Here is a 288,358-nt window from a genome sequence, read left to right as displayed (position 1 = left end):
CTGAGAATTTTAGAACATTTCATTGCAATCATTCCTTTCCCTATTTCTAATTTGAATGGGAAGACTATGTCCTTTGTCAGTATAACCAGTGCCTACTGCTATGTTGAGAGTCCCTTAGATTGCAAGATCAAACCAGCCTATCCTAAAGGAAATCAGTCCTGAATATTAATTGGAAGGACTGATGCTGATGCTGAAATTCCAATACTTCGGCCACCTGATGCAAAGAGCTAACTCATTGGAAAAGACCCTGATGCTGAGAAAGATTGAGGGCAGGAGGAGAAGGGGACGACAGAAGATGAGATGGTTGGATGGCATTACTTACTCGATGGACATGAGTTTGAGCAAGGTCCAGGAGTTGGTGATGGACAGGGAAGCCTGGCATGCTGCAGTCCATTGGGTCACAAAGAGTTGAACACGACTGAGCAACTGAACTGAACTGACTAACTGGTAAGTTAATGAATGAATAAATAATTCATTCACTGGTTGCTTGACATGGAGTTATTTCTAGTTATCTATCATTTTCTCCTAAACCTAAAGCATCACTTATCCCAGTTAATTAAGGATTGGACTTTAGTTGTTTAAAGTTTTCATGTGATTTTCCATGCAAATATCTTCATCTAGTGATGGAGCCATTCTTTAAGCTAGACTTCACCCTTTGACAAGTGACTTAGCAGCAGCAGCAGCAGTGTAGCACTAAAACAAGAAATTTGCAAAAATTTTTAAATTTAATTTTACTTTTTAACTGGAGGATAATTACTTTGCACTATTGTGATGGCTTCTGCCATACATCTACATGAATTAGTCATAGGTATACATATCTCCCCTCCTTCTCAGACCTCCCTCCTACCTCCCTCTGCATCCTACCCCTCTAGGTTGTCACAGAGCACTGGCTTTGGGCTCCCTCTGTCATACAGCAAATTCCTGCTGGCTATCTACTTTACATATGGTGATACATATGTTTCAGTGCTACTCTCTCAAACCATCCCACCTTCTCTCTCCCTCATTGTGTCCAAAAGTCTTGTTGTCTTATGTCTGAATCTCCATTGAAAGTGAAAGTGAATTCACTCAGTCATGTCTGACTCTTTGCAACCCCATGGACTGTAACCTACCAGGCTCTTACGTCCATGGGATTTTCCAGGCAAGAATACCAGAGTGGGTTGCCATTTCCTTCTCCAGGAGATCTTCCGGCCCAGGAATTAAACCTGGGTCTCCTGCATTGCAGGCAGACACTTTACTATCTGAGCCATCAGGGAAGTCACCTTCCCTCCATTACTGCCCTGTAAATAGATTCATCAGTACCATATTTCTAGCTTCCATATATATTTGTGTGTGTGTGTGTATATATATGCATTAATATGATATGTGTCTTCCTCTTTCTGAGTTACTTTACTGTGTATAATAGGCTTTATGTTTGTCCACCTCTACGTCTGTCCACCTCATTAGAACCGACTTAAATGCATTCCTTTTTATAGCTGACTAATATTCCATTGTGTATATGTACTACAAATATTTTATCCATTCATTTGTTGATGGATATCTAGGTTGCTTCCATGTCCTAGCTATTGTAAATTGTGTTGTAATTGGGGTACACGTGTCTTTTTCAATTATGGTTTCCTCAGGGTATATGCCCAGTAGTGGAATTGCTGGGTAATATGGTAGTTTTCGGAGAAGGCAATGGCACCCCACTCCAGTACTCTTGCCTGGAAAATCCCATGGACAGAGGAGCCTGGTAGGCTGTAGTCCATGGGGTCGCTAAGAGTCGGACATGACTGAGCGACTTCCCTTTCACTTTTCACTTTCATTCATTGGAGAAGAAAATGGCAACCCACTCCAGTGTTCTTGCCTGGAGAATCCCAAGGACGGGGGAGCCTGGTGGGCTTCAGTCTCTAGGGTCGCACAGAGTCAGACACGACTGAAGCGACTTAGCAGCAGCAGCATGGTAGTTTTAGTCCTAGTTTTGAAAGGAATCTCCATACTGTCCTACACAGTGGCTGTATCAGTTTGCATTCCCACCATCAGTGCAAGAGGGTTCCGTTTTCAATTACAAGTGCCACCACACTGAAAAAAATGTAAATAGAAAAATTCTTACCTCTTACAGTATCTTATTTCCTTCAGCTCAAAATTTGTCCATTTGGAGTTTTGGATCATGAAAGCAGAAGTCATGCCTGATTTTAAGTTTCACTGAGACCAAGCATAGTGTACCTAACAATGGATATAAAACAATAAAATCCTAAATTGCCGTAATGAGGGAGAAATGTTTAATAGTGTTAAATAGAAAATGCTATGGCATCCAAGCTTCGACCATTACAACTTAGATGCAGTCTGGAAGTTAGTTTCTCCAACACAGTAAGTGAAGAATCTAGAACTTTCCATCTTCACAATATGGACAGAGACATCTTCCCAGAAAACACAAAATATTCATAGTAGAGAAATAGAAAGCCAAAGGGCCAAATAAACATATAAGAAATCATGCCCAATGTAATATACAATACACGGGAGACATTTCAGAGAGATTCCATGGTTCTTTAGGAATAAAACTGATAAGTACTCTGAAATGAAAATGATTTTGGAGCAAGTGCTTCATCAGAGGTTAAAATAAAGAGCCTTGATATAGAACGCCCCCAGGGCAGAGCAGCACAGGGCAAAAACAGCTCCAGGCACTCTGACAAGCATCAGAAGGACTTGGACAACTCCAAAATTAAAGAAATGTGGATCTGATAAGAAGACAGAAATGTCTGTACCTTCAATTGGCTAAAGCCTTAAAAATTCCTTGTACATGGAAATTAGATATTCATATCTGAGCACAACTCATCATTTACAGAATACTATATCACAGATACCTAATCATTTTGAAAATTGTCATCATATTGTGTTTGTTTAGTTCAGCTAGACTTTTAGTTGTCTCTTCAAGTTATGTGTTAAACCTGTGACATTTTGTTACCTGGGATGGTCACACCCACCTGACAATTGCAGTCAAGGTTCTGGTACCCAGAGTGAGAGACAAATTAACTGACATCCCTTCCACAAAAAGACTTTAACAATGGTTTCCTAGTCTGGGTATGCTACACTTCTCACACGTGTTACCAACACTCAAGACACAGTGTAAATAGATAACAAGACTATTTTTATCTGAGAGGAAAACCAACCTTTTCTAATATTTGCACTAGATAAGATATCTTTATTCACTTGCACTGCAATTATTTTTGGAGAGATTTTGAGAAGTCTCTGGATAAAGAAGAAGAGACAAGAAGGTAAATATCATGGGACCCTAGCTGATAAAATAAATAGGTTTTCATCTCTGTGACAATAATATGGACTTCTCAGAGAACACATTTGTTTTTAATTCCAAATCATTTGAGTGTCTCCAAGCCTTTATACAATACCATAATAATCATCTTATAGAATCATGTTTTGCTTTCATATTCTATTAGCACCATCCAAGGGAAGGAAATAAGATTCATCTAAAGGTGTTATACAATCTGTACACAATTGTGAGTTCCTTTCGATATGTTATGACAGATGATGTACAACACATCTCTGCTCTATCCAACCTCATTTGCAGGAAAATGATTGTGAAATTAAGCATGACAGGGAGAAAGGAAGAGAGAAAAGGTAGATAATTACTAAACAGATTCTTAGATGCCTGTGTGTATAGAAAAACCAAGAAATCAAGAGAAGTAAAAAGTAGACTTTCTCACTGACCATGAAATACGATCTCATTTGAACTAAAAAGTGTCTAGAAATAAGACTGGGGGATCACAGGGCCCTCCACTTTGCTTCACAATTTTTAACCTTAAATGTGTTAACAACTCCTTAATATTTAGTTTACAGTCTACTCTTTCCCAACCAGTGTATGTACACAATGAAAGGCCTCCGACATGTGTTTTGAGTTTTTTCCATTTCTTCAGAGATAATATGGCATATCATGGAGAAGGAAATGTGTTTGGTACATGTACATGTACACATTTGCCTATTTTTTATCTCATTCATCTTCGCTTAGGTGAACTCATCTTCTAAACACCAAATACTTTTTTCAAACCTCTTTTCAGATTGCAATAATATGGGCATGGTTGCCCTCTCCCTTCTTCTGTAAATGTTAACATCCCAACAGAGTATCTTGAATATATAATCTTGAATCTCCTCCCATTTCATTGGCAGCTGATCATCTACACTCAGATAATTCTTTCTCTCTTCCATCATCTCTGTTATTGTCAGTCTAATTCACCCAGTCATTCGAAACTGACACTTTGAAGACAGCTTTGAGTCCTCCCTCTAACCCATGTATTATACATAGTCATTGAATCTAAACAATAAGACCGAAAATATAGTTCTTTCTCCAATTTGTCCTTTCTGCCTCATTTCCACTGCCACCATTATGCATCTAGTCTTTGTAGTGTTATTAGATTATGTTAATACCTTATATTTGTTTTACTTATTTCAGAAGGGATTATTTAATCCAACCCCAACTTCCCCATATGTTTTTTTTTTTTTTCAAATTAGAAATCTGAAAACCAAAGAGGATAATTGCACAAGGTGTCAAAGCTAATCACAATCAGTGACAGGGGTAGAAGTCAGATTTCCCAACTCTCAGTCAAGCTTTTATTATTATTATTATTATTATTATTACATTGTGATTCTCTGGCACTGCTCCAACCTCAGAATATCCCACATGACACTGCCTACTTAACCTTGCTTAGATTTCCATTTTCACTAAATCACTCCACCTTGAAAAACATTTTCTCATTAAACCAATCTATTTTGCTTATCTATGAAACCCTATCTCAAACACACCTCTAAAAAATATTTTTTTATGAATTTGTAATTTCAATGCTTTAGTTCTAACAGGGAATCACACACTGGCAAAATAAATGATGGTGATATGTTTGAAAGTGAAGAGTGAAAGTGTAAGTGTAAGTCACTTCAGTCATGTCAAATTCTTTGTAATCCCATGGATTGTAGCCCACCAGGCTCCTCTGACCATGGGATTCTCCAGGCAAGAATACTGGAGTGAGTAGCCATTCCCTTCTCCAGCGTATCTATCAAACCAAGGGATCAAACATGGTTCTCCTGCATTGTAGGCAGATTCTTTACCATATGAGCCAAGAGGGAAGCCCCAGTGATACGTTTAGACAGAAGCAAATTCTCATAATAGTCCTTTCCCTGTGCTTTCAAATAACCCTGACCTTGTTTCAGGTCCACTTCCATTAGAATGTTCAGTCTTCTGTAAGTTGCTATTTTCCATGAAGGTAATATGAATGCTCTTTAAGTTTAGAGTCTGTATTAAAAGAACTTTAACCAGCATTAAGAGGCTGAGAGAAACTAGGATTGGGGTCAAGTATACTACTGGAAAAAATGGCAATGCCATATCCTTGAAAAATTATCATTACCTACTATGCTAACAGAATAAATGAATTAAGAAAAGACATGAGTAATGTGTTAGGGGTAGCCACTCATGGAGTATCCTAACAAGAATAGAACTATTAATGCTTGGAAACATATCCTAACAAGAATAGAACTATTAATGCTTGGAAACTCACATATGTAATCTAGCCAAAGAGACCTTTGAGGAGGGGCCAAGGTCAGTGTGGGCAGTGAGTAGAAGGCATTAGGAATAAAGGAAGGTGGCAATTGGTGATCAGGGATAGGAATGAAGGAACAAGTGAGAGGATTCTGAATCTAAATGGCCTAAGTATGCCTACTGACTGATGCATGTAAAGAATAATACTGGCAGCACTAACATGTATGGGCCACTTCACATTATACTTTTCTATCAAATATCTCATTCTATTATCACAACAATTGTGTGAGACAGTGTTTTAGAACAGTGAAATTAAAAACATGAAAGTGAGGTCATGAGAAGGAATCTCAACTCAGCACACAACTGGTAATGTGTAGCCAGAGCATGGGTTTAAAGCTCATCTTGAATTGCCCTTAGCAATACTACAAACACTTGTAATTACTTGTTCTGTGACTGTCTTCTTGATAGACATTAAATCCCATGAGACCAGGAACAGTATCTCTCTTGATCACCATGATATCCCCAGTGTTTGGCACAGTGTCTGCTCCAAAGCAAATTGTTTAAAAATATTTGCTGAATAAATGAAAGAATAAATATGGGTTGATGGTTGCTTCATATAAAATAAATTATGAAGTACAATTCCAGTTTGAAAACCCCACCTAAGATTTGAGGTGACTTGATGCTAGCTATAGGAATATACTGGAAGATCCATTAGAGTTATTCATTGTCCTGACTTACTAAAATATGAAAGAAATGTAATTAAAAGTAATAACTCGTTTATACCTATGGCTGATTCTTGTGATGTTTGACAGAAAACAACAAAATTCTGTAAAGCAATTATCCTTCAATTAAAAAATAAACAAAGTGGCAAAAAAAAACCCACATTGTCTTCTGAATCAAAACAAATATAATTTGGGTTGTAAAACAATACTGGCATGAGATTCAGAGTTATTGACTGTCCCTCAAATAGGTGATGTTGCTCAGATGATTGTTCTTATAATTAATGTTTGCTGCAAACAACTTCCATTTTCTTGGATTATGACTATACTTTACTCAAACAGTACCTTTCTCCACTGTGACTTAGGTTAACACTTTCATGTTATATAATACCACTACTGGTTATTTTCTGATGATTGCAAAAATTTATAATGTAACTAAAAATTAAAGTAAATATACAGCCCTAAGAAATGTAAGCTGTCTGACAATAATGAAATCAAATGAATTTTTATTAAGCAAAGGATTGGAGGAGTCAATTTTAAATTTATGAAGAAAATGCTTCATCGATTGTAAATGCAAGTGATTTAGGAAAGAAATGAAGATGGGGCTTAAATTATTTCCCCCTTTACCCACAGCTCTTCTTTTGTATTTCTGGTGTTTCAAATCAGCCTGAGACTTTGTGTCACCAAAAAAACTTAGCAGATTGGACCAAGAACTGGAGTACTAATCTGACTCCACATTCTTATGGTACTTTAAAGTGTGGGTTTTACAGAAAGTGGAATCACAGCTTCAGGGGAACCCGTTGCCATGAAGTTTCAAAGTATATATCAGTTACAAAGGGCTTAGATAAATTCATGAATGAAAGATCCATAGAAGGGAAAGGGAAACCAAAGAGGAAAGATTACAATGCAAGACCTTAAAATGGGAACAGATCTCAGGAGATCATCTGCTCTAGCTGCCTGCTTTCAGACATGTAAAAAAATAATCTCCACTTTGCTGGCAACTGAAACTCAATGAATCTCTTGTCCAAACCACATAGCCAGTCAAAATAAAAAGGACTTAAAAATCAGGATTCTTGAATTACAGGGCAGCAGATATCCCACTGGGCTTCCCTGGTAGCTCAGTGGCAAAGTATCTGCCTGCCAATGCAGGGGATGCAGGTTCAATCCCTGGGTTGGGAAGATCCCCTGGAGAAGGAAATTGTTACCCACTCCAGTATTCTTGCCTGGAAAGTCCCATGGACAGAGGAGTCTGGTGGGATATAGTCCATGGGATCACAAAGAGTTGGACACAAATGAGGGACTAAACAACAATATATTCTGCTGCCCTTCCATATTGCTTCTCCCTCCATGTGATCCAAAACTGGGTTCTGATGCTGGACTGAGTCATCCAATGGTTTCATCCCTGGAAATTCATTTTGCTTTGAAGCCTTTACCAATGTTATCTGTATGCATGTACCATGGCAGCCTTAAAACCAGAGGAGTTCTATTTTTCATAATTACCTTACTTTAACTGCATTTGATCTATACCCTAAATCTTATGTCTTCTGACATATGTAATTCCATCAAAAATTAAAACTGAATTCCTGGTATAATTGAAAGTCTTCCAAGATCCATACAATACTTAAAGATGTGCATTCCAGGCTCCAAATTCAATCTGGACAATTGTTTGCAGGTTGTTATGATGATGTATTGTGAGCATTTCAGTTTCAATCAGTAAGGAGAAAAAAAATGCATTAGCAGTACCTGCACACAGAGTATTTCACTTTGTATGCACTCTATATCAATGTAAATTGACATATACAAAGAAGATGCAACTTTGAGTCCTAACAGCAGTGTCATAGAAGTGGTCAAGAGTCATGGAATTTGAGAATAATTTTTCCAGTGTAACCAAGTTTGTGATTTGGGGCAAGTTATTTCATCTTTTTAAAAGTGTGTTCACCCATGTAAAAATGTAAGTTCAGTTCAGTCACTCATTCATGTCTGACTCCTTGAGACCCCATGAACCACAGTACACTGGGCCTCCCAGTCCATCACCAACTCCCAGAGTCCACCCAAAGCCATGTCCATTGAGTCCGTGATGCCATCCAACCATCTGATCCTCTGTTTTCCCCTTCTCCTCCTGCCCTCAATCTTTCCCAACATCAGGGTCTTTTCCAATGAGTCAGCTCTTCGCATAAGGTGGCCAAAGTATTGGAGTTTCAGCTTCAGCATCAGTCCTCCCAATGAACACTCAGGACTGATCTCCTTTAGGATGGACTTGTTGGATCTCCTTGCAGTCCAAGGACTCTCAAGAGTCTTCTCCAACATCACAGTTAAAAAGCATCAATTATTCGGCACTCAGCTTTCTTTATAGTCCAAATCTCACATCCATACATGACCACTGGAAAAACCATAGCCTTGAGTAGATGGACTTTTGTTGGCAAAGTAATGTGTCTGCTTTTGAATATGCTATCTAGGTTGGTCATAACCTTCCTTACAAGGAGTAAGTGTCTTTTAATTTCATGGCTGCAGTCACCATCTGCAGTGATTTTGGAGCCCAGAAAAATAAAGTCTGACACTGTTTCCACTGTTTCCCCATCTATTTCCCATGAAGTGATGGGACCAGATGCCATGATCTTCATTTTCTGAATGTCGAGTTTTAAGCCAACTTTTTCACTCTCCTCTTTCACTTTCATCAAGAGGCTCTTCAGATCCTCTTCACTTTCTACCATAAGGGTGGTGTCATCTGCATATCTGAGGTTATTGATATTTCTCCTGGCAATCTTGATTCCAGCTTGTGCTTCTTCCAGCCCAGCATTTCTCATAATGTACTCTGCATATAAGTTAAATAAGCAGGGTGACAATATACAGCCTTGACGTACTCCTTTTCCTATTTGGAACCAGTCTGTTGTTCCATGTCCAGTTCTAACTGTTGCTTTCTGACATGCATATAGGTTTCTCAAGAGGCAGGTCAGATGGTCTGGTATTCCCATCTCTTTCAGAATTTTCCACAGTTTATTGTGATCCACACAGTCAAAGGCTTTGGCATAGTCAATAAAGCAGAAAAAGATGTTTTTCTGGAACTCTCTTGCTCTTTTGATGATCCAGCGGATGTTGGCAATTTGATCTCTGGTTCCTCTGCCTTTTCTAAAACCAGCTTGACCATATGGAAGTTCACAGTTCACATATTGCTGAAGCCTGGCTTGGAGAATTTTGAGCATTACTTTACTAGCTTGTGAGATGAGTGCAATTGTGTGGTAGTTTGAGCATTCTTTGGCATTGCCTTTCTTTGGGATTGGAATGAAAACTGACCTTTTCCAGTCCTGTGGCCACTGCTGAGTTTTCCAAATTTGCTGACATATTGAGTGCAGCACTTTCACAACATCATCTTTTAGGATTTGAAATAGCTTAACTGGAATTCCATCACCTCCATTAGCTTTGTTCATAGTAATGCTTTCTAAGGCCCACTTGACTTCACATTCCAGGATGTCTGGCTCTAGGTGAGTGATCACACCATCGTGATTATCTGGGTCAGGGACTGTATTATTATTTTGCTCTTTCCCAGCATGTAAATATGTTTCATAAACTGGGAAGCAGTATACAGATGTAAGTAAATACTATTATTAGGGTAATAAGCACCCAAACTCAAATGTTTTCTCCCTCACCTCCCCCCTCTCTATATAAATATCTATTTACAGGCACATGCACATACATACATACACACACACATACACAAAGACTCCATTTACCAATTGAGAGTTTCCACAAAAGAAGTCTGTGTAGGGTTAGTCCTTGAGATGTAAGGATGAATAACTTAACCTTGCTTTTTGCAAACTCATCCACAGATACCTAGTATTCTCAGGTTGTTCCCAACTGTTATGACTCACCTCTGTAGAAATCCACCTAGAGCTGTCTTTATCAATTACTCTCTCTCCATCCCAAGTATAGGGGCTTCCCTGGTGACTCAGGTGGTAAAGCATCTGCCTGCAATGCAAGAGACCTGGGTTCAATGCCAAGGTTGGGAAGATCCCCTGGAGGAGGGTATGGCAACCCACTCCAGTATTCTTGCCTGGAGAATCCCCATAGACAGAGGAGCCTTGCGGGCTACAGTCTACAGGGTTGCAAAGAGTTGGACACAACTGAGCGACTAAGGACAGATCACAGGTATGGGACCTCTCTCTCCTCTCATTCATAAACCTTCCTATTTTACACCTTCTTCTCCATAGCCTTTCTCTCTGCTTTCCAATAGGAAAGTATCTAAAAGGTATCTGCTATGGGTTACCAGTAGTTAAGAATAGGTCCCCATCCCATCTGCGGTCTTCCCTGGTGGCTCAGACAATAAAGTATCCGCCTGCAAGGAGGGAAATCTGGGTTTGATCCCTGGGTTGGGAAGATCCCCTGGAGGAAGGCATGGCCACCCACTCCAGTATTCTTGCCTGGAGAATCTCCATGGACAGAGAAGACTGGCGGACCACAGTCCATGGCGTCGCAAAGAGTCGGACATGACTGAGCAACTAAGTACAGCACAGCGCATCCCATCTGCAGCAGTTTCCTCATTGTTCCAGTCCACCTAGACAGGGGATATTATATATGAAGCAATGACTTAGATAAAAGGAGTTTCAGTCACTAACAGAGGGTGTCAAGAAGATATCTTGAAGTTAGAAACATTTCTTGGTATCCCATATTACAGCCCAAAAGTATGTCATGGACAGTCTATTCCTGTAAAGACTTCTGGCTCCCATGTAACACTACAGATATCAAAGAATATCTATTGTTGACATCAAGAATGTCAATGACTGTTAGCCACAGGAGGAGTCATTTTAAAGTGAACAATGGAGGTATCCTGGATATCACTTTTTCTTTCTCTTATATATGAAGATATTTTCTATTTTACAGATAACACTAAAACTACATGTTTAAGTTACTATTTCTGCATAACCAAGTATCCCAAAACTTATTGGCATGAAATAGTGTGAATTTTATTATACATCATGAATTCTTTAGGTCAAAAATTCTATCAGGACAAAGCTGAGTTATTTGTAGCTCCATGTGGATCAACTGGGATCACTTAGTGGTAGTCAGCTGGAACTATGTAGTCTTGAAGACCCAAGATGACTTCACTTACTCATCTTGCATTTTGTCAAAGTCTAGAGGCTAAGCCTAGCTGAGACTGACAACCAGAGCAACTGACATATGGCAGCTTCAGCAATGTGGTCTAGGGGTGGTGAAACTCCTTACATGGCAGCAACCTTCCCCCAGACTGAGTATCCTGCTTCAAAAAAAAAAAAAAAGAAAGAAAGAAAGAAAGCTACATTGCCCCTTAAGGTCTAGCATCACAGGCACATATTTAAAGTTGTAAGCCAACCTGATTCAAGAGAAGAGGTACACATTATTCCTCTCCATATAAGAAATGTCACAGAAGTTGGAACCGTTTATTTAAAATAGCCACAATGCACTCTTTCACTAAAAATTATATTTCTCACACATGCAAATATATATAATATATATATTTGCAAATATATAATATATATTATATCAAATATATAATCTGAGCATCAAGCTCAGGTTTAAAGTCCAGGACTTTGTCCAGGATCTTAATCAAGTCCAGGTGAAGATGAGGCTTCCTGGATTCAGTTCCTTAGGTTTTCAATGTGAAAACCTATAAAATGAAACAAGTTATATTCCATCCAACATACAACAGATGGGTACAACATAATTAGAATAGATACTTCCATTTAAAGAGGGAGACAGGAAGCACATAGCAGCACGTCTAAGTTCAGGGCAATCCTGAAATCCAGAATTCCCATACGGTATCTTTATTAGGGTCCAGTTTTACTCTCTGGATCTTGACTCTATTCTCTAGTCTCTTGGGTCTTCCTGGCTGATTCATGTCAATGTATGCAAAAACCACTACAATATTGTAAAGTAATTAGCCTCCAATTAAAATAAATAAATTAATTTTTTTTAAAGTCATCTATGTTGGCAACTAAGTAGTTTCCTCAGCCTTCCTTATAAATGTTTTGTATCCAAGGCTCTCTTTTAATTTTATATTTTCTCAGCCCCTTTCAGTCCAAGCTGGCATAATTATTTTTTAAAAAACTGAAAAACTTTATATGCATTAATTTATGACCCATTCCATTAAAGACATATCCCCATATTATTTCAGTGAAAGTGAAAGTGTTAGCTACTCAGTCATGTCCAACTCTTTGCAACCCCATGGACTGTAGCCCACCAGGCTCCTTTGTCCATGGAATTCTCCAGGCAAGAATACTGTGGTGGGTAGCCTTTCATCCAGGGGATCTTCCCGACCTGAGGATCCAACCTAGGTCTCCTGCATTGCAGGAAGATTCTTTACCTTCTGAGCTACCAGGGAAGTCCTATATTACTTCAAAGTAAGCCTTCATATGTTTTACTCTTTGTGAAACTGGATCCTTAGAAAGCCTCTTGTCTGTCTTAAAGAGTTTATGAGGCCACATCTCAAGTTTTTTCAAGACTTAACAAATAGTTTTCTGATCACATCCTTAGCTTCATTTTTCCCCCCGGAGCCCATATTCCTTAGATTTGATCTTCGTCTTCAGGTCCTTTCTTAGTTTGAGGATCTTCTCCTCATATTGATGGGGGATGAGATATAGTTTTATTGTTGAATCTACTAAGTCCTGGCTCTATATCCTGTAAATTTTTCTTGAGAACTGAAGAGCTCTTTCTTTAGTTCACCTCTGTTTATACTGTATGATATGCAACTAAAAGGAACCAGTTGATATCTTTGATATTCTGTATGGAAACCTCTTTATCCAGAAGCATCAGTTCAGGTACATTTTCTGTTTTATTAAACTTTCTGCTACAGCATACAAAATATCTTCTTTCCTCTAGCTTCCAAGAACATTTTCCTTGCTTCTTTTAAGCCATCACTAACAGCTTCCTGGAGCTACAACACAGTTCACACTAACAGTCTCCTCAATGTCCTCCTGGTTTCCATTTGCTGCCTGACTGCAAAGACACACAAGGGGTTTTCAGTGCTATAGTGTTACCATAGTACTAATAGTAAAATCTCTATGAGTTACTACTGCTGCCTAACACACTGTTTAAAATTAAGTTACTTAAAACAACGACCATTTTATTATGTCTCATTGATATTGCACCTATGTGGTATCACTAGCATAGGAGTGTTCCAACAGTTGAATTTTCTACAAAGTTCTTAAGACTTGCCTCACAGTGTTCCAAGAAAAACTAGTGGAACTAGATGACTTTTAAAACCCAGCCTCAGAGCCCATGTAGGATAATATTCACCATATTCTGTTGTTTAAAGCAATCTGAAGTCTACCCAGATTAAGAGAGAGAAGCTCAGTTTTCTGTGATATGAAGAAGGTCCAAGAATTTGTGGCCATGCTTTAAAACTGCCATATATATAATCCATTATATTCCTTTTAGACTAGTAAAGATGGTAATAATAATGTATACACTGTATTGAAAATTCCTCATATTCTGGACACTAGCCTAAATCCATGTATTTTCTCATTCAATCCATACTATAACCCAATGAGGTGAAAACTGCTGCTATCCCCATTTCAGATGAGGAAACTGAAGGATAAAGAGAATAAGCAACTTGTCCAAGATCTCAGAGTTTATAAGTGACAATGTCAATTAGCAAGATATATTTACATATACATAGATTAATGTATACAGCTTATACTTCATGTAATTTCATGCCAGGAAGACATCATTTATATACAATGCTCTTGCAAATTATATCAAAATGTAAATGCATCAGTGAAGAAAATTTAATAACTTTCCCTCGTAACCAAAGCAATATTCTTTTATTGTAACAAATGAGAAAATGAAGAAAAAAGAAAAATACTATTCACAGTGATTAGAAAGATATGTAAAGAATTTATTATTTTGTAACATTCAGGATCGGGGGTGAGGGAAGAATATAGGGAATTGATATTAGTAAGGTTTTATTTCTATTATTTATAAAAAGATGAAATAAAGCAACAGAATGTTAATAATAGAAAATTCTAAGGAACTTATATAAGAACAATTGACCTACTTTTTATCACTCAGTCTCCAAGAGCCCCAACGCCCAGATAAAATCACCCCAAATATTATGCTGCATATCTGTCGGATCATTATACATACACACACACACACACACACACACACACACACACACACACACTCATACTACATACTGTGTATAACATGTAACCTGTATTTTTCACCAAACAATATGCAGGAATAAATTTTAACATTTTAATGATGTCAATGTATTTGTACATGGTGCCCCATATTACTGAACATTTAGGATTTTTCAATTAAATAAAATTAAATAATGCTTACATGAATATTCTTTCAACTTGAATCTTTGTCCACATATCCATGCTTAATTTCATTAGCATAAGTTCCTCAAAGTAGAATGACATGGGCTAAGGATATGTACATTTTCAGTTTTATATTATATTAAAGCAAATTATGAAGGAAAAGTGTGTATATATATATACACATATGTGTGTATGTATGTGTGCATACACACACACACACACATCTGTTTATGCATGTGTGTATATATAGGTACGTATATGGCTTCTCAGGTGGCTTAGATGGTAAAGAATCCACCTGCAAGGCAGCAGACACAAGTTCGATCCCTGGGTCAGGAAGATCCCCTGGAGAAGGGCATGGCAACCCACTCTAGTATTCTTGCTTGGAGAATCTCATGGACAGAGAAGAGCCTGGCAGTTGTTCATGGGGTCACACAGAGTTGGACACAACTGAGCAACTATCACTTTCACATATAGGTACATGTCCTTGCATGTGTGTGTGTGTGTGTGTGTGTGTGTGTGTATAAAGAGAGAGTATGAGAGAAAGAGACAGAAGCAATCTCCTCCTTAGAGTTTCCTGTTTTATCTTTTGGAGGACTCAAAACATTCATATGTCACATTGCTTCAAGTTAAGTACCTGCAGTGCTAGCCTCTGACTCTCATGAAGAGCTTCCCCATGGAAAAGGCAAGCCCCGAAGAAAAGAAGTCTTAATAAAATAAAATCCCAAAGCTATAGGGCTATGTGTCCAGAGCAACTGACTTGTCCTAAAATAAATTGACTTATTAACTAGATAGCCTGGCTTAATCCCATTATCAAAGACAAATAGGACAATAGGCCATGGGCTTGCATACTTGCCCAGACATACCAATTATTCTTTGGATATATGCTGTGAGAATAGTGTACTTTGATACTGGGAAAATGTTAAATGGACTTTAGGTCTTATGGTGTGATCTAGGCACACACAGACAGTGGGAAGGGATGCAGGATGTGATAAAAGGAAGCATAACAGACAGAGCATGGAAAAGAAAGAGGAACAAGAGCTTATTAAGGACAGGACAAAGGTTTGGGCCATCTCCTTATATCTGTGTAATTTTTGAGTTCACTTGAGTGGGGTTTGTGAGAAGGTCACTGGTGATCTGAATGGATGCAAATTTCACACTTGGGGAGATAAATACCACCAAGGAAACTAGTTCTGTCTGCTTGTAGGATCCTCTATCCCATCTCCCACTGTCATTCACCTCTTGTCACCCTGCAACCTAAGGCAGAACTGGGAAAATGTTGACAAAGAAACTGTTCAAAGGCAAGGGGCTTGCTGGGATGTACAACTTAAAAAAACTTTTCCATGTCAGCCATAGAGCCTGAAAAGCCAGCTGGGCAATTGCTCTGGCATTCATTTCTAAGAGATGCTCCAATCTAAATCAAATATGTTGACTAAGGCAAATTGTTCTTACTCCTAACAAATTAGACAAGAACTTCAGGTGGAATTTAGAAAACAAGGTAAACCAAAACCTTCACCAAGGGTCAAAAGGGACTTATCAACAAAATAGAAATAGAATTAACAGATGTAGAAAACAAACTTTTGCTTATCAGGAGGTAAGGGGGGAGGGATCAATTGGAAGACTGGGATTGACATACTTGTTGTTGTTTAGTCGCTAGGTCATGTCCAACTCTTTTGCAATCCCGTGAACTGTAGCCCGCTACGCTCCTCTGTCCATGGGCTTTCCCAGGCAAGAACACTGGTATAGGCTGCCATTTCCTTCTCCATGGGACCTTCCCGACCCAGGGATCGAACCCACATCTCCTGCATTGCAGGCAGATTCTTTACCACTGAGCCACCTGGGAAGCCCATTTGACATATACACATTACCATATATAAAATACATAACTAATAAGGACTTACTGTGTAGGGCGGGGAACTCTACTCAATACTCTGGAATAGTGCATAAGAGAAAAGAATCTAAAAGAGTAGATATATACATGTTCAGATTAACATGTGACACAAAATGGGTGTGCCTTCAGTCTCTACCAACATCAGGGTCTTTTCCAATGAGTCAGCTCTTCACATCAAGTTGTCAAAGTGTTGGGGCTCCAGCTTCAGCTTTAGCATCAGTCCTTCCAATGAATGTTCAGGGTTGATTTCCTTTAGGATTGACTGGTTTGAACTCCTTGCCGTCCAAGGGACTCTCAAGAGTCTTCTCCAGCTCCACAGTTCAAAAGCATCAATTCTTCAGCACTCAGTCTTCCTTATGGTCCAATTCTCACATCTGTACATGACTACTGGAAAAACCATAGCTTTGACTATATGGACCTTTGTCAGAAAAGTGATGTCTCTGCTTTTTAATATGCTGTCTAGGTTTATTTTAGCTTTCCTTCAAAAGAGCAAGCGTCTTTAAATTTCATGGCTGCCATCACCATCGTGGTGATTTTGGCGCCCAAGAAAATAAAATTTGTCACTGCTTATACTTTTCTCCCTTCTATTTGCCATGAAATGATGGGACCAGATGCCGTGACCTTCATTTCTGAATGCTGAGTTTCAAGCCAGCTTTTTCATTCTCATCTTTCACCTTCATCATGGGAATATTAGGCCCACTCTTAACTGAAGGTAGTCACTTTCAAGACAATTAAAGCATTTATCAGATCTAGTAAACTGCTCATCTGTTAGAAGAACAACTGCCCATAAAGATATGTAGGTTGAGATCTTTTTGGTTTTGTTGGTCTCAATGTTAGACTGTCTACTATTTTGTCATTTTTCTGAATTATTGCTAGGATATAAACTTACTTACAGGTTTCTCATATTTTTAGATTAGTTCTATCCATGTTTTCTGTACGCCTCATTTCCCCTCACCCCATTTGACTACACACACGTGCATCTGAAACTTTTGACCATAATCATTCAATTATCTCCCCATCACTCCATTTTGTTGCATAGGAAAGCCAGTTTCTTTCAGGGTATGGATATGATTTCACCTGACAGGCTTTGGCCTCTGGCTTTTGAGATGCAGAGTAAGACTCTTGGCTGCTGGAGTCTGATCATTTTGGTGACTCCAGAGGTGTTGCACACTCCATAGCTATTTAGGAACCTCTATTCCCATTTCTCATCATGGACTTTCCAGGTTATGGATTCCCTCATATGCCCCAAGTAGCCCCAGTAACTCTCAGCAGACACTGATATTGTCCAGGACACATTGTGGGCCTGGTTTTATAAGCAGTCCCCATGGCAGGCTGTTTGTCTCACTCTGAACTTCAGCCGAAGCAGACTTCTACATTAATGCAGAGAATAATGGAGTCCTCCATGGCCCGTCTCTGCCTATATTTTCCTCAATCTGTCTCTAACTCAATCTGTCTTAGTTTTTCACTTTTTTTTTTCCTTTGGTCTGTGACTGTGTGAGTGTGGTTTTTCACTTTGATTCTCTCAAGCACACTGTCTTAAACTGTCTCAGATGACACAGAAAGTATTTTGGGGAGTCAAGTCTCTGAGTAATTGAGCTCTAAGAGTGTTCAGAGATGTATTTCTTCACCTCAGTGCTCACTGTGTCTTTCGTTTCTCTTGCCCAGAATCCTGTTTGCACAGAGTTGGAATCATGGTGTCCTGATGGATATGACACAGGGAACATATGTCATTGGCTCTTTGCCAACATGTAAACCTCTGGCACCCTTACATGAGCTGTAAGCCCAGCCTGGACAGTGTGTGTGGCACTTCAACAGCCCTCTATATTATTCAACTGGACACTCACAGATGAGAAATCATCAATGTAAACAGACATCATCTTCCCTCTGGATAAAAGGCCTTATCTTTAAAAGGTCAGAAAAGTCCATCTCTAAAAGCAGAAATATAATAGTGCCCTTTAAAGAGCTCCTCTCAATAAATGTCCTGCATCTGTTTGCTACAAAGAAGGAATAACTGGCCATAGAAATAGACATTGGCCCTGGATTTTGAAACAGTGTAGTAAAGAGAATGATTCAACATAGAAAAAGCAACAGGAAAAAAAAGTATGCTTTCTACATATAAGCTAGCAATAGCTTTTAAGTGATGAAAATGGCAAGCAATAATCCTTCAAAAAATAAAATTGACAATAACAACTACCACCAAAATGCCATCTGCATCACCGGGTTTATGTGAGGAACAAATAAGAATGTATATAATCATATGATTTATTTGGTGAAATATAATACAAGTAGGGAGCTTTGTTATACAGAATAATATCTACATATCATTTAGTGCCGTCGCAGAGTCAGACACGACTGAAGCGACTTAGCAGTAGCAGTAGCAGCATGAACCAGGTAGTGTTTTAAATGCTTTAATGTAACTTCACTTAGTCATCACAGTCTCCCTGAGAGATGGCCATAGTTATGATTTGTATTAAAGACAAAGGTTCAGAGAGGTTTAGAGAGGATAAGCAGCTTGCTCAATGTCAAACATCTACTAAGTGGCAGAACTCTGGCATATAGATTTGTCACAACTGTGTTAAAAAAAAAAAAAAACAAAAAAAAAACCTGTGGATGAGGTAGACAATGGTGCTCAAAATTCTTTTCTTTCCTTTCTCTTCCAAAAATTAGGTCCTGCTTCCCAAACTTCTAAGCCCATTCCCCTTCTAACATCTACTTGGTCAGCCTTTACCTACCCCAAATATAAAACAATCCATCCAATTCATTCCTTCTCTCTGTAACCACAAACCACTAACCTCATTTTTACACAGCCATTTAAGATTGCATAACAGACAACATCTCTTAGCATCAATGGGACAGCAGTCAATGATGAGCATGAAGAGTAAGTTATTTTCAGTGAAACAAGCCACACTTTGTGAAGAACTGACCATTTTCCTCCAGCTGAGGTTATCTTTTGCCATAACCTTGATCTCCACAAAGAAACAGATAAAACAAAAATAACTTGCTAATTTCTGCTTTATAATTCCAAGCAGTTTATTCCTCTTTTCATCTAGAATTTAAGCTTTTCTTTCAGTTCAAGCCTTTATCTGCCTCAAAAGAACATAAAAATGCATCTTTCCAGAAGTGTCTGATAAACCCACATGAATTCTGACCATTCTTGCTCTTCCTTCAGGATCAAAGTTTTATAGTTATTTTGCTCTCACTACACTTAGTTTTAGAGTTGTTCTCACGTTCTTTTGTTTCTACCTGTTGAGTGTACCTTCACTAGATGGTGCAGTGGCTCCCACCTAGAGATAAGGATCACACATAACAAAAATGGCACTGAACTTGATATCTAGATGACAATTTGAAAGCTCAATGGGCTGCTAACAAACCATGGAAGCTTTTACACCTTAATTTGCCCATCTGTTAAATAAAGCATTATATGTTCTCTAAGGTCTTCAAGGCCTCTTACAGTTTAAGATTTCTATAAGGTTTTCTTACTGCTCTGTGATGCTCTTCCCACCAAGGTACCCACACTATTGTTTCTTCCCTAGCAGAGATTCACTCACACTCTAGATTCTGATGAGATACACAGATCTCCTGGGACTGGTAACACTTTCTGAAAATAAAAAGGAAACGTCAAGATCATTAGGAAGTATAGTGAGGCCTAAGGCACTTAGTATATAATTATTCTAAGCATTATGAAATGTTTTCATACAACATCCAGAGGATAGCTTAAACATTTATTGTATACATTCATGGTCAAGTTCAGATCTACATAGCACTGGATGGAACTTGGTATCTGACCTCAACGAACATATATGTTAACAGGAAAGAGTAGAGACAATTATATTCAAATAAATTAGACCACACATTTTGCCTGATGGTATGCAGTGTGAGGTAGGAAAATTCAGGAAGCATGGAATGCTGATTACGAGAGGACACAATTTTAAACATAGGTTCATGAAAGGCTTCAGTGGGAAAATGAAGTTTGAGCTAAGACCTGAAAGAGGCAAGAGTCAAGTGGATATCTGGGAAAAGTGTCTCCGGGCAGAGAAGAAAGCAAATGCAAAGTCCCTGAGGATTATGCCTGACATACTTGAGAAGTAGCTAATGACAAGACAGGATGACAGGACTGGAGTGATTAACAGGAGAGATTGAGAGAGCAGGTCAGAAAGGTCACTGGGATTAGAGCATCAAGAACCTCATAAGACCATGTAAGGATTTTTTAGGGTTTGCTCTGAAATGACGGTTATTAGAGGGTATTCAACATTGGCAAGTCATAACCAACTGAGGTTTAAGTAGTCACTCTGCTTGCTGGGTTGAGAAGAACTGGTGGGAACTGGGAGCAAGGGTGAAAGTAGAGAATTATTTGAAGGCTACTGCAGTAACTAAGAAAAGCAATAATAGTGATTTGGACCAGTTCAGTAGAGGTGGAGGTAATGAGACCTATTCAAATTCTGGGTGTATTTTGAAGGCAGAGCCAAGAGGATTTTCTAATGGTTTGAGATGTTGATTGGAGGTCTTCTGTCAATTAACAGATATAGAAAACCCAGGAGGAGAACCATACTAGAATAAGAATCATAGCTTACACATAGCATTTACTACCTAGCAGGCACTATTCTGAGTGCTATATGTGCATAAATTCATTTACTCCTCATCATAGCCACATGAGAAAAGTACTACTTTCACCCCAATTTATAGATAAGGAAATTGAGGTTAAATAATCTTATAAGGTCACACAGCTAGTATATGGTACAGATAGATTTCAAATCCAAGCAGTTTGATTTCAGAGCCCATGCTCTTAAATGCTATGATACATTGTTTATTATTGTTCACAATACTGCACAAATACATGTACACATAAGGATAGAAATTTCTCATTGCCTACTATTTAAAAAGAATAAGAGGCCACAGAATTTCATGACAAGGACAATGAAAAGTTGAGTTCTTAATTGAAAATACACTATTTAAAAAGAATATTTTCAATTAACTCAACTTTTCATTGTCCTTGTCATGAACTTCTGTGGCCTCTTATGTACTTTTTTAGGGCACAAAATCAAGTGTCATCAATACAACCACCCAAGGCAAGCCTAATGGAGCATTGAATAAACAGTGTCCTTCAGAAACATTTGAATTGTTCCAGCGTCTATTTCGGAGAAGGCAGTGGCAACCCACTCCAGTACTCTTACACGGAAAATCCCATGGACAGAGGAGCCTGGAAGGCTGCAGTCCATGGGGTCGCTGAGGGTCAGACACACCTGAGCGACTTCACTTTCACTTTTCACTTTCATGCATTGGAGAAGGAAATGGCAACCCACTCCAGTGTTCTTGCCTGGAGAATCCCAGGGACGGGAGAGCCTGGTGGGCTGCTGTCTATGGGATCGCACAGAGTCGGACATGACTGAAGCGACTTAGCAGCAGCAGCAGCGTCTATTTAGAGAAAGCAATGAAATAGAGCTAACCATTCTGGAAGAAACATTACTATTTCATGTAACAAGTTTTTCTTTTTTCATATTCTGTAAGAAATCTCCAAGGACTTTTCAAATTTATCAACCCTTTGGGCATCTTACTGGGGTAGATGCAAGCTACTGTACCCATACTAATGAGAAGCTGAGTGCTCTAAAGAGAAACAGCTAGTCCATGGCTAAGAAAGAAACAGATGGGACCCATGACCCAAAGAAGTCATAAATGTGGTCCAAGAAACCAGATGCACAAACAAGAGAAGGTAGGGAGAAGATGGTTTAGAATCATGTTCGATGCTCCTTCAAGTATGCTCAATATGAACCAGCACTCATCAGGGGCTACCAAAAAGCTAATGCTGTCTAACCTGCAGTATTAAACGTGTGATATATAAACTAAGAATAGGGAGACTGGCCAATTATCCTCTGATCAGAGGACATTTGTAGTATTTTATTGACTTCTGACCTTCAGAAGGCTGGGCACCAGCTAGGAATGTGTTCCGAAGAGGGAGATCAGAATAGAAGCCCTTGAGATACAGCCATATAATCATAATCATAATAGCTACCATTTATTAACTACTTATCATGTACTATGCTTGCATGCTACGTGCTTAATGCTTTATATATTTTATCTCATTTAGTCTCCTCAACAGTCCTTTGAGCAAGAATACTCTCTGAGGCTCAGAGATGTTAAATAACATATCCAAGTTCAAACAGCTAATAAGATCTGGTGCCAATACTTGAACCAATGTCTGAATGCTTCCACTATACTATGCTGGACTTCTGTGAAAAAAAAAGTGGGGGCTCTATTATTATCTCATTGAACCCTCACAACAACTTGATGAGGTATAACTGTCACTATCTCTGTTTCACAGATAAAAGGAACAGAAGCGCAGAGTGGTTATGAACTTACCCAAGGACACACAGCTACTAAGTGGTATAAGCAAAGTCTAACATGAAGAATGTTTGGAGACACTAGGAATGTTTATCCAGAAAAAGAAAATTCTAGAATATTAATCAAAGATGGAAGTTTGGCACCAATGACTTTCAAAACTACTGATACCTTTCAAGTTTATTCTAAGATAAACCAAATTTGTTGTGTATATGACTCATTTCCATCATCATATATATATATATATATGGATTCATTTAACAAATGATGTTTTCACTGACTGCATGCCAGGAACTCTACTCTGCACTGAGAATTTAGGACTAAACAAGACAGATAAATTACCCTGCCTTAGGAAACTTGCATTGTTATTCTGCATCCTCTTATATTACCCTCTGCCATCCTATGTTTTTCATCTCCTTCTAAACTCAATTTCACCTAAAAATTCACTTTCCTCTACCCCAGGAATCTTCAATAATAGATTTACTGCTCCTCCAACACAGACACACACACAAACATGTACTACTGGCAATGCTGTATTCTTGTATTTGGTCACTTTGTCACTGTTATTAGAAACAAGTTATTTCCTCATATTCATTTATTTGCTCATTTATTCATTGACTATTTACTTAGAGCCTATTATATGCCAAGTGGTCCCACAGGGGTTGCAATGGTGGTAAAGAAAAACTGTATAATATTACTCTGCCTTCTCAGTTTTATCGTCTTACTTCCATCTTTTGTCCTACCTTCCCCATCCCTCACCTAGGTAGCTACTTCTGATGCACTGATTTGGAACAGTTTAGGGGCTCTCAGAGCACTTTGAAATCTACTGACCTAGCTAATCCTCCCATCTGGTGGAGTCCTCTATTCAAAAGCCCAGGCAGTTGGCCACCCAGGCTTAACTAGGATTTATACAGCACAAGTAAATTTCCTACTTCTCATAACAGTCTGTTCTAATCTCACAGTCCTTTTTTTAGATTTAATTTAACTCTGTCTAATTCTAGTTTTCATTCAACAGTCCTAGCTCTGCCCAATTCAGTTGCAAAGAAGCAGCTAAATCCTTCTGTACAGCATCCTTTCAAATATCTGAAAATATCTATTGTATCTCCTTTTTGCCTCCTCTTCTAGAGGTTAAATATCCCCATACCCTCAGTTAAAACACTTCCTAAACACTTTAAACACCATAAATGGCATTCTCTAGACACTTTCAACGTTTGCAATATCTCTCAATATACAATTTTTTATTTGTTCATTCAAAGAGAGTATCTACCCAGCTAATACTTTCCTTCAGGACTATGTGACTTACTTCCTAATAAGAACAGATGTACACGTAAGCATTCTACGGATTTCAATGTCATGCTAATTACAGAATTGAAAGTTTTTCTAAGTGTTTTGGGGATTGTACAGTAAAAGTTAGAGGCTAGAGGAGTAAATGGCTTCCCATCATGAGTGACCTTCTAGGAAAGAATTTGTCCTAAGTGAAGAAGTAGCCAGACACAACCAACTTAAGAGAGAAGCAAAGAGTAGCTTAATCTGAATACATCAGGTGTGTTTCTTGACCAAGTCCATATTTTGTTCATTTTTGAGACTTATGGAGAATAAGTAAAAACTGAAATGCTTTGACAAGATCTCTGTAAGATGTTGTGGTATCAGGACTAGGGTAAGTCTGTACATAATGGAGCACAGAGGAGTGAGGGAGGATCAGTCTGTACTTGGCAATGAAACACAAAGCATCATTAATACCTTGGGTATTCTGGTATACCAGTTGTAAAAGAAGACTGTGCCACTTGGCAGCCATGGCAACACCTGGCAGAGGGGGCAGTGCTTTACAGACAGAAACATACAGCATCCATATTTAGTGATAACGTGATAGGTGGCAATGAGGAATGGAAAACTTATTCATTCATGACTATAGATAAAAACCCTCCGACTCCCAACAATATCTTAGGCATGACCCTGGAGGGGATATGGAAATTCTGTGTCATCAATTTGGCAAGAATTAGTTAAATCTGAGCTGCTATTTTTGCTGTGACTCAAATTGTACCCACCAGATCAGATCAGATCAGTCACTCAGTCGTGTCCAACTCTTTGTGACCCCATGAATCGCAGCACGCCAGGCCTCCCTGTCCATCACCAACTCCCGGAGTTCACTCAGACTCACGTCCATCGAGTCAGTGATGCCATCCAGCCATCTCATCCTCTGTCGTCCCCTTCTCCTCCTGCCCCCAATCCCTCCCAGCATCAGGGTCTTTTCCAATGAGTCAACTCTTCGCATGAGGTGGCCAAAGGACTGGAGTTTCAGCTTTAGCATCATTCCTTCCAAAGAAATCCCAGGGCTGATCTCCTTCAGAATGGACTGGTTGGATCTCCTTGCAGGCCAAGGGACTCTCAAGACTCTTCTCCAACACCACAGTTCAAAAGCATCAATTCTTCGGTGCTCAGCTTTCTTCACAGTCCAACTCTCACATCCATACATGACCACTGGAAAAACCATAGCCTTGACTAGACGGACCTTTGTTGGCAAAGTAATGTCTCTGCTTTTCAATATGCTATCTAGGTTGGTCATAACTTTCCTTCCAAGGAGTAAGCGTCTTTTAATTTCATGGCTGCAGTCACCATCTGCAGTGATTTTGGAGCCCAAAAAAATAAAGTCTGACACTGTTTCCACCGTTTCCCCCATTTATTTCCCATGAAGTGATGGGACCGGATGCCATGATCTTTGTTTTCTGAATGTTGAGCTTTAAGCCAACTTTTTCACTCTCCACTTTCACTTTCATCAAGAGGCTTTTGAGTTCCTCTTCACTTTCTGCCATAAGGGTGGTGTCATCTGCATATCTGAGGTTATTGACATTTCTCCCGGCAATCTTGATTCCAGCTTGTGTTTCTTCCAGTCCATCGTTTCTTAGAAATAAAAATGAATAAAATGATCAAAGTGGAGACTTACCTGGTGGTTCAGTGGTTAAGACTCCACCTACCAATGTAGGGTACATGGGTTGGATCTCTGGTATAGGAAGATCCCACATGTCGCTGAGCAACTAAGCCTATGCGCCACAACTACTGAGCCCAAGAGCTGCAAGAAGAAAAGTCACTACAATCAGAAGCCCATGCACCACAATTAGAGAAAGCCCCTGTTTGCCGCAACTAGAGAGTCCATGCACAGCAAAGAAGGCCCAGCACAGCCAAAAACAAACTAACAAATAAATAAATAAAATGTTTACATGACTAAAGTATTCACAGAGAACAGTGCTTACTAACCAAGATGTATCAATATCATCTGGACTGCATTTTTTCTAAATATCAAGCCCAAGAACCACCCACAGATATTCTTATTTAACAAGTATGTTCTAGCAATCTGTATTTTGAGAAAGCTTCTATTATCGTGTTCAATGTCTGTAAATAAAAACCAGTGATACAGAGCAGATGTTATCAACCATTTTTTTGGAAAGAACTGTGTGCATGCATTCATGTTTAGTTGCTCAGTAATGTCCTACTCTTTGCGACCCTATGGACTGTAGCCGGCCAGGCTCCTCTGTCTATGAGATTTCCCAGGCAAGAATGCTGGAGTGGGTTGCCATAACTTTCTCCAGGGAATCTTTGTGACCCAAGGATCGAACCCAGGTCTCCTGCATCTCCTGTATTGGTGGGCAGGTTATTTACCACTGAGCCACCTGGGAAGTATTTAGAAAGGATGAGACAGTAAATATTTTGGCTTTGTGAGCCACAATCACCGTTGCAATTTTCAATTACACTGTTGTAGTGGGAAAGCAGCCAAAGCCAATACATAAATAAGAGCATGACTGCATTCCAATAAAACTTTATTTACAAAAACAGGTGCCCAACCCATGGGCCATAGTATGTTTGCTGAGCCCTCCAATAGATACAAGATAATTAGATTAGTGGCAGGTCCTGCATGCCAAATTGCCCAAGGCTGCTAAGATACAAAAGACAATTAGAATTCACTGGAAGTATTGGGCAGAGGAAAATGACAGCACAAAGACAGTTGGAATGACATTGCTGGTATTTTTTCTTGTTCATGAGTCTGAAAGACTCACATATATCCAGAAGTTTAGAACTAAGCTTCCTGGCCACAGTCCAAATGTGAAACTCTAGGAAAATACCTTTGGGATCAATAAACAACAGTTGTAGTGAACACTCAGTTCCAAGACAGGAGGCAGGCAGATAATATAAACTAGTTCAAGAAGAGTTTCAATAATTCAGTGAGTGCCATCTCTCCAATGGGTTATAAAGGGAAATGTGGGTTGTTTTGGAGGTCTCTCAACTTTTGAGGATGATGTCAGGAAGGACAAGCAGGTCTACCCCCAAGATATCATTTGCTTTGGGATCCCAGTTTCTGTAATTCTAGACTGGATGAAACCCAAGTGGGACTTCTTTTCAGGCTCTTATACAAGGATTCTAATGGGATTGAAAAGCTTTGCTACTGACAGGGTCTGGCTAAATTTTCAGTTCTGAAACAATGATAGAATCCTCGAAGGCTCATTCCAGCCCTAAAATTCTATGATTCCATTATTCACTCTCCTTTCACATCTATCTTAAGGGACCTCTCCATATATCAACAGTAAGCCATCAAGCTGCAATACAATTGGGAAACACAACTGAGAAAATGGCTCTCTGCAAACCCTTTTTTTCCTTAAGAAGAAAGTGCCAGGCACATGGCTAGGTCTTCACTGGGTTTTTTTTTTTTTTTTTTTTTTACACTTTCACATAAGCACTTGAAAAAATATAAGGGATTATATAAAGATCCAAAGGTATTATTAAGTCAGTGACTAGGGCCCATATCAGAGGTAACTCAGCCTCTGGGTAATGAGCTCCTCACTCACCCCTGGGAAAAACACACCCTCCTTGGCACAATAAATCCCCCATCTCCCAGTCCTATTTCCAAATTTGTCCCCTTACTAATTGAGTCACAAATGCATCATTTCTGAATATGGTCTCCTCATTAAGGCTGTAGAACAACGGTCACTGGTTGGGGGTGGGGGTGGGGCAACAAAACACTTTAATGACTTTCTTAAAAAGGAAACTTTGTTTGAAGAGTAATTGTGTTTCTCTCCCCTCCCAGCTATTACTTTTCTGCTTTTAAATCTTAATGTCTCATCTGGATGAGCACCTTATCACTAGCCAACAGGGGAAGGTGGTGTTTGTATTTGTATTTGCATTTATATGGCATTTTCATAGAGTATATCTCACGCTGCTGACAGAGCAATGAATCACAGGCCTGTAGCACCCTCTCTACATGCATCGGGGGAGCAGCCATCTTCCACATGCTCTACAGCAACACGCTAATTAATCTTTCTTAATTTTAATTCATAAGGAAGATGCTGCAGCCAGGGAAGCATGGAAGAGCGTGTGTGTCTGCTTGTCTATTTCTCCCAACATTCAGGAAGTTAGAAATACTAGGAGCGCATCACACAAGGAACCACGTTTCCTCACAATCTGTCCTTTGCTGACCTGGTTCCTAGGTTGAGTGGGTTATTGAAGCTTTTGTATTACTTTAGGCATTTGCCATTTAGAAGCTGGGAGTAGAGGAGGGGGGAAGCATATGGATCTGGCACACAATTACTACAGAAGCATCCAAGGAATTGAGTTTGGCTAGCACATCTGTTCCTCTTTAGAAACAGCTCTCATTCAACAGATTTCATGTCCTTTTTTAAAAGCAGCTTCAGGGCTCTATGTCATTAGTAAGATGCTACTAGTAATGGGAGATCATTGTGGAATGAGTTCGATGAAACGTTGGGTTCATCTAAGAACTTTGAGGTGGGTGTTAACAACCTGTTGCTCAACAGAGAGGTGCTTACAGCATGAGATCGACTTCCCTAGTCTCAGAGAGCCCCATTCTGTTCCAGACTATACTAAGTGCCATGCCAGAGGTTAAATACTGAGATGGCTTGCCCAGGCAAACTGTGATGCAGCATTTCCTATACTAATATAGGTTACATGGTCAGCAACCCTCAAACACAAGAAATACGTACATACTGAAGCTCAATTCCCCACAATGTTGACTCACTCTCGGCTTTCATAGAGGAGGTAGCCTGGGAATTCCTTTGAAATTGCCAACAAGATACAGCCTTGCAGTAATTAAGGAACTACTGAACTCGATCTTTAGGGCAAATCCCCTAGGCCTTCACTAGCCGGAAAGGACATCATGTTATGGCATTTAGTGAAATGAATAATTAGCTGTACATGGTATAAATATAAAGCCCACTCATGACCTCCATTACTGCTCCGTTGCCTTGTTCCAGATGTCCTGCCTAGAGGCTCTATTAAGTGTGCTTGAGTAAGACACCGTCTAGGTATGAATCCTGTAGGGCAAGGATAAGAATCTCCTCTGGCTGGTCCATTTGTAACTCTCAGGTCTAGTGCATAGATAAAAATGATCTGCAGAGCCTGCTGATGTCATATAAATTAGTGTCCATGATAGGAAAACAAATGGTTGAGTGAGATAATGGGGGTGTGCAAGGTATTCTGAATTCCTCAGTCTTTACTTTTAGCCAATTAAAATTAATTCCTTTGGCCTCACAGCCCAGAAATCCCAAGTTCCCAGACATGTCAAATTGTGGTTCAATTTTGAGACAGAGGCAATTCCTCAAGAAACCCCAGCCTGACACAATCAAATAAGCCTTGTCAAAGTCCACCTAATCAAAACCCCCGCACTTAATCACATCAGCTTCCTGAGCTCAAACTAGACAGACTCCCATAAGGGGATGGGAGCTCTCAGTCAATGCAGCCCGTTATTCAAATGATGTGAGCGGCAGTACACTAAAACTGCATCCAGGTGATGGGAATTCAGCTGCAGCTAATTAAAAGCAGTGCACTGCCTCCCACACTGGAGTTCCAGCCCCTCCTCATGACCGGCAAAGACTGGAATGCTTCCACAATCACAGCAGCACATCAGGAGCCTGGACCAGACAGTTAATGAGATCGCGAAGACCAGAGAGTCCACAAGTACAAGCAAAGGTAAATTTTGAGACAGCAGAAGGGGAGCTCAGAGACCGGGATGCCTCAGACACCCTCAAGAAACACTGTCCAGAGTTGCACGCTAGTTAGCACATTGGAAGACTTGCCCTCAATTGTGCTGGTCCTTCTTCACATCTCCACCATCTGCCACTCCCTCAAATCACTTGGTTTAGTGAATCAAGGCCTTCCTCCACAACAGTATTATGTTCTACAGCAGCTCATTATAACTCCGATACAAATTGACAACTCAGGAGCCTTTTACCGTGGCTTACTGCAATACAGAGGTAAAGAAGTTGAGGTCATGTTCAACACAGTGATGTGATGGTTTGTGCATGATGGGTTCTGCCAGTAAATGAGTGTTCAAATGCCGTCTCCACCGTTTACTAGCTGTGGGCTCTTTAACAATTTTCCTACATCTCTGAGACTGTTCCTTCATGTGCAAAATGAAGATATTAGAAAACACCTTATGTAAACTGCTTTTAAATTTATCTTCACAGGGTAAATGGAACATTCATCGTAGGTAGGTAGATGAGACCAAGAACCGAGCACAGTGCTCGGTATACAGAATGCATTCAACAGATGCTAGCTTTCCTCCTCTGCTGTATCAAATAACCTAACAAAAAGGGGACAAAATAAGAATATGGGTGGCTCTAAACCTTTCATTTTTTTTTGGTGGGGGGGTTAGTCAAAGCTTACATCCCATTAATATTGGATAAAGAATGACATCTCCTTGTAGAAGGTACAGAAATACTTGTGAATCCATAGTGTATCTGGTTACTGTGTCTACTAAAATTCTGTACGTTACATGAGAGCAGGTATTTGGTTTTCTTCACTTCTGTGTCCCCTATTCCTAGAGTGGAGAGTGAAAGTCCAAAAATACCCAATATGTTGAGTCAATTATAAATCTCATGGCTGGCATAAGCCCTCTTTACACAAAATGTATCTTCATGAAAACCTCCGTGTAAAATCAAATATGTATTAAAAGTTCTTTAATATGTTGGAAACTCCCTATGGTAAAGCCTTTTCTTTTATTCACTCATATACCAAATATTGACTGAGCACCTGTGACATGCCAAGTACTGTACTAGGCAAAGGAAGTTAATAGTGAAAAAAGATGTGTATTTCTTGCCCTCATGGAATTTAAAATGTAGTGGAAAATCTACATACACTTTAAAACATAATCCTGAGTCATATAACTATTTGTAATATTTTAACCATTGTATATTACGTTTACTTTAAAGAAAGCCAATCCACATTAAAATGATCACAACCAATGATGGATAATACTTGCCTTTAACATTTAGATCTGAGTTAATTGATTAGTTAACCTGATTCATTCAGTCCAACCTTGAGTGTGTTGGAAAGGGCCTGTCTGGACACATATAAACTCTCAATGGCCCTTTATACCTGAGAATCTCGCTGCTGCATTATTCACTCTCTGTGTTTTCTCCAGTCTCATGAAGACATGAAGTCCTAGATTCAATGCACACATGTCCACCGTGGCCTGTAGTAGTTTCCTATTGCTGCTGCATCAAATTGCTAGAAAATTAGTGGCTTAAACAATACAAAATTATTATCTTATTGTTCTAGAGGTCAGAAGTCCAACACTGGTCTCATTTGGTGAAAATCAAAGCACTGGCAGAGATGTATTCCAATCTAAAGGCTCAGGGCACAAACAATCCATTTCCTTGTCCTTTCCAGCTCTAGAGACCACTTGCATGGTACATAGAATACAATCCTTCCTTAGTTCATTCCTCCATTTTCCCAAACCCCTTCTTCCATCTTCAAAGCCAACAGTGTAGCATCTTCACATCTTTTTCTGATCCTAACATGTTGCCTTCCGCATCACATCTCCTTCCTCTCACTCTTTTAAGGCACCTTATGACTGTATTGCTGAAGCTCTAATACTTTGGCCACCTGATGCGAAGAACTGATTTACTGGAAAAGACCCTGATGCTGGGAAATATTGAGGGCAGGAGGAGAAAGGGGCAACAGAATATGAGATGACTGGATGGCATAATCAATTCAATGGACATGAATTTGAGCAAACTCCAGGAGATAGTGAAGGACGGTGAAGCCTGGTGTGCTGCAGTCCATGGGGTCACAGAGTCAGACACAACTGAACAATAGAACAACAACATGACTATATGGGGCACACCCAGATAATCCAGGATAATTTTCATCTCAAGTTCCTCAACTTAATCATCTATGGACAGTACTTTTCACCAAGTAATGTAACACATTCACAGGTTCCAGAAACTAGGACATGGACATCTTGTTTCTTACCTTTGATATTTGAATTTTAAAAGTGTGCATATCTTCACTCACTAAAAATAACCCTTCCTTGGGCCATTCTATCCCTTGGTCCGATTTCTCATATATTTCAAATTACCAATCATCTTGGAAGAAAAAGCTATACTTGCTATTTCTAATTCCTCAACCTGAACTCCCTCTTCTCTTCTCCTTATTGCTCATCCTACTCCTTTTTCAGTTCTTCTTCAGCTTTTCATTGGTTTTCATCACCTATGAGCATGAGCAGAACCCCAGGCTGAGACCTAGACCCTCTCCTCTTCTCTTTATATACTTATTCCCAGATAAGCTACTATATATACCAAAAGGCCTCACCTAGTCACCTTGATTCACTCAGATCAGATCAGATCAGTCGCTCAGTCATGTCTGACTCTTTTTGTAACCCCATGAATCACAGCATGCCAGGCCTCCCTGTCCATCACCAACTCCCGGAGTTCACTCAGACTCACGTCCATCGAGTCAGTGATGCCATCTAGCCATCTCATCCTCTGTCGTCCCCTTTACCTCCTGCCCCTAATCCCTCCCAGCATCAGAGTCTTTCCCAATAAGTCAAGTCTTCGCATGAGGTGACCAAAGTACTGGAGTTTCAGCTTTAGCATCATTCCTTCCACAGAAATCCCAGGGCTGATCTCCTTCAGAATGGACTGGTTGGATCTCCTTGCAGTCCAAGGGACTCTCAAGAGTCTTCTCCAACACCACAGTTCAAAAGCATCAATTCTTCACCGCTCAGCCTTCTTCACAGTCCAACTCTCACATCCATACATGACCACAGGAAAAACCATAGCCTTGACTAGACGGACCTTTGTTGGCAAAGTAATGTCTCTGCTTTTCAATATGCTATCTAGGTTGGTCATAACTTTCCTTCCAAGGAGTAAGCGTCTTTTAATTTCATGGCTGCAGTCACCATCTGCAGTGATTTTGGAGCCCAGAAAAATAAAGTCTGACACTGTTTCCACTGTTTCCCCATCTATTTCCCATGAAGTGGTGGGACCGGATGCCATGACCTTCGTTTTCTGAATGTTGAGCCTTAAGCCAACTTTTTCACTCTCCTCTTTCACTTTCATCAAGAGGCTTTTTAATTCCTCTTCACTTTCTGCCATAAGGGTGGTGTCATCTGCATATCTGAGGTTATTGATATGTCTCCCGGCAATCTTGATTCCAGCTTGTGTTTCTTCCAGCCCAGCGTTTCTCATGATGTACTCTGCATAGAAGTTAAATAAACAGGGTGACAATATACAGCCTTGACGTACTCCTTTTCCTATTTGGAACCAGTCTGTTGTTCCATGTCCAGTTCTAACTGTTGCTTCCTGACCTGCATACTAAGACAATATTAACTGAATACCTACCCTGTGCTACTTACTTTTGTTGACATTGGATAGAGATAGTAGATAGTCTTCAAGAGTTCACTTCAGCTCTGATGTATTATGAATCAATTCACTTCTCTCCACCCCCACTGCCATCACTTGGCCAATGAAAACATTCTTCTGTCGGCCCCAATCAAGTGCATCCTGTCTACTGCACCCAAAGTGACTTTTTGAAAATGAAATGATGATACAACATTCCTCCTTTAAAATTTTTAGAGGTTTCCCATTGTCCTCAGGATAATTTCAGACCCTTCAGTATGAGGAAAAAAGACTTGCACATTCCGGGCCCTGCAATTCTTTTCAGCTTATTGTATCGCCTTTCCCTACCTATGCTCCAACCTTGCCAAATTAATTTCTATTCTCTGAAAGAGTTCAAAGCCTTTGCACATTTTCTTCCCCCAACACACACTTCCCACTAACTCCAATATACCTTTCTTCTCTGCCTCTTTCTCTCTCAGACACACCTGGCTAACTCCTCCTTGTCCTTTAGAGCAGGGGTCCCAACCTCCAGGATCTAATGCCTGATGATCTGAAGTGGAGCTGATGTAATAATAGTAGAAATACAGTGCACCTTAAATGTAATGCATTTGAATCATCCTGAAACCATCCCCCCAACCGTGGTCCATGGGAAAATTGTCTTCCACAAAACCAGCTCTTGGTTTGAAAAAGGTTGAGGACCACTGCTTTAGAGCTTCTCTTAGGGGTAACTTTGTTTAGAAGCCTTCCTTGAATACCCAGGTATAGGTTTAGGTATCCCTCTTCTATGTTTTCCCTATTTACATCAATAAGAACATGACATGTTTAACATGAAAATGTGTGTACATTCTCGCTCCTTCCCTAGTTGCATGATTCTTGAGAGCAAAGTGAGCATTTTACCTATTGTTTTATACACAAAAGCTAGCACTAGGCCTCATACAGTAGGGTAGATGCTCAATAAAGATTTGTCAAATGAATGAATTAATTAATGCAGAACAAAGACCTCACTAGAATGTCAGAGAAAAAGAGAATCTCCAGCTGCCCCATCTCTATTTTTCTTCCTGCACATCGATGAGTTCATTTCTATCTTTGTCTCCAGAGAGAGACAAAAAGGCTATTTAACAGCTGATTCATTGAAAAAGACCCTGATGCTAGGAAAGTCTGAAGGCAGAAGGAGAAGAGGACGACAGGATGAGATACTTGGATGGCATCACCAATTCAATGGACATGAACTTGGGCAAACTCCAGGGGATGGTGAGGGATAGGGAGGCCTGGTGTGCTGCAGTCCATGGGATCACAGAGTCGGGCATGACTTGGTGACTGATAAAGACAACAACTCCCAGAGTCCACACTAGGATTCAAGAGATTCAGAGCCTCCTACCATGTCAAGTGGGAAATCCTATAGGAACCTACCTTGGAACACTTCATACCACAAATCCAAAAATTTTCATTAAGTCATTACATGTTGTTGGGACAGGAGTTCCAATTCTAATTTTAATTGCACCATGGTAGAGAGTCTATCAAATCATTTGTAGTCATGGACACCATCATGACTATTGATCTGCCCCCAGGATCATAGCAGATACAACAGAGCTCTTGTACAATTAAACTTGAGTCACTACAATTCTACATGAAGATATGCGGTAGCAAGTACTAAATATTGACACGTGGAAGGAGGAAAAAGCTTGAGAGAGACAACAACTACAGTAGCCAGGAGGATTCAGAAGGTATTAGGTTCTTGAAATGGGAAGTGAAATTCTGCTTCAAGGGAATGAATTGGGTACCAAAGCCAAATATGCTTTGGCCTTGGTTCAAAGAACCAAGAAATGCAAGATGGTATGGCTTTCAAGAGTCCAAATGGGATAGAGAAAAGGTGCTGATCAAAATATTCTTTGCAGATTTCTAACAACGCTCTTTAATGGAGGGGTATTTGAACAAAATGGGATATTTTGAATTCAATTTAGCCTTTAGAATTAATAAATCTTTCCACAGCTCCAGAGATTAAATAATTATTTGAATCCAGATTTATTAAATAATACAAATTCAGCTCATTGGTAATGAAAATAATCATAAGTCACTGGAGGAAGATGAGATATCTGACCTTTTAATTAAAGATCAGCAGTCTCTAGCAATAGTGTGCTAAAAATCATAAAGGCAACATGACCTTTAAATATCGCCACTAAGGATGTAAATGGGAAAACTTTGTGTGTGTGTGTACATACATATAATGTACTATCCCATTAAAGATGCACTGATCCCCCGAAATGTGAAAAAATCAGTATGGTTCTCAATATTGTTAAGGTAAAAAATGAAATTGAACATGTATTTTAAGATTTTCTAGAAAATGGTCTATGCATAAAGGTCAGTTATTTATATTATCCTCATAAAAGCTGGGTAGATTTCTAATATAAAATATCCATCAAATTTTAAAAATATATATTCAGTGATTCTGCTCTTGTTTTTTTGTTTGTTTGTTTCTACCATGTAAATAGGATGATAACAAGTAGATATCTTATTTAGGTTTCATATGGGAGCCAGAGCAAAAAGACAAACTTACCAAGTCCAAAAAAGGTGTTGGAATTTATTGCAAGAATACAGGAGTATGTCAAAAACCCTAGGTTAGGGAGCATAGGTAGGTTTCATGAAGGTTTGGAACCAGGAACTACATAGCTGATCAGAACAAAGATTTCTTTTACCTCTTATTCTTCAGAAACAAATGGTATCTTGTCACTTTTTAATCTCCCAATCTCTCTCCATCTCTCTCCGTCTCTCTCTCCGTCTCTCAGTCAGCTCAGGTTACTATTAGACTGGGCAGCTTAAGCACCACTTATGTCTCACAGTTCTGAAGGTGGTGAGGTCCAAGATTAAGTAACTGGCATAAATGGCTCCTAGAGAGGATTCTCTTTCTCACCTCCAGACGTCTTCCTTATTGTGTCCACACACAGTGGAGACAGAAACAGAGCTCTGGTGGTGTTATCTTGTAAGGATACTAATCCCATCAAAGGGATCCACCCTTGTAACCACCCAAAACTAATTAGCTGTCAAAGGTTCTATTTATAAATTGCATAATATTGGAGGTTAGGGTATCAACATATAAATTAAGAGGGGAACACAAACTCTCTCATTCTCTTCTTCCTGACTTTCTCTGTTCCATGTGGACATAACCAAAAGAAGTCTACCCCCAGCCTCAACCATGTATGATGTCCCAGTTCAAGTGTCCAAAAGACATGAGTTAGAATCTTTGGTCCTGATCCCAATTTCCCAAGAAAGAAAAATGTATTTGACTTAATCTGTGCTGTACAGATTTTAGTAGGTATCATGTGGGGTGTCAGCTAGGCCATATACGAATCTTTAAAAACTGTTCTCCTGGAGGTGGGCACCTGCAGCTTTGTGTCTGTTATCCCTTGCACTCAGCTGGCTGGAAAAGAATCTGGACATCTGAGCCAAAGGACATACTATAACATTTAAAGTTATAGCTACCATTTATAAGCATACTGCCTACAAGGAAATCATCAATCTTTCAAAAAACGACATTAACCTGTTAATCTGGAGGCATGATCATTTAATTAGGAAGCACTCATTTCATTCTAGGATACAACAAAATAGAATGTCAGTCACAGAGCTGAGAAAAAGCAAACTTGGCAAGACACTAATTCAAAATTCTATATTCTACTGAAACAAGAGATGGTTGACCTTAACTGTAAGAGGAAAAGCATCTGCATCAGTTAGATGAAAACTGTAAGATTTTTTCTATAGACTAGGAGAAGCAATGCCTGCTTCATTTGGTGGTATTACACTTATCTAGCACCCTTCTCAGAAAGGCCAGAGGTGTGATTCAGGTATCAGTTAATTAATCCTTAGAATAACTCTCCCTGAAAGAAAAGAAACAGCATCCGCTTGCCTAACTTTTAACATAGAAATCACACCTGGAGTGCTATTGAAATTCTATACAAGAATCCAGTTACTATCATCAGACCTGTTTACAGAACTCTGTTTTCTGGTATGGTCAAGGGACATAGCTAATCTAAGATTCTACTTGATAATTACCATTCTGCCTGAGACAACTTTCAAAGCATGAGAAGAGAAAATATATTCTTTATGGAAACAACACTGAAGAGGGCTTCAACTTTCTTTTGATGGTTCAGAAGTCACTTCACGAAGCCACAGGGTCTCAGGGTTCATGTTATAAGCATCAGAGTTCTCTCTGAATAGTGAGAGGGGAAAGGGAACAGTAAATGGAAAATTCCTGGTGATAGGAGGCCAGGTAAATCGGCTCTTACCTATACAATTAAATACGGCCATTGAAATATTGTGTGTATTTTTAACTTATTTTGCAGGATGCTGCATTCTTTGGGATTTTGTTTCAAATGTGATAGTATACAGCAATTCAGAAATCCCCAGAGGTTAAAGAACAAAGGACTATAAAGAAAAATGTGTGCCTTGTAAGCAGTGTTCCCAGTAATTTGTTTAAGTTGTGAACAGACAGTCATGCTACATCAGCAATAAACTATGAAGACTGAGCAAACATATAGAGAGATCACTGCTGTAATCCAATAAAACTTGCAACAAAGATGTCATTAAATGCACGGTAAATGACCTACATAATTGTTACTATGCTACATGCAAACACATACTTTTTTATAAACATATATTCACTGAATATTAACTCTATGCTATATGCCACACTAAATGTTATGAGAACAAAGATAAATAAGATGCCATCCCGGCCCTCCAGGAGCTCAAAGTCCACAGGGTGGAGACAAAGTGATGGGATGATTTAGAAGTACTGCTGTACAAATATGCACAGTGTGCTTTGAAAGCCCAACCTGGTGTGGGGGGTGAGGGGTCAATTGTCTCTGGAGGAGGTGATACTCGATTCTTAATGGAGAAGTAGGAGTGCAGAAATGAAAGGATGAGAAAGGGAGTCAACAGACTCAAGAAGCAAAGACAGTGACAGCAAAGCTTTGTGGAATGTATATGAGGAAGAGGCAAGCAGCTCATCATTGTGGGAGTATTAACTGGGAAGTAGGGATAACACCTGAAAATTCAGAAGAGCCAGATCAAGAGAGAACGAATTGAGTGATGCCTTCATCAATTTTCTTTGTAATTTTAGTTCTTTTGCCTCATTGTGGACATTTGATACAGACCACACTTAATCATCATCTTACTAATGGAAATTCAATGGAAACTCAATGGAAACTTACAAACTAATGGAAACTCAGGTCTCAGATTTGAGCCCTTATCTTCTGAGCTTACCCTAAAGCCAACTGGTCCTCCCTACTTTGCTTCAGAACCAATTCTCTCTGTCCTTCACCCGCTAACAGCCAAAGTGCCTGGCTTCTCTCATGCCCTGGACCCAAACCTTAGGGGACTCAGTCAAATAACCTGGATGCAGGATGTCCTAGGCACCTGATACTCTGAACCACAAGATTTTGAATGGTTTTCTAGGCCTCAGGTATTGGAAATGAAGATGATCACAGTTCTGGGAGGAATTTTCCCCAACATCTGAGAATCATCAGTTCAGTTCAGTTCAGTTGCTCAGTCATGTCCGACTCTTTGCAACCTCATGAATCACAGCACGCCAGGCCTCCCTGTTCATCATCAACTCCTGGAATTCACTCAGACTCATGTCCATCGAGTCAGTGATGCCATCCAGCCATCTCATCCTCTGTCGTCCCCTTGTCCTCCTGCCCCCAATCCCTCCCAGCATCAGAGTCTTTTCCAATGAGTCAACTCTTCGCATAAGGTGGCCAAAGTACTGGAGTTTCAGCTTTAGCATCATTCTTTCCAAAGAGATCCCAGGGCTGATCTCCTTCAGAATGGACTGGTTGGATCTCCTTGCAGTCCAAGGGACTCTCAAGAGTCTTCTCCAACACCACAGTTCAAAAGCATCAATTCTTCGGCGCTCAGCCTTCTTCACAGTCCAACTCTCACATCCATACATGACTACTGGAAAAACCATAGCCTTGACTAGACAGACCTTTGTTGGCAAAGTAATGTCTCTGCTTTTCAATATGCTATCTAGGTTGGTCATAACTTTTCTTCCAAGGAGTAAGTGTCTTTTAATTTCATAGGGCAGAGCTATTGGAGAGGATAAGGCCAGTGTGAATAAAGTTGTAAAATACATAACATTACTGATTATGGTTCAGTATGATGATAGGTGGACTGAGCTCATGTAACACTCTGCTAGGGGATTGATAGATACCATCTGGCTTAATTCAATGATGCAGTTTTTGAATACATTACATGGAAGAGGAAACTAAGGCCCCAAAAGGTTATACAACTCACTCAGGGTTTCACAGTTAGTATGTGATTGTTGTTCAGTCACTAAGTTGTGTCCAACTCTTTGTGACCCCATGGACTGCAGCACATTAGGCTTCCCTATCATTCACTATCTCCTCGAGTTTGCTCAAACTCATGTCCATTGAATCAGTGATGCCATCCAACCATCTCATCCTCTGTCATTCCCTTCTCCTCCTTCCCTCAACCTTTGCCAGCATCAAGGTCTTTTCCAATGAGTTGGCTTTTTGCATCAGGTGGCCAAAGTATTGGAGCTTCAGCTTCAACATCAGTCCTTCCAATGAATATTCAGGGTTGATTTCCTTTAGGATTGACTGGTTTGATCTCCTTGCAGTCCAAGAGATTCTCAGGAGTCTTCCCCAGCACCACAGTTCAAAAGCATCAATTCTTTGGTGCTCAGCCTTCTTTATGGTCCAACTCTCACATCCATACATGACTACTGGAAAAACCATAGCTTTGACTACACAGACCTTTGTCAGCAAAGTGATGTTTCTGCTTTAATATGCTGTCTAGTTTTGTCATAGAATGCGGTGGCAAGATTCAAATCTAGGTCATCCTAACTTCAAAATTGAAGCATTCTAAAACATATCAGTATAGCAAATGGAAACTAAAGGACAACTATAAGAACTGGTTCATTCTTTAACCAGGGCACCTATGCGTAAAGAAACTACCTTCAGGGAGAACAAGAGAGAGGTGTTTAACTCATCCATGGACAAAGGAGAAAGAAGGCTTCCCTGGCTCCCAAATATTCTTAATCCCTTACCTCCCTCTCACCCTTTAACTGTGAGGAAGACATTATATTTACTCTACTGCTAAAGACTTAGAATTTATGGAATTTGGAGACAAAGGGTTTGAATCTCAGCTCCCCTTCAAACTAGCTGTGAAACTGTAGAAAAACTTTCTGAGCCATGATTTCATTACCTGTAAACTGGATGCTATAATAACCACTTCATCTTCCAGATATATGATGGGATTCAAACCAGAGCATGCAAGAAAAGCATCTATTACAGTGAATTCGGGTCGGGAGATCCTCAATAAATTGCAAATATATACTCATTCAGTTTCTTTCTTACCCTCAAAATGCTCACTCCTTAGTATTTCACACCTGTGTTTCAACAAAACCCCAAAATTAAATTGTTTATTAAATTGATTCAAATACTCATTTACTCTTCCTACTTCTAGGGGCTAAGCATCGCTGGGGAAAGTTATATGAATACCCTGATGGGGTATTTCACATGAACACTTGCTGTCCAACAAACACTGGACTTTCAGGGCCTATGAACAATGCTTTTCTTTTCACCACTTCAGCCTACTTGGAGAATTTTTCAAGGTACCTACACCAAAGATGGGGCTTCCCAGGTCATGCTAATGGTAAAGAACCCATCTGCCAATGTAGGAGACACAGGAGACATGGGTTCAATCCCTGCACCAGGAAGATCCCCTGGAGGAGGGCAAGGCAATCCACTCCAGTATTCTTGCCTGGAGAATCTCACAGACAAAGGAGCCTGACATGCTACAGTCGATAGGGGTCACAAAGAGTTGGACATGAATGAAGCGACTTAGCATGCACACAAGCATACAAAGATATTCCACTTTTCTCAAGTCCCCCAAGCCTGAAACTTGAACAGATGACCTCTTCTATCCACTTTTGTGAGGGAAAAAAATTTTCATATGAGTTCTTTCAGCTCTCAGTGATCCAATCACAAAAGTTCCTTATACTTTTACCTTTATTTCTTTTCATTCCTACTTCTTGTCTCAAAGGAAAAAGGGTCCACCTCTTTGGAGACTAATCTATGAATCTGTCCCTTTCAGTTCTCTGACTTCCTTTAATACCTTGGTCTGCGAGTTCAGCCTTTCTGCCTCTTTCATTTTCAGTCTTTTTTCTTTGCATCGATTCCTTCTCTTTGACCTGCAAACCTATTCAAATCTTCCTTTAATTGGAACATTCCAGCATCCACCAAAGTGTCTAGAAAATAGACAATCAATGCATATTTATTAAAGGCATCAAACCTCTTGTGAAAAATCCTTTCCAGGAAAAAAAAGTATCCCATAACTCTCATTTTCTGCACTCCAAAACTTAGTTAAAAAAATAGTTTATACTCAGTCCTGCTTCTTTATATCCAATTCCAATTCACTACTCAAATTGCTCTAATCCGATTTCTACCCTCACCTCTCCAGATACTGCTCTGACCAAATTACCAATAAATGATCTCTTTATCACTATGACCAGTGCCATCCCCAGGGTTCAATTCTATTCAACTTCAGATCACATTTGTCAGTTTTTATCCTCAATGAAAAGTGGTCTTCCACATTGGCTTCTGTAATATTCATTCATTTGGCAAGAATTTCCTCAGCAATTATTATGAATACAAAAGAATAATAAATACAACAAAACTCTTCTTCTCAAAGGACAGCTGGGCCAGTCAGTACATACTTATCTCACTATTACCTATGTTTGATTATTCTCTTTTTTTCCATTGCTTTTATTTTTCAATTAATTTATTTATTTTAATTGGAGGATAATTACTTTCAAACTTTGTGATGGTTTTTGCCATACATCAGCATGAATCAACCACAGGTATACATGTGTCCCCCATCCTGAACCCCCCTCCCTCCTCCCTCCCCACCCCATCCCTCTGGGTTGTCCCAGAGCACCAGCTTTGGGTGCCCTGCTTCATGCATCAAACTTGTTCTGGTCATCTATTTAACATATGGTACTATACATGTTTCAGTGCTGTTCTCTCAGATCATCCCACCCTTGCCTTTTCCCACTGAGTCCAAAAGTCTGTTGCTCTAACATCCATCAGGAGCTCTTCTCCTTCATCCTATTTCCTGAATACAGGAGTTCAAGGAGATGTCCTCAGTCTTCTCTTCTCACACTAGCCTTCATTTTTTTGTGTGATGCCACCAGTCCTATAGAGTAATTATTCATATCAGACAATATCTCCCCAATTTTTTTCACTCTGAACTGTCTCCTGAGAATCACACTACATACATTTTTAGCCCTCTCCTGAATACCTCCATCTGAAAATACAAGGAACAACTAATCTCAGCATTCACAATCTGATTTCATTACCTACTTCCTCTAACTGTGCCAATGATTCCAAATTTGATTAATAAAATTACTCTTCTCCCAGATGATCAGGACTCACAAAATGGTCTCATCTTTAAATCCTCCCTCCCCCTTATGTATCAATTCTAGTTAGTCACTAAAATTTTGTAGATCTTCCTGCTTCTGTCTTTTTATCTGTTCCATCTTCCCATCTTTCCATGTCTCTGCCAGTAAACTGGTCCAGGGCATCATCACATATCATCTAAACAATTACAGTAGCTTAACTGTTTCTCATCCTACAGTCTCCCTGACTTCAATCTGAAATTCATATTCCCATGAGACTGACCTTCCTAAATTAGTGCTCCTCTCTTAAAAAACAACGGATGGTTCACTGTTCCATAAAGAAAGAAATCTATGAAACTATTCTCAAATGTCTTGGTATCATATCAAATAACACTCTTTTGTGTATTCTATATTCTACCCTCAAAAAACTCTTTACTGTTCTTGGAACATGCCCTGCACTTTGCTTTCAGTGGACTTTTCCCTTGCGAGTCCTTTTGCTCATAATGCCTGTCTCCAATATCCCTATTTGCTCAGCAATAAACTTCCAAATTCCAATTAAAAACCTGCTAAGAATAACCCCTTTTTCACATATGCTTGTTATACTTTGATTTTTGTTTATAGCACATTTTATAGTCTTGTCTGTTAGCTGCTTTTCATCTCTTCTATTTCAATATCAAGTTGTTAATTTCTTGAGGATGGAGCCATGACCCATTAGCCTTTATATCCGCCACATCTAGCCCAGTTGGTACCTCAAATGCAGTAGATGCTCAGTAGCCATTGATTTGAACTGAACTGCAAAGAGCACCTGGCATAAGAAAATCAGCATCACAGGAATGCAGTGAAAGTAACATGATCAAATTATTTCCTGCTTAATTAAGGGAGGAAGGTAGAAAGCAGCAGGGCACTGAGAACTTGAAGGAGAAGAGTACTCCAAGGGGCAAAGAGAGCAAAATAGGAAGGCTGAAGCTTCCAAGAAAAACTTGGCTGACTGCAGAGATTTTCCCCCTGTCCCAGCTCCCTTTATCTTGCAAAGGGCTGAGGAAAAAAAAAAATGAGTATACCACGTTTGCCTGCTATCTTGAACAAGCAAGCACATGCATATCTTAAAATAGTTTAGGCCCAAGTTGAAATCTTATCCCCAGGTTCTCCCACATCATAGTTTAGCTTCTAAGCAGCAGGGTACATTATGAAGGTCCAATCAAAATTACAAAGTGACTTCAGTTCCTTAGAAACATTATCCATAATGTTGTATCCAAATGTATGAAATGTTTTACAATATAGCCATATTCTTTTCTAAAAATATTTATCTATTTGGTTGCATCAGATCTTTAATTGCAGCACAGGAACTCTTTCTTATTTGCGGCATGTGGGAGGTAGTCCTCTGACTAGGGATCAAACCTGAGCCACCTGCATTGGGAATACAGAGTCTCAGTCACTGGATCACCATGGAGGTCGCCATAGTCATGTTCTTAAAGTACTCTGTGCAAATCAAACTTTCATAAACTGGATCATACTTTGACTCTACCTGCCACTACCACAGCACCCTGTCTGCCATCATCAAAGCTACTATATGCAATTGGATTTAGAGACAGTACAACTCTGCACTGTGCCCCAGAGAAAAGTCTTATTTCTCTGCCCAGATAAAATAGGCACTCTTCCCATATCCAAACTTCCAACTTAGAGAACCCTATGTTTTCCTGCCCTCTATGACACTAGCAGAACATCAAGAAAAGATCAAGGATATGGTCCAATATTTTTAAACAGTTGCCAAGTTTCACCTCAGCCCATGAGATCCAACTGGAACCTTCATACATATGTACATTTATCCATGTAACAAATATTCATCTAGGACATACAATGAGCCTGACCCTCTGCAAGTCAGTAGGGACACAATGGGCACACACGGACCTGGCCTCATGAATTTAATCACCTGTAAATAAAATAACTCTTGTAATTAAAGCAGATGCATTTATTTTTACATCTTTATGTTATTCATAAAATGACCATTTATTTAGTCCACATTAAACAAACACCCTCGGAGAAGGCAATGGCACCCCACTCCAGTACTCTTGCTTGGAAAATCCCATGGACGGAGGAGCCTGTTAGGCTGCAATCCATGGGGTCGCTAAGAGTCGGACACGACTGAGCGACTTCACTTTCACTTTTCACTTGCATGCATTGGAGAAGGAAATGGCAACCCACTCCAGTGTTCTTGCCTGGAGAATCCCAGGGACAGGGGAGCCTGGTGGGCTGCCGTCTATGGGGTCGCAGAGAGTCGGACACGACTGAAGTGACTTAGCATAGCATAGCAAACAAACACCCACTATGTACCAAACACTAGACAAAGGGACATTTTTCTTTTGGGGAGGGAGACAAAATAGATAACTCAAGCTCTAAAGAACTACCTGTCATTCCAGTTGTTCATTCCTCACTCCAGTTAGCAGCTTTCAATTATCCTGTGTCAACACCTAGACTTATTGGCTTCCCTCATAGCTCAGTTGGTAAAGAATCCACCTGCAATGCAGGAGACCCCAGTTAAATTCCTGGGTCAGGAAGATCCACTGGAGAAGGGATAGGCTACCCACTCCAGTATTCTTGGGCTTCCCTTGTGGCTTAGCTGGTAAAGAATATGCCTGCAATGTGGGAGACCTGGGTTCGATTCCTAGGTTGGGAAGATTCCCTGGAGAAGGGAAAGGCTACGCACTCCAGTATTCTGGCCTGGAGAATTCCATGGACTAAGTCCATGGGGTTGCAAAGAGTTGGACATGACTGAGCAACTTTCACTTTCAGACTTAGAAAATAGGTTCTCCCTTTGTAGAAAACATATCAAAGGTCATAGGCTGACTCAAGGCTTGGTCTCATGTCACTGGTGGTGTGAACTATGTCTTCTACTTGACTCACTTGTTTGAAACTCTCTGATTCTTGGCTCCTAACTGCTAGGCTAACATCCACCATCTGCTTTCCTCTGTTCTAACTCCTGAAGGTCACCTAATATCCAAGTATTTTCCCAAGCTATGACCCTGCCCCCTTGATTTATCTCTCTCAGAGCTTCCATTAAGCTGGTTCCCATGTCATTGGCCTCCTACTCAGGAACTGTCCAGCTCATCTCTTCCCCAACCCTGGTTGTTTTCACTCACTGTTCACCTATAATCTGTCTTGAACTCAGACACCCACTTGACCTTGATCCCTTTAAGAAAGGACCCTGGCTCCTTTCTTGGTGCACCCAATGTGCTGATACACCTTCTTGTACTTTTCATCCCTTTTTGTCTAGGTTCAGGTAGCTACCTACTTAAAGCAGTTCAAGGAACTTTGAAGGCTTCCTAAGACCTCTCAGTGCTACTCTCTTCTATATAATGTCCCCTCTGTCAGCCATTTTAAAGCTATAATTCAAAGGCAAGGAGCTAACCCTGAAAGTTCACTTATAAGGCACTTTGCAGTAGCAAGGCTCTCTGTCATTAATATGTATATCAGTTTAAGCCTGGATCCTTGTTATGGTCGAATTTGTATATTTTCCTAGAATTGTGAAATCCTAAGTCAATGTCCAGGCTTCCCTTGTGGCTCAACTGGTAAAGAATCTGCCTGCAATGCAGAAGACCTGGGTTCGATCCCTGGGTTGGGAAGATCCCCTGGAGAAGGAATAGGCTACCCACTCCAGTATTCTTGGGCTTCCCTTGTGGCTCAGCTGGTAAAGAATATGCCTGCAATGCCAGAGACCTGGGTTCGATCCCTGGGTTGGGAAGATCCCCTGGAGAATGGAAAGGCTACCCATTCCAGTATTCTGGCCTGGAGAATTCCATGGACTGTATAGTCCATGGGACCACAAAGAGTCAGACACGACTGAGCAACTCTCACTTTCACTTTCAGGTCAATTTATAAAAGAATCCTAGGATTTACTAGAAACTTGTAGATGGTAATCTTGTTACATCCTCTATATATAATTTAAGATAAACCACTAGAAGGAGGTAACCAAAGGAATACTACAACTCCTAAGGCCAAATTAGAACTCATCCAAAGCAATGGGAGATTGGAGCACTCAGGAGTCCTGTCTTAAGGTGCTGTCACACTCTCTTATCATGTCAATGTTTGGCAAAAAAACATTACAATATTGTAAAGTAATTAGCCTCCAATTAAAATTAATTAATTTTTTTGTTTTGTTTTGTTTTTCATGTATAAAATTTTATTTTTAAACTTTACAATATTGATTGGTTCTGCCATATATAGAAATGAATCCACCACAGGCATACACGTGTTCCCCATCCTGAACCCTCCTCCCTCCTCCCTCCCCATACCATCCCTCTGGGTCATCCCAGTGCACCAGCCCCAAGCATCCAGTATCGTGCATCGAACCTGGACTGGTGACTCATTTCATATATGATATTATACATATTTCAATGCCATTCTCCCAAATCGTCTCACCCTCTCCCTCTCCCACAGAGTCCAAAAGACTGTTCTATACATTATTTTTTTAATTAATTAATAATAAAATTAATTAATTTTTTAAAATAATCAAGCAGAGCCCTGAGGGGTTACCCTCACAAGACTTCTCAGGACAACTCTAAGGTTTGAGAGTTGGACAGACTTCTGAGTTATAGCAGTTAAAGAATATAGCCCACTGAGAAACAGACATTCAGTGGGCTTCCCCGGTGGCTCAGCAGTAAAGAATCCAACTGCAATGCAGGAGACAAGGGAGATGCAGGTTCAATTCCTGGGTCGGGAAGATCCCCTGAAGGAGGAAATGACAACCCATTCCAGTATTCTTGCCTGAAGAATCCCATGGAGAGAGGAGCCTGGTGGGCTACAGTCCACGGGGTTGCAAAGAGTCGGACACAACTGAGTGACTGAGCATGCACATAGTGGAGCACAACACAAAGGTAACTATTTCAGTCACATCACCACCCACAGTGACAACAGGGCTGGGAATACAGCCGGGTGTTCCCAAGAGAGATTAGAGTAGCCTCTAGACAGGCCAAAAATGACAAGCATACACTGTACTTCCCAGAGATGTTCCTGAACACTCGGATTAGAGTGTTTGGGGACCAGAGTTTTCTCCTCAGTAAAGAGGATATTCCACTGCATGGCAGCTACATCCTGCCATTTGGTACCCTGTAAGAGAGATGATCCAGTTTTCAGACACTTGATATGGACATAACAGGCATGACATGATGTCCCTAAGAGCCAGAGGGAAGACACAGGCTAATGGGAAATGTCAGTATGCCAAAGGTACCAAAGGAAGAAACCAAGAAAAATAGGAGGAATAAAACTCATATACAGTTTCCAATTGGGAGGCAGACTTCCCAGTGATGATCAGTTTGGTAGGACCATTATTATACTCAGTCCTTAGAGAGCAACAGAGGTAACTCACTTTCCCATTTACCCAAACATACTTGTAACGTGTGCACCAAATATCTGAAAGTAACAAAGCAATAAGCCATTTTGTCAGTAAAGTTAAAATACTGTGCAAATCTTTAGTGGCTGTGATCAACAAGTCCTTTGCCTCCTTTTAGCAAGTTAAGATTCTGAAATATTGACAAGGGGAGCTAGGGGAGGAAGGCTGCAGTAGGGGGCAGAAAGAAAACGATTTCTGCTCCCAAGTCTCTGCCTGCCAAACTTGATCCACCTAACCCCGAAGTCAAAGAAAGCATTTCCACACACTTTCCCACATTTGTTTCCCCTCCCTAGTCTCCCAGAGGCTCTTCAGTCTCAAACGAGAGATAATCTTCAGATCAATGAGGGCTGATGTCAAACTCTTACTAAGCCATGTTTTCCCAGCTGGGGGTAAATTCCACTTGCCTGGAAGTAAAACTTCCTAATTAGAAATGTCAAGTCTCTGTTTAAATAGCAAGGAAGAAACTAGGAGTGGGAAGTACTAGGCTATAAAAATTTCAAAATTAACTCTTCCTTCACTCTGAATGTCAAGGCTTTGAGCAGTGAAACCAGTAGAGCTAAACTTTGGGTTGGTTTGCATTCATTTTCTGCTTGATGAGGATGGGGGCTACAGGGGCCTGGGATGACAGAAAAATGCTAGTTAGGAATGCTTCTAAATAATTTGTCTCTTGAATAGCTTGAGAAGACAGAAAAATCCACCATCCCAGAATACCGCTAATGCCAGTCCTTATGGCATTGCCTCTGTTGTTGTTCAGCTGCCTTTAAATCTCCAGATTACTCGGAATTCTCTGGTGGCCCAGTGGTTAAGAATCCTCCTGCCAATGCAGGGGACATGGGTTTGATCCCTTTTACCAGGAAGATTCCACATGCCTTGGTGGAGCTAAGCCCATGCACCACAACTACTGAGCCTGTGCGGTCTGGAGCACAGCAGGAGAAGCCATCGCAACTACTGAGCCTGTGCGGTCTGGAGCACAGCAGGAGAAGCCATCGCAACTACTGAGCCTGTGCGGTCTGGAGCACAGCAGGAGAAGCCATCGCTATGAGTAGCCCCTGCTCACCACAACTATAGAAAGCCTGCACCCACCAGTGAAGACTGAGTGCAGCCAATAAACAAATAATCTCCAAATTTCTTACTTCTCTGCATGAAAGCATGGAAGGCCTGTCAAAAAGGCAGAACAATACCTGGGAATAGAAATGAGTTATCATTATCTGACATTAAAATCTTTCTCCAAATGTATTGAATATTTTCATAGTAGCTAAGGAGGGTGTGGAGGAAATGAATGAGAAGCTATTAAAATACCATCTCATCCCACTGAATAGAGACATGTTTCCAAAGAAGACATACAGATGGTCAGCAAGCACATGAAGATGCTCAACATCATTAATCATCAAAGAAATGCAAATTAAAGCCACAATGAGGTATCACTTCACATCTGTCAGAATGGTCATCATCCAAAAGACCACAAATAACAAATGCTGACAGGGTTGTGGAGAAAAGGGAACCCTCAGACAGTGTCGGTGGGAATATAATTTGGTACAGCCACTATGGAAAACAGTATGGAGGTTTCTTAAAAAACTAAAAGTAAAAGTTACCATATGAAACAGCAATTCTACTCTTGGATATATGTCCAAAAAAACCAAAAACACTAACTTGAAAAAAATACATGTACCTTGATGTTCATAGCCGCATTACTTTCAATAGTCAAAAGATATGGAAGCAACCTAAGTGTCCATCAACAAATGAGTGGATAAAGATGTGGTGTGTGTGTGTGTGTGTGTGTGTGTGTGTGTGTGTGTGTATGAGTGAGAGAGAGATGAAATACTATTCAGTCATAAAAAAGAAGGAAATTCTGCCATTTGCAGCAACATGGAAGGACCTGGAGAACATTATGCTAAGTGAAAGAAGCCAGACAGACAAATAAAATACTATATGATATCACTTTTATGTGCAATCTAAAATATACAGCAAACTAACAAATATGACAAAAAAGAAGCAGACACAGTCACAGAAAACAAACTAGTGGCTAGCAGTGGGAGCAAGAGGAGAGGGTCAGTATAGGGGTGGAGGAGTGGGAGGTACCAACTCTTGGGTGTAAGATAGGCTACAAGGATACAACACAGAGATTGCAGCCAATATTTTGTAATAACTGTAAATAAAGTATAACATTTAAAAATGTGTTAATTTAAAAACAAAGTCACTTTCAAAAATATCATCACTTTTCATTCTTACAGTGGGAGGAAATATTAGAAGTGAGTGATACAAGTTGATCAGATCACCCCATGCTGCTGCTGCTGTTGCTAAGTCGCTTCAGTCATGTCCAACTCTGTGCGACCCCAGTGACGGAAGCCCACCAGGCTCCCCCATCCTTGGGATTCTCCAGGCAAGAACACTGGAGTGGGTTGCCATCTCCTTCTCCAATGAATGAAAGTGAAAACTGAAAGGGAAGTCTCTCAGTCGTGTCCGACTCTTAGCGACCCCATGGACTACAGCCTACCAGGCTCCTCCATCCATGGGATTTTCCAGGCAAGAGTACTGGAGTGGGGTGCCATTGCCTTCTCCGAGATCACCCTATATCATACCCTATTAAAAAAGGCTGTGTGAGGACTTCCTAGGAATCCAGAGGTTAAGACTTTGCCTTCCAATGCAGGGGGTGCATGTTTGATCCTTGGTAGGGGAACTAAGATCCCACATGCCTCATGGCCAAAAAACTAAAACTTAAAGCAGAAGCAATATTGTAGCAAATTCTAAAGACTTTTTGAAAAATAAAAACAGGTTCACATAAAAAAAATACTTATAAAGATAAAGAGGGTGTGTGGAGCTAGCAACTTCCCTGTGAGATTGTATAATTCCCAGGATGGCTGACAAAGAGCTGGTGGCATTTCTCAAATTCAGAAAGTAGGGAACTTCATTTGTCCCTGCAGATCTCACTTCTCCAAGTGCTTTGGAGCCCATATTAGAGTTTTTTTTTTTTTTTAATGAGTTCTATTACCAGCTGGCTCTTACCATCAAAGTTGTTTGCTTATGGGGCACTGGAAATAATAGTTCAAGCTGAAATTAATGAGTATTTTTTCCCCAAAAGCTATATTTCTTATGTTTTTGTTTTCCAAGAAAAAAAGGAGAGTTTTCCAGGTGGCATACCTAGGTTCTAATTGGGAGCTGGGTAACATTTATCATAATTAGCCCTGTCCCCAGCACCAGTCTGAGCAGCTTTCCTGTTGAATTTCTGGCTATAGTAGGCATGCCAAATAGAAGAGGAGGCCACCAGCCTCCTATGCCAGGTCCACCTCATCTGCTAAGAAATATGGAAACCTACAAAGTGTTCAGTGTATGATGGGAATCTCATGGACCACTGCTTTGGCTGAATGGGGCACCGTGGCCAGCTCCCTCAAATGAGAAATAATCAGATCTGTTATTGACAAAGAGGGAATGCTTCAGAAGCAAAATGACTAGATACCTTCTTCCTTTAATGTGACTCTCTCATCACTATCTGTGAATATGGCTTTTTCTTTTAAAAGGTGTTAAGGAAAATTTGGTCTTCCCTGGTGGCTCAGACAGTAGAGAAGCTGCCTACAATGCAGGAGACCTGAGTTTGATGCCTGGGTGAGGAAGATCCCTTGGAGAAGAAAATGGCAACCCACTCCAAAGGGTTGCCTAGGAAATCCCATGGACAGCGGAGCCTGGCAGACTATAGTTCATTGGGTTGTGAAGAGTTGGACACGCTTAGTGACTAACACTTTCTTTCTTCTTAAGGAGAATTAAGAGTTCAGGTGGTGTTGATGGCACTAAGTAGTTCTTTTTTAAATGAGTGACACGTGGATTTTGCTGAAGCAGGGTGGGGAAAAAAGACATTCAGCAAGGCAGGAACTAGGTGACAACGATACCACATGTTCACTAATGTTAGGGATTTGACTATTATCTGTTATATATATTTTCATCCCTGTACAGACTGCTGTTGGCTCAGAGTTGCAAGCTTTGATTTGCCTAGTTGAACCATGAGAAGTCACAAACAGAATCTGCAATTGTTTTTCCCGAGATAGCACTAAACGTGGGAGGATGGCCTCATGAATATCAGAAAATGTTTCCAGAGATTGCATGTGTCAGTGTGGGTGAGTAAGCCAGGATTACAGCCTCAGAACTACATCTGGCTGCTGCCTCGGGTGAGCTGTATATTGACCTACACGTATGGCAGTAGAACCATGAGATCCCTAAGGACACTACCTCATGAGCACAGGAACTGGGCATACAGTATCTTATCCTGAGACTTAGGGAGATTTAACATATAGACTAAAAGGAGTACAATATGAACTAGCTGATGCTACTATGGGGCTTCCCATACTCACCTACAGAGGACTTTTCAAATGCACAGAAGTCATTGAGGGGGAAAAAGTGCCTGTAATCAATGGACAGGAGAGGCCAGGAACTTAAGTGTGATTGAGGGCTCAGAATCCAGGCTTCATCAGACCCTAGAGCTGGACTCTGGATTTAGGCAACAACACTGATTGCTGAAAATGAAATTCATGTCTCTTAGAGGAATTTAGTCCCCATTCATGGTCAGCTGCAGGAAATATCAGCAGAGAAAAATCTGAGGCAAGCCTCTTCTACACCAGTTACCCTGGCCCATCTTTATGAAAGGAAAAGTTATTATGCACACTTGTGAGTTCTGCCAATAGCTCTGCCCAAGGCTGTGTTTGTGACAGCAGAAGTACTGTGGCTGTCTTGATTTATTCCAATATTTGGCCAGCCACTGGTCAGAAGACAAATGGCCTATACTCTGTGTCCTTAACTTCACCTAAGACCTCACAGAAGTAGAGGACCTAGGAAGGCAAAGCTCTTAGCCAGAGTCAGGGAGTCTATTTTTTAAAAAATAAATACTGAACATTTGATTTAATGACATTGCTTAGCTAGTCTGGGTTTTAGAAAGACTTTATCACTAGTTTTCCTGATACCAAATGTTGGTTGCTTTAGCATCTCCTCACGCTAGACTAAAAAGAAGATTTTCTAGAAGGGTGTTGCATTTTCCCACATGTACCAAAGGAAACTAACAATTGAATGGCTGCCACATGTATTTCCCTGTGCTTGGAGATAGCTGGCATGCTATGCTTACAATTACAAAGGCTTTCTTTCTGTCTTAAGAGCCTGTATATAATTCAGATTAAAGTCTCCATGGGGGCCTTTCTCTGATGAATGGCCCCAACTAACCAAAATAAATGTTTTCCTTATGTTTTGATGTGTACTGATGGCTGAACGTTGTTTGAAATTGTAACTGGTAAGTGTTGAAGCATTTGAGAAGGAAGTAAGTACATACTGTGCGGTTCTGCTCAATTATATGCTGTGCACCTGGACTGTCAAAACAATCGTGCTTGTCAGCTGGAAACAAGTAACTGGAGGCTAAGGGGCATGTCAGCTGCATTTAGTCCCTGGAACTTTCAGAAATTTTGTTTTTTATTTTATTTACCTTTTGATGATTCATGGACTGAATAAAGCATGTGAGCTGGGAATTACTCAGCATAGGATGTGATAATCCAATTTCAAATGACTTTTTATCCATTTCTATATATAAAACATATACTAGGCCCTCTCTTTATGCTCTAGAATATGATTTTTATTATTGTAATATAAACATCCCTTTGTAATTTTATATTTTTTATCTATCAAAGGGTTACAAGGCCACCTGATACAAAGAACTGACTCATTGGAAAAGACCCCGATGCTGGGAAAGTTTGAGGGCAAGAGAAGAAGCGGGTGGATGAGAGGATGAGATGGTTGGATGGCATCACTGACTCAATGGACACGAAGTTGAGCAAACTCCAGGAGATGGTGAAGGACAGGGAAGTCTGGCATGCTGCAGTCCATGGAATCACAAAGAGTCAGACATGACTGAGCAACTGAACAACAAAACAACACAAAGGGATACAAAGGGACTGGGAAGTTTATCCCCAAAATACTAGCAAGTGAGAGGTAGAGGAAAAATGCCCAGATAAGGATTTTGCTTTGGGCTCTTGGGCTCACAGTGAGAGACAAATAGCAACATCACAAGTTATGGTGCACAGAGATGCCACCAGCACTCTGCAGTTAGTAATGTTTCTCTTTGACTGTATCTCCTTATTCCAAATATCCCTCTGTGGCCAGTCCTATAGGGTACTCTTTTCAGCAGAGTACTGGTGATACTGGATTAAAGTACACTCCTCTAAACACTACTAATATTTTCATAAGAAAATATGAAATGAATCTCTAATGGTGAAATGTCAGGGAACATGACAAGCAGTAAATCTCGATCTTTATCCTCTTCTAGCAGTTGTGAAATTGTGTCCACTAGGCTGCAAACTATTCTCCCTCCTCAAAGGGTTAGGTGTATGCTGAGCCAATGACTTACCCTGCACTCAATCTGAAAAGCATGCATATTACACAGCCAAATTCCTATCTATGTAATGATTCTGCTGTGAAATACATTTAGAAGTTTCCAAATGCAGAATTATTGCCCCCCCCAAATTCATACACTATATTGCATGAACTTCTAAAATTAAAAAACTCCAACTTCTACATAAAGTTCTCAAACTTTACTGTATTCAGTATCACAGTATCATCTAGATAGCTTGTTAAAACACAGATTTCTTTATTAAAAAGTTTTTCAAAGATAGCTGGACTATACTTTGATAATGTTTTATCCACTAGGTCTGTGGTGGGGCCTTAAAACTTGGAATTCTAGCATGGTTCCAGATAATGCTATACAAGACAGGCACTACACTTTGAGAACAACTGATCTACTCCAGATCAGATCAGATCAGATGAGTCGCTCAGTTGTGTCCGACTCTTTGTGACCCCATGAATCGCAGCACAACAGGCCTCCCTGTCCATCACCAACCCCCAGAGTTCACTGAGACTCACGTCCATTGAGTCAATGATGCCATCCAGCCATCTCATGCTCTGTCGTCCTCTTCTCCTCCTGCCCTCAATCTCTCCCAGAATCAGAGTCTTTTCCAATGAGTCAACTCTTCACATGAGGTGGCCCAAGGACTGGAGTTTCAGCTTTAGCATCATTCCTTCCAAAGAAATCCCAGGGCTGATCTCCTTCAGAATGGACTGGTTGGATCTCCTTGCAGTCCAAGGGACTCGCAAGAGTCTTCTCCAACACCACAGTTCAGAAGTATCAGTTCTTCGGTGATCAGCCTTCTTCACAGTCCAACTCTCACATCCATACATGACCAGAGGAAAAACCATAGCCTTGACTAGACGGACCTTTGTTGGCAAAGTAATGCCTCTGCTTTTGAATATGCTATCTAGGTTGGTCATAACTTTCCTTCCAAGGAGTAAGCGTCTTTTAATTTCATGGCTGCAGTCACCATCTGCAGTGATTTTGGAGCCCAGAAAAATAAAGTCTGACACTGTTTCCACTGTTTCCCCATCTATTTCCCATGAAGTGGTGGGACCAGATGCCATGATCTTCATTTTTTGAATGTTGAGCTTTAAGCCAACTTTTTCACTCTCCTCTTTCACTTTCATCAAGAGGCTTTTGAGTTCCTCTTCACTTTCTGCCATAAGGGTGGTGTCATCTGCATATCTAAGGTTATTGATATTTCTCCTGGCAATCTTGATTCCAGCTTGTGTTTCTTCTAGTCCAGCGTTTCTCATGATGTACTCTGCATAGAAGTTAAATAAACAGGGTGACCATATACAGCCTTGATGTACTCCTTTTCCTATTTGGAACCAGTCTGTTGTTCCATGTCCAGTTCTAACTGTTGCTCCTGACCTGCATACAAATTTCTCAAGAGGAGATCAGGTGGTCTGGTATTCCCATGTCTTTCAGAATTTTCCACAGTTTATTGTGATCCACACAGTCAAAGGCTTTGGCATAGTCAATAAAGCAGAAATAGATGCTTTTCTGGAACTCTCTTGCTTTTTCCATCATCCAGTGGATGTTGACAATTTGATCTCTGGTTCTTATGCCTTTTCTAAAACCAGCTTGAACATCTGGAAGTTCACAGTTCACATATTGCTGAAGCCTGGCTTGGAGAATTTTGAGCATTACTTTACTAGCGTGTGAGATGAGTGCAATTGTGCGGTAGTTTGAGCATTCTTTGGCATTGCCTTTCTTTGGGATTGGAATGAAAACTGACCTTTTCCAGTTCTGTGGCCACTGCTGAGTTTTCCAAATTTGCTGGCATATTGAGTGTAGCACTTTCACAGCATCATCTTCCAGGGTTTGAAATAGCTCAACTGGAATTCCATCACCTCCACTAGCTTTGTTCATAGTGATGCTTTCTGAGGCCCACTTGACTTCACATTCCAGGATGTCTGCCTCTAGGTCAGTGATCACACCATCGTGATTATCTGGGTCGTGAAGATCTTTTTTGTACAGTTCTTCGTGTATTCTTGCCATCTCTTCTTAATATCTTCTGCTTCTGTTAAGTCCATACCATTTCTGTCCTTTATCAAGCCCATCTTTGCACGAAATGTTCCCTAGGGTATCTCTAATTTTCTTGAAGAGATCTCTCATCTTTCCCATTCTGTCGTTTTCCTCTATTTCTTTGCATTGATCACTGAGGCAGGCTTTCTTATCTCTTCTTGCTATACTTTGGAACTCTGCATTCAGATGTTTATATCTTTCCTTTTCTCCTTTGCTTTTCACTTCTCTTCTTTTCACAGCTATTTGTAAGGCCTCCCCAGACAGCCATTTTGCTTTTTTGCATTTCTTTTCCATGGGGATGGTCTTGATCCCTGTCTCCTGTACAATGTCATGAACCTCAGTCCATAGTTCATCAGGCACTCTATCTATCAGATCTAGGCCCTTAAATCTATTTCTCACTTCCACTGTATAATCATAAGGGATTTGATTTAGGTCATACCTGAATGCTCTAGTGGTTTTCCCTACTTTCTTCAATTTAAGTCTGAATTTGGCAATAAGGAGTTCATGGTCTGAGCCACAGTCAGCTCCTGGTCTTGTTTTTGCTGACTGTATAGAGCTTCTCCATCTTTGGCTGCAAAGAATATAATCAATCTGATTTCGGTGTTGACCATCTGGTGATGTCCATGTATAGAGTCTTCTCTTGTGTTGTTGAAAGAAGGTGTTTGTTATGACCAGTGCATTTTCTTGGCAAAACTCTATTAGTCTTTGCCCTGCTTCATTCCGTATTCCAAGGCCAAATTTGCCTGTTATTCCAGGTGTTTCTTGACTTCCTACTTTTGCATTCCAGTCCCCTATAATGAAAAGGACATCTTTTTTGGGTGTTAGTTCTAAAAGGTCTTGTAGGTCTTCATAGAACTGTTCAACTTCAGCTTCTTCAGCGTTACTGGTTGGGACATAGACTTGGATTACTGTGATATTGAATGGTTTGCCTTGGAAACGAACAGAGATCTACTCCAACACAATGCTATTCTGTCAAGGAAAAGTAATACATGATTCCATTTCTACCTTATTGTTACTGTACTGATCAACTGACTTTCCTAACCAAAGAGCTTAGGACAGCACACAAATATTTGGTAGAAAATGAATGTAGACAGGGAGAGGATGATTTAGGGAGTTGAGAGGAGGGGGAGGAGAAAAGAGGCTGAAGTGTTACAAATTTCATTTATACCAAAATTCTTCCAAGGATCAACCTGGTCCAAATTCCAGATACAGTCAGATTCCTTAGCATAGGACTGTCTCATTGTACATCAATTTGAGAACCCAAGAATTGATGCTTTCGAACTGTGGTGCTGGAGAAGACTCTGGAGAGTCCCTTGGACTGCAAGGAGATCAAACCAGTCAATCCTAAAGGATATCAATCCTGAACATTTATTGGAAGGACTGATACTGAAGAAGCTCCAAAATTTTGGCCATCTGATGATAACAGCCGATTCACTAGAAAAGACCCTGATGCTGGGAGAGATGGAAGGCAGGAGGAGAAGGGGATGACAGAGGATGAGATGGTTAGATGGCATCACCGACTCAATGGACATGAGTTTGAGCAAGCTCCAGGAGATAATGAAGGTCAGGGAAGCCTGGCGTGTTGCAGTCCATGGGGTCGCAAAGAGTTGGACATGACTGAGCCACTGAACAACTACTATATCAAGTTGAGCAAATATTCCTTGAATGTCTACTCTGTGCAAGACACGATAGGATTGATTTCAAAGAAATTTGTCAGTCTACCTCATTTCAGAATCAGAAGCACAGCAGAGAAAGGTTTTCATTTAAATACAGGATTTAAGTAATGTATTAAGATATCACTGTGTCAAACATTTACAGTTCATGCCATTTAAGGAATAAATTAGTGAACTAGTGCAGACAAAAGAGAGAAATTACTCATGGTTTTTTGTGGGGGTTTTTTTTGGCTGAAAGTGATCCCCACAAGGGCAAAAAAAATATTTCTTTGGTGGTTGTGGTAAGATGGGATGGTCTATGCTGCAACAACAAATAATCCTCTACTCTCACTGCTTTCAACAACAAAGGTTTGCTTATATTTTACTCGTGGAAAATGTGCTCTATGTCCATATGACTCTCCAGAGTAGCTGTTTTCTACGTGATGACTTATTATTGGCCCTTCATAACAACACTTCCCTCTACAGTCTTGTCAACAGTGGAAGAGAGGATTGGAAAATTGAGTGCTAGCAACTAAACAAAACCATACTGAAGTGCTATATTGGCTCTTATATCGTTCCTAGGGGGAAGCCAGATACTCAGAGGTTTCCCTATATGAAAAAAGATGCAAAGGAACTTTGACACTGGTGTATAAAACCTGTTCTTGAACCCAATGACACCCAAGCTTCTAAAGAGACAGTGATTCAGGAACAGAATGATATAAAAATTATTTAGGCTTTTGGTCCCAAATGAAAAATTTAAAAATAACCACATATTTGCTTCACATTGATTGAGATCTCTGATCCAGAGTTCTTTTTCTTCCAACCTCCCTCCAAAATATTAAGAATAAATATCAAATTTCAGAAAGGACAACAGAACTTCTCTCACTTTCAAAGGTGATATCAAAGAAAATATTAAAATGGAAGATATGAGCTCTTGGGTATGAATTTTATTAAAGATGCAAGAAATTCTTGCATAAAAATTCACATTCTTTAGTTAATACTTCACATATCCAAACATAAGTATATGCATGCACGTATATACACAGACACACACACAGAGCCTTACATACTTGGCATAACTTTCTGGCTTTAACAACTTTAATAGGGAAAATCACTATTACAGAGATAGATTATTTCTCCTTACCAAGAAGTCTTTCATTAATAGGTTCTAAATTCATCATAAACTATTCAGGCCATGACTCAAGCCAGAAAATCTGTAAGAAACACTGTTTTCATTCATTCCTTTTATAACATGCTCAATTTCCATTACTGAAATCCTTCTGATGACACATATACTCAGGACCCAAAACTCCCCATTACAACCTAGTAAGTAAAATATTGGTTAAAGCCAGTCTGATACATTAACCCAATCAACTTAGTAAATATTTGCTGAGTGTGTACTATGTAGAGGGCACTGTGCAAAGTGGTACAGGAAATTGAAAGCAGTTAGGATTTCCCTCAACCTAGAATTCCCACTGTCTAAAAATAAGCTGTTAAGAAGACCCTGGGACTTTCCTGGTGGTCCATTGGTTAGGACCTGGCCTTCCAATGCAGTGTGTGGGTTCGATCCCTGGTGGGAAAACTAAGATCCTACATGCCCCATGGTCAAAATATCAAAACATAAAAAACAAAAGCAATATTGTAATAAACTCAGTAAAGATTTTAAAAATGTTCCACTTCAAAAAAAAATCTTAAAAAAAAAAAAAGACCAGTCCCCTAATGCTTGGTAGGGCCAGTCAGTGCTTTAGATCAGAGTTCACAACAAGAGAAAATACACATCTAGCAGCTTCACTCAAGAAGGGCTTTTGGAAAGAAAGAAAGAAAGGCTGCACCATGCCTCCATGAATGGAGAGGGGAAGGAAATGGACAGCCTATGGTCAGGAAAGAGTACAGAGAAAGTCACTGAAAGGGAAAATTCAAAGTTAGCCAAATGGGTAAAAGAGATTGGTGGTGATTGAAGGAGACTGAACATATTTAAAAAAAAAAAAAACAAATAAGCAAAAAATTCCTTAATCAAAATCTCTGGAGATAAGAGAGGGGTGTGAGAAATTTGCCTTTTTGAAAATACCCTATTCATACCAGTTAACACCAGTTCAAAGTAAAGTTGATGACCACTTCTCTGCACTGCTTTTATACCTGCCTTTACTAATGTCTCTTTCTGGAAGATCTTTCCCTTAATCTCTGTCTATCCCTCAAGGTGCAGCTTCATTGCAGCCTCTTCCAAAAAGACTTCCTTGAAGTTTCCCCCCCACCACCCTCGAATAGGTAAATTAGTTCACTCCTATTGCCATGTGGATCACTACAAACAGAGCTAGTGGCAGTGATGGAATTCAGTTGAGCTATTTCAAATCCTGAACAATGATGCTGTGAAAGTGCTGCACTCAATATGTCAGCAAATTTGGAAAACTCAGCAGTGGCCACAGGACTGGAAAAGGTCAGTTTTCATTCTAATCCCAAAGAAAGGCAATGCCAAAGAATCCTCAAACTACTGCACAGTTGCACTCATCTCACACGCTAGTAAAGAAATGCTCAAAATTTTCCAAGCCAGGCTTTAGTAATACATGAACTGTGAACTTCCAGATGTTCAAGCTGCTTTTAGAAAAGGTAGAGGAACCAGAGATCAAATTGTCAACATCCACTGGATCATGGAAAAAAGCAAGAGAGCTCCAGAAAAACATCTATTTCTGCTTTATTGACTATGCCAAAGCCTTTGACTGTGTGGATCACAATAAACTGTGGAAAATTCTGAAAGAGATGGGAATACCAGACCACCTGACCTGCCTCTTGAGAAACCTATATGCAGGTCAGGAGGCAACAGTTAGAACTGGATATGGAACAACAGACTAGTTCCAAATAGGAAAAGGAGTACGTCAAGGCTGCATATTGTCACCCTGCTTATTTAACTTCTATGCAGAGTACATCATGAGAAACGCTGGGCTGGAAGAAGCACAAGCTGGAATCAAGATTGCCAGGAGAAATATCAATAACCTCAGATATGCAGATGACACCACCCTTATGGCAGAAAGTGAAGAGGAACTAAAGAGCCTCTTGATGAAAGTGAAAGAGGAGAGTGAAAAGTTGGCTTAAAGCTCAACATTCAGAAAACGAAGATCATGGCATCCGGTCCCATCACTTCATGGGAAATAGATGGGGAAACAGTGGAAACAGTGGCTGACTTTATTTTTCTGGGCTCCAAAATCACTGCAGATGGTGACTGCATCCATGAAATTAAAAGATGCTTATTCCTTGGAAGGAAAGTTATGACCAACCTAGATAGCATATTAAAAAGCAGAGACATTACTTTGCCAACAAAGGTCCATCTAGTCAAGGCTATGGTTTTTCCAGTGGTCATGTAGGGATGTGAGAGTTGGACTGTGAAGAAAGCTGAGCACCGAAGAATTGATGCTTTTGAACTGTGGTGTTGGAGAATACTCTTGAGAGTCCCTTGACCTGCAAGCAGATTCAACCAGTCCATTCTAATGGAGATCAGTCCTGGGTGTTCTTTGGAAGGACTGATGCTGAGGCTGAAACTCCAGTACTTTGGCCACCTCATGCGAAGAGTTGACTCATTGGAAAAGACCCTGATGCTGGGAGCGATTGGGGGAAGGAGGAGAAGGGGATGACAGAGGATGAGATGGCTGGATGGCATCACTGATTCGATGGGCATGAGTTTGAGTAAACTCCAGGAGTTGGTGATGGACAGGGAGGCCTGGTGTGCTGCGATTCATGGAGTGGCAAAGAGTCGGACATGACTGAGCGACTGAACTGGAACTGGAACTGGAACTGGGAGATATGGGGAAACATGAGAGCTGAGGTGTAAGGGAATGTTGAGAGCTCTAGAAACAGATCTAGAGGGAAGGAGAATAGATTTGCACTTGGAGATTTATTCATTTGAGATTGTTACATGACTGTAAGGTAGGGGCTTAATCAACAACAAAGTGAAGCTGTCCAGACCCAGAATCTGATGTAACATCTATATTGCATGTGTTACATCTCTCCAAACCATAATTGTTTAAAACTCCCTGCCGTTTCCCAACTGTTTGGAATATAATAGGCCTGTGATATTTATTTTTTTTAAAGAATGAACTTTAAATGAATCAAGGGTCTATATATGCAATTTGTAAAATCACTGCAGTATTGAGAACTAGGCTGGTTTGCAATAGATCATTTAAAAATGTATTAAATCTCATGTAAAAACTTTTTTGGATACCACTGTATATCAGACACAATGATGGGGTTAAATGGAATGATGGGGTTAACTCATTCTCATCTCCCTTTATAAGGAACTAACAATCCAATGGAAGAGACAGGTTCTGTAATACCAGGCCTAATGAGATTTCTGTTAAATAGAACTAAAACAAGTTCTTAGGGAGAGTAAATTCTAATTAGGAGAATGAAAGAATTGAGGAGTAGCAGTTTTTGCAGGTTGGTTTGAATCTGAGATGCATAGAAACTAGTGGTTATCTATCTTTGGTAGATTCTAACCTTTTAGATCCCTGGTGGCTCAGGAAGCCTATGCTTTCTAATTCTCCACACACAGGAATGAGCATGTAGAGAAACACAAGTAGGGTTCTTTGTTTGATCCAATGTAAGGAAAGAGGAGGTCCGCGAAACACCCACTTGTGGCTGTGGGAACTAGAAGCAAGCAAGATGGTAGCCATAACTATCAACTCATGACAGGAAAATCAGCACATGATATGAATTCCATGGCTGGTTATGAGAGAAATGGCAAAGAAAGAGAAGAGTTATAGTGACTGAAAGAAGTAAAGAGTTAAAGAAGACAAAGCACTCCTAAAATTCAGTTTGAATTCCCCACCTCTAGTTTCAAAGACTGTATACTGTCAACCTGTTTATGTAACTTATATGCAGAGTACAGCATGCAAAATGCTGGGCTGAATGAAGCACAAGCAGAAATCAAGGTTGCTGGGAGAAATATCAATAACCTCAGTTATGCCAATGACACCACCCTTACGGCAGAAAGCGGAGAACTGTTGATGAAAGTGAAAGAGGAGAGTAAAAAAAGCTGGCTTAAAACTCAACATTCAAAAAACTAAGACCATGGCATCCAGTCCCATCACTTCATGGCAAATAGATGCGGAAACAATGGAAACAGTGAGAGACTTTATTTTCTTGGGCTCCAAAATCACTGCAGATGGTGGCAGTAGCCATGAAATTAAAAGACACTTGCTCAAAAAAGAAAGAAAGAAAGAAAGACACTTGTTGCTTGGAAGAAAAGCCATTGCAAACTTAGACAGCATATTAAAAAGCAGAGACCTTACTCTGCCAACAAAGGTCCATCTGGTCAAAGCTATGGTTTTTTCCAGTAGTCATGTATGGATGTGAGTTGAACCATAAAGAAAGCTGAGCACCGAAGAATTGATGCCTTTGAACTGTGGTGTTGGAAAAGACTCTTGCGAGTCCCCTGGTCTGCAAGATCAAACCAGTCAATCCTAAAGGACATCAGTCCTGAATATTCATTGGAAAGACTGATGCTGAAGCTGAAGCTCCAATACTTTGGCCATCTAATGTGAAGTGTCAACTCTTTGGTAAAGACCCTGATACTGGGAAAGATTGAAGGCAGGAGGAGAAGGGGACGACAGAGGACGAGACAGTTGGATGGCATCACCGACTCGATGGACATGAGTTTGAGCAAGCTCTGGGAGACGGTGAAGGACAGGGAAGCATGGTGTGCTGCAGTTCATGGGGTTGCAAAGACTGAGTGACTGAACAACAATGTCAAAGCCAAATAGGAGTCTCTGCAGGGGAGTACCACAGCTGCAGGGGATCTCACCTCCTGAATCAGCAGTTGGACAAGCTGACCTCTTTACTGTGCTCAAGCTCTAACTTATAACGGTCCTGTAATACTACTTCTATATATGCCAGAGTTCGACTAGAAGGGTAAGGGACAAAGTTGACTGCTTCTGGGATTGTAAACATAAAACAAAGTACTTTCCCAATCACCCTGGGTTCAATCCCTATGTTGGGACAATCCCCTAGAAGAGTGCATGGAAACCCACTCCAGTATTCTTGCCTGGAGAATCCCCATGGACAGAGGAACCTGCAGGCTACAGTCCATGGGGTCACAAAGAATTGGACATGAATGACTGACTAAGCACAATCACCTAGTAACCTTAGGCTACTTCCTAGTGCAAACCATAGGAAAGAAAGCAGTAATTAGCAGTTACAGAGTTACCAAATATCTGCAAAATCTTAGATCATATCCTTAGGAGCAGCTTAAGTCCTGGGGATCAATAGTATAGACAGGAAATCAATATTAAATACCCTTTGTACATTAGCTCCTGGAAGTTCACTATCAACTTCTGAAAATGATCCTCTACAAAAGGCAGCTAAATCTTGGGCAACCTTCATGTGGCTTGGTGACACAGAGGCTAAAGAGTTCCTGAGGGACCCATGGAAGTCAAAGAATAGGAGCTATAGATGATTTTTACAGCATGCCACTGGGGCTCTATGTGGGGTCATTTGACCCTGCATTTGCATACAATAACCACTTCAATTCTGTTCACACTGAGAGGTCCTTGCTGGCTAAAAATTTGTGAGTCAGCTGAAAGTTGAAGATATGGTCTACAGGGAAGAAAGTGAGAAAGGTAAGGGAGAAGGAGGAAGGGTATGTATCAGGGAGATAGAGGGTTTGTAGCAAGCACCTCCCTTGGTTTCCTCTAGGGACATACATTCTTCCCCTAAGCAACTACTATCGGCTTTCCTGGTGGCTTAACTGTAAAGAATCCACCTACAATGTAGGAAACGTGGGTTCGATCCCTGGGTCGGGAATATTTCCAGGAGAAGGAAATGGCAACCCGTAGCCTGGCAGGCTGCAGTCCACAGTGTGGCAAGAGAGAAATGACTTAGTGACTAAACAACAACGAAGCAACCAGTATGCTGTAGGAGAGGGCGAACAGAATGATAACCACTCCCTGCTGGAGGTGTGACAATGGCCCACATTCTCTTGTCACTAGATACTGATCTCTTCTGAAGTTGGTCGCCAGGTGTTACAAACAGCGAGAGTGTGTGTGTGTGCCACATGTGCATGAGCTCTTGTACTTTTGAGAACACGTGTGAGTTATGTGTCTAAAATAACATAGGAAAAGAATTGAAGGGGAAAGGGTCACCCTGACATTAGCTGGGCTTCAAACGCCCCAAATCCTGAAGCCAAACAGGAGTCTAAAATGGCCTATATACATTCTAAGTTTACTTTTTGTAATGGAACTGCTTAGCAGGTGGCTACACATACAGTGACACACATAACCTTTCACTTGGCTGTTATCAGCTGACAAACACTTGTCATGGTGTATGGGTCATCCAGTCATCTCTCCTCATATTCCCAGTGATCATATTAAATGAAAAAAAAAAAAGCCATTGCTGTTTCAATATTCAAAACAAAGAGGGGGAAACAGGCTGATTTTCTGTTTATCTTCTCCCCCAATCTATTTCTGTTTCTGCATCCCAAAATACTGACTAGTATAGCTCCCTGAAATAGGAAAGGCAACTGCTAGCAAGGAGCTTGCCAGCTAAGGCTAAATGGTAAATAAGGTTTGCTTACATACCAGTTTATGCCTAGTGTCCTGGCTTGATTAATAGTGCTCTTTTCCACTCTCAAAACTGTCCCAGTTTGAACTATGAACAAAATGTTACCAGAGATAAAGTGATTCCTTGGGTCAACTGTATTTAGGTTTTTTTCCCCCTATCCTGTGGTTAGTCACTTAGTTGTGACTCTCTGCAACCCATGGACTACAGCCCACCAGGCACCTCTGTCCATGGGATTCTCCAGGCAAGAATACTGGAGTGGGTTGACATGCCCTTCTCCAGGGGATATTCCCAGGGATCGAATCCAGGTCTCCTACACTGCAGGTGGATTCTTTACTGTCTTAGCCACCAGGGAAGCCCCTTTCCCCCCTAATCTAATGAAAATTTGGACTTCTGTCTGTGTATCCATAACTAGATATTTTCGAGGCTAGTAACTTAAGTGAAAGTAAATGATTTTTAAGTATACAAACTGCTTTAAATATCTGCAGGGCACCTCCACAGTTTGGAACCTCTCCCTTATGAGATTTTTTTTCTAGTATCTTATTAGTCATGCTTTGTACATGACCTTGGGAGCCAGGGTGTGCTCCAAAATAACATTACCTTGCACACCCCAACCTTCAGCTATTACACTCGGAAATTGAAATCAATTTCCCTTTCCCAACTCTGCCTTTAAGGCCAGGTGTTTGTAAGGTTATTTTGTAGGCAAAAGTGTCTCCACAGTTCAATGGAGCTGATGAACTGGGATGTAGAAAGCCACCCCACTGACAAGCCCACGCACTTGAGGTTGAAATGCGAGACGTGCTGTTAGTGAATGGGTTATAGACTGGCATTCAGATCTAGTTATAGGGCAATCCTATGCAGGCAGTAGGCACTGTCCACACATTTTCTTCTTAACTGCCCTTGCACTCCTCGGGGCGTGGGTGATATACATTTGCTTTAATTACCTTGATGGCTTCAGAGTATTTCTCTTCAATGAATAGCAGTTAATTCCTAGGTACATAAAAGATCCTCTCAAGCATCTCCTAGAGACACTAAACTGTTCTGGAAGTAGGAAACAAGATCAAAGAGGCCTCCAGTGTCTATCTGGAATGGAGGAGGGAAAACAATTATAGCAAGGGTTCTTTAACTTATCAGTGTGATAAGAATGCAGATTCCAAAGCCCACCTTCTTGGAGATTCTAATCCCTTAATTTAAAGACAGGAAGTAGAAATCTACACTCTAATAAGAATGACTTTGTGCAATTCTGAAGCAATGGCCTCATGACCACTAAATTAGAGAAAGAGCTTTAATTCAGGAAAAGGTGACATCAGTTCAGATGAAAGGAAACTAAGCTATTGGGAAAGGAAGGCATCACTGACCTTGCTGGAGGAAAACGGCCTAAGCAATGGTGGTCCAAACTTGGCAGACCAACTAACCAAAGGAAGTTGGCAAAAGCTGCATACACTCCATTAAATATCTGTAAGAGCGTATTCCTGTAGAGATTAATGCCCCATTCTAATCTCACCACCCACAGTACAAGAGAAAATAGAGCAATTCTACAAAGTTCCATGCATAGTACTTGGTACACAGCAGATATTCAGTAATGGACAGATTAATGAATAAAAGAGCAAAATGGATTTATTTTCCATGAAGGAACCTCAAAAGACACTTGGATGGAGAAGGAAATGGAAACCCACTCCAGTATTCTTGCCTGGGAAATCCTATGGACAGAGGACCCAAGAGGACTACAGTCCATGGGGTCACTAAAGAGTTAGACACTACTCAGCGACTAAACAACAAAAATCACGTTAGGGACTGTGTTAAGTGCTTCCCACGTGTCAAGCGCTTCACTAATTGAAATATCACAGAGTGACAAGAAATATTATTGCCCCTTTTGCCTTAGTCTAGGAGTGTCTTAGAGGAGTCTAGTAACATATGCAAATAGACAAAAACAGTAAGTGGCAGACTTAAGTCCAAAATCAGTCTAATTCCAGAAGAGGGGAGCTTAGCCATACTCCTGTCTCTCTGGAGGCCCTTAAGCCCCTCCTAGTGGCTATAGCAAGTTAGGAATTTGCCCAGTATGTTCTGTGGTGGTCATTCAGTCTGTTCTTGAGGACCTTCTTTCCAACTTTGAAATAATAGCTAGATTAAGAAGTGAAATAGGTTAGTTTATAATTTGTAGAGGGTATGTGGGAACTCTCTATTTTGTGCAAAATTTTTTGGTAAACCTAGAATGCTCTAAAAATTTAAGATCTACCAACAAACAAAAGGTCTACACCGCTTAAAAAAAAAGAAATTTGGAGTCGAGAGAGGATATGATTCATAGGCTATGGCCACAAAGCTCCCTGCCATCTTCAGATGGTGGGACCACAGTCAAAGGACAAGAAGTAAGTGTAGCAGGAGTAAGTGTTGCACAGGTGCCTGTTTGCACAATGCCTGCTCCCCAAAGCTATTATTTTTGAAAACTGCACTGAAGGCTTCACATTTTCTGGCCCTTCTCTCAAATCCTTAGCTTTCTGTCCATTTGCTACTTATTACATAGGCAGTATACATAGACAGGATGAATTTCCTCAAACTCAGGTCTGTGCCTTGCATAAGGGGCTACCTTGGTACACTGGCAACTCAGAAAGAAAGTCAGCTACAAGGCATCTCTGAAAAAAAAGGAAGTGCTCTGACTGAGGAGGGAACATGGGAAAATCACTCCCCTCCACAGGCTCCAAGAATGCTTTCTTTTGCCTTGTGTATTAGGGAGGCAACAATCCTCCCCACCGGATTATTTCAAAATATTGTGAAGCAGAGACCACCAGTCTGAGAAAGCAGGTGTCAGGGAAGCAAAACAGATGAGCATGTGATCTGAAGTCAAAAAGACCTGGATTTGAATCCGTGCACTGCCATATGGAAACTATTAGACTTTGGTAGGAAATTCAACTCCCCCAGGCAATAATAAAATCTTTCTCTTTCCTGGGATTATTTTGAGGATTGATTAAATGAGATTAACACAAAGAATTTAACATAATACTTGACACTTAATAAGTACTCAACACCAGAAACCAACTTTATAATGATATGCCATAAGCCATAGCAATGTGAGGAGATCATGTCTGCAAGAATTAAGTATCTCTACTTCTGTCCTGTCTCTGTTGCCTTGGTGATAAGAGGAAAGTGGCAAGGGATTTGTGTACTGAAGCTAATTATATGTAACTATCTCAGGCAATTGTTTTTACTATTATTGCCATCTGCTAGAGGCTCTGATTGATATGTCCTTCTCTTGTCTCCATGAGCTTCCTCTTCAATCTCCTAGCCCCCATAGTAAGTCTAAGCCTTTTTAAATGACTGGGCCTCAGTTTACCTGTATCCTGATCAACTTGGCTACAATTCAAATGCTAGCTAACATCACTCAAAATCTAACAAGTGATAAGATTGTAACAAGTTGACTCCCTCAAACATCCAACTTCACTAATTTTACTGGTATTAGTTGTCTCCTTCCCATACTCCCATCAATCCAAAAGATGATTTGTCGAGCCTATCAGGGGATTGCTCCAGTATTTTCTTATTTTCATGAATAACTGTTGGGGTTTGGATGCACTTTCAAAACTGGTAGCAATGGTGCCACCTTTCCTTTGTATAATAATTGTTTTCAAAACACTTTCACATAGGCAATGCTAGAGAAAAGATGCAAAGAAGAAAGTCAAGATATGACAGAGATTGGGAAACTGACACAAAGAGATGGACGGAAATAAAGAGAAACCCAGAGACAAGGAGGCAGACACAGAGGTAACAGACACCGAGAGAGGTGGACTGAAGTCACCAAATGTGAGATAACAGAATTCAAGAGCAAGAGAAGAGTAAACTATGCAGGAGCAGACAAAGCAGAAAACAGCTGATAGGAAAAGGCAAAGGGGGAAAAATTAAAGCCTTATGAATTAATAAACCCTGAGCTTGGCCTTTAGAGGGGGCAAGGTGCTGTCAGCCAAGGTGCTTTTCCTGGTGTCCTATCGAGAACATGGATGAACACAAAGGGCCATCAGTCAGTGAAAATGCATGAGCAAAAAAGCCTGAAAGACAAAGCTGATTTTCTTAATTATTTTTTAACCCTTCAGTTCAGTTCAGTCGCTCAGTCGTGTCCGACTCTTTGCGACCCCATGAATCGCAGCACGCCAGGCCTCCCTGTCCATCACCATCTCCCGGAGTCTACTCAAACTCATGTCCATTGAGACGGTGATGCCATCCAGCCATCTCATCCTCTGTCGTCCCCTTTTTCTCCTGCCCCCAATCCCTCCCAGCATCAGAGTCTTTTCCAGTGAGTCAACTCTTCACATGAGGTGGCCAAAGTACTGGAGTTTCAGTTTTAGCATCATTTTAATTAACCCTTATCTCCTTTTATAAACATAAAACACGACTTTTCCTTTTGTTGTGATAAATCCTTTTTGAGGGGGCTTGCCACTCGACTGTTTGAGAATCACTGATATAGGGCAACTAGAGTGTGTGCTACTGATTTCCATCAGGCAAGAAAAAATAATCAAATTTTGTTTTCTACCTAAAATTTCTATAACATCAAATATTACTTCCTAAGCCACACATGTCCCCTGCCCTATTTTGATATACTCTTGTCTTCACACTGTTCCCCTTCCTTCACATCATCCAAATGTAATAGAGGAGAACAAATCTGACTCCATATTAGATCTATTACTTTAACCTTTGGATTCTATTGCTTTTCCTTGGAGTTAAGAATGTTGCCTATAGCCTGAAGTATACAGGATAGCCCAATCTTAAGGCTCTGACCTTTAAAAGTATAATACTTTTCCATTCATGTGGAGATATGAAGTTGCAGAACAGAGAATAACATTTGTCTTGCTGGAGGTTTACAGGAACATCGTGACCTGACCTACATGGACAGCAGCTAGAACAAAGGATTCCTACACCAAGAAGTCTGCAACAAACGATCAAGTCCCTCCCTCAAGTTGACTTTAAAAAAATCTTTGTTGAAATGCTTCAGGGAGTTCGGGGTTGAGGGGCATAAGCCACCCATCTCCTCGTAGGGCTCTGGAATAAACCTTTCTCTGCTCCAGACTCCAATGTCTCAGTACTGTTTGGCCTCACTGCATGTTGAGCACATGAACTTGCTCAACTTGTAACAGAAACACACACACAGTGACAAACCTGCCCATTCCTTTGAACTCACTGGCATAGACACAAAACTCCATGTGGGATGCAGGCTGTAGAGTAGGACAAAAAGTTCAAGTGAGGAGAATGCTGTTTCTTTGCAAATAGTCAAAGTTGACAATGGTGCATTTCCAGTAAGCTTAGACATCATCTCTTCAAGAGATCTTCCCAGAATTGCCCTCTTCACAATGTCTTTCCTTCTGTCATCAATAGTCCAAGACTGAGATCTTAAGTACTGCTGTGGCAGAAGCTATAATAAGGATATTTGATGCCCTTTTTAAGGCTTAGAAGACTGTATTTCCCTTTAATTTTATAGTAACTATAAGAAGATACTGCTGCTACTTCATAAAAGCAAGGCAGCATGCCCATGTCAGTCCATCCTCAGTGGGTGAAAGGGTCCGCTGGCAGTGAAGTGCAGTTAATGCCAAAGAAAAGTCATTAGAAACAGAAGCAGGGAGCATGCAAAGAGAAGCTTCCAACTGAGATCAGCTAAGTTCCCCTCCTGACCAGTGGGACAACATTTTTGTATTGGGGGTGGGGAAGGAAGTTGGTCTCTAACTTTGATAAGTCTTCTTCAGATGTTACCAGGTCACTTGAATGATGACCTGGGGCAGGATTTTTTAAAAAAAAATTGTAAAACCCATATTCCAATAGGTGAGTGGCTAGGATGCCATACTCTTGCCATATGTCTCAGTGCATCAACAGGGAATCACTGACTGCTGTGTGTGAGGAAAATAAAACAGGTTCATTTCACTATACACTTCATAGAGGGGTAGAAGTAGTGGGGAACTTAAATATACAGCAGCAGGTGGGAGCAGGAAAAACTGTATTGAGCAATTTGAATTGCATTGCAAGCGGTACCATGACCAGAAAATTGAAGTCCCTGCTGCCTCACTGGGAACTGGCTAAAGGGCAGTACTATTAAGTATGGGTCTCACCCCTCCTGTGAGACCGTGAGTTTTCTCTAACCATCATTACTGCCTCAAACTTTTCCTTGGACAAGATGGGACCTTTAATTCCGACCATAGCCTAAGTCCCTAATCTTGACCAGCTGTTTACATCAGGGGCCAGACAAAATCAGAAGCATCAGTTCGCCCCATCCCTACAGCAAGAGAACCAATTCAAAGTAACATTCTAGGCCAGTAGGTGGGATGTATTATGTTGGTATATGAAGAACAGCAAAGAGAAAACTGGGATTGTACAAAGGAAAAAGACTTGTCTTAGAAATCCTGTGACAGAAGTTCCTCTCTCAGGGCCCAGGGTTAGGTAGACTGCTGCTTTTGACTAACTGCCTAAAGTGTGGAATGCAATGCCTATATGAGTACTGAGAGCCCCCTCTATAAGGCAGCAGAGAGTCACTAATTTCTCCCAGCTTGTCAGAAAAACTCTTTGTAAGCAAAGAAAACCTTTACATGCTGGCCTATAAGCTATCTGAAGGATGGTCCTGTGAAAAGAGGGTTTGAATTTTTGAGAAAATCAATTTGGAGAAACCTAGGTTCAACTCCTGGCTGCCCCCCTTCCTAGGCACAAGACTTGGACAAGATAGTCACATTTTCTGAGTCTCACATTCACCATCTACAACACAAGATTTCTTATGATACTTACCTTGTAGAACTAGTGTAAGAGTTAAAGGAGACCCTATAAGTAAAGTCCTTAGCAAAGGCCACAGCACAAAAATAACCCTGTATACGAGACAGCAAAAGAGACACTGATGTATAGAACAGTCTTTTGGACTCTGTGGGAGAGGGTGGGATGATTTGGGAGAATGGCACTGAAATATGTATAATATTGTATATGAAACGAGTTGCCAGTCCAGGTTCAATACACGATACTGGATGCCTGGGGCTGGTGCACTGGGAAGACCCAGAGGGATGGTATGGGGAGGGAGGAGGGAGGAGGGTTCAGGATGGGGAACACATGTATACCTGTGGCAGATTCATTTTGATATATGGCAAAACCAATACAATATTGTAAAGTTAAATAAAATAAAATTAAAAAATAAAAATAAAATGCAATTGTAAAAAAAAAATCAAGTAAATCAATCTTCGAAAAAAAAAATACATGCAGTAATACTAATTCTTATTATGATGACCACCACTAATAGAACACAGTTCTCTTGAGAGTTACCAAAAAGAAGAGGCTAATCATTATAAAGAGCTCAAGTCTGGCAGCAAGACTTGAGTTTCAGTATGTGCTCCACCACTCCATAGCCTAGTACCTTTTGCAGGTCCCTAACCTCCTCTGTACCTCTGTTTCCTTGCGTGTCTCACAGGATTGTGAAGATTAAATAAGTTAACATATGTGAAACACTTAGAAACAGCACCCAGAACCAAGTAAATGCCAAATCAATATTAGCTAATATTACTAGAATTTTGGCAAACATCTTGAGGGCTTCACTTACACATCCCAATGATACCTCCACATCATAGCAGTTTCTCAGTCTGAGTTACTTAAACCTACTATCTCCACTAGAGCCTAAATCTAGCCACTAAAGCTTGAGCCCACGAATGAGAGTTGGAACCACATCTGCTCATTAAGATTCTATCTGCAAAGGCATGTGCCATCACACTTCTCCAGGATCCAACCCTCTGTCGTCTCCCATTTATGACTCACAGAGATGCCATAGTTGCATCTGTCACAGTATATTATGTTATGTCAGGAGGACAATGCAACAGCCAACACAACTGGTTGTGGCATGTAAGAAAATGACAAATAAGTCCTGGAAATTTGAAAAGACAGTTTTCGAAAGGGAGGGAAGGTGCTGAGCCTGTATGTGAAACGAAAACTGCTTACAAATTGAAAGATGGAGAAAGGGTTTCTTCATTCCAGATTTGGCTGTGGGCCAAGTTGGAAGTCCACATAATTTACATTTACAACCTTCCTTGTACTCTCTCAGTACCCAATATCTGGATCAGCTACTGTAGTAACCCAATTCAGTCTGTCTTCCCTAGAAGGGACCTTTATCCCAGAATGTTCCCTCTCAACTCCCTCCTGTCTCACTCAAAACCCAATTTCTATTCCTTCAGTATATCATCTGGAATATACGAGGCTGACCAAATCTTAAGGTGTTACTCTTCTCAGGGTATATTCCACTGTAAAATGTCTTTAGCAGCAGTAGCCTAGGAAAATGTCTCTTAGATCAGAAAAACAGGGGACTTTTTGACAGAGAGAGAAAAGTGAAGAGATTGGATTATTGGAGACCTGTGGAAGTGCCTACTGAACTCATTTTTTTTTTTAACAAATTAATATTGACACTATGTGTTCATTCTTTCTCAGGCACAAGAACTTCAGCAATTAAAAAAAAAAAAAGATGGGGTTCCTGAGGTCATTTATGTTCTGGTAGGGAAGAAAATAACCAAGAAAAATATATTTTTAGAATGTGAGCAATATGAAGGTCATTTATTTAGGACAATGATTTATTTACAAGAGAGGGTAACAAGAATGAAGGTGATTGAAAAATCAGCAAATTTTTGGACCTTTCCCCAAACCTACTATTAAGTGAGAATCTCTGCAGATGGAGTCTTCTGACTTGCATGCTGTAAAAGTTCTCCAACTGATTCTAATGCACAATAAAGGTTGAGAAAAACTGTCCAGTAAAACATTACTGTCCTAATTAGTAACACTTTTCAAGCCTTTGCCCCTACTGTTGCTTCTTTCTGGAATGCTGTTTCTCTAAATCTCTGTAGAAATTTCACACATCCTTCAAGACTCAGTTCAAATATAACCTTCTCAATAAAAACTTTGCAATCCAACTATCTCAAACAACCATGATCTCTCTCATTGCCCTGAGTACCAAGCAGGATGTAGGAAGAGGTCGACACACTGGCTCAGAGCGCAGTTGGGTGTACTGAGATGGGACAATGGTACCAGAGCCAGAGAAAAATTGCTGATCTGAACCTTGACCTTTCTCAGCACCATTTATTTGAGGACTATGGAATCATATATTTTGAAGCTTGTTTATGGATTCCCAAAGACTCTGGGCTAAGGAGAATCTTAAAGGACGTACTGAATCACTCAGATACCAATAGAGAAAAATGGAATCTTGACCCCTACTATGTGGTACACACAAAAATAACTTCAATATGGATTATAGATCAATGTGTGAAAGAAGAAACAACAAAAATTTCAAAAAAATACCAGGGCAGTATCTTCAAGATCTTGAAATAGGGAAAATACTCTAACCTGAAGGAAAATACAATGAATGGGTGTTTATTGAAATGAGTAACTTCTGTTTAAAGGAGATTCCAATAAGAAAAAGAATATATATGCCACCAAATAGCCTTTGCAACATGCAACTGAAAAAGAGTGTACATCCAGAATTTAAAAAATTATAAACACAGTGTTAAATGAAATAATTTATATTCAAAATGGTACAAAGTATATAATTCACATTTTATAAAATTCAAAATATGCAGTTAATTTAATCTACCTAAGTTAGAAATCACAATAGCAGTTACCTTTTGGATAGTAGGGTGGGGATAATGAATATAAAAAATAAAGGAATTTTCTGGGAGCTTGTAATGTTATTTATATGTACCTGTGTAATGGTTTTAACAGGTATTTTCACTCTTCACTCTGTGCTCATTCACTATAATTCTTATTGTCTCACAGAATCACTTTATATCACATTGGACCTTCTTTTTTTTTTTTACTTGAATCATACTCAATTACAATACCATGCCGGTTTCAAGTGTACAGCAAAGTGATTCAGATATATACATATATGTTCTTTTTCAGATTCCTTTCCCTTATAGGTTATTAGAATATACTGAGTACAGTTAATTGTGCTCAGTAAGTTTGTGTTGATTATCTATTTTATATATAGTACTATGTATATGCTGAGCTTCCCTGATGGCTCAGATGGCAAAGAATCCACCTGCAATGCAGGAGACCTGGGTTCGATACCTGGGTTGGGAAGAGCCCCTGGAGAAGTGAACGGCTATCCACTCCAGTATTCCGGCCTGGAGAATTCCACGGACTGTATAATCTATGGGGTCACAAAGAGTTGGACACAAGTGAGCAACCTACACTTTCTTTCCCTATGTATATGCTAACCCTACAGTAGGACTTCAGCTAGTTTCTTGATTCACTCAGTTCCCTCACTACCATAACCATCTCTCTTTTACAAGCTTGACATGATGACTAGCACAAAGCCTAGCATTCAAAGGGGAATTGACTTTGTATGGACATGAGTGAGAAAAAGAAAGTAATACAGCAAATAAGAAAAAAAAAGCAAAAATCTATGAAGGACAGGATGCGTCACTCAGTACAATACTATTTGAGAACATCATTATTCAAAAGCTCATTTAAACCAAAACATGGAAGAGCAGTACCCACTGCATAATGTCTGCTCACCTATCACACAAGGTCACATCCAAAAGAAATGAGAAGGCTGTACATGACAACATTCTCCAGATTTTTCTTTATATATTTTAAGATTTGTTTCTTTATATACATGAACACACACTAATGTATATTCACCACCCCCACCAACCCTGCTCCTTATATCCCTTTATTTGCAGTTTCAATGCTGGTATCTTTGTTTGTTCACTGATAAAACAGTTAAGGTCATGAGCTTTTCCTTAAAGTCAAGGAAAGACAAGCAGAAAGACTCAGGGAGGAAATGAGTTAATCTAATGGTTCTCAGGACATCAGTGTGAATTATAATCACCTAGAGGAGTTTGTTAAAGTACAGATTCACAAGCCTGCCCCTAGAGAGTTTACATTTCAAAAGTACCATAGGAGATTCTGCTGCAGGTGGTTTATGGGGAGAGATACTGATCCTGTTCAACACTCTACCCTTCCTTAGAATTATTGTATTATCATGCTATATATACACACACTACGCTAATTATAATATAGTATATACTAATTTTTATAAATTTATTTTCATATATATATACCCTATGCTATATATATTATAGTACACACTAATTTTTAAAAATTTATTTTCTAGAAAAAAAATCTACAAAATTTACCATGTGTCATGCTAATTGCCTCTTTTCTGGAAACTTGTATTTGATTATTTTGCAGTAGAAAACCATTAAAACATGCACAAAGAGAAGCAGCTATTTAAAGGAACCCCATGGTGAATCCTTCTGTAACGTGAAAAATTATCCCTTGCTTTATTAGTTGCATAAATAAATATTTTCATATCCGAGTTCACCTGCTGGGAAAAATGCTCTCCCCATTGTCTAGGTCCTCTTGGCTGGCTTTCTGTTCAATATGTGACCTTCTCATAATTCTGTGATTTACATGGAACTATTCAGAGACACAGACAAGTAGAGTTGTATGTTAACTAGAGTGATTGGATTGAAGGGCTTCCAAGAACCAGTAGGACAAAAGATAAAAAGAGCATAGGCCTCTGTATGGAAGGAAAACAAAATCAAAGGGAAGAGGTTAAACCCAAGAGAATTCCATGCTGCTGCTACTGCTGCTAAGTCGCTTCAGTCGTGTCCGACTCTGTGAGACCCCAGAGACGGCAGCTCACCAGGCTCCCCCGTCCCTGGGATTCTCCAGGCAAGAACACTGGAGTGGGTTGCCATTTCCTTCTCCAGTGCATGAAAGTGAAAGGTGAAAGTGATGTCGCTCAGTCGTGTCCGACTCCTAGCAACCCCATGGACTGTAGCCTACCAGGCTCCTCCGTCCATGGGATTTTCCAGACAAGAGTACTGGAGTGGGGTGCCATTACTGTATATTTATGATGGCTCATGTTATGAGACTCAACACCACTAGACTTGAAATGTTCTTTTTTTCCAAACTGTAGAAGGAATTATGGAGCAAGAAAAAGATTTAGTTACTAGTTCCTTCAATAGAAAAGTAAGCTTAGGGAAATATCTAACTTGATATAGGGTATGCCCACAGAGAACTATGAAGTGAAGATTAGTTAGAGAACCAAGAAATGAAAGATATAGGTCAGAAAGGGGCTGTATTTGGAGAATATTTCAAGTCAATAGTGCCAAGGTTACTTATATGTCTCACTGTTTCTCTTTAATGCTCTGTGCCCTGTGATAGCCTCATACATAAAGTAGATTTGTTAAATGTTATGAAAACAGCCAAAAAGAGTGGTATCAAAACTAACCACTGGGGACTGAATGGATGTTGTACTCTCGGGTCACATCCCAAAAGGAGGCCATGATGATGAAGTTATAGCAGCAAAGAAAAGTATAGGACTTTTTGAATCATACAGTCTATAAATTAGATCAAAAAGAAGCCAACACTTTGGCAAGGACGATCCAAATCTGTATCATGAAACATGGCACTGCAGTATAAGCACAATACATAAGATGACATAGAAAAGATTCCAAGGATAGCATTGCAATTCAACAGTGTCAGTTCCCTTCCTCTTAATTCCCTATCAATCTCAACTTATTTCCAAAATATAGGACCCACACCTCCACACTTTGTCTCTCTTTGGCCACGCCATTCAGCTTGCAGGATATTAGTTCCTCAACCAGGGATCAAACTTGGGCTCCTGGCAGTGAGAACACCAAATCCTATCCACTGGACTGTCATGCAATTTCCCACAGGACCCTTTAAAAAAAAAAAAAAAACATGGAATAATACTATGGTGGGCCATAGACTACTTTGGCAAAAATTCAATTCAGCAAATTATTTCTGCACATCTAATATCTGCCTAGTACTACGGAGGACACAAAGATAAATCAAATGCAATTTCTACCTGAAAGAAGATAATAATTTATAAATGAAACAAGATATACACGAATGACCTCAATTCAAAGAACAAGCCCAAATGCCATAGATTCCTATGAAATACCAGGAAACCCAGTGGTTATTTTTTAATTACACACAAGAGTTAATCAGAAGTAGAAATGCATAATTAATAGAATTTTATTTCTCTTAATTGTTAGCAGCATATCAAACCAATCCATCTGAGAGACAACTCACTCAAGATCAGGGGAATATACTGAACACAGAAAGATTTTATGATGGCATCAATGAAGAAAATCATCCTAAACTCAAGTGCCAAACTGTTCATCATTGACATCTGAGGGAAAATAAAGGAAGGAAACTAAGGGCTGTGCTCCTTAAAAGTTTAGCTCTATCTTTAACTACCCCTTTGGCATATCTTCCTGTCTGAAGAAAACACATGATACAACAGGACTCCAGGCAGGAAAAAGAAACAGCTTCTTTTCTCAGAAACACTATCATGTTCCCAGAGTTGATTCTACCAAGAATTTACCCATGGCCTTCTTTGGGAACAAATTTCTACAAGTCCAATTCATACTCTCTTTGGAGGTTAATAAGTTTCAACTGTTAAAGCAGTGGTTTTCAAATGTTATTTTAAAACTGGAACTTTTTCTTTTGACCCTAAATGGTCAAGAAATCCAATATGAAAAAGAAATCAAAGCAAAGCTGGTATGGTTGCAGCTGGGCTATGGATGCGTGGAACCCTGCTGCCTGAGCCTCGTCTTCTCCCCAGCCCTTTAGTCGCTCCTGAGGGGCCTGGCAGAATCCCCAGGAAAAAGGTAGACTTTGAACTATTATTATATCAGAATCAAAAAGTGATTTTAATAACTGGGCAGACTCCCTCAGAAAAGGAATGATAATATTTTTAACAAAATATCTTGATGGTCAACTGGGTATAAAAGGCAAGATCAGGAGGGTCTGGGTTGGAAAGAAAAAGTTTAAAAATAGAGCAAGTTAAACTTCCCCACACAAGAATTAAATAAGAGTTTGTCATGAGGAGAGAGGAAAAGCACATTTGTGACACTGTGGAATATTTGTGATGCTGTGAAGTTTCCCCACACCAGCTCTTACAGCTCCTGACATGATGGTTTGACTTGATGGTTCAGCTTTACATGGTGAAAAATGATATACCTTCACTAGAAGCCATACTTGGAATTCTGAATTTTGATTTTTTTCCCAGGCTAGCCATGTGTAGCAAGATATTCTCTCATGATGCTGGTCAATGCAGTGATCTGCAGCTCCCAGTCAGCCAGGCAATCATGAGGGTAAACAACAGAAACACTTAGAATGGTGTGCCCACACAACCATTCTACTTTTAGTACTGTATTCCGTGAATTCCATCAGATATCCCATACTTTATTATAAAACAGGCTCTGTATAAAATGATTTTAGCCCAACTATAAGTTAATGGAAGTGTTCTGACCATGTTTAAATAGGTTTAGGCTAAGCTATGATGGATGTGTGTGTGCTCAGTCACATCCAGCTCTTTGCAATCCCATAGACTGTAGCCCATCAGGCTCCTCTGTCCATGGGACTTCCCAGGTAAGAATAGTGGAGTGGGTTGCCATTCCCTTCTCCAGGGGATCTTCCCTAACCAAGGACTGAACCTGTCTCTCCTGTGTCCCCTGCATTGGCAGGCAGATTCTTTACCACGGAGCCACCTGTGAAGGCAGTATATTGGTATGTTACGTGTATCACGTGCATTTTGCCCTTACAATAGTTTCAATGTAGGAGGGGTTTATCAAGACTTAATGCCATTGTAAGTCAAAGAAGACATTTAAAAGTGTGTATTTGTTGTGGAAATTAAAGAAATATAACTGAGTTCCCAATTTTGAATTGGTATGTGACAAAGGAAAGAGAAAGAGAATAATGAGAGAAGGAGGCCAGTAAGAACGACATCTCAGTGGAAGTAAAAACTCAAAACCAGAAGTACGAATAAATTGTGAGCCAGCCATTTAGTTGACTCATTGGGAAAGACTCTGATGCTGGGAGGGATTGGGGGCAGGAGGAAAAGGGGACGACAGAGGATGAGATGGCTGGATGGCATCACCAACTCGATGGACGTGAGTTTGAGTGAACTCCGGGAGATGTTGATGGACAGGGAGGCCTGGCGTGCTGTGATTCACGGGGTCACAAAGAGTCGGACACGACTGAGCGACTGAACTGAACTGAACTGAGCCATTTTAATTACAGCATAAAACAACCAAGAAGGCAGGGAATTTCTGACAGAATGTGGGATAGTGTCCTGAAATGATTTTATCTGAATTTCAAACAGCACAACTTGGACTTCCTTGGTGTCCTACTGGTTAGATTTCTGGGCTTTCACTGTGCTGGCTTGGGTTCAATCCCTGGTTGGGGAAGATCCCACAAGCCGTGAGGTGTGATCAAAAAAAAATTTAAAAAGCCAAAGAGGACAACTTACTTTAGATCCCAAACATGTATGGTACATGCGGGGACTGTGGCATTTCTGTCTGAGGTTGGAATGAAAAATAACTTGAAAGTTTACTGTAATTCTCACTCCAAGTTGTCAGCCCTTTCAAAGAGAGAAAAGGACCAAGAGGCAGAGTCAGAGAGGCTTATCACAGGGACTTCCCTAAAAAGTAGAGAAAAGAGAGAGAAGGGTGAAGTAGTAATGAGAGTAGAGGAGAAAAGTTAGGAATTAAAAAAAAAAAAAACAGAGAAAAAGAAGAGGTATAACATAAAGTAAGACAGGTAGAAGACTAGGAGAAGAGGAAAAAAATAGAGTAAGCATTTCTAGCCAAGTCATGAAAGCTCCTTCCAAAACTCAGAACTCAAACATCCAGAGTGGACAACACAAGTATCACCTGATTATGTGAGTGAGTTGTTTTTATCACCAGAAGCCAACCATCATTTCAAGAAGAGGGCTATATAGAAATATCTTCTATTGTTCATGGCTCCTGCAAATCACATTCCAGTGCCCCACACCAATAATGTTCAGTAAATGCTGGTTAAATGGAAAAAAAAAAATCACTCCTTGGTCCCCCCTGTCTATGTATCCAGGCACATGTCCTTTTATCACTTTCACCCTCAGGTATAATAAACTACCTATAAATCCTTTATGACCTCATGCTAGTTCAAATTTCTAGGACTTTGCCCATTTTAGATTTCCCTACCAGAAAGGTCCTTCTTCATTTTGTCAGCCTGCCAAAATCCTTAATCCTCACTCTATGCCCTTATCATACTATTCATGGGGTTCTCAAAGCAAGAATATTAAAGTGGTTTGCCATTCCCTTCTCTAGTGGACCACATTTTCTCAGAATTCTCCACCATGATCCATTCATCTTGAGTGGCTTGCTCCTTGAAAGAAAAGCTATGGCAAACTTAAACAGCATATTAAAAAGCAGAGACCTTACTCTGCCAACAAAGGTCCATTAGTCAAAGCTATGGTTTTCCCAGTAGTCATGTATGGATGTAAGAGTTGGACCGTAAAGAAAGCTAAGCACCTAAGAATTGATGCTTTTGAACTGTGGTGTTGGAGAAGACTCTTGAGAGTCCCTTGGACTGTGAGACGATCAAACCAGTCAATCCTAAAGGAAATCAGTCCTGAATATTCATTGGAAGGACTGATGCTGAAGCTCCAAACTGACTCATTTGAAAAGACCCTGATGTGGGGAAAGACTGAAGGCAAGAGGAGAAGGGGATGACAGAGGATGAGATGGTTGAATGGCATCACTGACTAGATGGACATGATTTTGAGCAAGCTCCAGGAGCTAGTGATGGATAGGGAAGTCTGGCATGCTGCAGTCCATGGGGTCACAAAGAGCTGGACACAACTGAACGACTGAACTGAACACCTTATGCCCACCCCCATTATTTTATTTATCATTCAACACATTTATAACCCACATATATGTTTGCTTCACCAATAGAACTGTGAGATTTAGAAAGATAGATCCAATGTCTTTCCAAGCCTGCACAGTATTCCCAACACTTCTTTTTCACTCAACAAAGTTTGTTAACAATCTACGACTGTCTTCTTACCCAATACGTGAACTCCTTGAGAGAAATGGCTGTATTATTAACATAACTAAATGGCTAGAAAACATCACAACCCCTCACCCATATGTGGGACACAGAATATGTTGGTTAAATTAAGACAATAATTATAAAACACAATTATTACCACAGCAATTATAAAATCTGATTACAACCTGAATGGTTTATGTTTAAAAGACAAGCAATTATAAACATTTTGGAATCATCGTTAGGCAAAGATCTTATGTCCTCTTTGAGTTTTTTCATTCCTTTGAAAGGCTATTTTCTGTTTCTACATCTTAATATTTTAAAAGTTGTATATTATTCTTCACTGAAATATCAAGCTAGTGAAGATTAAAAGAAAAAACATTGAAATCAGACAAATCTTGGTCTAAATTCTGCTTGTTACTTATGACTTGTGTGATCTTAGGCAAGTTATCTGATCTGAGCCTCAGCCGCATCACCTATAAAATGTGGAGAAAAATAAGTATCAATTCCTCATATTAAATATGTAACATGGAATTTGACAGATTATAAGTGTGGACTGCAAAAATATTCACAACCTAAAACTTGATAGCTATGTTTTATTGGGCTGAAATTTTTCAGACTTCAAATCCAAAAAATAGCATTCTCAAGTAACCCTGAGAGAACTGTTTAGAGGGGGTAAGGAGGAGAGACAAGGCATACAGAATTTGTGATAAAGGTAGTCTGGACATCAAAAGATTACTGTTAATTAAAGAAAACAGATATGTCAAGTTAAGGAATTTAGTGCTTTTCTATGTATTGCCAAATTCAGACTTAAATTGAAGAAAGTAGGGGAAACCACTAGACCATTCAGATATGACCTAAATCTAATACCTTACGATTATACAGTGGAAGTGGGAAATAGATTTAAGGGACTAAACCTGATAGACAGAGTGTCTGATGAACTATGGACGGAGGTTTGTGACACTGTACAGGAGACAGGGATCAAGACCATCCCCAAGAAAAAGAAATGCAAATAAGCAAAATGGCTGTCTGAGGAGGCCTTACAAATAGCTGAGAAAAGAGGAGAAGCAAAAAGCAAAGGAGAAAAGGAAAGATATACCCGTTTGAATGCAGAGTTCCAAAGAATAGCAAGGAGAGATAAGAAAGCCTTCCTCAGTGATCAGTGGAAAGAAATAGAGGAAAACAGTAGAATGGGAAAGACTAGAAATCTCAAGAAAATTAGAGATATGAAGGGAACATTTCATGCAAAGATGGGCTAAATAAAGAACAGAAATGGTATGATCCTAACAGAAGCAGTAGATATTAAGAAGAGGTGGCAAGAATACACAGAAGAACTGTACAAAAAAGATCACGATGACCCAGATAATCACAACGGTGTGATCACTCACCTAGAGCCAGACATCCTGGAATGTGAAGTCAAGTGGGCCTTAGGAAGTATCATTATGAACAAAGCTAGTGGAAGTGATGGAATTCTAGCTGAGCTATTTCAAATCCTAAAAGATGATGCTGTGAAAGTGCTGCACTATATATGCCAGCAAATTTGTAAAACTCAGCAGTGGCCACAGGACTGGAAAAGGTCAGTTTTCATTCCAATCCCAAAGAAAGGCATGCCAAAGAATTCTCAAACTACCACACAATTGCACTCATCTCACGCTAGTAAAGTAATGGTCAAAATTCTCCAAGCCAGGCTTCAGCAATACGTGAACCGTGACCTTCCTGATGTTCAAGCTGGTTTTAGAAAAGGCAGAGGAACCAGACATCAAATTGCCAACATCTGCTGGATCATGGAAAAAGCAAGAGAGTTCCAGAAAAACATCTATTTCTGCTTTATTGACTATGCCAAAGACTTTGACTGTGTGGATCACGACAAACTGTGGGAAATTCTGAAATAGATGGGAATACCAGACCACCTGACCTGTCCCCTGATAAATCTGTATGCAGGTCAAGAAGCAACAGTTAAAACTGGACATGGAACAACAGTCTGGTTCCAAATAGGGAAAGGAGTACGTCAAACCTGTATATTGTCACCCGGCTTCTTTAACTTATATGCAGAGTACAAAATGAGAAATGCTGGGCTGGAAGAAGCACAAGCTGGAATCAAGATTGCCAGGAGAAATATCAATAACCTCAGATATGCAGATAACACCACCATTATGGCAGAAAGTGAAGAAGAACTAAAGAGTCTCTTGATGAAAGTGAAAGAGGAGAGTGAAAAATTGACTTACAGCTCAACATTCAGAAAACTAAGATCATGGCATCTGGTCCCATCACTTCATGGGAAATAGATGGGGAAACAGTGAAAACAGTGTCAGACTTTATATTGCAGCCATGAAATTAAAAGACACTTACTCTTTGGAAGAAAAGTTATGACCAACCTAGATAGCATATTCAAAAGCAGAGACATTACTAAGGTCAGTCTAGTCAAGGCTATGGTTTTTCCAGTAGTCATATATGGATGTGAGAGTTGGACTATAAAGAAAGCTGAGTGCCGAAGAATTGATACTTTTGAACTGTGGTGTTGGAGAAGACTCTTGAGAGTCCCTTGGACTGCAAGGAGATCCAACCAGTCCATCCTAAAGGAAATCAGTCCTGAATATTCATTGGAAGGACTGGTATTGAAGCTGAAACTCCAATACTTTGGCCATCTGATGGGAAGAGTTGACTCATTTGAAAAGACCCTAATGGTGGGAAAGATTGAAGGCGGGAGGAGAAGGGGACAACAGAGGATGAGATAGTTGAATGGCATCACCAACTAGATGGACATGAGTTTGAGTAAACTCCAGGAGTTGGTGATGGACAGGGAGGCCTGGCGTGCTGCAATCCATGGGGTCGCAAATAGTTGGACATGACTGAGCGACCAAACTGAACTGATGTATAGGAAGATGCACAAATCTGGACTCAATGAAATCATTGCTTGGATATGCACTTCAGCTATGTAGGGCAAGTTTCCTGTTTTCACATCCTAAGCTTCCTTTCCTCAGGGTTCACCTCAAGAGTGGCTGCAGTTTGATGGCCTGCTAGATGGCAGATATGCTTTCTTTCCTGAGTTCACTCAGGGATCATCAACTTATATCCATGATGGCTACAATTGCTTTGTTTACTGATATGGCAGAAGATATCCCATTTCTCATAAGCAATCAATTAGCACTAGCCAACAATATTAAAAAGTACAATCAAGGTTCAGTATATATCCCCCTTAAATGTCACAATCCCTGAATGAAGCACACTGTACCTTAAATGTAGCCTTTTAAATCCCCACTCACTTGTCTCCCACAGCCCTTCCCTAATAAGGGGCCAAGCCTAGAGAATTGGTTTCAAATGGACAGGAATACTCCTTTAAGTTTTCAGAGGCTTTGGGACCCTCTGATCTGTATCTCCAGGCCTGCCTCTACATTCAGTGCAAAATATCCCATAGGCCACAAGGCAAATGAGATACCTCATTATCTGGAGTTTGGCTCCCTGTGACAAAGCAGCTTCTCTCCTCCATTAAAAAATATATATCTTGCTATATTTTGAATATCTGAGCCTTGTAAAATGTCTTCTGATAAAAAATGGATGTAGGTCCTTTAAACAAAATCAGAAGCAAGGCTGAGAATGAACAGAAATTGTGCTAGAGTTATGACTAGGGAGACCAATTGTATGCAGATGGCTTAGCAAATGGCAGAGGGAGGGGATGATGTTAGCAGCCTGCAGTGACTTGGAAGCTGGCAGCAAGGAAAGGGCTAATTGGCAAAGGGCCATTTCAAGGATTCACTCTGCTGGCATGAGGCACAAAACATGTCCTCTACCTCATTTTTTTTTCTTATTTCTGATTCCATTTATGAGAATAGTGGAGGTTATACTGACTTCAGGCGCCAGGTCAGTCAGTGGCAAACTTTATCTGTACAAAGCTAGATTGGAAATGTTATATGCTTTGCAGACCATATGGTCTCTGTATCAGCTAATCAGCTTTGCTACTGGAGCACAAAAAGAGCCACAGACCGTAGGAAATGGATAGCTCTGACTGTGTTCCAATAAAACTTTATTTACAAAACCTGCCCGTAGGCTAGATTTAGACTATAGGTCATAGTTAGAACCACCTCTGCTCTAGATAAATTCATCTACAGATGCCAAGAAGGGAAGAGTATTTCTGGAAATGGGAATAACATGTACAAAGCCAAGATCACGAGGTTATGGCCACTGGCTAGCTACGAGACCCTGCGTAAACTTCAAAATCTGTTTATGGCTCAATTTATCTGTGAAATAAAATAATCTCTAGGACCCTTTCAATTGCCAAAACTATCTGACTTTCTTGTCACAGTAGTGATTGTCAAACATTTTTCAGCATTCAGTTAAATCTTTTGTTTAACCAAGTCTATGTACTTAGCACTTTGTGTAGAAGCACTAAATGCATAAAAGATGAAAATGGAGTTAGTCTCTCTGAAATAAATGAAGGAACTCTGAAGTCCTGCTTTCATATTATCAATCCAAATTACTGACCATTCCCAAATTCTTGACCATTCTCAAATTCTTGATTCTCATCCACAGTTTTAAAAATCCCCTATCACATAAAGGAATTTATTTATTTTTCACATTAAGGAATTTAATGATGAGGGCTTCCTAGGTGGCTCAGTGGTAAAGAATCTGCCTGCCAATGAAGGAGATGCAAGAGATGCAGGTTCAATCCCTGAGTCAGGAAGACCCCTTGGAGGAGGGCATGGCAACCCACTCCAATATTCTTGCCTGAGAAATCCCATGCACAGATGAGACTGGCAGGCTAACAGCCCATGGTGACACAACTTAGCAACTAAAGAGAAGCAATAACAGCAATAGTTTCATTACAAAAATATTCTTTTAATTTATTACATGTTATGAATCTCTTTCACATATATTTTCCCCTTAACCTGAATTTCCCAAGCTAGCTCATCCTCACGTTAAGAATTTAACCCAAAGGGATAACTATGAACATTTCAGAAAACATGGCAAAGGAAAGAAGAGTTTTTTAAAACAAGGATGCACTGATATATTTTGGTTTATTTTTGTTAAAGATCTTAGAAGCACAAGAGATTAGTAAACATTCACTCAAATATTTGAGTTACTTTGGCTACATTAGTCAGAATTTTTAATGAATGTGACACTTATACGACTAATAATCCACTGTGTTGGCTTGCCTTGAATAATTTTTGTCACAGAGGTCCATCATGCATTTCTACAATCTGCAATTAATAGGTTGGAAATTAAGCTTTCCTGTTTCATTAGTGATGGCATGAAGACTGTTCACTATTTATTATACTACCTATTACACTACCTATATAATAGCTTGTGTGTAAAAGGGAGAGACAAAGGAAAGGAGGGAAGGATAAAAAGGAGCAAGGGAAGGAGAGGGAGGGAGAAGGAAAGATTCCATTTGCTTAGAAAATAGAGAAAGAGGAGAAGGGGGGGGATTCATTAAGGACAGAACTGAATAATAACTGCTTCCACAAAATCATTGGAGTTCAAAGCAGCAAAATCAGATCTAAATTGGGATTTTTAAAACCTACTATTATCTCATCTGTTATTCTGAAAACCCTCAAAAAGCCAATAATATCATGGCTGGCTGGCATCTAGGGGGCAATTTTATTCAAGCCAGCTGGTTTCTCCTAACAGCACCTGCAAAATTAAACTAAATTAACTAAAAGACTAGCTCAAATTATTAGCACTGCCTGCAGGGACTCCAGCAGTGATATAGGATGATATCAACGACCAAAATAAAGGGAAAATATGATCAAACTATCTCACTTCAAATAATTTCACTATACATAATGATCACCAAAGGCCAAATGAAAGGTTCTATGATTTACTGAGTATTTCTATCCCTTATGAGATCTTACAAGTAGAAGCAGATAATACCACACCATACTGACTGTGCACTAAATGTAAAGAAAGTGGAATACATATGCTGAGTTGGAGGACTATGTTAAAACAAAGAACACAAAAGGAATTGCTTGGAATGGTGTATCATGAAATGGAGATAACAGTCAATGAAAACCAAAATGGTGAGGAACTAAGTTTCAGGGATCAAGATAACAGGAGTTAAACAACAGTCTTTTCAGAGTGGGCCAATGGATGCAATCAAAGAGCAGATGAGATTAGAGCAGATTCCCCTCTTCTTTTACATGGAGAATTTATGTCATGTGGATCATATGTGAAATGAAATGTTATGCAAACACAGATTCAAGCCTTTGTCATCAAACCTGATGTGAAAATGAAAGTGTTAGTCGCTTAGTCATGTCCGACTCTCTGTGACCTAATGGACTGTAACACACCAGGCTCTTCTGTCCATGGAAGTCTCCAGGCAAGAATACTGGAGTGGGTTGCATGCCCTCATCCAGGCGACCTTCCCAACCCAGAGATTGAACCCAGATCCCCTGCATTGCAGGCAGATTCTTTTCTGTTTGAAATACTAGGGAAGCTCTGGTCATCAAACTTGATGATCACTTATAAACCCCTCCAAGAAGACAGTAGTCAGGGCAAAGTTCTCTGGAATAAATTTTCTGTTTCTATCCTTATGTTAATAAGGACAAGAAAGTCCCAAGAGTAGACAAGTGGAAGGAAGGGGGCAGAAAAGCAGGGGAAAGAGAGACAGTGATTTCAAGCATACCAATTGTTGGATAGAATAAACCAGGGCATCTTAATTATTAGTCTACACCAGCATGTCACACGGAAGAGAAAAAGTGTATACTCCTGAAGGAAGTTCAGTTTAGTTGCTCATTATTGTCTGACTCTGCGACCCCATGGATTGCAGCATGCCAGGCTTCCCTGTCCATCACCAACTCCTGGAGCGTGCTCAAACTCATGTCCATTGAGTCGGTGATGCCATCCAACCATCTCATTCTCTGTTGTCCTGTTGTCCCCTTCTCCTCCCACCTTCAATCTTTCCCAGCATCAGGATCTTTTCCAATGAGTCAGTTCTTCACATCAGGTGGCCAAAGTGTTGGAGCTTCAACTTCAGAATCAGTCCTTCTAATGAATATTCAGGACTGATCCTGAAGGAAAGTAAGAGCTATTTTCCAGATGGAAGGAAATGAATGCAGTGGAGCAATAAACTAAAATTAAAATATACACATGAACACATGACAAACCTATATTACTAAGAATCACTTCAGTGACTAAGAACTTGCTAGTTCTTGAAGAATGCTCTTGTAAGGCTCTGATTCTTAGAAATACTTCCTTATCTTGTTCTGAGTTGTCTTTATACCTTTAGCCTACCAGCATACCTCAACCCTTCTGTGGCTATACAGAATTAACCTCTTTCATCTCAGCCCTTCAGATATTTGGGTCACCTTTCCACTTCCTTTTCGGCAGCTCTTTTATTTCTTTGGCTTCCTTAAGTCACTGCTCAGAATCCTTAGAATTGCTCTCTTTGCCTATAACCCATGTTTTCCTAAATCTTAGAAGGCAATGGCAACCCACTCCAGTACTCTTGCCTGGGAAATCCCATGGACGGAGGAGCTTGGTAGGCTACAGTCTATGGGGTCTCGAAGAGTCAGACACAACTGAGTGACTTCACTTTGACTTTTCACTTTCACACACTGGAGGAGGAAATGACAACCCACTCCAGTGTTCTTGCCTGGAGAATCCCAGGGACGGGAGCCTGGTGGGCTGCCCTCCATGGGGTCGCACAGAGTCGGACACAACTGACGTGACTTAGCAGCAGCAGCAGCCTGTTGTAGCCACACGTTCTGGGAAACAAACTCACTCAGAAGAACAATGCAGATAGTGGAGTGCAGTTTATTACACTGGCGGGCCCAAGGCAGAGTCTCCTCTTAGCCAAGGACCTCCACCAGTTTTTGTGAAAACCTTATACACCCTAAGTGTACGTGGGCAAACCCGCCTCCCCAGATTCCCTGAAACTAGTCTGAACAAAGGAAAAGAGAGATACAATCAAAGTTATCCCGTGATTCATATGCCTTAAGCCTAGGTAGTTAACAGGGGACAATTATCAATAGGCCTGTGGTCATACCCCAATAAGCATAATAGAATTTATGATTCTATTAGGTTACACAGACAATTAAGGTATTCTTTAGGCAACAAGAGTCTAGGTACGAGCCCTGGGGATCTTCCAGGGGGCGGGGCGGGGCGGGGGTGTCTGGTTTTCCAGTTGGTATGTCGTTTCCATAGATACTGGGCATATAGCTCGAAGTCCACAGTCTGGCCCAAGATGGAGTCCTGCTTTCAAGATGGAGCCTGTTCTGTCTGTTTTCTCCTTCAAGCCTGGCTTACTTCTTCACATTGTTTAGGTTTCAGTGCACATGTTGACTTCTCATAGTGACTATCTCTGACCACTCCATCTAGAGGAGCACCTAAATTATATTTTGTGACTTTAAACAAATTTTTGAAATATATATGCATACCAACTAACATATAAAACTATTTGTAAGATAGAGAGATATTGACAGCTTATGGTGAACGGTGTCAGATTCCTGATCTCCAAAGAAGATTTAGCTTCAGGACCAGGGACCAGGTTTGATCACTCAAGAGTTTTTGTATAGCAGAGTTTTATTAAACTATAAAAAGGGATAGAGATAGCTTCTGACATAGACATCAGAAGGGGGACAGAGAGTGCCCCCCTCAGTCTTTAGCCAGGGAAATATATACTTTTTAAGTTAGTGGTTACAATAAATCAAAAGAATGTCTCAAGATTGTAAAAATTTTACCTGACCCACTTCCACAATTTACATTCTAAGATATAAAGACTTTCAGGAAGGAGAAACTGTCCTCCAGCAGGATACATTGTTGTTATATAATCCTTAGTACAGAGTTTAAACTGAGTTCTTTGTTGTGTAATCATCAGCTCCGGGCTTATATTAAAAAAAAATAAAATAAAAGCTTTATGTGATTAAGACTAATGAATGTAGAGGAAAAAAGACATTTGTCCTTTCCTCCACCTTGAGAATTCCAGATCCCTATCTCCTCTTTGAGAGCCCCAGACCCCTCTCTCCTTGTTGGGGACTCTGGACTTCTTATCAAGCTACCTAGAAATTGACTCTCTCAATATGAAATAAAACAAAAATGCATGTCACTATCATTTGCTTTAAGATAAGGGATATTGCCAGTAATTTTAAAGATCAATTTGATCCCATCTCCTCCCAAACTGAGGTAACCAGCCATTATCCTAAAACATATCATATAATTTTTCTCTCCTTTATAGTTTTACTAAATTTATACCAGGTCCTAAATGTATATTTCTAGTCTTACATGTTTTAATTTATATAAATGGAATCATAGGATATGCATTCTATATGCCTTTTTTACTATACATCATATTAGACAGATTCATGCATACTGATTTGTGCAGTCATAGTTGATTCTTTCTTACAACTCTATAGTTTTCCTTGAATGAATACAACATGTTTTATTTACCATTCTCCTGTCAATGAATATTTGGGTTGTTTCCAGATGTTTGCTATTAAAAACAAGGCTGTTGCATGGAGGATTTTGGCCATGAAACAACTTCTTGTCATTCAGTCACTAAGTCATGTCCAAGTCTTTGGGACCCCATGGACTGCAGCATGACAGGCTTCCCTGTTCTTCACTATCTCCCAGAATTTGTTCTAACTCATGTCCATTGAGTTGGTGACACCATCCAACCATCTCATCCCCTATCATCCCCTTTTCGTCCTGCCCTCAATCTGTCTTAGCATCAGGGTCTTTTCCAATGAGTCAGCTCTCCACATCAGGTGGCCAAAGTATTAGAGCTTCAGCATCAGTCCTTCCAATGAATATTCAGGGTTGATTTTCATGAGGATTGACTGCTTTTATCTTCTTGCTATACAAGGGACTCTCAAGAGTCTTCTTCAGCGACACAATTTGAAAACATCAATTCTTTGGCACTCTGCCTTCTTTATAGTCCGACCCTCACATCCATACATGACTACTGGACAGACCATAGCTTTTTGTAAGCTATGGGACTTTTGTAAGCAAAGTGATATCTCTGCTTTTTAATATGCTAAGTTTGTCATAGCTTTTCTTCATTGTAAAATCCTACAATAATGGATACATGTCATGATACATTTGTCAAAACACACAGAATGTACACCACCAAGAGTGAATCCTAATGTAAATTATGGACTTTAGGTGATAATGATGTGTCAATGTAGGTCCATCCACTCTGACAAGTGTACTACTTTGGTGAAAGATGTTGATGGTGGAAGACACTACACTTGGGTGGAGACAGTGAGTTTATAGGAATTCTTGTACTTTCTGCTCAATTTTGCTGCGAGTATAAACTTACACCGCATGAAGCAGTGGCTCAGACGGTAAAGCGTCTGCCTGCAATGCGGGAGACCCGGGTTCGATTCCTGGGTTGGGAAGATACCCTGGAGAAGGAAATGGCAATCCACTCCAGCACTCTTGCCTGAAAAATCCCATGGACAGAAGAGCCTGATAGGTTACAGTCCATGGGGTCACAAAGAGTCAGACACGATTGAGCAACTTCACTTCACTTCACTTCATAAACTTACTCTGAAAAAATAGTTGATATGAAAAGGAATGCAGTTACACATTTATTCAACAAAGACTTGTTGAGTACTTACTATGAGCCAGGAACTAATATAGTTCTATGGATTTCAGTAGTATCAATAAAAAACAGTCAAAAATCATGCAGTTTATACTGTGGTGGAGGGAGAGGGACAATAAACAGGTAAGTAAAATATGCAGCATATAAGATGATGCCAAGTTCTATGGATCAAAATGAGAGCAGGAAAAGGGCTTTGGGAGTGTTGGCAGGGTATAATTTTAAGATTCCCTGATGAGGTGATATTTAAGTAATGCTCTAAAGGTGAGGCGGCAAGCCATTCTCTTCTGGGTAGAGAGTGTTCTAAGATGGGGGCATTTTTGGAATGTGAAGCAAACAGCAAGGAACTTTATAAGGTTGGAGCGAAGTTAGGAAGGAAGAGAGTAAAAGGACATGAAGTCAGTTGGGTAATGAGAAGATGTGGTAACACAAACTCTATAGAATCTTCTAGGTAATTGGGCTTTTATTTCAGGAGACATAAAAAACTACTTAATATGCATCTCTAGAGTAAACGGGGGTAGAATGTGTCATAAGGTAAGCCTATCTTCAAGTGACTAATGGCAAGTTATTTTCATTTATTTCATTAAATTTATTATTTCATAATACAACCACATCAATACAATCCCACTTAGCAATATATGAAGAATCCCCATAGTTTCACATTTTGCCAACGTTGGATATTAAAAGGTTTTAAACATTTTTGCCAATCTGATAAACTTAAAATGCTATCTCACTGAGGTTATAATTTTTATTACCATGATGGCTGATGAGACTGAAGTTTTATTTTTTTCCATAAAATAATTCTATCTTAACTCTTCACATCCATTGTCAACATAAGTGCTTCGTTTTTACCAAATCCATAGCCACTTTTGAAATCACAATTTATTTTTTTATTTAAGTTGATTAAAATATACTGTTTTTTTTTTTAACCTGAGCATGAGGCTTTCACTGGTAAATTTTATCCTAACACTAAAGTTGCATTTTAATTTTAATTCCCACAAAGTAATCACTTTCAGCATTTACAAGGCATTTTTTAAATTGCGGAGTAATTTACATGCAGTAAAAATGCACAGCCTTGCAGTCATTTTTTTGGCAAATGTGTACAGCTTGTGTAACCAGATCCCTATCCAGTATAAAACATTCCATTGCCTCAGAAAGTTTCCTTTTATTCCTTTTTAGTCGCCACCAAAAATCCCCTCATCCCAGACCAGAAGTAAGTACTGATTTGAGTTCTATAGCTGAATAGTTTTGCCTATTGTAGAACTTAATATGAGTATCCAGTATGTATGCTCTTTTCATCCAGTGTATTTCACAGATTCATCTACACTGTTGCATTTTTCAGTAGTACTTTCTTTTTGAATGCTTAATATTCCATTGTATGAATAAACAGTTTGCCCATTCTCCTACTGATGGACATCTGGATTATTTCTGGTTAGATTGTTTATTAATTTGCTAAGAATATTCTTGAACAATATCTGTTGTGTACAATGTTTTGACATCTCTTGAATAAATACCTAGGAGAATAATTACTGAGTCACAGTGGAGAATCTGTCAATTTTCTCAAGTGGATTTATCATTTTACATTTCTACCAGCAATGGAGAGCTCTGTTGTGTCCGACTCTTTGTGACCCCATGGACTATACAGTCCATGGAATTCTCTCGGCCAGAATACTAGAGTGGATAGCCTTTCCCTTCTCCAGGGGATCTTGCCAATCCAGGGATCGAATCCAGGTCTCCCACATTGCAGTCGGATTCTTTACCAGCTGAGCCACAAGGGAAGCTCAAGAATACTGGAGTGGGTAGCCTATTCCTTCTCCAGCGAATTTTCCTGACCCAGGAATCAAACCGGGATCTCCCACATTGCTGGCAGATTCTTTACCAACTGAGCTATCAGGGAAGTCCTATGTAGAGCTCCAGTTGCTCCAAAACTTTGACATTTTATGCTATCAGTTTTTTTCAGTTTAACCATTTTAGTGGGTGTTATCTAATTGTGAAGCATTATCCCATTGTAGTCTATTCATATTTTTTGCAAGTTTTCTTTTCCTTTTCTGTAAAATGTCTCTCCAAGCCTATATTTCTATTGAGATGTTTGTCTTTACAAGTCAGAATATTTACATTTCATGGCAACTTGATCCCTTATTTATATTATATCTGTTGCAAATATTTAACTCCTATTTTAGGCTTTTTACTTTCATGAAGATGTCTTGATTATCAAAAGTTTTTATTTTACTATGACTAAATTTGTCAGTCTTTTTCCTTTATGGCTTGTACTTTTTAAATTCAGCTTTTTAGGTTCTGGGGAAAATCCCATTGGGATTTTTATTAGAACTGATCAATTTGGAAAGAATTGACATATTTACAAACTTGAGTTTTCCTCTCCATTAAGAAGCTTAATCTCTCAATTCTCTATAAATATATTACACATTAAAGTAGTAGCATTTTACATAGTACTTTAATCCTTTCTAGAAAACCATGCTTGTCTCTATGTATCCTCTTTATCACTGACTCTCAATCCTTTTTACATACTAGAATCAACTGAGGAACATCTTAAAATAATTGTTATACCTGAGGGTACACACCCAGTGGTTCTGAATTAATTAGTCTGGGATGAGTTCTAACTCCTAAAGTGAACATTCAATAAATATTGAGAACTATTGCTTTATGTAGGGCTTCAACTTTTACATTTTTCTCCTACATTTATTTTCTTACATGTGCTATCTTTGCTGTTATTCTATTGCTTTTTTTAATTCTTAAGTTGGAAGTTTAACTTACTAGCTTTCAGTCATTTTTAACTTCTAATATAAGCATTTCAGACTATATATTTCTTTTCACTATCACTTTATCTGTATTTCTCCACTGTACTTTGATATGTACTATTTTACTTATCATTAGGTTTTATATAAATTCTATGGTATTTCTATGTTTTCTTCTTTGACCCATGAGTTAAATAGTAACATACTTTTGAATTTTCAAATATATGGGTTTTAGTTACAGTTTTGTTACTTATTTCTTACTTAAATCCATTTTGATTAGAGAATACAATCTATATGATACTGATTCTTATAAATTTTTACAAATCTGTTTTGTGGCAATGGCATGTATGATCAGTTTGGTGTATGCTTGAAAAGAATCTCTGTTCTCTAATAGTTGGAAACAGTATTCTAATTATATATGTCCACTAGATCAAACTTATTCAGTTTGCTCTTCTTTTCTTATTCTTTTGTCATTCAGTTTTCTATTATATTTATTGAGTTTTATTGCTTAATCTATCAATTACCTGGGGAGGTAAACAAAATTCTCTTACTATGAAGATGGAGTGGTCAATTTCTCCTGATTCCATAATAGTTACTTTCTTTTTTCTCAGTCATCTTCCTTTCGAGTTGCTGTCCACTCAGGTTATCCATAAAGGGACCGCTAAAGAACAGGATCCAGGACAATCACACCTGGGATCCACATTTGGAACAGCTCTCTGCCTGGTAACAGCATCTTTGGAAATTTACATATGCAGGTGGGATGCCAAGGCCCATATTGGAAGGGGGTTGGTTAAAGTGAGCAATCAGTGTATTTTAGGACTTCCTCACAAAGCACAAAAAGAACTACTTCTTTACCTACATCCCTGTCTCTTATTCAATTCAGGACCCAAATGCAAAGAAGCACCACAGTATTCAGTCAGTAGTGATTCAAATAAGGAACTTCTACTCTTTTTCATACGTTATAAATAATCCAAGAGATAAAAATAGAGCAAAACGAAACCAAAAAAGCCAAGGTGACACCGATATAGAAATCTGAAAATAAATTACGACAAAAATAACCAGGGTGACTGGTGATTTTCATAAATTAAAGATAGAATGCCTTATGGATGTGTATGTCAAGATATCAGCTCAAACATCAGGCACCCTAGTTTTGAAGATACATTTAGCTACTGGCAGTCTCAAATTAATTACAAGCTGTTCATCTCTAAGAGAGACATTCAGTTTTAAAGGGCAAGTTCTAAACTTCTTGGAGGAACTAGAAAGACAAGGGACTCTCACTGGTGTTGATGCTGATATATACAACTGACCCACACATCCTTGCTTCCCCTTTCTCAATTTTAACTTTCCTTCCCCCTCTCTACATACATCTCTCAGGATTTGTGTATCATTTTTTTCTCCTACAAGACAGGTTCTAGAGTTTATTATTTCTACTAGATTTGATTTAATCTAGATTTATTGCTTGATATACATAAATATATAATATATGTATATAACATAGTAAATGACAGATACATATATATAAGGATAAATACATATATGCATAAATGTCGTGAGGTATAGAAGTGGCAGAGAGAACCATATGTCACAAGCTCATTCTTCAATGACACTAAATTTAAAGGCAAGAAATTTTGCATTAAATACATTTCCTGAAAAAAAAATGACCATAGTTCTGCCCCATCCCATTATAGTTCAGCCACTATTATTAGAATTGGCTTTCTGACTCTACTTGATAAAAGAATCCATTGGAGAACCATTTGGTCTTCCCTCATGGCTCGAACAATAAAGAATCTGCCTGCAATGCTGGAGACCTGGGTTCGATCCCTGGGTAGGGAAGATCGCCTGGAGAAGGGCTTAGCACCCACTCCAGTATTCTTGCCTGGAGAATCCCATTGACTGAGGAGCCTGGTGGGCTACAGTCCATGGGGTCACAAAGAGTTGAACATGACTAAGCAACTAACACTTTCACTTTCTGTTGAAGCATTTAGCACCTCAAAAAATGCATGTGATAGGAGCAAGTTTCCTCTTACTTTTCTCAGAAGACAGGGGAAAAAAGCTGTGACAAACAACTGTGAAGAACTAAGAGGCTATATTGTCAAATATTTAAAAGATGTGATCTTGCCTCCCTCTGGTAAAAAGAGTAGAATGAAGTAGCCAGGGTGCAAATAGTGCAGCTGAAGAGAAGGGAACAACCCACCCAGCAAGAGAGATCTCATTCACTAACTTTTTAATTTTTATTGAAGCATACTTGGTTTACAATCTTGTGTTAATTTCAAGTGTATTGCAAAGGGAATCTATTATATCTATACACATATCTCCTCTTTAAGATTATTTCCCATATAGGCCATTACAGAGTATTGAGTAGATTTTCCTATGCTACATAGCAGGTTCTTATTGGCTATCTATTTTATGTATGCTGCTAAGTCGCTTTAGTCGTGTCCACCTCTGTGCGACCCCATAGACGGCAGCCTACCAGGCTCCCCTGTCCCTGGGATTCTCCAGGCAAGAACACTGGAGTGGGTTGCCATTTCTTCTCCAATGCATGAAAGTGAAAAGTGAAAGTGAAGTCGATCAGTCGCATCTGACTCTTCACGACCCCAGGGACTGCAGCCTACCAGGCTCCTCCATCCATGGGATTTTCCAGGCAAGAGTACTGGAGTGGGGTGCCATTGCCTTCTCCAATTTTATGTATAATTATATGTATATGTCCATCTCAATCTCCCAACTTATCCCTCCCCCTCATTCCCTGGAAACCATAAGTTTGTTTTCTATACTTGTCACTCTACTTCTGTTTTGTAAAAAAGTTTATTTCTATCTTTTTTTTAAGATTCCATATATAAGAGATATCAAATGATACTTGTATTTCTGTGTCTGACTTACTTCACCTAGTTTGACGATCTCTAGGTCCATCCATATTGTTACAAATGGCATAACTTTGTTCTTATTTATGGCTAAGTAATATTCTCCTGTATATATGTATCACAACTTCTTTACCCATTGCTTTGTCAATGGACATTCAAGTTGCTGGATATTGTAACAGTGCTGCTGTGAACATTTGAGTGCACACATCTTTTTCAGTTATGATTTTCTCGAAGGATATGACAAGAGTGGGAATCGCCAGTCTTTTAGGTTTTTTAGCTCTATTTTTAGTTTTTTAAGGAATCTCCATACTGTTCTCAATAGTGGTGCCATTATACATTTCTAGCAATGGTATAGGAAGGATCCTTTTTCTCAACACCCTCTCCAGCATTTATTACTTGTAGATTTTTTGATGATGGCTATTTTGACTGGTGTGCCGTGATACCTCATTGTAGTTTTGATTTGCATTTCTCTAATAATTAGTGAGGTTGAACATCTTTTCAAGTGCTTTGGCAAAAGATCTAAATAGACATTTTTCCAAAGAAGACAGAGAGATGGCTCATTCACAGACTCTTAAGCTAATGTGTGTCATCATAAGGCTGGAAGTTTAATCAATAATTAAACAGGAGGATCAGTTCCTCCTAATGTCCCAAGTTCCATAAATCATCAACAGTTCTAATTAGTCATCCCTCAGTAGACTTGCCAGATTATACTGCCTCAGAAAGACAGAATGAAAACCAAAATAGCAAGATTGCGGTGGTTCAGATCATCCCTGCCTCATATTTCTATTGATCTCTTTATTTTTCACTCAACAAATATTTACTGAGTAACAACTATGTGTAGGCGTCCTGTTCAGTACAGCAGTGCATGAGCTCTGCCCTCAAGGAGTTTACTAAGAAAGACAAAAGCACTGCCACCAAAGAGTCCAAGAAGAAAAGGACAGATAAAAGGCTGTAAGAATTCACAAAAGAAAGATATGTTTTGAAAAGGGAGGAAACAGAAAGCATGACAGCTTTCATAGTGAGCACTTCCCTGCTTTGATGGCAACCAGGTAAAACACAGGGTACTAGGCCAAATTTGAATTGTAGATAAAAAAGAAATGATTTTCTAGTAGGAGTATACCACCTGTATTATTTAGGAAAACCTATACTAAAAATTATAGCCTATTATACAGAGTGAAGTAAGTCAGAAAGAGAAACACCAATACAGTGTATTAACACATATATATGGAATTTAGAAAGACAGTAACGATGACCTTATATGCAAGACAGCAAAAGAGACACGAATGTAAAGAATAGACTTTTGGACTATGTGGGAGAAGGCAAGGGTGGGATGATTTCAGAGACTATCACTGAAACAGGTATATTACCATATGTAAAACAGATGACCAGTGCAGGTTCGATTCATTAAGCAAGGTGCTCATGGTGCTCAAAGCCGGTGCTCTGGTGTTCCCCACCCCAAAGGGATGGGGTGGGGAGTGAGGTGGGGAGGGGTTTAGAATGGGGAGACACATGTACACCTGTGGCTGATTCATGTCAATGGATGGCAAAAACCACCACAATATTGTAAAGTAATTAGCCTCCAATTAAAATAAAGAAACTAATTTAATAAAAATTATTCATTGTGTATGTGAAATTAAAACTTAACTGGGTACGCTGTATTTATATTGACTAAATCTCACAACTTTACTCCCTATTATCTCTCATTATGACAATCCCAGCAGTGACTTCTCTGAGAGGGAAGTGAGCAAATCAGAATGTGGGCCTCCTTTTCATTTTATCAGCACCAATATTCTTAGCCAGACTGATCTTTTAAAGCATATATCAAATCACATCGTTCCTGTGCTTAAAACCCTCTCTTCAATTCATATAACATTCAGAATAAAAATCCAAATTCCTTATCAAAAGCTACACATGTTCTGACCTCTGTCATCCCCTCTAAATTTCATGACAGCCCTATGAAAAAGATAGCATTATTACTCCCATTTCACAGGTGAGAATAATAAAGACTAGATAAGGAGAGTGTCCTCTACCATATATCAAAAGTAGCTGTCTCGTATAAAATGAATTATGGCATTAGTATACAGACTAAGAAAGTAGATTGGAAAAAATTTAAAATGACAACATCTAATCTTGGGATGGGTGCAGAGAAGTTGGCACTTTCATGCATCATATAGTGAACTGGTTGTGATGTTTTGGAGGGGGATTCAGCCATGTTTATGACCATTTAAAAATATGCATCCTCTGCCTGAGCATTCATTTTCAGTGTATTATCCTAGTTATCTGTGCACATACACTCATCTGTACATGTAAATATACAAAAGAAGATCAGAGAGTATACAAACAATCCTCTTTTAGGTGATTACTTCTAGGGAAGAGAGTGACAGTGGGGCAGGAGCAGTTAATAGGGCCTTTCAATTTTTACTTGATTATTTATGAAAGATTTATTTGTAAATTTCTTATGTTCTTTAAATGAGCATTTTTAAAAAATAAAGACAACAAGCTAGATAAACAGACTCCAAAACTCTTTGGTGATGGCAGTATTATGAGTACCTTATTCGTTTCTTCAAACAGGGTACCTTTATCTTAAGTGAAAACTGACTCTCAGTTTTTAACAATCTTGATGGACACAAGAGGGAAAAGCTGTCAAGTAAAAATCACAAGCCATTTTCTTTTTCCCAAATGATAAGAACTCAAATCATCTTTGGGGTAAACTGCCCTTTGGTTTTGGTAAAGGTCCCCTTAACAGTCCCTGGTTATGTAAATAAAACATACTATAACCTGGAAATGTTAATTTTGACTCCATGCTGAATTTGTTTCTCTGGCTTCAACCCTTGTTTTGTGCTTTTATTATTATTAGCATACATAATGGCCTGCCTCAGAGAACCCTGCCCCCCTCTGCCTGACCTTCCTTTAAACTAAATTTGTTTAGCTCACAAGGAGATAACCTGAGCCTGCCCACCTGTGAATGACTGTGACATTCTTGAGTTCCTTGTGTGGGTAGTGGCACCACTTGTCAGCATAACCCAGAAATTCACATTTGGAAGGCCAGAATCATAGATATCTGTGACATCCTTGTTTATTGATATGGCAGGAGATATTCCATTTTACTCCATCTGTGAAATGGTTGTAAGAAGGTGAAACTAACACATCCCCTGCCTGAGACTTGCTATTTTAGGAGATATTTGCAAGAATCAAATGGTCTTTTTACTTTGTTTTCCTTACCGCCCACCCCCGCCCCATCTCTGATCCATAAAAGAACCTGGCATCTAGGCCCAACAAGAAGGTTATTTTGAGACATTAGTTTGCCATCTTCTTGGTCAGTTGGCTTTCCAAATAAAGTGTATTCCTTGCCTCAACACCTCATCTCCCAAATTTATTGGCCTATTGTGTGGTGTGCAGAGCTGCCTCTGAAGATTTTATTTCTATGGGGTTGGTAGAGTGGTTGCTTTCAATGAATTTAGAGCACACTGTGCTTGCATGGCTGTTTGTGCACTTGGAGATATGGAAATGTTTATCAATTTCTCACTAGATGGCTTTAGTTGAGACCTAGACAACTATAGGAGAGATGCACAGACATGAACCAGGTCTGCTTCACAGATGTAATTCTGATGAAAGGAGAACCACACGGTTTCTGTGACTTAAATTTGGCTAGATTGGTAGTATTCTATGCATTGTACTTTTAATTTTAGACCAGATGACCCAAAGATTGGAAATGCACTGATGCTGAACATATCATCTTCTGATGTCACTGTCTTTCTGGTTAAAGAGTAAGGGGTCTATTCCATAGGGCCTCAAGCAAGAGAGCAGGAGTTTACCTTTTCGAGTTTACATTCCTATTGCTGCCAAGTCACTTCAGTCGTGTCCGACTCTGTGCGACCCCATGGATTGCAGCCTACCAGGCTTCACCGTCCATGGGATTCTCCAGGCAAGAACACTGGAGTGCATTGCCATTTCCTTCTCCAATGCATGAAAGTGGAAAGTGAAAGTGAAGTCGCTCAGTCCTGTCTGACTCTTAGCGACCCCATGGACTGCAGCCCACCAGGCTCCTCCGTCCATGGGATTTTCCGGGCAAGAGTACTGGAGTGGGGTGCCATTGCCTTCTCCAACATTCCTATTAGCAGTTATGAAAAAGACAAGAATTGGAGGAGGAAATCAGAACATGGGAATTGCTCCTCATTTAGAGGTAAGGGAAAACATTTTATCTCCCTGGACATGGAAGAAGCTGGAGTTTGACCTGGATGCTATCCTGTAAATACAATCACACCCTTTGTTGCTTGGCACAGCAAGTCAAAGTTAGCTAGCTGCTGGCTACACAGAAGCAATCAAAGACCGAGGCAGAGAGATGTCCTTTATAAAATCCCTATGGGCTATGAGAGCAGCCATATATACTAGTGGTGGTGGTGAACTCTCCTCTCTGAAGCATATCCCTTCTATGATCTCCAAATTTTCAGAAAATATTCTGAAAAGAAGGCTCAGTTCATGGGCGTACCACATGTGCAGATACATGGGGCTACACACTGAGAAGGATCCTGCCACCCTTTTAATGTTGCCCAGTAGCCACGTTCAAATTCATAATAATTTTTGAACAAACAGCTCATATTTTCTGCAACTAAATGCCACAAATTGATAGCCAGACTTTTATCAGGTGTGAGGCATGCAGGACAACTCACAGGGTCTTCACTGCATGGCTGATACATTGATAGACACAGTGGACACGAACAGAAAGTCCCTCTACAGAGAAACAAAATCCCTCTCTGTTTGTTTCCAAGGCAAAACATTCAATATCACAGTAATCCATATCTATGCCCCAATCACTAATGCTGAAAAAGCTGAAGTTGAACAGTTCTATGAAGACCTACAAGACCTTCTAGAACTAACACCCAAAAGAGATGTCCCTTTCATTATAGGGGATTGGAATGCAAAAATAGGAAGTCAAGAGATACCTAGAGTAACAGGCAAGTTTGGCCTTGGAGTACAAAATGAAGCAAGGCACAGCTGACAGAGTTTCGCCAAGAGAAGGCACTGGTCATAGCAAACACCCTCTTCTAACAGCACAAGAGAAGACTCCACACACAGACATCATGAGATGGTCAATACTGAAATCAGATTGATTATATTCTTTGCAGCAAAAGATGGAGAAGCTCTATACAGTCAGCAAAAACAAGACCACAAGCTGACTGTGGCTCCGATCATGAACTCCTTATTCCCAAATTCAGACTTAAATTGAAGAAAGTAGGGAAAACCACTAGACCATTCAGATATGACCTAAATCAAATCCATTATGATTATACAGTGGAAGTGACAAATAGATTCAAGGGATTATATCTGATAGAGTGCCTGAAGAACTATGGACGGAAGTTCATGACCTTGTACAAGATGCAGTGATCAAGACCATCCCTCTAAAAATAAATGCAAAAAGGCAAAATGGTTGTCTGAGGAGGCCTTACAAATAGCTATGAAAAGAAGAGAAGCTAAAGGCAAAGGAGAAAAGGAAAGATATACCCATTTGAATGCAGAGTTCCAAAGAATAGCAAGGATTCCTCAGTGATCAATGCAAAGAAATAGAGGAAAACAGTAGAATGGGAAAGACTAGGGATCTCTTCAAGAAAATTAGAGATACCAAGGGAACATTTCATACAAAGATGGGCTCAATAAAGGACAGAAATGGAATGGACCTAACAGAAGCAGAAGATATTAAGAAGAGGTGGCAAGAATACATAGAAGAACTATACAAAAAAGATTTTAATGACCTAGCTAACCACAATGGTGTTATCACCCAGCTAGAACCAAACAACCTGGAGTGCAAAGTCAAATGGGCCTTAGGAAGCATCACTATGAACAAAGCTAGTGGAGGTGATGGAAATCACCTATTTCAAATACTAAGAGATGATACTAAGAGTGAAAGTGCTGCACTCAACATGCCAGCAAATTTGGAAAACTCAGCAGTGGCCACAGGACTGGAAAAGGGCAATTTTCATTCCAATCCCAAAGAAAGGCAATGCCAAAGAATGCTCAAACTACCGCACAATTGCACTCATCTCACACGCTAGCTAAGTAATGCTCAAAATTATCCAAGTAAGGCTTCAACAGTAAGTGAACTCAGAAATTCCTGATGCTCAAGCTGGATTTAGAAAAGGCAGAGGAACCAGAGATCAAATTGCCAATATCCGTGGATCATCAAAAAAGCAAAAGAGTTCCAGAAAAACATCTATTTCTGCTTTATTGTCTACGCCAAAGCCTTTGACTGTGTGGATCACAACAGTCTGTGAAAAATTTGTAAAGAGATGGGAATACCAGACCACCTGACCTGCCTCCTGAGAAATCTGTATGCAAGTCAAGAAGCAATAGTTAGAACTGGACATGGAAAAACAGACTGGTTCCAAATTGGGAAAGGAGTATATCAAGGCTGTATAAGTCACCTGCTTATTTAACTTATATGCAGAGTACATCATGCAAAATAACAGGCTGGATGAAGCACAACCTGAAATCAAGATTGCCAGGAGAAATATCAATAACCTCAGATATGCAGATGACACCACCCTTATGGCAGAAAGTGAAGAGGAACTAAAAAGCCTCTTGATGAAAGTGAAAGAGGAGAGTAAAAAAGTTGGCTTAAAATGCAACATTCAAAAAACTAAGATCATGTCATCTGGTCCCATCACTTCATGGTAAACAACAGAGAAACAATGGAAACAGTGACAGACTTTATCACTGCAGATGGTGGCTGCAGCTATGAAATTAAAAGATGCTTGCTCCTTGGAGGAAAAGCTGTGACCAACCTAGACAGCATATTAAAAAGTAGAGACATTACTTTGCCAATAAAGGTCCATCTAGTCAAAACTATGGTTTTTCCAGTAGTCATGTATGGATGTGAGAGTTGGACTGTAAAGAAAGCTGAGCACTGAAGAACTGGTGCTTTTGAACCACGGTGTTGGAGAAGACCCTTGAGAATGTCTTGGACTGCAAGGAGATCTAACCAGTCAATCCTAAAGGAAATCAGTCCTGAATATTCATTGGAAGGAATGATGCTGAAACTGAAACTCCAATACTTTGGCCACCTGATGTAAATAACTGATTCATTTGAAAAGACCCTGTTGGTGGGAAATATTGAAGACAGGAGGAGAAGGGGACGACAGAGGATGAGATGGTTGGATGCCATCACTGACTCAATAGACATGAGTTTGAGCAAGCTCCAGCAGTTGGTAATGGATACGGAAGCCTGCTGTGCTGCAGTTCATGGTGTCACAAAGAGTTGGAAATGACTGAGCAACTGAACTGAACTGAATTACAAAGCATGCAGTCTGAGGACTGTTGACCATAGAGGCATATCACTTTGACAGCTCACATACACCCTTGAAGATTCTCATGCAGTGGGAAGATGTGCAAGTGGACCTAGGCAAATGGAGATCTCAAAGTCTCTATATGTTAATTAAACAAAGAAAATGTGATTTCATTGAAAATCCGTTATCTGCAATTATTTGTAATATAGCCCTTTGGTTTGTTTGCATCTCTTGACTTTTAAAATGGCCCTAAATGGATCATGTGAAAAGTTAGAGATGAGGCACCATTTATTATTTGAGTAAGGAGGAATCTTATGTGCATTTAGTCCAAAAGTCCTCATTCTCAGTGTTAAAGACCCCTGAGGGGAGGTGCTAGCATGGGAATCTCTATGCACCAGGATCCTCAGTTGTCATAAATAACCATACTAAGTGCCCCTCAGCCTGATGGCTTTTACCTGACCTTCCTCCTTACCTGGTGAACTCCTACAGATGCTTTGGGCCTTATTTTAGACATGACCTCCACAGGAAACCCTTCTCTGATGACCTTAGGTGCTCCCTTTCTTAGCTGCCAGAGCACCCCTGTACCTGAACCACACTACCTATCACCTGACTCTGTACCTGTCTGCCCTATGGAGAATGAGGCTTTGAAAATAGAGCTTGGCTCATTCATCTTTGCTTCCCCCACCACTTACCAAGGCTCCTGCCTCAGCTTAGGTGCTAACAAATTGTGGTGAATAAATCACCAACTGAATGAACAAAGTACTATATTCAACCTTCATACAATGGTGCAATTATTAAAGAACACATTTGTGTTATAGTCTTACAAGCCTTAATCACTCAACTCAAAGATACACTAAGTACACATAATATCATGGCAGTCTGTGACATTCTTTGCTAATAAGAAGTGTCCTTCATAATTGAAAATATTGAGAATTACTTATCTAGTTTAACTCTCTCATTGTGAAAATGAAAATACAGGATTGCATTCACTTACCCAATGTTGCAAACTTTATCAGGGGCAGTGGGGCCAACACCCAGTACCAGGACCTTAGTGCTTGACTTTTCTAATTTTCTGATGTTTCACCTCCCCAAATTTCACAATACAGCCTGTGAAAACAAGATTGAAGGCAAAATAGCTTGCAGAGAAAACAGAGTTATGGTTGTCAAGGGGGATGGGAAGGAGATGGGGAAGGGATGGACTGGGAGTTTGGGATTATGAAATGTGAACTATTATATGAAGTATTAGTCACTCAGTTGTATCCAACTCTTTGTGATCCCATGAACTATAGCCTGCCAGGCTCTCTGTCCATGGAATTCTCCAGGCATGAATACTGGAGTGTGTTACCATTCCCTTCTCCAGGGGATCTTCCTGCTGCTGTTAAGTCACTTCAGTCGTGTCTGACTCTGTGCGACCCCATAGACGGCAGCCCACCAGGCTCCCCCATCCCTGGGATTCTCCAGGCAAGAACACTGGAGTGGGTTGCCATTTCCTTCTCCAATGCATGCAAGTGAAAAATGAAAGTGAAGTCACTCAGTCATGTCCGACTCTTAGCAACCCCATGGACTGCATCCCACCAGGCTCCTCCATCCATGGGATTTTCCAGGCAAGAGTACTGGAGTGGGGTGCCATTGCTACTTAATAAATATTTACTGGTAGGATGAACAAATTAAAAATGGGAATTGAGTTTCTCTGGGTCTTGAAGGGACTTCTCTCAAAGCTACCTACAGCAGTAAACTTTTTGTAGATACATCTGTCTGATGCTAAATGAGTACCCCATGATCTTAGTTCTGCTACTTCAATATGCAAATTATCAGGCAGGACAACAGTTAAGGAAAGAGGGGAATACCACAAGGTTGTAGATGAAGGGACAAGTTGGATTCCACCTGACACTAAGATAAAAGCACCAGGTTCCACAATCCCCAGGGATGGACCCTGAGCCACGAACACTCCTGAGAAGTTCTGATCTTATGAATTTATCTTTTCTCCATAATGAGGTTGGGAACCTTGAGATTTTAAAACAATTTCTTCAACTCTTCATTTGCCTTTGCTTGTTTATATACAGATTTAGTGGCCATTTCAAGGTAGAAATTTTCTGATATCTTTCACCTGCTTGGATGCCATCTCATGATACCTCTTTATTCAAGTTTTCATGTCATTAATTTCCCCTCTTTAATTGTGTTAGAAGCCAGTGTCCTTTAATGCCATCCATTGAATTTCCCAGGAGTGAATGCCTTTTTTTTTTTCATCTTGCAAACATCTCCTAATTAATGGTTACCACCGCCTCCTCATTAATGCTCAATACAGGAGGCAATTAATGATCACTCATGCACCAGATGAGATGTTCAGGCACGGCTCACTCCAGTAGTGCTGCAGCTTTTGTGACCTCACTCAAAATTCTCTTTCTATGTCCTTTCTGCAAAGGGATGGAGGCCACAATTTCACTTTCTCTACTTCTCCCAAGAAACAGACAACAGACTCTTTCCAACAGTCAATGAACATTTTCAAGTCTTCTCCATGTATGTACGGAGAAGGCAATGGCACCCCACTCCAGTACTCTTGCCTGGAAAATCCCATGGGTGGAGGAGCCTGGTAGGCTGCAGTCCATGGGGTTGCTGGGAGTTGGGCACGACTGAGCGACTTCACTTTCACTTTTCACTTTCATGCATGGGAGAAGGAAATGGCAACCCACTCTAGTGTTCTTGTCTGGAGAATCACAGAGACGGGGGAGACTGGTGGGCTGCCATCTATGGGATTGCACAGAGTCAGACACGACTGAAGCGACTTAGCAGCCATGTATGTATACACACACACACATTTTAAGTTTAATAGCAATACAAAGGCACCACAGTCCTTCAGGTATCTCCCTCTAGCTATTATCTCCACTCTTTTCTCTTTATAGTCAACCAGCTTACATGAGTAATCTACACTCACTGTCCCTACTTCTGATTTAACTGAGTAAAATCTGGTTACTGAAATACACTTGCTCCTGTAATTATTCACTAAGCTCAGCACTTATCACTAAATGCAAAAATCTTTGAATTCTATGTGGCATATATTTCCACTGATCACTTTTGTTATTAATTATTCTGGTGGTGTTTATACTATAACTTTTTTTTTGACATGGCTCTCAGCAAATTTCTTAGATTTTTATCCTCATTTTCATTCACTTGACTCTATCAATCACTTAAATATTGATATATTTCAGGCTTCTTCCTTGGCTCTCTTTCCTAAAATTAACCTAGGAAAAATCACCTACTCTTCTGTTGTTTTTCCTGATCACTTTCCAAATGGATGTGTATCTTGTGGTGCATTGTATTTCCTGAATCCAGGTTCATTATTTGGCTTCCTATTGAAAACCTCCACTTAGAGGACCCACAGATAGCTCATATTTAACATTTCTCCCCACCAAGAAAAACATTTTTCAAGTTAGATTTATCATCTACACACCTCAAATTTATTCCTCTTCCAATGTTTTTAATTGCCCACATGGCTCAGACGGTAAGGAGTCTACCTGCAATGTGGGAGACCTGGGTTCAATCCCTGGGTTGGAAAGATCCCCTGGAGAAGGGAATGGCAACCCACTCTAGTATTCTTGCCTGGAAAATCCTATGGACAGAGGAGCCTGGTGGACTACAGTCCATGGGGTCGCAAAGAGTCAGACACGACTGAGTGACTTCACTTTTTTCTTTCTTTCCAATGTTCTTAGTGAAGAGCATCACTACGCATCAGTTGTTCATCTCAGAAATGCAGAAGTCAGTCTTGATTCCTTCAGGTCCTTCATCCCATGAAACACAATCAAATCTTGTCAACACTCCTAATTTTCTCTTAAACTCTTATCTATCTTTCCCATTAATAGTTTATCCCCATCAATATGAAATCCAAAGTATTTACCACAACCATCCAACACCCATTTATTTAACTGATGTTCATTGTGTTACCCACTTTGTTCTAAACATGGTGCAACATGCTTTTCATGTTTAAGCCCGAGGCTACCACTGTACTGTCACCTCTTCCAATGATCCAACCTCCTTGCCACTTTCCTTGTTTGAGTCACAACAACTTATGTCTCACTAAATACATACTGCCCTGTTGCTTCTCTATGTGTAGACTATTTGCTATAATTAATGAACTTTTATTTTAAAGATTCGGTTTAACTATTAAGTGAAAATAATTAAATATCAAGTTACTATTATACCGTTTGTGCTGCACAAGGGTACCCAGATATGTTATTTTCTTTTCTTTCTGGGAGTAGTCCATCTGCATTGTCATCTGCCAGACGAATTACCACTACAAGGAAATGACTGAATTGGCCTGAAGAATTTTTTTTTTTTCCTGGAGAAACTGTATCTTAGATGGACTTGAAGTGAGGAAGAGAAATAAGGGTAATAGACTGCCCAGGAAGTGTCCCAGCCCAGCCAAGGAAAGCTGGGCTAGATCAGGCTGAAGTTACTCAAATACTTTTGGAGTGTACTTACTAAATATTTGAACCCAAAGAAATTCTTCTTTGGTATAGAATCTAAACCCTGAGTTAAACTTGCAAGACAAAAATGATGAAGCTCAAATATTTTTGACCCTCATCTCAACAAGGGAAAGTGCCCATGTCTTTATATGTAGTCGGCTCCACTGAAAGAGGGAACGAGAACTGTAAGCAATGCTAACATCTCTTTATTTTTTTTTTATTTCTGTAAACTTCCTCTTGCCTAACACTACTCCTAGATCATCCCCTATACTAAAGTTCAAATTGTTTTCTCAATATATCCTTCAGTGGGTGTTCCCAACCTGATGAAAATGTCATCTTTACAGAGATTATTTTTTCACACTAACTTTCCAGTCTAATACTCCTCTCTGCCCATTCTTGACCCTATAGCTAATTTTTCACTCTCACTTAGGAAATCTCCCTAGAATTTAAAACTCACCATGGAAATAAAATATATCTATTTCCTCTTTCCCCAGGAAAGCCAGACCCAGTTCCAACTATAAGATATACAACCTGATTTGGTTACTATGGCCACTTGATATGAAGAGTAGACTCACTGGAAAAGGCCCTGATGCTGGAAAAGACTGAAGGTAAGAGAAGAAGGGGGAGGCACAGGATGAGATGGTTGGATGGTATCAGTGACTCAATGGACATGAGTTTGAGCAAACTCTGGGAGATGGTGAATGACAGGGAGCCTGGCATGCTGCAGTCCATGGGGTCAAAAAGAGTCAGAAACAACTTAATGAATGAAAAACAGTGACAACTCTATGAAATCACAGTTATTCATTATCAAATCTTGTTGTTTCAGCTGTTCACCAGCAATGTTACAACTGCATGGCTCCTAAACAACTGCCCTAAAATCCAGTTTCCAAAACACTATCTTTCAATTTCATAACAAGAACAATAACAACTACCAGGTATATAAGAATTATTGTATACTGAGCACTGTTCAAAATTGCCTATAAATTGGGCACTACTATCGAAGAAGTAAATCTTCAAAATCCTCCAAGCTAGGCTTCAACAGTATGTGAACCGAGAACTTCCACATGTACAAGCTGGCTTTAGAAAAGGCAGAGAAACCAAGGATCAAGTTGCCAGCATCCACTGGGTCACAGATAAAGCAAGACAATTCCAGAAAAATGTCTACTTTTGCCTCATTGACTGTGCTAAAATCTTTGACTATGTGGATCACAACAAATTATGGAAAATCCTTCAAGAGATGGAAATACCAGACCACCTTACTTGCCTCCTGCGAAATCTGTATGCAGGTCAAGAACCAACAGAACCAGACATGGAACAATAGACTGCTTCAAAATTGGGAAAGGAGTATGTCAAGGCTATATATTGTCACACTGCTTATTTAACTTCTACACAGAGTACATTATGTGAAATGCTGGGCTGGATGAAGCACAAGCTAGAATCAAAATTGCCAGGGGAGCTCTCAATGTCCTTTTATATATTCCATAGACACAGTCTGCCTGGTTGATCATGTAGATTTAATATGAAGTTTGTACAGCTGGCAGGAAGGTTTTGGGTCTTCTTCCTTAGCCACAACTGCCCCTGGGTTTCAATTGTGCTTTTAATTCCACCTCTGCATGTAGGTCGTCTACTGGGGTTTACTTCTGAGGCTGCCCTGGAGGACTTGGGTCTGCCCCAGTGAGGGCAAGGTGTGGAGGTGGTGCAGCTGCTTGGGTCACGGGGGCTCTGGGAGTACCAGGTACTCAGGGGAGTTGGAAGCTTAGGGCAGCAGGACATATAGTGCTCTAGAAGGGTATGGCAATACGTATTGGCCAATATACTCCAATATTCTTGCCTGGAGAACTCCACTGAGAGATAAGCCTGGCAGGCCTCAGTCCACAGGGTCACTAAGAGTTGGACACAAACGAAGTGACCCCATGTGCAAAGACACAAGACTTTTTTTGTCTGTAGCAGCTCTGCCCCAGTGAGGGTTGAGCATGAAGGTGGCACAGCTACTTGGATCGTGGGGACCCTGATGCTGCCAAGTGTGCAGGGACACAGATTGCCTTAGCCACAAGAGTTATAATATATAAAAGGACATTGAGAGCTCCCACAAAAGAAAACGCACTAGTTCTTATAGCTGTGACTATTGGACACAAGAACACAAGGAGTAGGACAAGATTAGAGTCTGAGCTGCCCCTATAGCAGATCCAGAGACCAGAGTGGAGTTGGAGGGCAGAATAGGGAGGTGAGGTGGACTGTGACTCCCAGCGAGGGAAAGGACACTGACAGCAGAGACTCAAGAAAAACATTGATTATTCTTATATATTGATTTTTGTAGTTTCTTTTGGATTTTTCTTTTTTTTTTTTTCTTCTGTGGTAGTTGTCAATTTTATTAGCACTGTGAAGTGTAACTAAGCTTTTGAGTGTTTTTTTTTTTCAAATTACACTTTTAACTGCTTTTATAAACCTCTGCCTCTATGTTGGGCTTTTGCAGCTCTGTGGAGTTTTTCTTTTCTTCTTTTTTTTTTTTTCTCTTTTAAGTTTTAAAACCTATTATTATTTTTTCTACATTTATTCCTTTGTTTGTTTTTCCTATTATTCTTTTCCCCTTGCAGTTACTCTTTAATATATATAAATCTTCTTTATCTATCTCTATTTAACTTCATATTTCTATTCTTTCTTTCCTTTCTTTTTCTTACCATATTTGTTGGTTTTGTTTTCATTGCTTCATTCCCCACTTGGAACCTTGCTTTAGTTTTGTTTTCCAATTTGTACTTTAGTTAGTTTTGTTTTAACTGATAGATATCATTCTTGGTTTCCTTTGTTCATAGGGTCAATCTATTGTACTTTATTTCTGTTGAACTGTTTTGATTTTGTTTATAGGTGTATATGTGTATGTGTAAATTCCATTATTTTAATTATTATTTGCCTGATTTTGTAACTGCCATTGGTCGGGGCTTCATTCTTGGTTTCTCACTTTTGGGTATTTGTTTTAATCTCATTTAATGCCAAAATAAACCACACGTGGAATCTCCATTCCTGGCCAGAAATCAAGCCCCGAGCCTTTGGAGTGGGAGCACTGATTTCAAGACCCTAGACTACCAGAGAACTCCTTACCCTGGGGATTAGCAAATAGTGAGAACTCACACAAAGGAAACCACTTGAATACAAGACCCAGCATCACCCAACCACCATAGCACCCTGTGCAGGATGCTACATCCAAACGACAAACAAGACAAAAAAACAAACCCAATCATCAGCAGACAGGATTACCACCTCACTCAGCTGTGCCCATCAGAGGAAAAAAAAAAAAAGCAACTCAGGACAAATCTCACCCTATGCAAAGCTTACACAAACCATTGGACCAACCTTAGGAGGGCAGAAACCAAAAGGAAAAAAGAATTCAACCTTGAAGCCTGGGGAAAGGTTGGGGAAAGCCTGGGGAAACAAATATAATAAGTTTAAAAAAATAATGAAAAGGCAGAGAAATACTGCAGAAATAAAGGAATAAACTAGAAACACAGAAATCCAAATAAATGAAGAGGAAATAGGCAAACTACCTGAAAAGGAATTCAGAATAATGATAGCAAAGATGATCAAAAACCTTGAAAATAGAATGAAGAAAATGCAAAAATCAATTAACAAAGACCTAGAAGAACTAAAGAATAAACATACAGAGACAAACAACACAATTACTGAATTTAAAAATACTCTAGAAAGAATCAGTAGCAGAATATCTGAAGCAGAAGAAAGGATCAGTGAGCTGGAAGATAAAATGGTGGAAATAACTGCTGAAGAGCAGAATAAAGTAAAAAGAATGAAAAAATCTGAGGATAGTCTCAGAGACCTCTGGAACAATATTAAATGCCCCAAGATTCAAATTATAGGGATCCCAGAAGAAGAAGAGAAAAAGAAAAGTATATGAGAAAATTTTGGAAGAGACTGTAGCTGAAAATTTCCCCAACAAGAAAAAGAAAATAGTCAATGAAGTTCAAGAAACGCAAAGAGTCCCAAACAGGATAAATCCAAGGAGAAACATGCCAAGACACATACTAATCAAACTAACAGAGCTGAAACACAAAGAAAGAATATTAAAAGCACCTAGGGAAAAGCAACAAGTAACCTACAAGGGAAGCCCCATATGTTTAACAGCTGATCTTTCAGCAGAAACTCTGAAGGCCAGAAGGGAATGGCAGGATATATTTAAAGTACTGAAAGGGAAAAATCTACAACCGAGGTTACTCTACCTGGCAAGGATCTCATTCAAAATTTATGGGGAAATCAAAAGCTTTTCAGACAAGCAAAAGTTAAGAGAATTCAATACCATCAAACCAGCTTTACAACAAATGTTAAAGGGACTTCTATAGCAGGAAATACAAGAGAAGAAAAAGATCTATGAAAACAAACCCCAAACAATTACGAAAATGGCAATTCAGTTCAGTTCAGTCACTCAGTCATGTCTGACTCTGTGATTGAATGGACTGCAGCGGGCCAGGCCTCCCTGTCCAGCACCAACTCCTGGAGTTTATTCAAATTCATGTCCATTGAGTCTACAGTGCCATCCAGCCATCTCATCCTCTGTTATCCCCTTCTCTTCTCGCCTTCAATCTTTTCCAGCATCAGGGTCTTTTCAAATGAGTCAGCTCTTTGAATCAGGTGTCCAAAGTATTGGAGTTTCAGCTTCAACATCGGTCCTTCCAATGAACACTTAGGGCTGATTTCCTTTAAGATGGACTGGTTTGATCTTCTTGCAGTCCAAGGGACTCTCAAGAGTATTCTCCAAAAGCATCAATTCTTCGGTGCTCAGCTTTCTTTATAGTCCAACTCTCACATCCATACATGAGTACTGGAAAAACCATAGTTTTGACTAGATGGACCTTTGTTGGCAAAGTAATGTCCCTACTTTTTAATATGCTGTCTAGGTTGGTCATAGATTTTCTTCCAAGGAGTAAGTGCTTTTTTTATTTCATGGCTGCAGTCACCATCTGCAGTGATTTTGGAGCCCAAAAAGCTAGTCTGCCACTGTTTCCACTGTTTCCTTATCTATTTGCCATGAAGCTATGGGACTGAATGACATGATCTTTGTTTTCTGAATGTTGAGCTTTAAGCCAACTTTTTCACTTTCCTCTTTCACTTTCATCAAGGGGATCTTTAGTTCTTATTCACTTTCTGGCATAAGGGTGGTGTCATCTGCATATCTGAGGTTATTGATATTTCTCCCAGCAATCTTCATTCCAGCTTGTGCTTCATTCAGCCCAGCATTTCTCATGATGTACTCTGCATATCAGTTAAATAAGCACGATGACAATATACAGCCTTGATGTACTCCTTTTCCTATTTGGAACCATTCTGTTGTTCCATGTCCGGTTCTAAATATTGCTTCCTGACCTGCATACAGATTTCTCAGGAGACAATAGGAACATATATATCAATAATGACTTTAAATATAAATGGATTAAATGCTCTAAACAAAAGGCACAGACTGGCTGAGTGGATACAAAAACAAGACCCATATATATGTTGTCTACAAGAAACCCACTTCAGACCTAAAGACATGTATAGACTGAAAGTTAGAGGATGGAAAAATATATTCCATGCAAATAGAAAGCAAAAGAAAGTGGGAGTAGCAATCCTCATATCAGATAATCAGTCAGTCAGTTCAGTCGCTCAGTTGTGTCCGACTCATTGCAACCCCATGAATTGCAGCACGCCAGGCCTCCCTGTCGAACACCAACTCCTGAAGTTCACTCAGACTCAAATCCATCGAGTCAGTGATGGCATCCAGCCACCTCGTCCTCTATCGTCCCCTTCTCCTCCTGCCTCCAATCCCTCCCAGCATCAGAGTCCTTTCCAATGAGTCAACTCTTGGCATGAGATGGCCAAAGTACTGGAGTTTCAGCTTTAGCACCATTCCTTCCAAAGAACACCCAGGGCTGATCTCCTTTAGGATGGACTGATTGGATCTCCTTGCAGTCCAAGGGACTCTCAAGAGTCTTCCCCAACACCACAGTTCAAAAGCATCAATTTTTTGGCGATCAGCTTTCTTCACAGTCCAAGTCTCACATCCATACATGACCACTGGAAAAACCATAGCCTTGACTAGATGGACCTTTGTTCGCAAAGTAATATCTCTGCTTTTCAATATGCTATCTAGGTTGGTCATAACTTTCCTTCCAAGGAGTAAGCGTCTTTTAATTTCATGGCTGCAGTCACCATCTGCAGTGATTTTGGAGCCCAGAAAAATAAAGTCTGACACTGTTTCCACTGTTTCCCCATCTATTTCCCATGAAGTGATGGGACCTGATGCCATGATATTCGTTTTCTGAATGTTGAGCTTTAAGCCAACTTTTTCACTCTCCACTTTTACTTTCATCAAGAGGCTTTTTAGTTCCTCTTCACTTTCTGCCATAAGGGTGGTGTCATCTGCATATCTGAGGTTATTGATATTTCTCCTGGCAATCTTGATTCCAGCTTGTGCTTCTTCCAGCCCAGCATTTCTCATGATGATGATGTACTCTGCATATAAGTTAAATAAACAGGGTGACAATATACAGCCTTGACGTACTCCTTTCCCTATTTGGAACCAGTCTGTTGTTCCTTGTCCAGTTCTAACTGTTGCTTCCTGACCTGCATATAGGTTTCTCAAGAGGCAGGTCAGGTGGTCTGGTATTCCCATCTCTTGAAGAATTTTCCATGGTTTATCATGATCCACACAGTCAAAGGCTTTGGCATAGACAATAAAGCAGAAATAGATGTTTTTCTGGAACTCTCTTGCTTTTTCAATGATCCAGCAGATGTTGGCAATTTGATCTCTGGTTCCTCTGCCTTTTCTAAAACCAGCTTGAACATCTGAAATTTCACGGTTCACATATTGCTAAAGCCTGGCTTGGAGAATTTTGAGCATTACTTTACTGGCGTGTGAGATGAGTGCAATTGTGTGGTACAGACCTTAAAGAATATTACAAGAGATAAGGAAGGACACTACATAATGATCAAGGGAGCAATCCAAGAGGAAGCTATAACAATTCTAAATATCTATGCACCCAACACAGAAGAACCTCAATACATAAGATAAACAGTAACAGACCTAAAAGGAGAAATTGATAGTTACACAATAGTAGTAGGAGGCATTAGCACCCCACTTACACCAATGGACAGATCATCAAAACAGAAAATTAATAAGGAACACAAGTCTTAAATGATACATTAGACAAGATGGATCTCATTGATATCTTCAAGACATTCCATCCAAATGCAGAATATACTTTCTTCTCAAGTGCACAGTGAGCATTCTCCAGGATAGACCACATCTTGTGTCACAAATCAAGCATCACTGACTCAATGTACATGAGTTCTGAGCAAGCTCTGCGAGATGATGAAGGACAGGGAAGCCTGGCATGCTGCAGTCCAAGGGGTCACAAAAAGTCGGACATGACTGAGCGACTGAACAAAAACAAACTGGAGAAGGAAATGACAATCTATTCCAGTATTCTTGCTTGGAAAATTCCATGGACAGAGGAGACTGGTGGGCTACCATCCATGAGGTCGCAAAGAATTAGACATGACTGAAAGATTGAGCACACACTATTACCAAAACTTTACTGATAGAGCAATAGGCACAGAGAAACTAAGAGATTACCCAAGATCACACACTAGTAAATGTTAGAAGCATGCTCTTAAACTAGGTTATCTGGGTCTCAAGTCCATACTCAACTTTGTTATTATTGTCCCTTTTTTACTCTAAGGCCAGAGGTAAAATTCATCTGATATTTCACTTTTCTCCCCAACAGATTTTCAAGATGCTATAATTAAAGACACATCTTATAATATCCTAATCTAAACCCCATATTTGAAACATCAATAGCTACTAGCTTCACCTGGCTATTGGGTTATTAAAATACAGTTAGTACAACTGACCAATTGAATTTTTATTTTTATTTACTTTTAATTTAAATTAAAAAGCCACATTTACCCATGACTACTATCTTGGACAGAGCAGTAGCACTGGCTTTTCTTTAGTAAAAAGGAAATGGATGTTGACTGAACACATATTTGCCACTGAAAAGAAAACAAATGGATGAGCATGGCCTTTTCTTCCCAATGTCAGTTCAGTTCAGTTCAGTCGCTCAGTCATGTCCGACTCTTTGCAACCCCATGAATCACAGCACGCCAGGCCGCCCTGTCCATCACCAACTCCTAGAGTCCACCCAAACCCATGCCCATTGAGTTGGTGATGCCATCCATCTCATCCTGTGTCATCCCTTTTTCCTCCTGCCCCCAATCCCTCCCAATATCAGGGTCTTTTCCAGTGAGTCAGCTCTTAGCATCAGATGGCCAAAGGATTGGAGTTTCAGCTTCAACATCAGTCCTACCAATGAACACTCAGGACTGATCTCCTTTAGGATTGACTGGTTGGATCTCCTTGCAGTCCAAGGGACTCTCAAGAGTCTTCTCCAATACCACAGTTCAAAAGCATCAATTCTTCGGCGCTCAGCTTTCTTTATAGTCCAACTCTCACATCCATACATGACCACTGGAAAAACCATAGCCTTGACTAGACGGACCTTTGTTGGCAAAGTAATGTCTCTGCTTTTTAACATGCTGTCTAGGTTGGTCATAACTTTCCTTCCAAGGAGTAAGGGTCTTTTAATTTCATGGCTGCAATCACCATCTGCAGTGATTTTGGAGCCCATAAAAATAAAGTCAGCCACTGTTTCCACTGTTCCCCCATCTATTTGCCATGAAGTGATGGAATCGGATGCCATGATCTTAGTTTTCTGAATGTTGAGCTTTAAGCCAACTTTTTCAATATAATAGGGCATAATTGGGATCTAAGACACAGGGAAAAGTAACTAGCAATCCAATGTTGGTGTTGAATTAAGAGTGATTCTAGGACAAGACAGGCCAAAAGAAGCCATGACTCTGAACAAATTTACAAATAGGTCATGTTTGGTCCATGATAAAGAGGTACAGTTTACAGCCTGAGATCTAGGGGACGGGCTCAAGAAGGTACAGATTGAACAAGAGAAAAAGCATGGATGTTAACTTAAGAAAAAGCAGATAAGCTGTGGCACATAACCTAGGCAATTCAAAAGTCTCAACAAGGCAAAAGGGCTCAGGCATAGTACAGACTCAGTGTATACGCAATAATTTACTCACACTGGGCATCACATAACAAAGAATAAAACTGAAATAGGAAGACAGATGATACATTTTAAAAGAAAAGTATAATCGAGTGGGTCTACCCTACAGATGGACCAGGTAAGACCTTTGATCCTAATAATAACAGGTACTGCCTAGTGGGCACCTACTGTGAGTCAGAAACTACTCTCCATGCTTTATGCATACATAGTATGTTTAATCTTATGAGGAAACTATTATTATTCTCTTCACTGTATAGGTCAAAAAACTGAACCTCAGTGAGTTTATCTTCCGAGAATCACATAGCTATTAAGGGGCAGAGCCAAGATTTGAATTGAAGTCTGTCCAATTTTGAAGTTCCTCTAATTTACACTACTCTATAACTATAAAGAACATATTTTTGGGCCTAGAGGGAAAGTTACTTCAAGGGAATTTGCCAGACTTAACAAGGAAAATAGCCCTCTTTAAAGAGAACTTGAAAAGGGTCAGAGCCTCAAATGATATGGCTGATAAAGTGTTAAAATTCAAAATATAAAAAAAAATTCATACATTAATATAAAAAAACCCAATCTGATTTTAAAAATGGGCAGAAAACCTGAGTATGCATTTTCCAAAGAAGATATACAGATGGCCAACAGGCACATGAACAGATGTCCAACATCACTAATGATAAAGGAAATGCAAATTAAAACCACAATGAGATATCACCTTACACCTGTCATAAAAGTTATTATCCAAAAGTCTACAAATAACAATGTTGGTGAGGATATGGAGAAAAGGGAACCCTTGTATACAGTTGGTGCGAATTTAACTTGGTGCAGCTGCTATGGAAAACAATGGAGTTTTCTCAAAATATTAAGACTAGAACTATAATATGATCAAGCAATTCCACTTTAATGTATTTATACAAGAGAAATGAAAACACTAATTCAAAAAGATATATGCACCCCTATGTTCACAGCAGCATCATTTGCAATACCCAAGACATGGAAGCAATCTAAATGTCCATTGACATGTGAATGGATAAATAAGATGTAGTATACATACATGCAGTAGAATATTACTCAGTCATAAAAAGAATGAAATTTTCCCATTTGTAAAAACATAAATGGACCTGGAGGGTATTGTGCTTAGTGAAATGTCAGGTAGAAAAAAACAAATACTGTATGTTTTTACTTATATGTGGAATCTAAAAAAGAAAAAAAAACACATAGTAAATCAAAAACAGACTCACAGATACAAAATCAAACTAATGGTTACCAGAGGGGAATGGAGGAGAAATATAAAATAAGTGAAGGGAATTTAAAACTACAACCTACCAGTTGTAAAATAGATGAGTTATGGGGATGTAATGTATAGAACAGGAAAAATATTCTGCATTTTATAATAACTTCATATTGTGTTTAGTCTATAAAAATATCTAATCAGCCCCCACTTACTCATGTACAGCCACTTAACTACATGTTTCCCATAGAACTAGGTAATTAATAGCTAATATTTATAATTCTGATTTAAACTGTTTTTATGGGAGATAGTATGACCTCCATTTTATAGATAAAAGGCTTGAGCACATGAAGTTTTTTATAATAACCCAGGCCCATTTAGTTCTAAAATCATACACTTTCCTTGTTGACCTTCCATGAAAAGCAATATGGAAGGCGTCGATCTTTACCTACCCTTCAAACCTTCCCTTCTGAGATGTCTATTATTTAGATTCTATTTTAGTTTGAGTACCCATTTCAGTGGCCAAATGTTCAGACCATACAGGATCCCATGACCTGTGAAGATTATATCCTCTTCTCAGCTATTGTTTTCCATAGGCGTTAACCCAGTGGTAACTCTAGAATTTCCACATGGGGAAGAAGTATATGTATGGTGATCTGGTTGGAGATCTACTGAGGGAATCTCTTTTGAAGCTGCATCTCCATATCATGTTTTTAAGCACATGGTTCTTGCTATGGTTTACATGAAAGTTTTAACATGCTAATTGCTGGCATATTTTTAAATTTTTATTTTTATTGAAGTAAAATTTATGTATAGAGAAATGTACATCCTAAGGGTATAAATTTTATGAGTTTTGGCAAAAGCTAGACAACTGTAACCAACACCCAAATCAAGATATGGAGTATTTCTAACATCCCAGAAGAAAGTTCCCTTGTTACTCCTTCCCAGTCAATCCCTCAGGGCAACCCCTAGCCTAGATAACCACTGTTTTGATTGTTTTGTCTGTTCTTGAAATTCACTGAAATGGAATTATAAGTACATACTCTTTTGTCTCTGGTTTCATTTATTCAACCTTGTGTACATAACATTGATCTATTAATTGATGAGAATATTTTTTCCCCATTAGCCTTAAAAAAAATTAGGTAAATCCTGTCATCTGTGACAACATAGATCAATCTATAGGACATTATGCTAAGTGAAATAAACGAGACACAAAAGAAAAAAATACTAAATTACACATACATGGGGAATATTAGATAGTAGAACTCATAGAAGCAGAGCACAGAATGGTGGTGAAAAAGCACTGGGGGTGCGAAATGACAAGGTCTTGGTCAAAGGGTACAAAGTTTCAGTTATACAGGGTGATTAAGCCCTAGAGATCTATTGCACATCACATGGCTATAGTTAACAACACTGAATTGTACACTTAAAAATGTGCTAAAAGAGCAGATCTTATGCTGTGTTTTTATCTAAACAAATAACTGGGAGAAACCTTTATAGGCAATGGATATGTTTATGGCATTGATTGTGGTTATGATTTTATGGATGTATACTTATCTCCAAACTCATTATCCTGCACACATTAACTAGTTACAGTGTTTTGTATGTCAATAATACCTCAATAAAGTGGTTTAGAAAAGGATGGGACTATGTTTTAGCATATATCAGTAATTCATTTTGCTGAGTAGTATTACAATGATTGGATACAGCATAATTTGTTTATCCATTCTCCTGTTGAGGGTTATCTGAGTTGTTTCTATCTTGAGGGTATTTTTTTTAAGCTGTTATAAACGTTTCGTACAAGTTCCTTCTGTAGACATATATTTTCATTTCTCCTAGGAAAAGAGCCTAGGAGTCAAAATGCTGGGTCACAGGTAGATGTATGTTTAAGCATGAGAAACTGCAAGATAGTTTTCCAAAGTGGTTGCAATATTTTATACTCTTACCAGCAAAGTATAGGAGCTTTGGTTTCTCCAAGTACTCATAAAGCTTTGCTGTTGTCAATCTATTTAATTTTAGCCACTGTGGTGGGTGTGTAGTGGTATCTCACTATAATTTCAATTTGCATTTCCCTGATGACTAATGAAATTGAACATCTTTTCATATGCTTAGTCAGGTTGGACTATTTTTATACTGGTAGACTATAAATATCTTCTGCAGCAGGCACTGCTCTAGTAAAGTCAGAGAAGGCAATGGCACCCCACTCCAGTACTCTTGCCTGGAAAATCCCATGGACGGAGGAGCTTGGTGGGCTGCAATCCATGGGGTCACTAAGAGTCAGACATGACTTCACTTTCACTTTTCACTTTCATGCATTGGAGAAGGAAATGGCAACCCACTCCAGTGTTCTTGCTTGGAGAATCCCAGGGACGGGGGAGCCTGGTGGGCTGCCATCTATGGGGTCGCACAGAGTCAGACACGACTGAAGTGACTTAGCTTAGCATTTTTTGATTGAGGATGGCAGGGCTAATGAAGGTTATAGGATGGCCTAATGCCCTTCTGTAAAGAAACCTCTTGCCATGTCTACCTTAAGCTAAGACTCTGCTGCTACTGCTGCTGCTTCCACCACTCCCTTGAAAACTATAAAATAATGGTCTTTTTGCTTCAGCAGTTACTTTCTCAAGTATCAGGATTATAGTTCTATTTTTCAATTATCTTATAAATCAACTCAAAAGTTAATGTTCCTCCATGCAGGACTTAAACCCTAGTTTCCAGACAGGAAAAAAGGAGGGGATCAATTCTTGAAATTCACAGTTCATACATATTTCTATGTTCCCATGATCAGCCTACAACACTGTAGATGGTATTAACACTGCATAACTGTGTTGCAATTTAGGTTTTGCTGAGTTTGGACAATGGATTCTCAAAAAATAATTTAAAAATTAGGGAAGAAAAAGCAACAAAGATAGAGAAAAGTCAAACAGATGAAGATGAAGCACCATGGTTACCTTTTCAATGCAGAAATGCCTGTACCTGGTGGGAATGAGTTTAGCTCAAATTATCTTAGTATAATCTTGTTCTCTTCCAGTCAAATGAATTTTTGTATAGTAAGCTTCAGGTAAAGGGAGGATTAACAATCACCTGGATACTTGTCAGAAGCTTAAATGTTATAACCGGAAGGAATCTGCACAGTCATCTAACACAACTCCCTGCAGAGTGCAAGAATCAAGTCATAGAACCCAGAAATGTTCCCATCTTTTCTATGGGGTCACACAGAGTCGGACACAACTGAAGCGACTTCGCAGCAGTAGCAGCAGCAGTATCAGAGTGAGAGCCTTTGGAACTATAAAGAAATAAATCTATTGTCTTCTACATGTTAGCATTTCCTAAGTTACAAAAGGGCTATCTGCCTTCTACTGCAACTCAGATTTGACTGGCTAGTTTTCTTCAGCCATTTCTTATAGAAACTGTAGGTTATCAAGGTCATCTTTCTTTATCATTCAGTTTATCAATATTCTCCCTATAAGTCCCCCACAAACTCCTTATTATGTAATTCATCTGACCTGCACAGGTAATAGTGGGACTGTAACCTAGAAATGATATAACATACTCTCAGATTACATTAGCCTTTTGGTCAAAACATCAGCATTCACTGGTTTTACCACTGAAAGTGAAGTTGCTCAGTCGTGTCCAACTCTTTGCAACCCCGTGGACTGTAGTCTACCAGGCTTCTCCGTCCATGGGATTCTCCAGGCAAGAATACTGGAGGGGGTTACCATTTCGTTCTCCAGGGGATCTTCCCGACCCAGGGATTGAACCCGGCTCTCCCACACTGGAGGCAGACGCTTTAACCTCTGAGCCACCAGGGAAGCCCCTTGGGCTTTTTCACAAGCAGTCACTTTGACCTCAGCTTCCTCAGTTTAATCTTTTTTTTTTTTTTTTTTTTTTGGCGGGAGGAGACATTGTATACAGAACTTCTCATTAGCCTTTATTATACTTTATCTTCTTAGTCTCAGTCCACTGTTCTAACCTGCCAAAGCTCTGTTGCACCCTGTGAAAATACTTCATAATTTCACTCTTCATTTTTACTGGAAAATCTTTCCATTATGTCTCAGCACACTTCTCTGCTTTAGAACCTAGAATCTAAAGGATACAATGGAATCATTCCTTGTTGCCTCTTCTGGGTGAACATCAGTATTTACTATCCAGGACCTTCAGATGAGGAAAATGATAGAACAATGTGCTGTAATTTTAATGAGCACAGAACATCATATAGGAATATTTCTGTCTCACCAAATTCCTGATATGATATCATTTTATTTATTTTTCTTTGTTTTTCAGAGACAGAGAGGTAACAGCAATTAATCAAAATTCTGTGTAACTAAGGGTCAAAATTAACTGGATTCAATTTAATTGGGACTTTACTGGAATATAATATAACCAAATGACTATTTGAATTTCAACTGATAATATTACTGACTCATCAAAAAAAAAAAAAATAGCAGGTCAAAAAGTTCCATTGGAAACCAATGTCTCCCACCCTTGGAAGGAGAAGAGTGCAGTGACTTTGCTCCTTGATCTCCCCTCAGTTCCTCAACATCAGACCTTTTGAAAAGGCTAACTTTGTATAAATACTTTATGTTTGCAACAGTGACACAGGTGAGTGAGAGTTTACTAAAAATTCATCTATAAAGAAAAGATTTTAAATGTTATAATGCAAATATTCTTTATGGAAATTTGAGATCTCCCACATTACCACTCAAGAGACTGTATTACCAAATGAGAATTCATGATGAGTTTGTCAACACTCTAAAGCTGCTTTTCACAAAAGCTATGCTGCACACCCCTCCACACTTGCCTTTAAATCCAAATTTTCATGGTTTAACTAGAACACTCATTGTCTGAAGCTAATCAGATATTTCTCTGAATCTTAGCTCATATCTTACTTCATGGCCTCTCTTTACTCTTATCATTATCCAAAATCTTGGTTTGGATAAAAGTCTAGTAATTACATGTACTCAACCAAAGGAAGTTTAAGTCTGAAAAATAATTGCCCTCTGATGAATACTAACCAGGCAAACAGTCCACTCTTTGACCAGAAACAACAAAAGACCTTGGACAAGTTCATTAAAAGCAAATTCAGCTTTTGATTAAATTGTTGATTTCTTCAAACTTATCCATTACCTACAATATTTGTCATCTATCAAAATACATCATGAGAAACACTGGGCTGGATGAAGCACAAGCTGGAATCAAGATTGCCAGGAGAAATATCAATAACCTCAGATATGCAGATAACACCACCCTTATGGCAGAAAGTGAAGAAGAACTAAAGAGCCTCTTGATGAAAGTAAAAGAGGAGAGTGAAAAAGTTGGCTTAAAGCTCAACATTCAGAAAACGAAGATCATGGCAGCCGTTCCCATCACTTCATGGGAAATAGATGGGGAAACAGGGGAAACAATGGCTGGCTTTATTTTTGGGGCTCCAAAATCACTGCAGATGGTGATTGCAGCCATGAAATTAAAAGATGCTTACTCCTTGGAAGAAAAGTTGTGACCAACCTAGACAGCATTAAAAAGCAGAGACATTACTTTGCCAACAAAGGGCCATCTAGTCAAGACTACGGTTTTTCCAGTGGTCATGTATGGATGTGAGAGTTGGACTATAAAGAAAGCTGAGCACCGAAGAATTGATGCTTTTGAACTGTGGTGTTGGAGAAGACTCCTGAGAGTCCCTTGGACTGCAAGGAGATCCAACCAGTCCATCCTAAAGGAGATTAGTCCTGGGTGTTCAATGGTAGGACTGATGTTGCAGCTGAAACTCCAATCCTTTGGCCACCTGATGCGAAGAGCTGACTCATTTGAAAAGACCCTGATGCTGGGAAAGATTGAGGGCAGGAGGAGAAGGGGATGACAAAGGATGAGATGGTTGGATGGCATCACTGACTCAATGTACATGAGTTTGGGTAGACTCCAAGAGTTGGTGATGGACAGGGATGCCTGGTGTGCTGTGGTTCATAGGGTTACAAAGAGTTGGACACAACTGAGTGACTGAACTGAACTGAAAATAGTTTTAAAAATAATTTAAAAAAATAATTTAAAAGTTTACACCTTCTGCCCAAGGTTTTGGGAAAGCTCCATTTCTCCCACCCTACCCCCAATTGTCAGAAACTAAACATAGTATTAGTTTAGTATTAAAAATGTATGGCTGGAGCACAAGGTTAACTCAGGGAGATCTGCTTTCCAATCCCATCTCAGCCTCAGTCATCTCATTGTTAATAAGATAATTCATGTCTAACAAGATTGTTGTTAGGATAATTTCTACAAAGTGAATTGTATATAGCAGGTGCTCAATAAAGACCAGTTTCTTTACAACTGACCCCTAGTTTCATCCCTGGTCAAACACTACATATTATCTACACAGAGGAAATTCAAGAATAGATTTAAACTACATTCCTGCTGTAAGGTAAACATTTTCTTAAGTAAAATGATCTGTCTTCATCAAAATTATGAGACTATATTAACTGAGAACAATGAAACTCAAGTTCAGCTATAGCTTCCTCATTAACTATGGTACATTGGTTTGCTTAAACACTTAATACTTTTAAAATAACAACATAAAACACCAATTCATGAATTTACTCATTGTAGTTATTTCTTCTGGATAGGTGACAACTTGCTGTGAGTGTGCACATGTGACCACAACATGTCTATACTTGTGCTTGTGTGTGTGTGTTATTTGGATGCTCATTTTTTCTGTTTTTCTTTTCGCTTAAATCAAGCTAGAAATCTGTTGAAATTAGGGACTATATCTCTATTATAGGAACACCCCCATCATAAATAGCATACATGTCTTCCCAATTAGACTGAGCTTTCCTGTCCAGTAAGGACCAATTCCCCTCCAACCCAGCTCAAAGTCTGACCCACAAATGTTGCTGACTGTCAATCCCTTGTTGATTAATTATGTGAGCATAGAGCAGAGCCTGGAGATTACTGACAGATCCTGAGAGTAGCTGAATATGTATCTTAGGGACCTCTGTCACACAACACTGGGCCCTAGATTTAGAACATCTGAAATGAAGTCATTCCTGGGTGAGATGCTTAAATGGCAAAAGAAACTGCAGATGTTCACCTTGGATTAATAGAATCAAAGCCAAATGGCCAATAAAATGCATGTATAGAGAAACACTATTTCCATTGTTTCCTCATCTATTTGCCATGAAGTGATGGGACCAGAAGCCATGATCTTAGTTTTTTAAGGGTTGAGCTTTTTCCATTAGTTCAGAAACAATGGACAGGTTTTATTTTTGGGGCCCCCAAATCACTGCAGATGGTGACTGCAGCCATGAAATTAAAAGACGCTTGCTCCTTGGAAGAAAAGCTATGACCAATCTAGACAGCATATTAAAAAGATTTTGCCAACAAAGGTCCTTCTAGTCAAAGCTATGTTTCTTTTTTTTTTTTTTTTTTCCCAGTAGTCGTGTATGGATATGAGAGTTGGAGCATAAAGAAGGCTGAGCACCAAAGAATTGATGCTTTTGAACTGTGGTGTTGGCAAAGACTCTTGAGAGTCCCTTGGACTGCAAGGATATCAAACCCAGACAACCCTAAAGGAAATCAACCCTATATAATCATTGGAAGGACTGATATTAAAGCTAAAGCTCCAATAGTTTGGCTATCTGATGCAAAGAGCTGATTCATTGGAAAAGACCCCTGATGTGGGAAAGACTAAGGGCAGGAGGAGAAGGGGGCAGCAGAGGATGAGATGGTTGGACGGCATTATCCACTCAATGGACGTGAGTTTGAGCAAGCTCCGGGAGATGGTGAAGGACAGGGAAAGCTGGTGTGCTGCAGTCCAGAGGATTGCAAAGAGTCAGACATGAATAAGCAACTGAACAACAGAGAAACATACTAAGAATATGACTGGTGGGGAAGTTTCTTGGAATGTATACAACACTGGACTGGAATTTGGAGACTACCTGGGTTTCTGTCACAGACATGCCTGTGACTACAGCCAATTTACTTCATCTGTCAGGGTCTCAGAATCCAGACCATTATGCACTGAGTAGATTAGACTTGAAGTGCCTTCCCAGGTCTAACAGTCTAGAGTTCAATGTTAAATAAAAATTGATGTTTCCATCTCAGAACTCAGGCTAAAATTAGAATCTATATGATCCAAGTTAGCATGTGATCAATTTCTGCTTTGCTCTCTGTTTCTTGTGCCTTCAGCTTGTATCCCACGTATAAGAATCACAGCTCACACATCTGTATTTTAGGCCAAAACATAGGCCATGGCAGGTAAAACTAGTCTAGGCTTTTAAAAATATGTGTTGATTGATTGATCTGGAAAATGAGAAATCTGACTATTGATGTGGCTCACAGATGTGATGTCAAGATTAGCAAGGTAATATACATTAACACTGGTGCTGCTTGGAGCTGGCTAAATAAGGGATGGAATAAGCTCAGGGTAAATGCAGAGATCAGGATCAATTTTCTATCTCCTTCCAAACTTTTCCAGTACTCACCAAATAGAAAATAACAGGATGGAGTCTACTGGCTCTTTTGAACACTTATTTTTTCAAGAAGTCTAGTATTTCTGTCTCTGACCATGGAATGGTAGTTAAAAAAAAAAAAAAAACAAAACTCTTGGAGACCTAGCTCGGGAGTAGGCACTGAATTCGGTGAGATATAATTTGCTGGGAAGGATTCTAGAGACAATGTCTGTCCCCAACTCTGCTCAACAGCCTCTCTCTTTATGGCTCTTTACAGTTACTGAGATTCTTACCTGGGATTCACCTCCGTGGACAGAAGAGGCAAGACATTCACAGTTTCCATATGGGAAGAAAGACAAGAAATAAGTGCAGGGCATTGAAGGAGAGTGAAACCAGGAAAAGGACAGGAAGAGGGCACTCAAAGAGATAAGAGATGTTATGCTATGGTATTTCTCTTTTTTTTTTTTTTTTTCGCCCCCCACAAGTGCATTAGAGCTAGGACCAAAATGTGGAGAGTAGCTACAACAGAAAATATACTTTCTCTCCTTCAGATGAAGCAAAGTACCAACTTAAATATGACTTGTAAAGGGAACAGTTGTTATTTTATTAGACCCTGAGCATATCATTCAGCCTTTGACTTCCTCAATGGAATCCACACACTTTTACCATCTCTACTGTTACAACCCTGATTCAAACCAACATCACCCCTCATTTGGATTTTTTAACTGAAGTAGAGTGGATTTACAATATTATATTAGTTTCAGGTGTACAACACAGTAATTCAAGAGTTTTATAGATTACACTCCACTTAAAGTTATTAGTGGAAAATATTGGCTGCATTTCCTGTGCTGTACCTTGCATTCCTTATATCTTAGTTATTTTATAACTGGTAGCTTGTAACTCTTAACCCCTTTCCCCCTTCATGCACTCGCCCCTCCAACCCCTCTCCCCATGGTAAGCACTAGTCTGTTCTCTATACCTGTGAGTCTGATTCTGTTTTGTTGTGTTCATTTATTTGTTTTGCCACTAGTGTCTTTGTTCTCTTTGTTTCTACACTTGCTTCTTATATCTACCACACAGAGGCAAGAGCGATCCTACCAAAATATAAATCAGAAAATGGCACTCCTTGGGTTAGAATTCTCCAATGGATTCCCACTGAAAGTGGAATGGAATCCTAAGTCTTTTTCATGATCTCTTGACCATCTCTGTGATCTTACATTCTCTCTCTTTCCCTTTGTAGTCCACCTACGCCGACTTTCATTAGTCCTTTGAACACTCTGAGCCTGTTCCCATCTCAGGTCATCTTACACTTACCATCCTGCAGAGAACTTGCTTTTATGAAATTACTTTTTAAAACATATTTATTTCCCACATTACTTCACTAAATGATAAACTCCATCACTTAGTTTCCTTCACTCCATCATTCCTTCACTGAGGGAAGGTTCCCTGTCAGTCTTGATCTTTATCATATCCTTGGTGCTTGGGCCATAGATAAAATGTAATAACCAGTTAATAAAACTTTGTCAAAAGAATGAATAAATGGCAAAGGGAGCAAGCAAGTCATGAAAAGAAGTGTAGATGATCAGGCCAAGAAGGTGAAGCTCTAGCATGGCCATAGGGAATCAGATCATCACGCTTTCGTGACTTTCCTCAGAAATAGCACCTCAGAAGCAAAAGAAAGTGGATGGCAGGTGGGTATCCAAGCTTTGGATTGGCAAGGCAGGAACTCTGACAGATTGCTGATAAGGAATTCCAGGATATTAGTGAGCACATCATCAAAACAGTTGCCCACAGAGCCCAAGTGAGTATGAAGGCAAACCACAGTGGGAGGCAAAGAGATGGGAGAATGAGAACTAATTAAGGGCTTGAAGGTGATGATGGGACTAAAAAGAGAACACTGAGCAGGGACTAAGTGGTAAAGAGCCAGAGAAGCACAGGGTATTGTGGTTAGAGAGAAAGATCAGAATTCAGGATCATTGATCAGGGCTGTTCTCAGTGATGATGGAAAGTATGTTATGGCTGAAATGAAGGGAATATGGAGATGGGGAAGTGAGTTCAAGGCCAGGATGGAAAGACATTCTCAATCATTTAGTACTATCTTACTTAGCTATAAAATGTCTTCCCTGACAACACTGTGAAATTAGTGGACCATTCAAATTTACAGTAGAATCAATACTCCTTCAGGTACAGTCTACTTCAATATCCAGGGCGTATCTGGAAAAGTCCCTGATACAAACTGTTCTTCAAACTAACTTTGAAGAACCTGAGCTAAAGGGGGACTTCCCTCTAGCTTGCTTTCTTTTGGCTTTTCTCTGCCTCTTATGCCCTATCCCTAGTTCTAAATCTTATTCTGTATCAAAAAAATATCCAACCTTGATCAGATGGCCCTAATGAAGTTGATATTTAATCTAATTTACAGCAAGATGAGAATGGCTGAGAATGACTTAAAGCCTTACCAATGACGGGCTATATGAAAATTTTGACAGCATCCTGTCTTAACTCAAATCAATGAATAGTAAATAAGTAAATAATTTAGAGCCATTGTCAGTGTCCACTTTTGCTAGACTTAAGGTCATCTCTAGCAGGCAATATCCCCAGGCTCTTCTGCTGTGAATATTCATGTGGAATTAGGATCTCTTGGCAGCACTGCCATCTATCAATATTTAGATTAAACCTGGATTACAGGCCCTCTGACTATATGGGATCAAGAAGGGCAATGAAATCTCAGATCAAAGAAAAGGACTTTAATCCCTACACATCTATTTTGCTATTGACATGCACTGCCCCCGCCCCGGCCCCAAGGAGAAAGTGTCCCTCCCTGGAGCATGAGATCCTTAGGGACAAATTTCCCAGTGCATCATTTTTAGATCCATTAGGACTAAAGGGCATGATGGTTGCTAGGATACTATAAATCAGGAAAGAAAACATCATATAACAGTAGGTACAGAGAAGCAGGCACTGGCCTGTTTTGCAGACTACAACGTACTGGGCTGTTACTTATTAGCATCATGATTAGGATCATTTCCAACAGTTCCTGTCTATTTTCCTTCTGGCAGCTAGGATGTGATTGCATTTCAATTGGTAAAGAGTGTTTATAATTCATATTTTTCGAGAAGTAATAGAATTTGTGAAAGTTGAGCCTCATAATTGCTACTGAGGAATCTATTAATGAATAAGAAGGAGGTTGGGGTGTGTATGTGTTTTTTTCCCTGACTATTAAATGGTAACTTCAATTTGGGAATGAAATCACCCTCCATTGATTTCCAGTGTATTCTGCCATCGTCCAGATAGCACTTTCAAAGAGTTCTGTAAATGAGATTTGTAGCTGAGGTAATTGCTGCAGCAAAAGCATGCAATAGAAGGCAAGTTTTCTAACTGCCACTTTCTGGATGTAACTTAACTACCTCCTTTCCAAATCAAAGCTGAGTGAGAAAGAAGATGAAGTTCTCTTTGATTTTTGCCCATGCCACTTATCTCCTAGAGAGAGGAGACACTCCAGGCAATACTTTGATCCCCATCGCACTTTATGATGTTAATGACCCAACTAGAAAAAAAATTTTAATGTTTTAGCAAGTTGTTCAGTATTAATGATCACAGCATAATTACTGTTTAGAGTTGGAGATCTTCCCTTAAAAGTAACAAATCCTCTTGTAATGATTTTTCAATGGTGTTGCCCAAGAGAACATAAGTAGCTCCTTCTTAGATGGGACTTAACGACTTGCAATACTTTAGTGAGAGTCAGGGAAAGACTAAAATTCATCTCTGAAGACTGATCTTGATTATATCCAAGTGTCTAATATTTATTGGCAGTGGACACATACTACCTGGGTCAGCACTTAAAAAGCAGATTCTTCACCAACCACCAGACCTTGTGACTGAGTACCTGGGAGGGCTCATTTGGAGAACACCACACACCTGAGACAGCTCCATCCACCACCAATATTATACTTAGAACCATGAGGTAGGCTGGTACCATATTGAGTCTGTATATATCTCTGTCTGCATTCACAAGTTTCTATCACAAGGAATTAATACGTACCTACCTGTGCTGTGCTTGTCGCTCAGTCATGTCAACTCTTTGCTACCCCATGAACTGCAGCCTGCCAGGCTCCTCTGTCCACTAGGATTCCCCAGGCAAGAATACTGGAGTGGGTTGCCATGCCCTCCTCCAGGGGATCTTCCCAATCCAGGGATAGAAGCCATGTCTCCCACACTGCAGGTGGATTCCTTAATGTCTGAGCCACCAGGGAAGCCCAAGAACACTGGAGTGGGTAGCCTATCCCTTCTCCAGGGGATCTTCCCAACCCAGGAATCAAACTGAGGTCTCTTGCATTGCAGGTGGATTCTTTACCAGCTGAGTTACTAGGGAAGCCTGCCTACCTACCTACCTCCTCTCTATTTTCTACCTCTCACCTCAGTTTGAGATTTTTGAGAGGAAGGTTCATATATTAGTTATTACTTTGGTTTCCCACAGCCCTTATAGATTTTCACCTAGCAAGTGCTTAATGTTTTAATTGTCAATATAGTAAATATTAAGAATTAGATAAAATAACTCTGCATGCCTTTACTGTAATTGAATATGCTGGCAGGTGCCAAAACCTCTTATAATCTAAAAATATATTTTAGCCAGCTCTCAAATCTTGACTGTTTCTTTTTTTATAAACAGAAAGGGGGAAACTAAAAGCTTTTAAAAATTTATTTTAAATTCTATGGACAAAAGATCCTAATGATGATGATAAAAGAATGGCATGGGTGAAGGTTATCATTTGCCCCAAGTCAGACTTCCTTCCCACCTATACCTCTGCTTGCTGTAATTTGAGGTCCTAGCATGCCCCCTAATGTTGTCAGAACTGGGTCATATTGCCTGCAAAATATAGTTCTTCAGTAGTACATAATAGATAACTGTTCTTGGGGAAACTGTGCAGACACAGTGAGGAGCCATAAGGAATGGAACAGAAATATCAACCTCAAATTTATCTGTCACAGTAGCTAATTACCATGAAATTTGCCTGTAGGTGGAGAAAAGACTGGACTCTCTCATTTTTTTTTTCCATTAGCACAAGCTCCTAAAAATGACTAAACAGGACTTCCCTGGTGGCATGGTGGATAGGAACCCGCCTGCCAATCTCGGGGACACGGGTTCAATCCCTGGTCTGGATAGATTCCACATACCACCAACCAACTAAGCCCGTGTACCACAACTACTGAGCCTGTGTTCTAGACCCGGGGAGCCGCAACTACTGAAGCCTGCATGCCCTGGAGCCCCATGCTCTGCAACAAGAGAATCCACCACAATAAGCGCACACACTGCAAGGAAGAACAGTCCCCACTCGCTATAACTAGAGAAAGCCTGCACTCAGCCCGAAACACCCAGCATAACAAAAAAAAAAAGAAAGAAAGAAAAACAAAGAAGAATAAACACTTCCAATCCCTAAAAGTCACAGGAGATGACCATTAGTGGCCAAGTATTTAGTAATAATTCAATTCAGCTTGACACAATCATGAGATAGCAGTCTGACTGAAGGATTTGCTTCCTTACAAGTGACCAAGGAGACTCCTTTTTTGTTCTCTATTTTATCAACGTTAATTCTTATTTTTTTCTACCATCTGTCTCTCACCATTCACCAGATTTGCTTAGCAAACTTCAAGAGAGGAATAAGTAGATAACGAGATACAAGGCCAGGCAGTCAGGAATTCAGGGTCTCTAGAAGCAGTTCACGGAGAAGGCGAGGGCACCCCACTCCAGTACTCTTGCCTGGAAAATCCTATGGATGAAGGAGCCTGGTAGGATGCAGTCCATGGGGTCACGAAGACTCAGACACGACTGAGCGACTTCACTTTCACTTTTCACTTTCATGCATTGGAGAAGGAAATGGCAACCCACTCCAGTGTTCTTGCCTGGAGAATCCCAGGGACGGGGGAGCCTGGTGGGCTGCTGTCTCTGGGGTTGCACAGAGTTGGACACGACTGAAGTGACTTAGCAGCAGCAGCAGTTCATGTTGTAAGAAGTCAAGGGAGGAACTTCAACTTGAGTCAGGGAGTTCTTATCTTCTGGGCTTTGGGTACAAAGGTGTTTTTTGTTTTGTTTTGTTTTGTTTTTTTTTCTTTTTTTTTCTCCCAGGAAATGCTAATAGTGTCTGGGTATAGGAATGGGTCTGGAGAACTAAATTCGTATGCAAGGGGGGCAGGTCAAACATGACCCTGAGACAGAAGTGAGAACAAAGCTTACAGAAAAGAGTAACTGTTCCCAAATAGGACAAAAATAAAGTGAATGGATTTTAGTCGCCTTAGTTTAAAACTATGGTCTTTGTATTTCTGATATTTTCCCAGAGATATTTTCCTGGGGTCTAAGAGGTCAACATTATTTTCATAGTAATGCTGAGATATTCCTTGCCTATTTCCAAGTGTTGGCATTTTCATGGAGGGTGCAAAAGCAATGGTGGTAAAATTACTAACCCCTTAACATTAATCAAAGCAGTGACACCAAACTGTTATTAATATCATACTGAGGAATGGCTTTCTGCCATACTGCTAATAAAAACTGCTTATATAAGTTCATCAATATACTCCTTTTCAAATATCTTGAAAAATAAACATTCTGTATTTATTAAATTTTGATATCCATGAGAAAATATTTCCTAGACAAAAATGTTTAAATTTCATGTATATTTCATGTCACAACAGAAAACTCAGATATATTCTTCTCTATATTGATAGCTATTATATATTAAAATACTGTTAATTCTAATAAAAAGAGTTAGTCTTAATAATCAAGCTATTAACATGAATATATGTTATGGATAACAATCAAAGAAAGTCCAATATTTTTACCAGGGAACCACAATTTTCAATTCCTTAGATGGAGAGAGAAAAACTTAATAGTCCCAGAACAGACTCTGCTGCCAGCCATTCTGAATTTGAGTCCCACCTTTGCCATCCCCTGGTGTTACAGTTTCCCCATTTTTCTTAAAGAGCCGAGAGGATGAAATGAGTTAGTATGTACAAAATCCTTAGAACCATGCCTGGCACATATTAAGTGCTATGTGTTAATTTGTGAATTGGGTGAAACTGAGCTTATTTGTGACTATAAAACACCATTATTAGAGATAAATGATGTGAGTTTGTGGAAGTCAAGTGTTCTACAGTCTTGTACTGTAGCAGGTATCAGTAAAATCTAATTAGCTCACATCTCAGACTAAGAAAGTGTTACTTTCTTTGTCCTATTACATTTCTACTTAGCTTTCCACAGTTTGAAACTGAGTCTTTGTTATTCCCTGAAGGTGTGGGCAAGTTCAATACTCAATCACACACAGTATTTTCCTCTCTTTTTATGCCACTTTTACCAACATACTGATCTATTTCCTCTGCCACCAGATTTATGCGTCCAAGGTCAGATCCTGACTTCTATGTCTATACTAACGTTATTTCATAAATCTGGTTTCACAACATCTCCCTTTCTTACCAAAATACATTTATTTCTAAAATTGTCACAAAATCATTTATCAAAATCAACTGCAATTCACTCATTAAAGAGAAAAGTCAAATAAGATCTCTGGGGCATGGAAAATATTCTACTTTTTGACTGGGGTGGTAGTTGCTTGGATGTGTACTATGTGATACTTTTCTGAATGGTACATACATGTTTTATGCACTTCTCAGTATGAATGCTACTGCACAATAGGTTTAAAGGTAAAATGAAAGAAAGTAAGAAAATATGTATGCTCCTATAGGAGGATATATAAAATGGCAACAGTTTAATGCTTAAATGATGAATTATATGAGAACATTGATTTTTAAAATATTAATATTCTTGCTTTAACTTTTGACACAACTTTAAATCTGCTACAAAGAAGGCTCCACATCAATGGAGAGTGATTTGTTTCCATTGTTTTAAAATTCCATTCAGGGATTTCCCTGGAGTTTCAGTGGTTAAGACTATGTGGTTCCAATGCAGGGGCCACAGGTTCAATCCCTGTTCAGGGAACTAAAATCCCATATGCTGTGTGGCACGGCCAAAAAAGAAAAAAGAAAAGAAATTTAAAATTCCATGCAAATGAATAGCTTGTTTCCAGAAGCTGATCTCAAGACAAGTCACAGAATTATGACACCATGTTGTTCCAGCAACAGCTTAGCCTAGTAAAGTCTTTCTCCTCCAAGTATCGCCCATCGTCACTGAGAAAGGTGTCTCTAGTCTCAGATGGGTATCTAGGAATAGCACAGTCTGGTTGAGGAGATTGTTGGTTTTGAATCTCCAGGGCTTGCTAAAGCCCACCAGCAATGCTGACTCTGAAGTTCAGTAAGATGATATATAAATAGCAAATGACAGCAGGCGTCTGGCTAGGATCCTTCTATGTAAATCCATTAAGAAGTCTATTTAATACTTCAATAATTTAATCATTCCCTTTGATTATATTTTTCCATTTAATTTGTATGTTCTACATTCACTTATCTCTGGCTATTTATAGTTATGGGAAACTATTTGAGTGATGCTAGCTTTTATGGAGGTAGCTATATTTCTCTAAATTTTCTTTCCTTATACTTTATTCACTTATCTTGGTATACTCCTCTCTTTCTGAGAAAGTAGTTTGGGAAAACAATATGTGAGACTTTTCTTTTGTAATTTGATTTTTAACCATCACATTATATCTCCTAACACATTACAACCTGCAAATTCCACTTATAATTAGTGTTTGCAGTTATAGATTTTCACAAACATTTTGAATAGTGACTAAACTATAAGAACAAAAAACTGTATAGGGTGGATAGTGAAGTTCAGTGATGACTTTTTAAAAAAATGACTACATCAGCAGGAATGACAAACTACCTTAAGAATAATCTCTACTCTAAAAAAACCATGAGAAAATGGGCAAAATTTATAAGAATCAACTTTTTCAGAGCTCTGGAAATTAATCAAATGGCTGCAATAATCATTGAGCATTTATTTAAGAAAAATGCTTTAATATTGATAAGAGCAGTGATCTTTGTGCCGTTTTAACTTTGCTTAGTCCCATTCTTTTTTCCCATCTCTACAGTAGCCTTGAAAACCAGAAATTTCTAATCATAATGAAAATCCAAAGCTTGATATCTGTTGAAGGGAGTAGAATGGGGTTGAACCTCCTTCAAACCCCATTTGCAAAGAAGTGTCATTACTTGACCTATTCAGTGATTTTCTGGAATATTCCATCAGAAATCTCTTTAATTGACATAAGAGATAACTCAGTGTGAATAGGATTTTTCTGAGGGGGGGATTTATTAAAAATCACTCTTGCCAATTGTTTAACATTAAGGCTGCTTAATAGAATGGATAGCAGTTGGAGAAATGATAAGATAAAAATTTTTAAAGTAAAAGGTGAGAAATTTGATATCCAGGGGAGTCTTTGAGAAGCTCCAATGTTTTCCCAGAAATCTAGATAACCATGCTCATGCATTAGTCTGTGCACACGCCCAATGCTGTACACATGCTGATGAAATACCTAAGGCCCTAAGGCTCATATGAAGGTCCTAAATCATGACTTCTAGATGATCTTGAGGCCCTACGTAAATGTAAAGTGAACACCAAGGCAAAATTATCAACTGGCTTAGTGTTGAAGATGTACCCCAAAAGTAACAAAAAGCTACTCTGCAAAGATTGGGAGTCTCACAGTTTCCAGGAATGAAAGAAGATCTGTATCTAATCATTAGCTGATTATTAACATAACTGAGCAGAGATAATAGTGGCCATACACAACAAGGAAAATAGAGTTTATAGAATTAATTCAGAAAAGTTACTCTATCACCACAAAACATTAAAAAAAAACCTTGGAAAGGAGAAAAATCTAATATCCAGATTTTACACACTGTTTAAAATGTATAGTTTTTCAACAACAACAATAAAAGAACATGCAAACAAACAAGAACGTATGGCAAATATATAGGACATAAAAAGTACATAGTAACTATCCTTGAGAAAATCTAGACATTAAATTTAATAGACAAAAACTTTAAACCAGCTGTTATAAATATGCACAAAATGAAAGAAAATCATGCATAAGAATTTTTTTAAAGGATGAAGACAACCTTTCACCAGATAGAAGATGTTAGTAAATAAATAGAAATTATTAAAAAGTACATAAAAACTCTGGAGCTGACAAATAAATAACCAAAATAAATCCACTACTAAAGCTCAACAGATTTGAGCAGGCAGAGGAAAGAAGAGAGAACTTGAAGATAGATCCACAGAGATTTTCAGTCTGAGAAAAAGTAAAAAGAATAAGGGAAAATGTACTGAGTCCTGAAGAACAGTGGGACATCATCAAGCATACCAACACACACATAACTGAAGTCTCAGAAGGAGAGAAGGAAAAAGGCAGAAGGAATATTTTAAAGCAATAATGACTGAAAACTTCCCAAATTTGATGTAAAATATTAATTAATACTTTTAAGAAGCTCAACAAAATCTATACAGTAAAACTGCAGAGAGATCCTCACCTACTCAAATCACAATCAAACAGATGAAAGCCAAAGACAATAAGAAAACCTTGAAAACTGCAAGAGAGATGCACTCCTCATATACTGTACAAGGGATCCTCAATAAAATAAACAATTGGTTTCTCATCAAACAACATAGAATCTTATTGACTGAGATGAGAGGATACTGGATGGTAATTCAAATCCATATAAAGAAATAAAAAGCACTGATGAAAACAAATCATATGCATATATAAAAGGCAGTATAAATATATTTTGCTTATAAATCTTTTTTGTCCTGATTTAAAATACAACTACTAAGGGAATAATTATAAATCTATATTGATGGATATACAATGTATAAAGATTTAATCTTATTATAACTGAGGCACAGAGGAAGGTATAAAGAATGGAAATACATAAGAGAAACTTTTTCATACAACTGAAAATAAATTGTTTTTATCCAAATAGATTGTTAAATAGAAAGATGTTAATTTTAATTCAGAAAAATATCACTAAGAAAATAACTTTCTGTTAAAAAAACACTAAAAGAAGTGGCAAAGAATGAAAATGGTATGTTTAAAAAAATCTATTCAACAAAGAAAAATGCAATAGTGGAGGAATATAATAACAAAGACATATGGCATATAGAAAATAAATACCAAAGTAGCAGACATAATCTTATTTTATGAGTAATTGCACTGAATGTGAAGGAATTAAACATTCAAACTGAAAGGAAAACTCTGGCTGGATAGATTTTTAAAAATCAAATTATATGCTATGTGAAACTCATTAAAAAATAATAGGTTAAAAGTAAAAGAATGGAAAAGAAGTGGTTATGCTAATATGAGCCTAAAACATAATTCAAGACAAAAATTGTTACTAGAGATAAAGAAGGACATCTTCTGATGGTTAAAGAGTAAATGCATCAAGAAAACATAATCATAAATATAAATACAAATGACACATATTGCTAAACTACATGAGGTAAAAAACTGACACAACTGAATGGATAAACAGACGATTCAACAATAATAGTTGGGATATTTCAATGCTTCACTTTCAATAATGGATAGAAGAACTAAGCAGATGATCAACAAGGAAATAAAAGATTTGAAGAACGCTATAAAACAACTCAACAAACATGTATAGACCAATTCACCCAATAACAACAGAATACATATTCTTCTGAAGTACACATGAAACACATTCCAGAAGATATTGCAAAGTAACAGGCCATAAGAGAAGCCTCAATACATTGACAAGTGTTGAAATTATTCAAAGTATCATCTTTATCTATATTGAAATGAAAATTAGAAATCAATAACAAAAGGAATTTTGGGAAACTCACAGATATGTGAAATTTGAGAAACACACACTTAAATAACCATGGGAACAAAAACAAATCACAAGGGAAATCAAGCAATAAAAGCTGACTCTTCGAAAGATCAGCAAAATCAATAAACACACTGACAAAGAACAAAAGGGAAACAGTTAAATTACTAAAATAATGAACAAAGAAGGTATATTAGGAGAGACTTTACAGAAACAAACAAAAAAAAAACCTGGTTATAAGGAAATATGAACAATTTTATGTAAAAAATTGGATAACCCAGATAAAATGCACGTATTCCTAGAAAGACAAAAACTACCTATATTAACTCAGGAAAACAGAAAAATCCAAATAAAGCTTTATGAAAAAATACATTGAATGAGTGATTAATAAAAACTATCCACAAAGACTAGACCAGGACCAGATGTAGCCATGGATAATTTTGACCACAGTTTTAATGAAGAATTATCACAAATCTTCACAAACGATTCCCCCAAAATCGAAGAGTGGTGATTATTTCCCACATCATTCTCAAGACAGCATAACACAGATACTAAACCTACAGAAGAAATGACAGGAAAACTATAAATGAATATCTGTTTTGAATATGGCTATAAAATACATCAACAAAATCAGTTCAGTTCAGTTGCTCAGTCATGTCAGACTCTTTGTGACCCCATGGACTGCAGCACACCAGGCTTCCCGAGCTTGCTCAAACTCATGTCCATTGAGTCAGTGATGCCATCCAACTGTCTCATCCTCTGTCATCCCCTTCTCCTCCTGCCTTCAGTCTTTCCCAGAATCAGGGTCTTTTCCAATGAGTCAGCTCTTCGCATCAGGTGGCCAAAGGATTGGAGTTTCAGCTTCAGTATCAGTCCTTCCAATGAATATTCAGGATTGATTTCCTTTAGGATGGACTGGGTTTCATCTGCTTGCAGTCCAAGGGACTCAAGAGTCTTCTCCAACACCACAGTTTAAAAGCATCAATTCTTCAGCACTCATTTTTCTTTATGGTCCAACTCTCACATCCATACATGACTACTGGAAAAACCATAGCTTTGACAATACAGACCTTTTTTGGCAAAGGAATGTCTCTGCTTTTTAATATTCTGTCTAAGTTTGTCATAGGTTTTCTTCCAAGGAGCAAGTGCCTTTTAAATTCATGGCTGCAGTCACTAGCTGCAGTGATTTTGGAGACCAAGAAAATAAAGCCTCTCAGTGTTTTCATTGTTTCCCCATCTATTTGCCATGAAGTGATGGGACCAGATGCCAAGATCTTATAGGAGATCCAACCAGTCCATTCTGAAGGAGATCAGCCCTAGGATTTCTTTGGAAGGAATGATGCTAAAGCTGAAGCTCCAGTACTTTGGCCACCTCATGGGAAGAGTTGACTCATTGGAAAAGACCCTGATGCTGGGAGGGATTGGGGGCAGGAGGAGAAGGGGACGGCAGAGGATGAAATGGCTGGATGGCATCACTGACTCGATGGACGTGAGTCTGAGTGAACTCCGGGAGTTGGTGATGGACAGGGAGGCCTGGCGTGCTGCAATTCATGGGGTCGCAAAGAGTCAGACATGGCTGAGCGACTGATCTGATCTGATCTGATGAAAGCTACTCCATTTCTTCTAAGGGATTCTTGCCCACAGTAGTAGATATAATGGTCATCTGAATTAAATTTGCCCATTCAGGTCCATTTTAGTTAATTGATTCCTAAAATGTCAGTGTTCACACCTGCCATCTCCTCTTTGACCACTTCCAATTTACCTTGATTCATGGAAGTAACATCCCAGGGTCCTATGCAATATTGTTCTTTACAGCATTGGACTTACTTCCATCACCAGTCACATCAACAACTGGGCATTGTTTTCTCTTTGGCTCAGCCTCTTTATTCTTTCTGGAGTTTTTTCTCCACTCTTCTCCAGTAGCATACTGGGCACCTAATGCTAAAATGCTAGCAAGTAAATTCAACAAAATGCTAGCAAGTAAATTGAGTTTACATTAAAATGATTTTATACCATGAGCAAGTATGGTTTATTTCAGGAATGCAAGGGTGGTTCAATTTATAATAATGAATGCAATATTACTCTTTATATAGAAGGTTGAGATGGCAGAGTAGAAGGATGCTGTGCTCAATTCCACCCAAGATTACATCAAAACATACTGAAAACACACTGGAGACCTGCAAAAGACTTTTCTACAATCAAGGTTATAAAGAAAGAGCTACATGGAGTAGACTAGGAAGGGAAGAGATGTAATTAGGTTGGGATTCATACCCCTTAGGAGGTGACACAGAACAGGAGGGTGATATCATGGGCTCAGTGATCATCCATGGGCAGCGAGCAGTTTGAACCACATATTGGGAAATAAGGTCTGGTGTCCAACACCAGGAAAATGAGCCTCCTTTGCTGGTTTGATAAACCATGGGACTGACAGGAAGACAGTAAGAAACCTTGACTGCACTCCTGAATAGCATGCACATGGTTGCTTACTCCCTGAAACAAAGTGGACTAACCAAATTGAAACTGTGTGACTCTGGTGGGTATCCCATGACCACTGCATCATGTGCCCTTACCTGTGCTGAGCACCTGTTCCAGCTCCTCTAACACAAGTGCATCTCCCAACTAGAGGAAGGGCTGCTATGGCTGAGGAAAGTGTGAAACTGTGGGGTAAGGAACTGGTTCATACCTGACCACAGCTGTCACTCACTGAGGCAGTGGACTGGGAGCTATTTTGAGCTCTGACTGGCATGCTAGGACCATTCCAACACATGCTGCAACCAACAACAGGTGCCGAATCTGGCCCTTCTTGGTCCACACTCCTCCCCACTAAGGAGAAGTTTCTATTCCAGGGTTGGGGACAGGGCACACAATTAAAAGGAATGGAACAGGCTATGACTTGATCCTCCAGACTTCTACTACAGTGCCTATGCATCCAGCCCCACTCCAAATAACATGCTGATGACTCATGAGCATAGGAGAAGATCTAGCCTACACTTGGCTTTTATTTACTTATACTTGGCCAGTCTATCTCCAGCCCCACCTCTCACTAAGGTGACAGCTGCCAGCACACTCTGGGGGAAGACATGATCCATGCACACTTCACATTCACTTGTTTCACCAAAGCCAATGGGCACAAGTAGACTGCATAGGGACACTTCCAAACAAGGACAATAAACACTTCAACTGGGATATATAATTGTTTTATGTAATTTCATAAAGACTGAGAAATTGAATCAAATTATAAGACAGTGGAATTTGTTTCAAACAAAAGAACAAAAAAATCTAGAAAAATAATTAATAAAATAGAGATTAACATTTATCAGATAGAGTTCAAAGCATTAGTAATAAGAATGCTAAATGAACTAAGGAAAAGAATAGATGAATACAGTGAGAATTTTGATAAAGAAGTAGAAAATTTTCAAAGAACAAGTCAGAACTAAAGAATTCAATAACTGAAATGAAAAATACACAATAAAGAATTAAGAGCAGACTAAGTGATACAATCAACATTCAGAAAACTAAGATCATGGCATCTGGTCCCATCACTTCATGGGAAATAGATGGGGAAACAGTGGAAACAGTGGCTGACTTTATATTTTGGGGGCTCCAAAACCACTGCAGATGGTGACTGCACCCATGAAATTAAAAGACGCTTACTCCTTGGAAGGAAAGTTATAACCAACCTAGACAGCATATTAAAAAGCAGAGACATTACTTTGCCAACAAAGGGCCATCTAGTCAAGGCTATGGTTTTTCCAGTAGTCATGTATGGATGTGAGAGTTGGACTATAAGAAAGCTGAGTGCCGAAGAATTGATGCTTTTGAACTGTGGTGTTGGAGAAGACTTTTGAGAGTCCCTTGGACTGCAAGGAGATCCAACCAGTCCATCCTAAAGGAGATCAGTCCTGAGTGTTCCTTGGAAGGACTGATGCTGAAGCTGAAACTCCAATATTTTGGCCACCTGATGCGAAGAGCTGACTCATTTGAAAAGACCCTGATGCTGACAAAAATTGAGGGCAGGAGGAGAAGGGGACAACAGAGGATGAGATGGTTGGATGGCATCACCAAATCAATGGACACGAGTTTGGGTAAACTCCAGGAGTTGGTGATGGACAGGGAGGCCTGGTGTGCTGTGGTCATGGGGTCACAAAGAGTTGGACATGACTGAGCGACTGAACTGAACTGAAGTGACACAAAAGAATGCTAAAGTGATCAAGATGACAGAATAATGGAACTCATCCAATCAGAAGAGCACAAAGTGAAACAAATTTTTAAAAAGGGGGAAATTTAAGGGACTTCTAAGTCATCAGGCATACTAACATTTGAATTACAGGCGTCCCAGAAGAATAGAAAGAGAAAAGGATCAAAAATGTATTTAATAAAATTATCGATGAAGACTTCTGAAATGTGAAGAAGGAAACAAATATACAGGTACAGGTAGTACATAGAGTCCAAAATAACATAAACCCAAAGAGACTAATACTGAGACATATCATAATTTAAATTGCAAAAGTAACAGATAAAGACTCTAATGGTAGCAACAGGAAAACAAAGAGTCACAAACAAAGGAAACCCCATAAGGCATCCAGGTGATTTTTATGCAGAAACTTAATCCAAAACCTACAGTATATATATAAAAACTGGAAAGAAGGAATACAAGTATACCACCAATGAAAATCATCAAACCACAAGTGAGGAAACTAAAAGAAGAAAAAAAAAAAAAAACCTGAGAAACACTAACAAAAACTATTAGAAAACAATTAACCAAATGGAAATAAGTACATATCTGTCAATAATCACTTTAAATAAAAATGGACTAAATATGTCGATCAAAATTCATAGGGATGCTGACTGAATAAAAACACAGGACCCATCTATATGATAACAAGACATCAAAGGTAAAGACACAGATGGACTGAAAGTGAGGACATTGGGAAAAGTTTCATTCAAACAGAAATGACAAGGAAGCAGTAGTAACAATATTCATTTCAGACAAAATAGAATTTAAAATGAAATTCATTAATTATATAATCATAAAGATCAATATAAAAAGATTTAAAATGTTTGTTAAGATGCTTATTAATAATACAGGAGCAACTAAATGGATAAATATTAGGTTGATGCAAAAGTAATCGTGGTTTTGCATTCCTTAATTTTGCCATTTAATATTGGAATACATTCTTAAATAAATGTGGTTATGTTATACATCACTTTAATGCACATTTAAATTCTTGCTTTAAGTTTTGGCTAATGACTTATTACTTGCTGTGTATTTGATATTTATTTTAGACTATGGAAATGATGTTAGACAAAAAAGCAAATTCAAGCGATTCTTTGAGTTCAAAATGGGTTATAAAGCAGCCAAGACAACTTGTAACATCAACAACACATTTGGTCTAGGAACTGGTAAGGAACATAAAGTGCAGTGGTGTTCAAGAAGTTTTGCAAAGAAGACAAAAGCCTTGAAGATGAGCAGTGTAGGCCAGCGTAGGCTGGCCATCGGAAATTGATAATAATCAATTGAGAGCAATCGTCGAAGCTGATCCTCTTACAACTACACAAAAAGTTGTCAAAGAACACGAAGTTGACCATTCTATGGCCATTTGGCATTTTAGGCTAACTGGAAAGGTGAAAAGGTTTAGTAAGTGAGTGCCTAGTGAGCTGATCAAAACTAAAAATTAAAAAAAAAAAACTTTTCAGTATTGTCTTCTCTTATTTTATGCAAAAACATTGAACCATTTCTCGAACGCACTGTGATGTGTGATGAAAAGTGGATTTTCTATGACAACTGGTGATGCCTGGCTCAGTGGTTGGACCAAGAAGAAGCTCCAAAGCACTTCCCAAAGCCAAACGTATGCCAAAAATTGGTCATGGTCACTGTTTGGTGGTCTGCTGCCTGTCTGATCCACTATAGCTTTCTGAATCCTAGCAAAACCATTACACCTGAGAAGTATGCTCAACAAATCGATGAAATGCACCCAAACACTGCAATGCCTGCAGCTGGCATTGGTCAACAGAATGAGCCCAATTCTTCTCCACAACAATGCCTGATGCATGTCACAAAACCAAGACTTCAAAAGTTGAAAGAACTGGGCCACAAAGTTTTGTGTCACATGCCATATTCACCTGACTTCTTGCCAACCGATTGCCACTTCTTCAAGCATCTCGACAGCTTTTTGTAGAGAAAATGCTTCCACACCAAGATGAGGTAGAAAAATGCTTTCTAAGAGTTTGTCAAATCCCAAAGCATGGGTTTTTATGTTACAGGAATAAACAGACATTTCTCATTGGGAAAAAGGTGTTTATTGTAATGGTTACTATTTTGATTAATAAAGATGTGCTTGTGTCTAGTTATAAGGATTTAAAATTCATGGTCTGAAGCCACAGTTATGTTTGCACCAACCTAATAAGTATTAACAAATATAAAGGGAGAAATTGATATTGATGTAAAAATAACAGGGGGCTTTAACACCCCACTTACATCAATGGAAAGATCATCTAGAAAATAAATTAGGCAATAGTAAGTAGTCTTAAATGACAAAATAGACCAGTTGGCTTAATAGGTAACTACAGGACATTCTATCCAAATACAGTAAAATACACATTCTTTTCAAGTACATGTGGAACATTCTCCAGAATATATCACTTTAGGTCACAAAACAAGTCTCAACAAATTTAAGAGGGTAGAAGCTTTGTCAAGCACTTTTTTTAACCACAATGGTGTGAAACTAAAATAAACTACATTAAAAAAATGGGAAAAGCACAAAAATACGGATATTAAAGAACATACAACTAAAGAACCTATGGGTCAATAATGTAATCAAAGAGGAACTCAGAAAATACCTTGAAACACATGAAAATAGAAAAACAACTTTCCAAAATATATGACATGTAGCAAAAGAAATTACGTCCAGGAAGTTTACAGGAATAGAGGTCTTCCTCAAGAAACGATAAAAATCTCAAATACATAACCCAGCCTACCACATGGAGAAGGAAATGGCACCCCACTCCAGTACTTTTGCCTGGAAAATCCCAGGGATGGAGGAGCCTGGTAGGCTACAGTCCATGGGGTCGGGAAGAGTAGGACATGACTGAGCGACTTCACTTTCACTTTTCACTTTCACGTACTGGAGAAGGAAATGGCAACCCACTCCAGTGTTCTTGCCTGGAGAATCCCAGGGATGGGGGAGCCTGGTGGGCTGCCATCTATGGGGTCACACAGAGTCGGACATGACTGAAGCGACTTTGCAGCAGCAGCAGCAGCAGCCTACCATATAAACTAATGAGATAAACAGGAACAAAGCCCAAAGTTATAAGATGTAAGGAAGTAAAGGAGATGAAAGAAGAAATAAATAAGAGACTGCTGCTGCTGCTGCTAAGTCGCTTCAGTCATATCCAACTCTGTGAGACCCCATAGATGGTAGCCCACCAGGCTCCTCCATCCCTGGGATACTCCAGGCAAGAACACTGGAGTGGGTTGCCAATTCCGTCTCCAATGCATGAAAGTGAAAAGTGAAAGTGAAGTCCCTCAGTCATGTCCGACTCTTTGCGACCCCATGGACTGCAGCCTACCAGGCTCCTCCGCCCATGGGATTTTCCAGACAAGAGTACTGGAGTGGGGTGCCATTGCCTTCTCTGAAATAAGACTAAAAACATCAATAAAACATTTTAAAAACATTTTAAAAACAGCTTTTGGTTTAAACAGAATTGATGAACCTCTATCCAGGTTCACCAAGAAGAGAGGACACAAAAAAGGAAATGAAAGAGAAGAAATAAGAGAAATCTACAGTTATAAGCCAATAAAATGGACAAATGAGAAGAAATGTTCAAATTTCTAGAAACATACAATCTCCCAAGATTGAATTAAAAAGAAATATTTGCAAAACTAATCACTAGTAGTGAAATTGAACTAACTTCTAAAAGCAAACACACAAAAAATGAAAAAGATTCTCAACATCATGGCTCATTATCAGAGAAATGCAAATCAAAACCACTATGAGGTACCATTTCACACCAGTCAGAATGGCTGCGATCCAAAGTCTACAAATAATAAATGCTGGAGAGGGTGTGGAAAAGGGAACCCTCTTACACTGTTGGTGGGAATGCAAACTAGTACAGCCACTATGGAGAACAGTGTGGAATTCCTTAAAAACTGGAAATAGAACTGCCTTATGATCCAGCAATCCCACTGCTGGGCATACACACTGAGAAACCAGAAGGGAAAGAGACACGTGTACCCCAATGTTCATCGTAGCACTGTTTATAATAGCCAGGACATGGAAGCAACCTAGATGTCCATCAGCAGATGAATGGATAAGAAAGCTGTGGTACATATACACAATGGAGTATTACTCAGCCATTAAAAAGAATACATTTGAATCAGTTCTAATGAGGTGGATGAAACTGGAGCCTATTATACAGAGTGAAGTAAGCCAGAAGGAAAAACATAAATACAGTATACTAGCATATATATGGAATTTAGAAAGATGGTAACAATAACTCTGTATATGAGACAGCAAAAGAGACACTGATGTATAGAACAGTCTTATGGACTCTGTGGGAGAGGGGGAGATTTGGGGTGGGAAGATTTGGGAGAATGGCATTGAAACATGTGGCGGATTCAAAATATCATAAAATTAGGAAAAAAAAAAACGAGTTGCCAGTCAGGTTCGCCACTCTTGAGTCCATGCTCTGCAACAACAGAAGTCAGGTTGGATCTCCTTGCAGTCCAAGGGACTCTCAAGAATCTTCTCCAACACCACACTTCAAAAGCATCAATTCTTCGATGCTCAGCCTTCTTCACAGTCCAACTCTCATATCCATACATGACCACAGGAAAAACCATAGCCTTGACTAGACGAACCTTTGTTGGCAAAGTAATGTCTCTGCTTTTCAATATGCTATCTAGGTTGGTCATAACTTTCCTTCCAAGGAGTAAGCATCTTAATTTCATGGCTACAGTCACCATCTGCAGTGATTTTGGAGCCCAAAAAAATAAAGTCTGACACTGTTTCCACTGTTTCCCCATCTATTTCCCATGAACCGGTGGGACCAGATGCCATGATCTTTGTTTTCTGAATGTTGAGCTTTAAGCCAACTTTTTCACTCTCCTCTTTCACTTTCATCAAGAGGCTTTTGAGTTCCTCTTCACTTTCTGCCATAATGGTGGTGTCATCTGCATATCTGAGGTTATTGATATTTCTCCCAGCAATCTTGATTCCAGCTTGTGCTTCTTCCAGCCCAGCATTTCTCATGATGTACTCTGCATAGAAGTTAAATAAGCAGGGTGACAATATGCAGCCTTGACGTACTCCTTTTCCTATTTGGAACCAGTCTGTTGTTCCATGTCCAGTTCTAACTGTTGCTTCCTGACCTGCATACAAATTTCTCAAGAGGCAGATCAAGTGGTCTGGTATTTCCATCTCTTTAAGAATTTCCCACAGTTTATTGTGATCCACACAGTCAAAGGCTTTGGCATAGTCAATAAAGCAGAAATAGATGTTTTTCTGGAACTCTCTTGCTTTTTCCATGATCCAACAGATGTTGGCAATTTGATCTCTGGTTCCTCTGCCTTTTCTAAAACCAGCTTGAACATCTGGAAGTTCACAGTTCACATATTGCTGAAGCCTGGCTTGGAGAATTTTCAGCATTACTTTACTAGCGTGTGAGATGAGTGCAATTGTGCGGTAGTTTGAGCATTCTTTGGCATTGCCTTTCTTTGGGATTGGAATGAAAACTGACCTTTTCCAGTCCTGTGGCCACTACTGAGTTTTCCAAATTTGCTGCCATATTGACTGCAGCATTTTCACAGCATCATCTTTCAGAATTTGAAATAGCTCAACTCATTCTAGTAATGTCTAGGAACTTTTATGACAGAAAACAACGAGGAACTGAAGAGCCTCGTTGAAAGAGAAAGAGGACAGTGAAAAAGCTGGTTTAAAACTCAACATTCAAAAAACAAAGACCTTGGTATCTGGTCCCATCACTTCATGGCAAATAGATGGGGAAACAGTGGAAATAGTGACAGACTTTATTTTCTTGGGCTCCAAAATCACTGCAGGTGGGGTGACTGCAGCCATGAAATTAAAAGACACTTGCTCCTTGGAAGAAAAGCTATGACCAACTTAGACAGCATATTAAAAACAGATACATTACTTTGCCAACAAAGGTCCATGTAGTCAAAGCTATGGTTTTTCCAGTAGTTATGTATGGATGTGAGAGTTGAACCATAAAGAAAACTGAGTGCCGAAGAACTGATGCTTTTGAACCCTGGTGTTGGAGGAGACTCTTGAGAGTCCTTTGGACTGCAAGGAGATAAAACCCGTCAGTCATAAAGGAAATCAGTCCTGAATAATCATTGGAAGGAATGATGCTGAAGCTGAAACTCCAATATTTTGGCCACCTGATGCAAAGAACTGACTCATTGGAAAAGACCCTGATGCTGGGAAAGATTGAAGGCAGGAGGAGAAGGGGATGACAAAGGTGAGATGATTGGATGGCATCACCGACTCGATGGACATGGGTTTGAGCAAGCTCTGGGAGTTGGTGATGAACAGGAAGGCCTGGCGTGCTGCAGTCCATGGGGTCACAAAGAGTCAGACACAACTAAGTAACTGAACTGAACGTGAGATAGATAATGCTGTACTGTGAAGGAGATAAATTGCTATAATTGGATGGAAAATGAATATGGGCTACTCCTACATTGGGGGAGGCCTAAGGAGATCATATTTGTCTGAGATCTTAATGATATGGAGGAATGGGCCACATGAAACATTTGGAAGTAAAGCTAAGGTTGCTTTTCTGACAGAGGAAACAGCTACTGTAAAGACCTTGACATGGGAAGAAGCTTGGAGCATAAGCCAAGCAGAAAATGATGGTCAGTGTGACTACTGTGGTGTGCAAAGGGCAGAGGGGGACTGGAGGACTGAAAAGATTAAAAGGAGCCAAGATCACACAGAGTCTTAAAAGTTGTAGGTACACACATTGATATTATGTAGGTTACAATGGGAAACCCTTAAGAGATTGTTAGAAAGGATATGAAAAGCTCAGTTTTATATTTATAAAAACATTACTGAGACTCCAGTATGAAAAATGGCTTGTAGGGAGGAAAACATATGACAGGGATACCCAATATGGAGGTTCTAGTTTACAGCACACAACTTTAAGACATTATATGTTAACCTGATTACCAAAACTGGTTAATGTAACTTTTTCTAAAAGATACTTAACTCTTCAAGATCATATATGCAATTGGTAAGAATCCAGGTGATATGATATAAAATAGCATTTCATATGAAAATTTTAAAATATCTGTATTACATACCTTATGAAGGATTCTAACTATTGTTAATCAGTCCATTGAGCTGCCTTTTACAATATGTATACATAGCTAAACTTTAGTCAGAAATACAGCAACAGAGCATTTGGATAATATACACTTCCTATTTCTAAATTGGGAATTCCCTGGTGGCTCAGAGGATAAAGCATCTGCCTGCCATGCGGGAGACCAGAGTTCGATCCCTGGGTTGGGAAGATCCCCTGGAGAAGGAAATGGCAACCCACTCCAGTATTCTTGCCTGGAGAATCCCATGGACAGGAGAGCCTGGCCAGCTACAGTCTACTGGGTCGCAAAGAGTCGGACATGACTGAGCGAGTTCACTTCGGACTTGGGAACAAAAGAATTAGCAGTTATACAATTTATCACTAATTTAGTAATATGTTAACATCCCTGATGAAAGACTAGAGCCCTCATGGTATTTACTGTTTCAATAAACATGCAATTAGATTGGGGAGAAAAGACCAGTCCAGCTGGCATCTATAGATGTACTAGTCCTCAACTGTCATTAGCCAGAATTTCACCCACTGTCAACAACATCTTTTAGGGGTAAATCTCAGTTGCCTGGAAGATTTACTTTTCTGGGATAACTCATAGCCCCAAAATGCTTTACTTTCTTACTATAATAGCAAGAAAAAAGAAACAAAAATATCATTGGAAAAGATATCTCCTAACAATATTAAGCACGATTTATCTCCCCAGGAAAAAGAAAAAAAAGATAATAGTTCTTATTTTATTTACCTGTCTCAATGTGGGATGAAAACAACAGAAGGTAACCTCTCAAGTCTTCCTATCCCATAGCTTTAAGTTTTACATACAGCATACATGAGAAGACCATACAGCAATATGAGAAAGAGAAGCTGATGCCATTAGAGATTATAAATTCTGAAATTAATTCTCTATTTTTCCAATCATTCTGTATAAGAATATAAGATTTTAGCTAAAAATTGAGATTAAAAAGAATATGATTCTGAAACAAGTTACCATTTTATGGCAACCGTGTAATACAGCTCAGTGGAAAAGTAATTCATAAAGGCTGCTGGGCACATAGCTAAACTTGACTTTTACCAGGAGTCAAAAGGACTGGTGAACTTCAATTGAGAATTCAAAGACTGAGGAAGCATGTTTGCATATATACAAAGGGAAACAAAACAACATGCTGCTTTTCAGAACAGTGCCACTAAATGTAGGTTTAATCTGGAATGTTGCCAATAATTCTATTTGCAAGAATTAAGATGACTATCAAAGTGTCTGACAAAAAAATCAAGCCAAGGGAATGGTCAATTGTTGAATTTCCCAATTTGATGTGAATTGCAGCATGCTAAGGCTGTTTATGGAGAAGGCAATGGCACCCCACTCCAGTACTCTTGCCTGGAAAATCCCATGGATGAAGGAGCCTGGTAGGCTGCAGTCCATGAGGTCGCTGGGAGTCGGATACGACTGAGTGACTTCACTTTCACTTTTCACTTTCATGCATTGGAGAAGGAAATGGCAACCCACTCCAGTGTTCTTGCCTGGAGAATCCCAGGGACAGAGGAGCCTGGTAGGAGGCCGTCTATAGGGTCGCACAGAGTCAGACATGACTGCAGTGACTTAGCAGCAGCAGCAGCAAGGCTGTTTATTTATGTGAAGTTGTCTACAGGGAGAAGTTCTTAAACATTTTTTACATACTAGGAAATTGTTGGTGATACTTTGAAAGTGAAAGTTACTCGGTTGTGTCCAACTCTTTGCTACCCCATGGACTGTTGCCTGCCAGGCTCCTCTGTCCATGGAATTTCCCAGGCAAGAATACTGGAGTGGGTGACCATTTCCTTCTCCAGGGGATCTTCCCAACCCATGGATCAAACACGGGTCTCCTGCATTGCAGACAGATTCTTTACCAACTGAGCTGCCAGAGAAGCCCTAAGATTCCACAAAATAGGAATCTGTACCCATGTCTTTCTTTGTGTTCGTTTGTCACCCTGATGATTGCCCCCACCTCAAGGGCAGCTCAAATACAGTCCCCTTTTTTCTGAAAGTCACTGTCCTCTTTCATATTGCCTTCCTCCTCCAGATGTGAACTAATTGTCTTTATATATATTGGGCTGACCAAAAAGTTCATTTGGGTTTTTATGTACCATGTTATGCGGAAAAAAAAAAATGAACTTTTTGTCCAACCCAATATATGTATTATGTTTACATTGACCTTATGCTTATAGCAATTATCAAACCTTTCAAAGAACTAGCATGCCTTAGAGGTTAAGAAGACTAACATTGGTGATAGGCAGACATGGATCCAAATTGTAGCTCTACCATTTACCACATGCGTCACATTAGGAAAGATGCTCCCTAAGGCTCAGATGGAGAAGGCAATGGCAACCCACTCTAGTACTCTTGCCTGGAAAATCCCATGGACAGAGGAGCCTGGTAGGCTGCAGTCCATGGGGTCGCTAGGAGTCGGACACGACTGAGCGACTTCACTTTCACTTTTCACTTTCATGCATTGGAGAAGGCAATGGCAATCCACTCCAGTGTTCTTGCCTGGAGAATCCCAGGGACGGGGGACCCTGGTGGGCTGCCGTCTCTGGGGTCGCACAGAGTTGGACACGACTGAAGCCACTTAGCAACAGCAGCAGCAAGGCTCAGATACCATTGTCTGAAATACAACTATTTCCAATATCTACCTCATGCTGTTTTCTAAATGTTTTATGCTGTTTCATACCACTAGGCAGTCCCATCTGCCAATTCTTTCTGATTTCTATATCTTTACAATTTTCTTCTTTCCTTTTATTTTTGGCTTTTGGCTTTATTTTAATTATATGTATGTTTTTAATTGAAATACTCAAGATACAACACTTTGTAAATTTAAGGTTTACACATTGATTTTATACATTTATATATTGTAATATGATGACTATTATAGTGATAGCTCCTTTATTACATCATGTGTGTGTTAGTTGCTTAGTCGTGTCCAACTCTTTGCGACCCCAAGGACTGTAGCCACCAGGCTCCTCTGTCACATGTGGGCTACATTCCATGGGGCCACAGAGAAGCAAACACGACTGAGCACAATGAATCAGTGGCACTTCCTTAGGGTCAGTCCTCCTGCTATACTGATTGCACCCAGATAGTAGAAACCATACCTTGCCCCATGGGGGCTTACACAAGGCCTGACTCATATTAGGCACTCATGCTGTTTGGTGAATGAACAAATAAATGCTCACATATTTACTGGTATGAGAGACTTCTAACATCTCAAAGCTGGAGAAAGAAAGCAGTGAACATACTTGAAGGAGCAAGAGAGTGTTAAAGGATGCAAGAAGAAGAAAAAGAAAACAGTGAACACAAAGGTAACAAAAATTAAAATGAGACACACACAAAAAAGATAAAGTAAAGAGCTAATTTTGAAAAAGTTGACCAAGGGCTCTATATTTAATAGCATTGCAAGGAGACCTTTGTTACCAGAGTGAAAAAGAGGTGAGTATCTGCAAGATACTCAGAAAAAGGGAGAAGAAAGGAGGGGGAACTTTATCAGTCACCACCCTAGATAAAGCCTTCAAAGCAGCAAATATCACAGCATTCTCTACTTGAAATATGTGTGGCCTTAACCAGAGATGGCGTTAGCCAGAAATGTTTTCAAATCTACCAGAAGAATTCAAACAGAAGATTTTTCCATCTTCTTTGCTATGGAACCATTTGTCATTTTCCTTTTAAGTCAACAGCTCAGAGCCACAGTGTCACAGGCCCACCCAACACTAAGCCAGGCTGAGTCATATCAGCAAGCAGAGTTTGACACTGACCTTTTCATATTCGGTATTTGACTGCCTGGCCCATCAGCAGGTCTCATGTCTCACTGTTTACAACTTCACTAAACTGTAAAGAGGGGACCGTCAGTCAAAATACCAAGAGCTGAAAGGTCATAGCAGGCAGCTTACTATTTGGCAATGATTTTTAATCATTCACTCTGCAATACAGCCGAGACTCTACAGTTAATTCCATTTGTTATTGACAGAAAGAATTTCACCCAACCTTTATTTTGAGGGTTTAACAGAAACCAAAGACAAATACAATGGAATTTTGACTATATTGTGGGGATTGGGGAAGATTCCGTTCAACTCAACAGGCTTTTCTTTAAGACTTTAACATGCCCAACAATGCTTTGATTGCTATGGAAAAAATAAAAGGAGCAAAAATCATGCACCTTACTTTACTGAGTTTTGGGAAAGTGTGTAGAGAGACAAGAAATACCCATATAACCCACATTTTGTCAAGCCCTTCATAGCCTGTCAGTATTAAATGAAGTCAGCAAATCACAATGGACAGACTGGATAAAATCTAGTACTGTCTTAGAATAGAACACTGTGTATCCCTCTAAAACAGGGTTTTTCAACTTCAGAACTATTGGCATTTGAGGCCAAATAATTCAGTGTTGTGGAGAGGTGTCCTGTACATTGTAACATATTTAGCAGTGTTTACCAGCCCCTACCCACTGCAAGCTAATAGCACCCTCATCCCTGTTATCACAAGCAATAAAGGCTCCAGGTATTGTCCAATGTTCCCTGGGGAACAAAATCATCCCTGGTTAAGAGAAACTGTTCTAAAATGAAATAGATTTATATTCACTGACACATTATTAGTGGAAACTGAAAGATGCTGGAGACTCTTTCTCATTCATATATATATATATATGAAGTGAAGTCGCTCAGTCATGTCTGACTCTTTGCGACCCCATGGACTCTAGCCTACCAGGCTCCTTCGTCCATGGGATTTTCTAGGCAAGAGTACTGGAGTGGGTTGCCATTTCCTTCTCCAGGGGATCTTCCCAACCCAGGGATCGAACCCGGGTCTCCTGCTTAAGTAGGCAGGCGCTTTACCATCTGAGCCACCAGGGAAGCCAGCTGGTACTTCCATATATATATATATAAAATGAATAGATGAAAGAACCTTCCACCTCTGGCACTTGTATAAGACTCTCATTCAAAAATATATATATACACACACACATATAAGAAATACATACGTATATATACATATAAACACCGCTGTCTTGTACTTTTCAATAATAATGTATTTTATATACTATTATGTACATAGTAGCATGTATACGTAGTACAGAAAATCTAGACAAATGATTCTCAACCCTGTCTACACATTATAATTAACAGAGGAGTTTTTAAAACAATCTCATGGGATATGACCTGGGTTCTGGTATTTTTTTCAAAGTTTCTCTAGTGATTCTATTGTTATTCAACCATGGTTGATAACCATCCAGAGGGCTTGTTAAACACAAATAGGACGGCCTTGCCTCCAGAGTTTCTGAATTAGTAAGGCTGGGATGAGGCCTGATAACTCGCAATTCTAACAAGTTCCCAAGTGACACTCACAGTGCTGGTCCAAGGATCAAACTGAGAATCACTGTTCTAGAATGATGTACTCCAGATTATTAATGGTGCTCTTTTTCTCTCTTAAATGGAATTCTAGGGCAGAGGAAAAGGGAAAATTGTACTCCTAATCTTAAATTCTTCTGTGGTACTTGAATGTTTAGTATTATTGCTTTTATAATAGCTTCTTAAATTTCCAAAAATAATGAGTATGTTGCCATTATTTCAAGTCCCCTTTATATTCCTTCTAAGTTTCCTCCCCATCCTTTCATCAAAGATAATTACTATCTTGAATATTTTGTTAATCATTTTCTCACTGGATAAAAGTAGTTTTATCACCTATACCTGTATCCACAAAAATGCATTAGCTAATTTTGGCTATTTTCTAAAAAACATCATAAAACTAAAATTATACTATCTGTATATATATACAGCGTAGTATTTTTGGTAAATGCCATGATTTTTAGATTTATCTATGTTGATATGTATACCTGTGGCTTACTTATTTTCTTTCACTCTCTTATTTATAATATAAATATATTTCTTTATACATATAATATATATATGATTATTTATACATATGTTAATATAATATATTGAATATATTTATACATGTAATATACATATAATGTATTTATACATATTATATATATTTGTACATATATTTATATATAATATATATTTATACATATTTATACATATAATATACATATGTACATATATTATTGGAGAAGGCACTGGCAACCCACTCCAGTACTCTTGCCTGGAAAATCCCATGGACGGAGGAGCCTGGTAGGCTGCAGTCCATGGGGTTGCTGGGAGTCGGACATGACTGAGCAACTTCACTTTCACTTTTCACTTTCACACATTGGAGAAGGAAATGGCAACCCACTCCAGTGTTCTTGCCTGGAGAATCCCAGGGACGGGGGAGCCTGGTGGGCTGCCATCTATGGGGTCACACAGTCAGACACGACTGACACGACTTAGAAGCAGCAGTAGCAGCAACATACATATATTATATTTATACATATAATATACTTATATTTATACATATATATAATATATATGATTTATACATAATATATATTTATACATATATTATATATATATGATTATTCCCAGTTTTTTACTTACAAACAATGCTTCAGTGCACATTCACATACATGCACATGTTTATATTTACTAGATAAAGAAGTTGTATCAGTCCATATAACAACAGTAGATGAGAGCTCCATTACACCATATCTTCACCAATACTAGGTATTGACAGATTTTAATATTTTCCCACTTGATTGCTATGAAATGATATTTTATGGTTTGAATTTGTAAATCCATGATGCAACTTGTTTCCACAGGAAGTAATTTCATGCCTCTTTCAGACATGTGCGATATCAGAGACACAAATGTTTAATTCCCTGATAAACTCCTGGGAGCTCTCTTCACAAACACCATACACAGGAATGAATGAGTCCTGTATTTGCTGACAAAGGACTAAATGAACTTAATTACATAATAATGATACTGACTCTACATCTACATTTGGGTATTTGAAGTTATTTTCTCATTCGTTCCATTTTTCACATAAGGAGGTATTTGAGACAGGTCAGGTAAGTTTCCTTATTCCAAAATTACAGAAGAGCCTATGGAAACTGACTTTAATAAATAGTTCCCCACCACATCACTGGATTTTGACAAAGCTAGGGCCACAAAATAATTAAAATGCAAAACTAAACACAATCTTGAAATTTACCTCCTTCAATGCTTCACTTTGAGTACGAAAAATGGAATATATCAGAGGAGAAGTGACTTATTTAAGGTCATAGAGCCAGTTTGAAGCACAGCTGCAAATAGAATACAAATCCAGTCATCTTTTCAGTGCAACCCCGTGACATTCTGAGAACAGGCCTATGAAAGACATTCAGCGTTAAAATCTCTGATATGAGGAGGGGAAGGGAAATAAAGTAATGAGCCTTAAAAATAAGAAGTTACCCAGTATTACTGAGGCTAGGAAGGCTATGCCCTGGGGTGGGGGCTTCTGGCATTACTAAGGAAAGATCTCAGGGCTCCCATCCACAACAGAGACAATCAACCCTACAATTGTCAGGTTACAGTTGTCAGTGTAGGACACTGCTTTCTAATGTGGCTTCCCCAGCTACAGCCTAACCTGCCAGCCACCTTGACGTGGGCTTCCAGAAGTCATTGTTTTAAAGCAGGCACCACTGCACTGCCTGAAAGTACCTCCGTCAGATTATCATGCTCTTAATTAGCCGTGCATGATGGCAATCAATTAAGGATGGCATAAAAGCCAATAGAAATAACGCAACTCTCATTAGGGATTTCTCATTTGTTATATGAGTGTGTCTACTGGGTGAGTTCCCATTAAAACAAACTGGGGCCTATTATTTAAGCCATTTCAGGAGAGTGCTAGGTTATCTTTCCATTTGACATTTATTGTACCTGGCATAAAGGTTAAAAACAATTATGCTCACTTGGAATATTTATTATCTTATGAGATTCAAGCAGGGCCATTATGTTTGTTTTCTTCTCCTTATCAAAGCTGGTCAAAGGGAAACTTTTTAATGAGCTTGTGCTAAATATTAAGGAGATTTTCCCTTCCCTGCATTCAGAGAGATAAACCTGGAAATAAACCTGGAAACAGTGACACTCTCTGTAAAAGCTCAGAGATGTGTCATTTATTATTTGCACACTGCTGCTGCTGCATGTGCTTTGAGCCAGCTTCCATTGTCTGAAAGAGACATATCAGCATCCCCAGGAAGACATGATCAAATTACAGGAAAGAACATAGGATTGGGAGTTGGAGGATGGCTCTTTCACCAACTTCCTGTATGACTTTGACAACTCTATCCTTCCCATTGTTCAGACCAAAAGCCTGACTCATCTCTTTTTTTTTCTTATACCCCATGTTCAAACCCCCAGCAAATCTTGTTTGATTTGACCTTCAAAACAAATCCAGAATTTGATCACTTCTCATCTTTTCCACTGCTATCAAGATGGCCCAAGCCAATGTCATCTCTAGGCTAGATTACTATCACAGCTTCCTAACTGGTTGAATTAGACTTCTTCAGAGAAACAGAACCAAAAAGAAATGCATATGATACATAGAAAAAGATGTATTATGACGATTAGCTCACGGAGTTACGGAAGTCACACTGTTTGCACTCTGTAAGCTGGAGACCCGAGAAAGCTAATGGAGGAGTTCAAGTCCGCGCCTGAAGACCCCCAAGAAAAGAAAAAGTGAAAGTGTTAGTTGCTCAGTCATGTCCAATTCTTTGTGACCCCATGAATGATAGCCCAAAAGCCTCCTTTGTCCATGAAATTCTCCAGGCAAGAATATTGGAATGGGTAGCCGTTTCCTTCTCCAGGGGATCTTCCCAACCCAGGGATTGAACCAGGGTCTCCCACATTGCAGGCAGATTCTTCACTGTCTGAGCCATCAGGAAAGGGACCCACCAAGTTTGAAGACCTGAGAATCAGGAGGCTTAATGCTGAGGGCAGGAGAAGACGGATGTCTTAGCTCAGAGAGTGAATTTGCCCTTCCTCTACATTTTTGTTCTATTCTGGCCCTCAATGGATTGGATGATCTCCACTTGCATTGATGATGGTGATTTTCTTTATTTAGTCTGCCAATTCAAATGCTAATCTCTTCCAGAGACATCTGCATAAATACACCTAGAAATATTTTACCAACCATCTAGGCATCCCTTAGCCCAGTCAAGTTGAAAAATTAAATAAACCAATACAATGATCCTTTCCTTTCACCCTCACCCCTCTCAGAGTCTATCTTCAACAGTAAAGCTAAAATTTAAATCCAAGTCAAATCACATCACTTCTCTGCTCAAAATATGCACTGGTTTCTCATTTCACTCATAGGCCTCCCAGAGGCACTATAAACCCTAAGGCATCTGGTACTCCCATGACCTCTCTTCCTTCATCTCCTCCTATCCTCCCCATCATTAAGTTCTCTCCAGACAAGGTGGCCTTATTACTACTGCTGAAACATATCTGATTCAGGGCTTTGGATGAATAGTTCCCTCTGCCTGGAAAGATTTTCTCCTGGATGTTCTCAAGGTTTACCCACCTCCACCTTCTTCAAGACTTTTCTAAAATCTCAATTTCTCAGTGTAAATCTACTCTCATAACCCTATTTACAACTCTTCCAACCCCATGCTCCTGATTCCCCTTTAACCAGCTGTTCTTTTGTTAGACTTTTCCATAGCATTATCAATTGACAACACTAAAATAATGTTATTAAATGATTAGTATAATTTGATAACATTTTTCACCTGTTTGGTTCACTGATATATCTCAAGTATCTTCAATAATACCTGACACAGAGTGGGGTCTCAATAGTTATTCATCTAATTTAATAATATTTCTCCAATTTGAACTCCAGTTTCTTCATTTGTATAATGATATGGTTGAACTAGTCCAGAGGTCAACATACTTTTTTTTTCTGTAAAGATCCAGATCGTTAAATAGTTTTGCAGCCATATGGCCTCTTTCACAACTACTCAATTCTGCCGCTGTAGTATGAAAGCAACCATAGGCAACATATAAATGAATAGGCATGGTTGTTCCAATTAAACTTTATTTATAAACACAGGCAAACAGCCAGATTTTGGCCCAAATCATACTTTTCCGATATCTGAACTAGATGATCTTTAAAAGTTCCTTTGGTTCTTGATGTTTTGTAGCTCAGGAGTATGAAGGTGCTTTTAGGGGATTTTTTTTTTTAATTTTTCATGTCACACCACATAAGAACCACCTATTCCACTTGTGCTTAAACCTGGAGAAAAAAGAGTAAGCCAAACCAAGTGTCAGGATGCCAAACTAGTGAAAGGTGTTCTTTGTGCTTAAGGCACTATCTTTCTTCTACAAGGTAAAACTATTGGGTTGGCCAAAAAATCCGTTCCAGTTTTTCATGTCATGGAAAATCCTGCACAAACTTTCTGGTCAACCCAAAAGTATTAGTTTCCTGAGTGGTTTCCATCCCAGCACACCACATGCTCATAGACTATCACAAAGGGGATGTCCCTACTACACAGAGTACCTTTGTACTAAAGAACATAATCTTGACCAGAAAGAGGTTTGGACTTTGCCTTTGGCTTCTGGAAGGTAATCTCTAAGCCTTTGGAATATCATGCCTGATAAAAGTGTCTCTGTTTACCTGGGGCCCTTGGTCATGGGACAGTCTAACAATGTGATTTACCATAGGGACTTTGGGCCATGCAGTGTCCACTTTACCTCAAGAGGGACTAGAGACTAAAGATGAGCCATGCCATGTAAGTTCTCCTCTGGAGTGCCTGGAAACAAAGGATCAGTCCTGTAGGCAGTCAACCAGAAAGCACTAAGAAAATCACTGGGTACCCAGGATCAGGGCAGCCTCCTGGGTTGAAAATGCTGTGTGTACTATCACACACTGATGCTGGTAAGAGAGAACTCCACAAGGAAGGACTATTGGAAGCTAGGCTTTTCCAACTCTCTCGGACTCTGCCCCATACATCTCTTCCCTCAAATGATTTTCATCTAAATTCTTTTCCTATATCTTAACCATGAATTTAACAGCTTTTACTGAGTTCTGTGAGTCCTAGCAAATCACTGAACCTTGGGGTGGTTTGAGGAACCCCTCAAAGTCGCATTTGGTGTCAGAAGTGAAGGTAGTCCCATGGCCTATATGACCTCAAATTCCATAGTAATCTCATCTCCCAGTCAAGGAAAGGGAAAGATCTTTCTTTAGCTTCCCCTGCCCTCTTAGCTACACACTATAGTTCCCAGACATTTTTGATGACTAACTTTGACTCAGTGGTCTTTAAGATCCCACCAAAGGCAAACTGCCAAACACTATGAAGTCTCAGAACCACTTACAAGGAGAAATACTATGCCCCTAATGTCGGCCACCAATATCCATGAGGTTCTGATGTTGAGGTCATGATACAGTAATGCAAGGTCTCTGATTGACAGGTGGTCATCGAAGAAGATCGTGAAGGCAAGTATCCCAGGCGGTATATCACAGAAGCAAGTTAAACCACATCTACATGGTTTCACTGTCATGTCTTTCACTGGGCCCAGCTCTCCCTCCCCCCCCCCACCTCTCTGTATCTCTCTTTCTCTCTCTCTTTCTCTCACACACACACTTTCTCTCTTCCACTCTTTGCCCTCTCTCCCCTCTGCTCTCTCCCACATCCCTCCCTTTCTCCCTCTCAATTTTTCTTATGGTCAATTAGGTAATTTAAAGCACAATAATGATATAGCCAAACTCAATTGTTTATCTGTCACAACCATTTGAAAAATATATACCCTTTGAATGTCAGAGAATAGTTGAGTAAAATATGATATATCCACAATATCATACCATTCAGCATTTAGTATGAAATTTATAGTGCTTTAATGACATAGAGAAATGATTTTAACTTACTAAGAAAAGGCAGGATTGGAATTTTATATATAGTGCATCAACTTTATATGTTTACATAAGTCTATACAATGCAAATAATAATAAAGGAGATTCATAGAAATATTAACAGTGATTATCCCTGATTTAGGATTATGAATGATTTCCTTTGTTTCATTTTATATATTTCTAAAATTTTACCCTGTCTTACTTTTAGAGACAAAAAATTATTATTTTATTAACTAGAAGGTTTATTGATGACAACAGGGGGAGACATGACCTGTCACTGCCACAGCACCTTTCCCCTACAGGAGCCACAACTCATAGTGTTATATGTGTGGTCAGTCATTTGCATGTCTGCTTTTTGGGTAGCAGATGTCACATCTCCTTTTCTTCAAACTGCTGGATCCCTGTCACTTCACAGAGTGGAGTACAAGGTCCACTCAGTAAATGTCTGCTGAACTGCAGTTACAACGGCATGAAATGGCAACTTAGTTTATAAAGGACACAATGACACTTCTCTAAGAAATTTGCCACTGCTCTGCTTGCCTTAAGAGATCCAAGATGGCTACTTTCCAATCTATTGGGTGAGAAATATTGCATAACCCAGAAGAGAAACACACTGCTTTTTACCACACAACTTGGTGCAGACAAAATTCTCTTGTGTTAAAAGCACCGTGTCTTGGGAATTCCCTGGCTGTCCAGTAGTTAGAACTCTGGACTTTCACTGCCAAGGGTGCAGGTTCAATCACTGCTCAGGGAACTAAGATCCCACAAGCCATGTGGTTTGGACAAAAAACAAAACCACCATGTCTCTCTGGACTAACCAGTTACCTCCTTCCCCACTACCCAATTAATAGCATGTTAAATGCTATTCCTCTAGTAGCTTTAACCTCAACCTCTGACTACCCTGTGAGACCATCAAACCCTTTCCACTAACACAATTGTCAAGTCCTATTGCTCTATTTCTTAGAACTACTCAAGTAGAACAGAGCTTGTTTAAGTGTTATGAGAGCCAATTCTCAATATTTCCTCTGACCCCTTGTGGTTTCTGACCCAGACAGTGACCTCACACTTACACACAGTGTTGCTCATTTGCAAGGTCCTCTGGTGCCAAAGAAATCTCTTGTCCATCTTCCAGAATGTTGATAAGGCACATGACCAAAATCAGCATCGCTTTATAGCAGCCTTGCTAATAAATTTGAGAAACTTTCCTGCAAATTCTTGATTCTTATCAGCTCTCCCCCCTCTAGAGAAGAAATAGGAAGCACAAGGACTGATTTAGTATCTTTCCTTGAGGGACCTGGTAGTACTCTAGGGGATATAATGAAATGGCTGGTTAATTACTCAAGTTGCCTCAAGTGACCATTATGTGAAAAATCAATTTTAGGAACTTCAGAGGGGACATGAAGAAAACAATGGCTTCCCTGGTGGCTCTGCCTGCCTGGTAAAGAATCTGCCTGCCAATACAGGAGCCACAGGAGATGTGGTTCAATCCCTCAGTCAGGAAGATGCTCTGGAAAAGGAAATGGCAACCCACTTCAGTATTGTTGTCTGGAAAATCCCATGGACAGAGTACCCTGGTAGGCTACACTGCATGGGTCACAAAGAATTGGACATGAATGAGAACACTGGCACATGAAAAAAAAAAAAAACAGACAGAAAAGCTCCTTTATCCATTCCTGAGAACCAGAAAATCCGATTTTTGCCTAAGCACATAAATATAAAAATAAGGTCCCTCTTCAAGAACCAGAAAATGTATAATTAGAAAGACAAGTGAATTATATTTTCTGGGAAAAAGTACAGCCTTTAGTGGGTGAGGGGAAGAATAACTATGTAACTAATCAAGACAATATACTGGAGATGTCACTGTAGTCAGAGCTTAAAGGATGGAAGGTATATGATATGATAGTGAGCAGCATGTGTCTTTGGAGAAGGCAATGGCACCCCACTCCAGTACTCTTGCCTGGAAAATCCCATGGACGGAGGAGCCTGGTAGGCTGCAGCCCATGGGGTCGCTAAGAGTCAGACTCGACTGAGCGACTTCACTTTCACATTAATCTTTCATGCATTGGAGAAGGAAATGGCAACACACTCCAGTGTTCTTGCCTGGAGAATCCCAGGGACAGGGGAGCCTGGTGGGCTGCCGTCTATGGGGTCGCACAGAGTCGGACAGGACTGAAGCGACTTAGCAGCAGCAGCAGCATGTGTCTTATTCCATAATGTTCAGGTAAAAGAAATGGTAACTTGAGAATGTTCTTATCTAGAGGGCTCCTATGGAGTGGCATAGGAAGAAACATGGCCTATCATCAAACAGCAGCAATTCTAGAGATTTTCCAGAACTTACAGCTCAAAAGTAAGACTTGAACCAGATTACATGGGAGTATCACAGCTCCTTGAAGGCTAAAAGAAAGCCTACTATACTGGTAAATGCTCTAAAGGTTTACAGAAAACTACTGCCCCCTGTAATTGTTAATTCTGAATGAGCAGTTATCTACCACAACCCAAACGGATCTTAACAGTATCTACCTCTAAATACCACTAACTTTTTTTTTTTTAATTTTCACATTGACTTTTAAAATTTAATTTCTTATTGAATGAAAGATTCTTTAAATTCTACACTGCTTTACAATTGTCATAAATTTCACACACATGATTTCATATAATCCCATAATAACCTTTTTCCTCCCTATCCCTATCTTGCTCCTCCCGCCTTTCCTCTCCCCACTGGTAACCACTAGCTTGTTCTCTATATCTGTGAGTCTGCTCTTGCTTTGTTTTATTCACTAGTTTGTTGTACCTTCATGCCTCTTACTGTTCAAAGACCAACCTGTCCTCTACTTGCCAACATGATGATATTATTATTACTAACGCTAATAATACTGCCAACTCCAAGATTAAGAACTTCACACTAATTCTTTCACAGATTCTTCACAACACTTTGCAGTAGGTTCCATTTTTATACTCTATTACACAACTCATGTATAGGGTCACTCAGCTAGAGGGAGAAAAACTGGAGCTTGAATTCAAACTAAAACACTTGACACTCCATTTTTAGAGAAACTGGTATACCAGAAATGGCAAAATGTTCACAAAAATCTGTTTCCTTTCCTTTATGGACAAAATGCTAGACCACACTTCCAAGACTTACTTGCAATGAGATATGAGCATGTGATTGTGTTCTGAACAATGCAATTTGGGTATAATTGATGTACACCACACCTAGTCCTGATGGACAGAATCTTCCCATGTGTCTTCCCTCTTTCTTCCTATAATTGTCAATAGGCAGTAGATGACCTTCTGGAGGACTCAAAGGCCCTAGTAAATTGTAAAGCCACATCATGGAAAAAATCTTGGTCCTTAACAAGCATATAGGACACATTTTTTATTGTGTTAAACCAGTGAACTATAGGAGTATGTTCTGGAAATAATTACTAAAAGTTTTAATTATTGTAAATTATGAAACCACTATATACATAAATATGAAGGCAAGGATGAAGTAATTTTCTATAAAAGTATAATTTATCAAAACTGACATTAAAAGGCATAAATAAAAAAAAAACACATTGGTTTTCACTGAAGAATTAGGAAAAGTTTTCAAAGCTTTCCTATCCATGCCCCTAAAAATAGATGACTTAAAAATGGTCCAGATTGCTAAAGAACAGACCATTTTAGAGGGAATGCAAAAAAAGGTAAAATTCCAAAATCTTGCATATATAAGATTTTTTAGATATGCATACTTAACATCATTTAACTTTTCCTATGTTCATTTATAGATTTAGCACATCTGAATAAAATTAGCATTTGGGGGGCAGGAAAAATTAGACAAGCAGTTTCTAGAAGTCATATAAAATTAAACAAGACTCCCCAGGGGAGAATTGAAAAAAAATAACTTCAGAAAGTGAGTAAAAGACAGCCCTATCATATATTTGAAATCATTAGAAAGCCACAATAACTAAAGATATAACACAGGTGTATAAATAAGCAGATCATTGAAATAGAATATAAAGTCTAGAAATAAGCTAAAATGCATGGAGGGAAAAGAATATTATTCAATAATTTATTTTAAAAGAATTATATAGTCCTTTGGAAAAAATAAGTTGGAACCATACTTGATATATACATCAGGATAATCTCCAAGTGGATAAAATATTAAAATGTAAAATAAAGCACAAAAAACTAGAACAAAACATTCAATACTACATTTATAAGCTTAAATGAGGAAAGCCTAAATATAACTCAATCCAGAAGCCATAAATTTTACTACTTTAAAAATATTATTAGAATATTATTCTTTTTTATTGTATTATAAATGGGATGCACTGTGCTTAGTCACTCAGTCATGTCCGACTCTTTGTGACCTCATGGACTGTAGCCCACCAGGCTCCTCTGTACATGGGATTCTCCAGGCAAGAATATCACAATGGATTACTATGCCCTCCTCCAGGGGATCTTCCCAACAGAGGGATCAAACCCAGGTCTCCCGCATTGCAGGAGGATTCTTTACCATCTGAGCCACCAGGGAAGCCCATAAATGGGATAGTTTTCCCAATTTCCTTCTCAGATAGTTTATTATTAGTGTATAGAAATTCTGTTGATTCTGGGACTTCCCTGGTTGTCCAGTGGTTAAGACTCTGCTTCCACTGCAGGGGGCAACCACTAAAGCCCATTCATGTAGAGCCCATGATCCACAAGGGAAGCCCCTGTTCACAAGAATGAACACCCAGTGAGACAAAAAAAAAAAAAAGTTCACCCTAGACTACAAAGACACTCTAAATTCCCGGAAGATCTCTGCCTACTTCTGAAGATGTCTGAATGCAAAGAGACTGCCATTCTGAAATGTTAATGTGGACCTCAGTCCCAGGGTCTGCCCATGTGCCTAAAGGGTAAAGGGAGCAGCAGCTTCTGAAATGGGAATTCCATAGATTCATTTAGAGGACAAAAAGAAGCACGGCACCGGTCTTCCACATCAACACAGAGGGTACACCATTCCTGAGCCCTGTCCTGGGCCTAATTTAACATGTTATATATATACATTTAAAAAAATTTTTATTGGAGTATAGTTGCTTTACAATGGTGTGTTTCTACTAAACAACAAAGTGAATCAGCAATACATATGTATACATATATCCCCTCTTTCTAACCAATAACATTTTTTGTTGTTGTTATAAGAGCCAAATCCAAGTGCTCAGTGGAGATACACTCGCCCCAGAGTCGGCTTCACCCACAGTGTTGCTGGGGCACAGCAACACTTCCAGCCCCTGATGTTAGGGACCCCCACCAACCAGTAACATTTTTAAGTGCTTCATAGAAGACTGAGAGATTTCCAACCCCAACTGGGATGGTAGAGATGAAGTTCAAATAGTACTAGGGTTTCAGTGTGATCTAACTAATGCCAATAAACACTACTTGTGCTTGAAGTATATGTGCTGTTAGTAAACAAAATTCACTGCACAACAGCATTCCAGTGAAATATCTCCAAGTATATCTCTCTGTAACATACTCTTGATACCTTAAGTCAGCAGAGGGATATAAATTTTAACAACAAGAAATACATAATTGTCCAGTAAGTAAACCAAGTTCATTCATAACCTCAGTGGAGAGAATCATTTCCTGAAAAAAAAATCACCAAAATATTCCTATGATCTACCATATTGGCCATGTTGGGATCATTTTAATACATGGAACACAGGTCAAAAGTACTGGAAAACTGAGAATTTTTCTCATCTTTACACCTTTGCTTCCTGTTATTTATTTACTTAGTTACTGTTATTTTGTCTTTCCATAGCTAATATTTCCTCTGGCATCACAGATGGCCCTAAACAGTGTACCAATGAACACATACACACACTCACCTGTGTGTGCACCTGAGTTTGAGTGTAGGCATTGAAAAGCTGTACTAATACATTTTTTAATGTATTTATGTTTAGGCATCTACATAGAAAACATTTCATAGCACACTGTTTCATTTGGATTGAGATACTTAGCTCATTTTGTTAGAAACTAAATAAAGAAAGCTAAAACAGAAGTTTCACAAATACAGAGAAAAACCTGTTCCAATAGCTACAGTGAGAGCAATAACCCAGGCTACAGATGGAATCCTACCCTCAGATCAGTGAGACACCTCAGGAAGATGGACTTTGGCTTAAGTGAGATTACAAGCATTGCATAGTGCAAATCCACCCTGACTGCTAGAGAAAAACTCAAAGAAGATTGCTACTAGATCCAAAGTATGCCATTTTTGTCTACAAAGGACAGACGACCCATTATTTTCTTTGTTCAGCAAAATGTCAACATGTCCAGACCCCCTTTCCCCTTACTTCTGGCAGCTCACTCTGTGCTGTGTACTTACAATGACTTTGGCTCTTGGGATTAGCATAGCTTTGAGGCTACTGAGTTGGTTTGTTTCTGTTTTATTTCCCCTGGAACCATACAGAATATACACAGAGAACACAGTCCTGACCTTTGAGCTGCATAATCCTTTTGTAATCAATACCATAGGAAATGCATGGTTTGAGCATTTCTAGCATTTAAAAAAAATGTATACACATCACTGGTCACCTTGCTGTCAGCCTGCAGATAAAGGGATTGAGGCTGTAGCTACAGGTCTGTCTGTGATGATCCTCTGGTATTTTTTCTGCAGAAAAAGCGTCACTTCTAGATAGTGCCAATAGAGCCTAAATCCCTGGATCTGAACTCAGGACCCGGACAAAAGCCTCTGTAAGCTTAGTTTTCAGTGCCAGCTCATTTGATTCTCATGACCAATCTCAAAGCAGAGTCAAATATTATTCATTTTTAGAGACAAGAAAAAAGAAAGAGAAGTGACTCATCCAAGCTCACACAGCTGCTTAATGATAGAGCAAAGGCTGACCGGGATCTCATGATTCCCAGCGTGGGTGCTAAGTCGCTCCAGTCGTGTCCAACTCTTTTGCAACCCCATGGACTGTAGTCTACCAGGCTCTCTGTCCATGGGATTCTCCAGACAAGAATACTAGAATGGGTTGGCATGCCCTCCTCCAGTGATCTTCCCGACCCAGGGATCAAACCCACTTCTTTTATGTCTCCTGCATTGACAGATGGGTTGTTTACCACTAACACTACCTGGGAAGCCTCTGTGATTACCTAGGGTAACTCATTTCAAGCAAATATCAGCCTCACCTATTTAGAGAAGTCACTCGGATGAGACGAGCTCTCATTCCAACAGCTCTCATTCAAACTTAATAATGTCTCTCTGGGAGTCAGCCATACTCTCTTTGAGACAAATGCATCCTTAAGGTTTCCTGGGTTACTGTATGTGCCAAGATCCTTAGAGACACTCAAAGTTAATTAGAAAAATTCACCTTGAAGCTAACTTTGAAATCAAGAGACTCGGTGGGCCTTTTCCACCCCTATGTTTCCAGTTTCTAATTTCTCATTTCTCCCCTTTCATTGTTCCCTGGTTAGGAGATAAACATGTATACTTCCTCTTCTCTGATTTTATCTCCCACTGCCTTCAACTGTTTGCATCAGTGATCAGGCTTCCACGGTCATTGTGTAATCTCTCCTGGATACATGGATAAGTGTTTCTTCCTGTTCCCAGCTCTTTTCCTCATTATTTCCTGCAGAAATGAATTCCAATTTATCACCTTCTACTGATATCAGTGACGACAGCCACCAAGCCTACATGTAGATAAAGAATCTTTAAAATCCAGTGATCTATGTATATATCAGCTATGAAATGTGTTGATCCAAAGGTTTACAGCTCTTTTTCTTAGGGTGATTTCCTTAAGTCCTCAAAGAGTAGAGATTCTATTTAATTTCTGCTGAAAAATTGATTGCAGGCCTGCCAGGTAATGGCACAGATGTTAAACCAAAGACTAAAAAGGCATCCCTTCAAATCTGGAAGGGAGGCCATTGTGTGAGCAAACCTGGAAAACAAAATACTCTCCTTCATCCACGCCCTCCTCTCAATCAGAAACACCTAAAAAGATCTTAATCTTTATCATATCATTTTATCATATTATCAGAAAACTTGAGAGAAAGGTAAGCAAAAGAATAATTGGTCAAAAATTTCAAGTGCTTATTAAGATTTACAAACTCTAACTGCTTATTAAATAGAACCCTAAGTGAAGAAGGAAATAGCAACCCACTCCAGTATTCTTGCCTGGAAATGTCCATGGACAGAGGAGCCTGGCAGGCTGCAGTCCATGGGGTTACATGACTGAGCACGTGTGCATGAGGGTGGAGGGTCACGGGTTGGTGGCAATAAACTGGTAGAATTAAAAAAAAAAAAAATTGAACCCTAAGGCTGAACAAGGACGTGAAAGGTCTTCTTTGTCTATCCCTTGCTTTTCACACAGTAGCATCCTGTATAAACTAGAATTACTGGCCCATTTTCAAAGCTGTTCAATAAGGGCCATTATGCAACTTTTCTCTGGGGTTGTCTGCAATTGGACAAATACATCAAAGTTGACAGATAATATAAGCTATGTGGACATAAACTCTAAACATAAATCTTATCCAGACTAGTGGAAGACTATTTTTAGAAATAGAATATATTTACTTATTGAGGGACAGGCTTGGTTAAAGGACTCAAAAATAATAATCAGGAGCAAAACAAAGCTTGGTTCCTAGGTGTTCACAGTCTATTTGGGAAGATCCATAATAAGAGTACAATAGGCACTGTAATAATAACTTGCACAAAATTCTGTGGGAGCAAAAAGAAAGAAGTACCAAGTCTGGATAAGGGAGTTGGGCAGGGATTTCCGGCTGGATCTTGATGGCTGCCTGAGAAGGTGGCAGTACAAGTCTCAGAGAGGACACACCATGGTTCAGAAAAACCAGAGAGTGGTGTGTTTGGGGAGCAAGCACATCTAGGTGACCTATTTTTTATAGATTATTTCAATGACAGAGCTGTAGTTTGATGAGGATAGCAGACATATTGTAGAGGACCTTGTATTTCATGATAAGAATTGAGGCCTATATACTGCAGGAAGGTTTATGACTGAGAATTATATGGTCATATTTGCACTTCAGAAAAATCATTCTCTCTGACTTCCACATAGAGGCAAGGCTACAGGAAAGTGAATAAAGAATGTGTCACAGAGACTCCAAGTTTTCAAGTATTTGCTGGAGCTGTCCAGGGGCTGAGACAAACTGCTGCTGCTGCTAAGTCACTTCAGTCGTGTCCAACTCTGTGCGACCCCATAGACGGCAGCTCACCAGGCTCCCCCGTCCCTGGGATTCTCCAGGCAAGAACACTGGAGTGGGTGAGACAAACTAGCAGTGCTAAAGAATGGAGTTCAATACTTAGGAGAATGAGAGGAAGAGAAAAATAATAAGAACATTTCAAGAAGAAATAAAACATGAAAGGAAAAAGGAGAGGAGAAAATAATGCTAAAATATTGGGTTGGCCAAAAAGTTTGTTCAGGTTTTCCTGTAAGACGTTATGGAAAAACCTGGATTAATTTTTTGCCCAACCCAATAGATTGTTTAATACATACTAGACACAGAACTAAATGTGTCTAGTCTCATTTTATCCTTTTGACAACCAAATGAAATAAGCATGACAACCCAAATTTACAGATGGATAAGGTATAGCAGAAAGAGACTATCTTGCCCTAGGTCAGATACAATGTGGGTGGTGAAACAAGAATTCCAATCTCCACTTTTAGTTACTTACCTAGAGAATGTGTGAGTGACAGCAAGAACACAAAAAAAGAGAGTGACACAATAGAGAAAAAAGGAGAGAAATAAATGGGAAAGTAACATAAAGAAAAAAATTAAGGAAGGAAATGGTGAGAGGCAGGTTATATGAACAGATATCCTTGTGAACAAATATTAGAGAAGATTTCATTAAATCTACCCTTCAAATCTCTTTCCATGATACTCAAGACTGTTGACCAATAGCATAGATGTATATTTCCATGCTAATTAGCCAATAGTGTGTATCTAAGTCCAGGTTTGTTATTAGGTTAACCCATATGAAACTGTGATATTTGGCCATTTTTCAGCTACAAAAATAGGATCCTAATATCTTCCTACCATAATACATTTACGGTGAAATATGTTCTTCATCAAAGGTCACTTCCTTACCTTCAAGCCTTTTTACTTAGTCCTACAACCTTGCACAGGAAAGCTGGAGCTATGCCCAGCTGTGGTGACTCTGAATCAACCTTTGTGAGCCCTTAGGAAATAGTTCACAAGTGGATCAGCCTAGTTTAAACACCCAAGGGGTGGTAAACACTCTGGAAACATACATCTCTTTGACCTTATTTCTCCTACAGGGAGTGGAGATGGTAGAAGGAGAGAGTTGTCAGAGGATTAACTAAATTGAAAATAGGACCAATGAATCACTGAGATGTGCATGTCTCTCTCCTTGGGGCTGCTGCTGCTGCTGCTTCTGCTAAGTCACTTCAGTCGTGTCCGACTCTGTGCAACCCCATGGACGGCAGCCTACCAAGCTTCCCCGTCCCTGGGATTCTCCAGGCAAGAACACTGGAGTGGGTTGCCATTTCCTTCTCCAATGCATGAAAGTAAAAAGTGAAAGTGAAGTCGCTCAGTCATGTCCGACTGTTAGCGACTCCATGGACTGCAGCCTACCAGGCTCCTCCGTCCATGGGATTTTCCAGGCAAGAGTACTGGAATGGGTTGCCATTGCCTTCTCCTTGGGGCTGATAACAGGATGTTATTAAATTTTTGGAAATGGTAACTGCATTCAAGCTCACTTCAATCTTGTTTCACAGGTCTCAGAAAAAAAGTTGTTTTAAAACTTCACATCAATTAATGGGTTAGTTAATAAAAGCTTTCTCTCCACAAAGGAGATTTCTATCTGCTTGGATAGACTGCATTTTTAATTACATGAAAGGATCTCCCAGTAAAGCTGCACTGAGCTAAATCTCAGCACCAGACCATCACCTCTGCTATTTTGCAACCAGTGGCCTTTAAGGATCCTTATTTTTGAGGGCTTTCATTTTCTTGAAAACTGGTGAAACTGTGATGGAAAGACAGATGGAAAATCAAGATAGGAGGCATCAAAGCAAACTGCTACACATTTGATTTTTTTCTGATTATCACAAGCCAATGAAAGGAGAGGAAACATCTCTCTTGGTAGATGTGAATTACATTCCTCACTTTTTTTATCCTTTTTTAATAAACCCTCTTCTATTGGAAAAGAATCTTGTATTCAGTATTGAACACTAGCATTTTAGAGCTGGAAGGAATATTATTTAGTTCTACACTTCATTTCATAGTTAGAAAACTAAGATTAGGAGAGGCTATATATGTTGACCAAGGTGCGTAAGTGGCAGTCAGGACAAAAATGTGTACCTTGTCAGTTTCTGCCTTTGTTCACTACACAGGGCCACATTATCTTAGGCTGTGTTCTTATAAGATAATAATAACTAAAATTGTAAGCACTCACTAATTGCTTTCTCCATAGTAACTCATTTACCCTTACAATAGCCCTTTCAGTAACTGCTATTATTATTCCCTTTTGTGCCTGTGTGTGCCAAGTCGCTTCAGTTGTATCCAATTCTTTTTGACCCCATGGACCATAACTCACCAGGCTCCTCTGTCCATGGGATTCTCCAGGCAGGAATACTGGAGCAGGTTGCTACGCCTTCCTCCAGGGGATCTTACTGACCCAGGGATCGAACACACATCTCTTTCATCTTCTGCATTGGCAGGCAGGTTCTTTACCACTAGCGCCACCTGGGAAGCCCCATTCCTTTTTATGCATTTTATGTATTAGGCAATCTGAAACCCCAGAAAGTAAAATAACTTTTCCAGTATCATCTAGTTAGTAAGTAAGGTGCAGTCATAATTCAAAGCCTGACAGTCTGGCTCCAGAGTCTTTTAGTCTTAACTCTCAAGCTATATATTCTGTATCTATTTCCTTAGGTACATATTCTGTTTCCCCAGCTAGATATTCCCAGGTGGCTCAGAAGGTAAAGAATCTGCCTGCAACACAGGAGACCAGGGTTCAGTCCCTGAGTCTGGAAGATCCCCTGTAGAAGAAAATGGCAACCCACTCCAGTATTCTTGCTTGGAGAATTCCACAGACAGAGGAGCTTGGCAGGCTACAGTCCATGGGGGTCAAAAGAGTCGGACACAACTGAGCAATTTTCACTTTCACTTGTATCTTAAATGTTGTACAGATAGAAAGCGTGGAATATATACTTGATCCTAAGGATGGTAGCAATAAAAACAGAAACAAAATGAAGTTTGGCAGGTGACAAGCTGAATTTATATCATAACAACCCCATTGGCTCTATCTATTGCCTGTCCTGGGCCTCTCCTTAGTTCAGTTCACTTCAGTTCAGTTGCTCAGTCATGCCCGACTCTTTGTGACCCCAGAGACTGCTGCATGCCAGGCCTCCCTGTCCATCACTAACTCCCAGAGTTTACTCAAACTCATATCCATCACGTTAGTGATGCCATCCAACCATCTCATCCGTCTGTCGCCCCTTCTCCTCCCACCTTCAACCTTTCCCAGCATCAAAGTCTTTTCCAATGAGTCAGTTTTTCACATCAGATGGCCAAAGTATTGGAGTTTCAGCTTCAGCATCAGTCCTTCCAATGAATATTCAGGGCTGATTTCCTTTAGGATTGACTGGTTTGATCTCCTTGCTGTCCAAGGGACTCTCAAGAATCTTTTCCAACACCACAATTCAAAAGCATCAATTCTTCAGCACTCAGCTTTCTTCACAGTCCAACTCTCACATCCATACATGACTACTGGACAAACCATAGCTTTAACTAGACAGACCTTTGTTGGTAAAGTAATGTCTCTGGTTTTTAATATGCTGTCTAGTTTGGTCATAGCTTTTCTTCCAAGGAGCAAAGACATATGCTTTGATTCAACTTTTTCCCAAACTTCCCTCTTTAATACACTAAGTTGTTCTTATAATAACTTTATAATAAACAATGCCTGATGACTTCACAGAGAAAGGTCAATGATTCAACAACTTGAGTTTTTCAGACTGATTATTTCAATAAAGGAATACAGGAAGGGAGTAGCTTGAAGCTCCACATTTGACCCCACTGGTAGACATGTGGTTGGTGCCCACAGGAAGCAAGCTATCACTACTTGTATCACAGGGGAAAACTGAAGACTCTATCAATTCAAATCAACAAACATTTCTCACTCACCTCCTCTTTGCCAGCCAGTGCACCATATGCTATGGAAGATCCATGGTTGAAAAAGACACACCTTGGTCATTGAGGGTCTCTCACAGATAAGTGGTGACAGACTTGCAAATAACAAACTAACACTTGAGGCAGAATAATACAAATGTCTAATATGGGTAACAGTAATGTGCTCTGGACACACAGAACTATTTCCTTTTACTTAAAGTCAGGGAAACTTAAAAGATCAGGTCAAAGTTGATCTAAAACTTGATAAATGAGTAGATTTCACAGGCAGTGATTAGGAGAGGGGCAGAGAGAAGGTGATTCTAGAGCAAGCAGTATAAGCGAGAAATGTCTGGGTATATTATGATCAGGTTCCAGTTTGTTATTAAGAGTAGTAGGAAAGTATAACCAAAAAAGTAATTAAGAGTAGTAGGAAAGTATAACCAAAAAAGTAATTAGAGGCCCAAACACAGAAAGCCTTATGTATGGAACTAAGGAATTTGGCATTATTATTTTGGAAATTAGGATCATTTAAGAATTTTGAGCAGAAGAATAGCAGGAGCAGAACTGTTCTTTAAGAAAGATAATCGGGCGACATCCCTGGTGGTCCAGTGGCTAAGACTCCATGCTTCCATGCAGAGGGCCCGGGTTTGACGCCTCGTTGGGGAAATAAGATCCACATTATGCAACTAGGCCACACCCTAGAGCCCACACACCCAAGAGCTTGCTCTGCAACTAGAAAAAGTCTGTGCCCTGTGATAAAGAGCAGCCAAAATAATAAAGTTTTTAAAAAGAAAGGTAACCAGGCTTTATTGTGTAGAATGGATTGAAAAGGAGAGGTTAAGGCTATAAGCCTACTTGAGAAGCTATTATGACGGAAATAAAGTGAAGAGGCCTAGGCGGAGTTATGGTAGTCTATCTTTGGGGCACTTCTACACGTACCTACAAAGCACCTCACTATCTTGGCCTGCCCCCAGCAACAGCTGTTTCAACATATGCCCTATTCCACAAACAGCCCGCCAAGTGAACAGGAAGCAAGGTGGAATGAGTTGATCACTGAACTCACGAACTTAAATAATATATATATATATATATATATATATATATAAAACAGACTTCCTCTAGTCAACAGCCAGTATATTTATATCTTTATTCATTGGGAGGAATCCTGTGGCTGGATGGCTGCAATCCCCATGAGCCAAAGTGAGACCGTGGTGTCTCAACTTCATGAGAAGTAAGGTGTCATATACCAGTTGTGCAGGCTTTATCTGGGTAGGTTTAGACGATCCCCCAGGGTATAGGCCAATCAGAAAGGAAAAGAAAATGATTTGGGAGTCATGCTTCTGTATTCCCTTGCGGCCCTAAGGTGAGCAATTATTCAGCTAAAATATCCAACAGGATTAAAGCTGATCTAAGGAAGAAAGTGTTTCTATAATTTGCATGTATGCTTGAACTTGTCCATGCTTGCATTTCAGAGTACATTTCTAGGACAGAAACTATCTTCATCACTCCCCAGAAAGTAAATCAAACTGATTTCTAAATTCTCCTATGCTTTTTTCAAAAACCTTCTCTTAGAGATATGATCAATTCCAGTTGCTCAGAGGCCAGAGTAAAGGTCAAAATTTCAGTAATCTTAGGGGTGGAATTATCGCTGCAGGCTTCACCTTCCTTTAAATAGATGAGCAAGAACACATTTGAGGGACAGCTGCCTTCAGGAGGCATTATGCTTCACAGTGGTTTGCGGTGCTCCTGTGGGGCATTAGAAGAATGAAGGCAGTTAAAATTTGTCTGCAAATCTGTTGTTTTCTGGTTTGCTTCTAAGAAAACACACCACCATCTGTCTCACTGGTCTTAAATCAAATCCCTTCACTGTAATACCAGCGTGCTCTATCTTTGTATTCTGCTTTCTGGTTTCATGTTTGAAGAAGTTTTAAGGGTTCTGCTTGGATGATCTATATTTCCGAAGAAAACCACCCAACCCCAAATCCTTTTTTAAAAACAAAGACACATGTCTGTACTCAAGAAGACACCACACATATACAAACTATAATGTCAGTGGTGCCACCTAGAGTTGGATCAAACTGAAGCCCTACAATTACACATACCTTCCAAGACCCTGACCTGAAAACGGAAAGGATTCATGGAATGGTTACTATAGGCAGTCCTTTGTCTTTGTGCTGGCTACTCTATGCCGTGTGTGTTGGGGGGGGTGGATGGGGGGGTGTGTGTGGGGTGGGGTGCCAGAGAAGAAAAGACCATGAGTGTCCATTAAACTCGATGCCCTTCTCTTCTTCCTGAGGAAACCACTAGACTCTACTCTCCAAGTCTCCAGCATCTACACAGACCATGGAACTAATTTGCAGCAATGGGCAAGTGATTTTGGTCACCTCTGGGTTGAAAAGCTGAAAAGTAGATGTGTCTTTTGTGTTCCCATCCTTTAAATGCCAGAAAGATGCCCAGGGCCTAAAGAGAAGATCTGCTACATGGAAAGACACTAAGCCGCTGATGACTGAGTGGAGCAGATTTCTACTGTGGTTCTGCACTAGCCAGAGACATGTAAAAGACATGTCCTTTGAAGGTGGAATGCCAATGAGATGCGGGAAGTTTGGGTTCTAGCAGTTACGGTAAGCTGATTGATATGCCTTCCCAATCTCTTCAGACTTAAACCTTTTCCCACCCAAGCCTGACCTAATTGAAGTATTTGTGCTCCCAGTTCATTTTTAATGGGGTTCTGTTCTCTGTGAGCTCAGACTTTTTAATCAAGTAACCCAGAATCTCAGACAATAGCCATTAATGAGTTACTGGATGTCAGCAGTCTTGTAGGAAACAAATCCACATGAGGCTAATGCTGAGGCTGGCTCATGTCTGTCACAGTGTCATCTGGTATTCACGAGGACCCTCCAGCCCGAAATAAGGAGAACTTGAAAATCAGGGAGGACAGAGGCCAATCTCAACTGTGTCCTGGGTTGCAGCTTTCTCAGTATTAAAACAGGAATGGCTATATTGGCTCCTTCTTTGGGTTAAGAATTAAATGAAATGAGGTGTGCAAAGTGCTTAGCCTACTGCCTAGCACAGATGAATCACAGTAAAAGGTGGTTATTAAAACAGGATGCACATCCCGTTAGAACTAGTCCAAGCCTCAGGATCACTTCATTCACCTCAGGTATCGATAGTGGGCTGGAGACCCACAGGGGTGATAGGACTTTTCTTTCTCAGCAAACTCAGCTGCAAATAAACCAGTTCCATAACACCATCAGAGACCATTCTCACCTGAATCTCCTTAGCATTTGATCATGGCATTTTTTTTTTCCTCTGAACATGCCTCTCTGGGGATATACTCCCCATAAATTCAGCTCAAGGGAACACAGCTCGGCTCCCTCTGGCACCCTGGTGCTCCAAAAAAGAAAATAGCGCCTTCTCTACCCACATTCTCTACTGGCTAGACTAGTGGTCTTAAGAGGACAGTCAAAAGTATCTGGTTTTACTTTTCTTTCCAAAGAAAAACAGTCACGGCGTACTTTGTAAGTCAAACTTTAATGAGCTTAGTTACCATCACAGGTAAGATCCCCTGGAGTAGGAAATAGCAACCCACTCCAGTATTCTTGCTTGGAGAATCCCATGGAGCCTGGCAGGTTACAGTCCATGGGATTGCAAGAGTCAGACACGACTTAGTGACTAAACCACCACCACCATGATCAGAGAATCCACTGGACACAACACAGGAATCTCATCTTCCCCCACCCACACACACCATTTGTGAAAGTCCCTCAGTCATGTCCAACTCTTTGTGACGCCATGCCAGGCTCCTCTGTCCATGGAATTCTCCAGGCAAGAATATGAGTATCTCCATTTCTCACTTCTGTATCAATTATTCAGGTTAGTACTGAGGCTCCAGATTAGCCAGGGAAACTAGTTCCTCATCTAATAGCAACACAATGAGCTTTTCTCTCCCCCTCCTGCCCCAAGCTGTAATTAAATCAATAGCCACAACACTGACTTCCTGGCCTGAGGCTGAGCCAGCCACAGCCTCTAGAAGAATGGCAATGCTGAGGGCTTTGTTGTTTTTCATAGAAAGATATCTCACTATTGATCACTAAGGTAAAGAAAAGCTGGTGGCAGGATGGGGGAGTTAATGGAAAAAGATGAGATAAAATCCAGCTGGGCATCCTTGAGGTCATTCTGTGGATAACTGAAGGAAGGTGGAGTGAGAATCTGAAAGCAAATACAAGGACCCCAATTCTGCAAGCACTGCACGGAGTATCTGACTGCGCTTGCTGTCTCTGTGTCTGTTACTTTTTTTCAGTTGACTACCTAATGATCAAACATGACACACCTCATGCTTACTAGCCTTTGTTCAGGAAATATTCTGAAATTTGTTTCCCCAGCTTGAGGCTAAGACTGTATACATTCTTTCCACTTTCCTAGAAGACACTTTTTCAACAGAAGTGCTTCTGCATGTTGTTACTGCTGTGCAGATGTGCCTGGCTTTATGCAAGTAGGTTCCAGAAGAGTTCCCTAAATTGAATTTTTATAAATCAAATTCTATTTCTTCCCAGTGACACAATATAATCACAGAGAAGCTTTATTATCATTTGGGCTCTAGCATCAAGTGATAGAGGTTTGAAAATATTTTGCCTGCTGCTGAATTCCAGTCCAACATTTAATGACCATTAAAAAAAAAAAAAAAGACTTCATCACAAGGGAATGTGGTAATTCTGAGGACTCCTTTATTTTTTTTTTTTAATTTTAAAAAATATTTATTTGGCTGCTTCAGGTCTTAGTTGCAGCCTGTGGGATCTTGGTTGCATTATGCAGGATCTTTATTTTGTTGCGACACATGGGCTTAGTTGTCCCACAGCATGTGGGATGTTAGTTCCCTGATCAGGGAACTACTTTACAGTCTCCCTATATCTGATCCCTAACCAGGGATGGAAGCCATGTCCCCTGCATCGCAAGGTAGATTCTTAAACACTGGAATGCCAGGGAACTTCCTCTAAGAACTGATTTAGAAGCAACAAGGTCAAAGGTACCCTTCATCTGGGCTTCCCAGGTGGTACTAGTGGTAAAGAATCTGCTTGCCAATGCTGGAGATGTAAGAGGTGTGGGTTCGATCCCTGAATCAGGAAGATCCCCTGGAGAGGGCATGGCAGCCCACTCCAGTGTTCTTGCCTGGAGAATCCCATGGACAGAGGAGCTGTCTATGCTCCTCTGAAATTTACTACTCTACAGTCTCCCTAAATTAGGGCATAAAGATGAAATTTACCACCAATCTATCTATAGTTTTAAGATGAAGGAGGGGTGTACCAATACTCTAATCACAGCCTGGAATTCCATCTTCACTCTGCCACTAACTTGCTGTGTGCATGTCCGCAAGGAACTTCCCTCTTGAATCCTCATTTCCATCATCTATAAGTTTAGGAGATTTTCCCAGGTGATCTGTAATGTCCTTGTCACAACTAGAATCTTGTGGCTATATACTTTCAAGTTCCTAAGAGAAACATGTTAATCCTTAAAATCTGTTTACGTGCCATTTGATGCCACGAGTTTTTCACAAATTTTTTCAAAAAGAGTATTTAACTGCACTTCAGCTACGACATGAAACTGATCACTATGAAGTCTTTTTATTCATATATCCACATGCAAGCCCTTTTAGCTGGATGTTTCAAGCAAGTACATTTTGTTCTGGGCTCAGAATGAGACCAAATGAACAGTTTGACTGAATTTTAACACTTTTCAGTGGATCATTTTGATTTCCTTGTCTAAATGTCCTGTGTTTGCCAACAAAATGATATCCTACCTGGAAAATGGCATTTTGTTTCCAATTGGCCTTTTTGAAAACAACAAAGAGGCTCTGGCAGGCCTGCCATTAACCTGGGGGTAGTTAAAGCAGGATGCCAGTTGCATCTCAAGCACCACAGACACACTGTGTTTTGGTTTGGTTTTCTCCCAGCCCCGCTTCACTTTCAGGAAATTATATGGAACACCAACCTCTAAAAGGAGCTGCTATCCTGCATACCCAAATGTGGTTCAAAAGCCATGTAAATAAATATACATGAACTGAACTGGAACAGCTGGGGAGTTCTCAACAGGGACCTCCAATGACCTCTGAATTGGAAGGGACACAGCTGATCAAGGAATCATTACTAAGATTAAAAGCTTATACCAAAATCACTGTGAGACTTAAGCTACTGAATTTACAATGTTGATGGCATAAACTGGAAAGTACTAACTAGCCATATTAATGGGCTGCTTGAAAGTCAGAGGAAGTGGAGAAAGCTAGGTTATTTCTCTACCTCTTCTGTTCTTGTGAACAGCAAGTAGGCAGTCGAGCTTTAGGAGAAAAATTGCTGTTTCATAACCCTACATTGTTGTTAATGGAGAGGGGGCCTTCTTGTCCTTCAGGTAAGTTGTTTCCACCACAGGGCTAAAAGAGTGAGTGTGTGAGTTTGAACAACAGTGTCCATTTCAGGAAACGTGGCCACCAGGCATTCCAGGATCTTAGTGAGAAAGCAGAGAAGGCTAGAACAAGGTACATTAGGGAGTAAAGGAAATGATGGGGTGATGTGGCTTAGCCCATAAACTGTGGTTGCAAAGTAGGCGGGTACTTACTATCCCAATAAAATCTTCAAAACTTTGTTTGCTTTGGGCTGGAGTTGCCATCTTGGAAAGGATTGGAGATGAGGTCTTCAAGATGGGGCAAAACAATGGGAAATCTCCAGACAATGACAACACCCAAAGCCAAACACACAGCACCAAGAATCAAGGATCCAGGCAGTTTGAAGAAAAGATTCCAAAAGAAATTAGGGTTGAAAGACATGACAGGTTTCAGCTCCCAAGGGAAAGGGATTAGCACTCAGGCTAAGTAGGAGGTAAGGGTAACAAAGTGACATGGAATTTAGGGAATGCAAGTTCTAGCAGAATAGCTAGGAAATTAATCAGAAATCATGAGGTGTGCAGAAAGTACACCTAGAGATGGGAAGAGGCACTTGAGATCACTGGGATATGAATAGGGCATACCACATACACAGCAAGTTGGGTTGGAATTTTTAATTTTTGTTTTTTTCAGTATTTTTTTTTTTTTAGTATTGGTCAGAATCCAATCAGAAACTCATGCACTGAACAGGGCAGAGTAATTAGGTTGAAAGCATCAGCTTAGAAGGGCTTGGAATCCTCCCGCCAGAGGGAACAAGTAAATGTACACAGATAGCTCATTGCTATATGTCCCTCAAAATCCTAGCCTCATTGCAAAACTGCAACGTATCTTGTTACCAACAATTACATTATATAGAGTGCTTTTTGGAAATCAAAAATTGAGGAGCAGGCTTATTTGGTGGCTCAGTGGTCAAATAATTTGCCTGCCATTGCAGGAGACATGGGTTCGATCCCTGGTCCAAGAAGATCCCACAAGCCATGGAGCAACTAAGCCTGTGCACCACAACTACTAGGCCTGTGCTCTGCAGGCTGGTAGCTGCAACTGCTGAGCCCACATCTTCGAGCCTGTGTTCTGTAACAAGAGAAGCCACCACAGAGAGAAGCCCACGTACCACAACAAAGAGTAGACTCCACTCACAACAGTTAGAAAAAATCCCAAGCAGCAACAAAGACCCAGCATAGCCAAAACAAACAAACAACTTTCTTAAAGTGAGGAGCTTTAATATCTTCTTAGATACATCCCATGAGCAAAACTATCCAATATGCCATCAATACCACAACTACCCATGTGTTCTCCAAGAGCCTACATATAAAAGTATAAAGCTTGGCCAAAGATACATCTGTTTCAAATCATTATTTTAATGGCTGAGTCATCACTACTCCTCTTACATACATCCGGTCATACTAGATCAAGAGTCAAACTTCCTGTACAACCTCGGGAATGAACCTTCAACCCTCTGAGTTCCTTCTTTTTTAAAATAGAATGTTAACAATAAAACCTATCTCAGAGGGGTGCTATGAGGATTAAGTGACATGATGCATGTAAAGCACTAGCACAGTACCCGGCGCACAGTAAATTATGCAAAAAGAATATTAAAAATGAAACATCTTAGGGAATTAGATGAAAACTTCTGCCCCTTGTAAATGGAGTTAATGAAAGTTCACTGGGCTACGTGGCATCTCACATGAAAGGGGCAGCCTACCGAGGGCAGCAATCTGCCATGGACCTTTCAGGAAACATGCATGAAGTAAAATAGAGATAACAAAGGATGAAAAGGCCTTCCCTGTCAACAACCGTGATCAATGGAAGAAATAGCAAAAAGAAGCATAACATATATCTCTGTCAGAAATAAAGAAAGCAATAAATGGGTAATAAAATTGGTGCCAGAAAATACATACAAATGAGAAAGTGGGTAAAATGTAGTGCTCTTGCAGGGAGCAGGGGGAAGGGAGCACCGGCAGACAGTTGGGAAAGAATGGCCTTCTGATCATGGAGAAAGTCAAGGAGAATGGAATTTTCCCTCCAACTCCTGGCCCCTGTTAAGACCAGGCCTCCAACCACCTCAACAGACACAATATGGGTTTTTATTTTCTTCATAGAAACAAAGTCCGATGCTGTAAAGAGCAATATTGCATAGGAACCTGGAATGTTAGGCCCATGAATCAAGGCAAATTGGAAGTAGTCAAACAGGAGATGGCAAGTGTGAATGACGACATTTTAGGAATCAGCGAACTAAAATGGACTGGATTGGGTGAATTTAAATCAGATGACCATTATACCTACTACTGTGGGCAAGAATCCCTTAGAAAAAATGGAGTAGCCATCATAGTCAACAAAAGAGTCTGAAATGCGGTATTTGGATATAATCTCAAAAACGACACAATAATATCTTTTCGTTTCCAGGGGTAAACCATTCAATATCACAGTAATCCTAGTCTATGCCCCAACCAGTAACGCTGAAGAAGCTGAAGTTTAATGGTTCTATGAAGACCTACAAGATCTTCTAGAACTAACACCCAAAAAGATGTCCTTTTCATTATAGGGGACTGGAATGTAAAAGTGCAAAGTCAAGAAACACCTGGACTAACAGGCAAATTTGGCCTTGGAGTACAGAATGAAGCAGGGCAAAGAATAAAACTGTTTTGCCAAGAAAACACACTGGTCATAGCAAACACCCTCTTCCAAAAACACAAGAGAAGACTCTACACATGGACATCACCAGATGGTCAATACCAAAATCAGACTGATTATATTCTTTGCAGCAAAAGAAGGAGAAGCTCTATACAGTCAGCAAAAACAAAACCAGGAGCTGACTGTGGCTCAAATCATGAACTTCTTATTGCCAAATTCAGGTTTAAATTGAAGAAAGTAGGGAAAACCACTAGACCATTCAGGTATGATCTAAATCAAATCCCTTATGATTATACAATGGAAGTGGCAAGTAGAGTCAAGAGATTAGATCTGACAGACAGTGTGACTGAAGAACTATGGACAGAGGTTCATGACATTGTACAGTAGAGAGGAATCAACACCATCCCCAAGAAAAAGAAATGCAAAAAAGCAAAAAGGCTGTCTGAGGAGGCCTGACAAATAGCTGTGAAAAGAAGACAAGTGAGAAGCAATAGAGAAAAGGAAAGATATACCCATTTGAATGCAGAGTTCCAAAGAACAGCAAGAAGAGATAAGAAAGCCTTCCTCAGCGATTAATGCAAAGAAAGAGAGGAAAACAACAGAATGGGAAAGATTAGAGATCCCTTCAAGAAAACTGGAGATACCAAGGGAACATTTCATGCAAAGATGGGCACAAAAAAGGATAGAAATTGTATGGACCTAACAGAAGCAGAAGATATTAAGAAGAGGTGGCAAGAATACATAGAAGAACTGTACAAAAAAGATCTTCACGACCCAGATAATCACGATGGCGTGATCAGTCACACTCAGGTAGAGCCAGACATCCTGGAATGTGAAGTCAAGTGGGCCTTAGGAAGCATCACTATGAACAAAGCTAGTGGAGGTGATGGAATTCCAGTTGAGCTATTTCAAATCCTAAAAGATGATGTTGTGAAAGTGCTGCAATCAATATGTCAGCAAATTTGGAAAACTCAGCAGTGGCCACAGGACTGGAAAAGGTCAGTTTTCATTCTAATCCCAAAGAAAGGCAATGCCAAAGAATGCGCAAACTACTGCACAATTGCACTCATCTCACACACTAGTAATGCTCAAAATTCTCCAAGCCAGGCTTCAGCAATACATGAACTGTGAACTTCCCTATGTTCAAGCTGGTTTTAGAAAAGGTAGAGGAACCAGAGACCAAATAGCCAACATCCGCTGGATCATGGAAAAAGGAAGAGACTTCCATAAAATCATCTATTTCTGCTTTATTGACTATTCCAAAGCCTTTGACTGTGTGGATCACAATAAACTGTGGAAAATTCTGAAGGAGATGGGAATACCAGACCACCTGACCTGCCTCTTGAGAAACCTGTATGCAGGTCAGGAAGCAACAAGTAGAACTGGACATGGAACAACAGACTGGTTCCAAATAGGAAAAGGAGTACGTCAAGGCTGTATATTGTCACCCTGCTTATTTAATTTATATGCAGAGTACATTATGAGAAATGCTGGGCTGGAAGAAGCACAAGCTGGAATCAAGATTGCTGGGAGAAATATCAATAACCTCAGATACGCAGATGATACCACCCTTATGGCAGAAAGTGAAGAAGAACTAGAGAGCCTCTTGATGAAAGTGAAAGAGGAGAGTGAAAAAGTTGGCTTAAAGCTCAACACTGGGACGACCCAGAGGGATGGTACGGGGAGGGAGGAGGATTCAGGATGGGGAACACGTGTATACCTGTGGCAGATTCATGTTGATATATGGCAAAACCAATACAATATTGTAAAGTTAAATAATAAAATAAAATTAAAAAAAAAAAAGAAAACTAAGATCATGGCATCCAGTCCAATCACTTCATGGCAAATAGATGGGGAACCAGTGGAAACAGTGGCTGACTTTATTTGGGGGGGGCTCCAAAATCACTGTAGGTGGTGATTCCAGCCATGAAATTAAAAGATGCTTACTCCTTGGAAGAAAAGGAAAAGTTAAAGTGCAAGTCACTCAGTCGTGTCTGACTCTTTGTGACTCCATGTTCTATACAGTCCATGGAATTCTCCAGGCCAGAATCCTGGATTAGGTAGCCTTTCCCGCTTCCCTGGTGGCTCAGAGGTTAAAGCATCTGCCTGCAATGTGGGAGACCTGGGTTTGATCCCTGGGTCAGGAAGATCCACTGGAGAAGGAAATGGCAACCCACTCCAGTACTCTTGCCTGGAGAATCCCATGGGTGGAGGAGCCTGGTGGGCTGCAGTCCATGGGGTCGCTGAGGGTCGGACAGGACTGAGCGACTTCACTTTCACTTTTCACTTTCATGCATTGGAGAAGGAAATAGCAACCCAGTCCAGTGTTCTTGCCTGGAGAACCCCAGGGACAGTGGAGCCTGGTGGGCTGCTGTCTATGGGGTCACACAGAGTCGGACACAACTGAGCGACTTCACTTCACTTCATTTCTTCCCTTCTCCAAAGGATCTTTCCAACCCAGGTATCAAACTCAGGTCTCCCACTTTGCAAGGGGATTCTTTACCAGCTGAGCCACAGGGGAAGAAAAGTTATGACCAACCTAGACAACATATTAAAAAGCAGAGGCATTACTGTGCTAACAAAGGTCCATCTAGTCAAAGCTATGGTTTTTCCAATAGTCATGTATGGATGTGAGATTTGGACTATAAAGAACGCTGAACCCGAAGAACTAATGCTTTTGAACTGTGGTGTTGGAGAAGACTCTTGAGTTTCCCTTGGACTGCAAGGAGATCCAACCAGTCCATCCTAAAAGAGATCAGTCCTGAGTGTTCATTGGAAGGACTGATGCTGAAGCTCAAACTCCAATACTTTGGCCACCTGATGCAAAGAGCTGACTCATTTGAAAAGACCCTGATGCTGGGAAAGATTGAAGGCAGGAGGAGAAGGGGACAACAGAGGATGAGACGGTTTGATGGCATCACCGACTCAATGGACATGAGTTTGAGTGTACTCCGGGAGTTGGTGATGGACAGGGAAGCCTGGCGTGCTGTAGTCCATGGGGTCACAAAGAGTCGGACACAACTGAGTGACTTAACTGAACTGAATTTTCTGAAAAAACAATGTGCCAGGGAATGGGGTAGAGAGAAGCAGTAGGGTTGGTAGATATAGCAGAATAAATCACAGGTCATTCTTTCTGTCTCTCCTTTAACTTCAAAAGGTCTAAGACACTCCTTACGTTTCACAGGATTATAGGCCTGTGATTGTCACAGAAAGGTGTCGGGGAGGGACAGAGTGGAACTTTGTGATGCAAACTTATCGGAGTGGAGTTTATTGGATGCAAACTATTATATACATGATGGATAAATAACATACCTCAGCTGGCAAAAATTCACCTGCAATGCAGGAAACCCCAGTTCGATTCCTGGAACAGGAAGATCCACTGGAGAAGGGACAGGCTACCCAATTCAGTCTTCTTGGGCTTCCCTTGTGGCTCAGCTGGTAAAGAATCCACCTGCAATCCAGGAATCCAGGGTTTGATCCCTGGGTTGTGAAGATCCCCTGGAGAAGGGAAAGGCCACCCACTCCAGTATTCTGGCCTAGAGAAATCCATGGACTGTATAGTCCATGGGGTTGCAAAGAACTAGACATGACTAAGTGACTCTCACTTTCACTTTCAAACAACAAGAACCTACTGTATAACACAGGGAATTATATTCAATACTGGGAATAAACTATAATAAAAAAAGAATACCAAAAAATGTGTACAGCAAAAATTAAAACATTGTAAATCAACTATACTTCAGTAAATATATATATGTATATATAACTGTGTGTGTGTGTGTGTATATATATATATATATATATATGTATAGGTATTTAAGAAGGCAATGGCACCCACTCCAGTACTCTTGCCTAGAAAATCCCATGGACAGAGGAGCCTGGTGGGCTGCAGACCATGGGGTCGTGAAGAGTCGGACACGAATGAGCGACTTCACTTTCACTTTTCACTTTCATGCATTGGAGAAGGAAATGGCAACCCACTCCAGTGTTCTTGCCTGGAGAATCCCAGGGACGGGGGAGCCTGGTGGGCCGCCGTCTATGGGGTTGCACAGAGTCAGACACGACTGAAGCGACTTGGCATACATATATATGTGTGTGTGTGTGTGTGTGTGTGTATATGTATATATATATAAATCTCTAAAAACATAAAGAACAGTGCTTAGATCCAAAGATACTGGAAACATCAAGACAAAGAGATGTTTCTCCTCACGTTTTTTTTGTCCCTTTGTAAACGTTTGCCTACATACCTAATAAAAGTCCCTAGTTTCAGAGGTGCTTTAAGTTCTGGCTCTCAGGTTTCCCATACACAAAATGGAAACACTAGAAGCATCGTCTTCTAAGAGCTGTGAGAATTATATGAACAAAGGCGATGAAAATGATGATGATACTTAACATTTATTGAGATTCTTCTGAGCATTAAAAACTGAAGATATATGGGAAATAAGGGAGGCACAGTTATTGGCACATAAGAAGCAGTTACCGAACATTAGTCTCTTCCTCTTAACCTTCCTATAAGGTTCTTTCCAAATTCAATGGTTTACAATTTCAGGAGAACCCAATCAATGGTGAATGAAGGCTGATCACTCTAAAGAGCCCAGGCTCATGTCAGGCCCTCAATTGCTTGGTAGAGTTAGAAGCTGTTAAAGTAAACAATGAGACATCATTGATAGAAAACAACCTTGGTTGGGGGTGCAGAAGAGACTGCAGTAAATCAATCTAATAATGATTGTTATAGCTAAAAGTGGGCTTCATTAAGTCTTATCCACCTATAGAAGCAACCTGACCCATATCACTATCCTGATGAAAACATCCCTCAAGGACCTTGACATATTCTCTAAGACCCTCCTTATTACGGCTCCTGCTTTCCTCTTCAGCATTGTCCCTGACACTCTCATTCAGGAAGCTCATAGGCTAGACACACTGTGCCACAGCCATGTCACCAATGCACAGGAATGTTCATCCCCTATGCCTTTGTTTGTGTTGGTCTCTTTAACAGAATTAGAACTGCCTTTCCCAGCTTCTGTCCAGTAAACTCAAAATATTTCTTTAAGACTCGGCTGCAAGAACAAAGTCATCACTGCCATCATCACCCCCCAAAAGTGCTTTCACACTTATACTGTATGTTTCTACAGCACTCTGGCCACACCTCCATGAAAGTTATCATCTAGCATCACCATTCTTTATCCCCATGTCTGTCTCTTGCAGTAGACCTTTATAGGGCAGAGATCACATGTGGCTTAAAGCATCACCACTTCCTCAACAAAATATCACTCTGTTGTATGAATTGGCATGGGGAATCAAGGCTGACAAGGTAAAGAAAGGAACTCATTATAACCTGCAATAAATAAAAGGAAGCTACTGCTATTTACGTATCTCCAATCTTCCCCATTGTAAATTCCATGACAGCAGGCACCATGTTTGCCTTATTCCTCACCATATTCCCAGAACCTAACAATACAGGAGGTGCCCTGAATGACTTAATGAATACATCACCTAAAGCAAAGTTTCTCAACTTCACCACTGATGTTTGGGGCTGGATGATTCTTTGTTATAAAACATCTGTCCTGTGCATTGTGGGATATTTAGCAGCATCCTCAGCCTCTATCCAAAGTATAAGAGGAACACGCCCACCTCAGTTATGACAACCAAAAATGTCTCCAGACAATGCCCCATGTCCCCTGGAGAGCAATACTGCCTCTGCCTGAGGACCCCTGACATCGAGCTAGAGCTCTCAAAAGACAGCAAAGATAAATTCTACCTGACTCAGAGAGTGAGCTTTTTCAACATTCAAATTAACCAATCTCTTCCTTCTCCTAAATTTCAGCAGCATATAGGAGAAGACAGAGATAGGTGAGAAAATGAGCCCCAAACCATGCAATTTTGTCAGGAGCAAGGTATGCCTGTTTCCATTCTCTCTCTCCTCCTCACAGCCAGCTGTAAATCTCATTGACCAGCCCATGGTTTCTTCAGTTTACCTTCCACCTCACTCTGCATTGTGCTTTCCTGACTGTAAAGACAATTCTGTGTTGGCTGTGAATATTGGTCTTTATTCAGGGTGGCTACCTACTACGCATTCAGTTCTCCACAGGATATTTGATTAGCGCTGTGTTTGGTGAGCACGCACTGCATTCAGTAAGACATGACCTCTTGGGGGCAGCAACTATACTGTGGGTGGAAAAGCAATGAATGAGCACAAGGAGTTCTTCCCATTGTTTTACCAAGGCCCTGATTCCTGGGGCTTTAATTCAAGCCTTCCTGTGTTTCTCATTCCAAAGCTCCATGTTCTCCAGACTTAAACTTTCAAAAGATACTCAGAAAATACAAGCCATAACAAGAACCTCTCTTGCTCATCATCTTCAGTTTATCTTCAGTTTCCTCCTCTTTCAAATATAGTCATTGGTGAGTGAATGAATGAATGATGGTCAGAGAGTCATGTAGCCAAAAATTATTCCAGAGTAGGGGAAAAAAAGCCTTAATGATTACCTGGCCCAAACCCCTTATGCATCATGGAGGAAAATAAAACCAAAGGAGAGATATGATTTACCTACTGATACAAGTGAAACTACAGCCTAGATCCTCTGTTCTTTATCTAGTATTTTCTATTTACTGAATCAGCCTCTTTTAGTATTAGGTTAGCAGAAATGTTTCCATAAGAGACAGAAAAACCTGAATGATCATTTTGGCTAACTTGATATATACAGAAAAAGAAACATAGGCACTCTTGCAGGAAATAAAGACTTGCAGGAAATAAGACTTGTCTGCTGAGATCAGGTTGATCCTCATTACAAGCTAAAACAGGTAGGATGTCAGTGCCTAGCAGTCTTTTGTACATGGCAAACGCTAGATACACGTTTGTGGAATAAATCATTGAATGAGATAAGATGCAGTTATGGTGTTGAGAGATTTGCTAAAAACTCCATGTTATTGTCCTTGTTTTCTCTACCCCTGGAACTCAGCCTGTCTACCTCCTGAAGGTAATCCCATCCAACGTGGTGCCACATTAGGATTGCCTACCAAATCTGGAAATAGGATCTGGAATTAATGTAATAACAAAAAGCCCAGTATCTGGGGTACCTAAAATGAGATTCTGCCATGTCCTGATGATTTGGGAACAATTTATGAAACTAGTCTGTGCCTTGTTTTATATTTAAATTGCATTTCTCTTTTGGGACCATAGTCTTGTCTGAACCTTAGGCCATTTTGATTTCTACCTGATTGATTTCTACCTCTTGCCAGCCCCTTCCCATGGAGGACAGATGCTCCCCATTTTCCATAGTTGCAGTGACTGGCTTAGGTAATATTCTAACATAGATTAATGTCTTAACTATGATCACATCAATGAGATTCCTGCTGTTCTGCACCCATCAGCTTCCCCCCATGTCCCAATTAGATAGTGATGCTGCTTCAAGTGAGTCTTGCTTCAACACCAGCTTCCTTTCCTTCCCCCACCTGACAACAAGTAAATCTCCACATGCTTTACAAACAGGCCTGCTCATTCGAGTTCTAGCACCTTGGCTCTAGGATATGGCATTAGATACTAACAAGATCCAAACTTTGGGGTAAACCATTGGATTTTCAGAAAACCTCCTTTGAAATGAAGATATTACAAAGAGCAGGAGCTGAACAGTTAATATTTCTCAAAGACTCTCAAAATAGATGAGCTTCCCCAAAGCCTGGGTCTTAAAAGCAGAGAACCTCCAGAGACATAGAGGTGTCGGTACGTGAGAAAGTGAGACAAAAGTGAAGGAAGCTGAACATGAGGAGTTGTGTTGAAATACAGAGTTAGGGAGCCATCCATCGTGGAAAGCACCAGGAAGCTAAGGGGGAAAAAAAAAAAAAAAGGAAAGAAGCTTCCTTGAGTTAGAGGTCCAAGGAGATCAAATTTCATTGGTGGCCAGGGGAAATAAATTTTTCCTCTTGACAATTTAGCAGAAAGTTAATCCTACCTCTGATCAAAGAAGGACTTTTCCCTTGGTCATGATCAGCTTACAGAGCATGAGCATCAGGTAGGGTGTGCCTGTGGCTCTACAGGGACTCTATGTCTATTGCCTACATGCTTCTCCTTCCCTTTGCTTGTTTTCTGTCCCCCTTCAGCTTTCCTCCGGCACCCACAATTATCAGGTTTAAGATGAAGCCTTCAAAAATCCCAAAGGTATTATCTCTGCTTGCCTTGTGGCCATCCCATTATTAGGGGCTCTTCTGTCTACTTTCTAGCATATATGCTTTTAAAGGAAGCAAGGCCCATAACAAAAGCATACTAAGAGGTAACACAGAGGGCCAACACTAATTCAGTGAGTAAGCACATTTATTACATCACTGTTGATAGATAGCCTCATTAAGTTTTCATAGAGGATCTGTATTAATAAAGCCAACACCTTCTCCAAAGAGGAAATGGTCATGGTGTCACAGGCTGGGATAATGTACCTCCCTAATGGAACACAGTGTGCTAAGTCCCATTTTTAAAGAGGGAGAGGAGTGATGAGGTAGGTGACCTGTTGTTTTGTTGTTGTTGTTGTTTTTAACTGGGGAAAAAAAAAAAGCACAGAGCCAGATATCTAGCAGGTGGCCATTAGACCACTGCCACAAGGCTGACATTCAGTTCTGTTCATCTTGGCTCTGGAGTAGTTTGTTGCCTGGTGGCCTCCCCTCAGAAATACTGTCTTGAAGGTGACAGGCCAAGACTACATCAAATGTGGATAAAGATTTAGGCTTTGTTTTCTTTTACCTTAACTCTAGAATGGTATCCTGTTTCAAGGGCTTAAAACCCCACACTATGGCACCCTATTTAGATTTGCTCAATACCCTAATGTCTAGACTCTAGACTTTTCCTTTAGATGCTCCAAAACATTTCTGTCTTGTGTCACATTATCTCTAACCAAGATGTTGGCTAGTGTTCTCCTTATAAGACTGGTGTTATTAAATATTTTTCAGGTGGCAGAATAGCTGAAAGCCACAGCCCTCTATGAAACACCATGAAAAGCTGATGCCTTAAACCTAAATGTCTTGATTTTGTACAAAATATATTTTAATGTAAATTGTAGGTAACAATACAATTATACCATTTTCTGCATATTGCCTAAATATGGTTAGCCTCAGCTCACAGGACTATTTCAAGGCAGTCTAGTAAAAACAAGAGGATGCACTCTGGAGTAATGACAATTGTCCAGAAGAGAAAAGTCCTCAGAAAATGGTATCCCTTTCTCTGGTCCTCATTCTACTTGAGCTCCAGCTAAAGAATCCTTTCTTTCCTCAACGTGGGCAAAAGCAGAAGTCTTGAGCTTGTGAATATCCTTTCTCTAATAGATAATGGCTTGGAATGGGACCGTATAAGTCATTACTTTGGGGGACAAGGGACAAAAGCCAAAGAAATGGCTGACCCATGGGTAAAAAGGCAGAAGACATACACAGTGGAGTAGAAAGAGGTGATGACCAGAGTCGGAGAGATATGTTGAAAAGTTAGACCTCAGAGCTCATGAGGGCAAGAGTTAGTTAAAGTCTGTGGGTCATTCCACTGTCAAAGCCAATGGGAGTGAGGAGGACAAGGCCCAAGAGCTAAAATGAAGGAGGCAGTGGAGTAAATCATCATGAGGAAGAGTTGCCTGTTTACTTGTTTGTGTCTCTGTTCATTTTATAAAGAACAAAACAATAGAAATGAAGAGAAAGCACTATTTATCCAAAGCACAAGCAGTAGCTAATGCTCACACAGCAATCAACTAAATGGCAAAAAACTTAAATATATATATTCCACACCAACCATGATGCCTTAAAGCTGTAGAGCCTTGGGAAAGTGATTTAACCACAGTTTTCTTTTCTGTAAAATGGGGATTATAAGTATACCTAGTTTCTACAATGGTTGTGAGGATTAAATAAAACAATACACATACAGCATCTACCACAGTCTAGTACCTAATGACAATATATAGATGGCTATCGTTACTATATTTGTTACTAATTTAAATAGGTTGGTGAGCTCTGATTATAAGTCTCAGTACAAAAATTATTTGCCAAGCCTGGGACACCAGTAATATGATAGGTGAAAATGAAATATATCTTTGAGGAATATATTACATGCATAGTTATATATATTTAAAAAAAGGAGAAAAACTGATTAAAACATAAATAGGCTCGGCAATAGAAGTTTGGATAAATGCCTAAAGTTATCTAAAAACATTTATTTCATATGTATAAGTATTTATAACATCCTCTTATTCACACTCAACCCAACACTCCCTTCCCCCCCAAAAAAGAACCAAGAACTTGGCTCAAAACAGAGTCTAATTGACAATTTGGAATCAGGAGAGAATCTTAAAAGAAAAAGAATAAAGTTTCAATGACTTGATCAAATTCAAGCTTTTAAGGTTGGTTTGTTGCATTAAGTTTACTCAAGTTGTGTGCAGAGCCACAATTCTGGCAAACCCTAGCGTCTACAGGGAAGGCTTTAAAAAGTCCAAATTAGGAAAAAGCTGAACTAACTTGGCAATCACTGAAGTGCCAAAAGTGTTGTTGAGAAGCAGCAGTACTAAGTGCCTGTTAAAAAATCAGAAATCAGACAGCGAACCATGTGGAGGACAAGGTTAAATACCATGAAAGAGAAGGATTGAAAGAAGGTCAATAATTGCCTGGACAGGAAAAGAAGATGAATAGAATTTTTTTTTCTTAGCCCACACTAGCAAAGACTTCTGCCAGACGGAGAGGTATTGATGGAATTTGAAGTGACCAGGAAAAATGCAGAAGGTGTACACCCTCAGCTTCACAACTTGAACCATGAAATGTGAAAAGAACTTGTACGGGGTGACGGATATCGCTGTTAGCTCCCAAGTCTGTACACGGCCAACTAAAATATAGAGCTCCAATACACAAGACATGTTTGACATATGTGAGATTGTTCCATCATTTTTAAAAAGTTTGCTAATACACAAGGGACAGGGACTGAGCTTAATTAAAGTGCTAGATAAATGATGCTTAAATCTAAAACTACTGTTGCTGAAAATATATCAAAAGTTCATTTGTCCGTTTTCTGTATGCCTGTGCCTACTCCTTTTGAGACATTGTGCTAAATGTCACAATGACAATAAGCATTCATAAGTCACTGCTCCTATCTTCACTGACCTCATGACTTCTTAGGCGAATCATTACAATGAATATATTAAGTAAAAACAAAGAGTAAATAGGGTGATAGTGACAATCACTAATATGTCTTGGGTTACATGTTGAGTTTATGTGATTTGTAGACATGAACTCATTTAATCTTCCCAGTAATTCTACCACATAGATACGACTAGTATCCCCATTTTATGAAAAGAAACTGATATACAGAGTAGTTACATAAAATGTCCCAAGATCACCCAGTAAGTGATGGAACTGGAAATTGAACACAGCGTGATCCCAAAGCCCAGGCTTTTCACTTTTACACTCTACTGCCTCCTGGTGGGAGAATATGCTTTGATGCAGGAAAGACTGAAATCCATTAGGCCTAGAATTTCAGGGAAGGTGATCTAGAGACATGAAAGGTTGCTGAGTAGCATCCAGAACAGCATCCATGATCAGATGTCTCACAAATAGCCTAAAACTTATTCTGCTATGCATTCAGCTCAGCTTTTGTTTCAAGTCGGCCTTTTGACCCATCGTGGGCATGTCAAAGCTATGGTTTTTCCAGTAGTCATGTACGGATCTAAGAGTTGGAGCATAATGAAGGCTGAGCGCCGAAGAATTGATGCTTTTGAACTGTGGTGTTGAAGACTCTTGAGAGTCCATTGGACTACAAAGAGATCCAACCAGTCAATTCTAAAGGAAACCAGTCCTGAACATTCATTGGAAGGACTGATGCTGAAGCTCCAACACTTTGGCCACCTGATGCAAAGAACTGACTCACTGGAAAAGACCCTGATGCTGGGAAAGATTGAAGCCAGGAGGAGAAGAGGACAACAGAGGATGAGATGGTCAGAGGGCATCACTGGCTCGATGGGCATGAGTTTGAGCAAGACCCAGGAGGTGGTGAAGGACAGGGATACCTGGCGTGTTGCAGCCCATAGAGCCACAAAGAGTCGGATACAACTAAACGAATGAACAGAACTGAACTGGGCATGAGCCTTCCTTTCACACCTGTGAGTATTCTGGGCCATTTCAACTATCTAAACTTTCAATGCTTAAAGTAACCTTCTTTCCTTTATTTCCAAACATATTACTTTTCTATCTTTACGTTGGAATCTACAATTACCATTCACAATTATGCAATGTGGCCAAAAGGGTTTCATCAAAGCCAAAAAAAAAGGAAAAAATAATGCATCCAGGTCTTCACAAAATGTTACCTAAAGGACCTCCAGTGTTAAAGTTATTCTCATAGGACTAAATCCTTGGTCTAGCAGGACAAAGACTGAAATTATGAGGTGTCACAACATGCCCTTTCTATGTTAGAGGTATTCAATCCCTTTGTGCTACATTAGGATTGGAATCTTGAACCCCTTTCTATTAATGCCTACTGTCAATCTTACTTTCCCCATGACCACAGATTATCCGGTACTTACTATGTTGCCCTTTCTTTCTGTAAGGGTATTTCATAAAAGTCCAGGTTTTCTGGAAGCCACAAATAGCTACCACCAATGCTATGGGAACAGTTTTATAGAAACCACACAGCTAATTAACAGGATGCTCATAAAACAGGAGAGTCCTAAAATGCTGAAATAGAACACTGGCTGCTAAACTAAGAAACATGGGGCAGGGGTGGGGGAGGAAAAGATTCTTATATGGTGACTGCTCCTCTTACTGCGTTATCTCAGAGTTTATCACTTCTATCTTAGAGGAAAAGTTAATGTTTTAAAATCACGTTGACTATAATTAAACTGGCACTACTCTCCTCCAGCTTTTTCTATGACACAGATTCTCTAACATGGACCTCTGGAGTCTAAACTTATAAAAGATCTATAAACCCCTTAAGTTGTGAGCAACATTCTCCATGTCTGTGTGTGGGGAGAAGACTCAAGGCTGGCTTTTCTTAGCTTTTCAATGTGGTCCTGTGCCAAACCACTGCTCTGAGAGAGGTTGTGAGGCTAGTAAGAGAGAATATCCTAGATGATATTCAAGATCATAGCTAGCTAGCAAGCCAGATTTCTTCTGTTGGTTTCATTACTGCCTGCATGTGCTGGAACAAAATCTCAGAGTCAGAATAAACATGGGAATATTTAATATATTTCATTATAGTGTAATTTCACTTCTACTATTGCAGTCATTGTGGACAACTAGGAGAAAGTATCAACAAACCATAAAACTGCATTTAAATGATCACAGAAAAATGCAACTGCTGGAATGAACGCTAGGTCCAGTGAACAATTATTCTCTTTGGGATCTTCTTTCTTCCGTGGCTTTCCATACATGCTTTTGTGCTCTATCCTAGAACCTACTAAAGGACACTGAGACTCAAAGAAAAGGTCAACTTAGGATGTTTGCAAAGATTAAGGAAGCTCAGAATTTGTTTACAGGGCATTATTTGTACCACACTGTATATTCACTGCCACGAAAGCAGAAAATAGTTGAATTAATCCTCACAAAGCAAATTAGGACAATATTGTGCTGGGTCACGTTTCTGGATTATCAGATTTCCACCCATCAATCCTGAGCTATTGCTCTGCAAATACTCAAAACCTAACTTGATACTCTACATAAATTTGGGACAAAGCCAACTGCATTCCCTCTCATTTGTCAGGATTTCATTCTTAACAATAACAACAGAAAGAACTAAAGCATTTGAAACAGTTCTGCGATATAAAGCTTTTCACTGTGCATCAGTGGATGACTTTTTTTTAGGTGCAATCTTTCCTGGTTAATTCATGTGTAAAGAAGTACTGAGGGGAAAATACCATAGTTGAGTGGCCTACCAGAGGACTGCATTCAGTTTTCCCAGGAACACAGCATGCTTGTCATCAATTTTATCTCAGGAGGCGAGGATACCATCAGTTCACACATTGATTGCAGCCACTACTGGAGAGAGATTCAAACCCATTGTAATTGGTTACAATAGAAGCTCAGATCATAGAACTGCCTTCTGGCAAAACTAACCAGGCAGTCAGCAACCAATATCAAGAATCCACTGCATGCAGAGTGTTGTGAAAGCATTAGTCACTCAGTCGTGTCCGACTCTTTGGGACTCCCATGGACTGTAGCCCACCAGGCTCCTCTGTCCATGGGATTTCCCAGGCAAGAATACTGGAGTGGGTAGCCATTCCCTTACTCCAGGAGATCTTCCCCACCCAGGGATCAAACCTGGGTCGCCCGCATTGCGGGAAGATTCTTTACCACCTGAGCCACTGGGGAAGCCCTTGTGAGGCCATGATCATTGACAACTGACTCAAATTCCAGACAGGTGAAAGCAGGCCATGGGATTTAAGTTATCTTCTTTCTCATTTATGGGTACTACAGATTACTGTACTTCCTCAATTCGATCTGTCACCTGAATTCCCCAAACCTGCTTATTTGAACACCATTACTTCCCTCACATTAGAAATCACAGCACTCTAATAAGATGAGTGGGATGTGCTCACATATATGCAAAGTGCCTGCCATCTGGGCTCTGAACAAAGTAAGGGACCTGAAAAATAGAAAGGGACTCGAAGCACAGCTCATGTGCTTGTGTAAGACATTGTGGTGAGGCTCATTGGGATTCACCCGCTTTCTCACTTTTCTACCAACCTTCTTATGTAATTCGTCCCTCCTGGCCTCCCAGAACCACCACCATCAACATTGCCTCCGAGCCTGGAGGAAGAATGCTTTCCAATTATGTCATGGGGTGGTCTCCACCCTTTCCCCATTATACACAGCTGGGGCAGGAACAGGAGGAGGGCACTTATTTTTAACATCCTTTCTCGCCATTTCAGAAAAGACTCAGGAACAAGGCCAGGATTTGCATAGTTCTCTGGAGAGTTGTTTAAGTCAGACTGTCCTGAAGAGGAAAAAATTATAGGGACTCCAGATTAGCTTAAAACATTCAACTAAATATGCAACTATTTTCTATCTTGTGTTAGTTAGTTCTCTCACATGGACAAACATGATAAGAATGAAAAGTTTCTAAGAAATGTGAAGCAGATTAACAGGAAAGTAAGTGTGCAGTTAAGAGTATGTGTGTGTGTTAGTCGCTTGGTCATGTCCAACTCTTTGCAACCCCATGGACAGTAGCCTGGTGGGCTTCTCTGTCCATGGAATTCTCCTGGTGAGAATAACTGGAGTGGGTTGCCGTGCCTTCCTCCAAGGGGATCTTCCTGACTGAGGAATGAAACCTAGGTCTCCTGCATTGCAGGCAGATTCTTTACCATCTAATCCACAGGGAAGCCCTAACACAGTAATATTAACTGGCCTGGGAGCAGATTCTCAACCAATGCTAACTTGGTAAGAATTATTGATGTGTTCTTTAAATGCCTTTACAATATTTTTCTCACATACAAAAAGCTAAGGTCTTTCCCCAATCTTTCACAACCAGGCTGGGAATATATGACTCATTTCATTTCACACAGTGTCATTATCACACATACTGGAAAGGAAGAATGATGATCACCTTCTTTAAAGTATTCTTTATTCCAGGGGAGACCAAGATGGCAGAGTAGAAGGGTGCAGAGCTCAACTCCTCTCCATCAACACATCAAAAATACAGCAACAAATGGAGAAATTCTTCCTAAAAAGTAACTGGAGACTGGCATAAAGACTTTTGTACAACCAAGGCTGTAAGAAACATCCACACAAAATCACATAGGAAGGGAAGAGAAGCAATCAGGTTGGGACCTGTGCCACAGGAGGGAACACAGAAAGGGGAGGGGGTGTTGGTGTGTGACAAGGGTAGATGACCTCCCTGGGAACTAAGCAGTTCAAGCCACATATTGGGCACTGAGGCCTGGGGTCTGACAATGGGAAGATGACCTCCTTAGCTACTGTGAAAACCAGTGGGTATAAACAGGAGGGCTGTAAGAAACCTAGACTCTTCTCGTGAAGAGCATACACATACTTGTCTACTCCCAAAAAAAGGTAGAAGAAGCAGACTACGCATGATCCTGGCCATTTTCTTAGGACCACAGCAGCACTTGCAATAAATGTTTACTGAATGCCTACTGCAGGCACTTCACATGGAAATACCACATAAATTCCCCAACCCCAAGGAGTCTGAAATCCTTAAGGAAGTAACTCATGAAAAAAATATGTACAAACCAACTCAAGATAATCCCCTGAGAAGGGTACCCAGTTCTTTCAAAACTCAGAGGGGAGTTCTATCTTCTCTATTTGACATGAAAGTGTTAGTTACTCAGTCGTGTCCGACTTTTTGCAACCCCTGGACTGCAGACCACCAGGCTCCTCTGTCCAAGGGATTCTCCAGGCAAGAATCCTGGAATGGGTAGCCACTTCCTTCTTCTACTTGACATAATCACAGTGAAAACAGCTACCTTATAGGGGTGACTACTCTATGCTGGGCATGTGGCAAGTCTTTCATGCATTACAGCTTCTTTTCTTCTCACAGGAATAACAGTACCTATGTCACAGGGCTGTCACCATTTTCCAGGTTAGGAAGCTGAGGCTGTAAGAGGATAGATGACATATGCAAGGTCACAGAACACATGAGACAACTCATCCTGGAGTGGTAAAGCTATGATTTGAGCCTGAGTAATACCTGGGCTTCCCTGGTAGCTCAGTCAGTAAAGAATCTGCCTGCAGTGCAGGAGACCCAGGTTTGATCCCTGGGTCAGAAAGATCCCCTGGAGCAGGGAATGGCAACCCACTCCAGTTTTCTTGCCTGGAAAATCCCATGGACAGAGGAGCCAGGTGGGCTGCTGTCCATGAGTTGCAGAGATTTGGACACAACTGAGCGACTAACACTTTCATTTTCATAGGACTCCAAGCATCGATGACGAGATGCTTCTGGAGCTGCACCATTTAAGAACAGAGTGTGGGATAGAGATAAGGATAAGGAAGATGCTTCCAAAGGTAAGGGAAATTCTGAATAAAGCCAACAGTCGGTGAGAAAAGCAAGATTTATTCTAAAAAGCATGATAAAAAGATTCTTACTCAAGTCCACACAGGGAGTCAGTGGAACATAAGGTCTGGAACAGACTGTGGCCTCGATATGTGTCCATTGTTGACAACTGGGAGCCCTGAAAACTGCACTGAGGTGACAGAGGATGGAGGCAGAGAGACCCCTTAGTAGTCCCTGATGCATACAGACAACGAGGGTATGAAGTGGTGACCACTGAAAGGAGGGAATTGATATAGAAGACGCTGTCAAATAACAGGCACCAGACGCGATGACTAGGGAAGAGAAAGAGAATCAAAATGCACTGCGGCAAACTGCTAGATATATTCATAAGAAAACCAAGAAAAGGAACCAGTTTGGGGTAGAAGATGGTGAGTTTGTTTTCAATAGGGTGGATCTGGGCAATCCAGCACAACTGAGAAATTCAAAATGGCAAATACATTTCTACTGGCTCTGGGTCTGGACTGTTGTGGATTTTCACACGTGTAACTTAGCTATCACAGCCAAACTCCTTCAGAGCTTTTTGGACAAAGCCGTCATATTTCAAAAAGTGATACCTAAGTGGAAACTGGGTCATCCTCCCACGAATCCACATTCAATCAGTTCACTGCAAAGCCATTTCAAGCAATGCCCCTAACAGTGAATTTAAAAAAGGGATGTCTGCCTTACCGAAACATTCCCTTTTGTAAGCCTGGTAACAATGAGTCATTATTTATTTCCAACTTCTTCTTTGTCAGAACACAATAGAATGTAGGCTGGTCATCTTTGCAGCAGTACCTTTCTGATTGGAGTTATAGGATTGCCGTGGCATTGTGGCTGTTACTGAACATCCTTTAATCTTATCTAAAACATCAAATAATAACAAAATCCCCAAATAGCATTGGAATAGTACGTAATAGTTCACAAAGAATATCCACATGTATATTATCTCATTTGATTTGCACAGCAACCCAGTTGATGCATATATTATTATCCTTATCAATGTAGAAACTGGGGCTCAGAATGTTATATACTTTCCCTAAGGTCAGAATGTTTAATAAATGACAGAGCAGGGATTTGAACCTAACTTCTCTGATCTACTGTTCTTTCTAGACCACAAATCATCCTCCTTGTGTAACCAAATGTAATTACTTTTTATCAAAAGAATGACTTTTAACCACCACCACGATCCCTGGAAGCTACTGCAAAATCAATAGAGCTCTAGTTTATCCTCAGTGAAGTTAACTACTATGGTTCATTTGAATTATCCTTAGTGTGTCATTAAAATAAAGGATTGATTTTGAGCAGACATGGGAATCATTCATCACCAGCAATTTAATATCAATTCTTTCATAACTCAATGCTAATATTAGCTGCTATTTATTCAGTTCTCTATTGGCCAAACATGGAGTGAGCACCGACTATGTTCAGAACTGTGCTTGATGCTGGCAATAACACGGTTACTGTAAATAAGTGCAAAGAACACAGAAGTAGAAATCAGAAACTATTACTTCTGGTCTGGCTCAACCGTTAATTATCTGTGTTGCCTTAGGCAAGCCATTAAATATCTTTTGTGCCTCATTTATTTATATATGACTATGTATGGCAACCCACTCCAGTACTCTCGCCTGGAGAACTCCATGGATGGAGGAACCTGGTAGGCTGCAGTCCACGGGGTCGCGAAGAGTCAGACACGACTGAGCCACTTCACTTTCACTTTTCACTTTCATGCATTGGAGAAGGAAATGGCAACCCACTCCAGTGTTCTTGCCTGGAGAATCCCAGGGATGGGGGAGCCTGGTGGGCTGCCGTCTATGGGGTCGCACAGAGTCGGACACGACTGAAGTGACTTAGCAGCATGTACAAGTCAAATAGGAAACTGTGTTTCTGGAAACACTCACATCTGGAAAGATATGAGGTTTGATAAGGAAAAAAGAGGACCACAAACTTACAGAGTAAAACAAACAGGGATGGGGTGACAGATGAATTAACTGGTAATTTAAACAATAAATGAAATTATTTACAAAACAGAAACAGACCCACAGCCTTAGAGAATGAAATTTTGATTACCAGGGGGGACGGGTGGTGGGGGGATAGATTGGGAATTTGACACTGACATGTACACACTGGCATATTTAAAATAAAATGCATTTTCATGAAAAAAAAAAACAATAGTTTTAAAAATGTTATGTCGCCTACTGTTTGATACACATGATAAACAATAAGAGTGGCTGATTATACAGGCTAGATATATACACACGAGCTGAATGAAATCACACAGTACATAGCCAATTTATTCCTAGTATTTTCAAAATAACCTCTCAATAGAATGACTTCAACAGGCACTTTTTTTTCTAAATAATTTCTGTGTAAAGATAAATGTTGCCAAATATTCATAACACAGCCCCAACAGAACTGCTTTAATGAATTTCTGGACTATTTCCTAAATAGTCTCAAATTTAACTAACCCCTCTTCTCTGACCCCACTGCAGATAATTTAATACAATTTAATCACAAATTTCTAGTTTCTTCCTCTGATATTTCATCTCCTAGTTATTGCCTGGAGAGCCCCATGGACAGAGGAGCCCAGCAGGCTACAGTCCATAGGGTCAGAAATAGTCAGACACAACTGAAGCAACTTAGCACACACACACACACACACACACATATGCCCATGTACTCTGTTTACATTACACTGCTCACTTTTCTCAAAATATGATATACATTTCCATTCTTCTGTGTTATTGATCATGTTATCCCCTCTACCCATATTGCCTATCATCTTTCATGTGTGGCAAATTTCTAACCATCATACATGCTGGCATGTTGGTTATATAAATGCCACTTTCTTAATAAAGTATTTCCCAATAAAAATACCATAATTACTGAAAATGGTAAACTAAACAGTCAAGAAACATTTATTTGATGTATTCAATTTAACAAAGAAGGATCACATTAATCTAATTTCTTCAGTGGGAAAATTATCTCCCCAAAGTGCTCATGTTAAAATTAGTTTCACATTTCAAATGAGTAAGGTTTCAGTTATCTGGGAATTCATTTGTGTATAACAGCTGATTATCTGATTATTGAAAATAAAAGGGACATTAATCTCCTTTCTTTTCTAAGTTTCAAAGAGAAAAAAACATTCACACACACACGTGTGTGTGTATATGTATATATATAAATATTCAAGAAATACATAACATACCAGAGTTTTATTCATTCATCTAACCAACATACAAATTGTGGCACCTTGATCCACATACGTGGCTCCTAAAGGACCTCAAAGACTTAACATGTTTATTTCACACTCCAGTTTGGAATGCCATTCTTCCTTCTACTACTGGAATTCTGTTCCAGCATTATATTACAGAGCTTCCCTAATGCCTGCCTGTGGGGATGCGGGTAATAGTGCCATCTGACACTTATCATAATTTCATTCAAACTCATATTGCTTTTACATTGTATTTCCCTTTGCCATTCTGGCTTCTAACTGCCAGCAGCAGGCTCAAATTTTACCTAAATGGGAGCATTTTGACTTGGGGAGAGAACATTGCTCAGTGCCATTTGCTTAATAGTATACATTACTACAGGGGGAGGGTTCTGACCCAGGGCCAAGCCCCCTGCATCCAGAGTATGGAAAATTTCAAGGGCAAAACAGCAGCCACTGCAGAGATGTGACAGTCTTGCTGAGCAACGAAAAGTGAAAGTGGAAGAGGATCTCAATGGAACCTGTCACCCTGAATCAAGGCTGAGCCTGAGGCATTTGGTTGAATGGAAGAAGGAAAACAAGTGTCCCCTCAGTTGCCAGACGAGTGAATCATAACCGTCCCTCCTCCCAAACGTCCTCTGCACAGGTAATGCTAAGTTCTCAGTGCTAATCAAAAAGACACCACAAAATAAGGTTTTAAAGAAGGCAGGTGATACATGCAGGATAACAAGAGCCAAGGGACAGATAAACGGTTTCAATTCACCTGAAGATATGTTCTCAATAGAGCCTGGAAACAGAGATGTCTACATAATGAGGGAAACAATAAGGCAGCCCTATGGGGAAGGGTAATTGAAGATGGAGACATAATAATGATACAACCCGAGGTAAAGAGGGGAGGGTATCAAACTGTGAATTTTCAGGAAGCAGTCAGGCTTCCTGCTGTCAAAGAAGTTGAGGATATTTCCAGGTGTGGGGTAAAAAGGCAAGAAATGAAGTAAGTAGAAAAAATTTCAATTGATTGGGCAATGGGGGGCAAGCAGGGAATAGGATGAACAGTGAACATAGCAAAGTAGAAACTTTTGAAATGTGGAGAAAGTGTAATGTCAGGCCACATCTTGGGCCCTGACTTCTTCAGCACTAGTGACAGATCCTCGACAACTGTCACCTCTTCTCCTATCCATTCTGGCAGGTCTTGGTAGCTCTCTTTTGCCTCCGTTTTCTCTGGGCTCACACTGACTATCCCATCATGGCTGGTCCTATCCTACTGGATCAACATTCCAAAACATTTTCTCTCACTCAACATCATATTCCTTCCCAGAGTGCTTTTTCAGGCATCTGGAAGTCATCTGTTTTCCTCAGAACTCTGGTTTCACAGAGTGCTTTATAGGACTAGGTGGGTTGAGTGCCCTCCTGCTTCAACTGAAAAGTACCACTTTTGTCCATTTGACATATTGAGATGAGGAGTAATTTTGTTCAAAAGGGACGTACTGTTCACAAAGATGTGAAAACTACTGTGACAAACACATAAGTCACCCACACTGGGAACTGCCCCTAAAATGGAGCACTTGACTAGCTGACTAGTCTCTTGACCAGGATACACATAAAGGATGATAGCTTTTGTTAGAAAAGCCTTTCAGGGCCTCCCCCATCACATTCTATGGGCAGCTGTACAAGGTTCATACTATCTTCAGATACAGGACTGCCAAGATCAGGCTCACTCGGTCCTGGTAAAAACAAGACAAAACTTGTTCAGAGCCCTCACAAGGATACGTTGGCTAAAGATCTTCACACAAAATTTTATCAGGAGCTCCCAACAGATACCAGGCATTCCAACATAATGTACAGTCTTCTCTTCTTTATTTCTCTGTTGTACATTTCTACTTTCATCATAGCTTCTTACAACCCTTCCTGGATCTCATATAGACATGTATATTATCTTTAAATCTCTAAGGTTGCAAGTTAAAGTCATCCAAACATACAGCATGTATTTCTAAATACCCTGTAATCTAAATCTAGGGCCCCTATTTCATCACTGCTGCCAAGTACTTAGTTGCCCCAAATTTAAGATTCAAATCTCTATTTTTGTGGCTTTAATATTTTATTCTCCCACTGAGCTAACACCAAAGGACCAACCCAAGAAAGAGCTAACAAAAGATTAAACTGACGTGATATCTATAAGGAGGATCCATATTTCTTAAATGGCCATTATTTGTTTCTTTAGAGTGTTCATTATTTCTTCTCTAAATCCAAACTGCCTAGCACCACATCAAGGTGCTTCATGATTTTGATCCATCAAAATCTGCATCCTGGACTTCCCTGGTGGTCTAGCAGTTAAGAATCTGCCTGCCAATGCAGGGAGCATGGGTTCGATCCCTGGTCTGGGAAGATTCCATATGCTGTGGGGCAACTAAGCCTTTGCACCACTACTGAGCCCATGCACCACAACTACAAAAGGCCGCATGCTCTAGCACATATGCTCAGCAGTAAGAGAAGCCACTGTAATAAGAAGCCCATATCCCCGCTTGATTCAACTAGAGAAAGCCCATGCAGCAACAAAGACCCAGCACAGCCAAAAAAATAAAGTCTTTAAAAAAGAAAGTGTTATTATTAATAAATCTGTATCTTTCATATCCCATGGCATCCTTCTATCAGTCTCTATTCTAAAATCACTGGACTACCCAACAGTGTTTAAACTTTTACATCCCATTCTTTGTTCTTGCTCTTCCCCCTAGTCATAATGCCCTTTCCCACATGCTATGGTTCCCAAAACGATAATCATTTTCCAAGGTCGATGTCAAATGTTCATAAAATTTACCTGATCCATCCAGGGAGACTTTCTTGCTCTATGCCACTACTGTAGATTTTTGCCTATAGTTTAGCTGAACACTTACCATGCTCTACTTGCTGGTTGTGTACTTCTCTGGATTCTTCCCCCTAATAAGCAGTAAGTTCCACAAGACACAAGCCAGGTCTAATCTGTTTCAGTTTACCCACTGTGGCCTCACAAAAACATACTTCTTTTCAATGGGAATCACTGGCCATAACTGCACTCGTTTTATTTTATAACAGAAGAGAGCCTTAAAAATGTGATTTGTACACTGGATTGTATATCTATTTTGAAGAACAATTTTGTCATGCGTATTTTAATGACTGAAGAGGACTGAGTGAATCCTTTAATCCAGGAGTTGATTGTAATGAGTGCACCATGGGCAGAAGCATAGAAATCACTTATGTGGAAAATGTTATAATGGCACTAGACTTATAGTGTGAAATTCTTTTGTATGTGGTTCTTTTCCAGGGATTGCCTCAAGAGTTGAAAGCATACATGAAGAAATTGCTTCTCTCCAGTCTCCACTGCTTTAAAAACAAAAGTTTTTAAATTTGGAAGTTCCATTTTATCAGCTAATATAGCTATGCACATACCATGCTAGTTCTAGAAAAAAAATCCCCTCAAATTGAGTCCATACACTTGAAAATTCACTTAAAATATATTTTCCCAATGCAACATTTTAATATGACATTTACAAATGCAATTCTTTATGCTCTACCTAAATCCACAAAGTAATTTATCAGCAAGGTGAAAAGACAGCCTTCAGAATGGGAGAAAATAATAGCAAATGAAGCAACCGACAAACAACTAATCTCAAAAATATACAAGCAACTCCTACAGCTCAATTCCAGAAAAATAAATGACCCAATCAAAAAATGGGCCAAAGAACTAAACAGACATTTCTCCAAAGAAGACATACAGATGGCTAACAAACACATGAAAAGATGCTCAACATCACTCATTATCAGAGAAATGCAAATCAAGACCACTATGAGGTACCATTTCACACCAGTCAGAATGGCTGTGATCCAAAAGTCTACAAATAATAAATGTTGGAGAGGATGTGGAGGAAAGGGAACCCTCTTACACTGTTGGTGGGAATGCAAACTAGTACAGCCACTATGGAGAACAGTGTGGAGATTCCTTAAAAAACTGGAAATAGAACTGCCTTATGATTCAGCAATCCCACTGCTGGGCATACACACTGAGGAAACCAGAAAGGAAAGAGACACGTGTACCCCAATGTTCATCGCAGCACTGTTTATAATAGCCAGGACATGGAAGCAACCTAGATGTCCATCAGCAGATGAATGGAAAAGAAAGCTGTGGTACATATACACAATGGAGTATTACTCAGCCATTAAAAAGAATACATTTGAATCAGTTCTAATGAGGTGGATGAAACTGGAGCCTATTACATAGAGTGAAGTAAGCCAGAAGGAAAAACACCAATACAGTATACTAACGCATATATATGGAATTTAGAAAGATGATAACAATAACCCTGTGTACGAGACAGCAAAAGTGACGCTGATGTATGGAACAGTCTATGGACTCTGTGGGAGAGGGAGAGGGTGGGAAGATTTAGGAGAATGGCATTGAAACATGTAAAATATCATGTATGAAACGAGATGCCAGTCCAGGTTTAATGCACGATACTGGATGCTTGGGGCTAGTGCACTGGGACAACCCAGAGGGATGGTATGGGGAGGGAGGAGGGAGGAGGGAGGAGGGTTCAGGATGGGGAGCACATGTATACGTGTGATGGATTCATTTTGATATTTGGCAAAACTAATACAATTATGTAAAGTTTAAAAATATAATAAAATTTAAAAAAAAAGAACTTATCTGTCAATGTTAAGATGGCAAAGATTTAGTTGAACATAATTAAGCATGTATTACAGAATGCGAATTGTATGCTGTTTGCTAAACATATAACTTGGGAATATAGACACTTTTCAATCAGAAAAAAAAAAAAAAAAGAACACGTTAGAAAGTTAATGATAAATATAAAAGGGGAATCAGGACCAGAACAAATACAAACTATACTTATTTATATATTGATTTACCCATTTATTATCTGACACTCCCACTTGACTGTAAGCTCTTGCGGGCAGGGTTTCTGCCTGTTTCATTCACGATTGTATATTTAGCACTTGGCATAAAATAGCTATTCAGTAAACATGTGTTGAATTAATTCTATGTGCTAAGTCATTTAGAACTAACACCCCAAAAAGATGTCCTTTTCATTATAGGGGACTGGAATGCAAAAGTAGGAAGTCAAGAAACACCTGGAGTAAAAGGCAAATTTGGCCTTGGAATACGGAATGAAGCAGGGCAAAGACTAATAGAGTTTTGTCAAGAGAACGCACTGATCAGCAAACACCCTTTTCCAACAACACAAGAGAAGACTCTACACATGGACAACACCAGATGGTCAACACAGAAATCAGAGTGATTATATTATTTGTAGCCAAAGATGAGAAGTTCTATATAGTCAGAAAAAAACAAGACCAGGAGCTGACTGTGGCTCAGATCATGAACTCCTTATTGCCAAATTCAGACTGAAATTGAAGAAAGTAGGGAAAACCAGTAGACCATTCAGGTATGACCTAAATCAAATCATTTATGATTATACAGTGAAAGTGAGAAATAGATTTAAGGGACTAGATCTGATAGATAGAGTGCCTGAAGAACTATGGACGGAGGTTCATGACATTGTACAGGAGACAGGGATCAAGACCACTCCCATGGAAAAGAAATGCAAAAAAGCAAAATGGCTGTCTGGGGAGGCCTTACAAATAGCTGTGAAAAGAAAAGAAGCAAAAAGCAAAGGAGAAAAGGAAAGATATAAGCATCTGAATGCAGAGTTCCAAAGAATAGCAAGGAGAGATAAGAAAGCCTTCCTCAGCGATCAATGCAAAAAAAAAAAAAAATAGAGAAAAACAACAGAATGGGAAAGACAAGAGATCTCTTCAAGAAAATTAGAGATACCAAGGGAACATTTAATGCAAAGATGGGCTCAATAAAGGACAGAAATGGTATGGATCTAACAGAAGCAGAAAATATTAAGAAGAGGTGGCAAGAATATACAGAAGAACTGTACAAAAAAGATCTTCACAACCCAGATAATCACGATGGTGTGATCACTCACCTAGAGCCAGACATCCTGGAATGTGAAGTCAAGTGGGCCTTAGAAAGCATCACTACGAACAAAGCTAGTGGAGGTGATGGAATTCCAGTTGAGCTATTTCAAATCCTGAAACATGATGCTGTGAAAGTGTTGCACTCAATATGCCAGCAAATTTGGAAAACTCAGCAGTGGCCACAGGACTGGAAAAGGTCGGTTTTCATTCCAATCCCAAAGAAAGGCAATGCCAAAGAATGCGCAAACTACCACACAATTGCACTCATCTCACACACTAGGAAAGTAATGCTCAAAATTCTCCAAGCCAGGCTTCAGCAATACATGAACCATGAACTTCCTGATGTTCATGCTGGTTTTAAAAAAGGCAGAGGAACCAGAGATCAAATTGCCAACATCCACTGGATCATTGAAAAAGCAAGAGAGTTCCAGAAAAACATCTATTTCTTCTTTATTGACTATGCCAAAGCCTTTGACTGTGTGGATCACAATCAACTGTGGAAAATTCTGAAAGAGATGGGAATACCAGACCACCTGACCTGCCTTTTGAGAAACCTATATGCAGGTCAGGAAGCAACAGTTAGAACTGGACATGGAACAACAGACTGGTTCCAAATAAGAAAAGGAGTACGTCAAGGCTGTATATTGTCACCCTGCTTATTTAATTTATATGCAGAGTACATCATGAGAAACGCTGGGCTGGAAGAAGCACAAGCTGGAATCAAGATTGCCGGGAGAAATATCAATAACCTCAGATATGCAGATGACACCACCCTTATGACAGAAAGTGAAGAGGAACTAAAAAGCCTCTTGATGAAAGTGAAAGAGGAAAGTTAAAAAGTTGGCTCAAAGGTCAACATTCAGAAAACGAAGATCATGGCATCAGGTCCCATCACTTCATGGGAAACAGATGGGGAAACAGTGGAAAAAGTATAAGACTTTATTTTTTTGGGCTCCAAAATCACTGCAGATGGTGACTGCAGCCATGAAATTAAAAGACGCTTACTCCTTGGAAGGAAAGACACTTACTCCTTGAGAGTTTGGTTATTTACTTAAGCTAAGCCTCTATGACCAACCTTGATAGCATATTCAAAAGCAGAGACATTGCTTTGCCAACAAAGGTCCAGCTAGTCAAGGCTATGGTTTTTCCAGTAGTCATGTATGGATGTGAGAGTTGGACTGTGAAGAAAGTTGAGCTCCGAAGAATTGATGCTTTTGAACTGTGGTGTGGAGAAGGCTCTTGAGAGTCCCTTGGACTGCAAGGAGATCCAACCAGGTCATTCTGAAGGAGATCAGCCCTGAGATTTCTTTGGAAGGAATGATGCTAAAGCTGAAACTCCAGTACTTTGGCCACCTCATGTGAAGAGTTGACTCATTGGAAAAGACTCTGATGCTGGGAGGGATTGGGGCCAGGAAGAGAAGGGGAGGACAGAGGATGAGATGGCTGGATGGCATCACTGACTCGATGGATGTGAGTCTGAGTGAACTCCGGGAGTTGGTGATGGACAGGCAGGCCTGGCGTGCTGCAGTTCATGGGGTTGCAAAGAGTTGGACATGACTGAGTGACTGAACTGAACTGAAGTCATGTCCAACTCTTTGCGACTCCATAGACTGTAGCCCACCAGGCTCCTCTGTCCATGGGATTCTCTAGGCAAGAATACTGGATTGGGTTGCCATTTCCTTCTCCAGGGAGTCTTCCTGACCCAGGGATCAAACCACAGTCTCCTGCATTGCATTCTTTACTAACTGAGCCACTAGGGAAGTATAACTAGAAGACCCACTAGTAGAACTATTCAAAATCCTAAAGGATGATGCAATCGAGGTGTTGTATTCAATATGTCAGCAAATCTGGAAGACCCAGCAGTGGCACAGAACTGGAAAAAGTCAATCCTCATCCCAATTCCCAAGAAGGGTAAGTACTAAAGGTGGTCAAACCATTGGACAATTGTACTCATCTCCCATGCTAGTAGGGTCATGCTCAAAATCTTGCATGCTCGGTTTCAGCATTATGCAATCCAAGAAACTGCTGATGTCCAAGCTGGGTTTAGAAAAGGCAGAGGAGCCAGAGATCAAATTGCCTACATTTGCTGCATCATAGAGAAAGCTAGGGAATTTCAGTTAAACGTCTACCTCTGTTTCATCAACTATGCCAAAGCCTTTGACTATGTGGATCATAATAAACTGTGGAAAGCTTTTAAAGAGATGGGAATACCAGACCATCTTACCTGTCTCCTGAGAAACCTGTATGCAGATCAAGAAGCAATAGTTAGAACCCTGTATGTAACAACTGATTGATTCAAGACTGAGAAAGGAATACGACAGGGCTGTCTGCTTTTGCCCTGTCTGTTTAATCTATATGCTGAGCACATCATGAGAAATGCCAGGCTGGATGAGTCACAAGCTGGAATCAAGATAGGTGGGAGAAACATCAACAACTTCAAATATGCAGATGATACCACTCTATCGGCAGAAAGTAAAAAGGAACTAAAGAGCCTCTTGATGAGGATGGAGGAGGAGTGTCAAAGAGCCGGCTGAAAACTAAATATTAAAAATACTGAGATCATGGCATCTGGCCCAATCACTTCATGGCAAATCGAGGAGGAAAAGTGGAAGTAGTGACATATTTCCTCTTCTTGGGTTCTAAAATCACTGTGGATGGTGACTGCTGTCATGAAATCAGAAGAAAATTGCTTCTTGGCAGGAAAGCAATGACAAACCAGACAGTGTGTTGAAAAGCAAAGACATTACTCCGCCAATGGAGGTCTGTATAGTCATGGCTATGGTCTTCCCAGTGGTCATGTACAGTCATGAGAGCTGGACCATTATAAAGGTGACGTGCTGAAGAATCGATGCCTTTGAATTGTGCTGATGGAGAAGGCTCCTGAGAGTCCCTTGGACAGCAAGGAAATCAAAGCAGTCAATCTCAAGGAAAATCAACCCTCAATACACATTGGAAGGACTGATGCTGTAGGTAAAACTCCAGTATTTTGGTCATCTGATGTGAACAGCTGACTCATTGGAAAAGTCCCTGATGCTGGAAAAGATTGAGGGCAGAAGAAGAAGAGGGCATCAGAGAATGAGATGGCTGGATGGCATCACCGATTCAATAGACATGAACTTGAGCAAACTCTGGGAGATGGTGAGAGGCAGAGAGGCCAAGCATGTTGCAGTCAACAGGGTCACAAAGAGTCAGACACAACTGGGCAACTGAACAACAAAAATCCTCAAATGTAGATATGAACTTTCTGGCAGTCGAAGAAAAAAGGAAGGTGGATTTAATTCTCAAAACAAATGATTCACAGCAATTTTTCAGGAGAAATAAAACTTTCTCTAGAATTCCGTTCCAAGTAAATTCCTCACAAGGGGTTCATAAGAGGCAGCAAGTTATATACAGAAGGATATCCTTAACAGTACTGCTCCAGCTTTCCATTAGCTGTTTCTTATCACGTACTTTGCAAACAGCACACTCCAGAACACTAAAACATAAATTGGGTAGAAAGGGTGGCTCCAGTGAGGGACTAAGAAAACAGAGATCTCTTGATAAATAGCCTTCTGAAGACATGGCTTGATTCAAGCATAGAATTTATATTCTTTAGATCCTCAATACTGCAAATACAATGTTTCCATATATCATATGCTTATGGACAATTAATCAATCATTTTAAAACATCTAGTTGCATTCAGTGAGTCTCACTCTTACTTCTTTCCACTTGGGTACCTTTGTGTTCATTGCTCCCTTTATCTGGCAAGTTTTCTCTACCTTATTACTATCTGTCAAATTAGAACCTATCTTTTAAGATTACGAGAAACACTATTTTTTTTTCAAATATTTCTCAACTATCTCTGATTCTTTGAAACCCCAAGTTACAGTTTACCTACTTTACTTTGTATTTATTTGCTTCTGCTTTATGTTAAAATCATCAAGAAACTTTGCTTTTATGGCAGGAATCCTGTCTTGATCATCTCTGATTTCTCCAAAGGATGTACCATCCCACGCTGCCCTAATTAGGCATTTACAAAATATTCCATTGAATAACCATGAGTTGGTAACTGTGAGATTTGGTTAATTTCATTCAGTTAACCTCATTCAGATAATTACATCAGCAATTAGGGTCAATCCAGTCAAAGAAAGGGATTTTTTAAAAAGGATATTTTTAAAGTAATAGTAGTGAGTCTGTTGGGTGTAAACATGAAAGAACACTCATAAATATGGGAACTATAATGTATAGGACAAAAACCAGGGGTCTACCAATTTCTGAATTTAATCACTGCATAAATCAGTCTTACTCAGTTTTATAGTCACAAATTATAATCCTGATCTTACACTGAACATCTGCCTTATTTGGGAATTTATAGTGTACCTATATAATGTACCAGGTGGCACACAGTGGTAAAGAATTTGCCTGCCAATGTAGAAGATGCAAGAGACGTGGGTTCTATCCCTGAGGTGGGAAGATCACCCAGGGAAGGAAATGGCAACCCACTCTAGTATTCTTGCCTGGAGAATTCCACGGACAGGGGAGCTTGGTGGACTATGGTCCATGGATCACAAAGAGTCGGACACAACTGAGTGATTTAGCATGCATACACACAGTACCCCTATATAATGTAATTAAATTATGCCATGAGAGATGCTATTCATTTTCTTCAATCCACTGTCTGACATTGGCTGTAGGGAACCTAATGACCAGATACACTGCTTCTTGCACAATGACTTTGATTTTTTTGGAAGAACCACTTTGTGCAATCTCTCCACAGGAAGACTTGCTGATGTCGTGCTATCATCAGCAGTCTCAGTTTCTTGACTTTGTGTAAACAGACTTCCAGAAGATTCTGGGCAGCCTATATTCAGTATCCATGTCAATTCTACAACCAGTGCTGGACATCAAGATCTGACCATTGCATGTAAAACTCATACTCATCTTACCACCCATGCCTATGAGGCTTCTTCCAGTGAGGCTTAACTTTGAGAGAAGTTGTACACTGTTTATCAGTGAATGTATTGTATCTCTTTGTGGCAATCTTAGGTTTCATGTGGGGTCTGAGAGTGCCTCTGAGGCCAGTCAGAAGATGCTGGTACTTCTGGAGGCCATGCTGAGCAAGAGGGAGAGGAACAAGGAGTACATGGGCTGTGGGACCCAACTGCTCTACAGAAACAAAACAAACAAAAAAATATAATAGCATTATCAAGATATAGTTCACATGCTATTTTCCCTTTAAAACTATACAGTTCAGCGGTTTCTAGTATATTCACAGAGTTTTGCAACCATCAACACAATCTAATTTTAAAACATTCCCAACTCCCTTTTATTTGGAGGGGTGGCATGGGAGGGATGCTGCTGCGCCACACAGCTGGCAGGATCTTAGTTACCCCACCAGGGATTGAACCTGGGCCCTTGGCAGTGACAGCACAGAGTCCTAACCACCGGACCACCAGGGAATTGTCCCAGCTGCCTCATGATGACTGTGTTTGATCACAAATGGGACTGACAAACAGAGCATCCAATGTGACCTTAGGCTTACTGTAGAGGGGAAAAGGATGAAGTATCTTGAGTATCAACATATTTAAAGGCAGCAACATATACACTACTCCTAAAATCTATTCTTCTGATTTGTGTTAGAGTAACATGCCATCAGGTTTTATACCTGAAAAAAAGTAATTATGAAGTATGGGTATGTTCAGAGATCTCCATGTGAGTAATGAAAACCACAAAGAAGAAAAGCTGAGTGTGGATACTAAATATAGTAGCTGAAAATTGGATTTGTGCTGGGTGCTACCCACTTAGTCTTCTATCCATTAGAAAAATAAAGCTCTATTGATGGGATCATTTTTTACCGGTCATCTTTCAAAATTACTATATGCACTATTTTTACTCATAAGCATCTTAATGTACTTCTATGTTAAGAATTCTAGTTTTGATCACTGTTGAAATATCCACAGTTCCTATGGTTGCTAGGGAACCAAACAACATGATTTTTCAAGCTCTTATAATATAAAGGTGTAATTATACACTTGCTTACAGGAAAAGAAAAAAAGACATCCAAAGACTATTTTTCCCTAAAATTAGATTAACTAATGCAATCATTTCTATATGGGAAATAAATAAAATTACACAGGGAAATAGCAGTAAACATGATAATAGGAGAATCATCTGAACTCCCTATTGTTCTCTTGCACCCTCCACCTCTTCACATCTATTCTTCACGATGAAATCTTGATTTGGCCCCCAGTGCAAAACACATTCTTTTGTTACTGCCTTCAGTAATATGTCATTTAGCTCCCCTCCAAAATTAGAAACAAGAAGCTCATTAGAGAGGGCTATGAAATTTACTCCTGATAGATTCTCAAATTTGCTATTAATATTTCATTATTGTGATTGCTGATGGTCTCAGGTTCAGGGAGAAGCTTTTCTGGGATAATCAATCTCCTGTCTTTATGAGAAACATTATTCACAAACTTATGTAAAAGGTCTGCTCTTTCATTATAGGATAACCAGCTAACAATCTATCTGTGTGTGCCCATCTGACCTTGCAATTACTGGCTTATCTCTATGATCCATTGCAATGGACTTATTAATTCCACTTCCTCAAGACTTTTATTCTTTTGCTCTGTAGGTCAGCCGGGGAGAATGATCGAGATCCCATTAATAATAATTATCAGCAGCTCAGGAGGTATGTGGAAAAGAGTCTTTCAAAAGGAGAGAATTTGCTCCTGAGAAGTAAAGGTAGATAATTGCAATTCCAGGAAAGTTGTTTCTCAAGAACATCAGCTCCAAAGTAAGAGTTTGAAATGGGAACAATGAAATTCAACAGCATCATGGCTCACAGCTGGAAATGGACCGATTTGTTTCTCATCAGCCTTCTGGTAAAGTCCCCAACCATTACCTTTAGCCTGTTCACAATGGTCCAGCTTCATGGTTGAACACCTCTCATCAGCTAGCAAGAGAAGAAGGAGGCCTGTCTCTGAACTACTGCCCCCAAGTGTCAGCTGTACAAACAGTAACGCCCAGTCTTCTGACTGTGCTTCATGTTTATCTGTCTCAGTCAGAACTGCTCTTAGAATCTCTTTTACTTCAGGGAAGCATGCATTCCTTGCAAGGTGGAGATGGTGAAAGCACAGCATTAGATTCTCATAGTCCTGAAAAGACCCACCAAAGAACACCTTGCTCAGGATACTTACTGCTCATAGGCAGTTGTGGAAACCAATCTGAGCTAATTCTGCCCACCTTTTCTTGTATCTCTCGGGGCAGAAAGGACACTGAAAGTAGGAATAATTCTGCAGAAAACTTGGGTGGGATATCACACCAAAGATTCTGTATACTCCTTTTTCGCTACATGTATTCCTGTTACTAAGGGGCTTCCTTGGTGGCTCAGTGGTAAAAAAAAAAAAAAAAAAAAAAAAAAAAACCTACCTGCCAATATAGAAAATGTGGGTTTGATACCTGGTTTGGATAGATCCCCTGAAGAAGGAAATGGCAACCCACTCCAGTATTCTGGCCTAGGAAATCCCATGGACAGAGGAGCTTGGCAGGCTACAGTCCAGGGCATCATAAAAGAGTTGGGAACAACTTAGCGACCAAACAACAACAATCCCGGTACTGTATGGACCAGCTTCTGTTTGGCTCATAACAGGACAGAATTACTTCAACAACCACCTTAGTGACTTCACCCACTCTATCCACCATCACTGTTGTGAATACCTTCAGATTATTCCATTTTGTGATGGCACAATACTCTAAAGCAATTACCTTCCTGGTTTCTATGAATAGTATAGTCAATTTATTCAAAACCAAGTATGTATTAGACATCTACTATTACCCAGAACCATTTTAGACTCTAAGGACAGCAGAGTGAACAAAATAGACAAAAATACTGATTGCAATGCAGACTTGCATCTTAATTAGGGAAGTGGGATTTTTTTTTTAAAGTAAATAAATATGTACACTGGTGGTTCAGGCTATAGATGGAAAGGACACAGAAGTGCAAGATAACAATTGCCAGTCAAGGGGTTAAGGCAGAAGGAAGAAGCAGGTCTATCTCTTTCTTCTGTAACATACTGTCCTCTTATGTGTGTTTACTTCTAATCTTATTGGAAAGAACTGAGCAGGATATATAGTGGCAAGAGATATATTTATCCTGTCATATTATTTCTAAATGCCTCTGCCTGGCTTTTAGGGTCTTTCATATTCTGATCAAAATATGTGTGCATGGTAAGTCGCTTCAGTCATGTCCAACTCTTTGCAACCCTATGGACTGTAGCCCATCAGGCTTCTCTGTCCATGGGATTCTCTAGGCAGAAATACTGGTGTGGGTTGCCATTTCCTTCTCCAGGGGATCTTCCCAACCCAGGGATCAAACCTGAGTCTCTTATGTCTCCTGCATTGGCAGGCAGGTTCTTTACCACTAGTGCCACCTGGGAACCCCAAAGTGCTAGTCAGTCATGTCCGACTCTTTGCGACCCCACTGACTGTAGCCTGCCGGGGTCCTCTGTCCATGGAATTTCCCAGGCAAGAATACTGGAGTGGGTGCCATTCTCTTCTCCAGGGGATCTTCCCAATCCGGGGATTCAACACAGGTCTCCTGCATTGCAGGTGGATTCTTTACTGTCTGAGCCACCAGGGAAGTCAAATATACCTTTCAATATTTAAGTTTCAAATCACAGATTGAAAAGATTATTTAAACCTGTTACATCACTGTTGCTGATGGGCCTTGGCTTGTTGGGTATAAACTTCTCTTTCCAAATCCCCTAACACAGTTCCTCTATGGTAATGTCAGAGACGGGGTCTCATGCATTCCTGCCACTGTGTGTGAAGATCCTAAGACCTGCCGAGGAGGCTCTGGATGCTGGAGGTGAGAAGGATAGGAGGCCAAGCCCATTAGAAGAGCAGCATGACAGGATAAGACTTAACTTAGATGGAAGAGGCTGGGAAAGTACAAGCTGACAATTATCCATAACCACATGTGCCTCTGTTCTCAGACCTGGAGGTCAGGTCTGGGATATAAGGGAACAGAGGGAAGAATAGTAGGAGGAAACCTTTCACTTCATACCGCATCTCTGCAATGTGAACAGAAATCTGGACCCAAATGTCCATCCCCTAGGCATGATTCTTCTGCTCTGTTGAACTGAGAGCATACCAAGCTAAGGTGAGAAAAAAGACAGACATCTGAGACCTGTTGAGAATGAAGCCAGACTTCTCCGGGAAACATAAATAAGAAAGGCCATGACAAAGAGAAAACATGCACTCATAAACAGTTTTTCTCTCTCTAATCTGTGCTGTGGAAAAGGATAGGTCATCCAAGGACCCAGAGAGAAGCAACTTCTTAAAACAACAAAAAAATCATAGCTTTTATGAGAAAGAAGATTTAGATCTTGACTTACCAATTCAAAGACCAGTGAGTCAGCTACAAGGAAGGATTTCACAAACATCTTTTAAAAAGAAAGAGTTCCTGGTAAAACTACAAGTAAAATACCTGAAAACACATGACAGTTGAGATGGGTGATATCATACCTAGAATGCATGGTGCTCTGGGTTTCTAAGATTTAAGAAAGAGCAGCTAGGAGACACAGAAAGCATCGCTGTAAGATATTTGTATCCCATCAAAATTGTATAATGATCAGGTTGCCAGTAGACTTTAGAGTATGAGAAATTGGCATCAGATTTCTTCAGCACTGGAGAAAAATAATAAGGATCAATTGACCAAGGGCCATAAACCATCTCTATTTATAGCCAATACATCCTAGGTGAACGTTTGCATAGAATAAAGAATGGGAGTTTGTATTCGTTTCCTAGGGCTGACATAATGCATTACCACAAATTGATGGTTTTAAAATGACAGAAATGTATTCTCTCATAATTCATGAATCAAGGTGTGAGCAGCATTGGTTCCTTCCAGAGGCGCTGAAAGTATCTCTTCCTTGCCTCTCTCCTGGTTGCTGCCAATAATCCTTTGTGGTCCTCGGCATGTAGCTACATCAGGTTACTCCCAACCTCCACCTTCACATGGCCTTTTCCTCCATATCTCAAATTTTCTCTCTTCTAAGAACACCAGTCATTAGACTTAAGGTTCACCCTAAATTCAGGATGATCTCATTCCAAACTCCTTTATTACAGCCACAGAGATCTTATCTTCAAATAAAGTCACCTCAGAGGTACAGGAGCAAAGGACTCAGAAGTATCTTTTTAAGGGACACAATATTCCACCCACTACAGATTTGATCAGGCAGTGAGAGGTAAACCTCTAAGGCAGGCAGTTCAACAACTAAATTTACCTTTTATCAAAGAGCTAGATAACCACTGGTCCAGGAGTATTATGTTTTTAGTGGCGTAGTTCTTTCAAGGGCTTTTCCGAAGGAGAGAGCTGCTGCTGCTGCTAAGTCGCTTCAGTCATGTCCGACTCCAAAAATACAATTTCTCAAGAGCTCTGTCCCGGAGGATGTTACTTGTGCAAACTGTCCCATCCCTCTGGGGCTAAAAAGGGTGCATACGCTTGCTTTTTTTCTTTTCTTTTTTTTTTTTTAACCAAGGCTCATATTTTCTTTCACAAAACCTAAAACCAAAAAAGCCCTAATGGGTGCATACACTATGGACCTCTGGAAAAAAGAAAACGTGTTATGGTAACACTAACAGCTTAATCAAAAAGTGAGAAAATATATCCAATAATGTGTCATTGTCTGTCAGTGCCCAGCTGTCTGGCACATACTAGGTGCTCAATAAACACACAGTAAGTCCGAATGAACAATAGATTTTTGTGCTTAAACTCATATTCATGGTACAATTGTGACAGTTGGGCACCAATAAGGACAGAGCTATGAAAGAGATTGCCAGGCAGATGGGATGACTGTGCTCAGAAGAGTTATACTCTACATGCAAACAAGCTCTTCTGTGCCCTAATACAAAAACAAAACAAAACATGGTCAAAGATATCAATGACTGCACACAGAACCCAATAAAATGGAAGGTGCTTTTGACTGCCAAGTTAAGAACCTCAGGAATATAGCAAAAGGAAAAGTATATTCCAGAATATAGCAGGATGCTGGGTGTAGACAAACACTGCTGCACTGCGTTTAGTTGCTCAGTTGTGTCTGACTCTTTGCAACCCTATGGACTGTAGCCTGCCAAGCTCCTCTGTCCATGGGGATTCTCCAGGCAAGAATACTGGAGTGGGTTGCCATGGTATCAAACCCGGGTATCCCACACTGCAGGCAGACTCTTTACCGTCTGAGCCACCAGGGAAGCACAGTATCTGGAAATAGGTGACCTTCACATCACATTTCCCATCAGCAAGACACACCCATTTCCTCCAGTGCCAAGGACATGCGGAATCTATGACCCAAGTACAAACACATACACTTCATTCTTGGGTGAAAGTATTATAGAAAAATAGCCAACAGACCTCATTTTTTTTTTTTTATTATACTAAAGCCTTCAAAGATGTATTAACTTTTCAAACAGGATGGCTGTGATAGAATGCAAAACTAAAAAGCTCACTAGCCCTTTCTATAACATTATACGATATAAACCAAAGAATTATCTAGCCTATATGCTGCAACCTATAAATACAGAAACTCCATAAAGTCCCTTATCAAGTACTTGTCACATTATTTTGGGCATAAGTAACACCACTGAAGACTTACTCTCCCCTCCATAACTATATGGTTTCTGGTATTGCTCCTTGCGGGACTTCTATGTAAGTATAAATGTGTAAAAAATAAAGGAGCCCAAGTTGACCTGGTAGAGAAAATTGGTAGGCTGATATTCAAAAACACCCTTCAGTATTACCCATGCTGCACTGCACTATAAAAATCTGGGCTTTTTCTTCAGAATGCTTGGAAATTAGAAAAGGCCTGGCTAGAAAAGTCACTGAACCAGAACTAGAAAGCAAGAAAATGTAATCAAATGTTCCTTTGCCCATGAAAAGTGTGTGTGAGGTGGTGGGGCAGGGTGGGGGGTGGGGTGGGGGTGGGGGCAGGGAGTGTATATTTGGTTGAACCCTATAGATCCTGCAGTGAAAATGCTATAATGAAACATAAATTATGTTGCCTTTGAGCAAAAAAACTAGAGGACTGACTCCTTAACTTGCCTTTTCTGGGTGCATGCCTCTTTCTAGCAATTAACCATGATACTTTTCTTATGGTCCACAGAACAGCTAATCAATAGGGTGGGATGCTGGTTCCAGTCCATAGCGGTCCTCTGTGCCTGCATAATGCCCAAGATTTTACTTCCAGCTGTTCGGTCTAATCCATTTATGTCTGTGTATGGCTCAGAGTCAGAGAAATCTTCTATTTACAGCTCATTCATCATTCTGAACATTTTCACAAATCCAGGACAAATGCAGATGGTGGGAAATAAACCCAGACTTCCCCAGTCCCCTATACCATCTCTACACACCAACCTTCCTTCTTCCTCTAAAAGGCTCACAAACCATATTCTCTTACACTCCAAATTTACTTGCAACTGGTTTCAGCTGACCTATGAGATAATGCTACTCAAAACTCAAAAAGGAAATCTGTACTTAACTTCTCTTCTACTTTACAGGAAGCTGGGTGATTCTACGCTGGTGCCCCAGTTATCTGGAGATGTGCTAAGGATGCATACAGATGAAAGTCAATAACCAGTATGAATATTTATGTAATGCTAATGGTAAAATGACTGGATAATTTATATTACTTCACAGTGTCACCAGTAGAGTATCATTAAGTCTCCCCAAAATAGTCCATGTCCAAATTTTTAGGATTTTTCTTTTTGCAGAAGAGTGCTGCCATGGTCTCACACCTCTGTACATCATTTGTAAACACAAGGGAAGGGAATGTCAGATCTGTGCCTTTTGAAATCACTGCTCTGAAAACCTACTAAGACCTTGTAATAAAACTTACAAAACTTACGTGAATTACGGAGAAATGCAATACTATGTCACCTAGAAGTCAATACTTCCAAGCCAGAGACTACCAGAAACACAACTGTCATTGAACAAATCTAAATATATCGGTACATTGCAAGAAGGGACAGCACGCCATAGGGGGCAATGGGGTTGTTTCAGTGAAAGGAACATGCTATAAAAATGGGGCCAGAGTTGCGTTACTCTGGAGAGGGTTTCAATACTCAGGATCACAATCTGGATTAAGTTCTCTGAGGAAAAAGCAGTGATTTTATGACTGGAATGCAATAATTTTTATGCAGGAGGCACAAGGAATGCAATGGGGCTAAAAATGAAACCGGTGAAGTAGCAGTCATTCCTCTTCACCAGGATAGGGAGACATCAAGGCCATTTCTGTAGTTTGGAAAGAGTTCTTGTTTCTGTCAGTGGTTACATGTGCTTACAAAAGGTCTTGTTTTGTCTTCCTCTCTCACGATCACAGAGTGACCTTGTTCGATGCTGGTATACTGAGAAGCTATTTGATGTTCAATAAGAGTGCCAGGACAGCAACAGGCACTCAGCATCAGAGGACATGATTTTTTTTACAGGTTTTGTGGAATGAAGAGAACTGTCATGAAATCTCATAAGTAATGATACAATTTCTCAATGCCAAATATGCATATATATTTACATACATATGCTTCACAGTACCTGGTACCATATACCTCATACTTTCTGAAAGAATCGAGGCTTGTTCTCATAGTCGGTGAAATGTTGACACAGATGTTTATGGCAATCATAGTTTGAGTTTCTGAGGCCTTGTTTATGGCTGCTGATATGAGCTTCCTTTTGTTCAGTCTCTTTTCTTACAGAACTAAGACAAAAAGTAAAATACAACCTCAGATATGCAGATGACACCATTCTAATGGCAGAAAGTGAACAGGAACTAAAGAGCCTCTTAATGAGGGTGAAGGAGGAGAGTCAAAGAGCAGGCTTAAAACTAAATATTAAAAAAACTAAGATCATGGCATCTGGCCCCATTACGTGATGGCAAATAGAAGGGGAAATAGTGGAAGTAGTAACAGATTTCCTCTTCTTGGGCTCCTAAATCACTGTGGATGGCAACTGCAGTCAGGAAATCACAAGAAAATTGCTTCTTGGCAGGAAAGTGATAACAAACCTACACAATGTGTTGAAAAGCAGAGACGTTACTCTGCCAACAAAGGTCTGTATAATCAAGGCTGTGGTGTTCCCGGTGGTCACATATGGTTGTGATAGCTAGACCGTAAAGAAGGCAGAACACCAAAGAATTGATGCCTTCAAACTGTGGTGCTGGGAAAGACTCCTGAGAGTCCCCTGGACAGCAAGATCAAACCAGTCAATCTAAAGGGGAATCAACCCTGAATACTCATTGGTTGATGCTGAAACTGAAGCTCTAGTATTTTGGTCAACTAATGCAAACAGCTGACTCATTGGAAAAGTCTGATGCTGGGAAAGACTGAGGGCAGAAGAAGAAGAGGGAGTCAAAGATGAGATAGCTGGATGGCATCACCAATGCCATGGACATGAACTTGGGCAAACTTCGGGAGATGGTGAGGGACAAGGAGGCCTGATGTGCTGAAGTTCATGGGGTCACAAAGAGTCTGACATGATTGGGCAACTGAACAACGACAACAACAAGAAGCCACATTTTGAAGTTAGGAAGAGTAAGTTTTTTCCCAATACTTATCCTACTGCAAAGAAGTGCCTACTCTGAAAAGTATTTTCAAATGAAGACAATATTCCTTATTAACCTAGACCAATTAGGAAGATGGTGTTTTCATGCTTAGTCACTCAGTCATGTCTGACTCTTTGCAATCCCATGGACTGTAGTATGCCATACTCCTGTATTTCCAGGCAGGAATCTGGAGGGGGTAGCCATTCCTTTCTCCGGGGGATCTTCAAAACCCAGGGATTGTACCCAGATCTCCTGTGCTGCAGGCAGATTCTTTACCATCTGAGCCACAAGGGAAGACCAATGAGGAGGATATAGACACATAACAGTAAGCATTCCAAGAGGAAATACTAAAGAAAAAAATTTCCACCCTGGATACCTCCACCCCAGGTCTAGTACGGAGCTCTGAGGGTCATTTCAGAAGAAAATTTCTGGTCGTCTCAAACATAATATTTTCAAAAATTTGTTTTGAGTTAAAATTGGTTTGTAATATTAAATATCATATAAACTTCATATTTCTACTTCTGTATACACTACAGCACTCTCAACAGCAAAAATTTAATTTACATCCATCACTATATAGTTGACTTCCTTTATCCATTTCACCTACCAGACACTTCCCCTCTGGTAAATACGATTGTATTCTCTTTATGTGTTTTCTTTTGTTTACTTTGATTTTTAATTTTTTTAAATTTTATATTCTACAAAGTAAAATCATACAGTATTTGTCTTTCCCCATCTGACTTACTTTAATTAGCATACTAATATCAAAGTACATCCATGTTGCTAATGACAAGATTCTTATACATTTATGGACAAGTAAGATTTCATACACACACACACACAAAAAAAAACATTTTGTCTATTCGTCCATTTATGAATATTTAGGTTGTTTCTGCATCACTTCTATTGTAAATATTACTGTGATGAACATAGGGGTGCATACATCTTTTTGAATTTCTGTGTTTATATTCTTCAAGGTCAGAAGGGGTGGTGGTGAGGAGATACGCCTCGTCCAAGGTAAGGAGCAGCAGCTGCACTTTGCTGGAGCAGCCATGAAGAGAAACCCCACGTCCAAGGTAAGAGAAACCCAAGTAAGACGGTAGGTGTTGCAAGAGGGCATCAGAGGGCAGACACACTGAAACCATACTCACAGAAAACTAGTCAATCTAATCACACTAGGACCACAGCCTTGTCTAACTCAATGAAACTAAGCCGTGCCCGTGGGGCCACCCAAGACGGGCGGGTCATGGTGGAGAGGTCTGATAGAATGTGGTCCACTGGAGAAGGGAATGGCAAACCACTTCAGTATTCTTGCCATGAGAACCCCATGAACAGTAAGAAAAGGAAAAATGATAGGATACTGAAAGAGGAACTTCCCAGGTCAGTAGGTGCCCAATATGCTACTGGAGATCAGTGGAGAAATAACTCCAGAAAGAATGAAGGGATGGAGCCAAAGCAAAAATAACACCCAGCTGTGGATGTGACTGGTGATAGAAGCAAGGTCCGATGCTGTAAAGAGCAATACTGCATAGAAACCTGGAATGTCAGATCCATGAATCAAGGCAAATTGGAAGTGGTCAAACAAGAGATGGCAAGAGTGAACGCCGATATTCTAGGAATCAGCGAACTCAAATGGACCGGAATGGGTGAATTTAACTCAGATGACCATTGTATCTACTACTGTGGGCAGGAATCCCTCAGAAGAAATGGAGTAGCCATCATGGTCAACAAAAGAGTTTGAAATGCAGTACTTGGAAGCAATCTCAAAAACGAGAGAATGAACTCTGTTCGTTTCCAAGGCAAACCATTCAATATCACAGTAATCCAAGTCTATGCCCCAAACAGTAACACTGAAGAAGGGGAATTTGAACAGTTCTATGAAGACCTACAAGACCTTTTAGAACTAACACCCAAAAAAGATGTCCTTTTCATTATAGGGGACTGGAATGCAAAAGTAGGAAGTCAAGAAACACCTGGAGTAACAGGCAAATTTGGCCTTGGAATAGGCAATGAAGCAGGGCAAAGACTAATAGAGTTTTGCGAAGATAATGCACTGGTCATAGCAAACACCCTCTTCCAACAACAGAAGAGAAGACTCTACACATGGACATCACCAGATGGTCAACACCGAAATCAGACTGATTATATTCTTTGCAGCCAAAGATGGAGAAGCTCTATACAGTCAACAAAAACAAGATGAGGAGCTGACTGTGGCTCGGAAAATGAACCCCTTATTGCCAAATTCAGACTTAAATTGAAGAAAGTAGGGAAAACCACTAGACCATTCAGGTATGACCTAAATCAAATCATTTATGATTATACAGTGGAAGTGAGAAATAGATTTAAGGGACTAGATCTGATAGATAGACTGCCTGATGAACTATGGACTGAGGTTCATGACATTGTACAGGAGACAGGGATCAAGATCATCCCATGAAAAAGAAATGCAAAAAAGCAAAATGGCTGTCTGGGGAGGCCTTACAAATAGCTGTGAAAAGAAGAGAAGCAAAAAGCAAAGGAGAAAAGGAAAGATATAAACACCTGAATGCAGAGCTCCAAAGAATAGAAAGAAGAGATAAGAAAGCCTTCCTCAGCAATCAATGCAAAGAAATAGAGGAAAACAACAGAATGGGAAAGACTAGAGATCTCTTCAAGAAGATTAGAGATACCAAGGGAACATTTCATGCAAAGATGGGCTCAATAAAGGACAGAAATGGTATGGACCTAACAGAAGCAGAAGGTATTAAGAAGAGGTGGCAAGAATACACAGAAGAACTGTACAAAAAAGATCTTCATGACCCAGATAATCAGAATGGTGTGATCACTCACCTAGAGCCAGATATCCTGGAATGAGAAGTCAAGTGGGCCCTAGAAAGCATCACTGAGAACAAAGCTATTGGAGGTGATGGAATTCCAGTTGAGCTATTTCAAATCCTGAAACATGATGCTGTGAAAGTGTTGCACTCAATATGCCAGCAAATTTGGAAAACTCAGCAGTGGCCACAGGACTGGAAAAGGTCAGTTTTCATTCCAATCCCAAAGAAAGGCAATGCCAAAGAATACTCAAACTACTGCACAATTGCACTCATCTCACACGCTAGTAAAGTAATGTTCAAAATTCTCCAAGCCAGGCTTCAGCAATATATGAACCGTGAACTTACAGATGTTCAAGCTGGTTTTAGAAAAGGCAGAGGAACCAGAGACCAAACTGCCAACATCCGCTGGATCATGGAAAAACCAAGAGAGTTCCAGAAAAACACCTATTTCTGCTTTACTGACTATGCTAAAGCCTTTGACTGGGTGGATCACAATAAACTGTGGAAAATTCTGAAAGAGATGGGAATACCAGACCACCTGACCTGCCTCTTGAGAAATTTGTATGCAGGTCAGAAAGCAACAGTTAGAACTGGACATGGAACAACAGACTGGTTCCAAATAGGAAAAGGAGTACGTCAAGGCTGTATATTGTCACCCTGCTTACTTAAATTTTTGCAGAGTACATCATGAGAAACGCTGTGCTGGAAGAAGCACAAGCTGGAATCAAGATTGCCGGGAGAAATATCAATAACCTCAGATATTTGGATGACACCACCCTTATGGCAGAAAGTGAAGAGGAACTAAAAAGCCTCTTGAGGAAAGTGAAAGTGGAGAGTGAAAAAGTTGGCTTAAAACTCAACATTCAGAAAACGAAGATCATGGCATCTGGTCCCATCACTTCATGGGAAATAGATGGAGAAATAGTGGAAACAGTGTCAGACTTTATTTTGGGGGGCTCCAAAATCACTGCAGATGGTGACTGCAGCCATGAAATTAAAAAACGCTTACTCCTTGGAAGAAAAGTTATGACCAACCTAAATAGCATTATAGAAAAGCAGAAATATTACTTTGCCAACAAAGGTCTGTCTAGTCAAGGCTATGGTTTTTCCAGTAGTCATTTATGGATGTGAGAGTTGGACTGTGAAGAAAGCTGAACGCCGAAGAATTGATACTTTTGAACTGTGGTGTTGGAGAAGACTCTTGAGTCCCTTGGACTGCAAGGAGATCCAACCAGTCCATTCTGAAGGAGATCAGCCCTCGGATTTCTTTGGAAGGAATGATGCTAAAGCTGAAACTCCAGTACTTTGGCCACCTCATGCGAAGAGTTGACTCATTGGAAAAGACTCTGATGCTGGGAGGGATTGGGGGCAGGAGGAGAAGGGGACGACAGAGGATGAGCTGGCTGGATGGCATCACTGACTCAATGGACGTGAGTCTGAGTGAACTCCGGGAGTTGGTGATGGACAGGGAGGCCTGGTGTGCTGCGATTCATGGGGTCACAGAGTCGGACACGACTGAGTGACTCAACTGACTGACTAATACCCAGAAGTAGAATTGTTGGATCACATGGTAACTCTACTCTTAATTTTTTGAGGGACATCCATACTGTTTTCCACGGTGGCTGCACCAATTTACATTCCCACCAAAAGTGTACAAATGCTCCCTTTTTTCCCACATCCACAACAATACTCATTATTTGCTGTCTTTTTTAGAACAGCCATTATAACAGGCAAGAGGTGATATCTCACTATGGCTTCGGTTTGCATTTCCCTGATAATTAGTGAGTTAGACATCTTTTCATGTGCCTGTTAGTCATCTTCATGTCTTCCTTGGAAAATATTCAGCTGCTCTGATCATTTTTTAAAACTAGATTGTTTTGCTAATTTATTGACTTAAATGAGTTATTTATATACTTTTGATATTAATCCATTATCAAACATATGATTTGCAAATAGTTTCTCTGATTTGGTAGGTTGTCTCTTTTGTTGATGATTTCCTTTGCTGAGAATAATCTTTCTAGTATGATGTAGTCCCATTTATTTACTTTTGCTTTTGTTTCCCTTTTCTGAGGAGTTACCTTTTAAAAATGTGCCTCTTGGCAATGGTAACCAAGGAGAGAAACTGCCTCATTCTACTATAGCTCAAGTTATTAATACATGCTCTCTCCTAGGACTAGTAACAAAAGAATTTTCCTCAGTTAAGCTTCAGGATACCATGAATTAAGAAAATAAGAAAGATTTCATGTTGGTAACAACTCTTGAAACCTGGAAAAATAAAACCTCCTCTTCTCAAATAGAAAGTATCCTTAAGCAGGACCCTCAAATTTTACACAAAATAAATTCGGCCAGTGAAAAATCATGCTTAGAATTAGCAAAAACAAGAAAACACTTATTCACTCAAAGACTTAATATATCAAAATCTCATAAAACAGGCAGATTTGGAAAGATACAAAAATATAACATCTAGAAATAAAAACGTGACTGAAATTACAACTCAGTGGATGAATTAGATTCAGCTGAAGAAAATAAGTAAACTAGAAAATGAACCAGAAATAAATATTCAAAATAAAATACAGAGAGACAAAACTTGGAAAACAGGACAAGAACCCTTAGATATAGAGGATATAATTGGAAGACTTTCTCTATATTTAACATTCTCAAAAGAGAGAATTAAGAAAATGGTGGAAGCAATACTCACAGAGATAATGGAAGAGAAGATGATAACATTAAGGAAAGACACATATCCTGTTTTGGGAAGTATGCTCCATACCAAACAAACTTAGACACATTGTGATAAAACTATAAAACACCAAAGACAGAGAAAAGATCATAAATGAAGGAATACAGAAAAGATGGGTAACTTACAAAGTCATATAGACACAGAATAGAATTTTCCAAAGCAATAATGAACTACAGAAGATGGTGGAACAATATCTTTAAAGTGCTCAGATAAAGAAACCAATCTAGAATTGTGTAGGTATCAAAACTATGTTTTAAGAATGACAAGAGAATGTCAAACAAAAATTGTGCTTACCATTTTTCCAGGAAGAAGGCAGATTATCTCAGTTATATGACTAAGTTACAATAAAGAATGGTGAATAAAGAAATTGGTAAACAAATGGAGCAAATCTAAATAAGCAGAGACAGTAAAAGTAATAATTACTAACTATGGAGATTTTAAAAATAACAGAAATGGTAACAACAGTACATAAGTTTAGAGGGGGTGATTGGAATTCAAGTATTCTAAGATATTTACATTGTTTGGTGGGGTATAAAGATGCTTAGGATTTTATATACATGCATGATAAACTTTAAAGGCAAATAATACAGAAGTAGAATGTATAATTTCCAAATGATTGGAAGGAACAAAATGGATTTGCTTAAAAAAAATAACTCAGTCAATCCAAAAGAAGGCCAAAAAATTAGGAGAAAGAAGCATAGAAAAAGTGAGACAAATAGAAACCTTAAAATGCAAAGTTTTATTTAAATTGATCAGTAATTACAATAAATGTAAGTGGCCTAATGCACACAATGCAATTCAACAAAGTACTTTCTGAATTAATACAAAGTAGTGGTGAGAAACACTGTTTTCTTCAGTTATTTATTCTAAATCTATCACTGACCTGTTGATCTGTCATTGTGTGATTGTTTCCTGACTTACCTGTCTTGGTAATGAGTTCCATAAGTCTGTCCCCTGCTGTGTGAAAAAGATTGCCTTCAATTCATCCTAAAATGACCTTTCAAGACTCAAGAAGGGCCCACTGAGGTCTAATATTCTGGAAGTCTCAAAACATTGCTTCATTGCCCTTTCAAACTATTTAATGATTCTGCAGACATCAATCCTATTATCTCCCAATATCAGAGTTAAAAGGTCTTATCTGTGTGTTTTTTCCAGCAAGTTAGCCGGTCTCCACACCATCTCCCCTTGGAAGCAGGGAAATAATCCAGATGTTGATTCCTTGATATTAAATTTCTAATTCAGAAAAGTAGGCTGATGGATCTTATATTATTTTATTTACAAAAAGGATTCCATCCACCAAAAAAATTAAACGTCAGACTAATTTCTTACATGATTTCTTGTAGAAAACTATTTTCCACACTTTTGAACCTAATAAATCATTCAGGAAGTACTTTTAAATATTTGTTGTAATTTCTGAGAAATGTTAAGGAAAATATTTTAGGTTCAAAAATATCAAAATATTGATCTGTAAGTTACCATGAACTTTATTTCTAACATAATATTTAATTTTAGTTAGAATTTACTAGGTCTTCTTCAATAAACAATGCACAGAGAAAAACTGCAGAATGGAAAAGACTAGAAATCTATTCAAGAAAATTGGAGATGCCAAAGGAACATTTCATGCAGGATGGGCACGATAAAGGACAGACAACAAGGACATAACAAAGGCAGAAGAGATTAAGAAAAGGTGGGAAGAATACACAGAAGAACTATATTAAAAAGGTCTTAATGACAGGGAAATAGATGGGGAAACAGTGGAAATAGTGTCAGACTTTATTTTTCTGGGCTCCAAAATCACTACAGATGGTGACTGCAGCCATGAAATTAAAAGACGCTTACTCCTTGGAAGGAAAGTTATGACCAACCTAGACAGCATATTCAAAAGCAGAGACATTACTTTGCCAACAAAGGTTTGTCTAGTCAAGGCTATGGTTTTTCCTGTGGTCATGTATGGATGTGAGAGTTGGACTGTGAAGAAGGCTGAGCACCCAAGAATTGATGCTTTTGAACTGTGGTGTTGGAGAAGACTCTTGAGAGTCCCTTGGAGTGCAAGGAGACCCAACCAGTCCATTCTGAAGGAGATCAGCCCTGGGATTTCTTTGGAAGGAATGATGCTAAAGCTGAAACTCCAGTACTTTGGCCACCTCATGCAAAGAGTTGACTCATTGGAAAAGACTCTGATGCTGGGAGGGATTGGGGGCAGGAGGAGAAGGGGACGACAGAGGATGAGCTGGCTGGATGGCATCACTGACTCGATGGACATGAGTCTGAGTGAACTCCAGGAGTTGGTGATGAACAGGGAGGCCTGGCGTGCTGCGATTCATGGGGTCGCAAAGAGTCGGACATGACTGAGCGACTGATCTGATCTGAATGACAGGGATAACCACGATGGGGTGGTCACTCACCTAGAGCCAAACATCCTGGAGTGTGAAGTCAAGTGGGCCTTAGGAAGCATTACTACCAACAAAACTGATGGTGTTAACGTCCTGCACTCGATATGTCAGCAAAAAAAGGTCAGTTTTCATCCCAGTCCCAAAGAAGGGCAGTGAGAAAATAGTTCAAACTACCAGACAATTGCGCTCATTTCCCATGTGAGTAAGACTGTGCTCAAAATCCTCCAAGCTAGGCATTAGCAGTACTTGAATGAAGAACTTCCAGATGTACAAACTGGGTTTAGAGAAGGCAGAGGAGGCAGAGATCAAATTGCCAATATTCACTGGCTCGTAGAAAAAGCAAGGGAATTCCAGAAAAACATCTACTTCTGCTTCATTGACTACACTAAATCCTATGTGCATCACAACATAATGTGGAAAATTCTTAAAGAGATGGGAATACCAGACCATCTTATCTGTCTCCTGAGAAACCTGTATCCAGTTCAAGAAGCAACAGGTAGAACCATGTATGGAACAACTGACTGGTTCAAAATTGGGAAAGGAGTACAACAGGGCTATATATTTTCACTCTGTTTACTTAACTTAAATGCAGAGATCAGTTCAGTTGCTCAGTCATGCCCAACTCTTTGCAACCCCATGGACTGCAGCATGCCAGGCCTCCCTGTCCATCACCAACTCCCAGAGTCCATTGAGTCTGTGATTCCATTCAACCATCTCATCCTCTGTTGTCCCCTTCTCCTCCTGCCCTCAATCTTTCCCAGCATCAGGGTCTTTTCAAATGAGTCAGCTCTTGTCATCTGGTGGCCAAAGTACTGGAGTTTCAGCTTCAACATCAGTCCTTCCAGTGAACACCCAGGACTGATCTCCTTTAGGATGGACTGGTTGGATCTCCTTGCAGTCCAAGGGACTCTCAAGAGTCTTCTCCAACACCACAGTTCAAAAGCAGAAGTTCTTTGGCACTCAGCTTTCTTTATAGTCCAACTCTCACATCCGTACATGACTATTGGAAAAACCATAGCCTTGACTAGATGGACCTTTGTTGGCTAAGTGATGCCTCTGCTTTTTAATATGCTGTCTAGGTTGGTCATAACTTTTCTTCCAAGGAGTAAGCAGCATCTTTTTATTTCATGGCTGCAGTCACCATCTGCAGTGATTTTGGAGCCCCAGAAATGCAGAGTACATCATGTGAAATGCCAGGCTGGATGAGTTACAAGCTAGAATCAAGATTGCTGGGAGAAATATCAACAATCTAAGTTATGCAGATGACACCACCCTAATGGCAGAAAGTGAAGAGGAACTAAACAGGCTCTTGATGAAAGTGAAAGAGGAGAGTGAAAAAGCTGGCTTAAAACTCAACATTCAGAAAATGAAGATCATGGCATCGGTCCCATCACTTCATGGCAAATAGATGGGGAAACAGTGGAAACAGTGAGACACTTTATTTTCTTGGGCTCCAAAGTCACTGCAGATGGTGACTGCAGCCATGAAACTAAAAGACGCTTACTCCTTGGAAGGAAAGTTATGACCAACCTAGACAGCATATTAAAAAGCAGAGGCATTACTTTGCAGGCAACGGTCTGTATAGTCAAAGTTATGGTTTTCCCAGTAGCCATGTTATGGAGATAAGAGTTGGACCAAAAAGAAGGCCAAGGGCCGAAGAATTAATGCTTTCAAATTGTGGTGCTGGAGAAGACTCTTGAGAGTCCCTTGGACTGCAAGGAGATCAAACCAGTCAATCCTAAAGGACATCAACCCTGAATATTCCTTGGAAGGGCTGATGCTGAAGCTGAAACCCCCCATACTTTGGCCACCTGATGTTAAGAGCCACCTCATTGGAAAAGGGCCTGATGCTGGCAAAGATTGAGGACAGGAGGAGAAGGGTGTGACAGAGGATGAGATGGTTGGTTGGCATCACCAATTCAATGGACATGAATTTGAGCAAATTTCAGGAGATAGTGGAGGACAGGGAAGCCTGGTGTACTGCAGTCTTTGGGGTCACAAAGAATCAGACACCACTGAAAAACAATAACAACACAATTTGCTAAGGAATGATAGTTAATTTACTTTGTGCAATATTACCATAATGTCAACCTGTAAATTTCTAAATGACACATTGCTTTTGGTTTCTAAACCAAATGGTTATAGAAAGTGGAAATTTTGCTTAATGTTTTAGCATCAAAAGGAGGAAACAGCTGATTTTTGAGCTCTTGTATATTATATTTAAAGAAAGAAGTGGTTTATTTTTATAATTTTGTTGCTTTTTAAATAGATGACAATCTAAGCAACAAGGTTTTGGTATTTTATTCACCAGCCTTTTTCTTCCATATAATTTACTATGCATGTAGTCTTTATTTTGATTGAAAGAGCAAAAGTAGATATAATTAATGCATTATTTCCTTTAGTAAGATTAATATATTAATCTGCTTTTCAAGTAACTTAGTATACTGAACAGGAATTTGATCAAATGATGGCAAATTATGTATCCAGTAAAAATGGACCAAAGGCATACACATTATTATTTGTCATTTTCTTTATTGATATGCTAAATTCTAACATGGTTGTTCTTGATGTTTCCTGTTTAATGTTTTTATTGTTTAAAAATTTCTGTAAACATATGATTAAGAATAGAAAAGGAAAAACTATAAAACTGTCATAACCTTCTTGGAAATTTGCAGTGTTTGAACTGAATTATTACCAACATATAGACTAAGACTTCAGCGTGTCCATTTGATTTTAATTTTTTATTATATATTAGAGTTTGATTAACAATGTTATGATAGTTTCAGATATACAGCAAAGTGATTCAGTGATATATATACACATGTATCTAGTCTTTTTCAAATTCTTTTCCCATTTAGATTGTTCCATAATACTGAGTAGCAGTCTCTGTGTTACACAGTAGATTGGAACTTCCCTGATTGTTTCTTATAACCATACATGCTTATTTAGTGTATGGTAGACACCTCTCAAACAGATGTATATTAAGTATAAATATTTAAGAGGATTTTAATTACATATTTAGACAGATGCATTGTTATTTCCTTTAAGTTGAAGTATAGTTGATTTTCAATGTTATATAGGTGTCAGATGTACAGCATGGCAATTTGATGTTTTTATATTATACTCCATTCAATGTTATTATAGAATATTGGCTATATTTACCATATTATACATTATTTCCTTCTATATTATTTTATACCCAGTAGGTTGTAACCCTTAATTCCCTCCCTGTATCTTACCCCTCCACATTCCTCTCCCTACTGGTAACCACTACTTTCTTCTCTGTATCTCTGTATCTGTTCCCATTTCATTTTACTCATTCATTTCATTTTGTTGATTCCACATTTAAGTGAGAATATAGACTATTTGTCTTTCTCTGCCGAAATTATTTCACTAAGCACAATATTCTCTAGGTCCATCCACACTGCTGCAAATGGCAGAATTCCATTCGTTTTTTCATGATTAATGTTCCGCACCTTCTTTAACCATCCATTTATTGATGAGCACATGGGTTGTTTCCATGTCCTGGCTATTGCAGACAGTGCTGCTATGGACATCGGGGTGCATGTTTCTTGTTGACTTTGTGTTTTAGTGTTTTTGTTCTTTCCAGATATATATGGAAGGAGTGGAATTGGTAGACTATGTGGTAATTTTAGCTTTATGAGGAACCTTCATATTTTCCATAGTGGCAGCACTAATTTACACTCCTGCCAACAATGTACAAGGTTCCCTTTTCTTTCACATCCTCTTGAACACTTGTTATTTGTAGATATTGTAATGATAACCATTCTGACAGGTGTGAGGTGATATCTCATTATTGTTCTCATTTCTCTAATATCAGAAACATTGAACACTTTTTCATTTGCCTTTTAGTTACCTCTACGTATCCCTCAAAAAATATCTATTCAGATCTGGTGTGTGTTTCTTGATTGGATTAATTATTCACTTGATGTTAAATTATATGAGTTATTTATATATTTTGGATATTAATCCTTTGTTGATCATATCATTGAAAATATTTTCTCCCATTCTGCAGGTTGTCTTTTCATTTTGTTGATGGCTTCCTTTGCTGTGCAAAAGCTTTTAACTTTATTTAGGTCTCCTTTGGCTTGTTGGCTTTTATTTATTTACCTTGCTGCTACTGCTGCTAAGTCTCTTCAGTCATGTCTGACTCTGTGCGACCCCATAGACGGCAGCCCACCAGGATCCCCCATTCCTGGGATTCTCCAGGAAAGAACACTGGAGTGGGTTGCCATTGCCTTCTCCAATTTATTTACCTTGGGAGACATCAAAAATATATTGCTATGATTTATGTCAAACTGTGTTCTGCCTTTATTGTTGTCTTCTAGGTGTTTTATGTTTTGTTTTGTTTTTTAATTTAGGTCTTTAAACCATTTTCACTTTATTGTTGTCTTCTAGGAGTTTTATGTTTTGTTTTGTTTTGAATTTAGGTCTTTAAACCATTTTCACTTTAGTCTTGTATATGGTGTGAATGAATGTTCTAATCTGATTTCCATGCAGCCATCCAGTTTTTGAAAAGACTACCCTTTCCAAATTGTATATTCTTGCCTCTTTGTCATAGATCAATTGGCCATAGGTGCACTGGTTTACTTCTAGGCTCTCTTTTGTTCCACTGATGTATGTGTCTATTTTAGTACAGGTCCCACAATGTTTAATTACCATAGTGTGAAATCTTAGAGGGCTTACTTGGTAGCTCAGTGGTAAAGTGCTAATGCAGGACATGCGGGTTCCATACTTGAATTGAGAAGTTCCCTTGGAGAAGTAAATGGCAACCCACTCCAGTATTCTTGTCTGAGAAATCCCACGGACAGAAGAATCTGGTGGGCTATAGTCCATGTGGTCACAAAAGAGTTGGACACAACTTAGTGACTAAACAACATCAACATGAAATCTTAGAAGGTTCTCTCTCCAGGTTTCTTCTTTTTTCCCTCAAGTTTGATTTGGCAAACTTGTGGTCTTCTGTGGTTCCCTCTGGGAGAGTTGGGTTTCTCTCTGATGTGATGCAAGTCTCCTCCTTGGTTTGTTACCTGGCTGGGGCCTGAAGGCTTAGGGTTGCACTTCTGTGCAGGTTCCACTTTTATCCAGTGTGCATGGCTGGGCTATAGGCCAGGTTAGGGCCCAAGGGATTGGGGCCACATGTTTGAGCTGGCCCTGTCACCTCTCAAATTGCACAGGGACTTCACTCAGAGATGGAGGTCTCTGTTAGGCAAATTTCTCTAATTTCCAAGCATGCTCAGGGATGCACGCTCTGGTGGTGAAGGTCTGCACCTTGGATCTAGCCTAGCTCCCTCCACAGTGTGTACACAGAAGCTCAGGCGGGCAATGGTTGCCACTGCCCAGGTCAGAGGCAGGGCCAGGGTCTGAGCTATATCTGTTCCCTCCAAGTGTGTGCTTTCAAGTTGGCAATGACAGATTCTGGCTCAGTGGGGAGCAGAGCTGAAGCCAGAGGGCTGAAATGGCAGCTGGGTGCGGGCTGGGGGACACGCTGAGACAGTACTGGCAAGCTGGCCAGAGACCCAGGCAGTTTTCAATCTGCTAGCTTTGCACTGTGACTGGGCCTAAACAAGTTTGTGCATGTGAGAGAGGAGTGTTGGTTTCTTACAGCCCTTTAAGTCCCACGGGTCTTCAAACCAGGTAAGGGGCCTCATCGTTCTGGTGTCAAACCCTGCTGCTGGGGTGCCTGATAAGGGGCTCAAAGCCCTCACTCCCCCAGGGAGGATCCTGAAGCTGCTAATATTCCCCTCCTCTTCTGCGGCACAGAGTAGAGGTGAGGGTTCCAATCAGATAGCTTCTCCTCTCTTCCTACCAAACTTTGAGTGGATCTTTCTTTACTTGTAGAAGAACTATTCTGCTAGTTTCCAGGTCGATTTCAGTGCAAGTTGTGGTTTTGATGTATGGTGGGGGGATGAGGTGTGAGGAGCCCAGTGTCCTTCTACTCTGAAGGACGTCCTTCTACATCTTCATCACTCTCCCAGTTGATACAGCCTTTAACAAAATGGATATTCACCTGGAACACACTGGAAAACATAGGAATTCTACCCTAGTGGTTGGAAAGTACTTCCCTGGCCTAAGAACTAACTTAAATGCAAATTAAATATATTAATTTGATTATTCTTTCAGTTAAGCTGGGCTTAAATGAATCCGTAGCTGAAAATGCATACTTATTATATGAAAGAAAGAAATGAGAAATGGGCTAACGCCAAACAGGATTATAAAGACAATTTACAATGTAAGGATGTGGAAGGAGGCTAAACTAATTTTCAGCAAACTGGAATACTAGACCTTTTAAAATAGCCATATTGGCAAAACCAACACAATATTGTAAAGTAATTAGCCTCCAATTAAAATAAATAAATTTAAATTAAAAAAATAAAATAAAATGGCCATATTGGGAGGCTATATAGTTCATCCCAATAATGCCATTCAAAATGCTGTGTGAAAAATATGTTTAGTAGGAGACATTAGCACAATTTTTTAAGCATACACAGAAGGCCTTTTTTGATTGTAAGTGGCATTTCATCTGCTTTGTTTAAAATAATTAAATATAACCTCAAAGAAGAAATCTGTGTTACAAGGGCAGAAATTTAAAAGATTGAGTCACAATGTCACAAGGCAATTCCAAAGACTGAGTTGCAGGAATGTTGAGAGTTCTGGCAGCCACACTGTAAAAAGAGTTAGTACTGCAAGGGATTCAGGTAAATGACCAAACTACCAGGTGCAGTATTTCTAGTTAAAGCAAACTAATTATTCACTTATGCTCACATCATACAAAGTAGGGCCATCACGTTAACATTGTCTCAACTTTTTAGATTCTAAGCATATACTTCTTGTGACTACAAATAGAACTGTAGCTCTCTTACACTGGGAAATTATCTTCATACCTTCCCTAGTTAAGGCTGTCTAGTTTTAGTATTTAAGGCTAACACTCTAAAATGTTATATGGGTGCCACCCTGGTAGATCAGTGGTGAAGAATCCACCTGCCAATGCAGATTGGGGTTGGATCTCTAATCTGGAAAGATCCCACATGCCATGGAGCAACTAAGCCATACACCACAACTATTAAGCCTGTGCTCTAGAGCACACGAGCTACAACTACTGAGCCCACATGCTGCAGCTGCTGAAGCCTGTGCACCCTAGAGCCTGTGCTCCACATCAAGAGAATACACTGCGATGAGAAACCCTTACACCACAACTAGAGAGTAGCCCCCACTCTCCACAACTGGAGAAAAGCCCACACAGCAACAAAGATCCTTCTCCAGGGGATCTTCCTGACCCAGGGATCGAACCCAGGTCTCCCACATTGCAAGCAGACGCTTTATCATCTGAGCCACCAGGGAAGCCCAACAAAGACCCAGCACAGTCAAAAATAAAATGAATAAGTAAAAAGTTATATGGAATCAAAATATGTCTTCCCTACCTTCCTACCTCCCTTTCACTGCTAATCTCTGCTATAACTAGATCTCTCAGATACTCAGGATCTTCATTCTGGCCTGACTTTCTAGAGTTTTGTCACCTGTATGTGCCACTGAGCCAGGCAGTAATTACTCAAGAAAAGAAATGAAGGAACCAAGTTCCATATCTTTAGCAACTACATAATATGTTTTCCTCTGCAATTGGAAAGGAAAACGTCCTCTGGCTTCCTGAAATGGGACTGACCTACCAAGGCCCGGCCTCTTGGGTATTAATGGTTTCAAACAACAGACAAGGCAAGTAGATACAATGAAAGAAAAAATCTCTGATTTCCAAGTTGCATAAAATGTACTTCATACAGGGATTATGAATAAAAGAAGTATAACCTATTTTTGAAAGAAGTTACCTATGGGTCAGAATAAAACTAGGATGAATAGTGGCCCTTGCAACTAGGATATCACACTGTTCTTTAGATATAAAGACCTGATACAACATTTGACACATACTAGGTAGTTACTGTATGATACTTAGTAATTTTTATGCTACTTCTCAGAGATAGAACCTAAGATCTCCTAATAACCTTCAGTAAGAAGTCAAACTTTCTCATTCTCTCTGTGTGTCTCTTCTTCATACACACACCACAGAAAGGACGGAGGAAGAAGGAGAGTCCAAGAGACCAGACATCCATAAATATGGGTATGAATGTATCTGAGTAGTTTAATATAGCCATCCTGTCTAGCCATAAATTTAGTTTTTAACTTAAAACAACCTCACCTCACAAGGGATTCCCATGCTCTCTAAAAAGAAAACTTGCTCCTACGACTTTGCTTTTTGTCTTAGCAATAGGGAAAAGAGAAAAGGGATGAAAGGAAAGAAATGTAATAAATTAAGAATCAAAGTAGCAAGAACTTTAAAAATGAAAGCGTAGTACAGCAGGAAGAACACAGGACTAGCTGTCAGGAAACACGGGATACAGTCCAAATGCTGCCACTCACCAGTTGTACAACTTGGCAGAAGTCACTGAACCTTTTTTTCTGAGTTTACATTTAAACAAAGGAAAAAGAATCTCCCTCGAACATACTTCTCTGGATTATGCTAAAGATCAAATGAGATAAGGGATAGGAAAGTGGTTGCCCAAATAGAAAGCGCTAAAAAATGAAGCTGGTTAATACAATTATGCTTTTTTAAGAGTCCCATTAACATTGCTGACTAACTCTTAATTGATGAGGACACAAAATGAGAGGAGAAACTGATGGCTTAAGAAACAACACATGTATACCTGTGGTGGATTCATTTTGATATTTGGCAAAACTAATACAATTATGTAAAGTTTAAAAATAAAATAAAATTTTTTAAAAAAAAGGAAAAAAAAGAAACAAGACATATATAATCACAGCGTGGGGAAATAAGGTTTTATTTTTAATATTTATTTATTTAATTTGGCTGTGCAGCATGAGGGATCTGTGATCTTTAGTTGCAGCATGTGGGATCTAGTTCCCTGACCAAGGATCAAACCCAGGCCCCCTGCATGGGGAGCACTGAGTCTAAGCCACTGGACCATCAGAGAAGTCCCAAAAATAAGGCTTTATTCATCTAGTCAAGGCTATGGTTTTTTCCAGTGGTTATATATGGATGTGAGAGTTGGACTGTGAAGAAAGCTGAATGCTGAAGAATTGATACTTTTGAACTGTGGTGTTGGAGAAGACTCTTGAGAGTCCCTTGGACTGCAAGGAGATCCAACCAGTCCATTTTGAAGGAGATCAGCCCTGGGATTTCTTTGGAAGGAATGATGCTAAAGCTGAAACTCCAGTACTTTGGCCACCTCATGCGAAGAGTTGACTCATTGGAAAAGACTCTGATGCTGGAAGGGATTGGGGGCAGGAGGAGAAGGGAACGACAGAGGATTAGATGGCTGGATGGCATCACCGACTCAATGGACGTGAGTCTGAGTGAACTCCGGGAGTTGGTGATGGACAGGGAGGCCTGGTGTGCTGTGATTCATGGGGTTGCAAAGAGTCGGACACGACTGAGCGACTGAACTGAACTGAACCATCTAGATGGTAACCACCAACATGACCAAATACCTTTTTTTTTTTTTTTTAATGATGCACCTGCCGTAATCCCAAACTTCCAGCAGCTTGAAGCTTAAGAAGACAATTCAGGTGATGCTATATTGACACACAGCATCTTTGAATTCTCTCTTATGTTCAAGAACTTTGTAAACTGCATTCTTTAAAAAAAAAATCTGTATTTCTTTGACTGCAGTAAATATAAAATTCTACCATATGTTTAGAGGAGCAGTTATGTACCTAGCATTGGTTATCTTTAACAAATTAGACCCTTATACGTAGAAGAGAGAAGTTTTTAGTTACAGGTTATGTAATAAAAATGAATCAGAGATACCAAAGGACACTGACTGTGTCATGGTAAAGTCACCATGCCTCCTGTGGGTCATGTTGAGCAGAGATGCAGCAGTACAATCTTGGGGGACCCTGGCTGATCTCATCACAGTCAGGTGGTAGTTTGCTCCTCTGTTTGCCATTTCTTGTTTTCTTACATTTTAACTTGGTGCTTTGTCGATGCCATATTGCCACTTTCTTCCTTTTCAATTCCCCTAGCCAATTTCATATGCCATTATCCTCTTTTATGAGAAACTCCTTTTCTGAGCTGGCCTATAATCGCCTCACCATTTCTGTGCCTCCTTTCTGACATGTGAAATGCCTACTATCAATTCACCGTCATTCAGTTTTGCAGATTCTCCTTTTTGCTGTTAGCTGCTCATTTTCTATGCCATCTCTCATTCTCATTTATATGGGATTAACCTTTCCCTTTCACAAAATGTTGCCTTCATTTATTTCAGTGACCTCAGAAAGCCTCCATTCTCACACTCACATGACTGTGTGCTGTTTGTTCCTTTTTAAATATAGATAATTTGGAAAATTTAAATATAATAATTTGGAAAACAGGGGACCTGTTTTCCTCGTGTTAACTCCTTTAAAAGGGGCTGAAGTTATAAAGAGCCTAATGTCATGTGAATGTTTTGAAAACAATCATCCCAAATAATATAGGAAAATGTCCTAGTTCAGGAAATAGCTAATGTAAGCTTCAGCCAAAAGAGCATTCTTATCATCTACACTTTTAAAACAATATATCGGCTTTCAAAAAATATTGAATATTTTCCAGTTATCAATAGTATCAACTGTAGCCATAACATTATTATTACTGAATGTACTTATATTTGACTATATATTGCTTCCAAAATAAAAAACAAAATAAAAAATATTTTGTTCTGAAAATAAAGAACAATTGCTCCTGAAAATAAAGAACAATTGTGGTGATATCCACAGGTGTTTAACAAAAAACTACTGTTACTTAACTACCATATGTTTTGTGCTTTTTCTTCCAGTTCTCTGAAAATTTTGTGTGTTGTTTTCCAAATATCAAGATCTGACTTTGGTCATATGAGATGAATTTTGGCCACTGACCGCCTAGCTAATGATATACATTTACTGAAGACCTAAGGAAACTTTCTATCAATTAGTAAAATATACAATAAACTAATCACCTCCACAAAGCTAGCAATTGAGAATCATCATCCTCTATTCAGTATCGGACCCACTCAGAGAAACTGCACTCATACCTGGGTGGACTTGCTTTCACTCAAATAACGGCTGTTCAGACAATCATTTTTATCTCAAAATTAGTATGACAGTTTTGTGGTAAATCTAAATCTAAATCACATGATACTATAACACAGATCAACGCTAACTGACAGCCATTTCACAAGATTGTCAAGATCATAAACTCAAGGAAAGTCTGAGAAACTGTCATAGCAAAGAGACATCTTAGGATAAGTGACAACTAAATACAATATGCTACCCTGGGTAGGGTTCTAGAACAGGAAAAAAAAGAAATTAGGCAAAAAATGAAGGAAATTGTAATAAAGTGTGTAAATTAGTTATTAATAGTATATTGATATTGGTTTATTTATTGAAAAAAGATGCATTAACTTAAGATGTTAAGAATAAGAGATAATAAACTCTTTGCAGTTTTGTTGTAAATCTAAAAACTATTCTAAAATATTTGAAAAATATTTACTGAAAGAAAGACAACATCCAGCAAGCCATCAAAGACAATCAGACACAAGGGAATTCCCTGGAAGTCCAGTGGTTAGGACTTGACACTTTCACTGCCAAGTCCTGGGTTCAATCCCTATTAGGGGAACTAAGTTACCAATAGTTATGTTGCACAACCAAAAAAGAAAAAGAAAATAAAGATAATCAGACACAAAACAGAAATACAACATAAGAGAGAAACAGAACAAACAGAAGAGATCCACAAAATTCATAGAAAGTTAAGATTAAAAGGTATAACACATTGTGCTTAATAGTTTCACGTAAACAGCACTCAATTTGAAAATTTTAGCAATGAATTTGACATTATAAAAAGAAGACATTATTGCTAACTATAGTCAACATGCTATACATTAGGTTTCCAGAAATTATTCATCTTATAAATGAGTGTCTGTCTTCTTTAATCAACATCTTCCATTTCCCTCAACCCACCAGCTTCTGTGACCCACCACTCTAGCTTCCATTATGAAATTTTCTAAGAGAGTAGATTCCAAGTATAATCATCACACATACACAAAAAGACAACTGGGAGGTGATGGATTTGTTCATTAATTTGATTCTAATAATCATTTCACAATGCATACATATATCAAATCATCACATTGTACACAGAAAACATGGAACTTTTATTTACCAAAAGTAAATTACTTTTAAATAAATGAAAGGTTGAAAAAGAATCAAAACTTCTAAAAAGTCCACTAACCAAACTGAGGAATGCAAATGATAAGCTTAACATCACAAAATAAACTAATATGTAATTTTAAAAAACTCTACCCAAGATGAGACAACTTGAAGGAAAGAATAGAAAATAGATACGAAAAGTAAGAGATATGAAGGATACAGCAAGAAAAGTTAACATATGTAAAAGTTGAATCCCAGAAATAAAGGCCAAAAAGATGGATCAAGCAGAAGAAAGAATTTATGAAGTACAAGATAGGACATCTGAAGTTATACAGAGGAGAACAAAGTATGAAAAGAGTGAAGAAAGTCTCCATAAGACTACTGGTAGATTGCTAAACAGAAACCTTGGATGCCAGGAAATAGTTCAATGATATATTCAAACTGCTGACCAAGAACACCTTGCCTGACAAAGTTTTCCTTTAGACAAAAAAGACAAGATAAAGAATTTCCCAGACAAACAAAAGTTGAGGAAGTTTATCAGCACTATGCCTGCCTCACAAGAAATGCTGGAGAGTTCTCCAAGTTGAAATAAAAGGATGCTAATTAGTAACATGAAATAATACAAAACTGTACAACATACTGGTAAAGTATACAATCAAATTTAGAACACACCAATATTGTAATACGGTGGTGTGTTAATCACTTTAGTGTAAAAGTAAAAGGACAAAAGAATTTAAAGGTAAAGAATCTGCCTGTGATGCAGGAGACCAGGGTTCAATCCCTGGGTTGGGAAGTTCCTCTGGAGAAGAGAATGGCAATCCACTCCAGTATTCTTGCCTGGAGAGTTCCACAGACAGAGAAGCCTGGCAGGCTATAGTCTGTGGGGTTGCAAAGAGTCGGACACAATTGAATGACTAACACACATAAGTAAAATAATGTGACAATGGATATACAATATAAAAAGATGTAAACTGTGACATCAAAAACATAAAATGTTGGGGGGAGGTAAAAGTTTAGAGCTTTTGAATACAAGTGAAGCTATCATTTTAAAACGGGTTGTTGTGTATATTTATATATATTATATATATATAAACATATATTTTATATATATATATATATAAATGCATTATGTAAGCCTAATGGTAACTGCAACACAAAAACCTACAGCATATACAAAAAAGTAAAAACAGAATCAAAGGGCAACACTGTGGTAAATCACCAATTCACAAAGGAAGAAAGCAAGAGAGGAAAAAAGGAACAACAAAACTACAAAATAACCAGAAAACTATTAATAAAATAGCATTGGTAAGTCTTTAGGTATCAATAATTACTTTAAATGTAAATGGATTATTGATAAATTCTCCAGTCACAAGGCACTGGATGGCTGGATGACTTTAAAGAAACAAGACCCAACTATATGCTGCCTGTAAGACACTCACTTCAACTTTAAAGACACACAAAGGATCCAAGTGAACGGATAGAGAAGATCATCCATGTAAATGGAAACTGCAAGAGAACAAGGACGACAGTTCTTTTATGACACAAAATAAAATTTAAGTAAAAAACTGTAAGTAGAGAAAAACTAGGACATTATATTATGACAAAGGAATCAATAAATCAAGAGAATGTAACAATTACAAATATATATGAATACAAAATTGGAGCACCTAAAATTAAGTAAATTGTAACAGACATGAAGACTGAAACAGACAAAAATACAAGAAAAATATGAGACTTCAACACCCCATGTTCAATACTGGACAGATCATCCAGATTAAAAGTCAACAAGAAATACAGGCATATCACATTTTAGTGTGCTTCACTACATTGCATTTTGCAGATACTGCATTTTTAACAAATTGTTAATGAAAAACACAAAAGATAACAACTGTTGGCTAGGACATAGAGGAAATGGAAACCTGGTATACTGTTGTTAGGAATGTAAATGTACGGATGTTCCTCAAAAAATTAAAAATAGAAATATCATATTATTCATCGATCCTGTTTCTCAGTATATATCCAGAGGAAATGAAATCACTATCTCACAGAGATATCTGCATACCCATATTCATTGCAGCATTATTCACAATAGTCAGGATATAGAAACACTCTAAGTTTCTACTGAGAGATTGACATTTTCTTTATCCATACACTAGTCTCAGGTTATATCAATGCATTCAGTGTATGGATAAAAAAATGCACTCATACAGGTATATGTGAATTCATCTGTATGAATATTATTCAGCTATACAAAATAAGAAAACCCTGCCATTTGTAACAACAAAGATGAACCCTGAGGACATTATACTCTGTGAAGTAATTCAGACAGATAAAGACAAATACTGTATATTCTCACTTACAGGTGGAATCTAAAAAGGCCAAACTCACAGAAACAAAGTTTAGATTGGTCCTGACCAAGCCTAGGGTGTAGGGGAAATGAGAAGATGCTGGTCAAAGGGTACAAAGGCCTGGTTACAGAATGAATATATTTGGGAGATCTAATGTACAGCATGGTGGCTACAGTTAACAATACCCTATTGTACAATTGTAAGTTGTTAATACAGTAGATCTTAAATGTTCCCATCCTTATATATAAAAAAGTAATTATTTGCTGGAAGATTTTTTATTACAGTTTCAATTTCCGTGCTTGTGATGGGTCTGTTAAGATTTTCTATTTCTTCCTGGTCGAGTTTTGGAAAGTTGTACTTTTCTAAGAATTTGTCCATTTCTTCCACGTTGTCCATTTTATTGGCATATAATTTTTGATAGTAGTCTCTTATGATCCTTTGTATTTCTGTGTTGTCTGTTGTGATCTCTCCATTTTCATTTCTAATTTTATTGATTTGATTTTTCTCCCTTTGTTTCTTGATGAGTCTGGCTAATGGTTTGTCAATTTTATTTATCCTTTCAAAGAACCAGCTTTTGGTTTTGTTGATTTTTGCTATGGTCTCTTTTGTTTCTTTTGCATTTATTTCTGCTCTAATTTTTAAGATTTCTTTCCTTCTACTAACCCTGGGGTTCTTCATTTCTTCCTTTTCTAGTTGCTTTAGGTGTAGAGTTAGGTTATTTATTTGACTTTTTTCTTGTTTCTTGAGTCCAGCAATCCCACTGCTGGGCATACACACTGAGGAAACCAGAAGGGAAAGAGACACGTGTACCCCAATGTTCATCGCAGCACTGTTTATAATAGCCAGGACATGGAAGCAACCTAGATGTCCATCAGCAGATGAATGGATAAGAAAGCTGTGGTACATATACACAATGGAGTATTACTCAGCCATTAAAAAGAATACATTTGAATCAGTTCTAATGAGATGGATGAAACTGGAGCCTATTATACAGAGTGAAGTAAGCCAGAAGGAAAAACACCAATACAGTATACTAACGCATATATATGGAATTTAGAAAGATGATAACAATAACCCTGTGTAATGCGAGACAGCAAAAGTGACGCTGATGTATGGAACAGTCTTATGGAATCTGTGGGAGAGGGAGAGGGTGGGAAGATTTGGGAGAATGGCATTGAAACATGTAAAATATCATGTATGAAACGAGATGCCAGTCCAGGTTCAATGCACGATACTGGATGCTTGGGGCTAGTGCACTGGGACGACCCAGAGGGATGGTATGGGGAGGGAGGAGGGTTCAGGATGGGGAGCACATGTATACCTGTGATGGATTCATTTTGATATTTGGCAAAACTAATACAATTATGTAAAGTTTAAAAATAAAACAAAATTTTTAAAAAAAGTAATTAAATCACATGAAATGATAGAGGTGTAAACTAACCTTATTGTGGGAATCTTTTGGCAATATTTACATGTCAAGTTGCATTTCATACCTTAAACTTGCCAAAAATTATATGTCAATTATATCTCAATAAAGTGGGGAAATGGGGGAAATAGTATTTGAGTGTATCTACACAATTTACTATATAAAAAATAATTAAGTTTATGTGTGTGTGTGTATATGAAAGAGAACGTGTCAATCACTCAGCTGTGTCTGACTCTTTGTGACCCCACTGACTTCAGCCCACCAGGCTCCTCTCTCCATGGAATTCTCCAAGAAAGAATATTGGAGTGGGTTGCCATTCCCTTCTCCAGGGGATCTTTCCAACCCAGGGTTCAAACCTGGGTCTCCTGCACTACAGGCAGAACCTCTACCATCTGAGCCACCAGGGAAGCCTACACACACACACACACACACACACACACACACACACATAGTGAAGTTGTTCAGTCATGTCCAACTCTTTGTGACCCCATGGACTGTAGCCTACCAGGCTCCTCCATCCATGGGATTTTCCAGGCAAGAGTACTAGAATGGGTTGTCATGCCCTCCTCCAGGACATCTTCCCAACCCAGAGATCAAGCCCAGGTCTCCCACATTACAGGTGGATTCTTTACCACCTGAGCCACTTAGGCATGTCAAGAACAGCCTATGTCAGGAACAGGGGAAAGTGGCATTTACGTATTCTGAGATTGTTCAGTTCTCTTAGAGGAAGGGAATATTGCCAATTACTCTAGACTTTAATAAGTCAAGGACATCCCAAAAAGAATAAAATGCCTAGGAATAAACTTAACAAAGTGGTGAAATACTTATATTTGAACTGCACAAATCATTGATGAAAGCATTAGATAAGACACAAATAGAATGATATTCCACATTCACAGATTGCAATGTCCACTCTACTCAGATTCAATATGTTCACTATCAACATACAAATGACATTTTTTACAGAAATACAAAAAGCACCCTAAAATTTATATACAATCACAAAAGATCCAAAATAGCCAAATCAATCTTGAAAAAGAAGAAGAAAGCTTGGGGCATAGGAGTTCCAGATTTCAAAATACATTACAAAGCTATAGTAATCAAAACAATATGATCCTCACATGAAAAAAGACATAGAGATAAATGGACCAGAACTGGGAGACCAGAAATAAATGAATGAATATTTAAGCCACCCGATCTTTGACAAAGGTATGAAAAATACACAATAGTGAAAGGACAGTCACTTCAACAAACAGAGTTGAGAAAACTGCACATCTTCATAAGATATGATATTGAAACAATGACAAATAGGAAGTGGACATAGCTTTATTAACATCAGATACAATACATGTTTACACAAAGAGGATCATTACAGGTAGTAACCATGAGTGATACAAGTCTAAATGTATCACCTTATAATACAGCTTTCAATATAAAAAGAAACATGAAAGAACTCAAGGAATTGTCACAAATGAGCAATTTATGCACAAACAGAAAGCAGAAATCCAAATGGCCAATAAATGCTTGAAAAGTGTTCAATTTTGATGATAATCGAGGAAATAACAGTTAAAATTATGATATACTGCTACACACCCACCAGAAGAGCTAAAATTTAAAAGACTGAAAATAACAAGTATTCATGAAGATGAGGAGCAACAGAAAATCTCATATTGCAGGTAATGTCCTTAAATTGTATTTAAATTGATACAACTGCATTGAAAACCCACTTGGAATTGTCTTAAATCTAAGCTTTAAAATAAATCCCATGATTATGATATCCTATGCTATTATTCAAAGAAAGATATTTTTGAGAGTGAAATGGGGTACTATAAACAATTATACCAGGACAGTAGGTATTAACCAGAACTGAATTAAGCGAACCAGGATATAGTCTCCCTATACGACCCCACAACTCTCTCTTAAGTATATATCCAACAGAAATACATGTACTTACACACAAAAAAGCATTATTCATAATAGCTGAAAACTTAGTGTCTACTTACTGAAGGACAATGTAGCATCTTTACTGCAAAACAACAAAAAGAACAAAATGTACCAACAAACAGGAATATTGATGAATCTCATAAACATAACACTGAGCAAAAAAAAGGATCAAAAAAATACATATTGTATAATTCCATTTATACAGAGGTCCAAAAAAAGGAACACTATAGAATTCAGGAATATACATTTGGGTGGTAAATATTTAGAGAAAACTAAGGAAGTAACGCCTGTAACTGTGAGGACAGAGGTTATCTATAAGGACCAGTGAGGAATGAGGACTTTGGAAAGGGTAAGGAGTGGCTTCTCGAGTATATGGTAGTCTTCTATCTTTTCATCTGAGCATTTTGAGAGTTACATGTGAATATTTACATTGTGAAAATTCATAAGCTATATCTTTTGTGCCCTCTTCTGCATGTCTATTATAAGTGAAAATCGCTCAGTCGTGTCCAACTCTTTGCAATCCCATGGACTGCAGCCTGCCAGGCTCCTCCTTCCCTGGAATTCTCCATGAAAGAACACTGGAGTGGGTTGCCATTTCCTTCTCCAGCATGTCCATTATACTTTACAACAAAATGTTTAAAGAAAAAAAAAAATACCAGGGGCTGAGCAAAAAAGTACTCAGTAGTCACATATAGAGGGAGCCAAGAATTGCTACAGAAATAACTCTTCAATCCAAACAATAGAAGGCTGCATGAATAACAATGATCTTACCTCTACTTTAGCCTTAAAAAGCAATTATAAAATGAACAGCATTTGTAAGACAAGAATCCCACCATAAAGATGTACCTTGCACAGCTGCTCAGTAGTTAGTACACTGGAGCACTGAGAACTCCTCCACCTTCTGCCAAGGTTTTTTACCAAATAAATATACCAAAGCAACCTGGTCGTAGTACAATCTAGCCCTTCAGACAGGAACCCCAAGACAATGCTATAATGAGACATGGGTATGGTTTTCTCATCTTTCTGAATAAACAGTTGTATACAAATCTTTCCTCTTGGGATATTGGCCAAACAAGATAAAAGGAAAGAATTCAAAACAGGGATCTTTTCTCTTACACATCTTCACCTCTATCAGCCTCAGATAAACCTCTGAAAGTGTTCCAAGAGATGGTCCTATCAATCTGTCATTTGCTAAGTAAATAGAATAGATTTGATCTAAGTCTTAATTTTATGGATTTTACTTGTCTGTTTTCAGCAGGAGGTAAAATGTGCCAAAATCTTACTTCATTTTCACTCTAAGGTTTAAATACAAATAACCATTCATCTAAGTGTTGGACCACACTGCACAAAACCACTTAAAGCCCAGTAACATGTCACTTGCGCTAATGGTTTCCGCTAGTCTATGAGGAAATATTACTTGCATCTTGCTGACCACTTTGGACTGATGAGGGCAAAGAAAAAGAAGAAAAAGAAGATACCTCAAAGGAAACTCACCTCTGTCCTTAAAATGCATGGAATCGGCATGTTGAGAAGTTCAGAAATACATTTTATTAGGGAATCTTCGAACATCTACAAGGGAAATGTTCTCCTATTAAAAACTAAATTTGTACTCTCAAAGATCCAATTAAGAAATGCTTTTGCTATAAAAGGACATTGATCAGACATTTGGCAACATTTGAATAAAGATTACAGAAGAAATAATACTGTTTTTTTTTTTAATTTTGATACTGTTCTATGGTCACATAAATAATGTTCCTTGATTTTAGGAAAAACAGAAACATCATATTTGTAACTTGCTCTTAAGCAGTTCAGGGGAAAACCATTTTTATCTATAACTATCTACAGGAACAGAGAGTAATACAAACATTTGGGAATACAAATCTGAGTGCAGGGTATATGGAAATTCTTTGTACTATTTGTCTAACTTTTCTATAAGCCTAAATTTCTTTCATAACAAAAAGCTAAAAATAAATGAGCTCCTGAGTCTCGGTCTAAGGTTAAGAATCATGATGTGACTCTTTTATCAAAGAAAACTTTACAGAATCGGCCAGCCACAAACTCTCTGACTGTGGATAAATCACTTGATTTTCCTGAGTCTGTTAAAGCACCTCTAATAAAAATGACAGGGAGGGAGGAGGGTTCAGGATGGGGAACACGTGTATACCTGTGGCGGATTCATGTTGATATATGGCAAAACCAATACAATATTGTAAAGTCAAAAAATAATATATATATATATATAAAAGATATAACTAATTGAAAAAAAAAAAATGACCTGATTAGATGGTGTGGGAGTCCCATTTCAATTCTAAAATATCATGGTTCAAAGTTCTCTTATTTGCCCTCCATAATCTCCGTCTTTTCAATTGGCTGATTACCAGCTGTGAGGGAATATACAAATAATGACAAAAGTTGGCATTTGTTAAGAATTCTATGGCAGGACTTCCTAATTCTTTAAAAATATTTGTTGCTGTTGTTCAGTCATGTCCAATTCTTTGCGACCCCATGAACTACAGCACGCCAGGCTTCCCTGTCCTTCACTATCTCCCAGAGTTTGTTCAACTCATGTCCATTGAATCAATGATGCCATCCAACTGTCTCATCCTCTGTCACCCGCTTCTCCTCCTGCCCTCAATAAACTCATTTAATCTTCACAACAACCATATTTGCACAATTATTGTGTTCATCTTGTAGAAGAAGAGATTAGGGCACAGAAAATGTCAAAATATACCTTAGGTGATTGAAATGGTAAGAAGATAGAGGTGGCACAGTGGCTATGCTCACATCCCTTATACAAGAGGTCAGCGAACGTTTTCTGTAAGTGGTTTGGATAAGGCTTTGTGTACCACATAAGTCTCTGTTGCATACTATTCTTGTTTTTGTTTCTATAACTCTTTAAAATGAAAAAAAAAAACTCTTTGATTACAGTACAAAAACAGGTTTGGGGGTCAGATTTAGCCTTCAAATTGACTGCTGGATTACACTAGCTTGCTTCTTACAAGAGGACTGGTGAGTCATCAAATGACTTAACTGGAAAGTCACCAGAGTGATTACCTCTTCTAACTCCATCCTTTTATAGATGAGGCACTAAGATATCAACTCATTTGCCGAAGGTCATACTAGCCACCAGATTAAGACCCTGGTCCTCTCACTCCTCATCCAGTGCTCATGGAGCACTATATTTTAGGTGCAGCCTGGAGAAATCCAAACTATGCTATTAACTTCTATTTGCATTTATGACCACTGAAAACTGATAACTGACCTTCAATCAAGCTAGAAAGCAAGACCTACACAAAAGTTTTCAATAACAAATGTCACACAGTTATGTATTTAGCTATTTAAATTCAAATCAATTCAATATTTTTCTGCCTAACATTGAGAAGAATAAAAAACACCAAGTGGACTCCACTTTAAAAAAGTCTTGTGGAGAAAGATGAAATTGTGAGCAAAGGACAGTAAATTGAGATGGGAAGGGATCAGTGAGGGTTTCAGTGATCCCAGGAGTTTCTAAAATACACAGAAGTACAGATAAAGCTAGAAGGAATGAGGCAGGCCCTTTGGGGAAGCTCCTGCAGTTTCAAGGATTGTAACTCAACCAACATCAAACCAAGCCTAAATGAAAGTATATCTATGGGATACAGTAAGAAAGAAGATGCTGTCTCTGCCTTCAAGGACCTTAGTATCCAGTGAAGACCATATTTTTATTTCCATAGCAATTTGAACACATGCCTCACAGTAGTTTTCCCAAAAGCTAGTTACTTGACATCTAATACAGAAGACAGACAGACCTAAAAGAGGAATGAAATTTACTGGCTGCATAGCAAAACAGTGACTTCAAATAAGATTGATAACCGAATTCTCAGTAGCTCCCTCCAGGGCCACATCTAGCTGACTTTACAGAGTTGTTTTCTCTGGGACAGGAAGAAGTGTGCAGATAACAGAGAAGTTAAGTATCTAGCCTAGTTGAGCTGAATCTCCTGTCACTATGTAAAATTAAATGTGATGTATATTTTCTGTCATGTTATTTACTTCCAGTATAAATATCAGCTGAGCATATTAATATATATCAAAGCAATGTTTACCCATCACAGTCCATTAGCTTTCTTCAGCCTTACTTTGTTCAAAACTTTACCCCCAAATTATCTTAATGCTGACAGTAAAATTTATATAATATCAAACACACTAAAATATTCATTAATTGCTCTTATCTACACGTTACTCTCATGTTTTGTAGTCTTATAGCAGTCCTTGTTGGAGAAGGAAATGGCAACCCACTCCAGTATTCTTGCCTAGAGAGTCCTGTGGACAGAGGAGCTTGGTGGGCTGCCGTCTATGGGGTCACACAGAGTCAGACACAACTGAAGCGACTTAGCAGCAGCAGCAGCAGTCTTTGTATGGTGTACAGATGGTACCAATATTTAGTAGCAGCAGCAAGAAGCAAAGTAAAGGAGTCGATCTGGTGGGTAAAGAAGGCAGAAGATGGGAAAGTGTTAAGAGCTTTGAAATGAGTGCTGTTGAAGTATGAGAGTATAATACAAAAAAAAGACTACATAAAAATGAAAAGATCCAGGTTTTGGTCTTGGTTCTGCCACTCATACCGGCTGCCCTGGTGGCTCAGATGGTAAAGAATCCACCTGCAATGCAGGTGACCTGGGTTCAATCCCTGGGTTGTGAAGATCCCCTGGAGAAGGGAACAGCTACCCACTCCGGAATGCTGGTCTGGAGAATTCCATGGACTATGTGATCCATGAGGTCGCAGAGTCAGACACGACTAAGCGACTTTCACTTCATTGCCACTAGTAAGATACAAGATGATGACAAAATAAATTTTGTAGCCCTCAACATTCTTATCTGAAAATGAAGGGCTGGATGAAGTGACTGCTAAATGCCATTTATTTTCTAACAGTCTATTATTCAATGGATTATGTACATGCTGTGTAAATGTAAAAGTTGAAAGTGAAAAAAAGTGTGTCCATTGAAACTACAACAAATCAGCCAAGTACTAGAATTGTAGACTGTCAACCTTGAAAATGACCCAACTGGTCACTGAATCCAGTTGAGATTGCCAAACTTTGTGAAGAACAAGATAGTAAATATTTTAGGCTTCAAGGACCACTCAGCTCTCTCTCAAATATTTCTGCTTTTTATTTTTAAAATAAATCTTTAAAAAAAAATCCTTATCTTGCAGGTTGTACAAAAAGGCCAGATTTAGCTATGAGACATATTTACCAACTCCTGGTCTAGTTTAACACTAACTTTATAGATGAAGAGATTGAAGTCTACAGATGTTACGTGACTTACATAAAATCACAAAGCTAGTGAATAACAGAATCAGGACTAAGTGTCAGGGTTCATAAATCCCAACCTAGTATTCTTTTCTGCCTGCCTGAAAAAAAAGACTTATCATAGACTTTAAAAGCATTTTCTCATTGTAGAATTTGTTGGGTCTTTTCTACACTAATCTCCCTTTCGGCACAGATCTTCATGACATGTGACCTCATGCTACTTTTTGACTACCTAGGATCCCCATATAATACTATATCCACACCTGCCCTTTCCCAGACAGAACCTTTTGAATCAGATTTGGATTATTTATTCACTATATCGTATCTAAACTAACCCACACAGCATCCCTTTCTCTCAAGGTCCTATTTTATACAACAGGATAAACTTAAGATTACCATTATGAGAATGTAAGTTACAAAGACAAGGTTGTTTAGTTTCAATTTGATCTGACTACAGTTGTAATGGTAATTTGAATACCACATACATAGAAATGTCATCTGATACCCCCAGAAAACTCTATTAGATAAATACTATTATTTTCATTATATAGCTGAGAAAACAAGAGTTTTGGTGAATTGTCTAAAGTTACTCAGCTAGTAAATGGTGGAACAAGGATTTGCAACCAAGTCTGCCTGACTCTAAGCTTCTAAAGCAATAAAGTTTGTAAATTCAGAGCAATTCACTGACGGAAGGGTAGTAGGGTATGTCACAAGGAATAGCTTCTATAGAACCCCCAGGGAGCATCAGCAGTAGTTCCAGTTTCCTTTCCTTAAGAAAACATCAATCGTGAGGCTGAAACTTCGGCCTGAACAGTTACCATGTCACCCATGTCCCCAGTCTGGATTTCCCAATCAAAATGGCGGCTCTAACAACTATGAATTGCCCTAGTCTAACCCAAAGCAGTGATGGATAGTGATGGCCTTTGGAAATGGAGTGCACTGGGCCGCCAAGTAATAGAATATCCATCAATTAAAACAGAGGGATTCTAGCCAGTGCAGCATTTGGAAATTAAAGTAAACCACTGAGCAGGTGGTGACTGGTACTTGATCATTCCCATCTAATGTCTAAATTTAATCATCTCCCCAGCTGGGCCACCCACAGCTGATACAGTATAGAAGGTCTTCGTGTTTGCAGAGGAACACAGTGCCCTGTGGTACAGCTCTTTATCAAAGCAGTCATTACCAGGTGTTTGTTACCCCCACAGCCCTCAGGAGTTACTTCCGAACATCTGTTAGTAAGGAATTCAGTCTAATGTATGACTTGCCCATTTAAATAAGTATGTAATACCTAAAAGTTCAAGTACCATTCTGACCTCATCTCTTTCATGATATAATGGAAAAATATACTGGGCTAGTAATCAGAAAGCTTCAGTTCTCTTCCCAGCTATGCTGTAAACTGGCTGGGTAAACATGAGCAAGATATTTATTCTCTCTGGGTCTCACCATCCCCTTCCAAAAAAAAAAAAAAAGTTGGAGTTAGATTTCATGTCATGCAGAATTCTTAGCTAGGCTTGAAGATGTACATCCTTCCCTTACACAAGACTCTCTACAGATAAAATTCACACCTAATCTGGTAGTCAAGCTTCTCTATGAGTCAAGCTAACTTTGCTTATCCTGTTCCATCTCCCCACCTTGTTTGAAAACATATTGCCTGTTCATATGAAGCTGGCTGTTTCACTTCTTTGACATACATCCTATGTTCATTGCCATGGCCATGCCTTAATTCGGGCTCCTCCCCCAGCCTAAAATGTTTCCTATAATCCAAAGTTTGCCCAGCCCTTCAAGGTCAAGCTGATTCTAATGTTCTCATGAAGGCTTTCCTTCAGGAGAAAGTAAGAAGAGTGTAACAGAAGACCATCAACACAGAGTTCATTTGGAATCCTATAGCCCCATATTGCACTGGCTTTAACTCAACTCTCTGACTGCTCAAAGTTAGCAAAAAGTAAACAGATCATAACTGTGGATAAATCTCAGTGTGTCTCATGTGGTGATACACTGATCTTACAAAATTTGTCACAAACATTATGGTATACCTTTTAAAATATGGTATAAATTAATCTTAAAATCCTCAATATAATGAATCTGAATGAATACTAGGTTGTAGATATTATAATACAGCATTCTCACAAGATATCAGACATCATAAAATATCTGAATCCAAAGGATTCCTAGAGGTCATCAAGGCAACATTACTAGCTAATGTAGGACTTTATGAATAGATGGTCATCCAACCTCTACTGACCTCTACTTAAACACTTACAGAGATGAAACCCATTACTTCACAAGATATCCCAGGAAACACCTGTGAAATTATTAATTTATTAATTCATTCAATAGACAATTATTGAGAACCTACCATGTGCCAGGTACTAATTTAGGTATGATGGAGATAGAGCAGGAAACAAGACCAAAAGAAAAAATCTTTAATCTCAGGGAGCTTCCTTTCAATTTGTAAGGACATAAATAGCAACCAAGCAAGCAAGTACAGTAATAAGACCAAAAATGTTCTGTAATAAATAACAAAAAGTAGAAGTCATAGGGATTTCTTGGTCAGGGAAGATCTCTCCAAGCTGGTGACATTTGAGCTAAGACCTTAATAACTAGTAGGAGAGAACTATGCAAATATTCTGGGGAAGAGTTTTACATGGAGGAATAAGAGACAGCAAGTAACAAGGCCCTGGGGTAGAGGTGCAACTATTGTGCACAAAGAATAGCAAGGCGCCAGTGTACCTGGACAGCAGTGAGCAAGAAGGAAATGCAGGCAATGAGGCAAGAAATAGGCAGAAGCAAATCACGGCGGACCTTGTAGGTCACAGTTAAGAGCTTGGTATTTATTCCAAAGGCAATAGGTTGCTCTGCCTTCCAGAATAATATAGACCAATGTTATACCTTTTCCATGTGACAACCCTTTACATATTTTAATATGTTGTCTATATCCCCTCTAAGTCTTCTCTTTTATAGACCATAAGTCATCAAATTCTTCAACCACTCCCTCCTAGATTGCTTTCAGATTCCTCACTATTCCCTTTGTCCCCCTCTGGTAATGCTCCAGTTCACTAATGTCCTTCCTAAATTGTGACACATAATAGGTGAGATATAAATGTTACTTAAAGTTATAGACAAACAACACCATGCTCAATGCAAAGTATAGAGGATAATTTCTTTCCTTGTACTGGACATTATGGTTCTCTTATTTTAACCCAAGTAGTATTCATTATGAACATAACACACTTCACTTCTCAAAGCATCAGCAACCTGTTTCATGTTTATTGAAAACAAGATGGAAGCTGATTTTCATTGGTATATGAACCATCAACCACGTCCATGGATCCTCACCAATTTTGCTTCAAAAGATTTTACCATTTCAAACTCTACTCAATCCCCTCTGGTGACCTTTTTTGGAAGAAAATTTTAAAAAGGGGGTGGAATATATGCATGCATATAGCTGATAACACTTGGCTGTACAGTAGAAGCTAACAGAAAATTGTAAAGCAACTATACTCCAATAAAAATTAATTTTAAAAAGAATATAAGAGAATACTTCCAAATTAAAGTTCTGTTTCAAAGCAACAGTAAATTTCTAATCATTCTTTTTGGATCTACTTAGAAATTTTGCAGACATCATATCTTTTTCATTATTTACATTTGATGCCCACTATTGATTCAGTTATGTCTATTTGTAGTATATGAATATAGCTTTTAAATATTAGCACAAATAAAATTTTAAAAATTAAAAGATGTTAATTCTTTATACTTAGTCCCCTAGATGTTAGTTCTTTATACTTAAAGAACACGGTAGATGGATTGAAAAAAAAATGGCTCAAATACCTCACCCATCAATAAATCCATATACATCTCTATGGGACGTTGTAGTATGTGCCTACTTGAGGCCATGTGTTCTTCCCCATGCCTTCATTTTGTGTTTGGAGCTGTAACTTCATTTCCAAATAGAATATTAGCAAATGTGACACAAGAGGAGTCTTCACTCATTTATATTTTCTCTAGTAGACCCTCATCATGTTATGAACACACCAATGCAAGGGAAAGTGGAAAAGAGTCCAGTCATCTAAGCTGAAGCCATCCTAAATGATCCAACCTCCAGAAAACTCAGATAATTGCAGATGCATAAATGAGACCAGACTAACTGCTCCACCATTTACTGACAAGCCTACAGCTCCTGTTTAAAGCCACCAATGTGTAAGGTGTTTTGTTACACAGCAACGACTTCCTGATACAAAGGGTTTTTATTCTATGGTGTTCAATCTTAAATCCCCTTCCTCTAACACATGTATGCACATACATACATGTTCCAACAGACGAGTTCAAACTTTGGTACATCGGGGTTGGAAGGTTTTCTACTTTTGGTCTGAAACATCACAGATATAAGGGGATTTTGTGTCTGTGTAATACAGGTCATATTCATTAAGCTATCTAAATATCACTACCTCTCTTGAACTCAGCTGAATCCTCATTCTGTATAGCATGGGGACTTCTTGCTGCTGCTGCTGCTAAGTCACTTCCGTCGTGTCCGACTCCGTGTGACCCCACAGACGGCAGCCACCAGGCTCCCCCGGCCCTGGGATTCTCCAGGCAAGAACACTGGAGTGGGTTGGCATTTCCTTCTCCAATGCATGAAAGTGAAAAGTGAAAATGAAGTTGCTCAGTCGTGTCCGACTCTTAGCGACCCCATGCACTGCAGCCTACCAGGATCCTCCATCCATGGGATTTTCCAGGCAGAGTACTGGAGTGGGGTGCCATTGCCTTCTCCGATGGGGACTTGTATGGTATGTAAAATGCTAAATCAACCAAAACTAAAAACAAATTTACATGCACTAAGCCTACACTTTCTAAAATTGTGATTTTTCTCTATTTATCCTCAGATTTATATGAAATTATGGACCAATTGCAGAGAAGAAAAATGATTTCTTGGAAGACCTTGGTTACCCATTGTGTCTAACGTAATAGAAAGGATATTACTGCTCTGCTAAATCTTCCTGCAGTTGATTTGCTGTGAATTGCTACAGTAAAGTAAAAGAAAAATATTAGGGTTCAAAAAAAAACAAGTTGTTTTAAATAAAGCTTACATTAATCTGCAGACATTTCACACCACAAAACTCATTTACAATTCCCAATAGTTGGTCAGGACTTATTAAATATTTTTATGTCTGGATTTACACAGTTTAATACATTTTTTTTTCTTTTTGTTATTTTGTCTCCTTGGGAAATAAATGTAAAACAAATTAAATTCAATCTTGTTGCCAGTAATGTGTCTGGACTGCAATAATGGACTTTAAAAAATGCTATAAGAAAATAAAACAAGATAGCTCCATCTTGAAGGTTCTTTCTGGCTATAAAAATGGGGAATGTGCCATAGAAGAAATAAGGACATGTGTTCTCAAACCCAGCTTGTGAAAAGTACATACATTTTATTCTCTAGAACTCTAGGATCCATTAGAGAGTCATGAGTGTGATGTGGAGACAGACTGCTAAGAAGGGATTACAAGTAGAAAAATCATTACTTAGAGTAAAAACGTAGAGTGTGGAAGGGGAGACCTATGCTCGTTGCACTGCTCTCCTACCTCAGAATGGTGAATCCTGGGAAATTTTCAGACAAGAGGATGCAGTCAAGATGACATATTTTTACTTAGAATATTACACCCATGACTAGCCTGGTTCCCTAAGACATGCTCTGCTCTGCTCTGCTCCTTTTGGGAGAACCAAGAGGTCCAGCCTGCTCTAGTCCTATGGGACCCAAACCTCCTAAGGATTTTTATCATAAAAATTATTTTTATGAAACCTAGTTTCATATTCAAGCATCCCATCATTAATACACCTTTACTAGTCATATTTGATCTCTGGTTCCTCTGCCTTTTCTAAATCCAGCTTGAACATCTGGAAGTTCATGATTCACATACTGTTGAACCAGGATCAAATTGCCAACATCCATTGGATCATGGAAAAAGCAAGTGAGTTGCAGAAAATCATCTACTTCTGCTTTACTGACTATGCCAAAGCCTTTGACTGTGTGGATCACAACAAACTAGAAAATTCTGAAAGAGATGGGAATACCAGACCACATTACCTGCCTCTTGAGAAATCTGTATTCAGGTCAGGAAGAAAGTTAGAACTGGACATGGAACAACAGACTGGTTCCAAATAGGAAAAGGAGTATGTCAAGGCTGTATATTGTCACCCTGCTTATTTAATTTATATGCAGAGTACATCATGAGAAACGCTGGACTGGATGAAGCACAAGCTGGAATCAAGATTGCCAAGAGAAATATCAATAACCTCAGATATGCAGATGACACCACCCTTATAACAGAAAGCAATGAAGAACTAAAGAGCTTCTTGAAGAAAGTGAAAGAGGAGAGTGAAAAAATTGGCTTGAAGCTCAACATTCAGAAAACTAAGAACATGGCATCCAGTCCCATCACTTCATGGCAAATAGATGGGGAAACAATGGAAACAGTAAGAGACTTTATTTGGAGGGGCTCCAAAATCACTGCAGATGGTGATGGCAGCCATGAAATTAAAAGATGCTTGCTCCTTGGAAGAAAGGTTATGACCAACCCAGACAGCATATTAAAAAGCAGAGACATTACTTTGCCAACAAAGGTCCATCTAGTAAAGGCTATGGTTTTTCTAGTAGTCATGTATAGATCTAAGACTTGGACTGTGAAGAAAGCTGAGCACTGAAGAATTGACGCTTTTGAACTGTGGTGTTGGAGGAGACTTTTGAGAGTCCTTTCAACTGCAAGGCAATCTATCCAACCAGTCCATCCTAAAGGAAATCAGTCCTGAATATTCATTGGAAGGACTGACACTGAAGCTGAAACTCCAATATTTTGGCCACCTGATGCAAAGAACTGACTACTGGGATGACCCAGAGGGATGGTATGGGGAGGGAGGAGGGAGGAGGGTTCAGGATGGGGAACACATGTATACCTGTGGCGGATTCATTTTGATATTTGGCAAAACTAATACAATTTGTAAAGTTTAAAAATAAAATAAAATTAAAAAAAAAAGAAAAGACCCTAATGCTGGGAAAGATTGAGGGCAGGAGAAGGGGATGACAGAGGATGAGATAGTTGGATGGCATCACCGACTCAATGGACATGAGTTTCAGTAAACTACAGGAGTTGGTGATGGGCAGGGAGGCCTGGTATGCTGTAGTCCATGGGGTCACAAAGAGTCTGTCACGACTGAGTGAGTGAACTGAACTAGTCATATTCTGATCACACAGCCCCAGTCTAGGGACTGAACTCTTACTAAATTCCTCTGTGCCTCAGTTTCCTCACCCAAAAATATGCGATGGTGGGAGACTTAGTGCACATGCCTGGCACAGAGTAAGAATGCAATAAAAGACACCAGCTTCTAGCATACTCCTGTTACTACTAGTGTGGTGATAAACTTTCTCTCTAAAAAACATTTTTTATGCCTTAATTTATATTGTTTGCTCATCCTCATGATTCAAATACTCTCATCATAGCTGATGTCAAACAACTAATGTTGTTAGGGAAAAGCACTGACTGAAACTGCCCACCCTGGCCAGACACCACAGTTACCATTTGCATGAGTTATTTTATGAAAGGAGTTTCTGGTAAGGAACTTGGAACTAACAAGCCATCACCAACCAGAAGAATTTGGGAAAGATCAACAAGAGATAACAGTTCATATGTTCTACCAAGTGAAAGCGTTAGTCACCCAGTCATGTTCAATTCTTCACGACCCCATGAACTGTAGCCTGCCAGGCTCCTTCATCCATGGAATTCTCCAGGCAAGAATACTGGAGTGGGTAGCCATTTCCTTCTCCAGGGAATCTTCCCAACCCAGAGTTCAAACCAAGGTCTCCTGTATTGCAAACAGATTCTTTATCATCTGAGCCACCAGGGAAGCCTTACATCCTAACAACCTCCCAGAATCCTCCTAGCTAGAATCCATCTTTGCTGAGTATTGTATGTGACATCAGGAAGGACTCTGAGTCAGAATGATTGGCCAGAGACAACCTAGAAACTAATTCCATCACATGAAACCCAAGACTGAAAGCCATGTGGCAGAGCAGTTCTCCTGAGTTCCCTTACCCTCCTGCCCTGCACTTGGGTGCCCCTTCCCAATAAAGTCTCTTGCTTTGTCAACACATGTGTCTCCTCAGACAATTCATTTCTGAGTATTAGACAAGAGCCCACTCTTGGGCCCTGGAAGGGGTCCCCCTTCGTGCAACAGTGGGAGACCACTGGACAAGGAGTCCACAAGAAAAGTTCACACAATCAGCTCTGGTAAGCCACTGCCAGCCAGCTCCTCACCATTACATAACCAAGGCTCCACTTTGAAAACCACATCAAGTAATGGTTCCTATTATTTTCCCCTGCACCTTACTCCTGATCAACAGAAAATTTTGGCCTTATCTTGTTGTCAAACTAAAGTCCCTTTCTTGAATCTCAGAAGTGACCCCAGAAGATGCTATCTATCAGAAATCCCTGATCAGACAATGTCCATGCTCATCTGGGTCTTAGCATACCCCTTGCTTCCAAAATTTCTGTCATCATGTCTCCATGTTTGTCAGGCTATTCTATCCTTGAGAGATGTGTTTATATTAATCTGCATGGACTGTCAGCATCTTCAAGTTATGGTTACAGTTAGGGCTGTATCTGGGGCCAAAGACAGGGTCTACTGAAATAGGGGTACACCTCATGACTAGGAATAAGGAGTTCACTCACCTGTAGAAATAAAATCTATTCCCTTGGTATAATTAGCACCTTGTTTTCACTATCTAGATACTAAGCACAACCTCCAGGTACAAGTCATTGACCATACTGCCATAAACACAACCAGGAGTTTCAGGATGCTCTGGACACAGCCCCCTCTAAGTAAGAGAGCAATATCTATTTAATGAACAACTCATAGCATATAATCACATGCAGACCATGAACTCTGAAGTTGCTTCATCATATAGACTAAAGCAGTGCCAGTAATTCACTCATACGCTCATATGGCTGTCAAGTATCTTACTTGGTAATTGGCAAAGCTGAAGGCATATTGATGCAATTATCTGTGTGAGCGGGTAAGTGATCCAATTATGTGTATAATTATGGCACAGCATTAATGCTGATAATGATGAAAAAGATGATTCCATAATGACTAAGCCAGAAAACAGAAAAAAGTAATTTGATTTGGAAAACATGAAGCCACTGAGAACATCTGTTGGCAATGGACATCTCTGGAATATTCACAAGAGAAAAAGGTCAAGAGGCAGAGAAAATGACTCAACTAGCCCAGTAAACTTTATATCTCAGTAAATAGAAAGTTTATACCCTACAGACTATATAACAAATATTTGACACTTTGAAATGCATGTAGCAGAGAATCCAATTATGATCATGCTAGTCTTCTTCTAGCATCTTGAAAGTTCTTGGAAGTACCATATGCTCAGGAGTTTTCCCCTGAACTATAACTGTAGAAATGCTGAATGATTACAAAGCTCCTGGATTTCTCTCTCTCCTGATAATATATACATATATCCAGCCTGTTGCATCTCTTAAGACAGCACACTAAAGTGATAAAGCTCACTGCAGTCCACATAAAAAGAAGGCTCTTATAGAAACACAACTAAGTCTCACCCACAAAAGACATCTTAGCTTCTCCTATTTCCATTACAATTTATATTATTTCCACGTGGCCAATCTCCCTCTTCATTTATCTAGCAAGCCAACCCCAGCCCTGAGGCTGGCTCACTCACTTGATTGACTATTCTTCCACCTATTTTATTGTTTCTTAAATAATCATTATTGAACATATACCAAGAATTGGTGCTTTTGAACTGTGGTGTTGGAGAAGACTCTTGAGAGTCCCTTGGACTGCAAGGAGATGCAACCAGTAAATCTTAAAGGAAATCAGCCCCGAATATTCAGTGGAAGGAATGATACTGAAGCTGAAGCTCCAATACTTTGGCCACCTGATGCGAAGAGCTGATTCATTGGGAAAGATCCTGATGCTGGGAAAGACTCAGGCCAGGAGGAGAAGGGGACAACAGAGGATGAGATGGTTGGATGGCATCACCGACTCAATAGACATGAGTTTAAGCCAACTCCGGGAGATGGTGAAGGACAGAGAAGCCTGGTGTGCTGCAGTCCATGGGGTCACAAAGAGTTGGACACGACTTAGCGACTGAACAACTATGTGATAGACACTAAAATGCTTAGGGTTAAATACATACATACACATAAACATATATATCAGGTCAATGTACTCAAAGCACCAACAAATCTAGTGCAAAAGCAGACAGGTAAACTGGCAATCATAAAGGACTGTGAAAATTCTTTTTTGAGTCATCATGGGGCAAAAAATGGAGCCCAGAAGAGAAACACTAATCCAGAGGAGTCAGAGGTTTTCTGGAGGAAATAACATTGGAGACAAAGGACTAGTAGGAGGTAGATGAAACAATACTGCAGTGCACAAAGCAAAGGCCTTGCCTACGTGGATCTTCAGTGTAGGGAAAGTTAAACAATAAAAACTTCATACTGGGTTTGCCAAAAAGTTCATTAGTGATTTTCCCTAAGATGTTATGGAAACCCCAAATGAACTCTTTGGCCAACTCCATATATATTATATATCACTTAGTATCTGGTATGAAGAAAACCAGACCAAGGTGTAGAGATAGCCTAATAGGGGTGCACTTCAGATTGAAGGATCAGAGAAGGCCTTGCTGAGACATTTGTATAGACTTGAATGACATGAGGGAGCAATACATGTGGAAAACTTAGAGAGGAATATTCTGGGCCCTGAAGTAGGAGCATGCTGAAAGAGTGTCAAGGACTGATATAAAAAGCAATGTAGTAATTTAGCACCTTGCTAAAGCTGAGTTGGTGATGGACAGGGAGGCCTGGCGTGCTGCGATTCATGGGGTCGCAAAGAGTCGGACACGACTGAGCAACTGATCTGATCTGATCTGAAAGCTGAGTATACAGGGTAAGAGAGGAAGGAAATTAAATCAGAAGGCAAGCCAAAAGCCAGGTCACATAGCAGCTTACAGGTCATGGCAAGGTATTTGTTTGGGACTTTTCTTAAACTTCGGGTGTACAGAATTTAATTAATCCTAGTTCCTAATTCAGGTTATACTATGATTGCTTTACAAATTATTCATCTGTTTTAGTGTCTTAAATATCCATGAACCTGCTGCCCAAACCTGAAACTGGATCTTACCTGTATTTCTCCCCTAACCCACACTCTATGGCACCTTGAAGGTAACCACTAGCCTGAATTTTATGTTTATTATTCTTTTTCCACTTTATTAATTTGATCAAGTATGATATGTGTATTCCTTTATAATATTTTTCCTTTTTTTCATTTTACAAAAAGGTTGTTATATTCTATGCTGTCTTCTAAAAAGTGGATGTGTTAGTCACTTAGTCGTGTCCATCTCTCTGCAACTCCATGTACAACAGCCTGCCAGGTTCCTCTGTCAGTGGAATTTTGGGGCAAAAAATACTGGAGTGGGTAGCCATTCCATTCTCCAGGGAGTCATCCTGACCCAGGGATCAAACCTGGGTCTCCTGCATTGCAGGCAGATTATTTACCATCTGAGTCATCAGGGAAGCCCAAGTAAATGCTATAGTTATCCCCAGTATCATATCATGAAGGTTTATTCACATTGCTTTACACTGACATATCACATTATGTGACCATACCACAAACCATCCATTACTCATTTTCTTGTTAATGGGCATTTAGTAGATTCCCCAAATTTTGCTATTACAAACAATGCCACTACACGTTTCCTTAGGTACATGTGTTAAAATCTGTCTTGGAATACGCTAGGTCATAAGATGTGCAAATGCTTGACTTTACAAAATAATAACCAAATTGTTTTCCAAAGCAGCTATAGCAAGCTATATTCCCACTAACAATGTAAAAGAGAACTCACATACGCATTCTCCCTAGCACTTTGCATTTGCAGGCTACCTAAATTTTATCATTCAAATACATGTAAAATGGTTTCTCCCTGTGGTCCTGATCTGCATTTCCCTAAGGAACTGTGGGCTTATCTCTTCCTATTTATTAGCCATGTTGCCATTTCTCTGAAATGCTTAGTCCTCTTTGTTTCTCCATTCACTTATAATGAAAAAAAAAAAAAAAAACTGTCAAAAAAAAAAAAAAACAAATACATAAAGTTTTTTAAGGTAACATTGGTTTATAACATTATGTGTTTCACGTGTACATTATATTTCTTTTTATTATTTTTTTTACTTTACAATATTGTATTGGTTTTGCCATACATCAACATGCATCCACCACGGGTGTACATGTGTTCCCCATCCTGAACCCCCCTCCCACTTCCCTCCCCATACCATTCCTCTGGGTCATCCCAGTGCACCAGCCCCAAGCTTCCTGTATCCTGCATTGAACCTGGACTGGCGATTCGTTTCTTATATGATATTACGGAGTATTACTCAGCCATTAAAAAGAATACATTTGAATCAGTTCTAATAAGATGGATGAAACTGGAGCCTATTATACAGAGTGAAGTAAGCCAGAAAGAAAAACACCAATACAGTATACTAACACATATATATGGAATTTAGAAAGATGGTAACAACAACCCTGTGTGTGAGACAGCAAAAGTGACACAGGTGTATAGAACAGTCTTTTGGACTCTGTGGGGGGGGGATGATTTGGGAGAATGGCAATATTATATTTCTGCTCTGTATACCTTACAGCATGCTAACCACCCAATACTTATTTTCCATCCTTATGTAACCTGTCTTTCAATTTTGCCTGTGCTGTTTATTGATAATCAAGATCTTTAACTTATCAACCCTTTATACTATGGCTAGGTCTATTTTCTCACTCCAAAGTAAGAAACATAACCACCCACATTTTCTTTTGAAAGTCTTAAAATTTTGCTTTCAGCATACAAGTTCTTAATTCTTCTAAAGTTGACTTTTTAAAATACAGTATAAGGTAAGCGTCAATTTTCATTTTTCCCTATATGTAGTTTTCCCAGATTCACCTGTTGGATAGTTCCCTTTTTTCCCTGTGATCTGCCAAATCACTTCTGTTATGTGTCAAAGTTCATTGCATACATAGATCTATTTCAGCAATGTTCTATTCTACCGTCAATGTGTCTGTCCATGTTCTGATTCCATACTGTCTACCTAACTCTTGTTTGAGGTCCTACCTTCTTGCCAAACATGACCCACAATCAGCTACTATTAGCAATATCTGTTTGGCCAGCCATAGAACCCTCTTCTTTTTATATACTTCTTTATAAAATAAATGTTATATACCCTCATTGGTTGTAAATGGCCAGGTCATGGCAAAAATCCAAGTGTCAGGCTCGTATAGTATATGCGTCCTCTCACAGCGACACGTACCATTAAAAGAAGGGGCCATTCCCTTCCCTTCCTTGCCCCTTTCTTACTTCCTACAGCCTGGAATGAGGGTGCATTATCTCAAGGTGAAGCAACCATCCAGGAATATGTAGAGACTTTGGGAACAAACACTTCACACAGCTGAGCAACAAGATAGAAGGATCCTGGGGCTTAAGACCGTGGAACATCCTAATAGCTCTGTAAGACCTAGCTCCAATGTCTCAGATGACTGAGATTATTCTTGTAGTTGTAAGCTGCTGCCTTGGAGTTTTGATTTTCTGCTACTGGCAGCCAGATCTAATCCTAAATTAAATAATTCCCATTAACTAAACTCATGCACCTTGCTTCATTCAGTAATATAAAACCTCTACTGGTGAGACACTTGCCAGATAGCTCAAGCTTAAATCAATAGCTATCCAATTCCCGCCAAAAGCCAAGTTAAAGCAACTAATAGTCACGAACTGAACAAAAGACGTGCTACTCATCCATTCCTCAAGGCCTTCTACACCACCTACATTCACCTAGATCACCAGAAAGAATACAACCTGACTGCAATTTCACCTCTCTGCCAAAATGTTTCAACTGAAGTATAAGTTAACAATATGATCTCCTATCTGGGTGAGTAGGGATCAAAAGGAACCTATATTAAGCCTCACAACAAAGCAGGAGAATTCGTGTTTGTTTTTTACATTTTTTTTTTCTATGCTGGTTGGATCAGGATTGCTGTGGTACTGATATTTAGGGCAAAAACAATTTGTTTCCAAGTCACAACACTTTTAGGAGTGAAAGAAGATGCTACTAACACATACATCAGGAAAACAGGCATGAGCCAGGAATTTCCTGGGCAAACAGCTATATGGTCACCCTGGTATGGAAAGTTAGCTTTCTTAGTCAAACTTAGATCAAGTGAGTACATTTTTTAAGGAAGAAACCAATGACAATACCTTAGATACTACCTTCAATTCTTATACTCTTACCAAAACACTGTAAACCAAAACTACCAGGAAAAACGATCTGGTCAGTCAGCAAAATCCAAATGAGATAGGTTTCACTACAACTGTTACATAACGAACGATTTCAAGGTTGAGAAAAGAGGCTTCTCACATGTATGACTGATGCAGTATAAAGACTTAAGCATTTAGCATCTCCAACAAGCTATGCAAATTCACTCAAATATTATTACATTCATTTATTTGCTATTCTGGAACTCCCTCAGAAGCTACTTAATAAGGGCCTGAGGGCACTGGTGGTCAATTCCACATAGGGTGAAGTGAAAGAAGCTTCCACAGCTCTTGGCTGCAACACGTGTTTAAGAAGTCATCATTTCTTCTTTATTCTTCCCTTTATCCTTCCCCACCTCTTCCTTCTTCATCCTCTTTTCCCTCTTCAGATGGGTCCAGTTTGAGCTTATTTCTTTTTTTAATGCTATCTAGCATAATCTGGTTATGACCACTTATTAACTCTGTCTTCAGAGACTAAAAAATAGGCTTATCAAACATATTAGAGGGGCTATATGATTCTGGGCTTATGCCCAAGTAGGCTGCTGTCCAACTGTGTTTTCATCTTGCCCTACAGTATGGCAGAAGATCATCCAGAGACACTGATGTGCATGTTTCTGCTGATGAGCTTATCAACAGATACAGCTTTGTTAGGCTTTATTCCCTATTATCAGCAACCCTCCATTCTTTTTTTTTTTTTAATTAATTTTATTTTTAAACTTTACATAATTGTATTAGTTTTGCCAAATATCAAAATGAATCCGCCACAGGTATACATGTGTTCCCCATCCTGAACCCTCCTCCCTCCTCCCTCCCCTCCCCTCCCTCTGGGTCGTCCCAGTGCACCAGCCCCAAGCATCCAGTATCGTGCATCGAACCTGGACTGGCATCTCATTTCATACATGATATTTTACATGTTTCCATGCCATTCTCCCAAATCTTCCCACCCTCTCCCTCTCCCACAGAGTCCATAAGACTGTTCTATACATCAGTGTCTCTTTTCCTGTCTCGTACACAGGGTTATTGTTACCATCTTTCTAAATTCCATATATATGCGTTAGTATACTGTATTGGTGTTTTTCCTTCTGGCTTACTTCACTCTGTATAATAGGCTCCAGTTTCATCCACCTCATTAGAACTGATTCAAATGTATTCTTTTTAATGGCTGAGTAATACTCCATTGTGTATATGTACCACAGCTTTCTTATCCATTCATCTGCTGATGGACATCTAGGTTGCTTCCATGTCCTGGCTATTATAAACAGTGCTGCGATGAACATTGGGGTACACGTGTCTCTTTCCCTTCTGGTTTCCTCAGTGTGTATGCCCAGCAGTGGGATTGCTGAATCATAAGGCAGTTCTATTTCCAGTTTTTTAAGGAATCTCCACACTGTTCTCCATAGTGGCTGTACTAGTTTGCATTCCCACCAACAGTGTAAGAGGGTTCCCTTTTCTCCACACCCTCTCCAGCATTTATTATTTGTAGACTTTTGGATCGCAGCCATTCTGACTGGTGTGAAATGGTACCTCATAGTGGTTTTGATTTGCATTTCTCTGATAATGAGTGATGTTGAGCATCTTTTCATGTGTTTGTTAGCCATCTGTATGTCTTCTTTGGAGAAATGTCTATTTAGATCTTTGGCCCATTTTTTGATTGGGTCATTTATTTTTCTGGAGTTGAGCTGTAGGTGTTGCTTGTATATTTTTGAGATTAGTTGTTTGTCGGTTGCTTCATTTGCTATTATTTTCTCCCATTCTGAAGGCTGTCTTTTCACCTTGCTAATAGTTTCCTTTGATGTGCAGAAGCTTTTAAGGTTAATTAGGTCCAATTTGTTTATTTTTTATTTTATTTCCAATATTCTGGGAGGTGGGTCATAGAGGATCCTGCTGTGATGAATGTCAGAGAGTGTTTTGCCTATGTTCTCCTCTAGGAGTTTTATAGTTTCTGGTCTTACATTTAGATCTTTAATCCATTTTGAGTTTATTTTTGTGTATGTTGTTAGAAAGTGTTCTAGTTTCATTCTTTTACAAGTGGTTGACCAGATTTCCCAGCACCACTTGTTAAAGAGATTGTCTTTAATCCATTGTATATTCTTGCCTCCTTTGTCAAAGATAAGGTGTCCATATGTGCGTGGATTTATCTCTGGGCTTTCTATTTTGTTCCATTGATCTATATTTCTGTCTTTGTGCCAGTACCATACTGTCTTGATAACTGTGGCTTTGTAGTAGAGCCTGAAGTCAGGTAGGTTGATTCCTCCAGTTCCATTCTTCTTTTCTCAAGATCGCTTTGGCTATTTGAGGTTTTTGTATTTCCATACAAATTGTGAAATTATTTGTTCTAGCTCTGTGAAGAATACTGTTGGTAGCTTGATAGGGATTGCATTGAATCTATAAATTGCTTTGGGTAGTATACTCATTTTCACTATATTGATTCTTCCAATCCATGAACATGGTATATTTCTCCATCTATTAGTGTCCTCTTTGATTTCTTTCACCAGTGTTTTATAGTTTTCTATATATAGGTCTTTAGTTTCTTTAGGTAGATATATTCCTAAGTATTTTTATTTTTTTCGTTTGCAATGGTGAATGGAATTGTTTCCTTAATTTCTCTTTCTGTTTTCTCATTATTAGTGTATAGGAATGCAAGGGATTTCTGTGTGTTGATTTTATATCCTGCAACTTTACTATAGTCATTGATTATTTCTAGTAATTTTCTGGTGGAGTCTTTAGGGTTTTCTATGTAGAGGATCATGTCATCTGCAAATAGTGAGAGTTTTACTTCTTCTTTTCCAATTTGATTCCTTTTATTTCTTTTTCTGCTCTGATTGCTGTGGCCAAAACTTCCAAAACTATGTTGAGTAGTAATGGTGAAAGTGGGCACCCTTGTCTTGTTCCTAACTTTAGAGGAAATGCTTTCAATTATTTCACCATTGAGGATAATGTTTGCTGTGGGTTTGTCATATATAGCTTTTATTATGTTGAGGTATGTTCCTTCTATTCCTGCTTTCTGGAGAGTTTTTATCATAAATGGGTGTTGAATTTTGTCAAAGGCTTTCTCTGCATCTATTGAGATAATCATATGGTTTTTATCAATTTGTTAATGTGGTGTATTACATTGATTGATTTGCAGATATTGAAGAATCCCTGCATCCCTGGGATAAAGCCCACTTGATCATGGTGTATGATCTTTTTAATGTGTTGTTGGATTCTGATTGCTAGAATTTTGTTAAGGATTTTTGCTTCTATGTTCATCAGTGATATTGGCCTGTAGTTTTTTTTTTTTTTTTTTTTGTGGGATCTTTGTCAGGTTTTGGGATTAGGGTGATGGTGGCCTCATAGAATGAGTTTGGAAGTTTACCTTCCTCTGCAATTTTTTGGAAGAGTTTGAGCAGGATAGGTGTTAGCTCTTCTCTAAATTTTTGGTAGAATTCAGCTGTGAAGCCGTCTGGACCTGGGCTTTTGTTTGCTGGAAGATTTTTGATTACAGTTTCAATTTCCGTGCTTGTGATGGGTCTGTTAAGGTTTTGTATTTCTTCCTGGTCGAATTTTGGAAAGTTGTACTTTTCTAAGAATTTTTCCATTTCTTCCTCGTTGTCCATTTTATTGGCATATAATTGTTGATAGTAGTCTCTTATGATCCTTTGTATTTCTGTGTTGTCTGTTGTGATCTCTCCATTTTCGTTTCTAATTTTATTGATTTGATTTTTCTCCCTTTGTTTCTTGATGAGTCTGGCTAATGGTTTGTCAATTTTATTTATCCTTTCAAAGAACCAGCTTTTGGCTTTGTTGATTTTGCTATGGTTTCTTTTGTTTCTTTTGCATTTATTTCTGCTCTAATTTTTAAGATTTCTTTCCTTCTACTAACCCTGGGGTTCTTCATTTCTTCCTTTTCTAGTTGCTTTAGGTGTAGAGTTAGGTTATTTATTTGACTTTTTTTTTTGTTTTTTGAGGTGTGCCTGTATTGCTATGAACTTTCCCTTAGGACTGCTTTTACCGTGTCCCACAGGTTTTGGGTTGTTGTGTTTTCATTTTCATTCGTTTCTATGCAAATTTTGATTTCTTTTTGATTTCTTCTGTGATTTGTTGGTTATTCAGCAGCGTGTTGTTCAGCCTCCATATGTTGGAATTTTTAATAGTTTTTCTCCTGTAATTGAGATCTAGTCTTACTGCATTGTGGTCAGAAAAGATGCTTGGAATGATTTCTATTTTTTGAATTTACCAAGGCTAGCTTTATGGCCCAGGATGTGATCTATCCTGGAGAAGGTTCCATGTGCGCTTGAGAAAAAGGTGAAATTCATTGTTTTGGGATGAAATGTTCTATAGATATCAATTAGGTCTAACTGGTCTATTGTATCATTTAAAGTTTGTGTTTCCTTGTTAATTTTATGTTTAGTTGATCTATCCATAGGTGTGAGTGGGGTATTAAAGTCCCCCACTATTATTGTGTTATTGTTAATTTCTCCTTTCATACTTGTTAGCATTTGTCTTATATACTGCGGTGCTCCCGTGTTGGGTGCATATATATTTATAATTTACGTTTAAGGTAATTACTGATAAGTATGATCCCAATGCCATTTACTTTATTGTTTTGGGTTCGAGTTTGTACACCATTTTTGTGTTTCCTGTCTAGAGAATATCCTTTAGTATTTGTTGGAGAGCTGGTTTGGTGGTGCAGAAATCTCTCAGCTTTTGCTTGTCTGAGAAGCTTTTGATTTCTCCTTCATACTTGACTGAAATCCTTGCTGGGTACAATAATCTGGGCTGTAGGTTATTTTCTTTCATCATTTTAAGTATGTCTTGCCATTCCCTCCTGGCCTGAAGAGTTTCTATTTAAAGATCAGCTGTTATCCTTATGGGAATTCCCTTGTGTGTTATTTGTTGTTTTTCCCTTGCTGCTTTTAATATTTGTTCTTTGTGTTTGATCTTTGTTAATTTGATTAATATGTGTCTTGGGGTGTTTCGCCTTGGGTTGATCCTGTTTGGGACTCTCTGGGTTTCTTGGACTTGGGTGATTATTTCCTTCCCCAGTTTAGGGAAGTTTTCAACTATTATCTCCTCAAGTATTTTCTCATGGTCTTTCCTTTTGTCTTCTTCTTCTGGAACCCCTGATTCGAATGTTGTAGCATTTAATATTGTCCTGGAGGTCTCTGAGATTGTCCTCATTTCTTTTAATTCGTTTTTCTTTTATTCTCTCTGATTCATTTATTTCTACCATTCTATCTTCTAATTCACTAATCCTATCTTCTGCCTCTGTTATTCTACTATTTGTTGCCTCCAGAGTGTTTTTTTTAATCTCATTTATTGCATTATTCATTATATATTGACTCTTTTTTATTTCTTCTAGGTCCTTGTTAAACCTTTCTTGCATCTTCTCAATCCTTGTCTCCAAGCTATTTATCTGTGATTCCATTTTAATTTCAAGATTTTGGATCAATTTCACTATCATTATTCGGAATTCTTTATCAGGTAGATTCCCTATCTCTTCCTCTTTTGTTTGGTTTGGTGGGCATTTATCCTGTTCCTTTATCTGCTGGGTATTCCTCTGTCTCTTCATCTTGTTTAAATTGCTGAGTTTGGGGTGTCCTTTCTGTATTCTGGCAGTTTGTGGAGTTCTCTTTATTGTGGCTTTTCCTCACTGTTTGTGGGTTTGTACAGGTGGCTTGTCAAGGTTTCTTGGTTAGGGAAGCTTGTGTCGGTGTTCTGATGGGTGGAGCTGTATTTCTTCTCTCTGAAGTGCAATGAAATGTCCAGTAATGAGTTATGAGATGTCTATGGTATTGGGGTGACTTTGGGCAGCCTGTATTTTGAAGCTCAGGGCTGTGTTCCTTTGTTGCTGGAGAATTTGCTTGGTATGTCTTGTCCTGGAACTCGTTGGCCCTTGTGTGGTGCTTGGTTTCAGTGTCGGTATGGAGGCGTTTGATGAGCTCCTGTCAATTAATGTTCCTTGGAGTCAGGAGTTCCCTGGAGTCAGGGTTTGGACTTAAGCCTCCTGCTTCCAGTTATCGGTCTTATTTTTACAGAAGTTTCAAAACTTCTCCTTCTATACAGCACCATTGATAAAACATCTACGTTAAAGATGAAATGTTTCTCTACTGTGAGGGTCACTCAGAGAGGTTCACAGCGTTACATGGAGAAGAGAAGTAGGAGGAGGGAGTTAGAGGTGACCCCAATGAGATGAGGTGGAATCAATAGTGGAGAGAGTGGGGTAGCAGTAGTCACTTCCTTATGTGCACTCCACAACTGGACCACTCAGAGATGTTCACGGAGTTATACAGAGAAGAGAAGAAGGAGGAAGGAGACAGAGGTGGCCAGAAGGATAAAAGGGGGGAATGAAAAGGAGGGAGACAGATCCAGCCAGTAATCAGTTCCCTAAGTGTTCTCCACCGTCTGGAACACACAGAAATTCACAGAGTTGGGTAGAGTAGAGAGGGGTTAGGGAGGAGATACAGGTGACCTGGTGGAGAAAAAGGAGAGTCCAAAGGGAGAGAAAGCAGTCAAGCCAGTAATCTCGCTCCCTAGTGAAAAATGGGTCCTGAAGATTGGGTTCTTAAAGGTACAAAATTGGTAACAAATACATAAAAGCAAAAATTAAAAATCTAGAGTAGAGTTTGGAATTTCAAAAATACGATGTTAAAGAAAAGAAGAAGGAAAAGAAAGAGAGAAAAAACGAACAAAGAAAAACAAGGTCGCAAAAATTATAAAGAAAATATAGGTACAAAATTGATAACTAATACCAAAAAGCAAAAACTAAAAATCTAGAGTAGAGTTTGGAATTTCAAAAATACAATGTTAAAAAAAAGAAAAAGAAGCATAAAGAGAGAAAACAAACAAACAAACAAAAACAAACAATGTCACAAAAATCATAAAGAAAATACAGGTACAAAATTGATATCAAATACTAAAAAGCATAAATTAAAAATCTAAAGTAGAGTTTGGAATTTCAGATATACAATGTTATATAAAAGAAGAAGAGAAAGAAACAGAAAAAAAAGTCACAGAAATTATTAAAAACTATAGGTACAAAATTGATAACATATACCAAAAAGCTAAAATTGAAAAACTAGAGTAGAGTTTGAAATTTCAAAAATACAATGTTAAAGAAAAAAGAAGAAAAAAAACAAGGTCAAAAAATTATAAAATATATATATATGAAGTTTGCTGAAGAAGAAAAAAATAGGGTCTTTTTTTTTTTTGCAAATTAATAGGTTATAAAAGTGAAAATTAAAGGAACAATAGAGGACTTAAATTTTTTTTTAATTAAAAAAAAAGAAAGAAAGAATGATCGTAAAAATAGTAAAAATATATCTAGGACTTTTTCTGGTTTTGTTGTGAGTATTGGGGGTTCAGTTCATTTTTGGCTAGTTCCTTGGTCTGACTTATATTTCTCAAGATCTATAGGCCCCTTCCTATGTAGTCCATAGTAACCACAGGGTTTTCATCTATTGCCTGTAGCTTCCAGGGTGTTTCCCTGTGTCATAGCTTCTTCTGTTTGCTGGTCTCTTCAGTGTCTGGTTTCTGCCCTGACACAAAGGGGACAGTGGAGGAAACTTTTTTTTTTTTTTTTAAGGCTCACTTGTTCAGTCTCGCTGTGGGGAGGGAGGGAGGGATGCTGCAAACAAATAACACTGGCGTGCGCTCGCAGTGCCTCAGCCACACTGGGTCTGCCCCCGCTCACGGCACGTGTAGCCTCCCTGCCCACACTGCTCAGGCTCTAGGTTGTTCCGCCGGGATCAATCCGAGGCCGCGGCCCTGGGCTGCATGCACCTCCCAGGTCCAAGCCGCTCAGGTTCAGGCACCCGGGTAGTCCTCAGAGGCGCAGACTCAGTTGGGCCTGCGTTTTGTGCTCTTCCCAGGTCCGAGCAGCTCAGGTGATGAGGTGTTTGGCAAGCGCCAATGCTGCGACTTAGCGCCTCCCCGCCACTCGGTTATCTGGGTGTAAAACCGGCACACCTTCTCAGGCAGATGTTAACCGTCCAGACCCCCCAAAAGTTTTAGTTAGCAAAGAAGCCTGCTTACAGTTTTATAGATAATGTCTCTCTGGGGCTGCGATTGCCCCCTTCCGGCTCTGGCTGCCTGTCACCAGAGGGGGAAGGTCTGCAGCCGGCTATCTCTGTTCAGTTCTTTGTTCCGTGCGCGGGCCTGGCGGTGTCTTAGGTTGGGGCTGGCTTTTCGCGTGGTAGATATCCCACAGTCTGGTTTGCTAGCCCAAATTATTTCGCTCAGATAGCGCTCAGGGTATTCAGGCCAGATTCTTTCTCTAAGGGATGCAGCCCGCGCTGCGCCTCCCTGCCCAGCCCCCGCTTGCTAATGGCGTGTGCAGGCGTCTGTGCTGCTTCTCTGCTGGGGGAGTTACCGTAGGACTCGCAATCTGTGAGTTTTAATTGTTTATTTATTTTTTCTCTCTGTTATGTTGCCCTCTGTGCTTCCAAAGCTCAGCACAGATTCAGCAGTGAGAAGGTTTCCTGGTATTTGGAAACTTCTCTCTTTTTAAGACTCCCTTCCCGGGACGGAACTCCATCCCTCCCTCTTTTGTCTCTTTTTTTGTCTTTTATAATTTTTCCTACCTCCTTTCGAAGAGTTGGGTTGCTTTTCTGGGTGCCTGATGTCCTCTGCCGGCATTCAGAAGTTGTTTTGTGGAATTTACTCGACGTTTAAATGCTCTTTTGATGAATTTGTGGGGGAGAAAGTGTTCTCCCCGTCCTACTCCTCTGCCATCTTGGCTCCTCCTCAGCAACCCCCCATTCTATCCATACATATTTGGTAACCATAGTATCATATGTACACATATACATAAGATATGTGTACATATACACATATACATAACTATCCCATGTACAATATCTTTGATTGAATCTATACTTAAAAGTCTTTACATAAAGACCTGTGAAACATACTATGATTAACTCACAACTCAAAGCACCTCTTATTGATTTAACATCATTTAGCCAATATTAATAGTGGAAGCTAACCCATTTGATAGTTTATGATTCACTCTTTGGAAATAGAGGCCTTCATAGAGTTCAGGCTCCAGGCCCACAAAAAGAGAATTTCATGGGAAATATTTTCTGATGCTTTAACTTTAAAATGCTCTCCTCTCAACCCCAGCCTGTCAAGCAGTTAATGATCATAAACAAATGCTTGAATGCACTCAAAGGATTGCTATTTAAAGCAAAATTACAGTCAATCTTCCAGTAGAGCAAAAATTTTTCTTGAAATGGGAGTAATCATTCCCTAATTCATATGTTTTCCAAAAGTTTTATATCTATGGTTTGCAAAAGCTCCACTCTTCCTTCAATTCAGGTCAACAGGTATTTACTAAGTGTTTAGAATAATCTTTTCTTCCTTGCTCATGTAAGCTAGCAAGGAAATTTCCCACCCTGGATCAGGTGCCAATCCTTGCAAAAATCTACTGTGTCCAGGAGGTGGGATGCCATGGTAGCATCATGGTGACTTCTGTGGAAACCATGTAGATGTGGGTGGGGTAAGGAGAGGAACATATTCTAGAAAAGAGAGTGTTCAAGGCATAAAACAATAGTTGCCCACTGCAGCATAATGCACACAAGGTTACAACACAGTTTGTCTTTGAGAAACTTTTATCATTTTCCTGTGCCAGAGATGTTAAAATTTAAAAAAAAATCATACTTGAAAGAGGCACATATCTTGACTTGTCCACTGGCAGAATCAAGTTTAGGCTCTTCCATAATTCAACAAAGTGGCTATTTTGCCAGGGATTCACTTTCTCATCCATCAAAACAAGGAGGTTGGACTAGATGATTTTTAAATTCTGTCATCCTTCCTACTTAATGATACTGCACCACCATCCACCCAATGGCTCTTGCCAGAAATCTAGGAGTCACCCTGAATTTACTTTCTCTCACCTTCTAAATCTAATAACCCTCCCCACCAAAACCACTGGCCCCATTCTCCCTCATCTTAGCCTGTAACAACTCTAATTCCTTCTGGTTGCTCAGACTGTATCACCTTTGACTTTTTCCTTTCTCTCATGACCCACATGAAATTGATCAGTAACCCCACATGTAATTGATCAATAAACTCTATAGACTTTACCTTCAAAATTTATACAGAACCTAACCACTTCACGGTACCTTCACTGCTGCTGCTGCTAAGTCGCTTCAGTTGTGTCCGACTCTGTGCGACCCCATAGATGGCAGCCCACCAGGCTCCCCCGTCCCTGGGATTCTCCAGGCAAGAACACTGGAGTGGGCTGCCATTTCCGTCTCCAATGCATGAAAGTGAAAAGCTGCTGCCACCCAAATCCAAATCACCGTATCTCTAGCCTAGATTATGCAATATCCTCCTAAATGGTTTCAGTGCTTCCTCTCTTGACCCCTTATTATCATCAACAGAGCAGCCAAAATGATCCTGTTAAAATGCAAACTGTTACATAAAACTCTCTTGCTCAAAACCCTCCAAGGGTTTCCCATCTTATTATCTTAAAAGCCAGGGTCCTTACACTGGCCCAGCATGAGTGTCCCCACTGCAGAACACCCCCGTCTCAGTTGTTAACTCTCCCCCTCACCCACTCTAATCTAGACACACTGCCCTCTCCACCACTCCTCAAGCTGCCAAGTACCTTCCTGATATTTTATTCACCTAGAATTCTTTCTCAAGATAACCATACAGACTGCTACCTGATTTTCTTCAATATCTGCTCACATGCGAATTTTAAGAGCACATTCCCTTAAACCACTCTCTGTATAACAGGAATCCCAAAGCCATCCCAGTGTTCGCTAAAAATGCCTTGCTTTATTAGCATCTATCACTCTTATCACCCTTGGGCATATTATACTTATGTGTTTATTGTCTATATCTTCCCACTAGACTGTAGGCTCCATGAAGGCAGAGATTCTATGTCATTTATTTCTCTCTCCCCAGTACTGACAATTGCTTGACACAGAGGAGGCACCCAAATTTGGTAGATGAATAAATGAATGAATCCAGTTCATCAACAATCCTGTCAATTCTACCTCCAAAATAGAAGCCAAATTGGTGTATTTCTCTCCCATCCACTGTTGGGATTTAAGTTCATATCATTCTCATCTGAATGGAAGCAGCAGTCCTCTACCTACTCTTCCTACCTCCACTCTCACTGCCCCCCTGTATTTTTCATAGCACTCTCCTAACAATGTGCAGTGTATCAGATCACATTCTCTCCTACGTAAAACTCTCTAAAAGTTTTACATTGCTTTTGGGATTAAACTCCTTCAAAGCCCTACATGATTTAATTTCCACCAAACTTTCCAACTTCATTTTATATTGCCCTTGTTAACATTTATGTGTTTCCATTCCTCCTAGAAAGAACCATCTCGAAATTTTGCATATGCTATTTGTTCTATCAGTCTTCTCTTCTGACTTTTCATGTTTCCATTTATCACTTCCTTCCTAATGAAATATCTTCACTTCCTCTATTAGCAGGACTTTGTACATCATTTTCTCACGAAGAACCTTCCTTTTCGTCTTCTTAAAATGTATTAAAATTTGTAACAATAATTATATCTCAACATTCAATGCCTGCCTACCCAGCTTCTCTAATTTCTCTGAGGTCCTTATTTGGAACTTATTTGCTTTGGTCACCACAAGATACCCAATGCTTAGCAAAGTATTGGGAACACACTGAATGAATAAGCATGAAATGATTTTGTCTAAGCCAATAAATTTAACTATTATTTGTTAATATATATACATATGTTTCTCTTTTAGTTTCCGGTTTTGATGTAGAGCTCCAGATAATGTCTCATAAACCCAAAGGAACTATAGCTTTCTTATTTGACCCTGCTCTTCACAGATAAATAAAGACCCTTCTGGGAAATAAAGTGCAATATTGAAGGTAACAAGCAGTTCAAACTCTTAACTCTTTAGTCAGGGCAATCCCTGGAGTGGGAAAAAGACCGGAATTTTCATGTTTTTCTTTTTTTCTGTTTTAAAATGTGGCTTCTGTCCATAAAAACCATTTGATTTAAAAAATAGATCACAAAATTGATAGGCCACTGTGAACTATAGTGACATATCAATGAAGATGTAGAATGATGGGTAGAAAAGAGGTACTTGGGTATTTTTATTTTCTTATCTAATCTATGCACATGAAGATTCTTCTTGGTGTTTGGCTCCATCTCCTCATGTACTTTATTGTCAAATATGCCACTCTTGGCTAATTTCATATTGGCCACCATGAGAAAAACAGCGATACAGTTCACAATGCCACAGCTCTTCAGAACCCATTTGTATTGAAATGATGTAGATCTTGCCTCTGCTGCTCCTGTAATGTTGATGACATCATTACTTATGGCGCACTATCCATGCTCCACACCCACTGATGCTCACTCCCAATTACTCTCAGAAGTTTTTATTGTGTCTCATTCTTGATGACCACAAATGTAAACCTTGACCAGTACATGCAATAAAATGTGAATGATGATTTATTTTCTCTGGTTGCATTAAATTTTTACTATTTGGGGTTTCATAGCATAAATGTAGAACAGTGTATCTTCCCATCAAGTCTTTTGAATATTTTCAGCCATAATTATTGCATTCCTAGTATACGCTTGCTTTCAGATGTGCTGACCACATCTCTGCTTTTATACACCACCACCAGCTAGGGGAATATGCAAGGGGCACATGGACAGAGAGTGAGAGGAGTTGTTCTACTCATGCAAGGACTGTCTGCCCCTCATCTAGCACAGCTTGAGGCTCGCCACAGAGAATGTGAAATCCCTACCTCTGACCCCATCAGAGCCAAGAGGGAATGTCCATGGGAAGAACCCATTGGCAGTATACAACAATGGTCTCAAAAACCCTGAGAGATAGGCATGAGCAGCCAGAGAGGACTGTGTGGCACAAGACACAGAGCCTATGGAAAGGGATGAGGTAGTGACTGCCTCAGATAACAGCAGTAACAGAAGGGTAAAAGATACCTGAAGCTACTACCCTCACCACTCTCTGCTGATAGAAGCAGAAGGCCTAGCCATGGTTAGAATGGAACTAGGAGAGCCAGCACTTAGGTCAGTGGAAACGTATGCTCCTCCCGTGTTCAGTATGACTGAGTAAAATGTAAAGGTAAAGTCTTAGTTGCTCAGTTGTGTCTGACTCTTTGTGACCCCACTGACTGTAGCCTGCCAGACTCCTCTGTTCATGGGATTTTTCAGGCAAGAGTACTGGAGGGGGTTGCCATTTCCTTTTCCAGGGGATCTTCCTGACCCAGGGATTGAATCCAGGTCTTCCTCATTGCACACAGACTCTTTACCGTCCAAGCCACCAGGAAAGCCTATTGGGCTTAGGGTCATCCCAAATCAACATCGCAGTAGGAGTCTGGCAGCCTCATCTAGCACAATCCTGGGAAAGAAATACTGGTTTGTCAAAAAAGTTCACTCTGGTTTTTCAGAAAGATGTTGCAGGGAAACCTGAATGAACATTTTGGCCAACCCAATACTTTTTAAGGGAGCTAGCAGCTTACTAGGCCACCCTCTTAGGATAGGGTACCATTCACAGGTCTGTGAAAGGGTTTTACAGGAATGAGTCCTGGTGCTCCTTGAGGCATCTGATCAACCCCATGCCCAGACCAGAGAAGGATGGAGAGTCCTAACCTAGAGAAACAGGGAGTGAGATTCACAGTTACCAGCCTACATTGAGGACAGCTCAATGGACAGCATTCGGGGTGTCGTCTCAGAGAACTGTGAGGAAGTACAGGATCCCCTGAGGTGTGGGCTGTAGCAAGGGCCCTACTTGCCTGGTCTAAGCAGGTTGGGGGAGGCTTTGTTACATACATATGTCACACACACACACACACGCTTCATTTTCTCTATTCCTTGACTCTCCTTATTTCCAAATGGCAATGGTATTCTTCAGGGTAGCCCGTTTCTTCAGCTAGTCCCTTGCCTAGTAGCCTGAAGCAAAGCCCAAAGGCTTTTACATTAGGTACTGTGCCCAAGAGACACGGGTTCACTTGTAGATACATATTATAGATCTTTGATATTGTCTTTTAGGAAATATACTAAAGGTGACAATAGGCCAGAAACCACCAAGATTTTCTTCATTTCTAATTCACATGCCTTCTTTTGAGCCCTCAATAGTTGGACGAGGAAAGCGGCTCCTTTGTTAACAAAAAGCCAAGGACATGGGGATGGAGTGATGAGAGACATCTATACCAGTTTAAAAAAAAAAAAGACAAAAACAAAGCAAAGGAACTAAAAAACTTGGGCACCCCAATCAGATCACTTTCTTTCCAAGATCATAGCCTACATGGTAAACTTATTTTTATAAAATGTTAAGATTAGCAGAAAAATCAAGCTGTCCCTTTGAGTGCATTTTCCTCTTTTGTCTAAAGCCTATGAATTAAAACCACTATTTTGGGCAGATTTGAAAATAGGATGTGAGTATTAGAAAAGATGCCATGGGTTTTCTTCTTGAACCATTTGAAAGGAAGTGCTGAGGAAGGCATCATTTTTAGTGTGCTCTTTTAGCAACTTGGGAAGAATTCAACTGCTTTACTGCTTCTGAACATACAGGCCCCAGGGCCCTATATTCTTAGGGTAAAATGAGCTTTGGGACCTGAAGAACCTCCACAGAGGCCTCTTTTGTAGCTCCCAAGCTTCCTCTGTGATTAAGATCCATCCTAGACCTCAGCAGTGAGGTAGCACAGACAACCCCTGCATCTGCATATCTGCTAGTCAATTTCCTCTCACTTAGGGGTTCCCAGACAAGCACTAGAATTGGGTGGTTTTATTCCCTTTGGAAATGAACTGTAAGGTTGATATCCGGAATCTATTATAATGAACACCTTAGGTCGACTACATAATGGTTCTTTATAAAGTGGTTTCTCTTTTAGGCAAAGGCAGTTGTGGCTTTAGAAAGTGTGGGGTTTTTCTTTTTGTCTGTATATATACCTTTGTAACATATTATGCGAACAGGAGAAAAGTAGAAATCTTGTTTTAATGCAAATGAAGGAAGAGTAGCAGGGTGGTGGGGGAGGGGAATGGAGTCTATACTCTCTTATATCAGCATCTGGATGCTGTGAAAATACTACACGCTTGAAAAAAGAAAATTTGCATTCCACGTGAATTTCCATGCCTCTCATGTGAGTCAAAGATAATATGAGGTAACTTAACTTTCCTCAGGAAGACAAATATAGCAGCGAGTTTCTTTAAAGAACTATTCAGCAATGAAAATGCTAACAGCATTTCATTAAAGGCAAGTAGAATTCACTAATCTATGATTAAATTTTAATAAGGATAACCAAAGGGTATGTGATTTGATTGGATTATAAATTAAAAAGATCAACTCTCTTCTCTCAAGCCCCTAAAATTTTGTTTTCTTAGAATGTGTCTACATGGGTACTGAGTCAGTGTTTGCAAGGTCATCCAAATAAACCGCTGACCTTCCTATCTGTGACACAGCTTCATAAGAGCAAAGGAACATTTGCTAGCATGGATGTGCAAGATCAAGTCTTATTCCTTCTTTCAAACTTTGCCAATTTTAGAGTAGGGTGGGTACAGAGGTCAAGGGAGCATCTAGGTCCAGGCAATGTGGCTCTGTCCTCACATATTTCCAGCAAAGCAGCTGTGATCAAGGTTCTCAATATTATCTCAGTTGCTAATTCAACTGAAATTCAGCTGCACTTGAAGTTATTTCAGACTCCTTCACCTTTGAAACTCCTATCCCTTAGCTGTAGTTAACACTTATCACTTATTTTTTTCCATCATAACTTCAAAAAAATTATTTATTTGGCTGTGCCAGGTCTCAGCTGCAACATGTGGAATCTAGTTCC

The sequence above is a fragment of the Bos mutus genome, chromosome X, assembly GCF_027580195.1.
Source record: "Bos mutus isolate GX-2022 chromosome X, NWIPB_WYAK_1.1, whole genome shotgun sequence".
Classification (NCBI taxonomy): domain Eukaryota; kingdom Metazoa; phylum Chordata; class Mammalia; order Artiodactyla; family Bovidae; genus Bos; species Bos mutus.
The sequence above is the reverse complement of the archived record's forward strand: the minus strand, read 5'-3'. Positions refer to the sequence as shown.